This window comes from Sylvia atricapilla, chromosome 12 (genome assembly GCF_009819655.1).
Source record: "Sylvia atricapilla isolate bSylAtr1 chromosome 12, bSylAtr1.pri, whole genome shotgun sequence".
Classification (NCBI taxonomy): Eukaryota; Metazoa; Chordata; class Aves; order Passeriformes; family Sylviidae; genus Sylvia; species Sylvia atricapilla.
In genome coordinates this window covers 19,356,574-19,600,366 of record NC_089151.1, presented here as the reverse complement: position 1 = coordinate 19,600,366, position 243,793 = coordinate 19,356,574, and the positions used below count along the sequence as shown (strand labels likewise).

At 43.6% G+C, this 243,793-nt stretch overlaps 3 protein-coding genes across 4 annotated transcripts; 2 read left to right on the top strand and 1 right to left on the bottom strand.

Moving 5' to 3' along the window:
• The first annotated feature begins 2,894 nt into the window (after window positions 1–2,894).
• On the top strand, window positions 2,895–143,070 carry PEPD (peptidase D). The gene is made up of 15 exons (XM_066327988.1): window positions 2,895–2,936; window positions 8,528–8,711; window positions 9,924–10,051; window positions 24,716–24,779; window positions 26,815–26,862; window positions 28,486–28,547; window positions 38,772–38,816; window positions 45,008–45,083; window positions 46,481–46,527; window positions 82,471–82,539; window positions 89,402–89,479; window positions 106,087–106,235; window positions 123,233–123,417; window positions 134,264–134,455; window positions 142,412–143,070. Exons 1-15 carry the CDS (start codon window positions 2,920–2,922, stop codon window positions 142,559–142,561), a joined length of 1,494 nt encoding a protein of 497 aa, XP_066184085.1. The 5' UTR covers window positions 2,895–2,919; the 3' UTR covers window positions 142,562–143,070.
• Window positions 143,071–149,595: 6,525 nt separating this feature from the next.
• CEBPG (CCAAT enhancer binding protein gamma) lies at window positions 149,596–156,440 on the bottom strand. 2 transcript variants are annotated; one of them, XM_066327997.1, is made up of 2 exons: window positions 156,356–156,440; window positions 149,596–151,664 (listed from the first exon to the last, which is right to left on the bottom strand). In XM_066327997.1, the coding sequence occupies exon 2, from the start codon at window positions 151,552–151,554 to the stop codon at window positions 151,102–151,104; it is 453 nt and encodes a 150-aa protein (XP_066184094.1). In that variant the 5' UTR covers window positions 151,555–151,664; window positions 156,356–156,440; the 3' UTR covers window positions 149,596–151,101. The 2 variants fall into 2 exon arrangements, with proteins under 2 accessions (XP_066184094.1, XP_066184096.1); XM_066327999.1 differs by lacking the exon at window positions 156,356–156,440 and adding an exon at window positions 152,548–152,880.
• A 19,066-nt stretch (window positions 156,441–175,506) lies between these two features.
• Window positions 175,507–178,299, top strand: CEBPA (CCAAT enhancer binding protein alpha). The gene has a single exon (XM_066327968.1). The coding sequence runs from the start codon at window positions 175,672–175,674 to the stop codon at window positions 176,647–176,649; it is 978 nt and encodes a 325-aa protein (XP_066184065.1). The 5' UTR covers window positions 175,507–175,671; the 3' UTR covers window positions 176,650–178,299.
• The last annotated feature ends 65,494 nt before the right edge of the window (window positions 178,300–243,793 follow it).

Here is a 243,793-nt window from a genome sequence, read left to right as displayed (position 1 = left end):
GAGTTGAAACTTGTACTGAAATCATATATCAAGTAAGGATTTACTAGGGAGGGTGCCCTTAGTCACTGACCATTAGACCCTGTTCCCCACTTCATGTCATGGTATTGGCAGCTTGGGAGTGCTCACTGTGGCACCACATTCTCAGGATGTCTCTGTGATCCTTCACAGCAGTCCCAGATGATTTGGCCTCTCAACAGCTGCATTTTCCCAAAGCAGGAGAGAAGTTCAGACACTGCAGCAGTCAGTGTTTAGCTCCTGTATTTGACACCACTCTAGGCTGGAGGGCAGAAGGAGAAGTGATGTTCCCCAAGCACATGCTGTGACTGCAGCATCCTTCCTTTTCCACTACCTCATATTTGGGCTGCATCTGCCCTTGTCAGCTTTGGATTTTCATTCATTGTATTCTAAAACCAGGAGCGAATGCCTTGACCTGTATTCACAACAGTTGTGTAATTTTCATGTAATAAAAGGAAGTTTTTAACCTAACATTATTTCTTTTCAGCTGAGATAATAGAAGCAATCAGCTCTGATGGTGCTGAACTCTCAGATCCTGCCTGGACAGCAGTATGAACAGTTGAAATACTGAGGGCTGGTGCAGAATCCCATCACATGTTGCAGTCTGGCATCTCTTGTACATCCAAACTGCTACAGTGGGAATTTTTAAAGCTGCCTAAATTGCAAAATCAGGCCTTCAGCATGAGCGAGGATGTTCCTGCTCATGGAGAGAGTCCTGCTGGGAGACCAGTGACAGTTATGGTCAGTCAGACTGGGGTGGAGAGGGAAGTGTTCTGAACTCAGCCTCTCAGATATTAAGGGTTACTCCTCTCAGTTGCAGAGTTCAATTGCAGCATGGAGAGAATCAGAATTGTCTGTGTGCTCAATAAAGCTGGATTTGCTCCTAGTCTGGCAGCCAGTGTCATTCCTGTGGTGGCATTTCATGTATAGCCACCTCATAAACGAGTTTAAGTTGTGCACAGTGCAGGAGTTTCATTCTTTCAAATCCTGAGACAGAAGAACAGGATATTTCTTTCTCCCTCTAATGAATGTAGTTTTATTTCCTGCTGAGATTTAATACACTGCAAGTAACTTCTAAATGTGATGATTGTTTTTGGAAGGCAGGAAAAATGACTAAGAAGGAAATTAAAATAGACAGGACAGAGACCCAGAAAATCCATTTTAGGGAGCAGATACTACAGTTCAGGAGACTTTTAGGGCAAGTGTAGAAGTAGGCAAAAGGGAGCAGGGAAGTACAAATGCCCAAAGCCACTAAGGACAGTATTTGGAAGAGTACCTTGAAGGCTTTAGTCTTTTCTCTCTAGTCCTGAGAGAAGGAAAAGCCAAGTGAGCTTCCCAGCCTCCTCCCAGTGGTTCTGATGCGACCTAAGCAGAAGGAAGCCCCTCTTGGAGACTGAAAGCAGTAAAATATTTCACTGCAGTTCACTTTTTTTTTCCCCAATCTGCAAAAACTGAGAGAAGTTTCTTGAAATTTAACAACTTATCAATTATTTCTAAAATGAGGCTTTATCCATGAATCTGGACCCCAAAATAAGTATTGTTACTTGTCAAATGTGCAGTTCATGAAAGAAACTTTTCAAGGTCTCTGACTCTTGGACATAAAAACATAAAGAGCTAGAGAATGACTGCTTGACTTTTCTAGTTTTATCAGTTTACATGCACCTATCCAGACTTCCAGAAATCAATGTTTGCCTGTGACTGCCCTGCAGCTCTCACACACCACAAGAGCCAGCTCTGCATGAGTAGCTGTGCTTTTTTCACAACTTCTAAAGACCAATATGACCAGATGAGAAAAAGGGGCTTAATTGTGCATGTGTCTTAGTAACAGTGCACTGATTTTTCATAACATACACCAACTTAAAGCTCCATGTATTTTATGATCATACTCTGCCCTTCATTCCTCTCTTTCCTGAGTGTTTATTGTGGAAGCAGACCTTTCATGTGCAGCAGCCAAATATTTCAGGTCTCACAGTATGTTCTTTTGAGGTTCCAGACCAACAGAGCGGTGGCATTCCTGGAGCAAGGACTCACACTGCCCTTCCCGGGGTGGAGGGTCACCTGCCCACCCTGAGCTGAGTTTATCACTGGTTTATTGCTGCACACAGAGAGCTCCAGTCTCTCATTCTTGTCTGGTGTTCCGTGCTCCCCCGTATCTGCTTTCGCAACTGCATTGAGTTACTTGATGTGTGAACACTGTACTGTGATAGTTTCTTCAGGTATCTTGTAATCTTGAAGCATGAACAAGTAATTTTGAGGCAAGAACGAGTAATTTCACATTGTGATGAAATCCATGTGAATAGAAGAAAACCCAGCAGAGTGGGGCGAGCCCAAGGGCTGGCGATGGCTCCAGCCCCAAGGCTACTGCTAAACACCCTCACTTCAAAATGCAGCTGGAAAACATCTCTTCCAGGGATTACAGTAGAACTGCACATAAAGTGGATTGTTTGAGCAACCATTAACTGAGGAGAGGTCAGTGGTAGAGCAGCAATCTCTGTAAAAGGTTGTATTTACATGTTATCCTGGCTTCGAGGCCTGGAATTGTTTCTTAGAAGGCAGCAGGCGCGGAGAGGGCCGGAGCAGCCGCACACGGCCGCTCAGGACGATACCCGGGGCCGGGGAGCGCCGGTGCCCCGCCAGGCCGGCCTGAACCGGGGCGGCCCGGGCGTGAGGGGAGCGGGCGTGAGGGGAGCGGGCCGTGAGGGGAGAGGGGCGGGACGTGAGGGGAGAGGGGCGGGGCCGTGAGGGGAGAGGGGCGGGGCCGTGAGGGACAGGGGCGGGGCCGTGAGGGGAAGGGGCGGGGGTCATGAGGGGATGGGCGGGGCCACGAGGGGAGGGGCGGGGCCACTCCGCCCGCCCCGCGCTGAGGCGCCGCTGCCACGTGACCGCGCAGGGCCGGGAGTGAACATGGCTGCGGCGGCGGGGTGAGTGCGCGCCGGACCGGCCCCGGGAACCCCGGCACCGGGAACCCCGGCCCCGGGAACCCCGGCCCCGGGAACTCCGGACCGCCGGCACCTCGCTCCCTGCGAGGGGCACGGCGCGGCCGGCGGGGACTCGTGGGTCCCGGTGGGTCGGCGGTGTCCGGGCAGGCAGGGCATAGGATGGGGCCGGGCTGCGTGCGCTGGACCCGCGGTTCCCCGGAGGGTTTCGGGTTTTGCGCGGGGCGCTGAGGGCACTGTGAAGGGTCCCACGGGCGGGTTGGCTCGCACTGCCTCGCCCCCAGCCTGCCTTATCCTTTAAGTTGTCTTAGGTTTGGAAGTGATGCTCAAAGGCGGCTTGGGTTACACAGCTCAAGGGGTTTCGCATATTTAAAAGCAAATTTCAGCCATTTCTTACCATGCTGTAAGAAGGTGCCGTTATCACTGTACCAAAACGAAGGGGGAAGTTTCCAAAGTTGCCGGACGCGGGTCAGGCTGGGGCTCGGCTGTGAGCCGGGGCTTTGCCCGGAGCGTGTCCCCGGCCCTGGTGTCCCCAGCCCGGGTGTCCCTGTCCCGGGTGTCCCCAGCCCGGGTGTCCCCGTCCCTGCTGTCCCTGTCCCTGGTGTCCCCGGGGCTGTCCCGGGAGCTCCGGCCGGCGCTGCCCTGGAGCCGGGACATGGAGCGGCGCCGGGACTTCAGCTTCTGGTTTACAAGAAACGCCGAGCTGGCCGTGAAGAAAATACCCATTTATACCTTGAACAGCCGTAGTTGCTTTTGCTGTTTGGTTCTATCGCCTGTTTCCTTGTGCTGCTGTTAGCACGGGCCCCTTGCGCTTCACACGTGGGATGTGGAAAATTGTTTAGGCTCCAGGCTGGGGTTGATGAGTCTGTTGCTCAAAACAAACAAATAAATAAGGTCCAGTTAACGAACAAGTGATAATTTACTGAAAGTGGTTTTTGTGGTTTCTCATCTTCATTGAAATCTGGATCCTCTCTGTGGGATCTCAGCAGATCAGAAATGGCAGTCCATGAATTTTCTGCTCAAAAAAACTGAAAGTACAGAAGATTAACTGAAAAATGGTAGGAAAACCAGAAATAAAATAGGAATTTTGGTTACTAGTGTGTTCTGGTGGTTGCTTTACAACAAATTCAAAATGTTAGATGAATCATATAGTGCCAGAATGTCCGCTCTCTAAAATATAAAACTCCTGAAATAAGCATTGAAAATCAGGAGCTCCAGGCAAAAGAAAAATATCCTTTAAAGAAACAGATGTAGTTTAATGTTCCTAGCTATATTTCACTTGCAGTACAATAAAAGAGCTTGTCTGTGAGCTTGGGCCTAAGTGATCATAAAAATTGTATGTGACAGCCAGCAGGAAAGTGTCAGCTGCTGCGGGAGGCCTTTACCAGACTGAGCACTGGCTGAATGCTGGGACCAGCCTGGAGAAGACAAGGGAGCTGAGATTGTCTTGCCCTGCTTTGTTCTTGCGAGTATCCACTTGTGGCACTGGCTAAGGTTTATTTGCAGAAGCTAGCATAGCTTCAAAGAGGTGTGCACCACAAAGCAGTGCTTGTATCAAATGCCCTTCTTTATCAAGTGTATAACTTCACATCAGAGTTTTGGGTTGAGTTTGTGGCTGGAGATGCCAGAGTCCTTGTGCTGACAGAAGAAACTGGCCTTGAAGGATCAGCTGCTGTGTTGTATTAATTCAGTTCTGATAACTCTGCTGAAGCAAGTCCAGAGGAGGCCACGAGGTTGATCAGAGGACTGAAGTGCCTCTGCTAAGAAGACAAGCTGAGAAAACTGGGGCTGTTCAGCCTGGAAAGGAGAAGGCTGTGTGGACACTCACAGCACCTTCCTATCTGAAGAGGCTGCAGGGAGACTGGCTGTTCATCAGGAGCTGCAGGGTTAGGGAGTAATGGGTAGAAACTGGAAGAGTGGCAATTTAGGCTGGATATTAGAAAGAAATTGTTAATTGTAAGAAGAGTGGTAAGCTAGTGGAACAGGTTGCCCAGGGAGGTTGTGGATGCTCAGCACTGGCAGTGTTCAGGCCAGGCTGAGCTAAGCCTTGAGCTCTAGTGGGAGGTGTCCTTGCCCATGACAGGGACGTGGGGCAAGATGATCTTTAAGGTGTGTTCCAACACAACCCATTCTATGATTCTGTGATTTGTGTGTCTTGTGGGATATAGCTGAGTGATTAGAGATCATGGACCAGAATGAAAAGCTTGTACTTTCTTCCCTGGAGATAATTTATGGCAGTTTTTTCCAAGGCAAATGCCATAGTTTTATGCTGCTTTTGTATTTGCATTTGTATTTGTAGGGTTGATACACGTGTGAAGCAGTTACATATGCATACCCACTCAATTTACTACAAGTCACTGAACAGCCAGCCCTATGTGTGACATTTTTGCTTGTGATCTTGAGTATTATGAGAGTCCTGTTTCCCGATTTTTGTTTGCCACGGGAATCTGGGTGTACAGCCACCCACCCTTTTGTAAGACTTAAATGCCCCTGTCAGTGTTGGCTCTGCAAAGAACTCTGTGTTAGCTGTGGAAAGCTGGTGCTTGGCTCTGGTGTGCCAAGACCTCTGCAGGCAAAGCAGCACCTGTGGGTGTTCTGCCGGGTTGTCAGTCCATCCATGGGGCTGCCATCCGTCTGGTGTCTGGGTGCTTGCAGGAGAAAAAGGAGAACAAGAGCTGTGGAAGAAGTAAACTCCTCTGAGTCGAATATTCTCTCTGAAACCTAGCTGGCTTTTAGTAGAGAATTGCAGTTGTGGAAGTAGGTGTATCTCCTGGCAAGCTCACTGTGTCTGAGGTGTGAATTCACATGAGTGCTCATTGGCAGCAACACTCAGCCATTGCTGCAGGGTCCAGCTCAGGGTCCTGCTGTGTTTTCTACAGGAGCCTTAACACAGACACCAAGGCCATGGCCCTGAAGAAACTGTGCCACTGAAACAGCTGCAGAGGCCATGCTCTGCTGTGGCATCATATTCAGACAGGGAAGGTGGGATCTGTTATGTCCAAGGAAGAACACACTTTCACTTAGAGAAAATGTGCGCAAGAACTGTCATTTTGCACTAGGGTGCATTTTAGCTTTAGCATTAAGGTCCCAGTAAAAGGCACACTTATGTGGCTTAGTAAAACTGCTGGTATGAATTGCTGCCTAATGTAATTATTTCTCCTTGAGTCTCATTTGGATTGTCAAAGGTTTTAAGTATAATAAAAGCATTAATATTAGGCTTGAGGGAGAGGAAAATGTGCCTTTGTAGCAGCTTTCGATGAACTCCAGAGTGCAGGAATAGGCGTGGAGGAGAAAGGTCAGAGTTCTCTTTTTTTTTCCTTTTTTTTTTTTTTTTTTTTTTTTTTTAATCACAGAAAAAGATTCCCAAACTTGTGAAGTGAGTAAAATAGCAATGAAGGTGACTTTTTTCCTTCCTTTGAAGCAAAACATGAGACAGGCTGTGCTACCACCTCTGCCTGGGTTTTGTTTGGTTTTGTTTTGGTTTTTTTTTTTTTTTTCTTTTTGTTTTTGTTTTTTTTATCAGCAGATACAAAGATCTGAGAGCAACATATGATATAAGGGTATCCAATGATGTTCTTTCCTCCCTTATATAAATGTCCCATAAGGTGAGCATATGATTTCCAGGCCGTTGCAGGTACTTACTCCAAGGGATAATCATGTTGGAAAACAGCCTTTTCAGCCTCTTGTGCCTTGCTGAGTTACTGAGCCACAGCTATGCACCTGGAAAGCCTTGCCTCTTTTTAGTTTAAAGTTCACTGTCTGACCTAAAACTTCCAGTAGCTTTTGCTGGGATTTTATGAACCTGTTTCCTTTTTCCTGCAGGCACAGGCAGCCAAAAGAAAAGCTTGTGCTGTGCTTCCAGGCTGTGCTGATGTGCTGCAATAGGTAGTCTGCAGCCCCTGGGATGATTACCTGCCTTGGTGCTGGGCTGTCAGGTGTGTGTCAGAAGGAATAAAAATAAACACATTTGGGTTTTGTGCGCCATCAGCTGAACTTGTAAGCAGATAATTTGAAAAGTGGATTAGCAAGAACAATTTGCCTTCTAAAATGACTTACACTGTTACATCAAGTGGTTTTAAGCAAGTAAAATAAAGTATTTTATTAGCTCTTTTATGCTGTGGCTGCAGTAGGAAATTATAGGGTTTACATTTCTGAGGTTGATAAGTCTTTTAGGAGGTTATGCAGCTATAAATCAAAGGTTACCTTTCAGATTGCCTATGAAAGCTATATAGTAATTAAGATGTGGAGCTTTGCTCCTCTAAGGTTAAGTCCTCTGGTTCATTTCTTGTCATCTTAACATGGTAACAAGTTAACTGCACCTTTCTGGCATCTCCTGTAAATCAGAGCTGGTAGAAAGTGACCATCCAGACAGTCTTGGAGAAGCTGAGGTAGAGGAACAAATTGGACTTAAATAATAGGATTTTATGGATAAATTTTTTGATCATCTCTAATACTAAAGCTCCAAAGCACAGCTTTGCTATATTAAGCATAAAAAACTACCCCCAAAACAAACTGCTTTTAGATTCTTCTCATATCATTAGGTTAAACTCCTCCCTCTGCTCCATATCCTAGAAAAGCTATAGTGTTTCTGCTGGTAAAGCTCCAAAAAATTATGGACCTGAAATGGGAATGAATCAGCCACATATTCTTGAGGTACTTTCAACTGTTGGATTATACTCTTTTTTTGACTCAGAGAGGGGGCAACTGAGAGGCGTTTTAAATACTTTGGGTTTATTTTTAATCTTATGTGAAGGGTGAGACAATATAGATATTAACAAAATTGGAATGGAACATAAAATGGCTTGAAAGTGAAGAAGACTTAAATATGGCTTTTGAAATTTGAATTCTCAAAAGGTTTTGAGCGTTCTCTAGAAATCCATTTCCCACATTCAACATCTAAAATTGCTTAATAGCAGCAAGCCTTCTGCTTTTAAACTGTGTTGAGTGCCATCTTTCAGGGTCTTTCTGGGCTGTCCCAGCACATTTGTGTTGCCCTAGGGTCCAGCAGGGGTACCCAGTCCATGCTCCTGTGGCCAGATGTTTGAGTTCAGTCACTGGCTGAAGCTGCTTGTTGCATGCAAGACAAAACATACTTACACAGAAAAGAGATTTGCAGGTCCTGTCTATAGGAAATGCTGTTGTCCTTTTTCTGTTATCCATCATAATTTCTTTCCATTCCCGGTTTCCCAGAAAGACTTGCTGAAATTTGCTAGACTTAATGTAAACTTCCACTTCTGTTTTCAGCAACTCAGAACGGATTTCTCCTGCTTTGGCTGTCCTCAGCTGACACGGGCTGTAGTCACTCTGTGTTGTGTTACCCAAAGGGGTGTAGTGAGGGTCGTGCTCTGGGCTGTAGCTGCAGCCAGCCTTGTCTGTGTTTGCCCCTTTTTCCTTTGGGACTCGTGTGAGCAATGCTTGGTGGTTGCTTGAGAGTGATGCCTGTGTACAGCATCTCTGCCCCATGAGTGATGAGCCTCTTGTTAGTAGAGTTGAACTAGACTGATGAACACTGTGCATCTAAATTGTGCTAACCACTGTCTTTGCCATTAATTGTCGATTGAAAACATCTCTTCTAGACCCTCCTTTTGGCTGGGGAATGAGACTTTGAAAGTGCCTGTAGCACTCTTTGCCTTGAACAGAAGACGACTGTGTGAGCGCCTGAGGCAGAATAAGGATGTCCAGAAGAATTCAATTGTTCTGCTGCAGGGTGGAGAAGAAACCCAGAGATATTGTACTGATACTGGGATTGTGTTTCGCCAGGTAAGAGCTGAATCAAAACTTCAAATTAAGAAACTAACTTTGTGTGAATTTTTAAATTATTTTAAATTATGTTCTCTTTATCTCTCAGACGTGCATTGTCGTGCTTTGCTTAAATAAATTGGCTTCTTTATAACATTGCTTCTTCACTTTGAGTTGCTCTCACTTTCAGTACTTTAGTGCAGGCTCATTATCTGGTTTAAAGGGCTTAAACCTGTTCAAGGTCTTACTGCTCATCAGTGTTTGACTCTAATCTTGAAGACATCAGTGGAATATTTCTTAATTTTTTCAGTCTTGTCTGTGACCCAAAAAACAAGCTTTTTTGTGTTATAAAACATGTTACAGTAGACTTAAGGTGAATTAATTAATAGAAAAGTATATTTCATGGTTTTATAGAACAGCAGCTTATATCTGGGAATTTTCATGTGTCTTAACTTAGACTCTTCCTTATGTACCCATGTGTTCTGTCACAAATAGGACTTAACACATTCTGGGGATGTTGGTTTAAAACAACTCAAATTGTCCATATCCCATACCCTGCGTGGTTTCTGCAGCACTTTGTTTTGTGAATTTAATTGAGCTATTGTATGTAATGAAGAAACAAACCCAGTAAATTCTAATTTCGATAGCACATATCTCAATGAAGTCACTAGTCTGGTTTTAGAAGAGATGCACCTTTCAGGCTACAGAACCTATGTCCGTTCTTACCAAAATTAAATCCTGTATTGTTGGGTGTTTTCTTGTTTGCTTGCTTGTTCTTAAAATAACTCTTGGCTAAGGGCTGTTCCTAGTGCAGCTTCCTCTTCTCTGGGGAAGGTTGGGGTTTCACTTCAGCACCTTGCCTTCACAACCCAATGAAGCAGCACTCTGCTTTTGCCTTGTCTCTTGTGACATCATTGTTCCTTTCTCATGATGCATTCCCTAATTCTAGATTGGAGAAATGTATTTTAATGTTTGGTGTATGTTTATTGTGCTGAGTTAACCTCTCCATGGTAGTTTATAAATCTCTGATCATTTCCACTTACCAGCAAAGGGATCTGTATTATTCTAACCTAAAACTAACCAGTCTGGAAAGGTTTAGACCTAAACCACTCCTCCCCCTCCGAAAGCAAGAGACCTCTTCCAGATATGTGGAAATAGGAATTAGCATGTACTGTAGTGTATTTTTAAAGCTGGTAGAAGTGAGGTCTAAGAATATATTTTGTTTTAACCTAGGAATCTTACTTTCACTGGACTTTTGGAGTAACTGAAGCAGGCTGCTTTGGAGCAGTAGATGTTGATACTGGAAGATCTATGCTTTTTGTTCCACAACTCCCTGAAAGCTATGCTGTTTGGATGGGAAAGTAAGACCTATCTTTTAACTGCATTCTGGTGTATCCAAGTACTTTATATAACATAACTGCCTGTAGAGCTCAAGTGTAGTGTCATTTAATCAGATTCCACCAAATCATGCCATGGGAATGATATATACAGAGTGATATACACAGAGATGCCAAACACAATCAGTTGATATTGATCATGTGATATGAAATGATCCACCACCATTTAGAGTGCAATACCTTTAGAATTGGAACCCACCAATTAGCTCTGAGAGGAAGGTGGACCATTGTGTTAAGCCCAAGCAAAAACAGATAATAAAGCAGGCTTTTTCAAGCTGCTTTGCCAGTTTGCAGCAGCCTGAGTTAATGAAGCTTTCTGAATGGCATAAGGTAGTTTAGCCTCTGACAGGCTTTTTTAACATGAACTCATGGACAGGAAAATGTGATTTAAATGCTATTCTATGAGTATGCCATAAACATCTCTCCATCCACCTTTGTAGTAAATACTGCACAGTGCCATAGTAGTGGAGGAATTGATTTATTTATGTGTTTGTTTATTTTCTCAGTCTTAGTTGTATTTATACCCTCTACCAAACTGTAATTTTTTGTATCATCTACATTGTCTCAGTACATTGGATTGCTTCTAGTTTAATTTTCTTTCAAGCTGCTTCACTTCTAATTGAAGCTATCACTTTTAATGCTAATTTTGGGAAAAGGAAAACAGTTGTAACTGATCCCAGGTGCTGAACTGTGCCAGACCATATGGCAGGGCACGGCTGCTGTCTTCTCATAGAGTTTATATGAATTTCACTGTCTTAGACCTGTCTGGGGACTGAAATTGTGATGGCATAAAAATCTTCATGCTGCTGTCTGAAATATTTTAGCTGTGAGCCACACCTGTCTGAGAGGGCAGATTCTGTAAGCCCCCCGTGTGTACTCTCCGAAATCTGTTCCCACTTGGTGCTTATTCCCACTTATAGGCAAAGTTTTTTTCCTATTCTTAAATTCTCCTCTGCTAGTTCAAAACAGCTATTTCATACTCACACTGATTGTGCCTAATCTAAAAAAGCTTAAAAATATTATTGAAATTCCAGCATCTCATTTTGGATTCTCAGACAAAATATTTTGGTGCTCGTAACTAGTGACCTTTTTGATTTGTTTGTGCAGCACTTGCCTGTCTATTTACAGAATTAATTAAGTCTAGTTGAAAGTAGTTTATTGTCATTGTGTCTTCTTGCAGAGTATAACAAATGATCTTCGTTGTTTTCTAAATTCTTCTCCTTACCCTTCCCAAATCCTTCTGTTTGAATCTTGTTTTCTCTTCTGTCAGCTGTGGTCATGTACTTTTTCTGCTTGTCAGAAGGAGGCTGGGTGAATAACTCATTTGTGAGGCAGTAGCAGTTCTGCTTCATAAGCTGGATGACAGTGGGTACTGCACACAGCTAGGGATGGTGTTCCTTCCCAGAGGATTCAATTTTAGCTCAAAATTAGCACTGAAAGAAAAACACAATTAAGTGTGCTTTCCATCCACTGCGGTTTATGACTATAGTTTGCCTTGGCAGTGCTTATTTCTGGGCCCGTGGAAGGCTCTTTCTACCCACTGGAGAAACAGCCATTTAACATCAGTGAGGCACAAATCAGTGTAATGCTTTCTGTGAAATTTAGGAGGTTGGTATCTTACAGAGGTCTGCAGCTGCTCTGCTAGTTCATAGCACAGGGTGGAGTTGCTTTGCCTGGTGTTTATTCTGTTTTCTATTTAAGACAAGTGTGAGAATCTGTGAATTTGGGCAGAAACACACAGATTCTCTTAAAATTAATGCAAAATGCTCTTTACTATGGTTTTACCACTGCTGCATTACTAAATTTATCATTTGATGTAGTGTTGTGCCTTCACTGCTGAAGAACACATATTTGAGTTGCTTTTGAATCATAGAGTGGATAATGTGTCATTCAGAAGGGTTAATCTTTTTGCCTTGAATACAAAATGGGTCTTCTTGAGTCCATTCAAATTGCAGTCTTAGTTTGGCCAAAGCAGTGCAGTATCTGATGGTGTTTGCTTGGAGATTGGCAGACCATGAGTCTACAGATGAGACCATGGACACTGCATCTTTTCCAGCCTCAGCACTGCTCTTGTTTTGCTGAGGTGGTGCCTGGGGACTGTGCAGACTGTGCCCATGAGGAATGCACCACTCTGGGCTCAGCCCACAGCCCAGCACTCAGCAGTGCTGGTGTTGGGGATGACTGACACTTTACAGATCTGGTAGGACTTCATGCTGAATGTGTGTGCTCTGAAGATTTGTAAAAATAGTTGTAAGGCTACCTTTCAGAAATCCTTCAAGCCAAAATAACCTCTGAAATTTTAAAAGCAAGGAGAGATTTAGTTTAACATGCAGACTATGGACCTTCTCCAAAACAATCCAAAGCCCCTTAGGGTGGCAGTTGCAGAATTGTTCTGAGGGTGGCTGTAGGACTGGTGGTCCTACATTCATGGGAGGGATCACAACAACATTGCTGTTTTTAAATTATGGCTGTGGGCATTTCTCCAGATGTTGGGCCAGCCAGTTTCTTAGTTTTCCACTGGAAAAACCTTTTCTAGTAAGAGAACCACTTTGTCTGTCTCTTGACTTGTGCCTCTGCCCCTGTCCCTCTGTCATTTGTAAGGCAGAAACACAGACTTTGAGAATGACTCTGAGCTTAGCGGGTGGCTTTTCTGCTCCTGAATATTTTTCTGTTTTTAACTTTAGAGGGAAGAGTTTAAGAAATGAATCTGGTAATATAGGATTTAGTAAAGGTTTCAGAAGTGTAAATGTTTTGTAAATGTCCCTCTTTCTTGGCACAGTCTTACCTAATCAAGCTTTTGGTGCAACAAAGCTGTTAGCCATCATTTCTATTCCTAGAAAGCAGTGAGTTGGCATGACTGCATGTCTTCACAAAGACTTCAGTTTTGCTAATTAATGCTGCACCTGCCATTTACCTCCTTAATTATAAATGACAGAACTAGTCAGTGTGCTGATTAAAGATATTTTATAAAGTAAAACATACTGTACAGCAGCTGCTTTATGTGGAGAGCGTGCCAGAATAACTTAATAGCCGTGCCACATAGAGTGTTTTTAATGGAAGTCAAAAAGTATTTAACCCCTTCATGCTCTAACTCTAGAAACACATATTAAATGTATAAATGGTTCAGAAAAATGAAATGGTGCTGTGGTGCCCAATTAATGGTGCAATTTTCTGTGTTTTCCCTGAAGCTCTGCTGGGTGACTGGTAAATATTGCAGCTTTAATCTGACATTGCACCCTCTATAAGTAATGTTTTCCCATGAATTTGATTGAAAACTACCTGTGTGTTCGAAGTTGAACCTTGGATTAGCACTTGGAGCTGTAATAAAGCACAGTGAAAGGCTTTGCAAATGTTAGCTATTTCTCAGTGACCTAACGAGGAAGCTGTTTAAAACATTGTCATAAATTTCAAGTAGGTTACAAGCAAAATCAACCTTTGGTTTTGGTGATTACACTTGACTGACATCAGCAAAACTGAACAGTTTTACTGCCTTTTGAAAAAACTGCAGAAGTACCTGGTTGGGAGTTTTTTGTTTGTTTGCTTTTTTCCCTTTAACACTTTTGTGAAAGAAGGTAGCCTCCCAGTCACTGTGGACTTTTACCCTTTTTTTCCTAATGGACTCTTTGTGACCATGAAAATTAGAAGCTAAGAAATTGATTTCTTGATCTCTTATTCTTAAAGGAGATCGGTGAGATTTTGTGGCATTTGTATTTTGAATTATTGTAAGTATTAAATCGTGCACAGCATGGTATGTTTATGTGGCTACATCATGGTGATGGAGACGGTGCATTAATTACCCTTGTTCTGGCAACAAGAGGACAAGGTCTGTGGAAGGGAAGGTGACAGTGGGGACAGCTCTTTGGAAAGGGAATGGAGTGTGTGGGGTGTTATAGGGAGCAAACTCCAGATTACCTTAATTGCTCTTCTTAATGTACATTTTGCAGGAATGAAGGACATCTTCTACAGGAGTTTTATTAATGTGGAACATACAGGTCCTCTTCTTCATGGCCTGCTCCAGAGCTGTGTGTGTTTTGGTTTTACCTTCAGAACTGATCTGCCATCTCTTGATGCTTTTTATTGTAATTTTTTCTCTAAAATGAAATAGACTTTTCTTTTTCCATGTCTCTGTTTGGTCTTTTACTGCAGTTTGTCACTTCCCAGTACCCACTGAATCTTTATTTTGCTGTTTCAAAAGACCCCACATTTTAATAACTTCAGGTCATCTTATTATTCTTTTGTGCCAATTGGCATTGAAATTTATCTGCAAAGTTTGTTACCACCTGGAAATCTTCTCTGTGGATCTCATACTCAGTTATGCTTCTATTTCTGAGTAGTGTGAGAACTAATTTCAGTCTTTGCAGTGGCTCACTAATCAAGACTTGCAGTCCATTTCTGTTTATTGCTTTAACTTCTGGGAACATCAGTCTAAGTTGGCACAGCAGTTTTCAGGTTGGCAGTTGGAGGGTTTCCCAGCCCAGGGAATGCTCATCTTTTTATACAATTATTTATTTATTTTATTTTCTGCTTTAGTCTTTTCTGTTTTTGTGTCATGACTAGTCATTGGGTTTCAGGTTACATTATAGTGTTTCTGTCTAAGCCAGTTTGAGTTGATTTTGGAGAGTAGCAGTCTTGAGAAAGTTTTTTGTCAAATATTTTACTGTGATTCAGGTGGTACATCTGTTGCTTTACCCTTCATCTGATCCTTTCAAAACTCTACAATAAAGCTGGTTGCTTTTGATTGACAAGACTTGTGCAGGGGTGCTTATTTTCCAGGATTCCAGTTCTCTTCCTGGTAAGGTGATTTCCATTTCTTGTCCCCCATTCATTTATTATTGTATTTCATAGAATCATAGAATGGCCTGAGTTGGAAGGGATTTTAAAGACCATCAAGTTGCATCCTCCCACCATGGGCAGGGAGCACATCCAGAGGTGGGGCAGCCACAGCTTCTCTGGACAACCTGTGCCAAGGATTAAGCACCCTCACAGGGAAAAATGTCTTTCTAATATATTACCTAATATATTTTAGTTTGAAAGAATCCCCCCTTGTCTTGTCTCTCCAGGCTCTTGAAAATTGACTTTCTCCATCTTTCCTTTTTGTCTCCTTCAAGCACTGGAAGGCTGCAGTTAGGTCACCCTGAGACTTCTCTTTTCCTGGCTGAACAATCCCAGTTCTCCCATCCCTCTGCTCCTGCTGGAGCCTCCTCTGGGCTCTCTCCAGCAGCTCCAGGCCCTTGCTGTGCTCAGGGCTGGGGCAGCTCTGCAGGTGGGCTCTCACCTGAGGGACAGAATCCCAAATTCTCAAATGCTCGGTTAAGTCATTGTCCCAGTATTCTCATTATCCACAAGCCTTACTTGGTCTGGGATGAATGTGTGTTGTTTTCATGACTTTTACTTCTGTAATTATTTGTATAAATCTTTGCTTTCTTACGGCTTTTTTGAACAGCTCAGGTTTCTTGTTGAGAAGGCTTGTAGCCATAATAGCAATTTGTTTCAGTCCATTGACTGTCTGTCTCTACCAGCATACACCTTGAAGTGAATGCTCCAGTTGGTGGTTTTGTAAGTGTTAAAGTGCTTCTTTTTCCTCTCCCCTTTTTGATTCAGGCATTTTGAGAAAAGAACCAGCACTAAGCAAATGTGTTTGATCATGCTGCACCAGAGTTTTTTAATATCCGGATGTGGCTTCAAACCACAGATTGAGATAGCACATCTCATTTTGGTGGTGTGGCAGGGAATGTTGATAACCCCCGCCAGACATTTCTTATTTCATACTCTGTGTAATGTGCTACCAAGAGTGCTGAGTTCAGTGATATGAACTCCCGATAACATTTTGAAATATCCGAGAATCCAAGTTGGTTTTTTTAATCAGGCATGCCGAGTGTTTTTTCACAAGGACTTGGCTGCTGCTGGTAGGAAGGTGAGCTGCAGCAAAAGAAGTGTCTGTGGGGTTTGCCAGCAGAGCTCCAGCAAGGCTCTGCACCTCCACACTGCCTTCTGCTGTGCCCCTGCCTGGCCTGGGGGCAGAGCTTTCCTTCTTGTTGCCAAGATGCTTCAGTGAAAAAAACCTCAAGCGAAATACCTACAGTGGTTCCTCTGTTCTTGCACTTCTGAAATTCCACATTCATTGCTCTTGATGTTAACTGTTTTCCTTAGGGTTTTTTATTCCCTGTGACCTGTCTGTATCTCAGGAAGGACTCTCTGAAAGAGTGTGGACTCTGCTGAGAAACAAGCAAGCAAAAAAAAAAAACCAACCAAACCCAACTGGTCTGTTAAAATATGTTAGGGAAATATATCATTAATAGTAATGCTTCTTAAAAGTGAAATGGGAGCATAAAGCAGGCAGGTTGTGTTTTAGTGCAGTGTACCCCTTGCTGGAGCCCTGGCAGTCAGAGCAGGTGGCCTAACCCTAACCTCCCCCAAGAGGTGTTTTGCCAGAAAGCAGACCATCTACTGTTGGCAGATTTGGTATATAACTTCCTTTGTTAAAAAGCAAGATTTGAGACCAGTGTTTAAGTAAAACACTGTATATACTGACCTAGAAATTACACTTCATACCTTAACCACTATAATTCTTACGTTCTTTTTTGTAAAGAAGAGAGTTTTCTAATGAGTATATGTCATCAGTTTAATGCTGCAAGAAATCTTCCAGGGATTTCAGTGTGTAAACATTTCCTTAGTCACAGTTCTTTCTGTATAGAGCCGTTGACTCCAAGGAAGAATTTTATTTGCAGAGAGGAATAAAGCAAAGGTTACCAATTTCAAGTTTTCTGTGGTTTTTTTGGGTAGCTCCTGATAGTATCTCTAAAATATCTAATTGAGACACTGCTGCTTGAGGTAGAATTTATAGAAAGTCTCAAGAACTTTTCATCTTTTGGAAAGGTCTGTGGTGGGAATAGCTAAGCAGGAGCAGTGAGGCTGTATACTTGAAGTAGATCAAATGGGAGGTCAGTGTTTGGCTTTTAGTAGGACCTACTGTGACATTCTCCTCAGTACTTTATTTCTGATTTCCTGAGTCCAATGGCCTGTACTGCTGCTCCTGGTTGTTCTGATTCTGCTTGATCTGTATAGCCCTGGGCAGTGCAGTGTCACATACCCAGCCCCTTGTGTGCAGCTTCAAGCTTGTGGACTCTGCTGTTCTGCCCCTCACACCGATGGGGCTTCACTGACAGTCCTGCTTGTTTTCCAGTCAGATCAGCTTGACTTCCCACCTTCATCCAGGTTCCTTTTAAAGTCCATTATTTTGTCAGAATCCATCTTGGAAATCCGTATTTTTGTGGAATCCATCTTGCTGGAGACTGTATCAAAAGTAGCAGGCAAGGAGTCTGAGTTTACATGTGCACAGGTCGTTTTGTCTTTCAAAGAGTGTAGCAGTAATCTAGAGAAATGTGGAAAGGGAATACAATTAAGGTAGTAAAAACTTTGCTGTCTATGATACCAGCAAGCCCATTAGTACTGTTTTATTTTAAATCTAGCTTGATGCCTTTTAATCTTCTTGTTTGAGATAGTGGAATTCCTTTTGGAATATAAAGGTGATGGCACTTTTTTGGACAAAATCAGGAACATCTGCTGGTGTCTTTTAAAGTGTGCTGTGTGGTTCTTCCTAGCAGTTCTTGACACCCTCTTGTTTGGTTAATGCTTTACCATCTGTTAACTTGATGATATTGTAATGAGAAGGGAGTTTATTGGTGAATCTCTGACAACATTAAAACATTGCTTTTGCATCCATTTTCCTCTTTCAGCTCCACATATGCTAATGTATTTCAATTCTTCTGCCTTGAATTTTGCCAAGGTTGTTACTCTGTGTTTGCAGTCTCTCTGAAATTTGTACTCTGCTTTAAGCTCATTCTAGCAAGGGCTGAGAAATAAGTTGTTGACTGTGTAGAACTTAAGTGCTGAAGATTATGCTTGTCCAGTTTTCTCCTTGTGCATGTGCTTTCCCTCATTTATGTGAGGAAAAATGTAACAAAATTCATGCTCTGTGTGTGCTGCAGTGCCAGGTACAGGTGCTACCTGCAGGATAATGTAGGCAGTTAATTTGCACAAGGCAAAGTGATTTTGCCATAAAGTGGTGTTTTATATCTGTTACTCTGAATCTGAAAGTCGGTTGAATGGAAGAAGCAGAAAGCTTTAGTGTGAAGTTCACTAGTTTTAGCCTTCTATCTCACTACATCAAGAATCATCCTCTCCTGATTTTGTGAGACAAGCTTGGACAATTTTTTGTGTATTTTAAGCAATAAAACTTACAGAACCTATTAGGATAGTGTTGTACCCTGAACATTGTTGTGTAGAAGTCTTGGTTATTGCTCTATTCTGTTATTGTTCCAACAGTGTTAATCCTTACTTTTAATTACTGCTTATGAAAGCGTCACTTTATGAAAGCGTCTACAAGGAGCTGTGGATCCTAAAGAGACTAAGACTTGTGGATCTGTATTTTAATTGTAGGAGAGAGTCTTTAGCATGGCATGTTGCTTTCTGTCAGTACTTGCTGTCATCTTCTCTGACATAGTAGGAGTTCCTCAAAATGGTTGTTGACTGGTTATTTTGAGATCGCTACAGCTCATTTTTAAAAACCCCATAAATTATTGCTTTTGAGTTTTGCTGTTTGGTTGGTTTTGGGTTTTGTATGTTTGGTTTTGGTTTTGGTTTTTCTTGCTACAACCAGATACAGTGATTAGAAATTGTAGGTAATTCCCATTATTTGCCCTAATACACATTCAGTGAGAGCATATGTGGTTAGCCATCCAGAATACTGCTTTGTTGTCTGTGCCATTTGATACTAAATGAATATTTCATTTGGTAGAAAAGCAGTTACATCACATTGGTGCTTATGGTAGGCTACACCTATTGCATTCTTTTATATGCAGCAGTGGAGAAAGACTTCCAATTCCATTTGGAATATTTTTTTCCTACATGACTATTCTACATTCTAGGCTATGCAGTAAGATAAATAATCTTGAACTAGGAACCCCAATTGAAATGCCGAGGAAAAGCTAAACCAGACTGCTTCAGGAAAAGCTGAATTTCATTTTAGAGCTGATTCCCTGTAAAAACTAAAGCCTGAAAATCTGTCCTAGAAGCATTGAAACATGGAAGTACAAAGGGAATATGTGTTAAATATATTGAAGTTTGGACAAATGTTTAGGTGCAAATGAAAGCATATACATAAAAATGTGTATCAGCAATTAGGCTTCAAATATATTAGCAGGTGGCTTAGATGTGTTTTATTCAGGAATAGCTATCAGCTATTAGAAATTCTGTTCACAGTTTTTCTTTGGCATTTGTGATTTAGATCCATCTCATTTTACCTCTCTTCTGAATACTGTTATGAAAACTAGAACATTTTTTGTCATGTTGGTATTACAAGGCTATTGCTCCAGAGTCCTTTAGCATACAAAGAAATGTTGCTTAATGGAATTCTTACAGTGATGTCAAATTTGTACAGATCTCTGAAGATTTGTGTTATGAATTTTTGCACAATGTAATGAACAGCAGGTTTAAAATGTTTTTAGACAATGAGACCAAGTTTTATTTGGTTTAAAGTGGAAACACAGCATGGTTGATAAACTGCTGCAAAGAAATTGCGATTTGAATTTTGTCCAAATATGTGAAAGCTTTAAAATACATTTTTTGTGTATTTATAGATATCCAGAACTGTTATAGCTGTTCATCTTACTGATAAATAAACACAGGAGCCAGTGTTTATTCCAATCTGAGGATCACATCAAAGTGGAGCCAGTCCTAATAATGTGGTCTGGTAAAATCTGAACTGGTGTGATTTGGTTGTGATTTGATGAAGCATCTTGGCTTTTAAACCTGCCATCTCATGTACTATGTGAATTTAGTTAAACCAAATGGAAAAGTTTATTCTAAACTTGGATTTTTTCACTAAGATGAATAACTGACTGGGATCTGTGACTAGTTTTTAGTACTATGCTCCCTTACGTTTTTGCTCGGGGGTTTTGTGTTTGATAAATGTGTGTAAAAGAAATGAAGTACAGTCATTATTGTAAGGTATTAATTTACTCTCTGACTTAATGTTTCAGACTGTATTTTTACAGTGAAAGTTTTGCTGCAGCTCCCCCACCTCTTTTTTCCCATTGCTACCTGAGTAGAATTTTGTTTAAAATAAATTTGTCGCTGAAATGATCATTGAAGGATGAATCTTCAATGTTTGGTGCTTAAATAAAATCATAGCTGTTAAAATAAAGCAGTGTATAACAAAAATCTTCTTAAATTATAGTTTCACATCTTTAGCCCATCTTCAGCATTTCCTAATCACTGAGAAAGTCTTGAAAGTAAGAAACCAGGTAGGTGATCTAGATGGGGCAGAAAAACGTGGATGACAGAGGAGTTTCATGGGAAGCATCAGCAGAAAGTAAACAGCTTAATGTTTAATTCAAAATAACTTCAGCTTTTCCCCCAGAAATTGGGATGAATTGTAAGGGATGAACTAGAGACAGTAAATTAATATCAATGTAGGACTCTTAGGTTATCTTTCTAGTGGCCATGAACTCGGAGATGTCACATTTTTGCCTGGATGCTTGGCCGTGCATTTGTGGGCATGTTCCAGGAGTTTGGAACATGCTTGTTCCCACTGTAAGAGAAAATGATGACTCCTGTTATTCTGGAAGTTAACTATTGACAATTCTGATTAACACTGGTATTTGTTTGGCTGGAGTTATAAAACTATAGGGAAAGGATATTGAGCCTTTTTAGGGCTGATATGCATTATTCTTTGTGGGTTTTTGCCAAGCTGTGTTGTCAGGGAATCTAAACAATTTTGCACACCCTGTAAAAATTAGGTCATTGCTCCTGTTCACATCTGTTTACAAAAGGGTTGGGGTTTATATTTTTATAGGTAAATAAGCATGATTCACTAATATCTGGGATCATGTCTCCCACTTGGGTAATCCTTCTAATTAATTTATGGCTTGCTGTGGGGTTTTTTGCATATAGTCTCTGCAGTGATTAATCAGAATTCTAAAACTGGCAGCCCATAGCAGCGTTACAAATGACAAAGCCAAACCTAAAAGTTGTAACCAGTTAACTTACTCCTAGCTTCTTTAGAGTCATTTGGAAAGAGAAGTACTCCTCATCCCTGGGAAGTATCAGATGTACTTGAAATTATGATAACTGAACGTAAGTTCTGATTTCCTCCATGCCAATGAGCATTTAATGGGAGATACCCTGTGACAATGCTGATTAGTGCTAGCTTTAGCCTGTTTTGCATTCAATTTGGGTACAAATGGGTCCTGAGCCCTGTATCTGCTCAGAACTCTGCAATGGTACTTTTTACAGTAACTACCATGTTGTGCATCATTATCTTTCATTGAGCCCCATTAAACTGGGGAAAAAATGGAAGAGAGTAAAGAGAATATGGAAAGATACGACTGAGGATCACAGAATGATAGAATGGCCTGGGTTGGAAAGGACCTTAATGATCGTCAAGTTCCAACCTCCCACCGTGGGCAGAGACACCTTCCACTGTCCCAGGTTGCTCAGAGCTCCATCCAAGGATGGGACAGCCACAGCTTCTCTGGGAAACCTGTGCCAGGGCCTCACCACCCTCACAGGGAGGAATTTCTTTCCATTATCCCATCTAACCTTGCCATCTTTCAGTTTGAAGCCGTTCTTCCTTGTCCTGTCAATCCAGGCCCTTGTAAAAAGTCTCTCTTCATCTTTCCTGTTGCTGCTTCAGGTACTGGAAGATCACAAATAGGTCACCCCGAAGCTTCTCCTGTGCAGGTGAACACTCCCAGCTGTGGCAGCCTTTCCTCCCAGCAGAGCTGCTCCATCCCTCTGCTCCTGCTGGAGCCTCCTCTGGGCTCTCTGCAGCAGCTCCAGCTCTATCTCCTGGGTCTGTGCTGGCCCAGGGCTGGGGCAGCTCTGTAGTTGGGGTCTCACCTGAGGGCAGAGTGGCAGAATTGCCTCCCTTGGCCTGCTTTTCTTCTTCTGCTTCTCCTTCTCCCTTACCTTTGGTTGCTTTCCATACTACTTTTCTATGTGACAGCGTAGAATTTTTTGGCTCTGATATAGACTTCATGTACACTTTTTCCTTGCACCTCTATGGTTCTGCAATAGAGTTGGACTTGGAGATCTTCCCACAGTGGGAGAGGCAGCTTCATCACTGGAGCATCATGGATCCCATAGGATGGTAGTTTGTGGGAAGTGTATTTGAATTTATTTTTCCATCTCTTTGGAGGTGCTAGATGCTTGTATAAAAAATGTGAGGCAGAGCTGTGAGTGCTTCAGAGAGGAGCTGAGAAGTCTGGCTCTCAACTTTGTGCTAAAAGTCTTGCTGACTTTTGAATGAGTCAGAAGAAGATGAGCAGGGAGGTACACATCTGGGAATCGTGGCAGCTTGTCATTAGATGTGATGAAGTCCAAAGGATCTCAAAGATGACCTCGTTTAACAACTGAGAAAGAGGATGGAGGATTGTGGGGAGCTGCTGTTCTCTTTCTCTTGGAGTAGAGAAAAATTCTTCAGCCATGAAAGAACAATGAGCCACTTTTGTTCCTCAAAAGAGTCATAGTGTACATAAAAGGATGTTGGAGGGATTAAAGCTGGAACAGATTAATATTAACTATAACCAAAGAATTAAATTAGTAGCCATGTGCTGTAGGCTACACAATTGTATGAGGTAACTAGCAACAAAAAGAATGAAAAAGAAGTTAAGAAAGAGCTTGTGGAAAGAAATTTTCTTATTGGAGTGATGGAAAATAAGACCTATTCTTACTTTAACTGCATTAAATGAAGTCAATAAAATCCAGCACACTTGTGGTTGTACTTTTATGAAATATTTACTTTACATGAAACAGTTCTTTGATTTAAACAATGCAGCTGATTATAAAAGGATGCTTTGGATATATTTCTCTAAAGAGCATTCGTTACCATAAATTACCACTGGCTGTACAGTAGCTGGTTTTACAGTTGGGATTCTTCTGATACCAGATGAATTGGTGAAAACTGTAATAAAAGAGAATAAAACCAGAAGGTGCTAAATCTGTTCATCATGTTTCTGGATTGTTAAAATACTTCAGTGTGTGAGGAATGAAGGAAAAATAAGGAGATGCCTGTAGGAGAAATAGAGTATGCAAAAATTGGAGGTAAGGGGGCTATAATATAGAGGGTATATAAAGATAAGAGGATACAGTGGGGGGATTTTTTTATTATATGTGAAATAAGCCAGGGAGAAAAGATTTAAGATAAATCTTTTTATTTATTTATTTATTTATTTCAAAGCAAAGATAATTGCTTTGAAATCTTTGTCACTGATAGGAAGAGTCTACACAAGGAGTATTGCAAAAGGGAACATACGAGATAATTTTGTGTTACTTTTGAGTAGTACTTTCACAGATAATAAATCTTTTAAAGTCTGTGATTTTTTTCTTGAGAACAGCATAAATGGTTTCACACTGTTGATGCCACAGCCCAGTACTGTTTGGAGCATGAAGAAATGTAAATGATAAAGGAGCACACAAGACTTAAAAAATGGACATGAGGCAGTGCTCCAGCAGCTCTGGCACAGGCCTTTGGTGTGGAGCAGCTCCTCAAGGTGCTGAGCTGCCCCACCACTTCTGATGGTCCTCACTGCAAGGGTTAGAAATGCTCTTTGCCCTCCAGCCTCCTTCATTCTTTCCCAGATGGAAAAGAATGTTGTGTAATGTTTACATCGCTGAAGCTTTGGTCCTGCGCCTCTTTCTCTCCTGCTGTTGTTCAGGAAGCAAAATGCATGGGATGGTCCAAGCTCCAGCACTTCCAGTCATGGGGTTTTCCTCCTGTTTTCTTTACTCTGGAAGTAAAGAAATGGTTTTTTGGTGGAAGAATGAAAAGTGGGTGATTTTATTACTTTGAGATCACATTTTCAGGATTACAGAGGTTGTATTTATTTCAGTGTTGGGGACATGCAGGTTGTAATCAGAGACTGAAGTCTCCTGAATGGCTGCTGCCCTACAGTGAAGGAATGAGCAGCAGTGCAGCCACTGGTACAGAAAACAGCAGGAGAGCCCTGGAGGGACTGGCTGCAAGCAGATCCTTCATGTTCTTCTGGCCTTTAGAACAATGTCTGTGGCTGGATATCAGGAGAAAAGAGCAGAAAAGATTTGGTTTTGGACACTGTAAGTTGCCCACTGTGGTGGGTTAGAGGAGTGCATCTCTGGTGTCCTGAGGAACAGAGGCAGCAGAGCCCACATCTCAATAGCCCTCAGTCTGCTAGGGTGGTTAGCAGGGTAAAAAAAGAATGTTTTTTTTGCTCTTTTGAATATAACACTGGTCAGGCTGATCTTTTGTTATTTTCACATCCTTCCAAAGTTTGGTGAGTTGGAAAGTTGTGTATAAATGGCGTGGCAAAGTCCCTAACAAAACTGTCTTGCATAGGATGGGAAGAAACCAGTTTGGTTCTGAGGAGACTGTGCTGTCTAAACATGGATTGGATTAAAGCACCCTGATTTTTGCAGCCATGGCAACTTTCTATGTAATGCCCTATTTTGAGAAATAGAGTTAAAGATAAGATTAGTAAAACATTTCTCGTATCTGATTCTATTGTTGCGATAATAGAGAATTTGTCTGTGGCCGTATTAAATATAAGAGCAAAGCTAAACCCAGGTATTTCTTTTTGTTGTTTTCCAAAGGATTCATCCCCCTGAATTCTTCAAGAACAAATATGCTGTGGATGAAGCCCACTATGTGACCGAGGTGAGTTGTCCGTGTCTCTGAATATTTTTTCCTGTGAATACAAAATCAAAGAATGGTATTAATTTTGTTTAATTTTAGTCCCCTTCTTACTGGATGTCTCCTGACTTGGTGGGATCTTCTCTCCCTTCCCTGTTACTGGAAAATATCCTTTTATCTTACAGAGCACATGTACATTTTTTTTAAGGCTGCTCTTTTGATATGGACACAGTTCTTAATCCAAAGGCAGTCTCATAAACATGTTCTGTGCATGATGAGACCTGTCAGTGTGTAGCTTTATCCAACTGATAAATATGTCACTAAATAAATTTTTTGGCATACCTTGGAGATTTGAGGAGATTGGTGTCAAGGAGGTTGCATGTCTTAGCTTGGACTTGGGAGCCTACATTCATTTTATGCCTCCAAAAATCTGTTGGGAAAGGCTGCCTGCCTCACTCTTCTTTTCTACAGAATCATCCTATTACCTGAATAAGCAGATATATTCACATTTCTCAGTGCAAGAAATGTGCCTTGCTTAGTTAGGTTTCTGATTTAATTTCTGAGCAGATGTTTGTACACTTGTGCACCTGGCCAGAGATTGTTTTGGTAGGAAGGCTCAGCAGGTGAGGACAGTATTCCTGCCAAGCTCCGTGTGTGACTTTCATGGAGAGCTGCTTGAAGAAGACTCCTCTGATTTTTCTCTTCCCATAGAGCACTAACACTGGCTCTCTAGACCAAAAGTTTTGTTCTCATCAGCTGTGAGGAGGTTTCATTTAATTTTCATAATGAGTCCAGCAACAAAGTAATGTTTGATCTGTATGTCAGAAGCTGGGAGTGGAGGGAGCTGTGGAGAGGCTGATTTTTGCCATGTGTGAGTTGGAGTCCTGTAGTGTTCAGGTGCTCTAGTGCTCATCTGTCAGATGGTGAAAATTGCAAGTGAAAAATACATGTTTTATTTTTAAAAATCGCATTCACCTTAGTCATTTTGGGTCACTTTCTGTCAACAGATATCCTTATTGCAATTCTATTCTCTGCTTTTTTACTGCCTAAAATCCTCATTGGTGGGAAAAAGAGCTCTTTATGTGGACCAGTAAATAAATTAAAAATGAAGGCTGCTTTCGACCTGGACTGCATGTATTGAAGTGGGAAGCTTGCAACGTAACTGTTCAGATCTCAACAGTTCCTTCTATAACTTTTGCCTTGTTTGCCCAGGAATTCATTTTCCACCATCAGGACACCAGAGGCTTTTTTTTAATAGAATGGCTTTATGTCAATGAATGACCAGCGTGTGTTAGTGTGTTATCCTGATATTTAGTGACATAAGGAAACAAAACAAACAAACAAAAAGGTGGAATTGATATTTTTTAACTTCACTTCCATATACTTTCTTTTCTTAAAATTAATACTGTGCTATTAAGGTGGTTTAAAGTGGATAGAATATTGCTCCATGAAGCTGTCATGGGTTCATTGCCTCAAGATATGTGTAATTCAGCACCCACCCTTCTGCAGCTGCTCTGAAAGCCTAGCACTCTACAAGCCCAGTGTAGGCAAAATCTCTGGGATTTTCTTCCCAGTTTGTGAATGTTTGAAGGAGACTAAAGGAGCCTATAAAAGGATCAGTCAGTGGAAGTGACCCAGTGAGAATAGCACTAAATATTCTTTGCTAAGCATTTAGCACATTGTAATATAATAATACTAATGCAAATGTTATATGTGCAGGATAGAGTACCCTGGTGTTCTTTATTTCTGTGTGACATTGCAGCTTTTTGGCTTCTGTGTTGTGTCTTCCTAATGATGACTGTAGACATGACTTATAATTGGTATTTATGTCTTTAAAGAACACAATGAACTTGATCACTGTTTTTCTGTCGATATTTTGTATTCTCCTGTCTCTTGTTGCATGTCTCAGGTAAAACTACAATATCTGAAAGGGATCAGAGGAACATTTTTGTGTTGCAGCTCATTTACTTTTTATACAGTGAATATTGATGAAATTGGTATCAATGTGGTTATGTGGAAGAAAAAAGACAAATAACAGTGATCTAAAACCTCTTTCTAGATATCCAATGTATTGGCTTTGAAGAAACCTGCTGTACTTCTCACTCTGGTAAGTCATATTCTGAAAGTACTAAATTTCTTCAATAAGGACACACGTTCATGTAGCATTTCTTTGCACTGCCATTCTCTATTTTTTCCTCCCATCTTACACCAACTTTGAGGTCACCTGTGTATAACAATCTAGTCTTCTGGGCCCTCCATGATTTCAGGATTTGTAGCCTCTGGCCTTATCTGGTCTGCATTCTGTTTGCCAAAAGCTGTATTGTTTTTCTGGTAAAACATCACAAGCCTGTCAACCATGAAGACCTCCAGCCTATCTACACTGACTCCAAACTCCTTTTTCCTTTCCTGCTGTTCTGGTCATGCCATGAGCATGTTTGGGCCTTTCTGTGGGAATCCCACAAAGATTCAGGGAATACTTTTTCTCATAGAGTGGTTTAGTAAGACCAGCTTCCAGGAGGAGTGAGGCAATATCAAATGCTTGCTAAGTATTTTGGTTGGTGCTTGCTTATTTCTTGGGAAGAAGCATGAATGACTGGAGGTGAAGACTGCAAGTTTGTCCTTCCCCATCACCTCTCTGCCAGGTGCTCTCTGCTTTACAGGTGTTTTGTAAACTCTTACTATCTGTTTTATTGTCTTCAGTCTTTATAAAAATTGTTTGCTGACTCTGAGCTTTCCCTTACAGCAAATGCAGTGGCACCTCTTAGATTTCTTGGTTTGCCACGATAGAGACCAGGCAGAAACCTTGACAAAAAATCCCTTAGGAAGTTACATGGCCTCAGATTTGAATTCTTTATCCATTAGGAACAGAGGCCCTAGTTTTCAGTCTTTCTTTTGTTTATATTTGTATGCACATGTACACACTTAAAAGATGCCCCTATGGCTAAATTTCATGTTCTTTAAGAGAAATGAGAGAAATGGAATGTTTGACTATCTTATGTTCTTACTGTGCATTTTTACATGGAGTTGTTGAGTAGTTATCACTCTGGGAGCATCCTGTTGTAACCAGGAATTTTCTCATAATTTTTGGCTGAGAGGAGGGTGCTGTGGTGCTTTCACATTCCTCCCACTGCTGTGAAGAAGTGTTCAGGGAAGGGAAGAGCACTTCTCTGTCTGCTGCTGAATGGAAACCTGGTCCTCTCCTCCCGTGGTCTCGTTCCAGAGCTGCTGCTCTGCAGGATTCCCTGGGCACATGTCAGAAATGTTCATCTGCTGTGCAGCAGCCAAAATACTCCTGCTTATGCTGCCTGCTTGAATGGAAAGCTGTAGGGGAGCAAATTTAAAAGTAACATTGCCAAGGCAGGGCATAAGCATTTATTTTAATACTAAATTACTTTAGAAGAAACCTTGCCTATTTTTCATTTTATTGCCTTGTATAATTATATTACAAGTCTCACACCCCCCTCTCAGGACATAAGAAATTAAAACTTGTCATTTTCCTAAGCAACACATCCTGACCTGAGTTCTGTGTTGCTCTCCTGTGGAACTGATTATTTCTCATATTAGACTGTGTTTGAACAAACAGTTGGGTTTTTTTATTTATAGTGATTCAGGTAAACTTATGTGTTAAGTTTTCCCAAATACTTACTGCAATCAAGTTCTCCCCATGATTTAAATTTTAAATGTATGTGTTTGGCACAGAATTATAGTCCTTTTAATCTTTTTCTCCCAGCGTGGTGTTAATACTGATAGTGGAAATGTCTCCAAAGAAGCTTCGTTTGAGGGGATCAGCCAGTAAGTGACACAACTTTTCTGTACATTAATTGTTACATAGTTATGTTGAATTCATTTTATATTTCAAATTAAATTATGTTTTTTCTTGATGAAAGGCTGTTTAGTGGCAGATCAGATGCCAAACATTTTATTTCCAAAGAAATTTTGATACATGTTTCTAATGACTTGAAATACAGTTGGGTTTGTTTTTTGGTTTTTTTTTTTTAAATCTCTCTTGCATCTAAGTTAATCCAAATTTCCTATGTTTATACTGTAGCTATTTAAAACCAAATAAACCCATCATATACATCCATTTCCACTTTCGGGATTGGAATATTTGATTTTCAGATTGAAGAAAAATAAATCTTTAAGAGCAGCCTCTTTCTCTTACTCAGTTCCTTGTACGTTATTGATCTAGATATTAGAGATTCTGGTAATGCATAGTCTTGTGAAAAAATGTTATATTACAGGTGTAAAATAAAATCACAAATCACAAAAAAAAAAGGAATAATCATTTCTTTGTCTAGATGTGAGCTTTTAGTGTCCCTTTCTGCTGTCTTTTTATGGAGTTTGCCTACTAGTGAGGTGAAAATGTCTTCCTGCATGCAGTATTTTGAAGGGGCAGTAGAAATACATCACAGCTTGCTCTGGGATGTGAGGATGATGGCTCCAATTTTTAATGAAATACAACTATCCTGTTACGCTATCTTTTAAAGAAGATAATTTTTTGGTTTTAGCTCAAGTGTATGGCAAAGAAGAAAAAAGACCTCTGTCATTAAAAAGCCTGTTAAAATAAACAGTTGTGCTGAGATGTTTTTTATGGTAGTTGACTCCCAGTCACCCCGCTCTATGTATTTTCCATTCTTCTCTGTCAACAGCATGTTAATTCTACAGTGAAGATGGTAAGGCACAGAATTTGCTGCAAGTCTGGACACTCATTTGTGTGGTCTGAGCATGCATTCTGCTGGGATCCTTTCCTTGTGCCAAGGGATCTGAACTCTGGAACCTGATTTCATAGTTACTTGGTTCTCCCCTTTATATCCTAAATGGGAATTTAATGGTTTTGTCAGGGATATTGGGAACAAGGTGCCAGGCATTTAGACATCTTTTTCTGCCCACTGAGTTAAATATGAAGTACACAATACATGCAGATCGCCTCTAATGGGTGTTTGGTGTCGTTTCTGCTGTTACAACCAGTGTGAGTTCTGTTGCTTTGTCCAAGTAAATAGTTATCTCACACTCTCCTCATACAGGTGGACTCCAAAATCTGTGTGGAGCAGTATCTCCAGTTTTGTCTGATACACCTCCACATGAAATATAACCAGTCGTTAACTTCACTGGCAACTCTTTACTGGAATGATGTACATTTTCTTCATTGGAATGATGTTTGAACTACCAACCCCCTCTTTTTTACCCTGAATTTCACTGAACTCCATTTAAAGAGTTTAGTTAGTAGCCCATTCACTAGTCAACATTAAGCTAGGAAGCCACTCCCTTTAGCACTTCATGTGAGATTTTAATGGAGCCTCTCCTACAACACTTAATGACATTAAAGCGTTGGTTTCTTAGTGCTAAACATGCTGCCCATGTGCTTCAGAAGTGCTTCTCCATTCCTAGCAGGGTTTTGCAGCTGTTAGCAGATATTTCTCATTTGAGACTTGGCACATGTTCATCCCTCTGCACCCCTAGGCACTAGGACATTGATTTTGCTGCCTTTGACAGGTCTGGTTGGGACCTTCCCCTCCCAAGCAGTATGGAAGACCATGCACTGATTTTGTTGTTGGATCCACTCCCATCTTGTGACAGAGACCATGCCTTCAAACCACTTGTCACTGCAGCCTTTCTTTGCTCTCCCTGATTCTGTTTGTGTCTTCTCCCAGGCTGTGGTGGCCCTGATGAGCTCGTGCTTGGTCCATGTGCAGGGGGTAAGGGGTGGTCTGGAGAAGGGGGTGAGCTTGCTTTTAAACCCTGCTTGCCTCAGAATATTGCAGCTGTCTATATAAACCAGTCCATTTGATATTTGTTTTCAATACAGACCGAAACCAATTTCAACATTCCTGCTTTCCTGCTTCTCCACTGCTCCTGTAGCAAATGTTTCCTTTAGAGAAAGATTATTTCAGGTGTACTGATTGTTTCCAAGAGGATTACACGCACAGCAGTGTGCTCCCTCCTGCCTGTGCCTTGCTGGCTGTCTCAGTCCTTAGCTCAGCCAGGCTCTGCCCTGGCCATGATGCTCTATTTTGTGCCTGATCTTCTGTTTGTTTTGTTTCCTGGCCAAGATCTGTTTTCCTGCTAGGACCATTTTGTGTTTCTCTTGCTCCCATATGGTTTTTTTTTCCTCCTAGGCTGACCTGGCCCGGTGGGGGTGGGTGTCCTGGGGTGGTTTTAATGATGGATAATAATGAAAATAATGTCTAATTTCCTGAAAAAGGGGAATCTTGCTCTCTTTGCAGACTGTTCATCTGCTTCAGTCAGAAACTGTCTTTTTCTTGCCCTAGCGATGCTGCTTCTCTGTCTCACTTTTGAACCTTTTGAACTTCTTCTGGAAGATTATTACCTAAGCTATTTGGTTAATTTTTTTACTCTCATAAATAGTTGTTTGAGACAAAATGACTGCTATGGTTGTGGGTTATTTCTGTGCCCAGAAGATCACCCTGAAGTTATTTTTGTCATGATAGTGATAACTAAGCTTGATTCTGTCCTGTTTATGGAGTTTGTGGTGGTGCATTATTTCATGGTTTCCATTAGTTTATATATAGCTCTCTCATATAGCAAGGGATGTTGTCCTGCAGAAAAGCTGGTCTGTTGCTGCAGGCTGTGGGAACAGAGGCCAGTGGTACATGGAAAATTCCCTGCTCAGCAGAGGGTGGCACTGAGGGTCAGTGAGGGACCAGCCTGGGACAGGGCTCCAGACAAGAGACCTGAACTGTTTCCTGGTGCTGCTCCTGGTAACTCCCCTCAGGTCAGCTCTGTTTGTGCCTCTTCACAGTCCTGTAGAGGTGGATTGCTCATTTGTCCCAGAAGCCTTAACCACAGAAGGCAGATTTCTGAAGTAGTTCTAGTGCTTTCTTTTCTAGAAACTAATTTTGCTAATAGAGGCCTGTTCTGTGTTAGTGGTTCTGTGGTTTTTTTCCTGATTCATGGATCTATTCTTCAGACTGGAAGATGTGCAGGATTTTCTTTAATTTAATCATGTCAGTTATGTAGCCATTGTAAAAATGCTTTGAGAGGATGTGATTCACCATACCGAAAAGTGGATTTTGAACCTGTAGGGTTGAACAGTAATATGCCACATACTTTAAAACACTGTTGAATAAATCTTTGCTCACTGTGTTAGCAAAATTTTTTTCATCCTCAGAGTCAACTGAAATAAATGATGGACAGTTTAAGCACTGTACCTAATGTTTAAAGTTTTGCAGTGAAATCCTCTTTTCATATTGTGTAGCCAAATCAGTTCATTAGGACCAAACACTCTCCTTGTTGAAGAAGAGGAGAAATTCTAATGTTGTGTATGAATATGTTTTAGATTTTTATCACTGTAGACACACACAGTATATTCATTAAACTGACAAAAAGAGGTCTCATTATACAGTGCTTTTATATGAGAGGTGTAGATTTCTAGAATTATTTTGACTAATGAATTTGTCTTGCATGTGAAAGGACAACTGAGTGTGAAATCAATTTGGACGTGCCTTAAAGTGTAGTATTTCTTAGTTCTGCATTGATTAAATGGGAGCAGTAATATGTTACAGATTGCAACTGTAGCAAATGCCAATTTGTTTTCTTCCTCAAAACCACATATCTCATCATCTAAGTATTGTCAATTTGCAAATTGCAGAAAAATGTAGAATTAGATTGCACTGCCTAATCCTTCTAACATTAGGGTAGTACATGTTTTGTTACAGGTAAGTTGTTTGCTGTCTAGTGAAATCAAAACTTTGCTGGGAGGCCATGGGCAGGGGATTTCATGTAGGGGTTTGTGCACTAATTATGTGAGTTAAACACCTTTTGTATACTCATACTATTGGTGGTGAAAAGCTCTTCCTGTTGAGTTTAACCAGTAATTTTCAGGATGTGGTTTGTTTAGCTGTGCTGTTGGTAGATGTCCTGGTTCTGGCCAGCACAGGGTTAGTTCTCTGCAGTGTTGGGGAGGGGGCATGGCCAGGACCCAGGTGTTGTTCTGTACCAGCTCATGTCAGGGCTGGCGAAGGGACTCTCTCTTGCTTTGGAGAAGAAGGGTGTTCCTTGCTGCATTGAGATGTGGTGGGTGGAATTGTCCCATTTCATGGTCTTTTCCATATAAATATTTTCTTTGACTTATACCTTTTGTTCTTAATTTTGTTGCTGTTACTCTTCATATTCTTCTCTCATTGCTGTTTCCAGAAAATTATTCTTGTCTCAACCCATGATCTTTGCCTTTTGTACCTCCACTTGGGGAAGCAAGTGGCACTGTTGTTCTAGTGGGAGCACTAAAGAAGGAAAGTGGGACAACTTCTGAAGGACTGTTCTGCTCCAAAGGTTTGAAAGTTCACCCCTGAGCAGCTACAGGACCCTGTTAAAGTGAAAAAATAGATGACAGCAAAAAAGCTGTGGCAGTTCCAGAGAGGCATGAAGTTATGCAACATACTGGCCTCTGGCTGTGATTTATCAGACACTGCTCATCACTAGACAGCGTCCTCAGGAGGAGGAGGAGGAGGAAGGAAGAGCAACAGGCACTGAGGGCACTCCTAACTGAGGCTGAGCCAGAGGAAGAACCTGTGCTGGGAGCAGTTGCACCTTTACAGAAAAAGAAATCCAAGACAATCCATTTGCTTAGTGAGGGGTGAAGAGGAAGCAGGGCTCTCGTAACAGGAGGAAGAGGCAGAGCTGGAATAATCACCTGATCCCTTTCCAAGGTGAGCTGGGAGATGTGCAGAAAGATTACAGCTGCCAGTCTGGAGAGCCTGTGGTGACCGAGGTGTTCCAGTGCTGGAATATCATGGCCCAGGATATGAAAATAAGGAATCAAGAAAAGCAGCTGGGATCCCTGTCCCAGGATGTGGAATTGGCCAGGGGATTAGAAAATGAACTCAGCCTCTGGAGTCAATAGCATGAGGGAAAGGTATTCTCTCAAGAATGGTCTAATAGTGCAGAGAGACAAGTGGAACACCATGGAGCAAGGTACCCAGAACCTGAGAGAGTTAGCTGTGCTGGAGGTACTCCGTAAGTATTCAAATAACAAGGCCCCTATAAATCCAGATGACATCCAGTGTACACAACCATGTGGCAGAAGTGCCACTGGAGCATGCCATGGCTGTGTGCCAACTCACTGGCAGTGAGGTCATGAAATAAGGACAGTCAGTGGATAATTTGGTTATCAAATGCAAGCTGTATGAAGAAAGTATTTCTTACTAGAGATCCGTATCACATCTGTGGAAAGGTTGTCCAAGGATGTCCAGCAATTTAAAGAGAACCACCAACAGTTTAAAGAAGTGTCCCATGACCTGGCAGTACAGAGCAGTCCTGGTGTTGGGAGCAGTGCTCCCCTGCTTGAGAGAGAGAGGACACACCGTGAGGTAACCTGTGGGTTTACCTGCATGATCACGGAGAGGAAATGAAGAAGTGGGATGGAAACCCCACCTCTGTCAGGGAGCACAGGAATGTGAGCTGAGAAGAGGAGGAACCATCACGGGCAGTTCTTCAAGGGTAAAAGCAGCTCCAGTTTCCAATGGGCAGGTCCTCAGACAGAAGGGCTTATGCTACTTTTGATCAATGGGCACTGAAGCACAGCTCCTCCTGGCACCCTGACTGCCAGTGCTGGGCTGGATGTTCAGAGAATCCCTTCCACACATCCTGGCCCTGATGCCATGTGGAGTAAGTGGATCACTCTGGTCACACAGCAACATTGAACAGGAAACCCCAATTGCCCAGAGATCTTGAAAGTTACCACAAACTGGCCTGAAGGTGAAAACTTCAGATCACCATCATAAGAAGAGGAGAAGGTGACATGCTGAGGAGGCCCCACCATATAATCAGCTACCAGAAAAGGAAAAGCAATGCTCTCTTCTCTGCTGTATCACAGAGACACTGAAAATGGAAAGCTGCTGCATGGAGTCCTGCATGATGAGTCACAACAGCTCTTGAGGGACAAGGTGGATCAGGTCAGGTTGCAGAGCTGAAAGGCTCCAGATGGCCTCAGAGATGGCTGGAAGAGAGAAATGGCCAACACTAGTGTTCGAGTTTTGTGGTGGTGGCCATTTCCTCTACAGTGACCCGTGGATGGTGGCAAATGCCCTGTGGGGGTGGCTGGACTGCTGGGCAAAGAGCAGTTGGCAGCACAGAGGGGGAACCCATGGGGGCTGCTGAACTGTGGCAAACATCACTGCCTGGGTGGAGAACACGGCTCTCAAAGTCCTTCACGTGGGGCTGCCGAAGGACACCACAACAGACTGGTGGGTTGGGCTGCCAGACTAAAGTGTCTCAGGTGGGTCTGGACTGGCAACACAAGGCTGAGTTACTTCTGGCTTGACGGGCCCATGACACCTCAGGTGATCAGGGAAAAGATGGAACATCCAGATGGATTTTTGATGGAGGGGTGGCTTTAACCCCAGACACCATCTCCCAGGTAATGCATGACTGAAACATGCTCTGCACTCAAGCAGGGCCAAATGGGTAAACCCTCTGTGCTGTGAGGGACAGTGGTGGAAATATAAATAAGGGGAGACCTGGCATATGGATGACCTCATGCTCCTGCCAGACCCACCAAGGCAAGCACTGTGTGCCAGCAGTGATGGAAACGACCACTGGATGCCTGGAGATTAATCCTTGGCCTCACACTACTGCCTGAGGCACAGCCTTGAAAAACAAGTCCTGTAGTGACATGGCACCCCAGAAAGAGTTGAGTCAGACAGTAAGACTCATTTCTGGAATAGACTCATGGACACCTTGGCCAGAGAGCACAGGACTGAGTGGGTGTTTCATATTCCCTGTGACAGACCAGCCTCTGGGAAAGACAAACTCTGCAATGGACCTTTCAAAGCACAGTGAAAGGCACGGGTGGTGAGACCTTTGGACATTGGGGTCTGCATTTAGCAAAGGCTGGCTGGTTAGTTTTCACTAGAGGCTTGAGGGAATTTGATTCTTGGGTGAGAAGAGTTTGTAATGTTGAATTGTATAATACTCATTGCTGAATGACACTGTCTCTGTGTGCCATTTCTACCATGGACAGTGGATATGGATTGCTGAATGACACTGTCACTGTGTGCCATTACTACCATGGACAGTGGATATGGATTGCTGAATGACACTGTCACTGTGTGCCATTACTACCATGGACAGTGGATATGGATTGCTCAGATACCAGTTGTGAGCTCCTGGTGCAGCAGCCAGCAGACAGCACACCTGTGTGACATCCTGGGTGACATCCAGGATAGATAGAACACACAGCCATGGACCCAGATGCTGTTTACACTCCTTCATGTCATTACTGGGGCCAGGAGGAAGGGACCTTGGGAGGAAAGGAGCGTTCCTTCCTTTTTAGAAACATTTTGGGCAGAACAGTCTGGTGGTTTTTTTGTTGTTGGGATTTTTCCCATATAAGTTGTTTCTTTGTCTTACACCTTTTGTAATTAATAATTGTTGCTGGCACTGTATGTTTTCTTATCTCATTGCTGTTTCCAGTAAATTTGTCTTTCTTCAGCCCATGGTTTTTGCATTTTGTGCTTCCAGTTGGAGGGGGAGGGGGCAAGTGAGTGGCAGTGATGCCGTGGTTTTAGTGAGAGCACTAAATTGTTATCCCTAAACCACAACAGTAATCAAAGCGAAGTGTAATTTGAGTCATCAGCCCTGGAAGTCTCACAGTTCTGAACAGGTGGCCTTGTGGCTGCTCACACAGGACCCACAACTTCCATGAGATGAGTGGGGCTGAGACAGTTCTGTCCTTGGTCTTTGACCTCCTTGAGAAAGTGACCTACAATATATTGTCTCACACACACGGATTGATGCTGTGTCTCAGAGGTCTAACATCTTGTTTTCTAGTTGGCATTACATCAGAGAGCTGTCTTTCAGGTGAGAGAGAGGACTGTTCTCTCAGAACAGAATTCCTGTGGCTCTTCTCCACCCACCAGCACCCTCCTGATTCAATCCTGCTGCATCTCTGGGTGTTTAATGAGCTTCCCCAACTGACAGCAAATCAGAATTTCAAGGAACTTCACACAGTAGGTGATCCCAGTCAGTAAGATTTGGATTTCTGACAGCACAAAGACAGTTCAAGAAGAGCCTTTAGGGTCAGGAAAGAGAAAATCCAGGGACTGTATCTGAAATGGCTTTTCCAAAAAAGTGAGCTGCTGTAAGTCTACACCACTGTACAATTTCCTCTCTTGAATGCTTGGGTGGCACAGTCTTCTTCTATGAGGTTCATGTCTGGCTCATTTGATTTGCTTTTGATTTCATCCATTCGTGCTTGTGGTAAAAGGGATCAATTCAGTTTTTTGAGATGTGGATTTTCAGAGTCAAAGTCAGTTGCCTTCTGTAACTGCCCTTCCCTGTGCTTTATTTTCTTTTGTTACTTCACAATAACCTTGGTTTATTCCTATTTGCACTGAGCTGGTTTTGGACACTCCAGTGCTGCACTGTCTCCTTACATTTCCCTTCATTGATCAGTTTTCTGTCTGACACACTAATGACATTGAAAGGTTTTGTGTCTGTTGTTACAGCTGCAGCATAATTCTGTCTTGGCTTTCTGTGGTGGTGTCAGTTGGTGTGTCCTCCAGCCACAAACCAGCTCAGGCTTTTTGGTTTTTAGAATATTCATAGGTCGATTCTACTATGTCATTCATATATTTCCCTTCTATACAAATTAGTATTTTGCTGTTTCTTCCATTGTGGATTTCTTTCTGCATTGGTGTACATAAGTGATAATTTTTGAGATGGTGATGATTAAATTGAAAAGACCCCCTTTTGATACCTTCTTGCTTCCGAGTGACCAATTTTATTATATAATGGTGCATTGTTTTGTGACTGGTGGGTGGCTTTTTGTCTTGAGTTGTTTTTACAGTGATTTCTCGTTAATACCCTAACACTGAGTACCATACAGCTTGTCCTTGTTGAATGTTGTAATAAATTTTTGGCTTGTGCCTTGGCTAGTAGCTCTGTATTCCTACACCTTCTCTTTATTAGGGTTTTATAAGTTTATGAGTATCTGTTTCTGAAAAATAGAAACGGGGTTTTTTTTTCTGCTTTCTCAGGACACAGGAAGACCCTTACACAATTAAAAGTGACTTCTAAGTAAATTTTTTAAATTGGATTTGTGCTTTCATTGATCCCTTCTGAGGAATAAAGAATGGTTAATAACCTGGAATAGATTTAATTTTTTCCTTCAAAAATGGGAAAATGAACTGTTGCCTCATAACATTCTTTTGAAGAACTGTTGGGAGCTTGTAGCATTTTAATTCTCTTAAATACCCTAACTGGAGAGCAAACAGTCCTGAGCAGACAAAAATATCTTTGATGCAAAACACCCCTTAGGCATTCAAATTGTAAGCAAAAAAACCCCCTTTAACAATGCTTGAAAATTCATTTGTGTTCCACCTAATTACTCAGCTCCTTACTCTATTGGCCACTGTAGTGTTATTGTTTAGAGAACCTCAAAATCATTCCAAGAATACATTAGTTGCTCATGTAGAAAATAAACAGAGAAATGGTGAAGTGTCAGAGGCCAAGGCGAGTTCGAAGCTTCTGCTTTGCCTCTGTAGGTTGGAAAAGACACAGAGAGGTCATTTTCCTTTTCGCTGTCCTCTAAGCAAGCTTGTTTATCACACAGCCACCTTCTGTGCACACAAACGTGGGAAGGCATGAAACAGAGGATGAAATCCACAATTCACTGGGTTTCATTGCATTGAAGAGCGTTTGAGGAATAAAGGAAAATCACAGAATAATTTGGAAGGAATGTCTGGAGGTCAATCTGGTCCACCCCACCCTCACAGCAGTGAACTGACAACCTGACGTTTTATCTTTGTCAAAAGAATTGTAATATGTGTGTCTCAAGCATTCTGTTACACTGGCTTCTGCACATTCTGAAAATAAGGTATCTGGTTTAGTCCCATGTATTTCAAAATTAAATGCATTCTTCACACTGGGTTCTCTATTGAATTTCCAAACAGTACTTGTTTTCACTTCTTCAGAGAAGGCATGGTTTAAAAAGAGTATGAAGTCTCTGCTGTTGTGTCTGGCTGCATTTTAATATTAGTGTCTTTGGGTTTTTTTTAGATTTAATGTGAACAACAAAATTCTTCATCCTGAAATTGCAGAATGGTGAGTAACATAAAATCTTTCTCTTTAGTAGTATTGAACATGCTTATACTGTCCCGTTGCTTCAGAGAGATTCCCTCAGCAGAAGCCTCCTACTTTATCACAGGAGTTTTAATTTTAAGTTGATTTCATGTTATGGACTGGAAATAATGTACATACGTAGTAATAGAGCTATGTAACAGCACTGAGAACCAAAGAATTTATGTAACATTTTTTAAGCATTGTATCTGGATACACATTTCTCTAGGATGTGTTAGGGTTTAAGTCACATTCATGTAAATAAAAATTTGTATGAGTGGGAAAAGAACTGAGGATAATTTATGTTCTAGCAGCAGTAATCAAACACAGATCAAAACTCTGTCTAAACAGGTAGTATTTAATTAAGTATTGTTTCTTCTCCAGGATTTATTTTAGCAGCCTTAATTTTGTTGAATTATTATTCATATAATTGCACTTTGTAGTTCTTGGGGAATTCTGCTGTAGCCTATCTGAAACAAAAAACCTGGATGTGTGACCAAGTGCAAAGCTGCTCCATTTTACTGGTTTTCCTCTTTTGGTCAACACTGCTGACTTAGTCCACGGGATTGCTCCATAACTAAGGCTCCCTAGTTTTCCATTTAGGAAATTACTGAAGAAAGAACATTCTGGATTTTTGTTAATGAATTAGGTTTTATCTAAGCTTTTTTCTGTGTATTAATCTAGAAATGAAGAAGCAAATCCTTAGTTTAGACAGATGAGCTTAAAATACAAACCACCCTCTGACTGCTACTATTGTAGGGTACTGTATTGCATGCTACTACATATTATGCTTTTTAATATTTATTTTCAGCACATATGCTGAGAACCATCTTCTGCTGTCTCCATTTACAGTTAACTGCCAGCTTGAAAACTGTGGAGATGTTTTTTGAACATCAGTGATTTCAGAACATTTAGAACTATTAAAAGGTCACGTATCTGTTGTGGCAGATATTTTTCATTGCTTGGCAGGACATAAAGCTGCAAAAGGGAAGTGGAGAGGCTTAGTGTGGAACATTGTTCCATCCCTGAGTCGTGGATGGGCCTGGAGCTGTGGTGGTGGGCTGCTTGCTCCTGCCAATGGGTGTGAGGGGGACTGATTTTTACACCTTGCCTATTCTGTCCTTCTAGAATTTGTGCTGTTCCTTTCCCTAAACAAAAGTGATGTTATAGACTTGATTTCTGAATCTGAGAGGGGTGAGGAGAAGGACCTGGAGAGGGCCCTGTCTGACTTCAAGCTTTGCTCTGAAGACACAGCAGGACAACAGGGACAGAGATGGCAATTTTAGCTGCAGAAAGCTTTGCTGCAGGGCTACAGGCTTTTTCTCAAGGGCGCTTTCAGGTTGTTTCCATCCACCTTACCAAGGTGTCCTAAGCTTTTCTCCTCTGTGGTTTCAGTTAAAGGATGATTAAATCTTCTTTAGGAAGCTCAGATATGGACAAACACTGAGAGAGGTGGAGCATTGAGGCAGTGGAAAGGCAGCACTTGGAGCTGGGGTGGAAAGAATCATCTCTTCAGTGAATTGTGATTTAATTCTTCCTGCAGCCTCACAGAAGAGGAGTGCTTGGTGGTATGCACCTTCCCCACACCTGGCTTTCAAGGAAAGGGAATTCTAAGTAAAGAAAAAGTTCAGATTTGTATTCAGAAATGTCTTAAAAGGTTTTACTGAGTTTGGTGGCTTTTCATTTTAAGTCAAAAGTATGTTAAAGATGGTTGTTGGGATTTAATATCTGGTGAAATTAACATGTGAATGACAGGTCATGTATATTAAAGCTTACTAAACTAGAAATCTCCTTGGAATGTCAAGTTACCAGCCAAGAAAGTTTGTTTGGAAAGCACTTATTTCTAGAGTTAAGAAAATTTTTCTGTTAGGAAGATGAATTCTTTTGGGTTATATTCTGGGGTAGGAAATTGCATCCTTTGACTCATCGCCTTGCAGGGATGCATTTCATTTCAGATTTGGCAAGCTCTGAACTGCTGTGTTTTACATGGTACTTGTCAGAAAAACTTTGCTCTGTGCTATGCTGTCAAACTGCCAGCTATAGATGAAATGGCTGAGCTTTCTGAACCAGCCAGGGAGAACTGGGAGCTACAAAAGGCAGCTCTAGTATTATACAGTCTTCTAATAAAATGCAGAAAAAATGGTTCAATGCTGACAAGAGGCAAAGTGTTTGTGGTTAAGGATCTGTTGCCTCTCTTGCTTATTTTTTCAAGACCTCATCATTTTCTGACTTGATATGGAACTTAAAACAGAAGAATTCAACCTTACACTGGATTTCAGCAGTTTGCAGATGGTGTTTTAACTTTTTTTTTCATTTTATTGAGTGAGTGTATTTCCAAACAAATTTTAAACCTTTCATTTTAAATTTAAAGGCTTCAACTTCAAATTTCATAGTGAATGGATATGCTAAGTATTGATTGCAGTGTTTTGAAAGAAAATGTTGTCTAACAGAAGAGAGAATTCAGATTTGTCCAAATTATCTCCTTGGTAATTAGAAGGAGTTTTTTTGACACCAACACTTAGCCAAATGGCCTTTTGTTCCTGGAATTTGCCAGTGTCTATCATAATCGTGTTGTTGCTATAAGTAAACATTTAGTGATGTGCAGCTCTCTTTGTGCCTGTATATACTGTATTTTCCTGTAATCTCAGTGAAAATAGGGTTTGATTGTTTTATGTGGAAGATGTCATATGTTCTGTATTTTGCATTATTTTGATGGAAAGCTATAATTGTTTCTCTGTGAAAACTGATCTGTATATTAATGTCTTAAAACTCTGCATTTGCTTTTTGTGTTTTCAGGGGTTTTTCTACTTATGCTGTAAACCTCTTAAAAATTTTTTTTTTTTTGAGCTCATGTGTTCATGCTTTGGTGTTCATGCACTTGTCTTTCAGAACTGCACTGTGATGCTTCTCCTTTGCATATGTGCATTGCTGAGTTTGCTGGCTTTGATGCTAATTCAGTTAGCCATTTTTTATGCATTGCAGAAGAGCATAAATGTATAAACAGTGGTAGAGAAATTTCTATAAATGAAATGTGGAAAGGTAACAGCAGAGGTGAGAAAGAGTAAAAGTAAGGCAGGCCTGTGAAGTCTGCCCACATGGGCATCATCCTTACATATTAGGTGGTCTGTAAATCTCATAATCCCAGAGGGAAAGGAGGAATGGAAATTCCCAGGTGTTTTCCAAGTATGCCACAGAAAGGAGACGTTCAGGTTGCACACATGTGCTGAAAAACAGCAAAACAAGCCAGCTGATAAAACTCTGATCTGATAACTGGAAACAAATACTTCTGGCAGCATTATCAGAGCTGCAGAATGCACATAGAGGACCAATTTATGTATCTTTGAGGAGAGCACTGGTTTAGGAAAATACAATTGAGTTATGTGAGTTTCAGCCTCATAATTGCCTCAAATTCTATATGCTCTTGACCACTTGAGTGGGTCATGCATGTAATTTGGTATCCAGACATTTCAAATGCCCAAATGCACTTTCAGGATTGAAATTATACTTATTTATCTTAAAGTTGCTCTGTCCTATTGGATGACTGACATGTGTAAAAAGACCAGCTGCTAGTCTGGCTAACTGAAAATTAAAGCAGAAAATGCGTGTAAAAGGAGAATGAGGAAGAAGAAATGTTTTTACACTGGTACAATGGTGGGGGGGGAAGGTGAAAGTTTTAGGTCAGTTCTGACAGTCAGAGACTTGTACTTCTATTTCAATTAAATTGCACTGAGTGCTCCCCCTGCTAATTTGAGGAGTGCCTTATGTGTGGAATTTGTACATTGTGGCAATTGCATTAGCCAGAGCTTGTAAATTATTTGTTCCCATTAAAATATTAATGCCTTTATGCAGAGGCTGTAACTGGTCCAAGAGCTGTTTTTTAATAGAATGCTGAAGTTCACATAAATGAAAAAAGGTAGGATTTTCTTCCTATCCTTATTTTGGAAGTGGAAGAAGACATCATGAGAACTGTGACACACATCATGTGCAAGGTTGCCCTGAAGTGCCAACCTCTGCTATAGACCTGGCCTGGGAGGGTGCTGCTTTTTGCACCATCAAAACAGTGAGAAGATGGTGAAATACAGGCTTTTTTACGCCCCAGGCATGATGTGGGACCTCCATCAGCAGTAATATCCACCACTGTAACACAGAAGCCCAGTGTCTGGTGTAGGGTGAAGTTGATCCTGTTCCCTGCACAAATCTACATTCACTCCTCTCCCTCCTTCTGGTGGTTGGGTAGTGGTTTTTGTTGGCCTCAGAATGACTAAATGTTCTCTGGAAAGTTTCAGTGCCTGACCTTGTGTAAATGAAGGGGTTGCACTGCATAAATAGTCAGTGTGAGGCTGAGCATGAATTTCTATATTCAGAGAGCTGAGAAGATGTGGTCTAATACAAATACCTTGATCCTTATGCCCTAGTCAAGGGAAATGGTTTCTAACACTGCACTTGCTGTGGAGCAGTTACTAACTTTTATTGCCAGCAGATTGCAACAAAGAGATTAGACAACTCAATTATGAAACAACCTATTTTTTGGGCAATTGCAGATCATGGATATGTACTGTATACTGAAAGTAATGTAAAGGCACATCAAACAGCTATTAAATTACCCTACTAGCACATGCAGTCTTCCAAGGAACAGGATTTTAAAAAATAATTAAAAATCTATAAGCCTTTGCTACCTCAATCTAAGTGGAATATATTTGAGCCACTCTTTTTTATGTCTTGGCTGAAAGACAGGAGTGTTTCTTCACTCATGGTCAGCAGATTTTACCATCCTAGTGTAATTTTTTCACTCGGGTGTGCATTTTAAAACCTTGTACTTCTCATTTTCAATTGCATAGTGATTATTTTGTGTCATATACCATTTGACTAAGAAAGTCAATCCACTCCCCTCTACAGTGAAAGCATTTTGATCAATATCAGGATTTTACAAAGGTACCTTTCCTCTGGCCACAAGAGTTGTGTTTGAAGGGGAGTGGCTGTAGTAATGCACTGTCTATGGGAAATGCTGTAATCTCACATCAGAGGCACTGATGGCTGAGAAACCTATTTCTGGACTCATCAAAACAAGCTACAGAGCAGAAATACAGTAAATAGCTTCTACAGCAGTGTGAGGAGGAGCATTTTATGATAAAAAGAGGGGTCTTGGTGGCAGTTTCAAAGTATAACAATTAAGGTTCTTTGTAACTGCTGCAAACCCTGGAGTGCAGCTTGAAAATATGATTGAAATATTTTCAGGCAATTCAATAGATGTAGTTCTGTACTTTGTAAGCAGTAAGTATGTACTTCACAGCTGCCTTTGAGATGGGCATGAAAAATACCAGGAATTCAGTTTTTGTAATAGTAGAAGGAGTATGTGGTGTTTAACAGAGGTTATGGAACTGCATCTGCTTTACTGTGCATGTCACACTCAATAGCTGCTTTTATTTGAAATACATGATAGAAGTACATGTAGAGAGGAGTTAAATGGTGCTTTTTTGACATGAGGTCAGAAGAGAGTATCAAGGCTCATAAACATACATGAATTCAGTATCTCATAAGGCACAAAGAGTAGGATGGGGTTTTAGGGCAGTGGATTGTTTGGGATTTTATGGGTTTTATCTTTCTTCAGAAGCATTTCTGAATTTCATGGTTTGGGGTTTTTAATACCAAACAAAAATAGGATTTTTTTCACACCACCCCCTGCCTGCCTTTTGAGGTATTGCAAGTAGGTGAGAGTTGGGATTGTGCTGAACAGAAATTCTGGAGCTCTGGGAATTTAGGTATGAAAAATAGTTTGAAATTGTGTTTAAAAGGAAATCAAGCATGCTTGTAGAAACGTTCCATTTGAAGTAGTGCTGAAGTTATGACAAATGCAGAATTGCATTGATTTTGTTCCTAATGTATTGTAGAATGAGTTGAAAAAATGTTGATCGAACCACTTGTTTGTAAGTATTAAATAGGGCAGGCTGATGTTTGAAATTCTTGTGACTTCCCTTTGTAAGATTGTTCTGCTAACACTGAATCAATGCCAACAATACTTTGCTGTCATGAATACTATAATAGCTGTTTGCTCTTGAGGTGTACTTGATCTAATCTTATTATAGGTGATGCATATTATTTTCAGGGTTTTTTTCATTTTACATTCTTAAGCTGTGAAGTTGCAGTCTAACATGGTGTCTGTTCTTCTTCTCTTTAAGTCGTGTCATTAAGACAGACATGGAGTTGGAAGTTCTGCGCTACACCAATAAAATCTCCAGTGAAGCTCATAAAGAGGTAATGGATCCTTTACTGTTAATAATTTTTGCTCTTAGTGTAGCAGTGGTACTCAGAAAATGTCCCCAGCAACCCAGAATTGCTTAGTAATAAAATAATGGAAAGGCTGGATAGAAATAGGAGGATAATATCCCTCCTATTACAGCCCAGTAATATACCTTGCATTGTCCTTGAACTCACTGGTGCGTTTGTGATGTGTGAGAAATGAAGTGTGGGTTTGGCTGAGAGCTCACCTCAGCAGAAGGTGACCTGCTTGCAATCTATCTGTTCTGTGTGCACAAATACCTGTATAATGATGGAGAAAGAAAAGATCAAAATTATTCAGGCCTGTGTGCAGCTCTGAAAAGTTTAACTAGCAGGTAACTGTCCCCAGATCCTGATGGACTGGGGCAGTCTCTCCATGCACGGTGTAGGACAGGGAAAGGATCCCTCAGGGTGCTCCTCAGAGCTGGGTATGTGTCTGGGGCAGTGCTGACCCTGCTCTCCTGTTGCCACACCAGTGTGGCATTGACAAGTGCAGGCTCTTAGCAAGGCACTACCCCAGGGAAGCTGCACTCCTCTCCTGGTGCTGATGACAAAATCCACTTGGGTGTCAGTCCTGTACTCCATTTAGCGATGCAGATCTGCCCGTGAGTTCTGAGTGGTGACAACCAGAGGCAGCTTAGGTAAAAGTAGCTGATGAAGTGACTGACTCAGCTGTTTTGTTGACTCCTGTTCCTCAAATGTCCAAACTGTGAAGGGTAAGAATGTTTTAAAATGAATACTGTAAAGTCAAAAACTCAAAGGATTGTAATTTTGCATTCCTACTCCTTGGTTTTTCATCATCCTTGAATAATCCTATCACATTTTAGAGTATTTTTTTCTGTAGAGCTGCATAGAACTACTATAATCTGTACAGAAACAGACAAAGGAATAAAACTTTCTTAGCAAATCTGAGAACAAGGATCATATTTATGATTTGTAAACCAGTGTTTCACTGCTAGATGAAACCTAGTAGTTTTCTGTTGATTCAGATTTCAAAGTATAAAAGAGACTCTCCCATTGTAGGATAATTCAGTTCATAGCTTTGTTTTGCCTAAGTGGAACAAAAGGGCTTGCTGCCGTGTTAGCCACAGCTTTCACAATTGAACATGGATATTTTGATGAGCTGCACTTCATTAGGATATAGTAGTTTGGCAGTTAAACTTGCTTGATTGCTGGAGACTGCAGGCATTTTTCAAGATTAAAGTGTTTAAAACTAGTGTAGTTAAAAAACGCATCTACTGATGTAAATTTAAATGAAGTACAGATGATATTTTTGTAATACATGTTTCTCTGGAGATAGTCATAAGTCATAAATTCATAAATACGAGATTCCCTCCCACTGTGATGGTCCCATGCTAATATGTATCTTACAGGTAATGAAGGCCGTAAAAGTGGGAATGAAAGAATACGAGATGGAGAGGTAAGAGCTCTTACACTAATTATAATAAAAAAGATAATATCTCTCTAGTAGGGGGAAAAGACAATAGCTGAGACAATGCAGTAGCATGGATTCAGTTGAGACTGGGAGTTCATTGGTGTTTGAAGGCCATGGTAAGCATTATTTTGTTATTTTGAGGTGGTACTTCATCTGTTTCAAACATGGATTTGATGAGGGGCCATTATTTTTTGGTTAAGTGTAACATATCTCTATTCATGGAGTTACAGTAATTTGCAGAAGCTTGATGAAATAGCTGCTTGCATTGTTTGAAGCCATCCAATAAAATGGTGTTTATGGTTAAACATTGCCTTTAGTCTGGTTATGGTTGGAAGACTGCATGAGTGGGTGTTTAAGAGTCTTAGGAAAGGCTGTGTTCAATTACATTTTGTCTGCAATTACAAGGCAGCAGTACCTGTGCTTAGCCTGCACAAGGAGCTCAGCTCACACATGTGCTGGGTGTTCTGCAGCTGAGAAATCAATAAGCAAGCAGCAGATATCTCTTATGTTGAAAAGAATGTGCTGTACAGGCACCCATGAGGGGTTTGGCTCGTCCTAACTGATACACTAATGATGTGTCTAGATCTAAGGAAAACATTGCCTCCTCTCTTGAATCAATATTTACATTAGATCATCAGCATTTATCATATAAAGCATGGTTTTGATCATCAAGTCCATTTATTTTTAGCTTGTACATGGTACTTTCAATTTTCAAAGTATTTGCATAATGAAGAAATAGAGAATAGCAGTCATATGTCACTTACTGTTAGTTCTTGGCAGTAATTTTTCAAATGCTTGTAAGCAGGCTAGAGCAGCACCCAGGGAAGAGAATATAAAGAGACCACAATATTTGTCATCAGGATTTCAAGGTAGCTCAAAATACAAATAAAGCCTTTAGAATATATGCAATATGGAGCGACTAATGTTACATTTAAGTTTAAATTTCTGCAAATACTGTAGGCTCATGTCTATCATTTGTCAGTGCCTCAAATTGCATTTACATATAACACCAGGTAACAGGAAAAAAATATATATATTGTTTACATTCTGTCTTTAACTTTTTTTTAATGAAATTCGTGCTGATTTTGTTCACTGGCCATGCCATACATGCTGACAGTGAAATTTTGGCTCTGGAAGTCATTAGCAATCAAAAATTTCCCTAGAGCAGAAGTTATTCTCAGGTGCTCTTAAATGTCATGATCCTGGCAGTTTGATTTAAATGTCATACAACAACCAGGTATATAAACACTCTTCTGTAAGTCTTCAAGGTGTATTACCTTTTTTCTCAAGAACTTTCATTCCCTGGCTGGCTCCTTCCATACACATCAGTCTTTTGAAAAGATTATTTGTGTCTTTCAATTGAAAAAAATAAATTAATTAAATGGCCACCACACCTATTTAAAATTGCCTACTGTTCTTCCATACATCTTGATGGATTACACTTCTTGAAAGAGTATGAAGTTATTTAGCTAATAAAAGAGGTCTTGGCAGACTGCTCTACTGTGTCTGCCTTGGAGACTATAATTAGAATTTCAGTTTCTTTTACTGGTGGAATTCATCCCTGCACCCGTTCCTTTAGGGAAAAAGGGCCCTAAAAATTTAAATGCTGTCTGCTATTATTCTGTCTGCTGGGAAGAATAATGGCAGAGATCCCAAAAGCAATTAAAATTTTCTCTTACTGGATGTAGGACCTCAGTGTTGCCTTTTCTTTGTACATTTGCTTAAACACTGGTAAATGATTTTGAGCAGTAATGTGTTAATGCTGAGATATATATATATATATATAAATAAATGCATTTAGCTGCAGCTCCAGTCAGCCCTGACTTCTTTTCAGGTTTGATATTATTTAACTTTAATGTGTGGTTGGTTGACTTTAAGGAGACAGCCAAGGCAATTATCTGCAAGCAGTAATTCACAGCATGTGCAATTGCATATGCAGTCATTTTGGTAGGTCAGATTCTGGGTTTTCTCTGAAGCAATTTGTTTAGTATTTGTGCTTATCTCATGTTTAATTAATCTTTAATTAAAGGCTTTTAATTATGAAACTGCTCAGTAGTGAATATATTGTTAAAATACAGCAAAATGCTAAAACCTCTTCAGCTGGAGAAGTATATGAATAAATTCTGTGTTTTCAGCAGAGTAGTTTAAGTGTGGATATATAGACAAAGATGTTTTATATGCATATATATATAAACACACTGAAAGTACTAATTGGGACCTACAGTTACCTGTTTCAAAGGGCTCTGAAGGCCTGGAGATGACATCTCTAGATCAGTGTTAATCACTTTCTAGATTTCATCTGTGTACCCTTCACCAGATGAAGTGTGGAATCTTCCATGCATTTCCTCACATGTTCCCTTTCTATTGAAAAGAACATTTTTAAGATTGGGGTGGCTATTTAGAATGTCAGTTTGATGGGGGAGTGATACAGAAGTGTTTGTTGTAGCCACAGGTGGGTGACTTCCTGCATCACATGTTCTGGGCACAGCTGTTTGTATGCACTGCCCATTTTTGTGGGGGTTTATCCTCTGCTTAATAGCACTGAAGGTGCTGTTGTTACCAAATGTCCAAAAGATCAGAATAAGGTCTCCAGCACTAAAGTTGTGTTGAAGAGGGTATAATTTATTCAGGCCTGAGGTTCATGCTGGAGATCCTAAGGTGGACACAAGAGTGTTACTTACATACAGTTGCTACATGCATATTAAAATTTAACCCTTACCATAAATCCCACCCCATGTTCCCAGAGATTCAGATTAACACAAAACTTAAACTCCACTCTGCTGTAACAGCAATAATTTGAAGAATAAAATGGCAAGAAAGCGGCTACAGAGTTTTTTCTTGTTGGTTTACAATGCTTACAGACTATTTTTACACCTTGCCTCTCTTACCAGCTGAGGCTGATAAAAGTTCTTCATCCCTCTTCTTTTCTGTGTTGTCCCTGATTCCAGAGCAGAGCTTGGGCTCTGAGATGAGTTGCTGTTGTATCTGTCAGTGTTAAATTTCACTGTCTGGGGAAGTCTGAGAGTGCTCTCACAGATCATGGCTCTCACCTTGCATTTTTCTCTCTCTCCTCTGGTCCAGTGGAACAAACTGAAAATAAAACACACATGTTATTTCACTGAAAGAGAGAAAATAGCCAGAATAATTTTATTTTCCTTTGGGCATTTCCTTTTAGTGAAATGCAGATGATTTTAGCTAATCAGTATTTGCCACTTCCATTTCCTGGTGATTTTTCTCTCTGAATGTTTTCGAAAAAGTCCCTGACTTCTGCAACAAATGACCTTCAAAAATACTTGGATTTTTTCATGAGGCTGGATAGAATTTCAGCTCAATTATAACCTATAAGTCATTCACATAAGTGTGCATAGGTGGTAACCAATAATGCCCACTGCAGCTGACAAAATTACACTGGTGAATCTTTCAGTGTTGCTTTTTGGCGTGGGAATGGTGTTGAATTGTGTCATGGCCTTCACTGGTATTTGTGCATTTTTATTAAACAAGAGACCAGCACTCTGTTATTCTCCAACAGCATGTCAGTCTGCTCAGTTACTTGTAGGTCTTTTATGTTGTTTGTTTTTTTTTTCCCCCTCCTTTTTTTTTAAGTTAGTGTTGTGTAGCCTGGGAATGGGTTGACTGCCTTTGTTTCCCAAACTGCTCTGCAATTAGAGGTGATGTGTTTTTAAATGTAAGGTGCTGCTATCAAAAGGTTAGTGTAAAATTCTACGATACATGAGAAATGGAAAGAGAGATGGAAGGTGATCTTTTCCTGCATTTTAAAAGCTCCAATGCAATCCACTAATTTTTCCTTTATCTCTGGAGGCCTGTGTAGTAGGATGGGAGTGTGCCTGCTGTCTGAATGGTGGTTTGGTGTAAGATGATCCTGCACCTGATATTATTTATTTATCTGTGTATCTAGTTCTAGCACAAGGGTTGAAGGAGGAAGTGGATCAGCCACAGTCTTTTTTTAACAAGAAATCCTCACTACACAACAGCCCACAGCTTCTGTTCAATGTGGATGCGGTGGGGCTGGCAGGGAAGGAGTTGCTGGGTGGTTTTGTGCCTGTGCCCATGTTAGGGGCAGCAGGGGTCATCCAGGACTTCCTAAAAACGGTGGTATGAAATGACCTTTGGTGTCCAGGGCCAGGCAGGCAGCTTAGTGCTGACAGCTCTGACAGCAAGCGCTGGGTACCTGCTAATTGCTTCCTTTGAGTGAGCTGCTGAATCTCATGTGTTCACTGCCCAGAGGGAAGTCAGATAGAATGTGTTTGGCTGGAAGAGCAACTGGATTCAGAGACAATTCCTGCAGCCTTCCCCTGCTGCCCACTTCCCCTACACACAGCTGGTCCTTTGATGTTTTAAATGAGGCTGTCACCACTCATTTCCTAATCCAGCTGAAGTAAGGTTGTAAATAGTCTTTAAATAAATCTAAGTTTAAAAATTGCTTTAGAAACCCCCTGAGCATTGTTTCTGTTCTGTGACATACAGGGACACAATTGCAAATATGTGCACACTCAACTCAGCAGAACTGGGGGAGAGGATTACCTGTGAGCATGGAGACCTCCTGTCTCAGCTCCTCATCTGCTTTAGGAGATATAGATCCACTGCAGAAAGTCCAGCTGCCCCAGCCCTGGCAAACATATGCCCACTTCCAGTTGCCCTGCTCTCCCCCTTCTGCCCAGCTGAGAGAAGTGTGGGAGTTAGACACTTCTTGGGGCACTGCAACCTCAGAGACCCATTTAACCTGAACTGCTGCTCAGAATGTTCATGATGATTGGGGATGGACTCCATTAGCTGCTGGGAAGGAGCAGAGCAGTTTCAGTATATTCCCAGTAACCTCTCAGCATTTCCCGTTGCAGGAGGTCCTGGGGGATGCTCAGATGTTTTGTCTTTCAGTCATCTCCTGGTGTAAGAGTACTGTTTAATTGCACAGACCACTCCTGTGACTTGTGGTTGAAATTCCACATAATTGGGTTTTACCTTCTACAAAGAACTTGGACCGTGTGAGAGATTTAAAATAAGCCCCTCTATCATGACAGAGATAACAAAGAACAATTACCATGCTCCTATTGGAAAATGGTTGCCTTCAGAAAGAGCTGTGGCAAGATGTACACTATAGAGAACCTGGCTCATGGCATAGCCAGAGATAACCCAGCTTTGAATGCTGTGTCACTGTATGTCCTCACAGGGTTAGTAATATAGTAAATGTGGTAATTCATAATTATCCTTTCATTATCTTTTTGGAAATTAAAAAGTAGTGGCATTTTTTGTTTTAATTTTGTAACTGATTGAAAACTGCAAGCATTATTAATTCCTGTTAATGTTTTCTACAGTGACTTACTATTAGTCACTGCAGTGACTATTACTATATTAAAGGAAGAACAAACTTTCTTCTCAAATTAGCAGTGATCTCAGTTTTTACTGAATCTAGTGTGGTATTGAGATAGTGAACTAATTAACATTGCTAATGACAAGCTAAGATTGGAGATACATGAAATGAAACTCATTGTAAAAGACAGCAGGCTGAAATTATTATTTGATGTGGATTTTGTTCATGCTTGTTCAGACAAGTCAAAAGTAAAGATTCTACCGTGTGTGAGGTTTTATCTGCATTGTAAGCTTTGCCTCAATAATTTTGGCTAATTACTGATAAAGTATAGAGATGAGAGCTTTGTATTTGTTGGCCATCTTTTGATGGCCAAACAGAATTGCTCGTGATCATAATCAGAGATCAGAAGCTCAACTTGAAGAAAATGGATGGAATACCAAGACTGTCCATTAATGTAATGATATCACACACTGACCTGAAAATGAAACCCATTTTACACACGTGAAAAGAGCAGATTTTGTTCCTTGCTGCATAAATTCTTTTCCAGGTTTATTTTTAGAGCATCGTCATCATCATAGTGTGCAGAATTGCTTATTAAGCTGCATTTCTAAAGTTTGTTGTGATGGCTCTTTTGTTTGATTTTTGTTTGGGTTTCTGTTATTGCATCATCTGTCTAGGGGGTGAACTATGCAGAATTGTGTACTATTTTGGCTTGTGGTAGTTTTTTGAATGCGTGCATTATCAGCAGTATTGAAAAATGCAAGATCGGGCTTGTTGTTCCAGGATGATGTATAATCATAGAATCAAGGTTGGAAGAGGCCTCAAAGATCCAGCCCAGCCATCAACCCACCACCACCATAAACCTTACACCACTAAACCATGTCCCAGTGCCAAATCCAGATTCCTCCTAATCACCTTCAGGGGTGGTGACTCCACCTTCTTCCTGAGCAAACTATTCCACCACCCAAACAGTGAAATATAAATATTTATAAATCCTTGTTGGCTGGGCTTGTTCCCCTGGTTGTCCTGCACATGCTGTGTGATGGCACTCAGGATGATATGCTCCATAACTTTGCCCAGAACTGAGGTCAGGCTGACAGGCCTGCAGTTCCCCACCTCAGCCTTCCAACCCTTCTAGATAGTGATACATTTGCTAATTTCTAGTCTGGAACTTCTCCAGTTAACCAAGACTGCTGGTAGAGGATGAAGAGTGGTTTGGGAAGTTCTTTTGCCACTCTGGGGTGGATCCCATCAGGGCCCATAGATTGTGAGTGTCTAAGTGGCAGGGCAGGTCACTAACCATCTCATTCTGGATTATGGGGGCTTCATTTTTCTCCCCATCACCAACTTTCTGCTCTAGGAGCTGGGTGTCCTGATGACAACTCGTCCTGATATTGAGGACTGAGGCAAAGAAGGCATTAAGTACCTCTGCCATTTCCTCACCCCCTGTCTCTGCACTACTCTCTTGCATTCAAGAAATGATGGAGACTCTCTTGACTCTCCTTTTGCTGCCAAGGTTTTTATAGAAGTTTTTTTGTTGTCTTTAACTGCAGTGGTGAAATCAAATTCTGATTGGGTTTTTACTCTTCTGATCCTTCCCTACATGACCTCGTGTCATCCTTGTGGTCCTCCCAAGTTACCTGACACCTCTTCCAGAGATGACAGATTCTCTTTTTTTTCCCTAATCTCCAGCCTGAGTTCTCTGTTTGACTCGGCTGGTCTTTCTGCCCAGCAACTTGTGTTCATACACATGGAGACAGCCTGCTCCTGAATACGTAACAGTTCCTTTTTAAAGCATGTCCAGCCTTCTGGACTTCTTTGTCCTTCAGGACTGACTCCCAAGGGACTCTTGTCAATCAGTGTCCTAAGCAGGGCAAAGTCTGCCTGCTCTAAGTCCAAGGTGGAAATTCTGCTGGTGTCCCTCCCACTGCAGAAAATGCTAACATTTCATGGTCACTCTGCCTGAGATGGTCACTGACCACTCACTCACCACTCGTCCTTTGTTCACAGACAGGTCTGGCAGGACACCTCCTGTGGTAGGCAGGGAAAAGGGAGGGAAAATGCTGGGACTGGAGAGGAACCTGAATGACATTAGACAGGAGAGGTGATGTTTCTGCTGAAATCAATTTGAACCTTAAGGCAGTCTTGGCAAGTGAGAGCTACAAAGAGCTTTGCTGACAACTGATTCTAGGTCTCCCAATTCATCTATTGAAATCTGTATATTTAAAAGAACTAATGAGATATGTGAAATGTCCTCTCATTAATCTGTTGGTGTAAGGTACAGTTGCTATCACTTCTCAGTTGGTACAAACCTCTTGTAAAGTGCCGTATCCTTCAGGAGTATTCGACTGGATTTCTGCTCTTTCTTATTTCAGAATGAACCCACTATGTACTCCTGATCAGTACTGAGTGGCAGAGGTGGACAAGGCATTCTTCTGTCTCTGGTTAGCAGATGATTTGCAAAAATTGTGTAAATAAGTTTGAGCATTAGGACTGTGAAGTTTTGGATGTCACATGTGGTTTATTAATAGTCTTTTGCATGTGTAACCTCTAGATTTGCTCTAGATGGGAGGTTTGATGCGGATGTAATACATTACATTGAGTGAACTCTCCAGTTTTTGGGGTTTTTTCTCTTTATTGTGTGTTTGAAGTAGGAGAAGAACATGTCTATTACTAATATATTGTTTGGGTTGGAAATTGCAGTAGCATTCAGGAATTAGTTTCCCAATCCTGCAAGATTTGGGGAGATTCCTGGGATGTTTATATTGAGGGAGGAGTCATCTGCTTTTCATCAGTAATTCTGTCTTTGTGAGAAGGAAGTGCATATCATATCACAAGAACCCACTAAACTGAGGAAGGTCCTTCCCAGTGCTGTTTCTGTTGCTGCTGCAGATCAGAGACTAATGTCTATGAGACCTCTGAGGGGTCTAGAATTTGTTTGGATGGGGTGAACTTGTTGGTTATTTGGGGCTGGTGGGGCAAGGAGGCCTCTGTTACTCGAAGGAGTTCTTGGGTAGATGATATAACTTCTTTTTGGCAGTTTTCTTTTTTACTTTGTGCTTCATTTCTATGTTGGCTCTAATACTTAGGATCAATGATGTGATTTTATCACCTATGATGGGCCCTTGGAGCTTGATTTGGGTCCCTTGTGCAGTTTAGAATAACAATTAAAAATTAATCCTGTTTCAGTCCCTCAGTCTGCATTAACCTCTGATTTCCACTGTTGGTGACTGGTCTTTCTGCCCTGTCCTTCAGCCAGCTCTGGTGCTGGAAAGCAGCCTGAGCTCCAGGCAAAAGGAGCAGCGTTTCTTCGGAGGGATGTGGCTTAATGCCAGTGGATGGGACAGGGGGACCCTGTGAACAGGGTGCAAAGTGTTTACCAGTGAGGAGGTGTGCAGACTTTTTGACCTGCCTACAGAGCACCTGTGTGGTCATTTGTTTGGCCCCTGAATAGAGAAAGGAATGTTGAAATGTTCCCAGGAACTGGAGAAGGTGTCATGGTAGATGTAGCTGCAAACTGTGTCTGGGTCTTTCTGAGCCTGCTTCCTCAGCTTCCCTTCCCTTAAACATTCTGACTTCTGCACCTGACTAAATTGGGTCCAGACATTGTCATCATAAATTGAGTGCTATAATCTTTTATTATCCTTAAAGTGGTAGGTTTGCCTATCCCAAATGACAAATTACTGCCTTTTCCTCTCAGAATAGTTGAAGTATTCAAAAATCTGTTGAAGGCAAATTAAGCTCCTGTGCTGGGACACCAACGCCCTTTTAACCTAAGCCCTTACTGCATTTCTGCTTGCTCTGGGTTGTTGAACACAAGTTCAAACTTCAAATATTCAATTTGAAACTGGAAGGAAGATTATGAGGCATTAGTGATTATGTTGGCACTCTGTCACTGAACAGCACTTATGTGTTGTGTGCTATGTGGGTGGCTGTGTATTTGCTAAGAAGCATAACTGAAGATGAAAGTTTAATTATTTCTTCAAGGCAAATCCTTTCTCCCATGGACTTAAACTTGCATAAGAAAAATGAAAATTCATAAGGAGTTTAAAAATTGGCTAAAATTAAAAACCATTTATTTTTACCCTATTTATTCTTCTGAATAATAAAATTTCCCCATGGGTTTTTGGAACATATGTAGAATAATTACACTGTAGAAGTGGTACTTTAGCTCAGCTTCTGGAGCTAGGGCAAACATTGTGATTATGCTGCAAGCTTAAATCTGGGTCTTACAGAAAATCTCAGTCAAGGCTCTGTTGCCATCAAGTGCAAAAAACTGTGACCCATGGATTGGTCCCTGTGGGAGCAATTACTCTTTGCTGAGATTTTTTTCTAGGACTGAATATTATAAATGTAAAAAAAAAAAAAAAGTTTAACCCTCAGTACCTCTAACAGAATGTTCTCATTCCTGCTAGCAAGAATAAAAAAAAAAATTAGCTTATATTTGCATTATTTTATGTTTGAGCCAGGATTTTTTAAAAAGAGCTTTTCTTTATAAACAACTGAAAGGTAAAAGTGCTGTCTTTTAAGTTGCAGTCTGCACATCTTGGTGAAGACAAAATCAGGGCTGGAGCCGCCTGACGCTGCTTAATGCAAGTGCTGTGCCCAAGCCTCTCCTCATGGGGCTCATGCACGTTGGATGCAGAGTGAATTGATGATTAAAACCTCTTGTCTGGCCGTGGCAGCAGGGGGAGAGTGCGGAGGGATGTGGGGTTGCTTAGGAACAGGGCTGGATGTGGCTCTCAGCCGCAGCCCAGGGACACGTTGGGTGCCCAGGAGCAGCGTGTCCATCCTCAGCTGCAGCTCTGCGGGGCCGTGGGGACTGAGCTCATCCTGCCTTCAGGAAACCCACTCCTCTGGAGGAGGGGCAACATGGGTCTGCATTTCTGCTGCCTGAATGCTGGTGTTTGTTCAAGACTTACCAAACCAAAGCATGTCCGTTGTTCATAGCGGAAATTAAAACAATAATTTTCTATCACCTGAGTAACAGATCCAAACCCAGCAGATTTCCTTCCCTGTTTTCTCATGTCTTGTTTTTTGGTGCTGGATACAGTCTGGTCGTTAACTGTGACAAAACTTTGATAAAGTGGATAGAACTTGCATCATGTGTTCAAGGACTTTTGCAAAGTGACACTTGTTGTGAGATGCGAAGAGGAATGTTGTGCAGCCTTGTGGCTGAAGTTCTAGTCAGGAGCACCATTCACTCACTGTAATACTGCAGTGAGACATGAAGACAAATGGTTCCCAAATATACCAACCTGGGACAGGATGAGTCACCTTTACTTGTACTTTTATTTTTTCTCAGTTAGTGATTGGTATTTATCACATTGTTTGGTACTTTTCCAAATATAAAATATTGATGATACTCAAAATAGTCTCAGACAGCATTTAGTGAAGGACTTCTGGTTTTGAGACATGAAGAGAGGACCTTGCAAGTAAAAATCCGAAAGTTTTTTGCCTTCTAGAGGCTGCAGATCTCATTTACGTGGGTAGACACAAGTGATATCTTTTAGTTATTATGTAGAACTTCCAGTGAAATTTAACAAGTTGTTTTTTTCCCTAGAAATTACGTTAGGTGTTGGTTCAGTTTTTTTTAGCATGCATAAGTAGTTTTAAAAGTTTCTGTGAGGCCTTTCAGCAGTTCAGAATGTTATTTCAGATTATTGTGACAAGCACTGAAAAATTTCTTCTAGAATATGGGGAAATGCACTGCTCTCCTTTTATGAATCCTATTCTGTAGCCCAGGTGACATTGGCAGGTCTCAGGTGGAGCTCTGTGACCTCCTGCATGTTCCCCCACTTGACCTACACAGAATGTACTGCTGCTCTGCAGGCTGTACCTGCATCTGTGGGCACGATCCCTGTGGGTTATTTTTAGCTAAATTGCTTTGTTGTTTGCCAGGTGTATTCATTCCTTCAGGGCTCAGTCTATACATTTAACCTTGCTCCACTTTCCCCTCCTGCTCGGTGGCAGAGGAGGGGCAGGGTTATGCCCTTTGCCAGTGCTTTGATGCTCTGAAGGCAGCTTGGAAAAATCAAGTGTGTCTAGGAAGAGACTGCTCAAGGATTTCACTTGTGACTGCACGAGACAGAGGCTGTGTTCCAGCTTTGTGCAGGGCTGTGGTCAGGGGGGCTGAGTGGGGACTGTGGGGGCTCAGTGAGACCAGCTCTAGCATGGGGATCCCCCTGCCAGCTAGCACTTGGCACCACGTTCATCTTTGTCTGCTGGTGGCTTTGCTTTAATCCTCAACTCCTGAATGGGGTGCAGGGCTCCTGGCTTCCAGCTACAAATCATGGCAGATCACAGATGTCACTGTTGTCACTCCAGATAAATGCCAGATCCTTACCAGGTGCCATTCATCTTCCTGCACTGCTTCCACCCAGCTCACTGGCCCTCTGCTGGCATCCAACATCGCTCTCAGCACAGATCCCAGGTCCCAAAATTCACCCATACCCCTTCAGGTGGCTCCCGTAGTTGGTAGGGCTTGGGCAGTCAAGGCTGGGTTGCTGCCAGAGTCCTGCCCTTTGGAGCTGTGTTCACTGTACTAAAACAAGAGGCACAGGGCTTCTCAAGGCTGGCAGTGATGAAAACATGGCTTAAAGTATTCACTTTTATCTAGAAAGAACATGGGTGAAGGGCTGAATGCACTCTTGCATGCTGAAGGACTGCAAAATGAAAGTGCTTTGTTTAAGTAGTGTCCTCCAGCAGTAGTAGAAAGAAGATACTTGGTCTGTTTCAGAGATTAAAAAAAAACCCAGAAAATAAAGCTTTCTCTGCATTTCTTCATATATCAGGAAGAAAGTTAGAAGCTGATAGGAGTGAGCAGGGTGCTTGTGTCCTTCAGTGTGTTTTTTTTCTTGCTGAGGGATAACTTTTAGAGTGGTAACTGTACTTGTAAATTTTCTTTTTCTTGAAGAAGGAGAAAAAGGCATTACTTCCTTTATTTTTCAGGTGGAGTGTAGGTAATCACAGCTGGGCATGTTGGTCTACACTGGTAGACCATGCATCTTCTTTTACTGTGACTCACTCTTAGACTACATTTTTTTTCCTTTTTTGTTCAGTCTGAACAAGTATTTTGAATCCATGAAGCATATGCCTTGGTGGTTCTCTTTAGAGCTGGAAGCAAGTGGAAATTCATCAAGTTGTTGAAAATGGATCTGGGAAAAAATAAGTCTCAGCTGCCAATGGCAGGTAGTGCACTCACAGACATTGCCAGTGGCCTTTGGATCAAACAGCAGAGAAATAGTTTCACAGTAAAGAGCTCAGAAAATTCTAACTAGGTAATGAGTAGTGGCTTCCTTTTGATTTACAGCATAGCTTTGCAGTCAATCTATAAAGCTTTGAAGAGAAAAAATAAATCTCTAAGGAAAAGGAAAGGGCCATACAATTAGTTGCTACTGTCTGCTTACTTGTCTTCCTTAATTCCGAGAGTGTGTGCTGAAAATGGATTATAGTGTGCAAAAATCTCAACTACTGGCCAATTCCTTTGTAGTTTCAAGCTGAGATACAGTTCACATCATGCTGGTTCTTGGAGAATATTCAGTTTCATCTTAGCTGTAGATTATGTGTAGATGGGTGTAGTTGGAGGAATTTGACAAGGGTTGCATGTGTGCTGTAACTTCCAGCTCTTGTATATCAAATTCCTGCTCTGATCTCTTCTTCTTTCATCTCCAGTATGTCTTCCTTTACAGAATGGGATGGTGAAGTGGATGTGATAACTTGCAGAACCACATTCAGCAGTATTTTTTTTTTTTTTTAACTCAAGCAAATTACTACAGTTGAGAGAACTTACTCAGTAATCTTGCACTGGAATTTGGATTTAGAATTGCAGTTTGTAATTGTCAAGACGCCATTTGGCTGAGATTGCTCAGCCATTAATTTGTTTGAAGTTGACACTTGAGTTGAAAGACTAATAGCTGCCTTGGTGCATTGCTCAATTTTAAATCTAATCTGTTAGGGAGTTTGGGTGTACTGCAGCTGGGGATGTAGTTTGTCATTTTAATGGTGGGGGGCAGAGCTATTGTTTGGGGACCTGGGGGTTTGCTGTTTGCATGCACAGGAGGGTTTTTGTGGTACAGTAGTAAAACTTCATCATATACAACAAAGCTGATCTTAAAGTTTTAATATGTGTGTTGGAGCAATTGTTTCCACTACTCAGAACAATTTATCTAGGACTAAAAAAAACCCACAAGAAAACTCGTGTTTTCATCATCTGAAAAATTGAAAGATTGTTCAAATGTACAGGTGTGACTGTTGTTGTGTGCAGATTGCTGTCAATGTTCCTGTGTTGACATGCAGATAGTATTAGGGGTTTAATGCGTGTGACAGACTTCTAGAGGGACTTAATACAAGGATTCCTGTGAGACTTTTTAAAAAAATGGCTACTAACTTGCAGAAACAATCTTCATTTCCAAAATGGGTAACTTGTGAACTGAGGTAGGGTTTTATTCATAGCAGCAATTTATCTAGCTTTATTTCCTCTTCATATTTCGAATTAATTGCTTAGATTTTTATTCATAATAAAATAGTCATTCTTAGTTCACATAGGAATACTAATTTTAATGTTAATGATGGTGTAGGCATGAATTAAAATGTTTCTCCACCCCAGTATTAGAAAGCTACTATTGCTTTATGTAGCTAAATCTTTTCTTGGTCTCTTAGTTCTTAATGTTTCCCCAGTCTGGCTCCTGCCTTGCTCTGGAATGATTTAGTCAGCAGACAATTCTTTTTTATTCACAGAACAGGCTGAGCTGGAAGGGACACACAAGGACCATCCAGCCCAGCCCCTGTCCCTGCCCAGACCCCCAACAATCCCCCTGTGCCCCCTGGCAGTGCTGCCCAAAGGCTCCTGCAGCTCTGCAGCCTCAGGGCTGTGTCCATTCCCTGGGCACTGCCCCACCATGCTCTGGGTAGTGTTGGTGGTTGGGTCAGTTTGTTTGGGGTTTAGTTTTTTGTTCCCCCCATCAAGTACTTTCTTGCCTGCACCAGTGCATTATTTCAGTGTCAGGAATAATTGAAACTCAGAGCATAAGCTGTGAAATATTTGGTGTGCTGTCTTTTACATAGCTAATAGATGTACTGGATCCCCCAAATATAAATCAAATCATGCAGCCTATTACACTTTACATAGTAGAAACAAAATATGAAATACTTTACAATGCAGAAAGTGCTTTGTTGCTCCCAAGTGATACAATTTTGACAATTTTATGAGGTTGCAATTTATTTGTGCAGTGAGTTGGCACATGGTTTTGATAAAAGTAATGTTCACAGAGCATTTTGCTAACAAGAATACATTTTTAAAGCCACTAGTCTTGCTGATTTGTATTGTACCAGCAAAGCATCTGTTAAACTCCCTGCAAGTGTGCATGTCTGAGATATCCTTACAAACCCTTCGTGGTAATACTGCTGTGAGTGTGAACAACTGAATAAGCTTTCAGTCGGTGCTGAGGAACATCTTTAAGGAATAATAGAAAAGAAGAAACCTGTTAAGAATTCAGGGAAGCTGTGTTACTTTTTTTCTGATACAGGCTTGATTTTACACAAAAGACCCAAAAAACCACATTGGCCTTGAGACTTCCATGCTGCCCCTTGCTGTGAGAAAATGGTCTGATGTGGCTGTTTGGCGAATGGTGCAGTTGACAGGATTGACATTTCACTGAACAAATGCTTCAAACTGTTGTCTTGCAAGATATTCTTCTATAAATGTGTGTGAAATTATACTGCACACTATACTGAATGTACATTGCTCAAAATTCAAAGTATGCCTTTTTCTACCTGCATACTGCATGCTGGGTTTTTCTGAATGGGATGTATAGAAAAGGTGACATGGGAATTCTGTGCCAGCTGTGATTGAGTTTCCAGCAGCTGACAGGGACTGTGAGGCAGAGAGCAGAGCTCTGGTGAGGCTCCATACACATGTAGCAATGAAGAATCAAGGCTGAAAATACGGTTTCTCTACTTTTCAGACTTCACGTGGGGTTAGGCATCAATTTAAACTTCCAACTTCATTTTGAGCATATCTGTTTTCATATCTTGTTTCTTTGAAATTGCTTGAAATCTCAAAACAATTTTTGCTGTTTAAAACACATTTTAAATGCTGTTAAATGGCATTTTTGCTGTTTAAGTTACACCAGACAACAATTCAGCAAACTCCTTCCTTCCTTCCTTCTCCCCTGTTGTACCTTTTAAATTCTTTTCAGCATCTCTTCAGCCACATTCAGTATAATAAACCAAGGAAAAGTGTCTTACAGTATCTATCCCACTACTTGAGATATATGAGAACATATGTTTTATAAAAATGTCATGGACAGATTACAACAGGCAGTAATGAACCTGGGAGAGGAGATAGTTAGGAAAATAATGGTCAAAGGAGTGTGTTAAAAATATAATTTGTGAAGTAGAGAAATGTTAAAAAATTGAGATTGGAGTAGAAATTAAAAATACCAAATATCAGAATTTTGCTTGTTGTCAGCCTGATCTTTTGCTTGTTCCCATATTTTGTCTTTCTAAAGCCATCAATAAAGGACAATATCTTATTGCAGGGAGAACTTAAAGCCTTGTAAGAGCTGAAAACCTGTGGGTTTTGAATGGTTAAATTCTGAAAGAAATGATGTTGTTGGAAGTGTTTTTAAGATCTGTGTACTTGGCGTGGAGCTCTGTTCAATATTGCAGTGTGCTGAGAGATTCAGGAGGGCTTTCTGCAGATACAGGAGCTTGTCAAAGCCTTTGTTAATGAGGATTTATACCAGTTAGGTGGAAGGACAGCAAAAGGAATACTGTTACTTTTAAAAAAGCACTAGTTAGCTTCCACAATGCAGTTTCTTAGTAGGCAAAGTTAGATTATGGTATGTCTGAGAGGTGTGATATCATGAAACCAGCTGCATGGGTGAAAGAATGAAATTCAGTGCTCTAGTTAAATATTGTGTACATTTAAAATGTTATTTGTATGTATTTCAGATTTTAGAGGATTTAAGTGTGCACACCCACATAAATATATCTCTCCCTACAATATTTAAAATTGTTTTAAACAGGCCCTGATGAAACACAGCATCCTATATGTTTTAGCAGCTTCAGGAGTTGTTGCAGCTGTAAAACACATCTCTCTCAAAAGACTCTTTGAGTAGCAGTGCTCTGTGGGGTTATGAGCAGCTTCTGAAGAGTCTTGCATTCTTCATCCTACAGTCACAGTTTTGGAAAGAGAAGATACATGAACTTGTCCAAATTTTTCCTGGTAAGACCCATTATTCCCCTTTTATTCCCCCTGATCTGCATGCAGAGCTGGCAGAGGACTGTGAAACTCTTGAGCATCCGTAGCTGCGGGGGTGAGGAGGAGAACACTCGTGACTGTGGCCGTTCCTCAGAGCTTCACTCCCACCCAGGGCTGGTCTCCCAGTCCACAGCAGGAGGTGTCTGTGTGCCATGGACAGCCTGGGAACACTGGGTGGTTCCCTGAGCACAGTGCTGAGGACCACTGAAATGTGAAATACCCAGCAGCACATCCCAGAGTTCAGGATCAGTAAATCCAGGTGGGCATTGCGTATTGCAGGGTGTTTGTTTGCCTCAGCAGCACACAAAGATTTAGTGTGTATTTGGTGTGTGGTTCTGACCTTTTGTCACAGGAGTCTAGGCAATATCAAAATCAGTATTTATTACCCCATTCCAAGGTTTTGATTGTCAGAGATTAGAGAAAGCTGAGTCAGAGTGCAGGATTGTGAGGAGACTTGGTTGAAAGGTGTAGAAGTCCAAGGGGATTAGGGGAGATGAATGCTTAAAAGGCTACTAAACGTAAAGGCAAGTAGAAGTAAATACAGATACAATCTTTACGCAACAAAAAGTTCACAAAATATTTTACATACACTTGCTGTTACTGCAAAAATCCAACATAGAGTAAATCAGAAAGTTGTAAAAATGCAAACAGATTCCTCATGCTATCAGAGTTTTTAGGAAATAGGAAGCAAATGGATCAGATTTTAGTTATGAAAGCTTGAGAAGCCACTAGGATTTCACCAGGGTGGTATTTTGTTATCTGTTGTCTTTCTTGTTGATTTATTCCTCCTTTTTATTCAAAGAAGATTCTCAGTGAGGTAGTAGTTTGAGAGTTGTAGATAGCAAATTCAGAAGCCATAAAATGGTTTATACAATTATCTATATTCTGAATAAAACCAGATAGTTCTTAGAATATTATATACTTTGTTTTTGTCAGCTAGGAGACTGTATCAGATTAATTTTCTGTGAAGACTAGTGATATGCCCTTTTCAAGGAACACATTTGTTGCATAGGTGTTTACTAAGTGTCCTTTGTAAGTTAATTATGAATTGGCCTGAATGTACAATTTTGTCCAAGGCTAAAGAATCCTGTTGTGTGGGTATGGAGGCATTAAAGCACAGGGCAGACAGAACAAGAAGAAATGGCCTCAAGCTGCACATGGGGAGGTACAGGTTGGACATCAGGAGGAATTTCTTCTTGGAAAGGGTGATTAAACATTGGCAGGGGCTGCCCAGGGAGGTTTGGTGTCCCCATCTCTGGAGGTGGATGTGGCAGGCAGTGCTCTGGGCTGGGGACAAGGTAGGAATTAATTAGAGGTTGGACTTGGTGGTCTTGGAGGGCTTTTCCTACCTTAGTGATGCTATGAATTGTAAAAAAATATCACTAAGTGCCAGTGTGCCAATGCACTGCCTATACATCCTGGGGTATGAAAAATACTTGGGTTTTAATCCTGTTAATACACATAATTCATTAATGGGGCTAGATGAACTTGCTTTGCACTGAAGTTCTCATATGAGAACGGAACTGAAAACTAAAATTATAATAAATGCTCATCTAATAGATGAAGTCAAGAAAGCTGCCAGCTGAGACACTGCCAAGTCAGCCAGCTGGGATGAGGATCAGTGTATCCAGGGGCTAAGGCTTGGACCAGAACTTAATGTGTTTCCATGCTGAGCTCTGCTGGGAGATGCCAAACAAGTCTGGTTGACCATCTTATGTTTTTCCTTTAATTATTTCTTGTCTCTGTAGAGACAGAGAAACTCCAGTTCTCCCTACTGTACCTGTAACAGCAAATGACCATCCTCAGCTGGATCTCCTGTTCCTCTGTGCAGCGTTCAAGTGTGCCCCCAAAACCATCCCTTCTGTATGAGGTGGGGTTTGGTTATTGTTAGTCATTAAGAGGTGAAATAAAGGCAGAATATAACTCAGGAATTCACTAATTACAGGAGCGGTACACTTGCTTTTAAAGACTCTCAACACGGATTAGTGAATAAAAGAAGAACAAAATTAAACTGCTGGAAAATGATGGGAATAGGAACGTGAGCCTGGGTAGTCTTTGAACTGCAGTTCACCCAGAGTGGTGATAGCTGCAGGTACTGGAAGCAGCTGGAGTTAATAGGTGAAACTTTTTCATTATCTCCCAAAAGCTGAGAGTATTTGTAAATGAGTTTGGCAAGGTTCTGTAGAAAACTCACTCAAGAGAAACATGATAAAATGTATTATAAAATTAGTAGCACAAAGAAATGGTTTTTTTCCTGTGTGTGAGCTTTGTACATCATGGTCTTGTTCTGGCTAGCTGTGATCAAAAAGGTGCTTATCTGAACTTGGTAAAGATGACTTGTAGCAGTTTGAAGAGCTTTTTTTACACTGATTTTTTTGGTGGGAAAATAAACAAAATCATTTAGGGAACTTCAGTTTATTTCCCTATTGTGTACAGGATAATAATGGCATCCCTTTGCACTTGCAATTACTGAACATTCAAATAGAGAAATTAAATATCTGCATTCTTCCCTGAGAGTGACCACAATTGTTAAATGTTATCCCTGAGCCACTCCTCTCCCATTTTTCCTAATGGAGAGCAATAGAAGTCATTCCATGCACTGACCTGGAAAAGCCTGGAGCAGCCGTGTTTCCCCAAGGCAGGCTTGGGCTGTGCTGAGGGCTGCTGAGCTCACCTGCTGCACCACTGAAATGGATTCATCTATTTTCCTTATCCAAGCTAACAGGGTATTAAAAGTAAGACTAGAGAGCAGAAAATATATTGGATTCCTTTCAGTTTAGATTATCAAAGGAGCTGCTGTTAATGTAAGGAAAGACTTTGGTTTCAATTTGGAAAAGTGCTCTCGTTCCTCTTCCATATCACGTATTCAGTAGAATTTAAAGTTTTAAAGGCTAGATTTTGAAGGCCAACTGGATCTTTTTGGATAGAGTAGGAATCAGTCTATAATATTTTGGGGATATGGGCCTAAATTTCCAAGATACTTAAGTGCTTTCTGAAAGGACCCTCTTACCTTCTTGGCTATTCTTGATTTAAAAGCCTTATGAATAATGCAAGATGGGCGTGAAGAGAAGCTCCTGTTGAAAAGGAGCAGCAGAAGTTTGTGCAATCTGTGTGCCATCTTCCTCCCTAGAAACCAGTAAAGAAACTGGTGAGCAGCACTGTTGGTTTGGCACACAGGGCACCAGTTTGGTGCAGTGAGTGTGGCGTGGCTCAGAGGCAAGGGCAGGAAGAAGCTCCAAAAGGCAGGACCTCAGGCCGTGCCCCTGCTCCTGGGCAGGGCTGTGGGACGAGCAGAATGCTGCATGAAGTGGTCACTCTTGAAGTTGGTGGAGGTGATCAGCATAAGAAAGCAAAATATTTCAAGAAAAGTTATTTTGTCGTTGTTTGTTCTATTCCAAAGCTGCAGTGCTATGGATACAAACCTGGAACTTCAGCGATCAGTAAGGGGGAACCTGAAAATATTATTGGTAAAGAAGAAATGACAACATTTCTGTGATCATTTGAGCTCTTCACCAGTAGCTCTTTTGAGTTATTTGGGTTGGGAGTCTTTTTCTGTTCTGTATTTTATGGGATTTTGGTTTAATTTTTGAGATGGATATTAGCAAACACATTAGAAATGAAAGGAAATAGAAAGTTAAATGCTAGAATGATCTCTGTGCTTTTGTTGAACAGGATCAGGAACTGCTGTAAAATTTTTGCTTCGATTCCTTCCTTAACATGAATAATACTGATGTTCTGTCTTTGACTCATGAAAACTGGGTATTTATCCCCAACAATCATGGAACTTGGGTATCTGCCCAGTTAAAAGTTATTTCCATTTGGCTAGTCTATTTTAAATACAGGTGGCATGAAACCAAAAGTACTAGTCTGAAAACAAACCAGTGAGAGATTCTGAGTCAGAACTAAAATTTAATGGGAAAATTAAAATAAAGGGAGAAAACACTGGCCTAAACTGACAGAGTCAGGATACTACCTGTTGGTCAGGGTGGTGGCAGCAGTCTGATTGAATGGTGGCCCCAGTCCTGTTGAAGGGATAGATGTGGCTCTGTTGAAGTGGTCATCCTGTAGAAGGGTTTGATGTTCCTCTGAAGGTCCAGTGGTGGTTATGTAGCTCTTGTCCTTTGGGAATCCACCACACTAAGGCTGCTTGTGGTGTTCCAAACCTCAGATTATATCCAGATAGGACCACTCAGTTCCTCCCCCTGGGCAGAGCAGCTCACAGTGGGATGATGGAGTTTATGACTCATGCAGTGAGACCTGATGGCCATTAGCAGAGATAGCCCCTGGAGTTACCAGGGATGAGTCATGGAAGAAAGAAAGAACACTGCCCCACCTGCTTTTGACAGCTTATAAAGATGCTGATAGAATACATACTTTTGGTTACATCTTACACTGTAACCTAAGACACCAAAGAATGATTTCATAGCATGGGGAGAAGCAGAAAATGTTGTTTAAAAGCTAGTGAACTTTCTAGCAAAGCTGCTGTGTTTTCTCCTGTTCTATAGTGATTTTTCTGATTAGTTCTGTGCCAATCTTCTTTGCCTTACTTATTCTTGTAGACCTTTGCTCCAGTACCTGTATTAAGTAATTTTAATTTATTATGATGAGCCATATACAGTTTGCAATTCAGCAAAGTCCTTGTCACTTCGCTGTAAACCATCTCATGATGTGACCTAACCAATTCTGACAGCAGAGAGAGTACAGCCACAATGCAGAGTTTTAAAGTTATTTACAGTGGTTGAAGGCCTGTCTGAGTACAGTATCCACTTAATCCAGCCTAAATCTAGGGAGCTGTCTTCTGGTGCTGCCACTCTGTCTAAGGGCTGTTAATAATAGCTGTTCTACTCACCCTGTCTGCTGACTGAAAATCCATCTAGAGCTCTTGCATCTTATGAGGCAGATCAAAATTGACATGTTTTTATTGATGTTACTGGTTTCTGCTGAATAGATGAGGACCAAAAAAAGTAACCAAACTCAAAAATGAAGCGAAAAAGGAATTTGTTTGGTAGAATTACCAGAGTCAACTGACATCTGTAGTTAAATAAGTAGTCTTTCTAAAAATGTAGATTTTATACATACCTACATATATATAATATATGCATGTATGTATATATGTGTATATGCATAAACATAACTTTATTAAATGAAACCCTGATGCAGACAGAGCTCCTTTAGCAGTTCCATTTCTTCTTCAGTGAGTATTAAAAGTGAAAAACTGCACATTTGTTCCATGAGGAAATGAATGAATATTGTTGGCTGTTACTGTGTCCTAAATATTTTACTATCCGTATGTGTATTCAATATAGGAATTCTAAAACATGGTTTAAATTTTAGCAGATCATCTGGTTCTGATTTGCAGTGAGGCAGGAGGAGAGGGAGCAACCAGTAGGTGCAGACTGAGGTTGTGGTTGATTTCAGGCTGGATTCATGATGAAAAGCTTATTTGGCAACTACAACAGTGCTGATATGAAGTTCCAGTAGTGGAGAACAAGTATTTAATTAATTTGAATTAATGTGGTGTTATGAAGGACATCTTATTAAAGAAACCAGGATTTAATTTTTTATTTAGTTTACATTTGGTTGATAAAGTTAATTCCATGGCTTATATTTAATATATTTAGCTTTCAGCAGTGCATTTGACTTATTATCACACAACATGAGGATTAGCTGTATAACCATATTAATAAGGTACACATTCAGTGGATTTAAGCCTGGCTAACTGACAGAAGTGGTTGTCAGGAGCGAGTCATCTTCTAACACTTTTCTTTTTTCACAAGTGGAGTTGCAAAGGAGATGATGTTAAATCTGGCAGTATTGACATCTCAGAAGAAATTTCCAGTTTTCAATAACTCATGTAGGTGTAGACCTTTGAAAGTCAGTAGATTATCAAAGTGATGGGAATTGAGCAGTAAGATCTGGATCATTTGATCAGTTGAGCCTATCAGTATAACATTTTTTAAATATAAACAAGAAAGAGGTTGTAAGTTTAAGCAAAAAGAATTTGGATGAAAGCTAGAGAATACTGCACTTGTGATCTGGAAATAATTTAGATGTGAGAGTTTGCAAACAACTGAACATGTCTTCTGTGTAGTAAGCTCTCAGAAACAGCTAATGAGACATTTGTATATACATCAGAGCAAAGGCTTAATTACCTCTAGTCCAAGGTAATGTTTTTTAGATGTCTCACTGGATTACTTCTGTGCCTGATGTCTCTGTGGAAAGTCACAGCTAATGTCTTCTAATGTCAGCTCCATTTTGAGAGTGATGGGAAGGAGCACTTCTTTCTTGAGAAATATGAGGGCCTACTCAGCATTATCCAAGAGTAGCCATTTGGGTAAATACAGACAATTCTTTAAGGAACATTCAGGTTGGTTGGGGGCTACTTGGGTGCTTAAACAAAAGGCCCCACATTTTTAGAAGCTGTATGGTGAAGCCAGATGACATTAAATAGAATCTGAAGGGCACAGGTAAGATATAAATGATAAAAAAAGGAAGGGGTGGATTGTGTTTACAGAATCAGCACTTCTTAAATGGAAAACCAGCTTGTTTTGGCAAAGACTTTTTAAAGAAAGAACTTAGAAAGCAGTGTAAAAATGCACACGTCTGAGCATACCAATGAGCTGTTCCTGACCACCCTGAGGTCAGAGAATTCAGCAACCCTCACTGCTTCCTGACCTTCCTTGAAGACCTTCCATGAAGACCTTCCATGGTCTTCAAGAATCCTGGTCTTTTAACCATCTCTCCTGCTCTTGGTCCTCTGCCTGGTGCTCAGGGCATGAGCCAGGTCTTTTTGTCTCGTGTTTGTGGACACTGTCCAACATGATGGTAAGAGTGACTGTGTCCATTTAGTCCTGTTAGTGGGGTTTCAGGACTGATCTCATCTGCTCTCACTTTGAGAGGAATGGCAAATAAAGCTCATATTTCTGTTTATATCTGCTTAGTTTACTGAATACTGTGCAAGATGTTTGCCTCTTCTGCATATAGTGAAAAGGTAATTGCCAGCTGAATAAAGAGGTGTTTCAGACTTTATATTCCTGGCACAATTAGTGGGTTGTAGGCATACTGTGTGACCTGTTGGAGCACATTCTTGTTGCAGAGATTTACATGGCACGAAATAAGAGTAGAGAGTTTCTGTAGATGAACCCACTGCTGCCTGGGTGTGGCATTAGACTCTGGGACATGCTTTAAGGCAGTGTGTCTGTGTATCTTTGGGGATGTGATTTCCTCTCCAGCAGCGTCAGCAGGAGGCACAGAACAGTTTGTGGGGTTAAGTCTGGGGAATGTGGTCCTGTGAGTGCTGCCTCTGCGTGTTGCCCTGTTCTCCTTTGTGCCTTCATCCTCCTGTTGGGAGAAGGAACTGGGGTTGGTGGGTGACAAATCTGTGTAGAGAGAACAGATTTTGTCATTTGGTGCAAGAGGTGGACTGTGCCTCCCCACAGACAGGCTCTTCTGTGCAGTTTCACATCTTGACACAAACAATTTCAATCTTTAGGTAGACATGAGACATCAGGACAAAAGTTCTTTCATTCTTTTGACAGTTCAGGACATCCTGCTGTTAGCTAAGGACTGAAATTCTTGTTTTGTTTGCTGCACATTTATCTGTGAAGGCTCTGCCATGAATGGAGTAACTGAAACACCCTCAGAGTTTAACCATGCAGTGAAATGTTAGGCTCATTTACAGTTGGTTAATACTGTCTTTCCAATCCTTACAGCTTTAATTGTTTCTGATAAGATCAGTAGATCCGCAGAAACTGATGAACTCAGTCTGCCAATTTTCTGTGTGCCACTTCAAAGCAGGCAAATGGATTTGTCAAGCCTTGCATGACAGCTTGAATTGTTGAAAGTTCTGTTGAGGGTGTTCTTCCCCTTCACTTTCACCCAGATGATGATTTGTACTCTGCAGCTAGACTAAGGGAATCACGATCAGCACTATGGATTTCTTCTTGAGACTGCAAGAGCTTAAGAGCTGTTGGAATCATCTCTCCTGAATGCATTTCATTTTATTCCCCAGGTCTTGCAGTGGTATTTGTTTTCCTAGTTTCATATTGTCTCCTTAGGAGGTGAAATCAGTTAATGTGTCTTTAAAGCTTTAATCTCATGAGTTCAGCTTTGCAAAACTCTCCCTGCATGAGCAGAAAAGCAGGCACCTGGGAGTTTCCAGGACAGCATGGAGGAGCTGTCTCTTATAACACTTTCTAGTTCTGTTGGATTGGATTGACTTGAATTTAGCTTCCTGGTGTGTTAGGACAGAAGATTGTTTGGGACTCAACAGATTAGTCTGGACACTTCTCACCATATAATGTTCAAGTGTTGATACATGTTTTCTTTACTCAGAGTCTTTTGCAAAGACTTATAAGTCCTCTCTAGATTTTTACAACAGATATTTCATAGCCCCAAGAGTAGATCCTTGGAGTCATCTATCTCAGGCTTGGCTCTCAAAAGAGTGATTCCACTGGATTGAAGAGGCAAGTGTTTGAAATTCAGGAGACTATAAAATTGATTCTTCCATAAAGAAGTAATTTGTGGTAAATGGTGTAGTCCTCTGGACAGCCATTCACTCATTTTATGTGACTGGGACCCTTGAAACATGGTCAGAAAGATTAGAGAAGGACATCTCTGATCTGTTATTTATCAAGCCAAGAAAACTTTCTTTTTTGACGATACAGCATCTGGAAGCAGACCCAGCCAAACACACCATCTTACTCAAAGCTTCTGGGACCAGAGTAAAAGCAATTTTAAGAAAAGTTTGGATAGTGTTGTGGAGTTTGCTAGAAGGTTCTGAAATACTTAACCAGCTTTTCTGTATTTAGTTGCACATTCTCTGCTGGGGAAGAATGCACTGTGTTACTCCAGAAAGCCTGTGGGAGATCCAGGCAGGGTTGCAGGCATCTGAATTTTGGCAAGTAAAATTGTCTGGCATGAACCTCCTCCAAGAAACTCTTCCCAAGAAGTTGTTAGTCACCTCTGAGGTGAGAGCTGGCGTTTACATGCCGTGTCCTTGCTCTGGCAGTCTCTGTAGACTGAGGAGGAAATCAGAACACTTACTGGCCAAAGTGCCAGTGTCTTCAGACAGGAGCAGTTACTACAGTCAGCATTTGAATGAAGCAGTGCATTAAATTGAAAGTAAGACAAGCTGTCAATATATATCTGATTAGCTTCTATCATAATGCTGTTTCTGGTATTGGCCTTATTACTGTCCTTTCCCAGTGCTTCCAACAGCTAAAAGATTTCTTCTTGAATATTTCATCTTGTATAATATTACTGTGTGTGCAGTCCTTAAACATACTTGTCCTTGGTCTCATACTGCCAAGGCATCCTGAGAGACAGGAAAAGCAGTGGTGTGGTTGAGAGAACAGTGGTGTGAGGTGATGCAGTCTTGGTTGTCTGCTTGTCACTTCTGTTCGCAGCACAGGGCTCCTGGGGGAGCAGCAGTCAGGGACCATTCCTAAGTTTGGAGGTGTGTTTTCCAGGTAGATTTACTGCAATCTTTTAAAAAGTAATGAGTGTTCTCAATAAACCTTGATAAAGCTCGTTGCTACATCAGCATTTGTTCTTGTTAGGAATGAGTGCTTAGATACTCCAAATGACCTTTCCAGACTTGTTCTTTCAAGGAGATACAGCTCATATCCTCTTCATAATAACCTGTTGTTCTCATTATTTCATCAGAATATAAATGGACAATGCACTTGTGAGGTAGTAAAATATATTCTCTGCCCCCAAGAGATCGCTTATAAGCAGAAATAGTCAAAAATGGAAATGAAAGGGTAGGATTTATGTAAATCAAACTAGGCAGCAGCTCAGGTTTTGTTTTGTGGTTATTTCACTACGTGTAAGTTCAGTGGCTTCATGATAGGTGACTGTGGTGAAAACATCTTAACTATCACAGTGTTTAAAATGTTAAATATTTTTAGAGAAAACTTGAAATAAACTGAAATGCCATTAGCATATCCAAACAGTAGAAATCAACAGGAAAATTCAATTTTAACGTATCTGAGTCAGAAGCAATAATATAATATAGTACACCCTTTTTAATATTTGTAGAGTACAATATAGTGGATAACCAGGATTCTCCTCCAGAGTAACTGGTTTCCTCATGTCACATTCAGATCACTGCAAGCAGGAAAGCTGTAAAACAGTTTACAGTGATGTACAACAACTTGGAATATAGAGTGCTTAGAAACATGTTTAAAAACTGTAATTTATCACATTTTAGTTCATCTTAGCTAAACAAAATCTATTGCAATAACATGCAGTTTTAAAGGTTGAATTGCTAGGGGATATTGAGTATTCCTGACCAGCTTTATAAAGAGATTTGCACTGAAAACTGGCTTAGCCATAGTAAAGAATAGTTAAACTTTTATCACTGTCACATTTCTAAGTCTCAGCCTTAATGCAGGTGATGGGGAGCTGGCTGCAGCCATGACATAATGTGCACTTACCATGCTCCCCTCCCAGATGGAGGCAATGGGACACCCTAAAGAAATGAAGATTGATGGCTCCTCCAGTAACTAAAGCCTCTTTTGGCTCTTGTTGTTTCCTAAAATTAGCAAGGAATTTAATAGGAAAATGGGTTAATTATCACCTTCTATTTTTTCCTAATGAGCAGGCTTTTAGTAGCCTTGTGCTTTGAGTTGAGGAAACTTGAAGACATGCTGGTGCATAATAAGGATAAAGCATTTCTCTTTATTATGGTCAGTTACTGCTAATCTCCTTTTAGAGTTTTAACAGGGATTTATAGGGATTCATTTGTGATTTAGATTTGGAGATAATTAAGTACCTTTCTGCTGCAAAGAAGAAATGGAGAGAGAATTGGTTCAAAGCTAGAAAAAGATTCCTGTACCATCGCATGTATTAAACTTCCTTTTATTTGGTTGTCACCCCAATAAGAATGATTAGTGGGTTGTAAAGAAAGAAAATGTATTGCATTACATCTATTAAAGCATGTTTTATATGTAACAGTAATTAAAATATAATTGAAATTATGAGTTCTTCTAATTATTGGCTTTACATAATGCATAGTTAAAGAGTGAGCATCTATAAATGTGTCTTTTTTTACACATCCAGAAATGGTTTGCTGGCAGCATTTTAATTAAAGATAGATTAGCTAAAATGCAGTTTAATCATTCTGTCATCAAAGGATTTAGACCTCGTTAATTAGCTGTTGATAAATAGATTTAAACTACAAAAAATTTAATTTAAAATATGCCAGTTGTGATCTAGAATTATTAGAGCTGGAAATGGAGCAATGAGTCTCAGAAAAATCTGTGCCATATTATTAAATTAAATATGTAATGTAGGCCAATGCAGAACTTTGTTCTGCCTTGTTAGTAGTGGATGTGATTCCAAGTGGTCTTTTGGATTGGTGAAGAATGAAAACAGAGACACTTGAATGATCATTGTGTCGTAGCGCAGCAGTGGGATCCATTTTCCATTTATGTATTTAGTAAAGATTGAAAGCTATTTGAAAAGCATTCTTCTCTGTAAAAAGGATGAAAACCAACCCCGTTGCAGGGTTTATAGCCCCTGCTCAGTGTAGAGGAGCAGAGCAGGAGGAGCCCTGTGTGTCAGTGCAGCCAGCTGGGCAGAGGCAGGAGCAGGAAGGAGCATGTGGAATGTGGGCTTAGCACAGCCCAGGACAATTCCCACCTTCCAGCCCTGTGCTGAGCATGGGGCCAGTGCTCACCCTCCCAGCTGGGAGCTCTGAGCTTTCCCCCTTTTCCCTGCTGTGGCTCTGTGGGGAGAGATTCCATGGCCATCCCATCAGCTCGGTTTCCTTACCTGTGCTGGTGTAATCACAGCTGGAATTCCAGCCATGCTGTCTCTGGTTCCAGGCAGGCTTTGTCTGTCCATCACCTCCCGGGGCTCTTGGCCAGGCTGGAGGCTGCTGCAGGGATCTGGGTGATCCTGGTTTGTGTTCTCTGCCAGCCCAGCACACACCTCCTGCCTCTGAGCTGCTGCCTACCCAAAACCAGAAGGTGAGGTAGACCTTCACTTACAAGTCTGTCAGAGTTGACATTTAACTTTTTTATTATGAATATCTTAATCAGCTCAATTATTATGAGACACTAACTGTATTTCAACAGGATTGATAGTTAAAGATTTCAGTAGTGCAACAGTCATAATATTTTTATCCACAATCAGCTGGGTTTTATGCAGATGAATCACTTCTGACAAATGATAGCTGAATTTTCTGAGTAGAGTTAGAAGAGTTTCAGGAAAACAGTAATTTGACAACCATACTTGAAGGCATTTTTAAAGGCTTCTTAAGTGTTAATTTAAAGATTGATTTATTGAAAAGTGGTATTTACAGAGCATTCTTGGTAACTGTCCTATCTCTAGGGCACCCATCCCGTTGTCTTGCCAATCTTCTGGAAAAGCAGCAGCTGAGTAGGAGGTTATAGGCTTACATAATCATTGTTTGCATTTAAACATTGGTAGTGAAATGGCTTAGCTGAACTTCTGTGAAAAAGCATAACTCGATGAATTTTTAGAGTCAAAGAGATGTGGCCCCAGTGTAGAATCAGCTGAAAGACAAATCAAGGGAGAGTGTCCATATGCACTTCTTTATAATCACGTCTTTGAAAGCTCTTGCCCTTTCCTCATACTGGAAAAAGAAAAAAAATTGGACTAAATTCCAACAATCCTGTTAGGAAAAACTTATATCAGTCTGGAAGGGAGAAGGGAGAATGGGAGATCATTCTACAGAAAATCTTAAACTACTGCAGTGTCAGAGTCATGTTCTCTGACTCAAGCCATTCAAAAATTCTAGATTTGCAGTGATGGTGGAAAATTTTCTTTAGTGGAATAAATAAAAGGAAGAGCTATGAAATTAAAAAACAAAAAGAAAATGTCTCTGTGTGTGAGGAAAATGCAGTTCCTGATTCTCTAAATTCACCAACCTGTGTAGCTTAGACAAAAAGATGAATTATCAGCTCATGTCATATAAGCTCTTCAGTTATTCTTTACATAAGACAGGTAATTTATAATTCCCAATTATGCAATTAAAATGCTAATTACCCCTCACCTAAACTCTCTGTTCTTGAACTGATATTATCAATTACCTTCAATCATTGCAAATCATATATGACATATGTGACAGTGCCAAGTTTTCTATTATTTATGGACTTTCTGTTTCTGTGTCTCTGGTTTCCAGGCAGTATTAATGGCTTTACCTTGATGGGCTTTGCTTCCTGAAGGAATGGCATTGCTTCTGATCTGTGTTGTTTTGTATCTTAAAATATATATCTGCATTTTAGGGTCATACCCTCTGTTCCTGCCCTGAGCTCTGGCTTGTGATCCATTTCAGTGCAGAGAAATAACACACTTAAGAAATCCCAGTATGAATTATTTATTACAGAGATGTGCCTGCTTACTTCTGTGCTGCTTCTACACAGCTCTTCTTAGTTCATAAATGTTCTGCTGTATTTACATTAGTATACTGCCAGTTTCCTGTGTCATACCTGCTTGCCAAAGTTACACTTCTTCTGTCCCTGCTGAACTCAAATAACATTTTAAGGTGCTATTATTACGTAGTGTTTGCTGCACATAAAGAAAAATAACTTATTTAAAGAAAACAGAAAAAATGAGAACAGAATCTAGATGCTAGAATTCAGAAGGATCAACATTTTTTTAAAAATCTCATATTATTTCTGCTTGTGCGTGATACAAATTAAGAGAATTGTAAATAGAGATGCTTCAAAGTGTAGCTCCTTTCAGTATCTCTGGCTGATACTAAGCTTCAGCAGCTGTCCTCTGTGAGCATGCAAAATAACCCAGCCAGGGATTTTAATCTAGAAATTTCATTAGGAGTAGTGTAACCAGTTAGTTTAAGAAGTCAATGCATAGAAGTGGTTTTGTTTCCTGTTGTTCATGGGTTTGCAAATTCTGTTCTAAACAATTTCCAGACATAAATCATGAAATATGTTGTCTCCAAGGTGTTGAATAACTTTGCTCATCTGCTCATTGTGCTATTTTTCTTGTTGACTGCAAGTTAGTAGCCCATTGTTTGTCCATTAACAGTAAGTTGGATTATTCCTCCTACACTTCTCCACTCTGTTTTACCCTTTTGCAATGAAGGACTGCCTTTTTGTTGTTGTTGTTTCTGTTTAACAAAACAACCTCAGAGATGTTTTGCAGTGCTGCAGTGTGCTGTTGTGAACTAAATGAAAATGAGATTAGATAGGCTAAGCCTTTAAGCATCTAGTTGCCCATGGAAAATAAATTACATTAGCGGAGTAAGTAGGTTAACAAAGAGAAATGATCTGTTTTTAAGAACCTCACTATGTCTAGTGTGAGATTAAAGGAAGCACTGCTCACCTTGCTCCTGTATTCACTGATGGACTGTTCCTGACACCTTGTCTTCTTTCCTCTGAGCATGTTTCTTTCAGCCTGGTTTGATGTTAAGTATAAATGCTTTAGTAATTGTGGGCAAATCATATTTACTGTGGCTCAATAATTTTGTGGGGTATGGGCTTTACAGCTTTCTTATGTGGAGATCTTTATGGGTCTAAATGATCAAAATAATGGCTTTCAGTCCTGGTATTTCCAGAAAGATCCGCTTTGGAGTATTTAGCCTTCTGTGAATGCTGTAGAAAGGCTTTGGATTTTAGCCTGTATCATGGCTGTGCTTCATATTTACACCATACAAAAGCATAAGGGCACAATCTAGTTGTAATTCAAAAGTAATTCAGTGCACAGATAACTGACAGATATTCACCTACATCTTCCGATTGTAGTCATAAAAATAAAAGAAGGAACTACGGAAAATCCTTCAAGTTCTGTCCAGAACTCTCTTAAGTTACTGTGGTTTCCTATTTAAAGTTTAAACCCACCTGCTTGCATTTCAAGGCAACTCTCAGGGGCTGTGTTCAAAGAATGCTATTTTTGAAGTATACAAAGGTTTCTTTTCATTAGGAGGCGACTTTCTCAAATCCATGTTTTCGGTGTAAACACCATCATGAGATAATGACCTACAAGTGTCCTTGACTCTTCTGTACCTGTATGCTTCACAGGACAAATTGACAGCAGAGCTCTCTGATCCCAACCTAAAAATCGAGTTCTTGAGCCAGCAGTACCCACAGGTGTTCTAGATGCAGTATCTGGGAACAGTGAACAGGATTATTTAGTGGTGCTCTCTCTCTCTCATCAGAAACCTTGGGATGAGGAATTGTCCCTGCAGCCTAAGGTGATGTGCATGTCTCATTCTGCAGCACTTTGCTGAGGGGGTGAGACCTTCAGAAGATGTCACTGAGGAATGTCTTGGGCAGTGTTATAGAAACTTGCCCATATAGGTTTAAATATTTTTTTTGTCAGATACTCTTGCTGCTTTTAGTTCCTTCTGTATCTCTTTTCTCCATGTTTATTATGCTTTCTGTAATTGCATTTCTTTCTAGTTTTTTAGAATACAGGTCAAAATGCTCAATTGGATCTTTATTTAAAATTTGAACCTTTTTGATGTCTTGGTTTCAGGAATGAATAGCTAAGAAATGCAAATTTTGCTTTCTTTTAAATATTTCTTGTAACTCAAGAAGAGCTAATGATAGCAATTAAAATTAGAGATTATTTATGTACTTATTTTGGGAAATAAAAATAATGTTGTTGATTGTGTTTGGATATGTTGTATACTAGTAATGAGGAAGACCTGAAAATGTGAGCAAAGTGTGAGAGCAATCAATACAGATAATTCTATTCCTCCTGCTTTATGTGTCTTTATTCTGTAAATTCACTTAAATTAGGAAAACTGTTGACATTAAACTACCTTATTTAATGCTTTTCCATTCATAGCACACATGTGATTATAATTGTCAACGTGCATTAGATAGCAGTAGAGACTGGACCAAAGATGGTCATGAGACACAAACATCATTATCAGAGTGGTTTTGATAGTTTGTCAGAAAGACTGTTGGTAGAAGATTTTACTTTAATGCCTTTTTAGGCTGTTTTGAAGTTGCATTCTGGAGATTTGTTTGGATATATGCAGTACTCCATACAATCTGAAACATTGCAAGTAAATACTTGTTCTGTTATTTCCACTGGTGAATAACCCATTATTTCTGAAAGGGGAATTTTCCTCTCTCAAGCAGTCAGTGAGGCAGTTGAGAGTCAGCAGAGCAGTGGGGTTAACATCATCTTGTGCCTCAGAAAATGTGCAAGGAGGGTAAGTGCACTGATGTTAGATTTACTTGAGCTGATAGTGACTAATACCTGGGGTTTTTTTAAACTGATGCAAAAACCAGTGAGTTTTTTAAAACTGCCTCAACTCTTTGCATGTTGTCAGTCAAAAGAAGTGATGGTTTTGGGGGAAACAAAAGAGCACCAAACCCAGGATGTTCCTCTACACAGCAACAGCAACTGGCCATGCTGGCTCTGGCAAAGTTGTCTGCATTTGGCAGGTGACAAGCCAATGCCCCAGTGTGGATCTGTGTACACCACTGAGGCCATACTTGCATGGTCATACACTTGCCCTCTGGAGGAATACTGCCCAAAACATGGCAGGAAGCTTTGAAAACCCTGCAAGGAGAAGAGAGAGAGCTGCTTCATTTCTGTACCTGTGTTGGTTGCATTAGAAGCTCAGGGCAAAGCATCCAGCACCACCATAAAACTGGCTGAAGACACCCTCCAATCAAAAAGACCAGGAGAAGTTCAGGATGCAAGATTTGCAATGTATGCAGAGTGTCAGATTAAATTATATTCCATCCAACTATTTCATACTTTATACTTTCATGTTGCTCTTACGGATAAAGATTCTTACAGAGTGTAGACTGTGAAATCTTGGTGTGGTAAAGTCTTGTCGGCAGAATCTGCATTAACGTCAGTGGAGCTGGGACTTTACCTACAAAGTCTTGGCACCTTCTCTAATTCTACATATACACTTTGTGGCTTTGAAAAGCCAGCCTTTGTCATCGGGGCCTATCCAGTCCTTCATTTATCTCTGCCATATTATACAAGGATGTTGGCTGTCTTTGAGGGAAATTTTGAAATTTTTTTTCTAATTGCTTGAAGTTATACCCTGAAAAGGTAAATTCAAAAAAGTGATGTGAGTAGTTTTACTAGCAGGAAACTCAGCAACTGGCAAAGTTGTGCCATCAGCAGCTCAATCACATAGATAGCCTCTTCTTTCTTAGTCATAAAAGGAAGTCCATGACTTTTGATGAAAACAGAAACAAAGTTCAGGCAACAGCTGGATTACACAAACATGTCTTAATTTATCAATTGATTTTTACTGTTAATTGGGGAGTAGTGCAGGAAGTGACTACTATTACTGGCTGCATAGTTTCATATAGACTTGGAACTATGAATATGTGATCAGTTGTCATGTGGAAAAATAAGCCTTGCTATCCTGCATCACTGATGATGGAGGGATGTTTAGAGCCTTCATTATTTCATTTTTATGTTTAATTTTTAAGCTCTTTGTAAGATTACTGGAAGTTGCTGTCTAGAGGACATAAGTTACTCAAACATTTAAGGTGAAGGGTCTGTAAAATACACTAAAAGTTGCTTCCTAAAGTGTAACTATACATATCTAAAAGTATAATTATTGTGCAAAATGTTTGTGTATAGTGTCATGTCTTACAGAGTAAACCTTGCCTGCAAGCAAATGTTTCCATGTGAAATGTCCATGTCCATGAAAGAATGTCTTTGTCAGAAAAATGACAGTGTGGGTGATAAATTTTATTAGCTCAATTTAGTGATATCTGTGCTGGGTTCTCACCATGTCAGAGTTTCTCCTTACCTTCTCTGGCATTTGACCTACTCATTGCCAATTTATGGGCCAAAACAAACTTAGTGTTTTCTGCCTTGTAAACCACCACAGTATTTTGAACAGAGAAGAGATCTTATAAACAGGGTGTCTCTCTTCTGAGTCTCTAAATGGGAGCTTTTCTTTTCTCAGATGTGATTAATTTGTATGCTTGCTTTTGTTTCTCTTTAAACACTGTCATTTTGTGTAATTTTAAAATCCAGTTTAAATTTACAAGCATGTAATGCCTTTAGTATCTTTTGAATTTGCATTGTGTTCTGTGGCTTGATGCTGAAGAAGGACAAAATCACAACATCTCTATTCTTTGAATAGCACCATTATCACTCTGTGTTAATGAAATTATTTCAGTATTACAAGAAATGAAGTTTTGGAATTCGTTCAGTATTACAGGGAATTGGAATGTAACTAGAGCATATTTCAAAAGGAATAAAAGGATCCATGATATGTGCTTAGCTCATAAAGCACCTAATCCTATATTAATTGTGCTTTGGGCACATCTGCCCTCATGTGAAGCGGACTTTGACAGTGAAGATGAAAATATTGTAATGCTTTTTAAGGCCAAACAGCTCCTCCAGCAGGAAGGCAGTGAAAGAGGAGTTCCACAGGCTGTTCTCCCTCCCCTGGCCCGAGCACACCCCAAAGTAAACAGTGCTGCATTGTACTGTCCCTTAGAGGCTGCTGGAGACTTGGTCTCGTGGTACCACATGATCCTTTTGCTCTTGGGATTGAGTTTGTGTTAATTTTTTTTTCCCCATGTTTGGACAGGAAAAGATCATGGAGGTATTTAGGTACCACAATCTGAAATTGAGTCTGATGTTTTCTCTGTGTCTGTTGTACTGCAGACAGGAAAACCTGAGGCTGTCCATTCCAGCCCAGACTGTGATGCAGAAAGTTCTCTGTGAAGGGAGAGCTCTGCTGGCTTGTCTGGTGAGCAGCACAGTCAGATGCAAATCTGGCTCAGGGTCTTTAGTTCAGCTTCCAGCAGAAGGTGTCTGTGAGGTGGTAAAAATGAGAGAACTTCTGCTGAAATTGTTTTGAAGAGCTTTGACAAGTCTGGCAAGCTCCTTCTTTCATGAAGGCCTGGTTGGACTTCACTTGTCCTGAATGTCCATGACATAGATTGAGAGCAGTAGGGTTGAAAAGAAAGATCATGGATGAGACTGTGTACCTGAAATCCAGCAATGCAGTGGTTTTCTCAATTCCACTTTGGAGACTTTGGCCAGCTTTACCAGCATTTTCACTGTTACCATCCTGTTCGTTCTGTGGTCAGATGAACTCTCTTGCCAGCAGCACTTTCCCTCTCGGCGTTGAGCTGTGAGGAAGGCAATTGCCATCGAGGTCACTGAGCTGCACTGGAGCCTCTCTTCTCTGCAGAGTTGTTTAATGGCTCTGTGGAGATGAGCTGCTGAGCCTGCACGGGGGCAATTGGAGTGCTCAGCTGAGCAGAAACGGGCTGAGAGCCTTGTTGGGCAGCTGGGGAGTTACACCAACACAGCTGTACTCAAGCAGAACTTGTTTCTGTTCTGTCTTGATGTGATTTTGCATAAATCATTCATTACCCCCTTTGTTTCTTTGCAGCCTGTTCCAGCACTACTGCTACACTCGAGGTGGCATGCGCCACACCTCCTACACTTGCATCTGTGGCAGGTAAGAGGATGATTTACACTGAACTGTGTGATCTTTATAATCAGTTTCCCCCTGGATATTTGTAAAATTGATCCTTTTAGGCATGGCATGTGTTTGCAAATGCCACCAGAGTGAGTTCTGACCTGTTTTCACTGGAAAAGACAAAGACAGGTAGGTGGCTACCTCTATCTCCTGAAGACATAACTTGGTAATAGATTCTGCTGCACTCCAGAGGTTCCCCAAAGGCTGCTGCTGCTGCCAAGATCATGTTTATGCTCACCCCTGTGCTGCACTTGGCTTTTTTTATTAAATGGCATCATGAAGAAGGGCTTTAGAGCTATTCTTGGTTGCTCAAAAATACTTCCTTTGAAATACACTTCAGGTATTTCTTATCATCCTCAAAATTCTTTGTCTCAGAGATTAGGATGCAATTAAACTAATCTCGTTGGAATTTGGAATTTTTGACTCTCTCTGCTTTTTGCTGAACAGCTAGTGTTGAAGGTCACTGTAGCTGGGAAAGTAGTATAAAAGTTCTCCTGCAGTTGTAGAAATGCACAAGAGAGCAGTGTGGGATACACACTGAAGAACAGCTGTGTGTTTCATGCAGAGATTAATCTTACTTAGTAGAATTAATCTAATCAGAGATGTATGACAGTTAGATGAGCCATATATGTTGGTATATATGTTCCACTTCTGCTGCTGCTGCTTAGAAACATCTGCCCTACACTGAGGTCACATACACTCACAAAAGATGTTTTTTATGTTAATGACAATAATGCTATATTGCTTTGAAGGTAATAAGAACAATTAGCACCTTCACTTCTTTCTGCACTTTACTCAATTGCTTATTTGTAAATTCAATTTTCCAATTTATATGCCAAATTGCAGCAGGAGCATGAGCAGTTTTATGGAAAATTGTATATCTAAATTGTCTGAAAAGTTTCCTGGTTTAAGTACTGTTGTATAACTTGAGAATTAACATCCTGGTGAAATGAGACTCCATCTCTAAGCTTTTGTCACAGACAGTGATGGTATGATTTTCCACAGCCTTGCAGACTTCACATTCGCTTACAGTGGATCAGAACCTGTGCTGCAGGATCTGGTTTGGGTGCTGATGGTGGAATCACTTTGCTAAACCTCTAGAAATGTCCAGTCAGTGTTTGTGTAGTGGGTCCTTGTGACCTGTGGGAGCAGGACTGAAGAACCCAGCACCTGCATTGCACATCTTGGGGAGCCCTGGAGGAGGAAAACTCGAAGAGTAGCTGAGAACTGGGTGCTGGCAGGAGCTCCCTGGGCATCCTGTCCTGCTCTGCAGGGCATGGGGGTGGTGTTAGAGCTGCCTCTGAAATATTGGGGGGTTTAAAACACAGAGAAGGGATGTCCTTGGAATACAAGGTCCAAACAACATTGCGACTCACTGTTGTTGTTAGGAGCTGGCATTGTATCCTTCCACTAGAATTAAAAGTGCAGACAAACTTGATTAAAAAAAAAAAAAAAAAAACTACTACATGAGATGGCAATTTACAAAGGTCTTTGTATTCTATGTTCTGACTATGAGTGATGAAGTGAGAATTAATAATATTAATGGTTTTAAGCCAGCTCCTAATAAATGAATGAATTCAATTAACATAATAATGGCAAAAATAATAGACATTTTTAATACTGTGAAAATGTCATGCATTGTAAATATTTCACTTAACTACATTTACAGCTAAAAATAGCTTTTGCAATTAGGATTTTTGAATGTTTTATTCTATTCATGCTGAATTTTGTATTTGCCTGAACACTTAAAATGGGCATATTTTGACAGGATCTTTCCTTTTTAGATTACAGGCCTGATAGTAGTTTCCATGGAAAAGAATAATCCTTTTAAATAAAAAACCAAGTTTGTTATTCAAATTTTTACAAAAATATGCTGATTAAACTGGAAATCAGAAGTAATCAATATGGTATTTCAGTACAGAAATAAATCACTTGTCACGTGATGGATACATTTATTTATTGCTGTCCCTGTGCAGTGTTATATTCTTGAAGAGATGCTAAATGAATATTTGATGGGACCAAAACTGCTTAATGTGTTCACTGTTCTTATGAGAATAATAACACACGTTGATGAGTGTGACCTTTCAAGATTAGTCCTGCAGTTAGGGACACTTTCAAATGCTGTCAGCTGGGAGTGGTTTGAAGCACAGACATCATTAAGTGTCATGAAAGGAGGATGGGAGCATTTGTTAACCGTGCTTGGATTTATTTAGCACTCATCTCCAAAGTGCTACTTCCAAGTAGTGTCCAAATGCTCAAGAATTATTCACTGCTGTGCCTTAGGGTACCAAGGAACCATTTTTGGAAAGGGGAGGACAAAGGTGATCCATTCCCAGTGTCCTGGTGATGCTGGGGTGGATGGCATCCCCTGGAGCAGGTGTGGAGGTTCCAGCTGGAGATGGGTGGTGGTGGAGCATTGGTGTCTGTAAACACACAGAAACCACCATCAGCTGCTGCTTGTTACTCTCTGGTCTTAGACACTGGTTCAGATCTTCTTCACGGATGTCTCTGGGCAGATGACAGCTCTCATCAGGTGCTAGCAGTCATTTGGAATAACACTGTGCAGTGAAATGTCTTCTTCTATCTGAGGGTCGCCATAAATGAAGCTTTTTGGACCAGATTAGGATACTAATTGAATCTGCTTTTCTTTCTTCCACTTCAGTACAACTTGTTAAGATTTCATGCCTTAGAGACAAAAGTGGCAAGAAGGGTTAATGCTTTCTTCTGGGTTGATTCTATGGTGATATAAGTCATGATGGAAATAGATTCCAGTTTCAGTCAATGGTCTTTTGTTTTTTCTTTTGTAGTGCTTGATGCTCAGCATAGTCCTATTCTTAAAATACTGCTGACATTTCTCCTCTTTCTTCTAATAATTTGTTTTTAGGGTGTTTTCTGATCTAAAATGCATCTGGAGGGATTGTTTTCCTTTGCTAGTAATCCAACTCTCTTCCTGCAGTTTGCATTCTCTGTGGTGTTAATTTACAGCTCTTCTGCTGCTTCGTCCGATTCTTTCTATAACCAACATGTCTTCCACACCAGTTTGAAACAAGTTATTAAAGGAATAAAAATGGATACACAGAGCTTGGAGGGGTTTTTCAGCTTGGCAGCCTGAAGGTGAGCGTTGGCATCTTCACATACAGTGATTTTCAGAGGTGCTGTGGAAAAGAGCAGCGACACCAGTGATCCTCCCCTCCCCACAGCACTTTGTCTTATCTGCAACTTGGGACCCTAATGCTAGACCTTGCAACTGTTGCCTCTTGGAAAAGAAAGAAGTAGCTTCTACATGGAGGCTCATTTGCTTTGCCAGTGGCTGGGAGTTTTGTTTAAATTGTTTTCAAGCCACCGTGAAAGGCTTACTGAATCAGTGTGAATGATTTCTGGCTAAACTGTAGCATTTGCCATGTGGGTATGCATCATTTCTGTAGCATTGCTCCAGAAGCATCCTCCTGCCTTCATCTCAGGACAGTGGTAGCAGTGCACCCAGCAGGAGAGATTGGACATGCACCTCTTAGCAGGAACCTGCTGGAGGTTTCCACAGTGCTGTCTTAATTTGGGTCAGTAGTGCATTTCTGAGTCAAGCTCTCCCACACGTCCTCAGCTGCAGGGCCTGCTCAGAGCCAGGGGTCAGTCCTGCAGTGCACGTGCTGGATTTGTTCTGGGGGAAAAGCAGCTGGGAGAGCTTTCAGGAGCAGGTGGGCTCTGGTGTGGTTGCTAGTGGGTGTGGAGCCCAGGGTACCTGCCCAGAGCCACTCCCATGGGAGCAGACCCTCTCATGCCAAGAAATCCCAGCAGCCAGAGCCCTGAAATGCATATGACGTGCAGGTCTGGTCTTCAGCACCAACTGTGCTGTGTGTGCTGTGTGAGTGACAGAGCCAAGCTGTGCCTGACAGATCAGGAGGCTGCAGTGCCAACAGAGATGGTGCCTGCTGAACGCTTCCCCAACGGCGCTGGGAGACATCCTTCGTGCTCCCAGCACAGCTGCTGCTGAGCCTCACAGAAAGATTCTGTAAACCAAAACCTTTTCATTCAAATGTGCAAAAGAAACCCCTCATCTTTGTATTTGCAGTGAGTTTTGTTGAAAGCATTTGCGCAGTTGTCAAATTTGAGTATATGACTTATTGATGCCCTGGTGAGGTGTATGTCGCTGAGGGTGCCAGCAGATCTGGATAAGTAAACGAGCTGTCTGCAAATACATAAGCATGGAGTCATGCCCTTAAGGTTCCTTTGATAATTTTTCAAAAGTTGATCATAAATATATGCATGTGTTGTTTGCTTCTCCTATTTTGTCCCCAGTTTTGGAGGGAGATAAGGAATAGTATCTGCAGCTAAAATCCTGACAAGCTGCTGTGGAGTATGTATGTGCATGCCAGCTGCTGGTGGTTTTTTATTATTTCTTGTGGTTTTCCTTAAATGCCAAACAATGTCGTGCAAGGTCATTCCAGTTGCTTCCACATCCCATCCTCCTAAAAATTTAACTCTCCACCTGGGAAGCAGTTCTGGAGGCAGGAAGTGGTGCTGCACTGCAGGGCTGGGAGCAGTGTGCACCCCTGTCACCTGATGGGAGAGCTCAGGCTGGGAGCACAGCTCCCGCTGGACACAGTGCCTGCCACAGAAGACCTTTTCTTTTGATTGCACTCCCTTGCCCTATTACAGATTTTTTCTTCAGATAGAGCAAACTAATTTTGAAAGTGTCCTGGTGTGGAAAATACTCCAGCAGTGCCCAGGAGACAGAACATCTCAGAAAGAAGCTGATGTCTGTCTTCGTCTTGTATACAGGTCCATTTTTAGCTGTCTGCACAGCAGCAGAGGTTCTCAAGTCCAGAATCCAGCAAGGAAAAATCATCCAGCCAGTTGTGAAACTGTGCTTAAGCCATTGGACCAACATCACGAAATGAATGTGTTGCAGCCTTAGTTCTGTGGGGCTTTTTAACTCTTGATTTAACAACTTTTAACTTTCCTAATTTTTTCTGTTTGGAGTGTATATAATTTTATGAAGTACACTTGTATCAGAAAATCATCCCCAGGATTCTGAAATATCACCTTTCACTGTCTTATTACATAGTGATTCTTATGTGCTAAAATACAGTTAACAACAAATACTTACTGTTTACAAAATATCAGTGTAGAATTGCTCAGGTTGTAAAAGCCCTCTGAGATCATGCAGTCCATCCATGAACCCTGCACTGCCAGGTTCACTGCTCAGCTGTGTCCCCAAGTGCCACAGCTACATGTGTTAGCTACATTTTTAAATCCTTCCAGGGACACAGTCCAGCCGTTCAGATTGAAAGCCTGCAGAAACTTACTACTTTCTACTCCATCATCATTGCTTATGAAATTATCTGAATGACTGATGATCTGTTAAATATCTAATATCACAACTTCATGTGTCTTGGAGGTAATCTCCTTTTGGATACAGTGCATGCTCAGTGTTTTTGTAATTGCACACATCAGAAGTCTAATATGAGAAGTATGTCAGATGTCACATTTACTCCAGATACAACAAAAGATTGATTGAAATTGAGCCTCAGATTCCTGTCATCCGAGATCCAAAGCTGTTCCAGCATCACAACTTGAAAGAACTGAGTTTGAGCAGGGTGACCAATGAAAGGTTTTGATGAAAGCTGAGGTACAGGCTGGCAAGTGAGCTGGAGGGGTTGGAGAGAAGCTGCAGTAACCCTGTCCCAACATGTGTATTTTTGGATGTGATATAATTCTTCCAGCCTTTTGAAGAGAAAAAAGCGAGAACATCTATCTGAAGAGAACAGTAAAAGAAAAATAGGTAGGGCTTGAGATCTTTATCAGCCTTTTAACTGACATTTTATAGACCCAGAGGAATATCAGTAGGCAAGAGAGGATGCCAAGGCCAAATGTAGGTCACTTAGTGGATCATGGAACTTTAGAACCACTGAACAAGTGTCCATCCTTCTCTGGAGCCGTTTTATTCTTGTGAATCAGCAGTTTGGTTTGAAAGGTTTCCCGGAATAAAAATCTTTTCTTTGCAGTGTGATTTTTTTCAGCAGCAGGTAAGAAGAGGGTGACAGTGTTCATACCTTCTGCTGCTGCTGGCATTGGAAGCTGTGGATGTTCCCCAAGAAGTGCATCCTCTCCAGCAGAGACCCCCTGTAGCCATGCCAGAGGGGAACTGGAGCTGTTCCCTCAGACAGTTCCATTTCTCCAGCCCCAGAGATTCCTAGAGTGTTTCAAATGTCAGATTTTACTCCAGTGGAAGTTAGTTTGTTTTATGCCTCAAACTACTTAACCTTGAATAGGGAAAAATAGCACTAAGTAATAAAAAAACAAACAAACAAACAAAAAAAAACCCCACAACCAAACAAAAAACCCCCCCAACCTCCCCCACCCACCCAAAAAACCAAACCAAATACAAAAACCAAACCAAAACACCAAAAACCCAACAACAACAACCCCACAAACAAACAAACAACAACAAAAAAGCCACACAAAAACCCAAACCAAAACAAAAAACCCTCGAATCCCACCAGAAAATAATAAATGGGTATAAATTAAAAAATTACTTGAACGTAATTTCTTCCCTTACACTGTCACAGACACAGGAAATATTCACATGTCCTGTGCCCTGTTCCTCCTGCAGCAAGGTCCTGTCTTACAGCCAGAGTCCAGAATTCCTGTGCCATGCCCATCTCTGCTGCACAGGTGGTGGGGTGGCTCCTGCAGCCCACACCAGGGCAGGGATTGACAGCTCTGCCAGGCTGCTTTTTATGTGAAAACACTGATGCTTACAGTGGTCCTTCTTGTCGTGTGAATGTGTGTGTTAATGTTTCTTCTTCTACTAATTGTGCTAATTTTCTTTTTTGCCCATCAGTGGGGAGAACTCCTCTGTTTTGCACTATGGCCATGCTGGAGCCCCCAATGACAGGACTATTGAAGATGGAGACTTGTGGTAAGTCAAGGGGTAGAGTTTGTGTGATGTTTTTGGTTTTCACTACTACTGTTTCCATACAGGAATTGTATGTACTCTTAGCAAAAGGATGACTGCATACTGATAAAAAGTCTAAATCCTTAAAATAGAAGGTACCATTGCATGCCAGATTGTTCTGGTTTCTTCCAAAGGTCCTGTACACCTGCATCTGCAGTTGAAAGGGAGAAGGAGATATTGTTTCAAACACTTCTGCACCCAGAAGCACTTAGAATTTAGTTTGCGAAATTGCTGTGTTCTAAGTACAAGGGCACTTGCAAAATTCATCATTTGAGTTTGCTCTTGGGCCTCAGATCCAAACCTCAGCTCTGGTGGTGGGGTGGAGGATAACGAGAGTGTTGGCTGCTTTTAGAGGATTACATGAAATTGCAGAATGGATTAGATCTTAGAAATGCCTGTGTGCACACAGACACCCTGACAAGAAAGTAGAGATAAGAATGTGAGAAGAGATCAGACTCGGTTCAGGTCAGTGAAGGGTGTTTCTAGTTCTGTGCTGTGCCAAAATCTTCCCATGAGGATTTACTTAGAGTTTAGTGATGTGTAATACAGCTGCAGATACCATAAAGTTTTCTCTGTGTGTACTACATGTCCACATGCTTTGCAGTACCACTGCAGGTAAAAGCAGAGCCAATGGAAGCACCAAATACATTCCCATAAATTGAAAGACAGACCTATTTGTCTGATGTTTAATATATCAGATCAGAACTTTCATACTTCACCTCCAAAGACAAGGGCCAAAAAGCTTTTGTTTATAAAAATAAAAAACTAGTTTTGGAGAAGTTAATCACTGACATTCAGTGGAGGAATTGTAGTGGATTACCTTTGTAGCTTCTGCAGGAAGAGTGTACTTAGGTATTTTCACAGTGGAATATAAATGTATGAAGAAAAGCAAATTAGTGTTATCACCGATAAGCTCAAAACCTATTATGGAAAACAAATTGAAACTCAGAAGTTTAAAAATATGCCTTGTTGGCTGGAGTTCCAGGCACATCTTCAGGTGCTGCACAGTGAACTTACGGAATTACAGATAGATAATTTCTTTATAATACTCTAAAAGCTTTTTAAAAACTTCTTGTACAATAGTTTATGTCTTATCTTCATCTGTGGTTAATAGCTTACTAAACCTATCAAATACTAAAGTTAATTTATTGCGGGGCAATAGTTTGGTGTATGATTATGTTGTGTTTGGGTAGATGATATGCTGTGAGCATGTTTTGATCAGGAAGGATGTACCAACATAAAAGTGTATCAGCTGTGTCATTCAGTTAAATTTACAAAAGAAGGTGTGTGGCATACAGGAAATCTCAGCATATGTAACTGAGAGAAGAGATGCCACAGTGCATGATGGTATCCCATATTTAAAACTAAGGTCTTTAAGTGGTGAAGGAGACCTCAGGGTGAAGGGTATGTGTAGGAATCTTTCACTTACAGTCTCCAAGGACAGTTTAGTGGGTGGCTGCAGTCCTTCTTAAACCACAAGAGCTCATACAAGACTCTTTGCAAACCCTTATTTTCTGCAGTGCTGGAGAAGTCTTTAAAATACGTTTGGGTTTTATCGGCCTCAGGTATCTCAGTGTCAGGAAACCATAACCCACCAAATACACCAATCATTTCAGCATTTCCAAACTGCTGAGCAGCACCCCTGCCTCACCAGAGAGAGCCAGGTTTACCAGAGCCTGCAATAACCTCCTGCTGAAATGGTGTGGTGGCACTTTGCTCCTGCTGAGGAGATGTTTTCAGGTGCAGGGGGTCTCAGCAAAGGGTGCCCCAGATGCACAAACACCTGCCAGAGTCCAGCCACTGCCCTGCCTTTCCCACTGCCTGATACTCACAGAGCAGACTCTGCTCCACACTGGCTTCTTAGTATTTATTTTATTCTCAAGGAAGAATAAAAAAAATAATAAGAAAAAGTGATTTAATTTCTGTAAAGACAATTTAGAACCACACTCATTTTCCACAGTTAAAAATAGTGGCTCAGAAAAAGTCTTGAGGTGTAGCATACATGAGCAGCATACAAATTCTGCCAAGGCACTACCTGAGTGGTTTCACTGTGTGACTTTACAAATGTCTGATTTGGGTGTAGAAGGGTGTGTGTGTGCATACAGAGGAGGCATTAAAATGACAGCGTGCTGATTTGTCTGTGTATATTAGCATTTGTATATTGGCTTTCAATTAAGCTTTTTAATAGCTCTGGGGAGCCCTCTGTTGGATAGTCTTAGGAAGCCCTGAGCATGGGGAAAAAATAGACTTTGTTTTTGGTGGAAAAGAGGTAAGAGTAGTTTCAGGGTTATTTCTGTTTCTGCCAGCTTTTTGGCATAACATTAATTTAACTGTTCATACGGTTGTGTGTAATAGAATTGGAAGATTGGGTGTTTGGTATGATTTTTAATAAATTATTCAGTAGAGCTTCATGTCTTTTTCTCAACATTACTTAGTGGATATGAATAACATTCATGGGTTTTGCAGAAATGTGCTGCCCAGTTTTTTATGTACAAAGCAGTGCGGTGCAGTAGGTGTGATAAATAAGTCAACTAAGCACCTGAATATTAGAAAAAATACATGTGGAAGACTGTGGCTTTGCTTCTGTGAAATGCTTGAATGCATGCATGTTTGCTCTTTTAAAGGTATGAGTAACAAGGATTTAGTTGTATCAAAAGAAGATCATAGGCCAACAGATTTGTGCAATTTCATTTTTGTATATTTAAGGCTGTTATTCTGACTTCTTTGTCAAAAGCTATGGCAGGTTTAGAAAAGCCTGGCTTTATGCTGTTCTTTTTTTAAAAATTAACCTATATCAAGTGGGTTTATTCCTTCTGTGAGAAACTGGTATGGATTTGTATCCCTGATACTGCATCATAATCCACACTTTTTATAGGTACAGCTTCTGCACTAAAAGATCCCAGTGCAAAACAAAGGACTATCAAGGGAAGTTCTGACACTTCTTGTTAATACTCACTGTCTTGCTAAGCAGAGCTATCCTTTTCAATCTGTTAAATATTGAAATAGCTATCTAACACAAAGCACTGTGATTGACAGAGAAAGAAATCACTATTTTTAGGGAAGTTGAGATGTCCAGGTTACAGATATTTAACTGGTGTGGATATTAAAAGCAAGTATTGCAATAGCAGCAAGTCAGTGTTTTGTATAAATGATTCATGTGCTATAGCATTCTGTGGTGAACGTTGAAATTATCCATTTGCTCTAAACGAAACACTTTCCCTAAGCAGGTGTCTGTTGTCTCTGTGGTCAGAAAGGTCATCCAGATAAAGGCTGAGTCACCATTGTAGGCACTTGGCCCTTTTACTCACTATGAACTTGAAATAACATCTTCTACTTGGGATGCTGCAAATCACAGCCTGCAGTGATGATGTATGCCCAGGCTGTTCACAAATACGGATTTTCTTCTGTCATCTGACAGCTTGGATTGGAGCTGAGCCCTGGACTGACACTCACTGCATCCTCTCCATGTATCACAGTATTAACTGGATGCCAAGACCCCTCTGTTCCTGTGCTGGGGCTGTAACTGCATTTGGGAGTAGGGAAAGCGGAGTCATGAGCTAAAATGCTTGTTGCAGTTTGCAATCACCTGCTTTGCACACATGAGGCTTCCAGCAGTTTGGAAAACCAAAGGTCTTTCAAAGTTTGGTGAGGACTAGAATGAAATTAAAAGCTGCTACTCAAGAAGACAGTAGCCCAAATAAATTGAAGGAGTAGAGATCTGAGTCCTTTAGGTACAAATCAAGAGCAAATGTGTACCTGGAACTCCTGCTCATCAAATGACAGCCCCCACATGGTTCATTCTTCTGGGGAAGTGTCTCAGGAGCAGTTTTGCTTTTGTTCACACTGCAGAAAAATATTGGTTCAACTGTTAAAGGGCCTTTGTGAGAGGTGGAAACTCGAGTTTCAGCTCTCCTAAACTGATCTTTGGCTGGAAGTTATGACTTGACCCTGGGAACCAGCGTCCAGAACAAGTTCAGTAAGAGCCAGTGTGCTTCCATGGAAAGTGTTGTCTCAACAAATCAACATCTGCCATCTGGAAAATGAAAGCTTCCTTAAAATTATGGCAGCAAATTGCTTTGGCTCCTCCTTTCTGCCTGCTGCCCTTGCCAGTGCTGCAGTGTGGAGTCACAGCATGGCTGGGGAGAGAGGGGAGAGCACTGAACAGCAAAGCCACGTGCAGCAGAGCAAGCCTGGGGCAAGGCAAATATCTCTGCTCACCTTTGTGGTCTGCTGGTTTATTCTAGAAACCATGAGAGATGTGAACGTGAAGTGTACATGTTATGTTTTGATTTGAGAAGTTTTTTGAGTACAATTGTAGTTTATTGCATTTGATTTGCAGCCTGGTGGCTCCTGCAGCCTGACTTTGTGGGTTCCTGGCATTGGCACGTGCCAAACACATGGCAGGAGTTGATTGTTCTGTTGCAGTTGATCAGCAGGGCTCCTGCAATGTTTGGTAAATAGAAAATGCTCCTGTGATGTTAAAATAAAGGTTGATTCTTCATGATGAGGCTTACACTTAAATGATAGAAATGTAAGAAGATCAGGCTGAGCCCAAATGTAACTGGAATGGATACAGCTATTACCTGAGGTGCTTTTCTGCAGGTGACATGAGCTGCAGGTCTTGGTTTTTTTATGGCATCTGACAAATGTGAAAATTCAGCACTTTGTAAACGACTCTCGTTGGCAGGTTCACTGACCTTCAAGCACTTAATGACGTTTTTGGGGGTTGGTAGGTCCGTTTTGGCTTTGCAAAATAAAGAAAATAATTGTCTATTCTGCGGCAAAAAGAAAGCATTTTTAACATTTTGAAATATCCTAAGTTACAACGTTATTGAGCAGCAGACCCCGAGGCTGCACAGGGTCTGCTCCACACCCAAGGAGCACAGGCACTCCCCTGGGCCAGGGCTGCTGCAGCACTGGCAGCTGGAGGAGACACTGGAGGGGACACTGGAGGGGACACTGGAGGGGACACTGCTCCTCGCTGGAGCCAGGGCCAGAGTGACATTTATTGAGAGGACCTGGGTGAAAGCATAAATAAGGGGAGCACAACCAGCATCAACTGCTTGGGAAGTGCAGCAAACCTAAGAGAGAATCCATTAACCTTGTATTCACAGTGGGACTATTTGTATTCACAGTGGGACTATCTATTATTTATAATATAAAAGTAGCTTTTAGAGGTTTAAATAGAAGTGGGTTGGATCATCGGATGATGTATTTCATTTTATTTGGCTGGTTCTTTTAACACTCCCATAATTGATTATTGATTACTTATTTCATTGAAGTAAATTATTGATTTCAATGACAGTATTGGGCAGAGTACAGTGTCCTTGGTGAAACAGAATGTCTCTGCTGTTCCTGTAATGTGTCATCACTGCTGTGGATGCAGTAAAAGAAGTTTTACCTGGAAATAGTTTTATTGCATTCAGGTACCAGAAAGCATTGTTAGTGTCACAAAGCCAAACACATCTGTCCTAAAAGTACAACCTGAGCATAATGTTAAATGATTTTAATGTGTCTTGGCTATATCAACAGTTATTGCTGAGTGAATTCATAAAGCTGGGGATATGGAAAACTGTCCAGTATTGCAAAAGGCAATATCTGAATAGTTTAACTGGGGCATATTTTTGTTTCTCCTTCTTCCCTTAATATCCCAGTGCAAATTTAAGTCATCAGAATAATAGTGACAGCAGGGGGCACTAAAGTAAGAGCTGTGGAAAGAAGTGAGCTTTGCCCAAGTTTTCATATTGGTAACATCCTGTACTTGCCAGAGCAAACACTCAGCAGCCTTTTGGGAGCACTGCCTTTACATGTATGTGCTACTCAAGTTGTCAAACTTGGGTTTCCTTCCTTCCCTTTGGCACCTGTATGTAGCCTTTGGTGTTTTCTTTTTATTATTACCTGTGGTGCTCTCAAAAGATCCTTCTAGCTCCTCTCCTATTGTCATTTCAGGAGCTTTGTTCATCACAGGGAGTTTTTCCTGGCTGCAAGTACAGGTAGTTGTAAAAGGTTGTTCTGGATGAAGCAGAGGGAAAATGTTGAATGTTTGAGAGTTTTTATTTTTAACGACTGAAAAGGGAGAAAGGGCAGTTTTCAGGCTCTCTGGAGTGGCTGGTCACTCCAAGGTGTGTGAAGGGGAGGGTTGGGCTGGAGATCAGGGAGAGGTTTTTCCCCCAGAGGGTTCAGGCAGTGCCCAGGGTCCCCAGGGAATGGGCACAGCCCCGAGGCTGCCAGAGCTCCAGGAGGGTTTGGACACCAGGGATGCCCAGGGGAGTTGTTGAGGGGTCTGGGCAGGGACAGGAGCTGGGCTGGGTGATCCTTTTGAGTCCCTTCCAACTCAGCCTATTCTGTGATTCTGTGAAGAATATCACAAAAGAAAGTTACTCCTTGCAAGAGTTGAACAACAGATTCAGTTGTTCATGGCTAAGCCTTCTATTAGCTATAATAAAAGTTACTTTGCTGATTTTAATTCTTTGACCTCAAAGCATAATATTCAGTTTTCTATAATCAAAAATTTGTCAATTAATGTATAATCCATGTGTATTTATCTTTTATATATGCAGACACTCTGCTTCTGCTGCATACATATTGCACTGAAACCATATCCACATATTTATTGTAATATTATGCAGTTTTATTTGTAGGAAATGCACTATTCTATTCTTTGGAGAAATGAGTAAGTGTAAGACTTTCTGTGAGTACTCAGGGGCTGTCATTTATTTCAGGAAAGTATTGGAAACATTTCAATAAATCAAGAAAAGATTTCGGTGAGCTTGAAAAAGGTATACCAGAAAAGATGATCAAAGTTTGCTGTGTCTGTTTTACTAAGTGTTTTTTGGAATTCTCAGTATTTTATTGAGTTTTACAATACTGGTATCAACCTAGAACCAAAACTCATTTGTCCAGGTGGGGGCAATGTTGCCTTTAAAAAGCAGGACCTGACCTTCTTTTTTCATCAGATAACAGAAGTCTTTCCTTTTCCAAGCCAAGTCCTTCAGTGTCTGCTATTAAAACCATCTATCTTACGGTACAAAATATTGTATTTATTACTTCTTGAAAGCACTGCTTGTAAGATCTCAGGATGTTAATGTGTCAGATGTAAATGCTCAACTATTTTATGTGGGTGAGACTAGTGTTTTCATTTGGCCTCGTGCACTTTTATGCATTTGAAGTTCAGTGCTGTAATATGCAAAAATTATGGTTAGCTTTAACTTTTCAGCCTGCAATTTTGAAACAGCTTGTTGGTAGTAATGGTTTTGTTTCTAATAATAATACAAAGTACATTGCTACTACTTACTGGTTGATTGCAAAATTAACTGGCTATCCATTTCTGAAATAATTCCTTTGGCTTGATTCCTCTTGTTGGATTAATATTTACTGTTTTCATCAAGTGTAGGTATTTTTCATTTTGTTGTACCTATGGACTATATTAGTTTTATGCTAATTCAGAAAAATTGAATTTGATTAAAAATAGAGAAATGTATTTGCTAGAATTAACAATAATTTTGCTGTAATTGAATGTGTTCTGTTAGTACTGGTTAATTCAGGCTGTGAGGTTTCTTGCTGTCAGAAATGTTTAAGCCTCTTCACCAAAGTCCTGATCACTAAGTATTAGTAGTGTGTTTGCTGTAACAAATTTTAGCTTTCCTTAAAGCGCTATATTATGGTCTGCCTTGTAATTTTTGCTGTCTGTAATGTGTGTGAAGTGTCCTTTTAATTGTCAACTGTGAGTTTTATCTGTCGCAGTTTTAGTGTAGCATTCTCAGCATAGTCTGAAAAAAAAAGTCTGCTGTTGGACTTGTAACCTACTCTTTGTGGTGGTCTTTACCACAAATACACATAAAGTATGATAGAAGTACTCTTGGTGGATGTTTCTTGTGTCGGATAGAATTCAGTAACTAATTCTTTCTCATTGGTGTGGGGAACTCAATTGGGTACGTCAAAGTACAATTTCAGTGGGAGTCTGCCTGGCTTTTACACCACTATATGGCTCAGAGGGAAGGTACAGTTGGTCCCCAGCTCAACTTCTGTGTGCTCCCCCTGAACCAGATGTAATCCCAGTCCTTGTATTGAGGTTGGTGTTAGGTCTTCTCTTGTGTCTGTCCAGAGGATCTGTGTCACCCCATGGCAGAGGCAGAGCCTCAGGAGGAGCCCTGCTGCTGCTGAGCCCACTGATGTGTTCAGGGCAGGAGGATTTCTGGTTGCACTTGCACAGTGCAGTGCTGTACTTCCACTCCAGGTGCTGCCATCAAGAGTGGGTGTTTCTATCAAATAGCAGAGAAATGTCCTTACAGGTGAAATAACGTGTGTGGCTGGGGAATAGGCAGCCTCCTGTTTGGAAATCCTAGTTGCTGCCTTCACTACTGGGCACTTGGCTTAAACTTTGGACATGTCCATGGAAGGGCTAACAACTGTCTTCTCAGGGGGTTTTCATTCAATTGTCAGCTTCTGTGGAGTATTCTAAAACTCCTGTCTGTTGTGTTCCATTTGAGAACTGATTATTTGGAAGTTGCTGGAACAATCAACAAAAAAACCATAGGCTGTCAAAAAACCTAAGTGAGCCTGTGCCATGGGACACTGGCCCCGTTCTCATCATGGAAAGACATTGGAAATGTTAGCCTTTTACTGTCATGGGCACGTGTGTGAGCATGCACATACACATGGAAGAAAACGTGACAATATTTACAGTAAAATCATTAAGTAAGGTCTGACCCTTCTTCAGTTGATCTCCAGTGGTTGTTTGTCAAGGCTGGGCAACACAGGTCAGAGTGTCCAGAAACAGCTGCTGAAAGGCCAAGAAGGCTTGTAGCTCTGAATGTCAGCACCCAAGAATCGTGGCCTGTATTGGAAGTATCAAACTTTTGCAGTTCACCAGTTCACTTTCAGTACCTTCCTCTTCTCAGGAGACATCTAGAAATGGACTGGTTCAGTCAAGTGCAGTTTGGTCACTAGCAAAGGTGGCTGTGTTGTTCTTACCCTGTGTGGATGAGACACATTCTGGTGAGGAGCCAGTGAGGTTTGCTGGTGTTGATTGGGAAGTACTCAGCTGCCAGTACAGGTTTCTCCCTGAATGCACCCCTCTCTTCCCTGCAGCTCCTTGTTGGAGCAAGTCAGCTGCAGCCATGGATGCCCCAGATACTGCCTTTCCAATGGAGACACTCCTGATGGATGGAAACCAGCCAGAACTTGGGGTTTGCTGCCATCTCTGCTGACTTTTCAGCAAACTGTCTGTGCTGAAGAGAATACTCTGCTAAAGAGAATAAACTGAGAGACATACTAAATTTGTCTGTTAAAAATGAATAAAAATTAGGGTAGTAAAGACAGAAAAAATAAATCATCTAGTCAGCAAAAAGACAAGTCAGATAGGTAACCCTTTGGCCAGAACTTTCCCTGAGCCTGCTCCTGGTCTCTGGCACACTGTCAGCATGGGTCTGGCTGAGGTTTTCAGCTGCCTTCTGCACCCTGTGGGACCCTCATGCTGCTGCCTCCTTCCCCCAGCCCAGCAGTACTGGCATTGTGTTCCCAGTACTTGTTATTTGTGTGCAGCCCCTCTGTATCAGAAACATCCCCCTACTTCAGCTGAAACACTGAGAAGGGCACCTGGGGGCAAGTTTATCTGTGAACAAGCCAACCAGAAGATTTTTTGACTCTTTGCTCTGGGCAAACTTAACATTTTTAAGAAGGCATTAATGTAAACTGCATGGGGGTAGAAGAGGCCTTATATTTGATCATGGAAATTGGTTGTTTTAGCACAGAAGCTTAATTATCTCGTCATAGATTTCTTCAAGAGATGAATGCTGTAAGCAAGGGACTCCTTAGCCTGTGTATGAAAATAGCAATCTTACTGGTATACGGGGGTGTTTGCTGAGCCAGCTCTTATGTGCAGCTTGTTTGGTAAATTCAGTGAGATTTAGATTTCATATCCTATGGGAGGAATGGATCTGAAGGTCTGCTTGGCACGAATCATTATAGGAGAGGACACTCCCACACACTGTTGTTGGTTTTTTGTCAGCATCAGGGCTGAAGCAGCAGAGCAGAGACACAGCTCCCTGCCAGGGGTACAGCAGCCACCTCCACACTGCTGCACTGATTCTGTGAGCCAGTGTCCTGTGTCTGTGACAGTGAGGGGAAACCCTGAGTAGTGCAGGCACCAACACCTGGTGAAGCTTTTGTGTGTGGTTGCTTTATTTTATTTTATTTTATTTTATTTTATTTTATTTTATTTTATTTTTTCTGTTTCAATCCAGCCACCTCAAATTTTGTGTATTCTTGCTGCAGCCACTGAAGTCTCTGTAGTTGGAATTGTAGAGGCAGGGGATCCTCTCTCCTTCAAAATTCAGTGTAGACAGAGATATTTATTTTTATCACACTCTTTCTCTCCGAGCAAAGCTTAGTTAGTGGCAGATCTTGTCATCCTCTGTGAGAAAAGTTTGAGACAACCTCCCATTATCTTTGAGATATTTTGGGAAAGCCTGTGAAGTGAGACAGTGGTACAAGATGAAGGATGATAAAAAAGTTGTGGAGAAGAAAGACACAGTTGAGGAGACACAAGAGGTGTGGGACCACATGGTTACCTAAACCTGCACCTGCCTGGAGAGTAGTCATGCAGCTGTAACTGCATTTACCTGTGTGGCTACAGCCTCTTCTTTGGAACAGGAGGCTTAAACAGAAACTTGATTTCTTGAAAATACCCAGAATCAAATTTCCTGCAGAAGAAGTATTCTCCAACACTTTTCTAAGGGTATTCTCAACTCCACGGGTGCTGATGAGAAAAAGCTGGCTTTAAATCAGTGAGCCAAGCCTGGCTTCAACAGAGTCAGTACAAGTTCCTTGTCTGCCATGTCAGGTGGAAGCTAGTAACAGCAAGGCTTCTCTTAAAAAACCCCTTCCTGAGCATGGTAGGACTATACACTGTACTGTCCCAATTCCCTCTTGGGGTTTGTGATGTTATCTTACCCAGTGTTGCTTTTTTTGTTGATAACTCTTGGCTAGTCAAGTGTATGAAAAAGTACGTGTCACTTATCTCTCTGTTTTCTTCCTCGTGATATCATTTACAATAATTCATTCTTGTGGTCTCCTATTAAACCACCCTATTTCCAAACCACTTGGCCTGTTTCCAAAACGTATCTCATAGAAATGCTGATACCTAGCTCCCTTAAGCTTGAAATGGCCTTAGAAGTGTTTAACCAAACAAGTGGTTGGATTTTGTTAGTGTGTGAATACTTAAGGGTTTAATTGCTGCATGAGGTGTAAAGCACAGAGTGCACTCTCTGAACTCAGAGCAAGGTATGCTGAGATCACATAGCATAAATCTCCAGCTGGGGATAACTTGCTTTTATGGCAGTAAGAGGAGGACAAGACTGTATGTACCTTCATTCCTGCTGTCCTAAGACTGGCTGGCACCAGTTCAACTGTGTGGCTGCTCCTAGCTGTGTTGGTTAATAATGCCTCAAACCCCTAAAACCTCAGGAAATGTTGCTGAGTAAAGTGCTTCAGTGTTCACACCTGCTTAACCTGAGGTGTGAGGAGGGCACAGTGAGATAGGGCAGTATCAGTTTTCAAATTGCTGTTTTGCAAGACTAGCAGGGAAAGGGAAGATTTTGTCCTGAGAATAGGCTCTGGGGAGGAGTGGGTTGCAGTGGGTGATGCTCAGTGGACACCTTGTCAGGGTGTGTTGCACAAGGACATCCACCTGCCTTTCACCCCAGTCATCGCTCTGCCACATTAACAACTGCACAAGAGTGATTATTTTATAACTACCATGAGGAGAGCTAGCTCTGAGTGTACACATCAAGCAGGTCTGGAGAGCAGGAAGGTGACAGCTTTATGTGTTAGCTCATGGGAGTAGATGTGGGCTTCCCAAAAAATGCCTGCAAGAGCTTGTCTTTGGGTTGGGTTGGTGGTTGGATCATAACAATTCATACACATGGCTCAGATATCCCAAATAAAGTATTGCTTCCCATTGTGATATTGGCCATAATTTGCTTCATTGCCTGGCAGTTTCAAATTATTTGACAATAAAAGTGTCAGCAGGCCTATAAAAGTAAAACACATGCTTAAAGGAAGATGATACTTTATTTTTAAAAAATGGCATGCAGTGACTTTATGGAGAACTATGACTCTTTATAGTCCACAGTGTTCAAATTTAAAGTGTTACGCAAAGCATTTCATGGTGTTTCACAGTCAAAGGTTAAGAAAGCTAAAATCAATATCAAAATGCATATTATTTTTCTTGGCTTGAAAGCAAAAAATGTAACTATAAATCTGCATTTTGTGGTGCCAATATTCTGTGAAAGTAACACAGCCATGTCTTACTCATCCGTTTTGTTTCAGAGGGACAGGAGGGGAAAGGAGTTTTGTGCATCACGTTGCGTTTCAGTTCCAGCATTGACTTACAAACCTGTATTCACTTTAAAATTGACAGGACTTGAAATATTTCCTCCAAATTTCCCTGCTGGGTTCCTGCAGGGGGAGCAGAGCCCCAGTTGGGTTGTACATGGAAGGGCTGGTGCTGGGAGGAGGGACATGTCCAGGTGAGCCCTTCTGCAAGGCTGTGCCATGGCACACACGGTCCTCCTTCTTTTTGACTGTGGTTCTGGTTTATGTGCAAAAGGATTGAAACTTGTGGGTTTCTGTTTTTCCCTGTGAAAGGAATTAAATGGTCTTGGTTATTTTTGAATGTGGCTTATAAAGCAGGTATTCCCACACTGTTGGCTAATGTTGGGTTACTGGTACATAAGCAAGGCATTCTGTCAGTAGAGCAATGGTGAGTTATCATCTGGTTCTTCTTATATTTTGCATTTTCCAGTTTTAGTTAGTAATGTTTTTAAAAATACAGTATTTTGTAATGTGTTTTGTAGGAAAGATTATGCATACACACATATGCATGAATGAAGCCTCCATTGGGAGAGCTGTGCCCATACTTCCAAGAAGTTTGGACTATTTTTGCTCTGCGTCTTTTACTTATGGTAGAGCTTCCTAGTCGTTCTAGAAAATAAATTGAAACAGTAGCAGGGAATTTTCATGGGGTGCTCAGGTATTCTGACTGTTAAATCTGCTTTATACATCATGCACTTTTCACCCTGAAATGAAGGTGTTTGTCGCTTTTGCTCACCAAAAAAATGATGCAAAGCAAGATTAGCTTCTCTCTCAGAAGGTTTTGAAAGAGATTGAGCTGACCTCCTCAGCTTCAAGCTAAATCAATGAACAGTTTGACAGAAAACCTAATGTCTCTCTTTGGTCAGCAGCACTCCTCTATTCACCATCCTTTTGAAACGCCTCAGAAACCTGACAGCCTCAGACATACCATCTCGTTGAAATCAGCAATTCATAACTGTGTTTTTGCTGAAAAAGGAGTAGTGAAAAGGGAATTTTTAGAATGAAGTTTTTCATCATTCAGCAGAAAACTGAAATCACAGTCAAGTTTTGTTATATAAAATGTAATGTACATGTAATGATGACATACACAGTCTGCTAGATGTGTAGCACTTAATTTATCTAAAAGGGAAATACGGAGGAGTTTGGTGAATGCTTATGATATTGTTGCCTATGTCAATCTGTTTTAAACAGCTCTTAAGAGGTAAGCTGCAGATCAAGATGCCTGCGAGGCCTATTTTCATTTCTGCATTTGATTTGTTGCTATTGCTGCTACATTTGATAAGTCCAAATAACATCAAGCAGTTGTTTCTGTATGTGACCCTTTTAAGACTACACTTTCAGATGGGTAATTTTGTACCTGCAGCTGAGAACAAACTAGAATGCACTAATAGTATCTTTTTCACTAGCAATTTACCGTCTAATTTCAGGGGAAAATAAATGTATTTTTTCTAAGGAACCTTCTTTTAGAATTTTTTTTCTGGTTAGTCAACAGGAAAAGATAGTAGCTGTCATACATTTTATTTGATTTAAATGTGCTTCACCATTTATTTTGCCTGGCAAGCAAATATACAAAACTGGGATCTTAGGCTCCCATTATTTTCTCAGTATAACTACAATATTTGGGCTATTTCCATGTCTTGGGCAACATTTTAGCTAATGGATATGTTCCCAACTGAAGTTAAATGGAAGAGAATTCCCGATAAAAGCCAAAATATCTCCCAGATGTCCCATTTGGTTTGGATGCTTTCTCACTGAAGCATACAGGCTGGATGGTGTGCTGTGATCTGTGGTGGAATTTGAAAGATCATCTTCCCTCATGTCTCCTCTTGTCTGGAAGCCAGGAGACCTGAACAAATGGTGCTTCCTAGCTTGTGAGCCTTGTTTTGGTGTACCATCAGCTTTGTGATCATTTTTTTCCATTGCTCAGTTTTCCAGTAATTCAAAAACTATTTAACGGCCACTGAGTGATGAATGGGTTTGAGAAAATGAAAATTAATTGTAAGGTTAAAGACATAGGTAGAATTCTGCCTCTGGTAAGTTCAGAATAAGTAATTTGCAGGTAAAATGTACAATAAAATACACAAAACAAAGCAACTTCCAGTAGACATGTACAGGGAGTTCTCGAGCTGTTAGTCACAGCTTTACTGTCACCATGCTGAATGGGCATTGACACTTGTGAATGCCACAGAGTTAGGCCACAGAACTACTGCAGAACCCACAAAGCATCTTGAAGCTTGATTTGTGACTTTGGAAGGGTCAGTCTGGGATGTGTTCAAAGATTTAGAACTAATCTATTATTGCATCATGTTAGCAGCTTATTCCATCATTCTCAGTTGCTGCAACTACTTTTCTGTATCTATGGATTTTTTATGTGTATCTTTAGTTATTTTTAGAAGCAAGTCTAACCCTAAAATCAAAACCTAGGCAGTGTGGATGGGGTTTCTGATGTTGAGGTTTGGCCAGGCTGGTTTGCAGTTTCTATGTTGGTGTCCAGTTGTGTTTTTTTCACTCTGTGGATCTGACATTTGCTGCCTGTTCTGTATCTTTTTTTTCAGCTAGCAACTTTTTTAACATTCTGTATGAAATGAATGAGTGTGGTGTTGTATCAGTTGTGCTGTGCACACAGGGAGCTCTGCAGCTCTCTCTGTAGCACTCCCACAAGGGTTTGCTGCTGTAGCTTTAAGCCTCGTGCAGCTCTGCAGCTGCAGCCACTGGCGCAGTTCCTGATGTTCCGGTCCTGCAAGTCTCTGCAGCTGAACCTTGCCCAGTCTGGGGAGGCTGGCAGAGGCTTCAGGCAGGGCACAGATTCACTCAGTGCACACATTTGTTCATGGAGGAAACTGTAGAGTGGCTTCTTGGAGGAAATCTTCAGGAGTGTGTGTCTATGTGTGCAGTGTAGCAAGAAGAGTCCTATCCCAGCTGAAATATTCTTTAGTTCTGTTGTGATTGCCTTTGTTAACTCACTGTCCATTGCTCTCAGTAGCAGTTGTGTTGGAAATGGTGATCAGCTACAGCCCAGTGTGTAGCTTATATTTATCCTTCCCCAGTCACGTTTGCTGCTTGGGGACAGAGCTACACTGCACAGTTTTCCTGGTTACTGCTGCAGTGAGGACTCAGTGGCAGAGAGGGTGCCCCAGTGGAGTGCCCTGCCTTCTGCTTGTGCTGTCTGACTGACCCTGCTGTGAAATAGCAGCCAGGGGAGGAAGACTCCAAGGTTTTCAAACACAGTGAAGGAAAATTGTAGTTCTTATGATGATTAGCCACTCATAGTTGTTTGGGGTTGTTGGAAGAAGACTTCAATTCACAGATTTCAACTCTGACTCATTACCGTAGAAATCAGAGTATTTTGATACAAATACTGTATCAAAATCCAAGTCTTGTATGTAAAATGTGCCTTTCTGTAATCAATATATGATGAACCAAGGGGGTTATTTGCTCAAGTGTTGTCTGGTCCAAATGATTATTTGGTTATTTACTGATTTCTGAGCCTGCTGAAGGCAATGCAATGCCTTATCAAGCAGGCTTGAGAAGCATAGCACTGCAAATGTCTAACATGGTCCTCACAAGGGTATAGAGTCCCACTTGCTGTTCTTGTAGATTGATTTCTGGCACCTGAGCAATCAGTGGTGAGTCATTTATTCATATATAGAATAAATATACTTCTCAAGGGGTGCCCAGGTTTTTTGTCCCCATAAAAGAAAGCACTTGATAATTTCTTTCTTCTGTCTCTGATGCAGAAAGCTGCACTGTGTGTATTTTTATGGTTGGATTTTTCCATAATCCTTATTCCACTAACTTTTCTTTGCTAAGTGGGATTCTGTTTTGGGTGCTGTATGTGGTGCTAACATTTTTCAGAAAGAAAAAAACAGGACACGTTTTTTCTTCTGAGAAGAATTCCTAAAAACTGGAACTGAGGAGCTTCAAGCGGATTCTCCATGTACTTTTTGTCCTTTCTGTGTTCTCTGAGCATTCCCATCCTGGACCAGCACAGCCCATAAGGGTGTCCATGCAGATACCCTTCTGCCAGGAGATTCCAAGGGACTGTCATCCTGTTTTACTTAGAACAGTGCTCAAGCAGTGATTACATTGGCCATCTACCAAAATGATTTTAAATGCCGAGCAAGAGAAAGGTCCACTATGTTCTACTGCTTCTTTGGAACTAAATTTTCATTTCTTTCCCTGTGTTCCCTTTCCAGCCTGTTTGATATGGGAGGAGAATACTACTGCTATGGCTCTGACATCACCTGCACCTTCCCTGCCAATGGCAAGTTCACTGCTGACCAGAGGGCTGTCTATGAGGCTGTGCTGAAGGCATCACGGGCCGTGATGAAGGCAATCAAGCCAGGTAAAAGATCAGAGCCTGTCAGCAGGAATTGAGAACTTTGCTAGCAGCACTCAGGCTGCCAAATCAATTTGGTTTGCGTTTTAAAAAGTGTTGGAAGGGAACAAGGTAATAAAATTAATTTCCATGGTTAAGCAGCTCCTAATTTATAGAGGTCGGATGCACAACATTTTCCATACACTTTTAAAGGCACAACATAGAAACAATTGCTAACATAATTAATAAGATCTTTTAATTTGTTTTTTAAATTCCCTTCATCTGAGAGTGACATTGTTACTCAGATGTGTCTTTGCACAGACAGCCATCTTTTCAGGAAGGTTATGCCAAGTGCTGAAGTCTGAGTTCAAGTGAACTGAGTTCAAGCACATGTTGTGCTTCAGTTTGTTTTAAGCATTTTCTGTATTTTGTGTGTAGGCACAATAGAAATCTTCTGTGGAAAAAGGGGATGGAGTGTGCATCTTTGAGAAGGATAATTAGCCCCCAAAAGCTTTCAAAAGCACTGGCTATTGGGTGTTTCACTGTATGCCTTTAAATTGCAGGCAACTTGATTCAACAAATACACATTTTTATTTGAAACAACTGTCTGACTTAATGAAAGCTTTGTTTTTCTCCCATTTTGCTTTCAAGCCAGCAAATAAATGTTTTAGAGCTAGCTGCTGCTGTGATTTTGTCACTGGTGAAGGTACTTGAGCATTTCTCAGTATTACTAATGGAACATCTTTGAGAGGAATGTACTCCATGCAGAAAGCACACTTATCCTTTAAATGTGCCATGTTAGTCTTCAGTCATCAGGCCTTGAGTGCATGTGCTTTCTGGATTGCCAGTTAGAAGAGAAGCAATTTTCCTGTTATACAGACTGCCTGCAGCACTGTTTATTTCAGCAGCTTGGAAGGGAGTGATGCCTTAAGTTTTAGCTTTCATATTTTCCAGATTCTGTACTGTGTTGGTATATAACTCTGAACTTCATCTATAGTGTTAGCAAGTTCTCCTCACAGCTCAGTAAGACAAAACAATCCTTCTCCAGCCCCAGAACCAGGGACACCACTGCAGCTTCAGACCCAAAGAGTGCAGACAAAAGTGAATTGAGGAGAGCAATTTGGGAGGATGGGACTTCATAACCTGAAGCTGTAATTGGACAATTAACCCCAATATGTAAATGCACCAGACTTATAAAAGTGTGAAAATTCGTGAGCCACTGTCCATCTTGGGTAGAGCCATGGCCAGGCTCTTGTACTGTCCAAGGTGCATCCTTTGAAGGCCTTTTTAATAAATCCCTACTTTATTCCTTTAAGTCTGTCCAGCCTCTGTTCTAGGCAGCCTCTCAAGCCATCAGGAGAAATAAGACTTGGCACTTGTCTGCAAAATGAGACTAGATATTTTGCTATTTTAATAATAATATACTTGGTTCATCATCTGCTGTTCCTCTCCTGAAGACTCATCCCTATTCCTCTTCACAGTTTGTTTTGCATTTCAGTGTCACCTTAATTTCATGTAACATTTTTAGCAGTATTTTATGCTAATAAGTTGCAGACTGTCTTCAGAATTTGAGAGATGATATGATGTTGTGCTCAGGATGGTGTAGAGAATTTTTCAGTTTGCTGAACACTTTATTTGCAGTGTCAGAAAATAAGGACATATTAAATGGAGTATTTCTGAGAAAGTAGTTGCAAAGGTCTTTTGCCAGCTTTGGGAGCTTGAGATCCACAGACGGACAAATAATTTTTAGTCTCTGGCAGAAAAAGGGACTGAACTTTCTGTTCTTATTGTTGTCTTGCCTGTTTGGAAGAACAGTGCAAATGCATTTACTCTTTTCATGGGACTAGTAATTGTGAATTCTGAATCTACAGAAAAAGGTTTGTGGAGTGGTTCATTGGTTTCATTCCTTTTGTACTTCAGACTGCAATGAAATGCAGCCTGGGCTCTTGAATTACAGATCCAGTTAACAATATGGTAACATGCAAAATTTTTCACCATCTGAAAGTCTGCATTTTAGGTCCTTTTTAAGATCTCCTGGAAGACCAGCATTCTGAACAAGAAGAGATGGGAACACTGACCTTACAGCATGGTTAGTGTCACCTGCTTGTCAGGCTGCTGAGAAACCCCAGAGCCCCTCAAGGGGCTGATGCCAACTGATGCATTGTCACTGCTGTCCAGAGGGAGAGGGGCTGCAGCCTCCCTAAACACACCTCATTTGTGAACCTCTTGACTAAAGCACTGGGAACTGCTCCTGGGGGAGCCAGAGGAGAGCAGGAAATGATGATGTCAATTCACAAGTGTCTCTTCTCCCTGGAATACTTGTCCTTGGGCCTCCAAAGGAAGAGGCAGAGGAGCTTGAAGGATTAATGGCACTAAATTTAAAATCCAGAGCCGTCATATTTTAGTGAGATTTTCTGAATTGTGGAGCCCGTGTTAATTATGCTGTAATTTTTGCTAGTCTTCATTTCACAGAGTTCCTAAGATCAAAGGCAGCCAAGTGAGTGGTCAGGGGCAGGAGCCTTTCCTGGGGCAGGCAGAGGGAGTGTGGGCACAGTCAGCAGGGGCAGGACATGGTGTTTTCTGCAGCTGCAGGATTGGGCCTTCATTGTGCCTTGGGGCAGAGGGTCACAGGGCACATCAGGGTGTGAATGAATGACTCCTGGGGTCTTCCTGACTGCAGGGTGGGCAGTGAGCACCTCAGGGACAGTCACTGACCAAATACTGGGTTACATAACTGTGCATGGAAGGACACAGCTTGCTAACAACCTCAAACATTCTGTATAGGTGTGTTTAATGCAGAGATTTGCCTTTTTTTTTCAGCTTGGCTGTCATATGAATCTAATTAACTTTGGGTGCAGGTACTTTCTGAGATAATAGACCTCCTAATACATTCTGTTTGTATTTCTGTATACAAACAGTTGTTACAATTTTAAAAATACTCCAAAACATTGTATTTCTTTATAGAGAAGCATTCATCTGGCTATAGTCCATGCATGGTCTGAATGTACAAAAAGCTCTAATCATATATATGGGTCTCCTTACCTTACAATTCCAAGAACAGAATTCCTTCTGCAAGGCAAATTAAGAAACACTGTCTGTGGGATTATAGCCCAAGGTCAGTGCAATTGTCACAACTTCTGCTACAAACAAAATCTGTTTAAAATAAAAGGGGAGGAAGACTTACTCAGTCTTGCATAAGCAGCAGTTTTGAAGCCACTGAACATGGATCCCTGATGAAGACAGTGCTGCTTGTCACTGAAGGCAAAGTCAAAAAAGTGTACTTGTGTGGCAGTGGGCTAATTGTCTTTCCTACCAAGTCAGGCCTATGATCCAAGCTGTCAGAGAGGAATGTTGCATTTCTGCTTAGGGGATATTCTTAATTGTGTCAAGTCCATCTGCATTAAATTTCCTCTTCCACAGAACTGAAATACAGGGGCAGATGTGCAGAATATTGACACTTTCATTTCCTTCAGTGGCTGAGGCATTATCTGTTTCTTTCTCAGAACAGTGATTTGAGACACAATTTGCTTTACAGAGATATGCTACATAGAAAGAATAGTTTAAAAGGTGTGAAATTGTAAAGCCACATGTCTCAGAGTATTCCAGAAGTTTGTGTCCTAATTAGTCTTAATTCTGCATTCTTTTTTAATCTCACTGGATTTGCCAGAGGTTGAGGAACATTAAATACAGTCCTGAGCACATCTCCCAGTTTACTGTCATCTGAAATGAATTCTATTCATGCACTTCAAAATTCCACTGTGTAAACAAAAACACAGGAAGTGTGGACAACTAAGAGATTTCACCTCCCAGGATGATTTGAATTAAATGTTCCTGTAGATAAATTCATTGTTTCTCACTCTGCTGTCTTCACACAATGCATATAACAGTAAGAGCTAAACTAATGAGCAGCCATTCAGTGATTTCGTTTAACCTTTTGTTCTGTGCATGGCCTGGAGCTGTTTATTGCCTACTGTTCAAAACCTTCTCTGAATCCCAAATTATCAACGTCCTCACCAGTTTTTTCTCAGAGTGCTCATCATAACAGTGCTGGGCAGGCAGGTAAGTTTGCTTGCAGTGCATCTTAATGATGTGCAAGTGTGCAGCAGTCCCCCTTCTGCAGGCAGGAGCCAGCAGGCTAGAGAAATTAATGTAAAATCTATTGACTCATTTGGGATTCCAAGACAGAAATTCATCAGACTTTTTTAGGAGAGTTGCTCTTGCTCAAACCCCGGCTGTTTTGACCTCTGTTACAGCTGTTGAGTGCCCAACCTTTCTGCAAATTACACTCCTGATTGTCAAGCCAAACTCTGGCAAAATGAAAGAAAATGATTAATGAAAAAAATGTCAAATAAATTTTTAAAAACTCCTGTGTTTCAAACAAGTTGCTTAGCATCCTGCTGGGAACCTGAGTCTGGTGCAAGAAAGGTTGCTGATTACCAGAGGCAACTTTTAGGTGCATTTGCCATGCTTGCCTGCTTGTGAAAGCCTCTTGGGTTTTTTCTTGCTTGTTTTCAGCTTTTGTAACAGATGGATGAGGAGTTATATAATGAACAGAAACCTTCAGTGGTTTATCAGGAGCTGTGCTTGCCTTGGAGGTTGGCGTCTTCTGGAAACTGGGTAGCCCTAGAAGGAAATTAACTTGGAGCTTCCTGTGGATTTGCATCTTGTGGTTGGTGGGAAGCTTTGCTTGCTCTGGTGGAAGCCTTTCCACTGGTTTTCTGAGGCTCTCCTCCGTGTCTGTAGTAACACATGAATGGATGTTGCAGTTTTGCTTCCATGAGTCTTCTGTCCTCAAGCCAGCTGCCTTCATTGCAAAACATAACCCTGGGTCTGCTCCTCTGGCAAGTGTCATTGAAATTTTTTTACATTTTTTGAGTTTTTACTGCAGGACTGGAATAGGCAGCATCATCCAAAAGGCCTAGGTACTATTGAAATCCTGTGTAAAGGAGTAGATGGTCATGGAACCGAAGGACTGAACTGTAACACGTCAGCACCGAGGGTCCAAGCAAAGCTCACCCAGACAGTGTCAGTTGATATTGCTCAACTCTGGAGTCCTTGATGCTATAACCATAAAACTACTGCTTTTAGTGGAGCTCTCCCCTGACCCCATAATTGCCCAGGCTTAAAAAAGCAAACTGTGGTGGAAAAAAAAATTGTGTAGCACACCCTCAGTAGGCATGAGGCTGCGGAGTGCCGTGGTGAGGGGCAGGGTGCAGGTCTCAGCTCTGATGTCTGCAGCATCTCCAGTGGACACCTCTCGTGGCAGCAGTTGAAAGCCTGAACTGCAGGAGCAGATTAGACCCTTTTGTGAGCAATTTGGGCATGTCTGTTGATAGTGGAGAGATCTGAAGGATTAGAAAGGGCACGTGTGCACGGCTCCAAAATCTGTCTCACTCCATTCTTAATCTTAGTTGCATAAGTTAGATCCAATATCAGTGTGTTAGCTTTGTTATCCATTTGTCACTGGTTACACCTGGGAGACCACTATTGTTTGCTCTTTGGAATTTATATCAATCTATTTGCAAAAAGCGTGAAATAATTTGTTTTGCTGTGAGTCCATCTCTCAAACCTCAAGAAAACAATTTGTTGGAGAAACATGATCTTACTTTCAAGTTAGCCCTTGGAGGGCTTTGTACCCTCCTGGTATCCCTGCTAACCTGAACCACTCCATGCTGTGTTGTGAGCACATGGAGATGCCAGAGGCCAAGGAGATGCTGCTGAGGGTCAGTGCCCATGTGCTGAGCTGTGGCTGCCCAGGGCAGGGGTGGTGCCAGGCACAGGCAGTGCTGTGCTGGAGTCTGTGTGCAGTGAATCCCTCCTAGCCCAGCCCTGGGCACTGCCCACTGTGTCACTGTCAGTGGCAGCTATGAGTCCAGTAGTGTTAGGGAGGTCTCTGTGGGGTGGCTTCTCTTTTATTCTTCAGCAAATGACTATTTATACCATATATATATATATAGTGTATAAATACACAATACATGTGTATTTATACCAATTTATACCGTTTATACCAGCCCCTCAGGTGAATTTCTGCTATTTATTATTTGGGTTATTATCTTAAGCGTTTAGAGAATATTAATAATTTCAGTTCTATAAATTTAATTCCTAGTTGATGAAGGCAGTATGGTTGCTACATATAGAAAGTTTCTGTGTACAGTTTCTGTTTATAGAAACATTGAAGTTTCTGAAATATGTGAAGTTGCTACTGTTTTGAGAAGAACTAAAAAGGATGTATGCCTATCTCTCAGCTTTGCAATTAGAGCTATTTTGCATTAATGCACTAGAGCATAAGCAGAGTCTTTAAGATTAATGAGCTAAATATTGGAGCAATCACATACTTTCCATCTTCATCCTTTTGCAATTGCATCCTGGGACCTCCAAGCACTACTCTCTGTCTTGTCTGTAGACTAGTGGAAAATCACAGGAGAAGGGGAAGGAAGGGAGCTGGCTGTGCTTAGAATGCCTGGGACTACTGCAAAATCTATGTTTAAAAAATATTTTTTCAATCTTTTAAGTTACATACATTAATATTTGGAGTGCAAGGAAGAAGGAATTAAAACACCTCACTCTGTAAGGTCTATTGTCCTAAATTCCAGTTTCAAAAAAGATCCCCTTGTCTAGCAAACTGCTCCCAAGGAACAGTTGAGTAAGGCTAGGTTGGCAGCCACTCAAGTCCCTATCTCTACATTTTTATGATTTGAAAAGCTTGTGTATACAGAGTCCCCATTGAATCAAAATTGCATTCAGACATTAGCTATGCAGCTGGGAATATTTGCTGATTGATGTTTGTTTGTTTCAATAAAATGAAAAATAAAAACTAGTTCCAAATATGCACAGAAGTTGTTGTTCATCACATCAGTTTATGTGCAGTGTGAACTCCTCCTTGGGATACTGACATTACCACAGGGTTTCCCTATAGAATTTGTGTCTCTGCATTTTTCAAGTTGGAGCTCATCTTGTATGCATCTCCCCAATATCCATCTCCTTGGATATTAAAATGCAAGTTCTGCATTTTAATATCCAAGACAGTGAATATTGCCTTGTCTCTGCCTTTAAGGCTTTGCTTTTCCAATAAATGCTTTTGAGGAAGGTCTTGAAGAAAATCTCTGTCCCAGGGCTAACATCTCTGATAACATAAGATGGAGGTTTCTCCATGTTAGGGCTGGAAGGTTCCTTGTGTATGGTTTACCCAGAAATGCAGTTTCACTTAAAGGCATGAGTTCTTTAAGCTCTTAAATCCTGTCTTTCAGGAGCAAAGATCAGACTTTGCAGATTTCATTGATGCCAGGATTGCCATGTAATCTTTGACCAAGAAAGTGCAGCGAAGTACATTTCAAGTACAGTCAAAAGCATTTCAGGCAAAGAAGTAGATCTACATGCCAAGCAAATAAAAGATCCTTTTATTAATCATGTAGATGCCAGCTGATCCTCAGAGCCTACAAGAAATGGGTACTCTTTTGCTGTAGGTGCTAAATAAGCACAAAGGAGTAAGTAGTTCCCAAAAGACTGAGGTGTTTTGAGGTTGAGAGGCCAAGGGGAGCAGGCTGGAGCAGCCAGTGAGCACAGGCCAGCACTGTCTGCCTTGGAGCTCACAAAGCTCTCTGTAGCTGATGCTCCCTCCTCTGTGTTTGCTCCAGGTGCCTCATGGAGTCAAGTCTTGCATTCTGCAGTTGAGAATAGGTGTTTGAAGGTGTTTCTCTAATGTGAGGAGCAATCCTTCCGCTCTGACATTTCTTTGTCATGCTCAGACAATTTCGAAATGAACAATTTGAGGTACAGAATGATTCAGGAGGGACCGTTCTGTAGGTCTGACTCTGAGGACTTCCTTTGAAGAGGAGAAAGAGTCCTTGAGATGTTCCAAGGATGGAACATCACAGGTCTACCATGAGCCCATGTGTCACAGGCAGCCTGGAGAGCAGCCCCAGCATGTTCCTGTGGGTGGCTGCTGCATCCTGCCTGGAGTTTATGTCACCCACTCCTGGTTTCCCCTTGCTGCAAGGGTATTTTTAGGTGCAGGATGCAGAACAAAGTTAATGCCATGTGGTCTTTGTCCTGTGGGCAGCTGTAACTGCACAAGAATTGAGCTGTTCTGTGAAACTCTGACCACTTCTTGTGCATTTCTCCTGATTCCTTCAGGTTTTCTTTATTGGGATAACTTCCTAACTGCTTTGCAATGGAGGGGTTGTCTTAGCTAGTTTTTCCATGTACAGTCTTCCAAGAATGTTGTGAATTAGAAGGAAAGAACGAAGAAGCCACTTTATTTTCTAGTGCTTTGCCTCCTCCCTGTTTGCCTGATGCTAAAGGATTGAAGTAGTAAAGCTGATGAGGGCAGAGGGCCAAGCCCATGGACTTTACAGAGTGAATGATCCGTGTTTTAGTACAGCAGGATGTAGATTTTGGATGATGTGTCCTCCTTTGGTACCTACATACTGAGGCACAGTCCTTTCAGCAAGACTGTCAAGAGGAGGTAGGTTTAGTGAACCACCACCAGTTTCATAAATAACCTATTTAGACAACAGAAAATGCTGTGATTTGAATTCAAAGCAGCACTATGATTCCCTGTTCTATTTTCTAGTAAACTGCCTCTAACAAAGAAAGAATAGTGGAGAATCCAGCTCAGGTAGAATAGTACTAAGACCAGAGATTAAAATAACTCAATTAAAGAACTGTGTAATAAAACCAATTTAATAAAAACTAATAGCTAGGGCATATATTTGGCATAGCAGATCATACTATACCAGCAGGTGTTTCTGTTATTAAGTTGAGCAGAGTTGTACTTGGCAACATATGCAAATTCAAAATATGCAGCCTCATGGATTACTGCTTCTTTTTGTCCACAACAGTTCTATGTCTTCTTTACAATTCAGATTTATTTTTGGTTTCTAATACTGCTTTAGAGTAATTGTCACTGTGTCCAACTAGGATTGAAATCTATTAAACCTAAAAAAAATAACTGTTACTAATATTTATCCTCTCAGGTCGAAGGTTCTTATTCACATGCAGTTGGTGGTTTTTGCGTAGAATTAATTTTGAGTTTTATTTTGTGTAGTCCAGAGTTGTGCTTAGTGGAACACCATGTGGTCATGGTGCTGTATAAAAACAGTGGCTGATTTTGGTGAATTTTTAAAAAGAAACTGGACTGTAAACTGGAATTTTTGACAGTAGCACAACAGGGAAGGGTATGAGAGCACAATCTGTTTTATAGTTTGTAAAATTTCAAGATGCCCATATGAATTATTCCCATTCAGATTGTCATATTTTAGTCAAAGCACTGCTGATCATTATTAATCTGCTGCAATATCTGCAGAAAAACAAGTCTTCTTAGGAATAAAATATTAATGACAGAAGTTGAAGATTTTATTCCAGTTCCCCTGAAGAACTTTTAGGGCACGTTGTAACCAATATTTGATACTCACAGATCTTGCTGAATGGGACTGCAGAATTATTTTTCCCTCCTTGCAGTTCAGAGTGTGTTACTGTGTTGAAAGTCAGATTGGAAAGTCTTGTCAATGTGTATTTTTAAAAGCTATTTGTAATCTCTCTCTATTGAATGGAGTTGGCTGTACTTTTTGTTGGCATTAATGTTCATCACTTAATGAACAAACAAAATTCAACAGAAGTTGAATCCTGACTCTCTGAGATGGACCCAGCAAAAGCAGTACAGCTTTCTGGGGTGCATTCATTCTGGTTTTGTCAGTGTAAATGGTTAAGACATTGCTGCTGCTTAGGAAATAAAAGCAGAAGGCACTAAAGAATGCATAGACAATACTGTCAATCAAATTGAAATGCTTTATTCTTTCAAGATATTAAATAAAAATGGTATGATTGATTACTGGAGCTCTCATTGTTGGTCACATCACCTGACCTTGTCCAGCACAGCAGTAACCTGTGGCAAGAGGTGAAAGAAAAGGGAGTATTTTCTGCCAGCTTCAGTAGATCCTGCAGAGCCTCTGTGAAAGCAGCAATATGATGAAATGAGAGGTCTCAGACTGCAGACTTGGGATTTGGGATGAACAAACCTTCTCCTCCTGCTGTGATGGACAGGAGCTGCCCCACAGAGAGTGACCACTGCAGCATTCAAGGCCTAAAATGATGCTGAGATCCTCCCAAGGGTGTAAAAACAGGCACCATCAACTGCTGGGCCTTTGTGCCCTGAAGTCCCTCTCGTCTCAAGAGACCTCAGCAGCATCTGCAGGAGCTGCCATGGTTCAGGGGCAAACCTGCAGCTTTCCAGCTGGGCTTAACATGTGGATTTCTTCACTGCTTTCAGGGATTCTTCAAAGGTGTGGCTTGCACAAGCAAATACATTTCAATATCTTTACACAGTCAGCCTAAACTGGCTGCAGGATTTTTTAGCCTTTCTATACTGAGTGAGTTTTGGTTGAAGGCTTTTTTAAAAACTTTTTTTTGTTGTAACACACTATATATTGTAGCATTGTACAATTCTGGTTTTTATAGTGACTTTTGGGGAAGAAGCTGCCTGTACCTTGTCTGATTTTTAGCACCTGCACTGATTTTCTTGCAGCTCAGTGTTCAGGAATTGTGCTTGTTAGATGTTGTAATTTCAGTTGAAGTGCAAAGTTCACAAGTCCTACAATCTTGACACTGCATCAGCTGTAGCTGTCAGAGTGCAAACCTGCTAGACATAAATTGTACTGTTTGCCCTGAATCTTATCTAAACAGAGTCTTTTCTGAGCTTCAAAGATTGATAAGTTTCCACACTGCCATCACTCCCTGCAAGCACTTCCTTCATTCTGTCAATCTTTTTCCTTTTTCCCTCTTCAACATACACATGTTTTGGAAGGAGCATGGTGTAAAATCCATAGTGTCTGCCAGCACTGCTCAATCCCAGTGCTGCATCCAGACATGGAAAAAATCCCTCCTCTTGCTCCACATCTGCATCTATTGCTTTTCTTAATGTTTCTGCATGGCAGAATGTTATCCTCATGTTGCTTCTGATGAGTGACAGCTCATCTTGTGCAGGGTTTATGACTGGGAGGATGGACTTCCATCACACCGATGCAAAAGGAATGTCACAGCACAGCTGAATAGCACAATGTTGTTCAGCCTTTTGAAGAAGTCCAAATTTCAGAGATGATGAGGATCAATCTCTGTCTCCCTCCAGTAACTCCCATCCCTGTAAGGGAGGTGCATCTTTCTGGTGACTAAAGGGATGTCTGCTGAAGGAGTCCATCCTGGTTTGGAGCTGTGGCACTGAGGCTGCAGGCACAGGGCAGGGTCAGGTCCAGTAATCCCTGCAGTCAGAACTGTGAGTTTTTGCAGGTGTGACACAGCAGCAAAGTCTGTCTGGTTCCTTTTGGGGCTGGGAGAGTTAACAGGCTCTTCTCATCGTGTGGCAGCCAGTTTGAGCCATGGCACAGCTGAGAAGTGCAGTCAGAAGTTGGATCCCTGAATCAGGCATGATGGCATCCAGTGCTCACCCCAGGAGCCATCTGCACAGTGTGTGAGGCTTTGAGCAGCTCCACTGCTGCCCTGACATTGAGAGTACAGCATTTGGGGGGTTGCCCCATGGCAGAGTTGCCTTACCTGCTGCTGCAAGACACCAAGTTAAAAACCAGAGCAACTACTGAATATTTCATGTAGTGGGCCAAAAAGAAAGCATAAAAATCACAAATACGCCAACTGTTTTCTCTAGCACCCAAGTGAAGAGGGAAAAGATAATTTGTTTTAGTATTTAAATTATGTTTTGGTTTGTTTTTTAAACTGGGTCTGATTGGAATTTCCAAAGACCTATTGTTTTATGTCTGATATGGTCTGTGCCAGTTGGCAGATTTTAGTCTGTTCCAATGGGTTGCTGGCTGGGCTGGGATTGTGTGTTCTTTCTGCATTTCAGTGGCACTGCCAGGGGACATTGGGCCTTTTGCCCTTGTCTGTGGACACTTGGAAATTAAATGTAACTTAACCTTAGCACAATTTGGGGAGAAGTTACTCCAACCTTGCCATACTCGTTTTTTTTACTAAGATTGTGACATCTGTGTTGGCAAAAAAAACCCCACCCAATAACAAAAAAAACCCTGTTAAATCATTTGTGGTTTAATCATTGTCACATTACAACCACAAAGTACCCTAAATAGTGGCCAAAAAAATCCTGTTAGGCCTTTTCAGAGTGCTTTCTGACCAAAGTGGCTAAATACCACGCAGTAATTCTAAATTATTTTTGTATGCTGTTTCTACTTTATGTTCTCAAATGACTTCTAATAAAACTTCAGATAATAATCACTGGGATGAAAATACCAATGAGTTAACAGCAACTGAGGAACAGTTTATGGTGTGATGTGTTATAGCAACTCATCTTTTTAATTCTACTGTTTAAAAATTTATGGTATATTCATCAAAAGATAAGAATGCTTTTGATTTCTGGTTTCACTAGAAGCATTTCTTTCTTTTTGGGAGGGGCAAAGAGGGCACAAAAATCTCCTCAAAGAGGTCGCACATTATTGCAGAGATCCTTATTTGATGTTCCAGAGTCCTTGAGCCTGGTGTTTTATCTGAAATTTAATAATATTAATTTTATCTATTTCCTTTCTTTCACAGTAATATCTAAGAGTATCAGATAACATTTAGCTTTATGGGGATACCTTTTAAAAAGAAACTTTTGGCAAGGTTAATGCACTAAGTTTGCCATTTTTAAGTGATACCTCACACATCTGCAAACCTGCACTGTACCGTTTACTTGGTGTCTGAAAACTAATAATCTCCCTAGTTTTTAATTGTTTAATTAAGCCGTGGTCTGTTTTATTTCATTATTGGACATCTCCAGTTTCTGGTTGCTGTGTGGTTCGTTCGCTCGGTATCTCGAGGAATCCCAAGTGCTTTGGCTGCTGTAAGAGGTGGGGTTTGACCTGACCTGAGCACGTGCTGGATGGCAGGTAACAAATCCCAGCCTAATGAGCCCTGGGAGCTGAGCTTTCCTGGGAGCCAGGCACTGGTTCAGTGACCTGTATTACCCAGTATCTCATTTGGCAGAGAATTAAGAAGGGAGCAGACACCTCATCAGCAGATTTTCCTGAGTACAGACTCATTTTGGTCCAAGCTGTCAAAGTCCAAGGACCCTCCAATCTGACTTTTTAAACCTCATCTGTCAGTGGACTATAATTGGTTTATAAATTGGCTTAAAGATAATAACAGACCTAACCTTTCTGCACAAAAAGCACGTCTGCAACTGTCATAAAAGCTCTTACACAAAAAGCATGTCTGCAACTATGATAAACCTCACCAAAGCTTAAAAATAATAGTCCTGAATAATACATGAGTCAAACACCCCAGTGAGTGTCTGGTGGTGGGAGGTCAGTGCTGGCCCCTGCTGCAGAACAGGCACCCACTGGAGTAACTCACACACCCCATGGCAGAGGCACTGCTGTGGGAGTTGTTCTTGTGTGGTTTGGTTGGTTTTTAGCTGCTTTTTCTGCCTGCAAGAATGCTGATATGGTGTTTGACTTCTGTCAGCCTGCAGCAGGGCACAGAGGTCTCTGCTGGACCCCCAGGAATCCAAAAGCTGCAGTGCCTGACATTAAGGAGCCTGCATGAATTAGGGATTCTCTGTACAAAATGTTGGTCATTCGGCACAGTTTAGCCAGTGTTCTTTTCCTTCACATCTGCAAATCTGCAATCTGGGCAGATTGTTCCCTGGCTGCCAGCAGACTCTTTGTTATTGTTTCCTTTGACATGCTAAAGCCATCCACACACAGATGTGTGCACAGACATCTGAGCAGAGCACAGACACCTCTGGGCTTTAACAGAGGGACTCACATATTCTCCCTTGTGGCATTTCCAGTTGTGGAGTTGCACATCATGTGAGAATACCAAAAATTCTGTTCATGCATCCAGTTGTCAGCTTGATGAAGCTATCAACTCTAATAGTTAATTTTTCCTCTTTTCTCTGCTCTTCACAGTTATTGGAAATTCAGTATCTACAAAGGAAAAATAGATTAGCAGAATTTAAGGACTTCTACTCTTTAGGTGTTCTTTCTAGTTATCTAAATGAACTTGAGTGCAGACATCCCAGTCAGTCCCAGAGACAGCTGGGCCTGAACAGGCCATTGTATTATAAAGATTTCAATTGCCAGATAAAACTAATACAATTTTAGTTTTAAAATAACTTTAAAGCATCATATATTTCTATTTACACTATAATAAATGTATATAACTTATGAGTATACTTTTGTATAAAATGGACAAAGACATCTTCCTTCAATTACGGTTGTTCCTTTTTTCAATGGATTTTTTCTATACTTTTCAGTAGCTGCCTTAGTACTGTAAAAACAGTTTTTTCTCTTCACAAAATTGATGTTTGTAATATTATAAGGGTAGTAGGAAATGTTTGAAGATTTGCATTTCGATCCTCTTTCTGTGTCAAATTACCTGTTTAAGAAATGGGTAGAAATCTGTTTGAACCTTATTATTAAAGTTTATTCCTGGCATGATGAGATTCCTCTCATATCAAACAAGACAAGGATATCACCGTTTTTTAAGGTGAAGACCAGAAAAATCACTCCACTTTATTCACTGTCTCTAGTCAGCTCAGAATATCTTCCTATTTTGTCTTAGCACTCAAGTAATAGTCTGTATATGAGTGTTTTATGCAGGGCTTGTAGGTTAAGTGTCTTGGAGGGGGGTGGCCACCACCCCATAGTCATAGCAGAATAAAGCATGAAGCCAGACAATAGACTAGACAAGTGCAATCTATCTATAAACCCTTTGCTTTTTAATTAAAACTATTTGAATACCTATTTATTTGGAAACCAAGATTTGTATTATTTAGCAGGGTGCCTCCAGCAGAAGCTTAATTTCCCTGTGCCCAGTGCAGTCTGGCAGCGTGTGGGAGAGAACTGGAGCTGACACATTTCATATCTCTAGCAAAGCTCATGGCACTGGCTGGATGATAAAGGAGTGGTCCAGAGTCATTTTGCTGGGCTCTGTCTGAAGCACCACCCAAGCTCAAAGAGAGAGCCCAAAGCTGCAGATTTTCCATCCAGCCTCATTATTTATTTCACAGTAGAGCTTTTTGTTGTCCTCAGTTTCTAATGAAACAGATAAGATGAATAAAACCCAAAACAGATGGGGAATTAAGAGTACTGGGCAGAAGGAGAAGTAGTTGCACTTTAGGCCAGTGAGAGAAAATGGAAAAGGTAGGGATGAGAGAAGAAGGAGTGCTAATGGATTCCCCCAGTGCCTAGAAATACTCAGGATTTACAACCACGGCAGTTAGGGCATTAGTGTCATTAATAGGTGACATGGAGTAATACTCAGCTAAGAAATCGTGAGAGAGATCTTGAAAGAACACCTAGTGTCCTCAGAAACAAGACTGAAGACTTTTAGAGCAGTTAGAGTTAGCTGCAAACTGCAAAAGCTGAACCTCCACTTAGAGAAATTCTGTATTCCCACAACTGTAAAATAAACAGGAAAGCAATTGTGATTCAGTAATACTTTTAGTGTGATATCTGTAATATTGGTGTGATGGATTGCAGTGATTTCAGTTTATCATTCAATAGAGTGGAGCCTCGTGTGAGAGCTGTGAAATACAGGTGAATCTAGAGAAGTGAAGATTGCAATGCAATCAGTATTCAGAAAGAGAAATAATTACAGAATATGTTGAACAGTTGTCAAAGAACAACTGGTTATAGTTGTATTGATTTGTATTGAATGAAAAATTGAAATCCCTTTTTGGAGTAGAGAAACCATTAAAAATAGCACATTTTGAGCAGGAGGACTGCACCCATTTTGTGGGTGAGCATCACTCACTTGGGCACTGTTGGCTTTTGTGAGGAAGCAGCACCCAGGGGTTTGTCCTCTGCCTTGTGGCCTTGCTTGGCAGGCCAAGGCTGCTGAGTGATGTGGTGGGGAGGGACTGTTCCCTGGGGCTGCCTGCTCACTGATGGCACACTGAGCTGCTTCCCAGCCAGTGCTCATGGCACTGTAAAGGTGCATCAGGTTGTGAGAGGAGGCACAGACCAGAGCCACCGCTGGCTGCTCAGTTTGATTCTCATCTTTATGTCAGAGCCATAACAGACCCAAGTACTCCCATAGGATGATGTTATTTTGGTCTTTGAAGCCTCCATACTTTCAGCAAAAAGTGATAATATAATTAAGATATGACATTTATGTTCACAAGACCCTAGAGCTGCATATTTAACTGGATTAAAGCAAATGGAACTTGGTGGGAGTTGAGCCTTAAAAATTGCTCATTTCTTATTTGTTTAATCATGCCAAAATTGAACAAGGAAAATATTCTTCAACTGTACCTTAGCCCTAGTTGTCTTGACTCTGCAACTGCTGCTCTGTTGATGATGACTCAATGCCATGGTGAACTAATTAGGACAGTACTTTGTTACTAACAAAAGAGCTGCTTTCTTCCTCCCTCCTCTCCCCAGCAGTTTGTCAAACAAAATTGTATCCTATACCAAAATAATAGCAACCTAATGTATCCTGGCACTCTGTCTCTAGTCAAACAACAGTATTTTGTAATGCTGTTTCAGTACATGTATTAGAGGAGTTGTGTTTTACACAGCCCATTAACACAAGGGAATCATTAATTTCTGGAGAGTGTCTTTGCCAGAAAGATGTGGGCTTTAAATCTTCAATGTACGTAGAAAAGTAGTGTCCGTGTCAGATGTTCTAAAGGGGTATGATCATTCTTGAAAAGAATAGGACAACAATATTCTATGCTCTGCATTTCAAATAACTGCAATCTACAGCTGACATTCTTACAGGAGACTCACCTGAGCATTCACATCCATGTGGACATACTCAGATATATTGTATTCACATCTTTTCCTGTGGGTCTGGATTAGAGGTGCTGCTGTTTCTCTGGTTTGTAGTCTTCTGTACTTCACAGACGTGTTAAAATAGTTTCATCTTGTTTAAAGTGTTTTTGTTAAAATGTGGTTGCTCTTTCCACCTTTGTTTTTTATATAAACAAAGGGCACATGTGTTACGTCTGTTTTTGGAAAATTGTTGTTAAAATCTTGTAGCAATAGTTAACTCAGCTGCCTGTTCTGCTCTCCAAGGGGTGGCCTGGCCTGATATGCACCGTCTGGCTGACAGAGTCCATCTGGAGGAGCTGACCAGAATTGGCATTCTGAAAGGCAATGTGGATGACATGGTGAAGGTTCATCTGGGTGCAATATTTATGCCACACGGACTTGGACATCTCCTTGGAATCGATGTGCACGATGTTGGAGGCTACCCAGAGGTTAGTGTTTGTCCATTCTCAGCTCCCCTGCAGATTAACCCCCTCGTTTCAATCAGCAGTGCTCATGCTTTATGTGTGGTTACCCAACTGCATCCTCTCAGAGGTACAGCAGATCTACATTTAATTGTCCCTTATTTTTTAGATGGGGTATCTTATGCAGCTTACTTTAAGGAAATCTATTAGTTCATGAAACATAAATTATTTTTGGGAAGAGGTCAACTGATGGTGCTCTTTGGGCATTCCTTATCTGTTCAGTTTCTACATACACTGTGCTGTTCCTTCGTGAGTCACTGCTCTGACAGGTACCACCCAGCACCCTGTGCTGTGGCAGAGCATCCCAGTCTACCTGAGTCCTGTATTGGCAGGAGTCACCTGCTCCATTCCAGCTGTGAGGCAGCTGCAGGAGCCTTCTGCTGCACCTGGGCAGTAAATCCCAGTGCTATGTCAGGTGGAAACAATGGCTCAGAGCCCTGTCTTGAGCTTTGATGTCCAGTGTCAGCATGGGCACTGGTGTAGATGTGCTGTCCTGGAGTGAGAGCAGAAAGAAAAAGTCCATCAAGTCTTCCAGGCTTTGCAAATGTGAAAGCATAACCTCTTGTGTTCTGAGTTTCTGCAGAACACGCAGAATTACTGTCTTTTTCCTTGAAATGATTTGGTGATTCATGACTGTGATCTGAAACAGAATAGGTAAAATTCTGTAACCAGTTAACTGCAATTAATTAACCAAATAATTGCATTATCTGCCATGATAACGAAAAGAATAAAATCTCTATGGCCAGTTGTACTTAAGGTTTGAATAAAGAAAGTTTATAGCAGCTTCAGAAAGATTTCAGAAGGATTGTGTTTGTGTTAGGTTGTGGTTATTTGAGGCTAACCATTTAAGGATTTTCAGTAATACAATACAAAAATGGATCATTTGTCTCCTCTCATATGTAAGCTGTTCTTCTGCAAGAATCTGCAAAACAAACTAGGAACTTTATAAGGTAAGGTTTAAGCATATTTTGGTGTTTTTTCTTGTTGGGTGACCAGGCTGTGTAACAGCTGCTATGGCTGGTTCGGTTTTGCAGGCAGGAGAGAAGCAGTATACTACAGTGTAATTTGAGGGTATTTATTATATTCACAATATAATTACAGTTGAGATACAATATTGTGTTAATGATGTATTAGCATCAGCTCATAAACTTACACGTAATAAAAATGAAACAAAAATCAAAAGCAGTCCTATTCTGATATTAAGGTTTCTTTTCTACACTAGCTGATAAATAAGGGGTGGATGCTTGTCCCTTTGTTCCTCTGAAGTGCATTCTCCCTGGGCACAAATAGAGACATTCAGTAAAGCACAAGGACTGTGGTTACTTGGAGAGTTCATAAACCTTAAAATCCAGGACCCTGCTGCCGCATGCCATTGCTTAGATTGTTTTCACTTGTGTTGTGAATAATCTCTCGGAATTTGGTGGACTTAAAAAACAGGAGCATGTGGTCAAGGCTTGGTAGAGTAAAAAGAAAACTAAATTTTAGGACCAAGTGAGAAGAATTCCGAGTGTCAAATACCCTTTTTTGTTTTGCCTAAAAACTGTATTCTTTGAGGTCGGAGCAAGTACCTTACTATCAAAGGAGAATTCTAGAACTGATTTTGTGTGAGTGTGGAGCAATGGACCCTGTGCACCTTCCATCTCTCAGATTTCAGTAGTGTGGCATTCAAGCTACAGAATTTTATTTTTTTTTTCTTACAATAGTTTTTGTTTTAATATGACTGAGTTCATAATTGTCATTATATGGTATGTTACATAATTTAAGGGTCATTTTTTGAAAGGAAACTGATCTATCCACAGTTATGAAAGAGCAGCCTGTAACAGGTAAAAATGGATATAGGGACTATATGGTCAAATGAGTTAGGCTCTCCAGTTTTGGACTTACTGTGTGTAAAAATGCCAGAGCTCTACAAAGAATTTTATACCTGCAAATACTAAAACTATTTGTGTTGGCATGCAACTGCATTCTTACATGAAGAATGTTTGCATGGCTAATTTACTTTCAAAATCTCATCCTAAACAGCAAATTCCTTCAATATGGAGCATGTATGAAAACTCAAAAACAAATAGCTAATGTTCTGTATTGGCATATGAAAGTGCACATAGATGGGTGTATGGCATCACCTTAGTTTGGAAAGTTATGAATTCTGGATTCTGCAAAAGAGCAACCCCTTTAAACTCTGTGCAGCATTAATTTCACCTCTGGTAGACCCTACCCTTCTCCCTGACCAGAGCAGGAGGCTCTTTGGCTGAGATATGAGGTACCTGGGTGTGGGAAGGAGCTGTCAGGGAGCTGGAGCCCTCCTGGTCCCTGCCCAGGGCAGGGGAGCTGTGGGAGGATGCAGGGATGTGCTGCTGCCCAAGGAAATCTGAACACGAGCAACTGAGCACCTTTCCTGCAAGTGTGGGACGTGTCTGTATTAAATGAGAGAAGGCTTATTATCCATGCCTCATTGTTTCATGAAAAAACACATTTTGAAGACATCTAATACACTCTGGAGTGATTTGTGGTGCATTTTAAATGTTTACCAGCTAGCAAGATCTTCACAAAGATTTTTATAAAGCCATTTTGGTGTTTATTGTCCACTGAGCCCATGCCCATAGTATCATGTTCTTTTTTCTAGCTGGTTAAAAAGCAACTTCTTTGCTTTTGGCCAAGGGAATTTCTGGGAGTATTACAAACGATTTTTTAAAAATAAAAACTTTCCAAGTGGATATTATTCCATTATTTTCCTCAAGTGTAAACAGTTACATTTGAAATAATACAATAAACGTTAATTTCCTAATTTTTATCCGTCAGAAAGTTTTGTGTGTTCCAAAAAAACTATTTCCAGACATTGTTAGCTTAGATTAGTTATTCATTGGTAGCCAAAGATTTCTTTTTTCAAAATTGGCAATAATAAGTTTTCATCTTTTCCAGTAAGCTGCTTTCACATGCGGCCTTGAACAAGCACTTTCTTCTTCTTTGACAAATGCTGTGAATGCTTGCAGATTTTCTGCACAGTATACTCTGGGCTATTAGAAAATATAACATTTCCCTTCCTATTTTTTGCTGCGATAAAGAAGAATCGGTTTTGGCCAGTAATGAATGTGTCTTGGCAAACCTTATTTCGGGACAAACATGTTGACAGTGGTGTGAGCAGCAGTGAAGCACACAAGTGGAGGTGCTGGTTTCCAGGAGTGCTGAGCAGCCAGGAGCTCCCTGGGGACCACAGCTTTGAACACCCTCTTCCGAGGGTCTGACTGCAGCTCTTCTGAAAACTCAGCCCCAGTGGTACTAATCACTTCAGAAAATCTGGCCCTCAGTCACACAGAGCTTGCTTCAAAGGGTGAAAACCCCACTGGGCTTAGCTTCTGCTGGAAAATTTAATCAGGGGGATGGTTTTCTCACATTCCTTCAGTTGTTTCTGGGTAAATCCGATATGGGATATAAATGAGGGGTTGTGCCTGTTGCAGTGAAGAAAATGTGGTAGGTGGCCCCAAATTTTCAGACCCTGAGGTAGATGAGGCTGAAGTTTTCATTTAAATCTAGGTTCTGTGTCTCTAGATGCCTGAGTTGATTCAATTTCATGCTATATTAATTGACTATAAGGCTCTAAAGAACGCTAAGTACATTTGATGACTTTCTGTAATAATAAGCCAGTTAATTTAAGTTAGGTTAATAACTACTGTGATTTTTGCATCTTATGAATTAAGGGTTTAATTTCGTTTTGTTTTTTAAAATTATAAGATCTACCTTAGTTTAAATTTTTAATTCCATTCTCATGAAAAGCTGATCCTTTTGTTGCTATTCTGCATCACAAATTAAGTTTGGAGATCTGTTTTGGCACTACCCAGATCCTCCCATCACTGTGCATGCTTGGGGAACATCTCTGCTGTGCACAAGCTGTGTCTGGCTTTAACAGAAAGCTTGCTCCCAGATCCCAGATGGCTGACTGGGAACTCACTGGGGATTTAAGTCACCAAATGTACTGGAGAATACAGGAATAATCTTGTTCTGGCAAAAACTTTTTTCCTTATGTATCTGACTTCATGCTGAAGCAGAAGATTTTTTTTTTAATGTTTGGTTAGGGGTTTTTTGGGTTTGTTTTGTGTTTTTGTTTTGTTTTGTTTTGTTTTTTTGTGGTTAGCATTGCAAATGATGCATTAATGTTTTTTTCCTTTAAGAATTAGAGGATGAAGTGAATTTACCAAGAAGCCTAAAGCTGTTACGTAGGGCCCTGGTGGTGCAAATTGCTTCACTTGCCATAACCTTGCAAAGCCTTGCTCCAGCCCTACAAACATGAAACAACCTGTGTGGAAGGCACTTAGAGTGCCTTTACTTCACCAAGAGTTAGAGGGCTTTTCACTAGTTTTAACTTTTGGTTTTGTTCTTGCAAGTGATTGTACACCTTGAGAAAAGATTAGGAGAAAAAACTTGCTGCTTCTGCTTCATGGGACTCCCTTGAGTCTGGGGTTTTTTTTTTTGGTTTTGTTTTGGGTGGTTGGTTGGTTGGTTTTGGTTTGGGTTTTGGGTTTTTGGGGCTTTTTGTGTGGTTTTGGGTTTGTTGTTTTGGTTTTTTAATTCCTGGATAGGAAAAACATACATACAGCCACTGAGCTGGCAGCACGCAGAAAAAACAGATGAGTGAAAACTGCCTTTCCATGCAGAGTAGCACTGAAACCCACGGTGGGTCAAACACCAACCAAGAGAGTTTTCTGCAGCCTAGAGTTCTTCTATGGGGTTTAAACCCCTCCCAGAGTTAGGCTAATAGATCTCACCCTGCTGTCACCTCGTGTTCAGAAAAGTTGTGATCAGCTCCCAGCACCTTTCCTGCGAGGACAGATGCTGGAGTCTGGGTGTTTATGGAACTTAGGAGTTGAGCAGAGGCAGAAGAGGAGGGAAGGCTCAGGTGTGGGTCAGTGCAGTGCCATGAGGCAGACATGCCCTGTCATACTCCAGAGTTCCCCTCTGCTGAGAAAAATGATGTTAAGGACTTGAGGTTTTGAGTTGCTTGGTTTGGGTTTCATTAGTTCTGTTTAATTTTTTTTTTAATGGAGATACATGCTTATATTTCTTTGACTTACTGAAGTTAGTTGCAAAAGAATTCATGTGCTAACACAATTTTTATCTGAATATTTATTGTCCAAATATTTCTGAAATTTTAGCAGCAACTAGTGGAACTTTTGTTGTTGAACAATTCATTCTAGGTGCAATAGGAGAGAAAAAACAAAACAGTCGAGTTCTGCTTTCAATTACATGGAAAAAAGTAAATCATTGATATCATTAATACACTTTGGGGATTTTGCTATACAATTTTCACTAATGGTATCTAAAGATCACAAAAGAAAAAGCCTTTTCATTTAAAACTTTAAATGAAGACTTTAAGGTCTGCTTTCTGTGTGTCACAAGAAACTTGTTCATTAGATTTTAAATGGTGCTTGTCATTGGTTTCATTTTAAAACAGTGATGTTGGTAGCTTTTGCAATTCTTCTCTCATTTCTCATAAAATTCTTATAAATTTCTTCTAGATATTCTCCTCATCTTCCAGGTTAATGCTGTAGTCGTCAACTTGGTGATTTTTACTATTTGCCATCTCTTTCTCAAATTTAGGTTCTAAGAAAAGAGAAAAAATACAGTCCATATGTTTTGTTATTCCATTATGATAGCACTGGAGCTTGGTAACATCAGAGGATCAAAAAGCAAAAATTATATGGAGAGTTCTGCTCAGAACCATGCTGTAATGATGGATTGAAATTCAGCTCCAGCTCAATCATGTGGCAGCAGTGCTTCAGATAAGTGGCAGATGATTTTTCTTCATTCCCTGCAATAACAGGAAAGTTATTAGATAACTTAAACCTGATGCCACAGTTAATACTTAGAAAAAGAAGAAAACACTTCAAGTAAAACAGCCATTTAAATATCATGGGTTCTCTATTCCCCCAATATTAACTTTGAGCTGTGTCCCAAAAGCTCCACCTAGTAATTAGATTCTCCTGCAGAAGTGGAAGCTTTGATTTGCAAATGCCACGAGTGATATGTGGTGCTTGGAGCATTTTCTCCTGTAACCTGCTGCTGATTTCAAAGGCAGGACTGACAGCAGTTCCTTCAGGTGACTACAGGCAGCTCAGGCTGCTGGGGAAAAGCAGGATAGATTGAATAAACTAGTCTTCATTAGTAGCACTCAGCAAGTGAAACAAGGGCTTAGAGAGAAGGGACCAGGAGACACGTGAAATGGAATTTGAGACTTTTATTTTCCTAGCTGCACAGAGCTCTGTTCTTTTTATATTAAATGAGCTAATTAGAAGTTAGGTATATGCAGTAGGAGAATAGGGAAGAGTAGAAGAGTTGAGATTTCACTTTGGTGCTCATTTCATATTATCTAAATGTAATGTTAGTAATCTGATTAATTTAAATACTTGATTGCACTTAGCTTGGTAAAGTGGTTAGGACTTCACTGTACTGGATGTGTTCCAACTGGGACAGTCTGGCCGGCTCCAAAAAGTTCTGTGGTGATTGAGCTGGAAAAGAGAACTGTGAAAGTAGATTGTGTCACTGCTGAGTGTTTTGCTGTGGTTCAGTGTGTGCGGTCGTGGCACCTCAGGTGTCCTCTGCTGGGGTTTGCTGCCATCGCTGGCTTGGGGAAGCTTTGGGGTGATGCCCTGGGTTCCCCCTGCACTTGTGCCCCTCTGGCTACTGCCAGGGCCCTGTGGGTGAGCCCCAGCAGCACAGGGACATCACCTGTGGTCAATCACCAGAGATTTCTTCTGTTCTGGTCCAAAAACAAACCCTGGGTCAGGCCCGAGTACACCTGGAGCTGTCTCTGCTTCTGATGGTATTGCCTGGTAGACAGTGCCTGTGGGACAACATCCAGCATGATTCACAGTGGAGTTCTTCCCCGGGAAAAGCAACGTATTAACCACTGAGCTGCTTAGGAGCAAGCAGTGGTTCATCTTTATACTGAGATATTCTGGGGATATTGCAACTTCTAGTCTTCCACAGCCCCTTTTCTGGGAAATAGGCAGATTCGCATACTTCCTAATTCCCTGCTTATTCCAAAAATAGTACTATTTTGTATTACTGTACACTTAATTTGAACTTTTATTTTGCTTACATAGTAATAAAATCAGTTTACAAAATAATTCGCTTGTTCCCTTGACAGTCCTTATTGCCTGGCCATGCTGGGTTTTGTTACCTTAGATGAACCATTAATTGGAATCCAATGTTCTTGGCAGGAGTACAGTCACAAATGACAGTGTCATACATCTGTGCTTACTGGAGGAGGAGTGTCTCAATCTTAAACTGTGAGCAGAACCTCCAAATAAAGTCAGTCTTAGAAAACAATTTCAGATATTGTCTGTTGTTGCAATATACAGGAGAACAAACAGTTATTCAAAATTTAGTTTTAACAGAATATAACTGCAAATCTCTTTTTAGATGCCTAGGCACTCATGTTTTCTAGACTATTCTGTGTATTTTTGGGGGGCAAGTTATCAGCTTGTACTTTCTCTCTGTGCAGCACTGTGAGAAAGGTGTTGCTCAGTGACCAGGCCTCCAGGGTATAATGATAATAGAAACAGGTACCCACACAGCTGCTGTACCTGCACTCACATTTTCACTCCTCATTTCATCTGACTGCAAAACAACATCATGGGCATTGTTGAAAACAAAGCTTGAGTTGTTTAGCTGCAAGATGCAGGGAAGGTTCCTCCTCACAAAGAAGGAAATCCATTGATGGCAGAAGATTCCTACTGATGGATGACAGCGCAAGGTTGCCCTGTGGGGCTTTGCTCCCGAGAGAGTTTGACTTGATGAAAAATGGCAAGTCTTGTTTCAGACCTGTCATCTTCTGTTTGGGGATTGTGGTGTTTCAGTCATTAAAAAAAGTCCTCAGTTTGTCCTACTTTTCATAAACAACCACAGCAGACTGAGAGCTGCCAGCCCCTCGACCTGGTGGGTGTGTTGGCTGCCGAGGTGGTCATGAGTGCCCAGAGATGAGATGTCACTTGGGATGCTGAAGCCGTGGTCTGATGTGTGTTTTAATCCAGCACTATTCACAAAAGAAGGGATTTTGTCATCCACCCAGCTTGGTCGCTGGTCCCTCTGCTTATTTCCTGTGCCAGCTCATTTTGTCCTTCAGCCTTGCAGCAAAGTGGATTGGGGCTGTCCTCTGCTCAGGGTGTGAGTGGCCACATACAGGCCATAGCCAGAACCTGTCTCTCTGTAGCCATTTCACATCTATCTCTTGGTGAACAGCCTCTGTTAAGGCTAGTCTCTGTTAAAAGGGACAAGCCCACCCACTGCTGTCCAGCTTTGAAAAGCTGAGCAGTGTCACCCTTTCTTTGGCACCCACTGGAGATGCTTCTTGGTAGGGATATAACTGCATCAGTAGCTGCACAATCCAAAGACCTGGAGGTGAAGCCTAGAGCCAGCACAACCCAGGACAAATAGGATGGGGAGAACAGCAAAAAGACTTTGCAAATTCCTTCCAGAGAAGTTAAAAGTTTATTTTTGGGTGAGCAGCAATATTCAGGTGCCTTGAGGAGTGTCCCTGCAATGCTGAGAGTCATATCCAAATGTGTTTCTTGGGTCTTATTCCTGAGTTGCAGTTAGCTTCTCGAAGGAAGAACTAAAAGCAGGATCAGACTGCAAGCAGTCTAGACAAAATGCCTACCACTGCTTTAGCAGCTGTACAGAGGTAAATAAAGGGGGCTACTGAGGCTTTATGGTCACACCTGATGTTAAACACCATTTATTTTAAGTAAAGGCAAAATTGGATGCTCTTGCCAGGGCTGCCTTCAGAGGATGTTTGCAATTGTTTTCCTCGCTCTGCATTTGTCTTTCTAGCATCTGTCTTGGATTGACTGCCTTGGAAAAGGCATTTACAAGTAGAATTGAGAAGTGTACTTAAAAGCCAAATATGGGTTGTTTGTTGTGAAGTAGCCGATAGATACTTGGCGAGGCACCAAAAGGTCCAGACACTAATCTAATTGTTTACAGCTCATGGAGAGATTAATCCACAAGATTGGATGCCCTCATTTCCTTTACACATTACAATGAATGTGTGAAATGCCAAACCCCAAGGGGCACTATGAGAGAAAAAATGGCCCCATTTCAGTGCAGTTATTGTTTCAAGTTTAGAAATATATTGATTTTCTTTGAGTTTTGATAAGAATACAAATTCAAAATGCCTTGCTTAATATCACAGTATTCTTGTTTCCTAGGCTCAGTAAAACAAAAACATGTTTTCTTACTTTAGTGTAATATATAGTGCTCTGCAAAGTCCAAATCAAACATACAACATAAAACATATTGAACACGCAGTCAAAATGGGCAAACCTGTGTCCAAATGTCCAGGCTTAGCTCTAGAAATCTTGGCTACTGTAAGGTGCTGTACATTGGAACAGAATAAGCTCTGCAAAGGGACCAAAAGCAGCCCCAGCATTGCTTGGGTGACCAGTGAGAATAAAGCAAACACTGTGGAGGGGCTGCTGCAAAGCAATATTTCTGTGAAATGAGCTTTTCCTGAACTGAAAGTGGAGCTCAAGAGCAAACAATACTGCAGGGCTGTGTCCACTCCGTAGAGGGAATGATTCAGTAAGATAAAAAACACGGGACATGTGCAGGGTGTGCTCCATCCTCCCTCCAGCCCCCTGCCCTGGCCTGGCAGAAGCACGGGCGCTTGGCTGTGCCTGGGTGTGGTGCCCAGCACTGAGGTGGTGCTGGGCAGGGTTGGTCTGGGAGAAAGGGGAACTTCCATCCTTGTGAGGCCACTCATGCTGATAGTCATGCCAGTCATGCCCCTTCTGCTGGCAAGGGAAAGTCGCATGCCTTTGGCCAGAAGCAGGATTCAGGAAAGCCAAGTGGACACCAGATAAATAATGCCATGATCTTGCAGACATGTTAACCTCAGACTCGCTGGCTGAAGCAGAAGGGGGTTCATGAGCAGAGTGTGTGTGCATGACTGCAAGCTGGTGGACCTCTGAGCTATTCATGGGTTCTTATGATAATTTGTTGGGGAAATTTTGCTACAGTGGCAATGAATGTTCAGAAAGCTAATGAGATCGAGATATATATTTATTCTGATATTGCGATACCTGGCACATTTGGGGGGAAGCAAGTTAATATCTGAAACTAGTCTTTGCAGTGTTTCTAATTCCTTGGCTAAGCACGTCCTCATATATCATTTTATTTTACCAGCTTTTGAGAAGAAGAGAATGTTTTGCTAGTTCGGACTTGTTTTGACTTAACTTTTAATAATACCCATCAGCACCATGTTGCCTGAAAGTCTGAATCTGACAAAAGTTAGTTTAAATGGGCTGCCTTTATGAGGTCATGTGTAGACTCATTGCTCCCGAATCAAGGTCGTAAATGTGTAATTTTAATAACATTTGATGAGAAGAAGTATTTGCATATCCTTGGAGAAGTTGTTCTCTGCTGCGTAGTTCAGCTGTCTCAGCCATGACGTGGCGGGGCCATTTCAAGATTTGCATGTCACTTACAATGCCATCCTTTGCGAGGGAGGGTAGGGTAAGGAATAGTGCAAGTAATTCTTTCTGCTTGTAGCGCAGTATTTCTCCCAAGGCAGAGTGTAACAGTACCAAGCATATCCAAAGCCATGATTTCTGTGGTGCAGAAAACACTCGGGGTGTTGATTGAAAACCGCTCGCCACTTTATGGGAGAGCTAAGTGAGGACTGATGGGCGCGAGGTAAGTGCATAGCTCAGTGTCAGTCCTTTATGGTTATTTGCACTGTTTAGTGTGTGTAACGGAGCGGTGACACAGCGGGTCTGCCCGTTCTGCCCGCTGAGCAGGTGTGTGTGTGTGTGTGCAGGGCGTGGAGCGGGTGCCGGAGCCGGGGCTGCGCAGCCTGCGCACGGCGCGCCGCCTGCAGCCGGGCATGGTGCTCACCGTGGAGCCGGGCATCTACTTCATCGAGCCGCTGCTGCAGCAGGCCCTGCGGGACCCTGCCCAGGCCGCCTTCATCGACACCCGCGTCCTGCAGCGCTTCAGGGGCTTCGGCGGGGTGAGTCCTCCTCGGCCGGTGTTCCTGTTCATTGCCCTTACTGTGCATCTCAGGGGAGGCCTTCTGGGAGTCGGGATGTATTGCACAGGGCTGTTCCTGGAGCAGCACCTTGAGTCGTTTGGACTGTTTGACTCCGCAGACAAACTGGGGGTGGGGGGCTATTCTAATTTTTTTAATGTGGTTTTGTGCTAGTGATTTTCCCATTGACTGAAATGGCCTCTCCCAGCACCATACAATGGCTTGCCAGGTAGGTGTTCTGTCTAATGTGTGAAACATGTATGTTATGAAATGTGAGACTCTGTTCTGTAGTCCAGAGTTGGCTTCCTTGACAGCAGCACAGTCCAGTGCTTCCTGCCAGGGCAGAAGAAACTGATGCTGTTTAAGTTGGGGAGGCAGTGGATGAAAACAGCAATAATTGTTCTTACAGGATTATTGACAGAATGGCATGAAACTTGTGCCTTGGGGGAGCCTTCCCTGTTTAGCAGAAGAAGGGCTGATGGGGCTCCAGAGCAGCCGTGCTCAGTGGGGCAGGCTCAGGCAGCAGTGTGCACAGGAGGATTGGCCAGGGGAGGCAGAGGTGATCTGGGCAGTCTTTGCCATTCAGCAGCCTCGGGACAAGCAGAGGGGCCTTGTTTGTACTTACAGTCCAGAGCACATTTCCCAGTCAGAGCCACCGCCCTCACAGAGCATTCAGCAGTGGCTGTGCTTCCAGTGGGTTTTTATTTCAGCAGGGCAAGCGTTTGAAGGGTGCCTCATTGTTCTGCGAGTCTCTGTATTCCTGCACAGAGGAGATAGAGCAGGCAGCTGCCATGCCCCATCCTGCCCTGCCTCTGCTGCTGAGTCTCAATGCAGGCAGTCACTGGCAGTGGCGGTGATTTTCTGGTATGAAAAGTCACTCATTAGGAATTGTCTGCTGCTGCCATTGACTGATTTATCACTGTACCCCAGCCTTGAGAGGGTGATTACTGTAGCACTTTGGTCTGAACTGCCTTGGAACCACCAGCCCTGACAGAAAAGTTGTGTGTGTTATCCCCAGTCATGTGAGCCAACCAGGCTCAAGGGCAGCCACCCATGATGTGGGTGCAGCCTTATTAAGAGACACAGGACTTTACCCTAGCTGGTATTTAATTCACTGCTGAGATCTGGGGCATTATCTGTCTCTGTGTTGTTTCCTTATCAAGATCTGCCAGCCAGACAAACTGAGGTACTGGTGAACAAAGGCAGCTAATTCTGCATTTCCTAACTGTGAGCACATTCTGTATGACACCACACACTGAAAGGTATATTAGAAGAACATTGTGCTGTGCTTGTGCAGCTTGACACTGCAGTGGAAACAGGTTTAACTGTCTTTGTTTTCCTTGTAAACCCTCTGTGGGAGTTTTTCAGCAATTGCCTGGTGAGCTGTCCCTGAACTTGCTCAGCAAAGCCCGCATTTTTCCCAAATGGCTCTGAATGCCCACTCCATTTCTGCAGCCTGAGGTGTGCCTGTGGCTCACCTGCTGCCTGTGAGTGCACAGAACAGGAGTGACAGCAGGAGATCTCCAGCTTGGTAATAAGTTGCTGGATCAGGCACTTTTGTTCCAGAGATTTCAACCAAACTTTGTTCCCTCATTTTACTCAGCTTCCTGTAATGATGACTTGTAAGTAGAGTTAGCCAACAAACTTTGCTAAAAGAAGGGGCAGCCCAAAAGGGATTGAGCAAAAATCTAATCTCTGATCCCCCTGTGAACAATACATTTTACTTAGAGAGAAAAAATAATAATACACACATACCCTGAGCCAGATGTTGTCGCTTGATTTTGTCCAGGAGAAGAATGAAAATAAAATCTGAGACTGGAATACATCTGAATATTTCTGAATTCTTCACAAAAGCTGAATTATAGTGCAATCAAAATAAGTTTTTCCATCTTTACCATTCTGATTTGATTCTGCATAAATAGAAGATGCAATTTGTGCTGTGTAGAGTGCTTAGTTATGAACAAGGTGTTTCATTCTAGTTTATCCAGTGACTGAGTATTTCTCACAAAAGCATGCCGGAGAGCTTCCTTTCTATGGGATTAAAAAAGATCCTGTAAAGCCCAGTGTTTTTTACTGACAAATATTAATAGTACAGGGGCTAGTGTTGGTGTCAGTTCTAGCTGAAGAGTTCACTACAGCCAGTCCAATCTTCCTTTAAGTGTAGAAGTAAAATACATTCTGCAAAAGGAAATAAGTTGTCCATTTCCCTCTGCAGAGCTCAGCACTAATTAGAGTGTTCTTAATTTGGTTTAGTGTAATTCACTTCAAAATGAACATTCACTGAAGTAACAGCACTGTAATTCTAAGTGTGTCCACACAGGGAATTTGTGGATTTTTAATAAATTCACCTTGAATTCATGTCTTTTGGGGGCTTTGGATAATTTTCTTGACTATGACAAGTCTCTGCAGTGAGAAGCAAAGCACTTATAGTGTTCCAGAAAGGGCAAGACTGTAGTCATTTATTGTAATTTGTGCTGCCTGGAGTTAGGCATGGAGAGATTGCAGAGCTGCAGGAGCAGGGAGGAGGAGTTGGTGTGAGGTTTCTGTGGCTGCACTGCTGGGGCAGGTCCATGGGCAGCCCAGCTCCCTGCACACCTCAGGCACAGGCACAGCCTTTGTGTCTGCTCAGGGACCTCCTCACCAGGGCTTTTTACCCCTGCTGGGTCAAGTGCAGGTCCCTGTGGAGGGAAGCAAGCAGTGCTCCGGGGATGGTGCCCTGTCTGAAGCCCTGCACTCTTTACTGGTCAGCTGTTGAGTCCTTCACAGACTTCCTGAGCCAGTTCTGGGACGCTGCAGTCACATGTACTTCAGTCCTCCCTCTGCAAAGCCAAGGTCCAGTTTGCTGAGGCCATAAACCCTGTGGGACAAGGGCTGCTGCTGCTGGACGCTGGCACCGTGCCTGGCCCGGGGCACCTTTGCTCTGCCTGGACTCTGCCCCACAAGCTCCTGAATAAACACAGATGTGCAAATAGAGGGATCTGCATGCAGTTGTATGGATTGCTCAGGAAAAGCAGCTGAATCCTCGGGGAAGGGGAAATGCTGACTCCAAATGCTGCCCTTTAGGGTTTGACATTTCCATTCTTCATAAGCCGATTACTGATTCATGCAGTTCATATGATGTTTTCTCAAAGACACAGTAAAGCCATTCAGGTTTTGGTGGGTTTTTTTTGGCCTTAAACATTCAGTTTCTGTTCAGGCTCTATTTTTCCCTAGGATTTGTAGAACTAGCACTAGACTTAATATCTGTAAACTATGCAACTTAGAGAAAATGCTGAAAGACAGATGGGTGTTAAATGCATTACTTTCTTTTGTTTACAGATTTTTCTCATTTAAAAATTTAACAGATTTACAAAGCCCAGGAACTTGAAGATCCACTAATATTACAGTATTTTTCAAAACAATAGTACTTCCCTTGCTCGGAATAAATACTAAACCAAATAAAGAGCAAGATATTTAACTGCTTCTGCCTTTGGTTCAGGGAGCCATATAGTTGTCTCTGTCTTGATTTTTATTTTACAGAAGATTAGGCTGTTTCTGAGTTTATGGTGAATTTGTATTGTGAAATGAAATTGTTTGCTAGGCAATAAACATTATGCTCATATACTTTTTATCATTGCTTATTGTATCACAGTAACAGTGTTACACAGCACTTCTTCAAAAGTTTTCATAGGAAAGCAGTTGTCACAATGTATGTAGTTAACTTCCTTTAAAAGTTCTTCTAGGGGAAGTGATAGGTGAAGGCAACCCAAAACCTAATGCTAGTTGCTTATAAACCTTCTTTAACCCTTGTCTAATTAACATAATTAGGTTAAAGTAAGCCCAGTTGTTTCTAACCTGTATTTAGCTTGTAGTTTAATGCTTCTGTTTGAGCCTGGATGAAGAGACTGGGCACCTGAGGCTTTTTTTTTCCATCTCTATCAGTTAATCTAATAAGGTACATGGCCTTCCCCTACTAATATTGATCCTCTTCTATAAAAATGTGAAGATTTAAATGTGGACATTTAAAATAAAGGTTCTCTTGACATGAGGACTTGGTTGTGAATGAAACGTGCTTGTGCCAGGAAGGCCACAGCAGGGGATGGGCTTCACTGAGCACAGAGGCTGCAGAAAACACCTTGGCATAGCCACTGTAACAACAGCAAAGTGCCTTCCCCAGCCCTGCAGCCCGGCTTTGATGTAGCAGCTCTGCTTCCCAACCAGTCCCTCTGAGATAGAGAAGTCAAACTCTGCTTGTGGTAAGTTTGCTCTGTTAAAAATTCCTGCTAAGTCGATGGCTGAGTTGAAATAAGTTCCCTTGGCTGCACACAGCTGCCTCTGTAGGACACAGCTGTAGGATCAGACCCAGGGTCCTCCACCCCACGTGTGCTCCTCTGCTTTGGATGGTGCCACGTGTGGCCATGTCCTGTCATCATTGCCAGGCGAGTGTCCCACTCTGAGGTCTTGCAGAGATAGTGTTGCTGCTTTCCACAGCCATAATCAAATAAATGATCGATAGATTTTTTTTTAAAAAAAGGAGGACATTTCACCAGTTGCCTTTTTTGACATCTGGGATCTGTCATCATGCAAATCTGGATTATTTAATTGGCCAAAATAGTTTGTTGATTGTCAAAGGCCTTGTATATATATTATCTTCCAAAAGAAATCAGTAAATGCTTCAAGCTCGTTTCCCTTGGAAGGTAGCACAGGAGGCTCTGGGGAGCATGACTGTATTAGTAAGTGAGGACAAAGTGCGAGGCTGCACAGAGCTGACAGCAGCCCTGGTGTTTAACCCCTGTGCTGCCCTTGGCTGTGCCCCCACAGCCCTGCTTTGGGGCAGGGTTGGGACCATTGAGTCAAGCCACATGATGGCCTGGTGCTGCTGTTGTGCAGTTGTGCAATCAGGTCTATCTGGACGGATCATGCCACTACCCTTGATAAGGAAAAGGCATTTTTGGAGCAGTCCTGGCATTCCTGGCCACTGCATCTTGACAGGGGTTGTTTTCTGAAGTCTGCCATTTCACACCAAAAAGTAAAGCTGCCCCTAGGTTTTTGCATTGCACCCTGGAAGCTGGGGGTGCAGTGAGCCTCACACTTCAGTGCTCAACTCCAAACCACTCTGTAGCCATGAAACAAGCAGTACTAATTAACAAAAAGCCTGCAGACAGGGACAGCTCTGAGAGGAGTTTCATAACCACTGTCCCCCTCTGGGAAAGGCAGGCCCAAGCCAGTGAGCCTTGCCAGGCAGATCCAGCATCTTTTGTCCATTTGGATAGAAGACAAGACCAAATGACAGGATCTCCTGTGGGGAAGGTTTTGCAGGTCCTCCGAAGTTGCTTCTTGCTGCTGCTGACTTTACAGTCAGGGTGAAGCTTGGAAGGTGTGAAGAAAAATAGCAAATGAAACCATTTCCTTCCCCTTGAAAGCCTGTTCCTCTGCACTCGTGTTGCTTTTAGGCAAAGGAAAAATTATGCACTGAAAATGGGAAATTCTCTCTTGCGGCAAGCATCCAGTTCAGGTGAGAATTATCCATTAGAGGAAGGGTTAGGTTCTGTGGAAAGAAGTGGCATGTTCCTAGGGAGTGGTGGATGGTTCCAGGGGACCAGTAGTTGTGTGTGCCCCCTCCACATCCATCCACATCCCAAAGACCATTTGGAGATGCTGATGCTGAGCAGGCTGATGTGACAGCACTGGCTCTCCCACTTTTCACAGCAGATCACAGCTGTGTGATCTCCTAACAACACTCCTGTACAAGGAGCCTCTGGGCATGGCACTCATCCTCTCCCACTTGGTAACTCTCAGTTCACTGCCTTTGGCAGCTCCATCCCCTGTGTGCTCTCCTCATTCAGGATGTCTCACTTCTCACCTCCACCAGGGTCTCCCTGCCTGGACTCCTTAGCCAGTCCCAGCTTTCTTTGTCCATTATTTGCAATCCTGTCTCACCTCACTACACCTTCCTTTCCCTGGTCCTTTCATCACTCTTAACTATTTCCCAGCTCCTTCCCCACCCTGATTTTCTCTTATGGCCTGGATAGAGAACAGCATGGACAGACACCTTGCTCCACTTGTTCTTCCCCACTATAGTCTAGCTTTCATCTGCTCTGCTTTTAAGTCAGTCCATCCTCCCAAAGAGTGCAGAGGTATTGGTGAAGGCATGAAACACTGAACTAGAAAACACAAACCATTTTTCTTGCTTTTTTTGCTAATGTTACTGGTTAAGCAGATCAGTTGTGGCTGATATGTCTCTGTAACTGGGGAGTTCAGCTCAAGCAGGGGGAGGTTTGTGAAGCTGGCAGTGCTGGGGAAAGGCTCTCTCTGTAGGCAGAGTTAGTTCTAGATTTGACTGGCCTTCCCTCTGCTCTCAGACTTACTTTTGCAGTGACATTTTCACTTTCCACATCATCGCTGGGTCCAGCTCCATTTACACTGGCTGGGCTTGCCAATGTGGTGCTTTGTCTTTAACCACCTTACCAGGTCTGTCCCTGGATTCTGGCACTCCTGCAGGGTTGGCCTGGTACCATCAGGGTTTTGGCAAGGACTGGTCCACGCAGGCAGGCTGTGCCCAGGCCCAAGACCCAGCAGGACAGACACACAGCAGAATTTGCCTTTGGGTGCAGTGGGACCCTCCTGCTGAATCCTTGGGTTATGTTTTGCCCAGCAGTCAAATTTGAAGCAGAGAATCCAAAAGCCCATCTTGGTAAAATCTGTTCAAGTGCAGAGTCATTGCATGTATGGCTGATCTCTTGTGCAGCAAGGCACCAGCCTTTCAGGCACACTGAGCATACAGAACCTCACAGCTTTCAAATTTACAGCTGTCCAAAACAAATGTGTTAACTCAATGGAGTTTGTTTATTTAATTCTGCTTTATAATACACTTAACTTGGTACCAAGTAAAAGAAATAATCTGGCAAAGACATCATTAAACAGTTTAATAAGAACTGGATGACTCATTTTGTTTGAACAAATGGATTATTTTGCAATCAGAAGTACAAATGTTAACCAGCTTTATTTTTAGTTGAAAATGTCAAGAGGTCAGAAACAATTAAAGCAATTGTAAGGTGGGAGTACCCAGGGTTTGTGTTCTTTTGGATTTGCACCTTACTAAAATTGCTTTTATTGCAGCTTAGCAATTTAGCAACATTTTTCTGATAAGATAACGGGAATGACTGTGTAGGCACATTAACTGGTAAGAAGAGATTAGAGACAAACAGAAATGGAGCACACTTTTCATTTTAACAGCAACAGCTGAAAAACTGAGAGGATCTGCTTTTTCCTTCCATGATTTGAAATTTAGTGGTTGTATTTTAAAAGAAACGTGTGACCTGCTTAGGACTTTCTCATCAGCTCAAAATTCAATGTTTGGCGTATCAGCTACAAGCTATTTCATGTTCAAAGTTTCACTTTGAAAGTTTATTGTGTTTAGAGAAAAGTTTTGGGTGCAAAGAGAAGCTACCTGAGTTGCAGCTCAGCAGGAGGACAGCTTTGAGAACAGACACTGTGGGCATCAGGAGGCACTGTCCCCCTAGCAAGCCATGTGCTGGGAAGGCTGGAGGCAAATCCAGGGAAGAATGTTCTTTTTACTGCTCCTGCTCTCGGGGGTTGGGATTCATTGGCCCCATGGAATGATGTAGCATGAATTCACTGTTGCAGCACCTTGTTCAGACTGTCCTTGATGTACCCAGTGCAGCAGAGGCTCCTGAGGGGCCACCACACACCAGGGGTCACCACCAAGCTTGTGTGAGCCCAGGAGGGTGGCAGTGCCAGGGGCCCAAGGGGAACTGGAGCCTACAGAGCCTCGTGCCAAGGTGCTGACAGCAATTCTGTGCTCACAGTGTGGTCTCTGCCTGGGCTGCACCAGCACCTTGTGCCCTGGCTGCTGTTGCTGCCTGAGGTGCTCCTCAGGAAGCTTCTGCTTCTCCTGCCCACCTGGAATGCCCTGGTAACCGTGTGCTCCCTGTGCAGGTGCGGATCGAGGACGACATCGTGGTGACAGCCACGGGGATGGAGCTGCTCACCTGTGTCCCACGGACTGTGGAGGAAATTGAGGCTTTCATGGCAGAAGGCCAGAGCAGTGCCAAATCATTTGACAGCTTCTCCAGGCAAAAGCAGTAAACTTCAGGATCATACCTATGGCCTCAACTAATCAGTCAGCATTCTGATTTAATGCTGCGGCATAGAAAATAAAATGCATCCAATTCTTAATAGCAAGAGAGGCAGGCAGGCTGTTAGCTGGGAAAATTCCTGTGTTAAAAACAGAGGCAGAAGGCCCAGGTAACTCAACTGCTGCTTGCAATCGGCAGTTTATGTGACCAAGTGGCAGCTGAATAGCCCTGCTGCCTTATCAGTGGGGCTTATACTTCTATCACATCTCAGCTCAGATGTACCTTGCAATTAAATCTGAAGTTTGATGATTTAACTCTAAAATACCAAATGGATTATCTGAAAGCTATGAGCAAGTGTAACTTTCTTAAGTCCTTTTTTAAACTTCATCACAAGTGCTGCGAAAAACAGAAATAAAAATCAGTTGTTCTCAGTGGACATGACGACACACATTTTTCTTATGGATCTGTATCCATGCAGTAAGCAGAATCAAATTTTTATTAAAATTCACCTTGGCATCATTTGTGTTCACAACTTCGTGGTCATTATGCTTTTCTGCTGTAGTTCCTGCTGCTTTATCTGACCCTACTACCAATCTGTGCTCTGTAAATGTTGACCCTTCACTAGCCAGAGTTTTCTGCTCTGGATAGTGGCTGTACTGATCCTTCACACACAGCTCCATGCTCATTAGATTTGTTCATCTATTTGTTCCTTAAAAACATAAATTGCTATGGTGTTCATGATCCTTAAAAGTTGAAAGAAGGGAATATCTTGGCTGCAGGGCTTGTGGTCATTCAGCAGCATATGCTGTGCAGCATGATAGAGTTATTTTTAACTGTTCAGTGTTAGTTCAGAATGTAATAATGTAAATTTTATTTGGATACCTTACAAAATGACCATTCTTTCCACTCATGCAAGATTTAAATTACTAAGAGAAGATTTTTATTTTTTTTAACTGTAGGTATTCATCAGCTTGCAGGATAATAAATAAATTTCTTCTAGGTGCTGGTAACTACATGAAATAATCTTTCTCACTCTACATACACATCAAAACTCCTGTTCAGTATTCAGATTCTGTTGCAGTTTGACTGCAAAGCCATTTCAGAACATCGCTATGCTGTGCTGGGGGCAGCTGAAGCCACAGCAGAGCATCAGGGCCCTGCTGGGTCTCACTGCCTGCCAGCTGAGGCTTCTCCCACTGAAGAAGGCATCAGCTGATGGTATCTCAGCACCTTGGTGTGGGCAGCTCACTTCTGCTGCTGACACCAGTGAGCTCCTGCAAGTGCCCTGTCTCAGGGGGGCTTGGATGGTGTCAGAAACCACTGCTGCTGCCTTTGTGCCCCCAGGACTGGGCTTAGGCCTGAAATAATTGCCTTAAAATCATCAGATATGTTGCCCTAGGCGAGCTGTTGGTTTGTGTGACAAGGATCTGCTCTTTGCTCCCAACAGCTTGGTGATCCATTGCTGTGTAGGAAACTTCATGTGGTAGACCAAAGAAACATCGTGAAACAATCCAGAGGACTTCATTAATGTCACTCAATTAATAAATAAGTCTGTTTACATTTTTTAGAGGTTTCTTGACATTGATTTGTAAGAGGCAAGTGCAGGAATTCTTGACTTTCAAGGGAAACAATTTTTGCAGGAAGGGAGGTGTGAGATCAGCTTGTTTGTGCTGCTGCATTGAAGTTCCTGCGGTGGTGGTGACTGAGATCTTCTGAAACGTAGCCCCTGCCCAAGGACATCAGGTTTTCTTTGATAGCCTTGCAGGTATGAGAGTACAGACACTACACTGGCATTGCTCTGAACCCATCTAACCCAAAACTCAGGTTGTTTCAGTGCAGAACAGTGCTCGTGGCCTCAGCCCCATTCCCTCCCCAGCCGAGTGTTTTCCTGTGCGGGCTCTGAACACACCCAGGGGATGGCTCAGTGCTTTGGGCACTCCGAAACCTGCTGCCGCTTGGCTTCGGCAGCAGTTCCTGTTTTATAATAACACTTGGCAGATTTGGAAAGGAGACTTTGGGAGCGTTTCAAGCAATCTGTCAGCCCGGTGTAGCTCCTGCGCTGATCCACCGGGGCCGGGCTGGGCTGTGGGGCGGGCAGGAGCAGGGCTGGCTCCGGCCTGGCTCATCCCGGCTCTGCTCCGGCTCATCCCGGCTCTGCTCCTGGCTCCTCCTGGCTCTGGCCTGGCCCATCCCGGCTCTGCTCCTGGCCCATCCCGGCTCTGCTCCTGGCCCATCCCGGCTCTGCTCCTGGCCCATCCCGGCTCTGTTCCTGGCCCATCCCGGCTCTGCTCCTGGCCCATCCCGGCTCTGGCCTGGCCCATCCCGGCTCTGCTCCTGGCCCATCCCGGCTCTGCTCCTGGCCCATCCCGGCTCTGCTCCGGCTCATCCCGGCTCTGCTCCTGGCTCATCCCGGCTCTGCTCCTGGCCCATCCCGGCTCTGCTCCTGGCTCATCCCGGCTCTGTTCCTGGCCCATCCCGGCTCTGCTCCTGGCCCATCCCGGCTCTGGCCTGGCCCATCCCGGCTCTGCTCCTGGCCCATCCCGGCTCTGCTCCTGGCCCATCCCGGCTCTGCTCCGGCTCATCCCGGCTCTGCTCCTGGCTCATCCCGGCTCTGCTCCTGGCCCATCCCGGCTCTGCTCCTGGCTCATCCCGGCTCTGCTCCTGGCCCATCCCGGCTCTGCTCCTGGCCCATCCCGGCTCTGCTCCTGGCCCATCCCAGCTCTGCTCCTGGCCCATCCCGGCTCTGGCCTGGCCCATCCCGGCTCTGCTCCTGGCCCATCCCAGCTCTGCTCCTGGCCCATCCCGGCTCTGGCCTGGCCCATCCCGGCTCTGCTCCTGGCCCATCCTGGCTCTGGCCTGGCCCATCCCGGCTCTGGCCGGGCTCATCCCGGCTCTGCTCCTGGCTCATCCCGGCTCTGCTCCTGGCCCATCCCGGCTCTGCTCCTGGCTCATCCCGGCTCTGCTCCTGGCCCATCCCGGCTCTGGCCTGGCCCATCCCGGCTCTGCTCCTGGCCCATCCCGGCTCTGCTCCTGGCCCATCCCGGCTCTGCTCCGGCTCATCCCGGCTCTGCTCCTGGCTCATCCCGGCTCTGCTCCTGGCCCATCCCGGCTCTGCTCCTGGCTCATCCCGGCTCTGCTCCTGGCCCATCCCGGCTCTGCTCCTGGCCCATCCCGGCTCTGCTCCTGGCCCATCCCAGCTCTGCTCCTGGCCCATCCCAGCTCTGCTCCTGGCCCATCCCGGCTCTGCTCCTGGCCCATCCCGGCTCTGGCCTGGCCCATCCCGGCTCTGCTCCTGGCCCATCCCAGCTCTGCTCCTGGCTCATCCCGGCTCTGCTCCTGGCCCATCCCGGCTCTGCTCCTGGCCCATCCCAGCTCTGCTCCTGGCTCATCCCGGCTCTGCTCCTGGCCCATCCCGGCTCTGCTCCTGGCCCATCCCGGCTCTGGCCTGGCCCATCCCGGCTCTGCTCCTGGCCCATCCCGGCTCTGGCCTGGCCCATCCCGGCTCTGGCCTGGCCCATCCCGGCTCTGCTCCTGGCCCATCCCGGCTCTGGCCTGGCCCATCCCGGCTCTGCTCCTGGCCCATCCCGGCTCTGGCCTGGCCCATCCCGGCTCTGCTCCTGGCCCATCCCAGCTCTGCTCCTGGCCCATCCCGGCTCTGGCCTGGCCCATCCCGGCTCTGCTCCTGGCCCATCCTGGCTCTGGCCTGGCCCATCCCGGCTCTGGCCGGGCTCATCCCGGCTCTGCTCCTGGCCCATCCCGGCTCTGCTCCTGGCTCATCCCGGCTCTGCTCCTGGCCCATCCCGGCTCTGCTCCTGGCTCATCCCGGCTCTGCTCCTGGCCCATCCCGGCTCTGCTCCTGGCCCATCCCGGCTCTGGCCTGGCCCATCCCGGCTCTGCTCCTGGCCCATCCTGGCTCTGGCCTGGCCCATCCCGGCTCTGCTCCTGGCCCATCCCGGCTCTGCTCCTGGCCCATCCCGGCTCTGCTCCGGCTCATCCCGGCTCTGCTCCTGGCTCATCCCGGCTCTGCTCCTGGCCCATCCCGGCTCTGCTCCTGGCCCATCCTGGCTCTGGCCTGGCCCATCCCGGCTCTGGCCGGGCTCATCCCGGCTCTGCTCCTGGCTCATCCCGGCTCTGGCCTGGCCCATCCCGGCTCTGCTCCTGGCCCATCCCGGCTCTGGCCTGGCCCATCCCGGCTCTGCTCCGGCCCATCCCGGCTCTGGCCTGGCCCATCCCGGCTCTGGCCTGGCCCATCCCGGCTCTGCTCCGGCCCATCCCGGCTCTGTTCCTGGCCCATCCCGGCTCTGCTCCTGGCCCATCCCGGCTCTGCTCCGGCCCATCCCGGCTCTGGCCTGGCCCATCCCGGCTCTGTTCCTGGCCCATCCCGGCTCTGCTCCTGGCCCATCCCGGCTCTGCTCCTGGCCCATCCCGGCTCTGCTCCTGGCCCATCCCGGCTCTGGCCTGGCCCATCCCGGCTCTGCTCCTGGCCCATCCCAGCTCTGCTCCTGGCCCATCCCGGCTCCGCCTGCCCGGCCCGGGGATGGGGCATCCTCTGCCATCTTCCTTCATCAGCAGGCCCACCAACTTGGTGAATATAAACTTCATCCTTCATTCCAGAAGTCTGGTCTGTAATTATGATAATTTTTATCCACTTGAGCAAAAAGCAAATTAGACCATTTTTTCCTGACTTGGGGAGGGAGAATAAACCTTTTTAAAGAAGGCAAAGTGGTGGTTAATAATTTAAAGTGTATTAATGGGGTGAAAGTACAGGTAATGACAATTTTCTGTTTTATTACATCAAGATATTTTATACTCCTACTGTCATATTTTCCCAAATGCTTCTTTCCCTTGGCACAAACAGACTTGAACAGAGTTGGCCCCGAAGTACCAGAATGTGTCTTATGCTGTGTCTTTAGAAACGTCTGAGCGCTTCTGAAATGATACATGTCAATTGCTCAGCAAATCGCTTCGGCTCCCCGGGGCTGGGCACAGTCTGAATTTCCCTGCAGGAGCATCACAGGCTGCGGCTTCCCGGTGTGTGGGGCTGGACAGACCCTTCCCTTCGCCAAGGGAAATGGCAGCGGGCTTCCTGCGGGAATGTGCGGTGCTGGAACCTCGCGTGTGCTGCCAGGCACCGGGTCCTGCCACAGGCCCGATTGTGTCTGAGAATGATGTGTCAAAGGAAAATCTTAACTTTTATCGGTCGACACTGAAATTTTCTGTGCCTTGCAGCGGAGGGGTGAGATGGAGGTACCCTGTCAGTGCCCGGGCCGCTTCAGCTGGAGGAGGCGACCTTTGCTCCCGGGAGCTGCTCCGGCACCGGGGGCTGAGGATGCGCCTGAGCCCCTCCTGCGGCCGCACTGCGGTGCCTTTAGAGCATCCGTGCTCCTCCCGGCCTTGTCCTGTGTCCCCAAGGCCAGGGATCGCTGTCCCCAAGGCCGGGCTCACTGTCCCCAAGGCTCGCTGTCCCGCTGTCCCCAAGGCCGGGCTCGCTGTCCCCAAGGCCAGGCTCGCTGTCCCCAAGGCTCGCTGTCCCGCTGTCCCCAGGAGCTCGCTGTCCCGCTGTCCCCAAGGCCAGGCTCGCTGTCCCCAAGGCTCGCTGTCCCGCTGTCCCCAGGAGCTCGCTGTCCCGCTGTCCCCAAGGTCAGGCTCGCTGTCCCCAAGGCTTGCTGTCCCCAAGGCTCGCTGTCCCGCTGTCCCCAAGGCCAGGCTGGCTGTCCCGCTGTCCCCAAGGCCGGGGCTCGCTGTCCCCAAGGTCAGGCTCGCTGTCCCCCTGTCCCCAAGGCTCGCTGTCCCGCTGTCCCCAGGGACTCGCTGTCCCCAAGGCTCACTGTCCCCAAGGCCAGGCTCGCTGTCCCGCTGTCCCCAAGGCCGGGCTCGCTGTCCCCCTGTCCCCAAGGCCAGGATGGCTGTCCCGCTGTCCCCAAGGCTCACTGTCCCGCTGTCCCCAAGGCCAGGCTCGCTGTCCCCAAGGCTCGCTGTCCCGCTGTCCCCAAGGCCAGGCTCGCTGTCCCCAAGGCTGGCTGTCCCGCTGTCCCCAAGGCCGGGGCTCGCTGTCCCCAAGGCTCACTGTCCCCAAGGCCGGGGCTCGCTGTCCCCAAGGCTGGCTGTCCCCCTGTCCCCGAGGCCGGGCCCGGAGCCCTGTGCTGGCGGCGGTGGGGACAAGCCCGCGCTGCGCTGCCGGGTGTGTGTCACTTGTCCCCTGTCCCGGGACAGCAGCGGCCATCGGAGCGGGGCCGTGCTGGGCTCCGAGCGCTCCCATCGCCCTCGGCTACACGCTGCTGCCATCGGTGTCCTGCTGTCACTGCTCCTTCTCTTATCTGGTGGTGGTTAAATTGTAAATTGTTACAGTAACGGGGAATTGTTATCTCAGCCCTAATCTGCCTTTTGTCTCTCTCACCTCCAGTCAGCTTAAACCACATTAGTAAAGAAAACCTGTGCAATGTTTCTGATAAACCAAAAATTCCATTTTCCAAACGACTTTTCATAACTCAGTGGTTTTCAAGATGAAGAAAATGGGATCAGAGCTGTCAGGAGCAACAGGTGGAAAAGTCACCCTTCGGAGCTGCAGAAAGGGGACCACCCGCACTCACAAGAGATCTAAGACACCATTTTCACCCCAGTCACCAACAGCCAAGATGTGCAGTGTGCTCACACTGGCAGAGGAGGGCTGGGCCTGGCAAACACCCTCATTCAGACACGAGGGTCACACTGCCCCGGCCCACAGGGCAGACTGGGGAAGAGATCAGCGCTGCCCTGGGACCAGAGGAGGTGCAGTTAACAAAGGAGATGTCTTCAGGTCATCTTTTTCCTTGTCATTCTTGGTGTTCTGCTCCTCTCCCCTCTAACTGCAGTAGATTTTCAGTCTTAATTTTTTTTTTCCTTTTTTGTTAAATCAGACATTTAGACAAAACTGTAATGAGTTTCTGATTCCTTTCATGGAGCAGAAACCCGAGTGAAAGAGGGGAACAGAGACTATTGCAGAGATTTCTCCAAGACAACTGTGTGAGTTGGGAAACAGAAAAGGAACAGGAAAAACGAGACCACTACAAGCAAAACATTTTTATTAGCTTCTGGTATTTCAACCCTACCAACTTAAGATGCAGTTAGAATGAAAAAACATATCTGTAAAAAGTCTACCATAATGCAAAACAATCCATTAAAGGTTTCCACGTGTATTAGAAGTTTAAATTCAAAAAAGAACTTCTCAAGGTTTCATTCTCTAACAGTATCTTCATAGAGATAACATCCAAGTTTTTTCCTAAATACAGGTACAAAGCAAACAAGCATCTTCCAAAATAATCTATGGACAAAGGTAGTGTAAGAGGGAAATTAAGACAGTGTAGTAATCTACAAGACAGACACACAGGTTAAATGTAAAATAACCATACCATCAATGAAATATTTAAAAATTAAAATAAATTAAAGTTACATCAAAGTTCCTGCTTTACTTTGTTTAAATCCTCAATATAGCACATAGCACTGCATTATGGATCATGGCAAAGACTAAGCAGTAGCAATAAAAAAGTTGCTACAGAAAATCTTCTATGGAAATAGACTAAAGATACTCCTTCACACAGCTGTATGATGGCTGTAGAAACTTTACCAAATCAGTTATTCATACTAGGGCCATTTACTTTTAAAATCACCGTAACTTTCTCTAAGATTAATCTCAGCCAGCAGTGATCCATACACCTCAGCTGAAGACCTGCTGTCCTGCCCCTTTCACTGCTAAGCCAAGCTGCCCTTTCTGTTCTCCCCAGTATCTCCTTCTTGGCAAGAATGCAATTTTGCAGGGCACAGTTGTTTTGGTAGCATTTTGAAATTTTCTGAAAACAAACTTGTTCTCACAAGGCCCCAGTCACTACGTGAGCAATATGAATGCAAGCTTAAATAAAAGGCTTTGTCAGTGTGCTGCTTTGCCTCTTGCACATGAAGCTTCATGTGCCTTTTGGAGGCCAACTGCCTGTATATATCATCAGAGCATATTGTTGTTTTTCTGGTGAGCATTGGTAAGCATCCCAGCCATTACTGCAACCTCCCCATTAACTACAGCTGGGCAGGAGGGACCCACGTGGTGCTTCATAGGACTTGTCCTACAGGTTTAAAGTAAAAAGCAAAAATTCTCCACAGCCTTTGCCGTTTGTAATATGTAATGGAAAAAACAAAGGGCTAAAATATGCTAACGGGTATTTAAAGGACGTTCTATCCAATTACAAGTTTCTGATACTTTAGTGAGCCATCCTGCTGGATTCCTCCCATTATGTGAAGTCAAAAACGGTAACTGAATATTCCTGTGAAAAAGTTATTTCCTAAATGTTACATTCCTTGTTGGCTAGGAGTTCAGATCTACATAAATCTTTGAGAAGAAAAATATTTAAAACAAATACGCTAAGCAGTTTCTGGTTTAATTGTTACAAATCTTCAGTGTTAAATCTAAAAGAAGAAAATCTCCACCAAACAATGGCTAAAGGTTCAGTTTTTGCTTGGTTACTGCACGGGCACTGCAGACAGGCTGCACCTCAAGAGTTTGTTTCATAAGGTCGCAGGTGTCTACTGTCCACTGTTTTCTGGATTTGTTGTGGTGGTCTCAGTGCTAACAGGTTGCACATTATCTGCAAAATTGTGGGCATGCTCAAGGAACAAGTCTTTCAGTACGCTCAGCTCCTTGGTCAGGAGTTTAATTTTTGCCTCTAAACGTTCATTTTCTTCTTTGAGCTGGTTGACCCTCTGCAGTGTGTCTTGTGCTTTCTGTTTGCTTTTTAACCGGCTCTTCTTCACTGCCATGTTGTTGCGCTCTCTGCGCTGACGATACTCATCACTGTTTCTATCCACAAAGGAATTCTTCTTTCCCTGTTTGCTGGGAGGCACAGCTTTGCCTCCACCACCAGGACTAACGGGCACCAGCTGGGGAACCTGCTGCAAACCACTGGAGTGTGCCTGGGTGTGAATCACACTTGCCCCGCTCGCATCTGTGCCGGTGTTCTGTTGGGATGTCTTGCTCATTTGGACGGGCTGTTCTTGGACACAACAGAACTTATCAGGAGACTGGAAACTCTGGGGTTTCTAGAAGGTGTTTCCAACGGATCTTCACATGGATGAAGAGCAAGGTGAACCTAGGAGGGGAAAAAAAAGCTATTAAAGATGCTGGCTTCTGCTACAATCTTACACATCACCGGCTTTAGCATAAAGTACTGATGGTACATGTGGCAGTAAGACATTGTAACTGTGCTGGAAGGGGACAAGCTGCCAACTACATTTCTGAAGCCTCAAACATATTTGGATTGGATGGGACTATTACTGGGTCAAGCTGTTTGAATTGTTCACTGGCTTCACTCAGTTATTCCAAAGCCATCCCTGATGGATGGGTGTCTAGCCTAGCCTCAAATATCTCCAGTTTCACAACCTCTGTCTTGGCAACATGTTCCACTGTCTAACTTTTCCTCCAGTTATACAATTTTCTTAGTTTTCAGACTGGAGTTTTCCTTCTGTGGCTTAAACCTATTAACAGCCTGACTCTTGACCAACCAGGGGTATTTGATCCTTGTCCTCTTCGGACCACATCTCTGGGTGTATCCGCAGACAAATTCCTCCCTGATCTCTTTTCTCTGGAGCAAGGGTGCTCAGCCTGTCCACCTTTTCTCAATCATCTTACAGCACTTGTTGCAAAGATGATGGTCAAACTGATGGCTGTCCTAAGGTCTGCTATTACTGAAAAATCAATCTGTGGCTTTATTTACTGCAAGGTAGTGCATTGCAAAGGCTGTGTCTGGGTGACTTTCTACCACAACCAGGGTGCTGGGCCTGCAGCAGTATGAACCGAGCAGGTGGGACAGCAGCACGAGGTGAAGGCAGTGTAGGTCACTACACAAAGACTGTCACCCATCAAAAGACAGCAACCACAGCTGACTCACTGACAAATAAGGTCGCCTGCCATAGCTGGTGCACTGGTCACTGTCCAGCAGACAAACCATCCTGATGAGCAAGACATCCTCTCACCTGACTCACGTCCTCCCGCTGCTGAGGTCAGCCTGCTCCTGGCCCTACTGGTGGCACAAGGAGGATTCCACCACAGCTGCGGGGCCATGGCCCTGGCAAGGCTAACAGCTGGTCCCCTTCTCATCTCACAGGATGACTTCCTAAATGGCTGGGAGAGAAGAGGGGAAGTGCAACAGGATGGTGCTAAGCTCCTGAAACACCTACCTATGGCTCCAGTGAAAAATAATCAGTCAAATCAGTGCGGATTTGTCATGTTGAAGAAAAGCATTTAACTGGCACTAAACAATCCTTCTCCAAGGTCAGCCTGTGTGTCACACACAGACATGCAGTTTCACACACCAGTGTGATACACCCTCCCTGCCCATCCTGCAGAGGACTGGAGAAGAACAAGCAGCTGCAGCAGCACTGGGCAGTGCTGACTGCCCAGGGTGGGCAGTGTCCAGCCCAGGAACATCACAGCACGTGGATGGTTCCACTGGCTGATGAATGGAGGGATGTGTGAGAGGTTTGTAAGCCAGCTCCTGCATGTCACTGGGTCTAAACTCACACTTTGTACTGTTCCTGTTTGTTTTTCTCAGCAGTCTGAGCTGCTGTTTTACTTTTGGATGGGCTATCACTAAAGTGTTAAAATTCAACTGTGTAGATCAACTGCATCTTTTGTTCCATGCTGAAGGAGCTGGAATGAGATGCAGCTGCAGTGTGGTTCAATAACATTCATGGAAAAGCCCACTAAATTTGGCTTGAATGTCACTCAAAATTAACCTTCTCTGTCACCAAGAGGTCTTCTGACCTGTGAAGAGGTATGAGTATACACACACCCTTCCTAGCAAGAAATCTTTTCATTTTCCTATTTTAGAGCAGAATGAGACCATCAACATTTTTTTGACATCTGTGGAGCTGGATTTAGATGTTAGATAGTGCCTAACACATTTGTGCTAGTATTTTCCCAATTTCAAATCCTAAAGCAACTTTTGCAAACTGTGTCTCAGTCTGGGACTCTGACCTAATAAGCAGTTTGGTTGAGCAGCTGAACTGAACACCCAGCTAACAAGGTGTTCTGTGCACCAACACCAGACAGGCAGGGCCAGTTGTAGTAGCTGTGCATGTGTAATTGCACAGACATTTTTAGTCAAGCTGTAAGTGTATGCTCGTCTCAGACCATACACTGGCCTTGTCTGTACTTTATTTCAAAATACAGGATTTCTGCAGCCCTCAAAGCATATACAATACTCTTAGGCTGTCTCAGACAAGTAAGTTTTTGACCCCTTTTCCAAATCAGACAGAATGCTCTACTGTCCCTTCTGCTACAACACATTTCAGTGCTTGCAAAGTTCACCTGGACAGGCCACTTACGTAACCCACACCATTTCCACCATCAGATTTTTATGCTCCATGAGCTACTACAGAGGAAGGGGTGGTTCCTGCCCCCAAAGGAACCTCAATCCACATGCAACAAGTTTCTTCACAGCACCAGGTTCCATGTGCTACTTCTCTTTATGCTATCAAAACTATTTAATACTGCTTTCACACTTCTTTCCTATCTCTATCAGATTTCCCCATGATTCAAGAAAAAATTTATGTGTTCCATTAAGCCTAATATTAATGGAGTGTTTTAGTTGGGCAGTACATGGATTTAAGCAGAGAAGATAACCAGTGTCACACCTCTCAAGCAAGAATTCTACCCCTGCCTGCTGGAAGAGACCTCCCTCAGTTCCTTCCCACTGGAACTGATTTGTTTTTTATTAAGTCACTATTTCTTGAGTGAGACGTGCTCTTATCTGGGTCAGGTGACACCTGGATTCCCATCCTGCACCACAGAATATGCTGAGCAAGTAGCACTAACTAGCACTGACTGTACTGCATCACAGTTACACCAGTGCCAACAACTGAGGCTTCAAACTCATTTTTCCACCTGGTGATGTGGAGCTGGATGCCTGTGACCAGTTGTCAGCTATCCCACATAGCAACAGGTGCTCTGAGCATCCTTGAGCAGTTACTGCAGGAAGACCTAAAGGCAGCAGGATGAGAAATACACAGGGGACTCTCAAGAAGGGTGAGGTAAAGGACACGGGAACTGGGAGAGGCCATGAAGGTGGGCAGGCAGATAGGACTCAGGTTTCTCAGAGCCCCTGAAACACAAAGCTGCTCCACACAGGTTGCTCCCTGTGACTGGGTGACAGCCCCAGCACAGCAGGAGATAACTCCTCAGAGAGCCAGCCCAGTTTCCCAGCATCTTGTTCCCATAAAGCTGCTCATGAGCTTCAGCTCAGCAACAGCCCTAGGCTGGTTCCACCCAACACATGGTACTGTTTCCAGTGGCCAGTCAGAACTGCCTGGTTCTCTCCTTGGGCCACCCAGGAAACCAACTGGCCACCCACTACAGCATAATAGCTGGTAACTCAAGAGGTGTCTTCTCAGGCAGAAAGATGTTTCTTACTGTCTCACACTACTCCTCAGGGACCAATGAAGCAATGAAGGCCTTCATTTGCTTTCACACATACAAAAAATAAAAATAAAGACATTAAACTTCCAAATGTTTGCTTTGGAGAAAAAAAAAAAAAAGTATTTTGTCAATTAAATCAGTAATTTTTTTAACTTGGTAGCAAAAAACACAAAGTGCTTCTCTGCTCCTTTCTTGAGATGTGAGTGACTGATTCTGATCATTAGTCGGAATGACTTTATTGCACAAACTCACAAAGCTGTCTTGTCAAATGCAAAATCGGCCCCAATCTGAACAGCAATAGGTGGCCTCTCTTCTCTTAGCCTTCACTGGGAATACCCGCCTAGGATCTGATTCCAGCTTCCAATGACCCAGTGCTGAGGACAGTGGCACAGAGCTCCAGGCACACATTTGCTGAACAGCGGAGGCTGGCTCCTGCACGGGGCACACTCACGGGTCTGCAGGAGCTGAGGCCAGCTCTCACCTACTGACGGCTGGGCAACAACACTTCTGAGACCGAGCACCTCAATGCCATCGTTCCTTGCCATAGCTGACAACATCACTTTTACACATTTATTTCAGAATCTCCATTTTTAATACGCATCTTCCAGAAAAGTGCACTCTGGCATCCTCAGCAGACTGTATCACAACACATAAAGCATATACTTTTAACATGACACAATCCCAAACACTGGGAGGCAGGGAGGAATCAAAACACTCTTGTCTTCCGAATTAGAAGGACAGCTGTGTTTTTTACCGACAGCCCCGTCCCTTAAATCCGAAAGCTGCCCGTTACAGAGGCTGACCCTTTCCGAGGAGGCTCCCGTACACTGTTACGGAGCTGTGCCTGCTCTTCCGGCCGGATGTCAGCGCTAGGGCCAGCGCGGAGCTCCCTGCCCGCCCGGCTCCGCTCCGAAACCTGCGCTGGAGCCAGGGCAGGGGGTGAGGAACCCGAGCCATCTGTGGGGCCGCGGCCCGGGGCGGCTCCGGGCGGTCCCGCGGGCGCTCCCCGCCGCCCCTCGGGCCCGGCCGCCGCCGAACGGCCCCGGAGCCGCCCCGGCGCGGCCTCGCTCCCCTTCACCCCGGGCCGGCACCGACCGCGGGGCCCGGGACCGGCCCGGCCCTCCCCGGCGGGCCCACGGCGCCGCCGCCGCCCTCCCCGGGCCGCCCGCCCGCCGAGGCCGCGCTGCTCCTCCCCCGTCCGAGCGGGGCGCGGGGGTGCCCGGCGCTGCCAAGCCGTGACTTCACCGGGGGAGGGGAGGGGAGGGAGCCGGGGCCGCCCGCCGATTGCATCAGGCGCTCGGTGCGGGGCCCGGCGGGCGGGGGCGGACACGGCCCCCGGCCCCGGCGCGCGCCCCCCGCGCTTACCTGAGCGGCGCGAGCGGCGGGAGGGGCCGGGCGGGCCGCGCTCGGTACCGTGCGCCTGCGGCCGGCGCCGATTGCGACACCGCGCCGCCCCGCCCCCGGGTGATGCAACCGCCGCGCGATTGGCAGCGCCCGCGCCCAATCAGCGCCCGCGCGGGGCGGGGCCGCGGCCGGGGGGGTCCCTGCGGGTCGGCCGCGCGCGTCCGCGGGCTCCGCTCCACTCCCGACACGGCCGCGGCCGGAGTGAGGGCAGGGAGTGTGTGAGGGCACGGCCGGAGTGAGGGCAGCGAGTGTGTGAGGGCACAGCCGGAGTGAGGGCAGGGAACAGTGCGGGCACGGCCGGAGTGAGGGCACGGCCGGAGTGAGGGCAGGGAACAGTGCGGGCACGGCCGGAGTGAGGGCAGGGAGTGTGTGAGCGCACGGCCGGAGTGAGGGCACGGCCGGAGTGAGGGCAGGGAACAGTGCGGGCACGGCCGGAGTGAGGGCACGGAGCAGTGCGGGCAGGGAGCAGTGCGGGCACGGAGCAGTGCGGGCAGGGAGCAGTGCGGGCACGGAGCAGTGCGGGCAGGGAGCAGTGCGGGCACGGAGCAGTGCGGGCACGGCCGGAGCGAGGGCAGGGAGCAGTGCGGGCACGGAGCAGTGAGGGCACGGAGCAGTGCGGGCACGGAGCAGTGCGGGCAGGCGGGAGTGAGGGCACGGCCGGAGTGAGGGCAGGGAGCAGTGAGGGCACGGAGCAGTGAGGGCACGGAGCAGTGCGGGCACGGAGCAGTGCGGGCAGTGAGGGCACGGAGCAGTGAGGGCACGGAGCAGTGCGGGCACGGAGCAGTGCGGGCACGGAGCAGTGCGGGCACGGCCGGGGCCTTGTCGCGGCCGCTCGCAGTGTCTGTCCCTGCGCTGCTGCCGCCGCGCTGAAGGGAATGGCCCTCGCGGTCGCACATGTCGCCGGGCCGGCCGTGCCCCGGCAGCCGCCTTCCCCTCTCCGGCGGGGCACCGGGCCGAGAGGCCGGGCCGGGGCCGGGGGGAGCGAGGAGGGAACCGGGAGCAGGGCCGCACGCCCAGGAGGGTCCGGCCCCTCCCGCAGCCCGAGGGGAGAAGGCGAAGGCGCCTTTCCCGCGGAGTCCCCGCACGGGCAGAGCACGGAGCTCGTTCCGGGCCCGGCGGTGCGGACAGCGCGGCCCCGCTGTGCCCGGCTTCCTGGGGCGGACCTGGCACGGGTCGTGGGGTCGATCCTGGCATGGGCTGGACTCTGGGCTGGACTCCATGAGCCCTGCGGGTCTCTTCCAACTCAGAACGTTCTGTGAGTCTGGTGAAGTTGGCCGGTGCCTCGCGGGCATCGGAGTTGATGGTGGTGTGTTTCTGTACTGATTGGCATCTCCTAATTGTTCCCAGGCTGCTAATTAACACCTAGCAGTGTATTCCCATCTCGATCCTGGCTGCCGTGTGGTTTGCCTCCCTAGAATGTTGTGAGATCAAGGGGAAGGAATGCCAAAGACATCCCAAAAAAGTACCAACAGTTCTCTTGACAACAGAAATCACGGCAAGTTTTTAAATTTCATAGATTTCTCATTAATTTTTCTTTTCTAACTTACTGTTAGAAAAGAAATCCTAAATGCTGGCAGACTAGGAAACATCTGGATCATAGAGTTAAATGTCACAGGAAGATTATGCACCATTTCACTGGTATGTTTGTTGTTATAAAATACATCACTTTTTGTGGAGAAAAGTTCTTTTTGCCCTTAATAGTTTCCAGACACTTTGGTTTATATCACTTTAGGTTTCCCCAAACAAGCATATACTTACTGTATATATACACACATATGCTCCTGTCTCAAGCTGTGCGTGAGCAAGGTGTGTTTGCAGCTGAGTGGGAAACACACACTTCAATACACAGGTGTGTGTGTGTTTGCAGTGGGCAGGTCTGAAAATCATCTGTTTCTAAGGTAGGCAAGTTTGGAACAAGTTCAAGTGTGCAGGCAGTGAAAACAATACTGTTGGAAAAATGGGATTTTTTTTTTTTTTTATGCAGAGAAAAAAAAGTTAAGGATCTAGGCTATTCTGCTTTAGCACATAGATCTGCTTGAAAATGTTTTATGTCTGCAAAAGGCCTGTGAAGGATTAGATTTGTAAATAGAGTTGCAGAGCTCAATTATTTAGTTACAAATATTAATATTTACCATTTTTATGGCTGTCTGATGTTGTGGAAGGGTTTTGTTTTTGTAAAGCTCTGTGGAAAATAAACCATATTTGCAGAAAAATTCTGAGGGTTAGTCTGGGCAAACAGTTTTACTCAGCTCATTTACCACAAAGATACTTTTCCTTGTCAGTCATCAAGCGTTTGCTTTAACTTCTCTAATGTTTTTCTGATTCTTAATTAAAACTGTTACATTTTCTGTGACAATGACTCATCCATCTATAGCTAAAGTGAAATTCCAGGTAAGCTTTAAGCATTATCCTTTGCTCACAATAGTTAAGTAAATGTGTGCTCTTAATATGCTTTTGTAGGATTTTAGAGCACTTTATGACCATTTATTCATTAATCCTCATCAAAGATAGCTGAAGAAAATAAAATGTAGACAGACTTATTCTCACAGTGTGACTATTTTAAAAGTTAAAGCTCACACATAATTCCCTGCATTTAAGACACTCCAGTGCTGGGTTAGCATTATATCCTTTTAAAGGAAACCATCACACAGTGTATTTCAGTTTGTGCAGGGTTTTTTTTCCCCCTGCAAGGTTACAGTAAAAATAGGATATCATGGATGCAATCTGAAAAGTAAGCACAGAAATACACGGACAAGTGGGATGTGGTACTGAAATACACATTTTACCTGCTGGTGTACAAGTTGTGCCCAGTGAGCAGTGGCTCTGGAGCGGGCTGTCACAAGCAGCCTGCTCCCTGCTGGGACAGAGCCCTTCTGGCTCAGATTCTGGGTGTGTTTCTCTAGCAGCCAGTTACCCATAGGAATATAGGTAATGCTGTAACAGAATCCTCTTCACTTGCATTATCCAGTCTCATGATTGATTGAAGGCTTTAGTCCTGGAAAAAAATTACATGTGTGACATTCAGTGTCTTCAAGTAATCTACAGCAATTCACATTAGAGGCAGAAAGGCCATTGAGGAAATAGAAACTGGGAACTGGAGTCAGAAGGTGTAAAGGGGAGAAGAGCCTGTTGGGACAAATGTCCCTGTTTACTGCCCACGCGGTGTGTTCCCTTGACACAAAAACGTTAAGTTCCCTGGTGCCTTTCACTTAGAGCAAAAACTACTTTGTTGCCCTTGGAATAGTTTCTGTTGTGTCTGACTCCATTGTTCACGCATTTCGTCTGTCTTCATGGGCAATGATTTCTTTGTCTTAAAGTAAAAACCCTACACACTCCTGGACTACGACCTACACGTTCAAAAAACGCTTCTTTCTGTGAGTATTTGCCTCTGTTTCCCTCATGGGTAAGCCTTCACTCGAGTTTTTTTATTTTGTTTTTTGTTTTTGTTTTTTTTTTTTTACTTCAGACTTGCAGATTTCAGTTAAAAGTTTACTTTTCACACATGATGCTGCTGTGTACTTTTCACTCTGGTCTAACAGCCATGCCTTTGAATTCTGGAAAAGTCATCACTAATTTCTCTCCAGTGATTTAGAAGAGAGAAGAATAAATATATTTGTATATGTAGTGGAAATAAATAGGCCCCTTAGGTAAAAACACATAATTTCAGGCTGTGAGGAACACTCAGATGTATTTAAGGGCAAATACACTGAATTATACCAAGATATAACCTTTTCTTGGTAACTGCTACCCTTTTTCTTGGTAATCTCAACCTAGATTTACTCAAAACTGGAAAGATTCTCTCAATATGCTTACATTCCTTATGATCACCAAGCAGATGGCATTCATTCAGGAATATCCCAGAAATGCAAAGTCTGTAATAGAGGTTTTCCATAATCTTATTATTGCAAATCTCCCTTCTCTTAACAGCCCTGCATTTTGTTATTACAATAATTACTTTTTGTGTTCAGGACTGACCTGCACCAAGACCAAAATCCTATTGTTAGAAATCTGAATTTTGCAGAGTGAGGCTATTAAAGCTTCAGCAAGAAGAAGGATCGCTGAGTTTCTTTTCTCAGGACTCTGGCTATATTAAAAAAATTAAACACAGAGAGAAAAAGCAATATGAATGGTTCTGCCTATTTTTTTCAAAAGGCTTATGCTTCCTAAGCACAGAGTTCAATTTTTTCACTATGATTAAATCATTTAAATGACAGAAACTTATCTGTTAATAGCTGATTTGTCAGCGGTAGCCTCTTTGACTAGGTCAGGAGAACGACTGCGTAGTGGGGATTGCTATTTCAGTGTCATCCTGCTAATTCTAGCACTGACTCACTGCAGCCTTGGAAAATTACAGTGCTTTTGCTCTAGCAAATACTAAGTAAAGAAAGGAACCAGTCTGTTCTAATAGCAAACATCCATTTTATTGTCACATTGCCTGGAGTTCATTTGCAGGAAAAATCGAGTGCCTTTGTTCTTTCTCTCTATGCAGCTAATAAGTCTAATAAGTCTTGTAACTAGCTTCTAGTTCTGCATCTTCCAGAACTACTCCCCTTCATTTGCAGTTATCAAAATATCCAGGTTCTCTAGCTATCTGGAGTTACTTATACTGGTTTCTCAATTAACTCAATTACATGTGCAAACTAAATGCAACGGTTCTCAAATGGAGGACAAAAAGGGTATTTTTTTGTAATAGACTGCTGTTGCCCACAACTTCAGCAGGCTTGTGGGTGATAGCAAAAGAATCAGGCTAACACAGAAGTCTTATAGTGTCTGAAAAAAACTAACAGATCAATAAGATGTATACATGATCTAGTAGAAAAGTAATGCAGTGATTATATTTATACCTTTACAACAAACCCAAGCTGACACCTCTGTAGGCGTTATATGCCATGCTTCTCCAGCTATTGCTGTTCACGTTTCCATTACAGCTCTGAGGGGAATGAGAGCTTTGGTACTTCAAGCTTGATGAACTGGTTTAATCGAGGTAGAGTCTGCAACAGTGGTGCCCTGAGATTTGATTTCCCAATTGCCATAGTTTTGTTTCATGCTGTTATCAGGAAGATAATTTTTTAAATCAGAAACTGTTAGCAAGCACCTTCAGAATCAGCCAATTGCACAGATAAAGGTGTGCCCATTTTTGCAAGTTTCACTTTTTTGTGTCATATTCTGGCTAGTAGGTTTGGTTCTTCAGCAGTCACATATCAGAGTCTTCTCTTTCATAGCCACAAAATACTGTTGATTGTAAATTTATATTTTAATGGAACCCTTACGCAGGCTGTGTTGCCCTGCTGTCAGGAACTTGTTCTTCAATCCAAGCCAGCTCAGGCTCTCCAATATCAGTGTTCCATTTCACCAGATGGTACTTTGACCTGGGAAGTGTGCCATTACAGCCATGGCTTCTTGAGGGATTTGAAGGTCGAGGGACGTCTTGTTACCTTTGTGACAATTCTTTGCACATAAAAATACTGTCACAAAAATGTGGGCTATTTCAAAATGTAGCATATATCATCCCATCTCTTCACTGTACTCCAGAGGACTGCTTAGGACATGACCAACTTATTTTAGATATATAAAGATGACCAGATATACATTAATGTTCACAGGCCACAAGTCCCTTTGAAGTGAATGAAACTCCTGAGATTACTATCTGTGACCTTCTATGGAAGTATCAGAATATGGAATTAGAAGCTTTCATGTAGGTATTTGAGTTTTAAAATATCAAATATATCCCTGAAGAATTCCTGGTCTGTGAGGAGGCTTCTAGGTATGTCAACCCAAAGTGTTCAGATTTCTGGAAGATCATCTAATAAAAAGAATGAGCACTATACTCCTTTACAGTTTTTTTTTAAAGGATTTTACAAACGTGTTTGTGTTTGAGTGTTCTCTGGCTTTGCTCTGGTGTCTAGTGATCCCATAAAAACTAGTATAGCGTTTGTTGTGAATTTCACTGGGGCTTGGCTTGAGTTTTACCCGAGTTTCTTTAGTAGTTGTACTAAACAATGCAAACTGCAAGTGTTCTGGTATCAACAGAACATGACAGGGATCTGTAGCCCACCACTGATCGTTTTGGGGGTTTGCTGCCCTGTGAATGTAAAATGTTAGGTAAGATGGGGGCTGCATAGTTAAAGGTGAGTGAAAACTAAATAGATAAATGGACTGAAAGGAAAATGCTATTTATTGTGTGAGTATATATGCACATATAAAATGTGGTTCAAAAGAGACTTGTTAGAACTGAACAAGTCTGAGCGAGAATTAATGGCCCACACCTGGGAATAAGAGGTGAATTCTCAAGTATCCAGGTTTAGTAATTGCCACACCTGTCCTATATTCCCAAAAGCATAAATGAGGCCTGCAAGGATTTAGATAGCTTAGCTTCTGAATGCACAGTGCCATGGCTCTTTTCCAAGGCATCATCAGTCACCGCGTGAAAATCCCCACCCATAATTACCAGGGCATTATTTATCACAGGGTATGCTCTAGTGAAGAACTTTACCTTGCTCCTATGATACCAAGAAGAGTGAATAGTTTTAGTCGTTAATTTTTATCCAGACTTCAAAATGGTTCAGAACAGAAGCCTAAAATAAATACCCTTCCAGAAAAGCAATGAAATTGGAGAGGCATAGCTTTGTTTATGTCTCATGGTTTTGGAAAGATGAGGACACAAACTGCATTCTTATCAATGGCTTTATTATTCCCTGCAACCAATAAGACCTTCAAAATACCACAAAAAGCTCAAGGAACAGCCATTTGAAACACAAAACTGAGAGTCTGGCACCTGGCAGAGGACAGTCCACCTGATTGTTAACTCCACCTCAGTTCTGTTCATGAACATGAATAGAAAATGAATTATTTATCATTGTACAAAATATGTGGGAGGACAGTTGGAGAAAATATATTGGCAATTGCAACATGTCTGTCATTGACCTCCTGCTGCTAACCTTGAGGAGAATTTTGGATGAGCTAATTAGTGACTGATACTTTGGTCAGGCAAGCAGACTCCATCTTTTGTCCCCAACAGGAAAGAAGGTAAGTACTTACCTCAGCAGGGCCATCTCCCTTCCAGAATGTCAGTTCTTTGCATTTGGTGAGTCAACTGTTTCTAGTTTTGATGCTTTAGGATTTAGCTTTTATATTTTTCAGATCCTGCACTGCTTTAGTGTATAACTCTAAAATTCCATAGCCTGTCAGCTACTGTTCTCTCTTTTTATTTGGACAAAACAATTCCTCTCTAGGCCTGAAACTCAAGGACTCCTTATTGTCTCAGGCCCCAAGAGATGTAAACAACAGTGAATAGGGGGGGGCAAACGTGGAGTAAATTACTTCATTACCTGAAACTGTAATTGGAGGGTTAACCCCTGATGTGTAAATGGACTGAACTTAAACTGTCGGAAGAACTCGTGGCCATTGTCCATCTTGGGTGCAGCCCCTCTCGGAGGCTTTTAACTGCCCAAGGTGCACCTATTGAAGACCTTCAATAAATACCCACTTTTATTCTCTGAACTTTGTCTAGCCTCTGTTTTAGGTAGCCACTCCAAGGCATCAGTTTGCTTGCCTCCTGAAACAGAAGTCGTTTTCAAAGAAACAGTGGGGCACAGCTTTCTGCTTTGGCTCTGCCAACCTTCAAATGTAATACAGGCTCCCAGGAGAACAAAGAAATTGCACTTAACAGGCATCTGATTATCTGTGTCATTGTTAACTTAAAAGACACAGTGTGGGTTTGTATTGAATGTAAACATTACAGACAAATTTGTAGAAAAAAACACTTTGTAGCATGTTCCAGGAACAACAATGTCTGGTTTTCTCTCCTCTCAGCCATAACTAGATCAGACTTCCCTCTCACAGGAGAAGCTTTGTGCTCCCTCCATCACTACATGTCTTTGCATTATGTTTGTGCACCTCAATGGCTGTAAAATTCAACTTGGCAAATCTCCATACAGAGGAGTCTCCTTGTTCTGAGTTGTTTTGCCATCATGTGGGGGTTTCATGCATCAGGCATGATTTATGTGATCAGAAGTTCTCCCACAATTAAGACACCAATTGAAGTTACCAGGAATCCTTCCCAAGAAGAGAAATCAGGTTCAGCAATATTACAACAGAGTTGATGTCACTGACGTACAGTGGAACAACCTGTTTGCAAAAATAAGGGGCAAAAGAGAGTAACATGCAAAGGAAGAGTTGATGACAGCACAGAACACTACAAAACACTGAAGCTGCTCTCACAGACTCCCAGTGCTGCATGTGTACTGGTAACCAACCACCTGCAGCCAGCTGACAGAGACTGAGACCCTACAAAAGCACTGCTGTCCCTGAAGCCTTTTGCTGCAGACTCAATATTTGCTGAGCATACACATTCTAAAGAGGATTTCACCAAGGTGCACAGAACTGTGGAAAGTGCATAATGAATATGTTAGAAGTCACAATCATTTGTGCAGCTTTTTAAGGCTCTTCTCTAAGGAGTACAGGCTTTGCTTTCAAGTCACCTGCAGTCCTATTGTAAATGTGATTTGGCAGTTGGAGAAAAGGACTTTGCTTACCAGGAAAAGAGATTCTTCAAGGTATGTTTGTTTATGTGTGCTTTCATATCATGTTCTCTTTTTCTTCTTGTGTAAAGCCCTTTGACATTAAGGGGCTCAGCAAGTGGGACAAAGGCTGTAATGCACATGGTGGCCTTTTTCCTTCCTGTGAACAAAATGAAGACAGAATGGGTGGACACGGGTGTATGTGCACTCCTAGCAGGAATATGCACAGCCACTTCCAGAGAACACCAGCTTTGAGACATTTTAAACTATGAGTCGAGTGTATTCCCAAAACTCTCTGCACTGCAAATTTTCTGCGCTGCTAGCAAGATAACATGAGATGTTGTGCTTTAGTGGTGTCATAGACAACCAAAAAACCTCAGTTTTTCAAAACAAATGCCAGTGCCTTAAACCCAAAAAGTTTATAACAAAATATTTCACTTGTGTGAACATGGATTTAATGTAGGGGCATTTTTTCAACACCAGTGTTATGGCATCAGTAGAGAGTACTGCAGCAGTCTGAAACAGCCCATGTATCTTTGGCTTCCCTCACATAAAGGCTGTAGTTCTTGTGCCAGTTCACAGTCAGCGCTCAGACACCTGATGCTATAGCAGCACCAGTAGCTGAGCTATGGAAACTGAAGAGCTGCATGCTTTGATTTTCTTTCTGAGTGTTGTGTTGTTTTTTTTTTTTTTTTAAGAGATTTCTGGAAAGGTTTTCAGTCCACCTAAAATTTGGTAAGTCACACATTCAGATATTCCCCCACCAGATGGATGTGATCAGAATACGTAGATCCAAGGACTCAAAGGTATTTCAGTGCTGCAAGGAAGATTTGACTGTAGCTCTGAGCCAAGTGAAACAAATAGGCAAGGGGCATTGGGGCAAAGCACCTTCCTTAGGACTGAGTTTGCAGTTGACACATCACGAGAGCTGAGCTCTTCCTGCAGCATTTCCTCTTAATAGGGACGCATACATTTATATGGATTGTCTTCCATTAAACACTGGCACCACTTTTTGCATACCCAGTGGAAGCAGCATCTGAACTTGCACAGCTATGTACAAGCGACAGCTGTAGTCAGGGGACTCACAGTCTTCAACTTCCATAAAAGAGAAGGAAATGGGAGCCTCAGACTTTATCAGTGACATCCTGAGATGGGTAAGTGATGTTTATTTCAGTTTATTAATAAAGGAGAAAGGTAACTCCCATGTGGTTTAGACCCTACCAGAGGTGCAAATGATCTCTGGATGACTTGAATTACATGTAAATGGTCCATAAGCCCTGCACTTATTCACAGAAATACTTCCAGCTACTAAGCCTTCCTAAAGGTTCCAGAACATTCATGCTGATGGGGAATAGCCCCTTCCTAAATGGAAAATCCTGACCCACTATCAGCTGCACTGTCTCACCCAACATAAATGCCAGCTGTGTTGGCTGTGGTAACTGTCAGCAGCTGCTTCTCTGAATGGGAGCAACAGGGTCCTGGGCCAAGTTACACTTTCCTGTCCTTGTCTTTTGCAGACAACCAGCATGGATTCAGCCTTCCCATGCTATGGCTTCTGTGCCACACAGGTCTTTGAATCATCATATGCCTTTTAAAGTCATATATTTTAGTAAAATAAAAGCAAGAAATGTAGCACTCAACACTTAAACATGTTGCATGAATTCTTTTTAGAATCATGCAACTCCTGTAATTAAAAATCTGGAATTTTTGCCTCCTTTGAAGAGGACAGGAGTTATTTTTCTGAAATTAAATTTTACTTTGCCAAGTTGAATTTCACTTTATATTTACCACATTCATGTGATAAATGTGAGCAGCTTGTACTGCTCATATTCCCCATTAATATAATTATGTAATGTTAATATAATCTTGGTGTTTGTCAAGGAATGTAGGATTTATACTCATATTAGCATATTACATGTAATTTGATTAAAATTAGCATCTAGCATAATTGTTTAGGCTTGAAAGAATTATCAAAGTGAATAATTTAGAGTCCAAAACCTTCTTTCCATTTCCTTTCTTTAATTACAACAGAAGAAAAAAATACAGACACTTTTGCTATATGAGAGCTCATTTCATAGTTTGTTCATTTTTTACTTGGAAACACAAGTATTTTGCAAGGATTTTTTGTTTGGAATTAGAAACCTCTCGGCCCTGAGTTTATGCTGAATGATTAGCCTTGATTACCCTTAGCTGCACTATTAATTATGGCCAGGTAAGTCACATGACATTGATGCTCCCTCCTATGTGAAGAGAAGTGTTTTTTCAGCATTGTTTATGAGCATTTAGATACCCAAGCCTTACAAAAAATCTAGCACTGTCACTGGCTTTTTACTTTCTGAAATATTATTACAAACTAAATGCTTTTAGGATTCCATAAAATGAGTAAAAAATATAATGGCTTCCATCAAAAGAAATCTTCTGATTGTATTCATATGAATTCTATTAATATTTATTTGAAGTATTCTGTAGCTCAGATGTCAGCTGCCTTTAAACACTAAGCAGAAGGAATGGTTTATTCCATCATCATTTGAAGTTGTTTTACTCCAAAATTTTGAAACTTTGGATTCTAGATTTTTATCTGTCTGTGATCCTTTCAGGAAAACCTATTGATCATTAGATTCTCTTGCTTTATGATTAACTCTTATTTCAATAAAATTTAAGACTTGTTTTACCTAAAGCATAAGATTCCAGTTTGAACAAAAACATGTAAATATGACAGTCTAGAGGAACTTGTGCAGTGGGGAGTAAAGACTCCTTATTTCTAACAGGAGTGGCATGCTGAATGTTACTGCAGGCAACTTCTCTTCCTGTGAAGGCTGAGAAGTCAGGATAGGTGTTCTCCCAGCAGGCAGGAGGGCCAGGTTCTTTCTCTGCACGTCTTCAAGTGGCCTTGGAAATGCCTGCAGGAAAGGAAGGGCCCCATCTCATGCCACCACCTGCCAGTGGCTACAGGAGAGGCTGCTGCAGGTCAGTGACCCTGGCAGGGTCAGTGTGGCACAGATGGAACTTCAGCTCTGTGTGCCAGCCCCAAAGGATGAGCTGCCTCCTGGGTCTCATCTCTGTGCACTGGTTACCCCTAGGAGAGTCAAGGAAATGCTGGTGCCAGAAGTGCCACTATGATTAGCTTGAAACTGATAACAAAACTGTGATCCTTTTCAGGGTAAGATTGCCTCTGACTTGATTCCTTCCTCTGTGCACCTGTTGTTCAGCCATGCTCGTGGTTGGTTTGATCACAGCTTGGATTCACTGGTGATGTCATCGAGTGACTCCAAGAACTTTGCTGAGCTCCCTTTCCTCTTGCTGCCATTGACATTTTTTATTTAGTAGGCAAGCTCTTGCTTGGATTACTCATGCCAATAATCCCTGGGCTAACAGTGGGATAATTAAAGAAAACCGAATTTGTCTCAACAAGGGGGTTAGATTTTAAGATACAAGATGGCATGTGCTCTGTGCAGTAAAATTGCTTCCTCTAAGTTTAGAGTCAATTCTTACAGAGCCTGACATTTTAAAATATGAGTTGAGTGTCTTCCCAAAACTTTCTGCTGCTGAAGTTGAATGCTGTATGGCATTAATAAAAGAAGCTTTGCACCAAAACTGTATTATCTTCATATTTTAAAATCTTAGTCCTTAATTCGATAGGTACTTTGAGCATCCAATATTTGCAGGCTGGCAATCAAAAATGGTGAGGTCATGGGTTATCCCAGTGTCTGACCAGTGAATCACACAATAGCTTCACTCTAGGAGTGCTGGAAAAAGCCCACCAGATCCTTGAGTTCTCTGAGGGCTGAAGTCTGACATGGATTTAGCAATGTCTTTATCTGTGAGACAACAGCATGAGGCTTTCAGATCCATTTTGTACTAAAGAATGTAAACTTTTATCACATTTTCATGCTTTAGCCTAATCTTGATCCTTGCAATGATCTCCCCTAAAGGGAAGTAAGTTGGATGAGAACATAGAATTCAGTCCATGTCAAGGACTAAGTTGTATGACAGGATGTGTCATGTACCAAAATACATAATTTAAGAAATGCCATGACTGTTTTTATAAGTTGATCTTTCTCATCATTTCCAGTCCCATTGCTCTCACTTTTCATATCTTCTTTTGACTGCACATTCTTTGTGTAGCAAAACATCTCTTCCTATACTTCTGGAAAATGATTTTTGGTATTTTTGCTACATGCTTCTGGAACATTTTTTGGTATTTTTGTCTTTTTGTGAAAAACAAAACTTCAAAAAATGACATCTACACTGCAACCCTCTTATAAAGAGTGATGAAGCCTGAGACATGCTCTCATCTTCTTTTTGAAAGTCTTTTGAACTGACTTAGATGTTGCATTTTGAAAGCAAAATGTAACAGCTTAGTCAGTGGTAAGCTTCCTCATTACTTAAGCAGTCTTCTCAAGTACTAGCTCACCTTTTCAAAACCAGATGATTTTGGATTGACTATGGACTGCCAAAGTTATGCTTAAAAATGACCTTTTACATTAAAAGGACAGGTATGAATAATGTTGCAGGATGACTACATGAATATTTTCAAAGGCTTAATGCACAGTCATATACAAGAGACACACGTATAAGTGACAAACAAGGGTATTTTCTTCTTTGTGATTCAGTGCTACCTCCCAGTGTGTGCTTTGAAACCAGTGTAGCTGTTTGGCCTTAGATGCCACTTTAGGTTGTATTGCAAATTGCTGTTTTAAGGAGAAGCTCATAATCATCATGTACTTTGGGTATCAGAGTGAATTACTCATACAAGTGAGGAGATGCTACTGCTCTAACTAGCAGGATTTTGGTAAATACTGATGCTAACCCAGCTGTGCAGTCCTGCTGACAAGACTATTTCAGCATCTAGTTTTAGGTGCAGTTCAGGACACTAAGATTTGTAAATTGAAGTTCCCTGCACAGCTTGGGTAGGCACTTTGAGAGCATCTTAATTAAATGCCAGAAGTTGGTGTCACCTGAGTGGGAAAAGAAAAAAAAAAAGGGTACTTTTTCTGGATTTACAAGGATTTAAAATCTCTGGATTTGGACTACCTCTTGTATAATGAAAAGCAGCTAGCCAAAGTCTAACAGCCATAATGTTCAGAGAATATTTTGAGAACACATCCCTAAAAATACACTTGGGAATTGAGTTTGGGGTAGGATGCCCTTTTACTGTTCTGCTGTATAATTTGTATGCCAGGTAAGGGTCTGCACTGGTTGCTACTGAGATCAATGAGAGTCTTCAATCCAGTAGGCTAGGGTCTAGAAGAAAATAAGCTGTATTTTCTATACGTTTCTTTAGGCATACAATGGCAAAAATCAAAAATAATTACATTTTCTTGGCAGTTTGTAGCCCTGGTTTGTGCCTGAGATGTTTTGGAATTCTGAAATTCTGAAATTTCTTAATTTTCTGAAATTCCCTTTCCCAGGGAATTTTCTGTAAACAAGAGACATGCTTTTGTAACTGCAACTTTGTTTACGTTCTTTCCCTAGGAGGGACTTCTTGATATCCCTCTGGTCTGACCAATGTGAACGAAGAGGTTTGTCTTCTTGTCAGCAATCAAATTAATCTATATAAAAAAGTATATAAGGGAAACACATCCCAAAAATAAAGAAGTAATTTTCAGCCTTCTGAAATCAAAGTCTTGTATCCTTGTAGTGTACAACAGCATCAGCAATTCACCTCAGAGATAAATTTATTTCAGATAAAAAATTGATCTATTTCCATTTAAAAAACCAACAAACAAGAAGGCATTGTATGAAAGGATTTCTCTTGTAGGAATGCAGTAGTCAAACTTTTGCATGCTCATTGGTGGTGATATTAGCAGGCTAATATTAGGGCATAGGAGAGATTAAATGCTCAGATTTTTTATGTATTTCTTGTATGGCCTTGACAAGTCATTCCATCTCACAGCTCTATAGCTATGACATAGAGATAATAAACTGCTCCATCATCCAGGGAGATGTAGCACGAACAAATTAAAGATGATGAGCCATTCATGATGAAAGAAACCATTGCAGGTTGCAAGGTAAAGACAAAAGATTGGAAATTCAGGTGTGAAATAAAGGAGGTTATCAATTAATCAGAAGTGAAAGACTAAAAAGAGAGAGAATAGGTGATTGGGGATAGGCCAAATACTGAACAAAGGGATAACTGATGCATACCATTAGCAGAACTACTGTTAAACATCATAACATCATTTGTGGAAGTCTTGAAGCAAAGGTGATGGCCTAGTACTGCAGAAGAAACAGTACACTGAGAGGTGAGGAGCAACAGTGTCACTTATTTGGGGTTTTTTTGGTGGTATTTCAACTGTATGTTCTTTGGAACAGGACTTAATCTTGTATCTGAAAAACATCTGCATGTTTTGGGCACCGTGGATGTGGTCAGTGAAATATGGTCCTAATTATATGACAGGAACTGTGTATGCAATGGCTCATTAAGCATGCAAAGATTGCCAATGGATAAGAAACAACTTCATAGACTGATTGGTGCAAGATTACAGGTGACAAGCTAGAAACAGATTGGGCCGTGAGGGTCATTTGAGTGGAAGTGAGCAGTTACCAGGTAAATGGAAGTGAAAAGATGCCCTTGGTCACCTGGCTTGGAAATTGCAAAGGACTGAGGTCTCAGTACAAGATCCAGAAGTCAGTAGAGCACAATGATAGCAGGAATTGAGGACATGGTCATAGACACCCTGAAAACAAGGGGAATGGTACAAAAAAGGAAGAGGAAGACAGCATGGATTTGAGTTGGTTCACCTTGGAGTTGTGTTTTTCCAAAGGAGAAAAGCTGTAATGATAAGTCATTGAATTATCTGTTGTTGGACCAAAATGCACACTGAAAAATGATAAGCAGTCCCCAGCTGCCTTTCCCAGCTGAAGGGAAGGTTCTGGTTGACCTGACACACGCTGCTGCATACTAAGCCTCCAAGGCTTTGGCATATAAAGTATCTTCCTTTGAAAACTGTCATGTGTGGTAGCTTTTATGTGCAGTATCATGTGTCTCCTCCCTGGGGCAGAAAACACAACAGGAGGGGAGAAGTTTGTGTTTCAGTGTACCACAACAAGTAAGATGGTAGATTGCCAGCTCTTTCTTTGTGTAGGAAACCACGGCTGCTCCATCCCTGCCTCCCCAGGTGCACTCAGGACACAGCTGAGGAAAGTATCCTCTTGTCACTGCCAGGGCAGCTGTCCCACTGTGCCCACCCCGGTCTTCTTTGCCTCCACCAGTTCTGCAGGTGGGACAGAGGAGAGGCTGGGCTGTTGTTTCCACTCACACGAAAAGTTTTGCGTGCAGACTCCTGCCTGGAGCTTTGTCAGTAGCAATGAAATATTCTGGTTTAACAAGGTAGTAAAATAAATGTGCAGTTGCGCTCTGGTTCCTAACAGGGCTGCCACATGCTGTGCTGTGCACAAACTGCCAGGCTGTTGGATCAGCAAGCAGAGCACCATCCTGCCCACAGCCTGCAGAGCCAGCCTACATCCTGCAGCCAGGAACCCATTCTGGCAGGCCTGAGAAGAGCACAGGAGCAGAGCTCAGGTGAAATAAAGAGACTTCAGTGATCCAGTGAAATTACAAAATCTTAACAGTCACAGATGCACTTAGTCACATTGTTCACAGTTACGTTTTTCTGTTCAGCTTCCTTCCCTAAGCAGAAGGGAGTGCAGCTGACTCAGTAGAGATGACCCTTTGCTGCTGTTCTGAATTGTGGAGCACTTTACTGGCCCTCCCTGAGCTTCTGGACAGCAAGATCTGCTTTGGGATGGAAGAATAGCACCCTCAAGAGTTGACAGTGCTGCTTCAGGGAGCCATAGTGCAACATGCATCCTTCCTCTCTTAGTTAAATCAGCTCCCTGGTTCATGTAACTTAAGCAGCAAGTTTTCTCTTTAATATTTGAAATATTTGGTATCAATCACTGTTGATATGAATGTGGAAATAAGCATTTGTGCTTTTTTAGGGATGATCTGGTTCTAAACATTTTATTTGTCTTCAAACAGGGAGAGAAAAAGACAAAGTTATGTCTTTTTGATAAGGCTGGGAACTTCATTTTATACCATATTAAAATCATTTGAACAGGAATTTAGGTTTCTGTGTAAAAATAGAAGACTTAAAAGTTCTTAACTTAGATAAAAGGGGTCTGTGTAAGAAAAAAAAAAAAAACCAAAACTGAGCAAACCAGTCCTTAAATTGTGGGGACTTGTTCGTTAATTACAGTAATTAGGAATGGAATCTGATCCTAAACGTTCTGATTTACTTTATTTTTTTAATATGTAGTTAGGCCTTAATTTCAGAATGATTATAAAATATGAGAGTGTTTTAAAGACTAGAGAGGCGTAGGTATTATTAAATCACAAAGTTTGTGATACACTTTTGCTTACACTTTCTTAGTTATCCTTCTGCTGTTTCATGCAGCACTGACTTTTTATTTTATATGCTCATGGCCTATTCCTGTTTCTGTTGACTTCAGAGTCAGACAAGGCCTCTTGAAAACTCCGAGCATAAACTGCTTACCAGCTTTTATTCCAGATCATATTTCTCCCAGCAGGCAAAAAAGTCCAGCTCTGTGTTTGTCCCATTTCTGGAAATTAGTTCACCTGAGTAGAACAAGCTGAATTTGGACAGTTGGGTGCAGTCAGGGACATTTTACTCTCTACTCTGAAACACCTGAAACTGACTCCTGTCACACACCTGAGGCTTTTCCTCTGTAGCAGGACTTTGTTCAGAGTTCTTATGAGTGTTTTCATTGCTCAGACAATGCTGCAGCTCCCTGTGGAAGCAGCCCTGTGGGGCACTGCTACTGCATTGAAACCAAGGTATATCATTTTAGAAAACACTGATTACGTGTAAAAACAATATAGGATTAATCTTTTTCAATTGATAGTGAAAAGTATACTCTGTAATCTGTAAATTAATGTTTCCCTGCTGTAATTACAGAATCTATTCTCCTCAGAGGACACTGGGTCTGACGGCCTTGCATTTGCTCATGAAACAGAAGTTCACACCTGCATTGTGTGAAACAAAAACATGGGGTTTTGGTACACTGTCATTTTTGTTTCCTGTTGAATCCTTTGTCAATTATTAATTAATTGCAAGAAATCTGTCAAACCCTTTCTAAGGAATTTACTGCCACAATTTCCTGTTTTACTAAAACACTCAGAACTAAAAATTGCATTTTTTTTCTTCCAGCCATCACTGTGTTTGATTACTTTTCCCTGCAGATCTTTCTGTAGCAATTTTAAGCCTGCACCTAATCCAGTGGGCTTGGCTTGTCCTTTCAAAGGGACCTTCAGGACCAGGAGAGCTAAATGCCCGTGGGACTGCACCTGAGTACTGTGCAGGTAGGGACAGAGACGTCTGTTCTGCGTACTGCGAGTGATGGAATTCTGTGCATCCTCACCCCTCCCGAACTGAAGCGAGAGACGGAGGCTGCTGGGGGCCAGTGGCCCGTACACAGCAGGCACATGTAGGTGCATTCCCCGGCGGCGGGGAGCGGTGCCCGGGACACGCGGGGTCCTCTCCAGTCCCGCACATTGATCGCTTTCAGAGCCCGCAGAAAGCGGAGGCTGGGAAGGCTGCTGCGGCGGGGCCGGGCACACGGGATGGATACGGGGATGGATACCCGGCCACTGCGGAGGGTCCGGGCCCGGCTGCGCCCGCGGTTATCCCGGGTCAAGTCAGGGAGGCGGCCCGCGCCCGGCACTGATCGAGATCGCTGAGTGTGCATTTGGGGAAATCCATCATTAAACTGGCCTGCTCGGTTCGTGCGGGGAATGAGGCGGCCCGCAGGTGACCCGACCCGGGCTGTTCCGTGCAGGCGGGGCAGCTGCTCCGCGCTCGGCACCGGCGGTAAGCGCCGGAGACGGCAGCGCGGCCCGGCCGATCGCCGCCGAGCAGCGGAGCCGGCACCCTCCGCTCTCCGCCCCGGTCCGCCGGGCGCCATCCCGGCCAGGCTCTGGCGGCGCCCGGGGCCGGACTCGGCGGGTCCCGCTGTGACCGGGCGAGCCCCGCGGGTCCCGCGGTGGAACGCGGCTGCTGGCAGCCCGCCGGCCACAGGGCTCTGCCGGCAGGTAACCCCCGCCGGTGAGGCAGCGCCTCGGGTCCCAAGCCCGACGGGGAGAATATTCCCGACTGGGCAAATATGTGCAAATACGCCGGATGGTGAACTTTGAGACCGTGTGCGAAGCGCGGCCGGGGAGCGCCGGGCCGAAGCTCGGCGCAGAGCGGGCGCTGGAACCCTTCCGGCCGCGTTTGGCCGCTCTGCCCCGCCGAGCGGCCCCGGCAGCGCGGGCGCCGAGTCCCCGCGCCGTTCCCCCGGGCCTCTTTCCGCGGACTTTCCTTGGCGGAGTCCCCCCGCGCCCGCTGAGCCCGGGGCGGCGGCGGGAGGAGGCGAGGGGGGGCCGAGGAGCGCGGGGCGCTCTGCCCGCGGCGCGGCGCTCCCGGGGGCGGGCGGGAGGTCGGCTGTGCCCGGCCGCGGCGCTGGGAGCCGGCTGCGCGGCGGTCAAAGGTTCCCAGCAGGAGGCCGGACACTAGAGGGCGATCCCCGGCCCTGCCGCCCGCTGTATATATACGGCACGCAGGACCGCGGCAGCCCATTAGCAACAGGGCAGGCAGCGAGCGGAGCGGGGCTGGGCCGGGGGACGGGCTCCGGGCGCACCGAGCCGTGCCGTGCAGCACCGCGCCGCGACATTGCTACAGCCGCTGCCGCCGCCGTCCCGTTCGAAACCTGGATTGCAGGAGCCCTTCACCATGCCCGGCAGACTGTAGTTGCTTCATGGAGCAAGCCAATTTCTACGAGGTCGATTCCCGGCCCCCGATGAGCAGCGGCCAGCACCACCAGCTCCAGACACCCCTGCCCGGCAGCACCTACAGCTACAGAGAGGCTTCCTCGGCGGCGGCACCTGCTGCGGGCGGCGCGGAGCTCGGCGACATCTGCGAGAACGAAAACTCCATCGACATCAGCGCCTACATCGACCCCGCCGCCTTCAACGACGAGTTCCTGGCCGACCTCTTCCAGCACAACAAGCAGCAGGAGAAAGCCAAGGCCATCCTGGCCGGGGATTTCGACTTCCACACCATGCATGGGGCCGGCGCTGCCGCCTCGGCGCCGGGGCACCAGCCGCAGCACCACCAGCAGCCGCTCTTCGGCTGCGTGGCCGGCTACATGGACGGCAAGCTCGACCCCCTGTACGAGCGCATCGCCGCGCCGGGCTTGCGGCCGCTGGTGATCAAGCAGGAGCCCCGCGAGGAGGAGGAGGTGAAGTCGGCGGCCCTGTCGGCCCTCTATCCCCATCACGCCCCGCAGCAGCACCCGTCCCACCTCCAGTACCAGATCGCCCACTGCGCCCAGACCACCATGCACCTCCAGCCCGGGCAGCCTACGCCGCCCCCCACGCCCGTGCCCAGCCCGCACCATCCGCACCACCCACACCCTCCCGGCGGCCTGCCCGCCGCGGGCACCCTCAAGATGATGCCCTCGGACCACCGGAGCAAATCGAAAAAGACAGTGGACAAGAACAGCAACGAGTACCGGGTGCGCCGGGAGCGCAACAACATCGCGGTGCGCAAGAGCCGGGACAAGGCCAAGCAGCGCAACGTGGAGACGCAGCAGAAGGTGCTGGAGCTCACCACCGACAACGAGCGGCTGCGCAAGCGGGTGGAGCAGCTCACCCGGGAGCTGGAGACTCTGCGGGGCATCTTCAGGCAGCTGCCCGAGAGCTCGCTGGTGAAGGCCATGGGCAGCTGCGCCTAGCGCCGCGCCGGGGCCGGCCGGGCTGCGCTGCCCGCACAGACACTCTATGTACCGGCGCGGCCAGCGCCGCGGGGAGGGGAGTGGGGGCTTGTTTTGGTTTTGTTTTGTTTCGTATGTTTTTTATCAATTCATGACCTATACAAGAAGCCAGGCAGCTCTAGTATTAAAAGGTTTGTGCCTTAGAGATGACACACGAGTAAGCTGAAAACACGGTGGGTTTTCTAAGGAGAAAGGCAAGGGGAAGAAAGAATTAAAAGACCACGTGTCTACACAGGGTAAATAACAGTAATAATAATAATAATAATAATTGTATTACAATAACAACAATAACAGTAATAAAGCACATATAGCAACCCAGATGTGCCTTAAAAGCTGGCTGTAAGCTCTAGGGCTTACTATGCCCTCCAGCCTTGCAGGGTGCGAGGAGAAGGAATGAGGGACGTAGAGGCTTGAGGGTTGGAGTGGCTGGGGTGCCCTGCTAGACTCCTTCAAGCTGGCCTGCAGTGCAGCAGGCAGGAGCAGCTTCGGGGAAGTCAGCGACGAGAAGAGGACTTGAGGCTGAGAGATGTGCAGCACTGGACGCCGTTAGCACTGAGGTGTGGGGCAGCCACCAGACTGCTGCCAGGACTGTCGCCGCCTGGCTGGGCTGCCCCTGCCGAGCCCTGTCCCCTGCCTTGGCTGGGATGGGGGCCAAGGGGCCAGAACCGCTGCAGGACTGATGGACAGCCTGGGACTGATGGAGCAGCAGCTTGCAAGAGGATGGTGAGCTCTCTCCATCGAAAGAAAGAGCAGCAGTGTCTTGTACTGTATGTCACGACGTGGCGAAGCACAAATGAATAAATACCTATTGATGCGGGTATTTACTATGAACTTTCAGTGTATTTTGCTTTATTCCAGGACATTTAGCTCTTCTCCAAGTCTCTGTCCGACCAAAATGTGCCTCATGTAATGTGAAAGCCGTTCCGTGTACACTAGCTATACTTTATTGCCTTACTTAGATCTTTGCCATCACACGAGTTTCTTATCTGGTGACAGAGACTATGCCCTTGTGCTGCAACGTTATTTTATTATTTGTATGGCTGGGTGAGTATGAGTGTGTGTTGCCTTCTTCTCACTGTCGTGTACTGGCTGCTGCCTCCCGACCCCAAGGCAGGAGTACGTGGAACGGGGCATGGCTTGTGGGGCTGCAGGATGCCTGTGGTGGGGCAAGGAGGCTTGCCCCTGGTGCTGCTGCACCTTTGGACTCTGGAGCTTCTCCCAGAGTGAGAGAAAAAGAAACAAACAAACAGCCCCCCTGGGCATTCTGGTAGCCATGCAGAACATTTCCTCCTTGTGCCATAACTGCGTAACAATTTGTCCAACTGAAGTATGTCTTGAGAGGAGAGAACAAGGTGGATGGAGCTGTTTGAAAGCATGACAGTGGGAGCACAATGCTGGCAGCGTGTGTATGTGTGTGCCGTGTGTGTGTATGGTATGTATCCGTGTATGTATATGCACACACATTGTTTGTTGTTTGGGTTGTTGTTGGGTTTTTTTTGTTGTTGTTGTTTTGTTGTTTTTTTTTTTTTTTAATTTGGGGGGGAACTGCATATAAAATTTATCAGAAGTCCTGGTTACCTTCATAAATAAACAGCATATATTCTACCATAACTATCCGCCTCTCTGCTTGTTTCCAGTTCTTCTCCTTGCAGGAGCTCAAAAGCTCTCCTCTTCCTCCAGACCAGCATCCAGCTCTCCACCGACTTCTGCATCCCCTGCCAGGGCTGGTGACTGAAACGCGTTAATGGAGTGCAACTCCCCGGTTTTCGCCCCAGAGAAATAAATACACGGCTGCCTTTAAGAGAACGGCAATTTCCTAAACGCTTGCGGTGGCAGATGTGTGCCCGTGAGTCACGCCTCGCTTCACCCTTCACCCGGCCGCGGCCGGGCTGCGGGGACGGGCGGCCCGGAGCGACGAGGACACGCAGCCGCCCGCTGCCCCGGGCCCGGCCGGGACACGGCGGGCTGAGCGGGGCGCGGGGGCCGAGCCCGGGGCACGGCAGCGCCCGGCCCCGCTGGCCCCGCCGCTGCCCGGCCAGACGCGGCCCTGCCCTCCCCGGGGGGTTTGCGGGCCGAGGGGCAGGGCCCGGGGCAGGCGGGGTCTGGCCGCGGGCCGTGGCGAGAGGCCGGAGGTGGTGATGGGGGCGGGAAGGGACAGCCGCCAGGGAGAAGGCGGCTCCGCCCGGCCCGGAGCTGCCCCGCGGGGCGGTCGGCCCTGAGGGGAAATGGCCCCGAGGTGAAATAGCCCCGGCGTGTGGCGCAGTGCCCGGGCGCCCTGCGAGGGTCAGCGGGGGCTCGGGGCACCGCCCGCCCTTCTCTCCGGCGGGACTGGCTGGGACTTCGCTGGGACTGCGCCTCAGCCTGTGGGGGAAAGCTGCGCCGGGCCCTGGCCCCTCAGCACCTCAGCCTGTGGGGGAAAGCTGCGCCGGGCCCTGGCCCCTCAGCACCTCAGCCTATGGGGGAAAGCTGCGCCGGGCCCTGGCCCCTCAGCACCTCAGCCTATGGGGGAAAGCTGTGCCGGGCCCTGGCCCCTCAGCACCTCAGCCTATGGGGGAAAGCTGTGCCGGGCTCTGGCCCCTCAGCACCTCAGCCTGTGGGGGAAAGCTGTGCCGGGCCCTGGCCCCTCAGCGCCTCAGCCTATGGGGGAAAGCTGTGCCAGGCCTTGGCCCCTCAGCACCTCAGCCTGTGGGGGAAAGCTGCGCCGGGCCCTGGCCCCTCAGCACCTCAGCCTATGGGGGAAAGCTGTGCCGGGCCCTGGCCCCTCAGCACCTCAGCCTATGGGGGAAAGCTGTGCCAGGCCTTGGCCCCTCAGCACCTCAGCCTGTGGGGGAAAGCTGCGCCGGGCCCTGGCCCCTCAGCACCTCAGCCTATGGGGGAAAGCTGCGCCGGGCCCTGGCCCCTCAGCACCTCAGCCTATGGGGGAAAGCTGTGCCGGGCCCTGGCCCCTCAGCACCTCAGCCTATGGGGGAAAGCTGTGCCAGGCCTTGGCCCCTCAGCGCCTCAGCCTGTGGGGGAAAGCTGCGCCGGGCCCTGGCCCCTCAGCACCTCAGCCTGTGGGGGAAAGCTGCGCCGGGCCCTGGCCCCTCAGCACCTCAGCCTATGGGGGAAAGCTGCGCCGGGCCCTGGCCCCTCAGCACCTCAGCCTATGGGGGAAAGCTGTGCCGGGCCCTGGCCCCTCAGCACCTCAGCCTATGGGGGAAAGCTGTGCCAGGCCTTGGCCCCTCAGCACCTCAGCCTGTGGGGGAAAGCTGCGCCGGGCCCTGGCCCCTCAGCACCTCAGCCTATGGGGGAAAGCTGCGCCGGGCCCTGGCCCCTCAGCACCTCAGCCTATGGGGGAAAGCTGTGCCGGGCCCTGGCCCCTCAGCACCTCAGCCTATGGGGGAAAGCTGTGCCAGGCCTTGGCCCCTCAGCACCTCAGCCTGTGGGGGAAAGCTGCGCCGGGCCCTGGCCCCTCAGCACCTCAGCCTATGGGGGAAAGCTGCGCCGGGCCCTGGCCCCTCAGCACCTCAGGAGTGTGGGGGAAAGCTGCGCCGGGCCCTGGCCCCTCAGCACCTCAGCCTATGGGGGAAAGCTGTGCCAGGCCTTGGCCCCTCAGCACCTCAGCCTGTGGGGGAAAGCTGTGCCGGGCCCTGGCCCCTCAGCACCTCAGCCTGTGGGGGAAAGCTGCGCCGGGCCCTGGCCCCTCAGCACCTCAGGAGTGTGGGGGGAAGCTGTGCCGGGCCCTGGCCCCTCAGCACCTCAGGAGTGTGGGGGAAAAGCTGTGCCGGGCCCTGGCCCCTCAGCACCTCAGCCTGTGGGGGAAAGCTGTGCCGGGCCCTGGCCCCTCAGCACCTCAGGAGTGTGGGGGAAAAGCTGTGCCGGGCCCTGGCCCCTCAGCGGTGCCTGTGTCCACCTTTCGTGGAGGGGCATCCACCCGGCAGAGCCGCGCTGCCCACAGCTCACCGCTCCGTGGCGTGCCCGCTGCCCTCGTGTTGTGTGTGTCCAGCGCGGCACATCACAGCAGACATTAAACACTCAGAGAACTGGATGCACACGTGTGTGAGCCGTGGGCGAGGCCGGGCTCCCGAGGCGCCTCGGCGGGAGGCCGCAGCCCTGCCGGCCCGGGCTGGCCCGGGTCGCTCCGAGGGGCTTTTCCTCCCGGCGGGTTCGTGCTGGGCCGGGAGGGGAGGGAAAGCCACGCTGCTCTGCCCAAAGACACTGTGATGGTGAGTCTGCGAGCACTCGCTGCTTGGGGTGCTGAAAGATGAGTGCAAACCGGGATCAAGGATTTCACTTTTCACTTAAATGTAAGTTGTGGGGTTCGGAGCTAGTAGTTTTCCAAGGAGAGAGTTAAGTTCTAGTGGTGTTGGGCAAAAATAATGACTTTTACTCGTGCTTCCTTCCTTCCCCAGCCCTGCAGAGCTATACACCCGTCGGGTAGGATGTGCCTTTCTGAGTAATGCTGTCCAACGTGTAAAGTGGGGAAATGCTGTTATCATTTGAGCAAAGATTATTGCAGGGTATATGTGGGAGGGACTGTAATCTAGTGGTTAGAGCATGGGAATACAGTCCTGGTTGTTTGAGTTATGTTCTGAACTGTGACTCACCGTGTGTGTGTGTGGTTTCAGCAAATCATTTATGGCCTCACAAAGCAGATTTTTCCATTAATTTAAATGAACTGTAGATTAAACTAGTCTTCAGTGGCAGAAGAACCAGCTATTCTGTGATTCAAAAGCAAGATCACCTGTCTACCACAAAGGTGTTTCAATAGTTATATAAACACAGAATGCCCTGGAATAGTACGAAGGGTAAATTATTGATAGCAGAAAAGTGTTTAGAGACACTTTCCTTAAACACAGTGCCAAAGTGAGCAGCGTTGTCTAATCCTAACCCTAACTGTAGGCTGAGCCCTCGACAAGCCCTCAGTCATGGCTTAGACAAATCAGTTCTCACAGCACACAGCTTTTTGCAGTCTCTGCGTGCTCTTTGTGGGCTGCCAAAGGCAGCCCCGTCCCAGCCCTTCCCAGCTGCAGATCTGCATTTTCTCTTCCTTTCAAACCAAACCCTTACCCCTGCACACAGCTGAGCCTTCAAAAAGTCCCTAAGTCATTGCCCAGACGAAAACAGTTCTGAGAGCAGCATGTCCAGGAACATGTGCCTTCGCACCAGGGTCAAAGCCTGCAGTCCTGCAGGGCTCAGTCCCACACGTGACCCCATGCATTGCCTGTTTCAGCAGTATTTAGGCATGTGCTGCGCTGGATGTTGGAAAGGATTTCATGCACTGTCCACTCCAAATATCACAGGACAGTTGAAGCTGGAGGGGACCTCTGGGGACTGTCTGGAGCAGCACACCCGTGTGAGCACAGCTGGCAGCCTGTGCTGCTGCAGGGGATGGCAGGCCGCAGCTGCACTGCTCTGCCGTGCTGTGGGCACACACGGGTTAGTGTGACACGACCTGGGCAGGCACTGTTCTCACATGGGGCACTTCACTCGTGCCCCTGCACACAGGCACCCTGCGCCCAGATTAGCCTGCCGTGGGCAAAGGCTTGATCAGCTCCAGCCCTGCGAGGGTGCTCTGGTGTATGTGCTCAGCGACATTTGTCCTCATGACTGCTGGGTGGTTTTTTGGTTTTCCCACTGAGCTTGTTCCTTTTATACACAGCACTGCTGCGATGCTGCCAAGCCTCTGCCTGTCCTGCTGCACTGGTGGGGCTGTGCAGTCCTTCCTTCTCCAGCCCTGCCCCTCACCAGTCTCAGACGTGGGGCTGGGGACACGGAGGGGGTGAGGCGGGGGTTGGGCACTGACTGAGAGGCTGAGCAAGTAATCACATGTTGAGGATGGAGGGAGTAGATGTCTGCCAGCACTGTGTACAGAGTTGAGAGATTGCTCATGACCATGGCAAAGTCCTGCAGCAGGCTGGGGGTGGTGGAGGAATGTCATGATTTCTCAGTCTTTTTTGTTGCTGTGACAAGAGAATTGCCCCTGAGGATCTTTCCTCACCTACCCGCTTCAGGAGATTGGGGGAAAGGAGCAAATTTCCACACTGAAGTGGGGCAGTAAGAGATGCTTTGCTGGTAGGTGAAAGCAGGAGTTTTGTGCCTACTGATTTGGATTTATTGGTTGAATTGGCTTTGATCCAGTTCAGTGGTGAAAAGAACAGCACATGTCTGAGTAAAGGGTGGAGAAACAGGCCCACTACCCTCTATTGGTATAATGAAGTAAAAAACTAAGTTTTATACATTGACACCTCTGGTTTTGAGTATATTTCTTCCCCTGTAATGAAATCCATGTTTTTACACATGAAATTGCATACAAACACCACACAAATGTCAGTGTTACAGTATGGTTTGCTGTATCATACATAAAGTGCATGCTGCATTTTAAAGCCAAGACTTAGTAATAATAAGCATATCACAAGAAACTTTGGAAGAACCAGAAAGCCTGTTCGGATGTTCCTTCCAGTCTGTATTGTATTATTATTTTATGGTACTGCTAATCAGACTTAGTCTATGGATCCGAAGAGAGAAAATCAGCCCATACCTCAACGAGTTTACACCTTTGGTGGAAAATCAGCATATGCCTAGCTGATTGAACACCTGTATATCCAGATTAATCCAGTCTGTGTATGTACCTGAAATAAAAACCATTTGTTTGGAATACAGGTTTTTTAATGTCCTTTCCTTTATTAGGTTGCTCCTCAGGTTACCTCTGGTGGGGCAAAGGCAGTGTGTTTACCTTTACTGCCAAGCACTTTGCTAGAGACTTCCACAAACTCCCTCCCTGTGCAGGAGGAATGGGCTGGTGCCTCCAGGACTATGTGGGTATACCTCTTTAATTGGAAGGGAATCCTCACAAAGGGAATCTGATTCATTTACTCAGTGAGTGCAATTTTCTTAGTTTAACACCATCCTATTTTACTGCAGTATTGCATCTTGCCTCTGAAATTAATAGTCAACCACAGAGAAAGACAGGTCTGGCAGAATGGAAGTTAGGCATTATATTATCCCATGAGTCACATACATGCAGAGAACCAAACAAGTGTCAGCCAATGGCTTTGAGCCCAAAATATGTCAAAGAGGAGATGAGTATCTTCATTTGTATTAAGTAGATAGAAGGCTTGTTGCCATTCCCATTAGACGGGTTGGAGTTCTGCCATTGACTTCAGTGGGAACAGGATTGGGCCCATGTGGTAGGAGCTGGCTCTGGTTACCTGCACTGACTGTATTTTCTCTGTGGCAGGGCAACTTATATTTTCACAACAGTTCTTAGTCAAGAGAGAGGTTCAAGACCTCCCCCAGTTTAAGGCATGACTCTTTATTAGTTTGATGATTTGACTTCTACGAAATGTGAGAATGCTCAGTAGAAAGCAGCAATGAATTCTTTTCAGTGAGTGCAGCTTCAGTGACAAGTAGAGAGGAATTAGCACAGAACCCTCTCTGAGAGGGGTTTTGTGATTTTCAGTTGCTTACATTTAAAATAACCTCATTTAGGAATTGACCCCACTTTAGACATTCAGATCGCTTTCTGTGGCAAAATCATTTTGAACTCAGGGGAAATTTTGGCTGAATAGATGCCTCAAAATGTTTCAAACTTTCTTGAATACTGTGGAAATGTTGTGTCACAGTTTTCTTGCTCTGGGTATTTGCTCTGCAGCTCCCTTATGCATCTGGCTGTAGACTTGCCTCAAGAACCAAATGAATCTTGAGCTGCTATTACATATTGGATCCACCATATGATTTGTATTCAAGTCCCTCAGGGAGGGGAGACTATGTGAATAACAGTAAGTGCACACAAACCAGCAGCTCTGAGATCAGGGCTGAAAGCCAGATCTGCTGTGGTCACTGAGTGTCACATATTCTAGCTCTTATATAAAAGCCTATAATCATTTCTGTCATATAAATTTTCCTTTCTTGTATTGTTGTTCATACATTAGGGTTTAATTTGCTGTGGTGGAACCAGGTTCAGTTTGGTGGACTGGGAATGTATCTTCCCTAACTTTTTAAAAGTTATGTTCCCATTTTTGTTGGTGTGTCAGTTCAGTTAAAATGCTGATGACAGAGTCAGGCTGAAATGAATGTTGTTGATTCATAATTGTACAAATTAGCATTTTGAGTTTTCATAATCTAATTTAAAATTTGAAAGGCTATGTGCCACTGATGTTTGCTTGATTCCAGTCAGCAACCCTCCTGTGTTTACTGGAACTCATGTTAAATATCAAAAGAATGGGATTGCCAGAGTTTTCATACCAAAAATTTCTTGACTTATCTTATTATTTGTTACAGAATTGGCTTATTCAAATTGTATCTGGAGGTGAGGGGAGTTCCTGTCGACTGGAATAAAACTGGGATTTGATTCCCTAGAGTGCAGTTTTAAGAGCAACACTCTATTTGGTTTGCTAGCTGAGGAATGTATATAACAACTCTATTGGCAACATTTATTTGAAAAAGTCAGTCTGTGATTTCCACAGGACAGCATCAAGTTCAGATTTAAATGAACATGTAGGCAATGTAAATAAATAGAGCTCTAAGTATACTGCTTTCTGTTTGCATTGTGAGTAATAACATTCACAGATATCACATCAAGAATTCTGAGTTGATGAAAACAGTCTAAAGGCAGCCTTTGCTAGGCAAATTCCAAGTGCCTATTTCATGAGACCCATAGAAATATATGGGCCATTATATAATATGTGAAGAATGTAATTCATGTTTTTACTCATGTAATATATTATGTAATGGAATTACCGAGTGCTTTAGGAAATCTGATTTTTTTAGCTATCAGTAATATAGGTAACTTTTATTAGCTAATTTGTATAGGGACAATTTGCTTAGAATTTTAAACAGTGGCAGATATTTCTTGACATGACTGATGTTCATCATGACTTTTGTTCAGTAGCTGGATGTATTCCTCAGTGTTACATCAGTGACCTGAATTATCCCTGCCAGAGCTCATGAGCAGCCAGCTGAGAGAGTTTTCATGTATTCATTTAGTAGAGTGAATTTTGCTCTTTGCCTTTCAGTACCTGATAGAAGAAGATTTTAAGTAATGAAAACATTTTGGGGCTCAGCTGCACAGTATCTATTTTAGTATTTGTATTTTGTGCCCATAACTGAGCAATGATTATTAGAGGCTTGCATGCTTATATGCAAGATGCCCATTATGGAATACAGGTGTCTTTGATTTTGCATGGTATTCCTGGTTGGCTTGGAGGAGCTTCCTGGAAGCACATGGAGTTGTGTCTGCCTTTTCTTTTGGGGTATAATGAAGTTTAATAGAGAGAAAGTTTACACACAATGTGATCCTGAGAGAAGGTTGGAGAAAAGAGGAGAAAAAAGGCTGCAGTTAGGATGTGAGGCTGTTTACAGTTTAATTCTGCCAGTGGCAAAATTAGCATTGAGTTTAACTGGACTGGGAGCAAATGCTCAAGGACAAAAATCCAGGAAGGCGAGAAAAAAAGTCAGAGAGAAAACTGACATCTTCTCTTGGAGGGCCTAGCACTTGAAATGTTATTCAGCCAAAGCCTGGGCATGTTTTTGTGCTGGGTGATGGCAGGCAGGGTGTAGACGTGCTGAGCCTACTTTATTTTTTAAATTTTCATGCTATATAACATAATCTGTTTATTTAGAAAAGCATATTTTTGCCCCAGACAGAGTCATTTCCCGTGAAAAGCCAAGTGCTCTTGCTGGAGGACTGCTGGGTGTTATGAAATGTGAGAACAACAAGAAAAGTTGCAGAAAATTTTTGAAAACATATGGGAATCCTTCCCTCCATTTCTTTCATCAACAAGAGTCCCACCCATAATTCCAATACGATGGTAGAGCAGAGTAATTAAAAGTAAGGTAATTCAAGTTTGGAGTGTGCTCACATCCTGAGCACTGCTTTAGGATGTGCAATATGGATTATACCCTTCTGGTAGAGGAGGAAGCACATGGGTGTTTTTTCCTCCACACGTTCAACACATCAAGACTGGCTAGAAGCTATCACATGAGCACATAACTCAGAACTGGGAAATCGGCTTTTATGGAAGATTTATCAGTAAAAGTGGGCTTGTTGCTGCAGGGCTTAAAATGCAAAAATTAGCTGTGATACTGCCATTTTGGCAAACGTGTCCCACAAGCCACTGTGAGGCCCAGTGATAACGTTTGCATGGCTGTGTGTTTATGGTGCAGCTAATTAGTATATATTGTTGTTGCAGTTCATATGAAAATTATTCTTACAGACTGAAAACCTGGCACATTGTTACACATACAAATGGAGCTGTTGTTTATATCTGTGTAAGCCCTTCTGATTTGTACACACAAAACCAAGTTTTCAGGAAAATCTTGCATTATGATTAAAATGCAGGTCAAAAGATCAAAATATTTTCAAACCAAGTTTTATTTTCTGGAGATCAAAATGTATAGACTGTACTAGAGTTCTTTCTAAAATAAGCCTTATATATTTCATGGGTGACTGCCTTAGTAGAGCCTATAATCTGTTGGCAGTTATTACTCATAGACCTTTGTAATTTCAGTAATTTTATGTAGTAATAAATGGCTCATAGGCAGCTCCCTCTTCTCTGCCAAAATAATAATGCTGACTGTAGAATCAGGAAGGCAGGAGAGAGGAGAGGAGAGGAGAGGAGAGGAGAGGAGAGGAGAGGAGAGGAGAGGAGAGGAGAGGAGAGGAGAGGAGAGGAGAGGAGAGGAGAGGAGAGGAGAGGAGAGGAGAGGAGAGGAGAGGAGAGGAGAGGAGAGGAGAGGAGAGGAGAGGAGAGGAGAGGAGAGGAGAGGAGAGGAGAGGAGAGGGAATGAAAAATGAGATTTTTTTTCAAAGTTTTTGTCTCATTCCTTTAAATTAGTGCACTTGAGTTAGGTTTTGAAATTTTGCCTATGTTTATGATTTTTAATAAAAGAGGAATTTTTTCTCAGGCTCGGAAAACATGTTTTGCCTTGAGAACTGATCCCATTGTAAGTTGGTGATGTTGCATAGCAAGGTAGAGCTGATGTCTGTGAGTCAGCCTGTGCAGATGTACCTGCATTGCTGCACGTGCCCGAGGAGTCCCCAGGAGAATCAGTGTTCCCTCAGTCTCTGTGCCAGGGTGGAAATACTCACCTGTGTGAGGAAAGACCAATATTTCCAAGGCAGTTGTTCTTAGCAGTGTGCAGGAGTCCCTGGGAGTCAGAGGGGGAGTGTGCCAGACACCAGCAGGGGCACAGGAGAGAGAAACCAGGCCAGACTACCTTAACTGTGAAAGAGTGACTCAGCTGTTTCTTCAAAGTTTTGAGTTTCAGCAGAATATTTTCCCACTATGCTAACAGCTTTTCCACCCACGTATTGTATATGTGGCTTTGTGCCACAGAGGTATTTTAAGATTATGAAGCCTAGTGTAAAATTATAAAGTTAGGTGTGAAAAAAAGCTGCCTTCTGGATCTTAAAATGTATAGATTTCATGTAGAGTGTAGGGAGTAGGAATGCCTTTGAAAAACCCAGGACGTGCAGAAGGTATATTCGTGTTTATCATTTATCTGGTTTTATTTATTCACCAGAACTAGTCAATTATGATCCCAGATAATCTGTATCAACAGAAATAGAATTACTGAAAAATCACCCCAAAGTTATGGCAGTTTTTTTTTTATCATGAGGCATAGTCATTCACATACTTGGTATATGCTAGTCTATTTTTGGTCATGCAACTGTATGGCATTCCCAAACAGTCCTGCAGGGAAAATAAGAGACATACAAAGGGAATTAAGCCTAATAAAATAAAAAAGGTTTCTTAATCTGTCAAGTGTATTGCAATATAGAATGAATTATTGTACTCAGCTGAAGATGAAATTAGATGGAGTGTGCTTGTAATATTATTCCAGCACATTGAACCATTACATGCAAATCCATCCAGTCTGCTTTGAGCAAGTCATTTGTCAGTTCTTTATGCAAGGCTGCAACCCTTGCTGTCACCCTGTGACTGCTGCATGAATCAGGCATGGGAGGACAGACTGAGGAGGAGGACACTGAGTTAGGCACTGGGGTTGTGCTTGGTCATTTAGGTCTTCAAGCAACATAGCTGTGGAATCCAAAGTTTTGCTCTATTGTAACAATTGCTTTTTTTGTGCCAGAAATGCTGATACAGCAGCAAAAGCCTCTATCAAGGGTCTTACCACATCATGGGACTGGAGAAGAAAAGGAGCAGAAATCCAGGGAAGTCATGCTAGTGACCAGTAACCACCAGTCAGTGGCAGATCCTGTTGTAAAGCAGGCAGGGCTATGGCTTCTTTTGGCTCTGTGTCAGTTGAAGGGGCAGTAATTCATGTGTAATGTCTGCAGAACTCCTCAGTTTTCTATGGTGTTTGGATTTTGGGGTTTGAGATTATGTTTTCTTTTGGTCCTTTATGAAGTTACTTCCAAAAAACCCATAATACAAAATGACAGCATATATTAAGCATAAAAGCATCACAGTCCTCTGGGAGTTGTCGGAAAAGAAAACGCAGAACCACTGGCACCCCATCCACTGTCAGAAGTGCCCACTGGCATGTCAACAAATCTCTGAGATCATTGCTGGACAGATCTAAGAGAACCAAAAGGACAAGTGACTTTGTCCCTGGCTAGCAGGGAAACACCAGCCAGGGAAAAAACTCACCCTTTCTTTCACACTCAGGTTGGAAACAGACAAGAAAATACATCCTCCCAATACCTTGCACTGGATGCTGATCATATTTTTCCTGTGTCACAGTAGGGCACCTTGGTTTCATACAATAGTGTTCAGAAGAAGAGGAACAGTCTTGCTCCAGAGCTGGAGCCTGGGCTTGGCATAGTTTATCTCTCAAGGCTGAGTTTGGAGATTTGTGAGGCTGAAATTCAAAGTGAAACTCGGTGGACGTGCCATGGGAACCAAAGCAAGCAGAAGGTTTGCAGGAGGTTTGCATGGATCGCCGTAGAGTTGGAGCTGCCAAGTTTCATATGGTACTAAAGAAAACCAAAAAAACCAGTGTCTCTGGAAAAAAAAATCTGTCTGTGTTTTGAGGCAACTGTAGGCACCTTAAGCCAGGACCTGATTCACTAGCAATAGCTACCTTCAAGGCATTTCAGCTGGCAGATACTTGTCCCAGGTGCTCTAGGCCATAAGGACTGTTTTCAGTTTAATCTACATTTAAAGTGGCACCTTATTGCAGACTGCTGAGTTCTGACATTCCTGAGCTGTCATGGTAATAGGATTGTGCAGTCTTACTGGCTAAAGTTTTCCACTCCAAGTGCCATAGGTTGGGTTCCTACATCCAGATTCATATTCCTTAATGTGACTGACAAATCCCACAGGAGACACTAGGAATTGGCCTTGGTCTTTGGACAACAAGCCAGGCCATTAGGTGCATCAACCAAGTCTGGCTGCAGGCACAGGTAGTCAGATGTGGGCCATCATAGGAATGGATTGAGCCCAGACTGCAAAGAGGCATCCCCAGAGGTCAGAGAGGTTCAAGTGCAGGGTTGTGCCCCAGTGTACCTGTTTGTGAGATGAAACTTCAAAGCACGGTGACTGTGTGAACTGTGATGCAATGCACCGGGTGGCTTTGAAAGGGCAGCTTTTAAAGCAAATGTTCCCCTCCTGTCATGGCTGCTTTTTTGTCCAAAATGGCTGCCAACGCTGATATGTAGGCAGGAGGCAAGGTTAATGCAAGTGGTAGTTTTATCAGAAATTTGGAAATAGAGTGCATTTAAAATCTAGTAAGTGGCAGAGAGCAGCAGCATGCCAGTTGCTTTCATTGACTTCCTGTCTGTGCTACTTCTCCACCCGTGATCTAACACTGCATATTTTTACTCTACTACCTTCTTCTGCTATTTCTATTTGTAGCACCCTGCTAGACTTGTATCCAAGCCAATCCAAAATTATTCTGAAACTCCCTGTGCTAGCAGCAACATGAAAGCAGAACTCTGCAGCGGCTTCAGCAGTTATAGCAGGGTTTAACTAAAGTTAAGAGTGGTGTCAGTCACTTCAGCCCTTACACTGGAAATGGAAATAACATCTGCCAAGAGAAACAGCTTGCAAAAATTGTGTCATATTGCCTTTTTTCATGGGATTACCAACCAGCATTGCAGCTGATGCACTTTTATTGCTTTGTTTTATATGGAAAAATTGTTTTCTTATTGTTGTTATTATTATTGCAAGGTAACAGATAAGGCCATGAAAGTACACTGTGCTTTCACACAGATGAGGCAGAGCTTAGTACAGTGTAAAGATTGTTCTGCTGCAGTATGAAAGTGTCAAGTAATTTTTCCTCCTATTTTCTATAAGGGGGAAGGAAAGAAATGTTCAAAGTGCACTGTCCCACCAAAAGACAAAAATACAGAAGAATCAAAACAAATCCCCATAGAACATGTCCATTCACTAGCCAAAAACCTATAAAGCTTCCTTTCACTCAAAGAGCACAGATGGAAGACAAGCCCCTGGTGGTATTAGTGCCACCCAGGCACCCCAGTCCCCTGGGCTGTGAGAGTGGTGCTGACTTACTGCAAGTCAGGGTGTGGAAGGCTCAGTGCCCAGAGAGGAGGTGCCCCTGTCTCTAGTCTCAAGAGCCAGACCCTGGTGCCAAAAGCAGCCCTGTTGTGCCAAGGCTTCCTAGCCCATGGACAGGGAGGGGACAGCAGGCCAGGCTGCTGGGATGGGCTGTAGGGATCATAGTCCAGATGAGTGTATGCTCCCCAGAAATGGAGCAGCAATGCTGTACAACGACATAGTGCTTTTTCCCTCTCCCTGTCCCTGTTGAAGTAAGGGCTACTTTCAGACCTAGCCTTGACCTTTGAAACATCTTGCTCCCAAAAAGAGATCATGTTTGGTGTCTGAGAGCAGACTGAAAGTACAGATGTTTCTGAAATCATCTACTCTCCCATCCCTGCTATGCCATCAGAGAACAGAAACCTCACTCAGGACTTAGGGCTTGAATCCTGTAAACACTCTGATGGCGTGCATCTCCACAGTGCTCTTGGAGATAAGAGAGTAGTGTTCCTTCCTTCTGGCTGATGTCTAAGTCACTGTCTTTTCACTGAGGAAGTGGGAGACCTGAGTTCAATGCCTTCCTCAATCTGAGAGTGTTTGTCTCTCACTTCCCATGAGACCATCTAACTGCAGCTGATCAGCTATTCTGAGTGAAGGTCTTCAGAGTGAAACCATGTCCTCCACTAATGGGATGGTTGCTCTCCCTGTCCCACAGTTGCTGGGCAGCTTCTGTTGGAGAGTGAAGCAGTTAGAGCTCCATGGTTTGAGGAGCCTCAGGCTGCGTTTGGTGTTCTCAGAGCTGGTTTACAAGACCCCATCCGTTAGGGCAATCAGAGAAGAGGGACCTCATCTCTGGGTGCCCACGGGGGATAGTGTAAAGTGCATCTTCTTGGAGATGCTGTTCTGGCCAGGTGTGGAAGCATAAAACTTGAATGTGAGCCAAGGAGAGACTACAAAGTACAGGCACATGAGAGTAGGACCTCTGTGACTCTGGACTTCAGTGCCTGAGTACTGTTAAAGTCTAGCTTTAGGCACTTGAGTCCTTTATTGGTGGTAGTTCCTTAGTCTACATTTGGCTGTTCCGTGTGGACAGATCCAGGTGGATCAGTCAGGATCTTTACTGCCACTTTGATAAGCATTTCCAAGGTTTATTAAATATATTCTGTGACGTTCTTTTGTGGAGATGCTAATTTGACAGCGATCATGTGAAGAAACCAAGAGTTTGCCATCTGGCCTGGCAAGACTTTTTTTCTCCTTACTATTAATTAAACTGAGCTTATTGCAAAATTTTATTATGATGGTTTTGATTTGTCCTGTGATAATGCTGGGGCAATACCGAGGCATAAAAACCACCTTCCATGCTGGTGATCTCCATGGGAGGTGCAGCTGAGCAGCACCTCTTTGGATTCTGGTGTCAGCTCTAATAACAAAGTTTCAGGGCCAAATCCTGCTAGCCCTATTCAGGCATCTTACCCTGGAGTGAGTTCTTCTGGTTCTGAGGGGATGGTTTCGTAAGTGGGAAGACGTAGCTAGGGGGGAGGAAGGGGGCAGTTTCTTGGCCACAGTAGTGTCATATAACATGCACTGGCAGGATATCTTACTGACCACAGCTTTGCCCTGCTTGGTGAGACTGAGATCATTCATGGGAAAGTAGATCGGCAGTAGCAGATTCTTAGAGCACAATGAGAAAAGAAAGGAGGCAAAGACAAAAGGACTAAAGCTGAAATCATCTGCAAAAACAGCTGCTGATGACAGCTGAGGTGAGAAAGAAGGAAATGAAGCTTTTCTGGTGATGTGACAGAAGGTGGCTGTAGCCTGTATGAGAAGGACAGGTGCAGTATTTGGCAGCTTGGAAACCTATTTCCAATCCAAGCACAGACCCAGTTTGGGGCCCTTGAGTGTCAGAAGTTCTCATCCATTCTTCCATGGTCCCCTAGCTGTGACTTGGCAAATATGCTGATACGGATAGGTTTCGGGAAGTTGGCTGATAGGAAGTTGGTGAGCAGTCTTCTCCCAACGCTAACTCTAGATATAATTCCTTTCTCTGTCAGAGACTTGAGTGTTTCACTGCTCAAAAGTAACAACTCCACAATAAGATTTTTTTTTTTACAAATCCCTCACAGTCTGAGGGACTGGAGACAGTATCAGTTTGTGAGGAGCAGCCAAGAGCAGTAAATCATTCTTGGGTCAGAGTGAACTCTCATTTGAAGCAGCCAAGATGGCAAAGGTGTTAATGAATCAGCGATTTCACACATCTCTGCCTATTCAGAGAGTGTGTAAAGAGATACGAAAACAGCACTGTGTCACAGAGCTTTCCAGATCCTTTCTGTTTCTTTTTTACTGCCGAGGGCCACCTCCCCAGAGAAGGAGAAGGCTAAGGTTCTTGCCACAGAGGTAGGCCTGGGGATGGTCATCCCACACCCTCTGCTGCTTATGTGAGAGCCAAGGAACGGGGTGATGGTGAGACGCTGTCCCCCTGACATCACACCCAGGTGTGCTCTTCAGTGAAGGAGACAGCTACCAACAAACCCAGGGTTTGAGGGGAGGGGAGGGGAGGGGAGGGGAGGGGAGGGGAGGGGAGGGGAGGGGAGGGGAGGGGAGGGGAGGGGAGGGGAGGGGAGGGGAGGGGAGGGGAGGGAAGGGGAGGGGAGGGGAGGGGAGGGAAGGGAAGGGAAGGGAAGGGAAGGGAAGGGAAGGGAAGGGAAGGGAAGGGAAGGGAAGGGAAGGGAAGGGAAGGGAAGGGAAGGGAAGGGAAGGGAAGGGAAGGGAAGGGAAGGGAAGGGAAGGGAAGGGAAGGGAAGGGAAGGGAAGGGAAGGGAAGGGAAGGGAAGGGAAGGGAAGGGAAGGGAAGGGAAGGGAAGGGAAGGGAAGGGAAGGGAAGGGAAGGGAAGGGAAGGGAAGGGTGATCTGTTGCACCATTTCCCTGGTGCAGGTGCAGAACAGCTCCTGGATATTTGGGTGGTGTGGAGCAGGCCTGCTCCACCAGGCAGCTGCTCTTGGCAGCTGATGTATTCATGGAAGTGAGGAAGAATGATGCAGAAAGCTGTGGCAACATGATCCTGCTCTTTGATGCCTGCATTGGACTCATGTGTCCGTGAGTCTGGGACCTCAGCAACCCATTTCCTTACTGTAGTCCCACATTATGGTCCTGTTGTCTGCTTGTAGGATTGTCTGTCTTTCCCTGCAGTGGGAGGGAAATAGGGCCACAGTGTCTGTAGAGCACAGAGCCCACAGGTGGGTGAGACAGAGCTGGGAGAAAGTGGGGTCTACACAAATCCAGAGAGCATCTGCCTTTCACAATTGGAGGTTGTACATAGCTGTCCCCAGACTGTGAACAGGAAATTCTCCCATGCAAAGGCATCCTCTCAGGCTGGCAGCAGACTCCAGCATCCTTCCCTTCATCCTGCCTTTGCTTATTTCATTTTTTTCTCTCACAGTCAAAAGAGCTCTTCAGAAAGCTCTTTGTAATTCCATGGTTCTGTGAATGGCTGCAGCCAAGGCATGTAACTGGACAGTGTGCCTTACCCTACAGAAACTCCCAAAACTTCTGCCAAGCTTGGGAGGAGGGGGTGGGGAGTGGGGGTGGGATTCTCCTTGCCCCTCTTTGATGTTTGCCAAATGTTATGCCTGGAGAGTGCAAGACCAGCAGGGTGTGCAGAGGACCTCCAGCTTGGCTTGGGTTGTGTTTTCTAGGAACTGCTGGCTAGCAGAGCTCCCAGAGAGATGCAGCATCACTTCCATTCCTGCCTGAGTGTAAGCCCAGAAGCCACTTCTGCTCTAGAATAACATGTAAGTGGAGAGAGCTGGCCAAGCCAGAGACTGTGCCTGAATTGTTTGCCATAGTTTTATGGACTGGGTATCTGGGATGAAGCACAGAGCCCAAATCTTCAAAGCACTGTGTGGGATGGCAGCTATGGAGTTCTTAATAAAGTTACTAGGCATCACATGGCAAAACTTCTGTGGCACCACTGTGTTTGTGCAGAAGAATTGCTGGGGATGGGGTAGCTGAAACACAGGGAAGTGGAGGAAAATGAGCTCTGCCAGGCCTGCCAAAGCAAGACTTCACAGAATTTCAGCCAGAGGACCAGGGTCTTTTCTGTAAGGAGCAATTGGAATAGGTATCACTGGAGATGTAAAGGAACATGTGAAACATAAGGGTTTATTCTCAACAAATGAGATGCTTCAAATGCTTTGCAAAGGTGGAGAGCTTCTTAAAGATGGGGGAGTTAAATGGAGTAATTGGATGAATATGGTGGTGAAGTCAGAGCATCACCTTTCCAGAGAAGAGAAGAGGTTCTCAGAGAATGTCTTCACAAGGCACGGAGCACAGGAGAGGGAGCACAGTCACGGAGTAAGAAATTACCCATGTGTCAAAGATGAGTGATTGTATCACAGAGAAGAAAATTGAATCAGTCTGGTCACAGTGCTTTTTGTCTTACAAGACACTGATGGGTTAAGACTCAGCGTAGACACTGAGTGTTCGTACTGTTTTGATGTGAACTACTATTACCCTGATTTTATGACTGGGGACAGACAGCTTATGTGACATGCTCAAGATCACATGAGCAGTTTGTGTCAGAGTGAGAAACTGCACCTCGATCTCTCACTTGTGAGGCTGTTGTTCTTGGGACTTTGTACTTCTGACTTCAAGCAAAGATTGACCTTGTCTGTGTCCAGATTGACTTTGTCTGTGTCCTTTCTCTGCCTACAAATGGTACGTTTTTTGAACAAATCAACAGAACAAAAAAGTCACTTCTCCAAATTGCACATCCAGTCATCCAAATGCTGTGGTATAATGTACCTTGGAGGGGTCTGCAATTAGTACAAGTAATTACCCCATGCTGCTAAATCTGTGAGACATCACTGGTTAAGAATCTAGATGAAACTTTCACCTTGTTTATCAAGTACCTGATGTTTTCCTTTACAAAATGGATTTGGGTGATACCTGCAGGATAAATTAGCTGAAAATAAAGAGGAATTCTACAAACTCCTTGGTGCTATTGTCACTTTTAGGTCACTGCTGGAGGTGTCATACCGCTGGAGACAAGTCAGGGAAATAATTAGGTAGGAAAAGTAGTCATCAGCTTTGCAGAGGAGTTCCTTGTGGTTGTCAGAGTTTGCCTCCTTCATTCAAAAAGGTTTAACATAAAACCTGACAAAGGAGTGGATAGCCATAGCTGGTTGGGACATTTGCAGATTTGTAGGTATGTTCTTGATCTTCAGCTTCACTGAAGATGTGCAGAAGTGGGATATTCCAAAGGAGCCGTTCACCATGGATCCTAAAGCACAAGATACCTGGGCCACATCCAACAGTCCCATTAACAGCATGGCAGCTACTGAAACCCCAGTGGTCTCAGTGGAAGAAGCTGTCCTTTTGATTCCAGTTCCCAAACCTACAATTGTCTTCTCCTGCTCCAGATTTGTGCTGTGGGCTGCTGCTTTTAACCTGGCAGTGTTGCCAGAGGCACTGTGCACCTGACATTTCATGACACCGAGGGAACAGCCATTAATTGAAATTCATCAAGCAAAGTGCCACTTCTGCTTGCTGTGGCTGTTTTCAGCTCTTCAGCTCTGAAGCAAAGCTGACAATTTCAGATCTCCTGTGGAGTTTTTTTAATTAATATTTGTGAGGTACTTAGATGTTTTCAGGTTTATGGTGATCCCAAGAAGTATTATTACTGTTGTATTATTAGGACTAATAATACTGCTAATAACCTTGGTGAGCCTGGCAAGATTCAATTTGACTAAAATCCTTGCCACAGATGAAAAAAACTAACTCCAGGGATGTGAGGGGGTACGTGACTCAGTTACCAGTAACTTCTGTTTACAAGGGGCAGGAAGAGTATATTTGCTCAAATGAAAAAGGTCAAGGCAGAGGCCCATTTGCTGTTTGTTAATAAGTAATCTAAAGTACAGCACAGCTTTACTGTAACAAATCAGCCTGGCTTAGCCTTTCTTCCATCACCATTATTTCCAGGTCTGGACTAAAATACCAGGTGAAAATAATCCACATTCACACACATTATTTTCAACATCTTCGAATCTATTGAGAGAGTTTTTACATGGGGACAACAGCAGCAACAACGACAACAAAATCTTTTTCGTGTATCTTCTGGTGTTTGTCTCAGGACACTGTAGGCAATCAAGGTTAAAATATCAGACAGGACATTATTTATCTCCTGGAAAATTCTCCTTTAGGCTCAGACCTGTGCATCTTGCTATGGAATTGCTCCAGTCAAGGGCTGTGGTGCAGCTGGCCTGCTTACAGACACCACACTAAGTTACTAATGTAATTTAAGAAAACACCTACGTCATCTCTGTAGCTGGCTCACAGTCAACAGTTAAAATTCAAACATGGGTGCTACAGCACATCCTTCTCCCAAGTGACTGAGCATAAGTGCACTTTATGCACTGTGGCCTGTGTTCTGTCATTGTCTTTTGCAAAAAAAACCCCAGACAGTAATTTTCTAAGAAATACTTGTCTTTAGATACCAAACAGTATTTTGGAAAAGAAATGGAGTCCTTTGTCATTCATCCACTGGCTGCAGGTAGGATTCCCTAAAAAATGTTTTGCCATTAGAGCCACTGATCATAAAAGTAACACTCCTGACACCTGCCAGCTAACCAGAGCTTCTCAGCTGTAATGCTTAGTGCTCCTGTCCTTCAGCTGGCCTGGCCTGAGGCACGTATCTCGTCCTCAAAATAGGGAATGTGATGGACACAGGACAGGAGCAGGCATGGCCAAAGCACAGCCAGCACAGCGTGGCCCCACAGTGCTGCTGCCTGAGGGTCTGGGGCTAGGCTGCCCCAGGCGTGGGTATTTCTCAAAGCAGGGGGCACACACACTCGCACATGAGATTGCCTTTGGAAGCAGAAATCATGCAAACTGCAGGTTACAATTCCTAACTTCCTGAAATGCAGTTTGGAAAGGTAATGATCCTTTAACAAATCAACAACCCCTGCTCCAGCAGTCCCAGCTGCCTGTTAACCCTGGGGGAGGGAGAGAGGTTGGTGAGGAAAGGTTGGCTCTGCAGAGCAGGTCATATTTAGCTATGAAGTCAGAGCATCTTTCAAGAGGCAGTCCTTTAACAGAATCTTCTTGAGCTCTGTAGTCCCAGAGGGAACAGGGCCTGCCTCCATCCAAGGCTTGGCCACACAAGCAGGAGAGGGAACGAATGGCTTTGTACCAAGCTGCCCCTCTGCACCAAGCAGAGGACAGTGAGGCTGAGCAGCAGATTCTGATGTGAAGGAACAGTAGAGTATACTGGGAAGAGCATATGTGGGATGTACTGTAGGGTCTTTGTAACATGAGGAAAAGAGGATTCGGGCAACTGAGTGCTCACACACATCAGGAGGCAGCACCACTGGCTCTTTGCTGCTGGGAAAGGGATATTTGGGGTGCCCCAGAGCCCTCCTGTTTGCCTTACTGTGTTCTGTGTTCTTGACACTAGGATGGGAAGGAGGGGAGTGGAGGACACACAGTGTCCTGGGGAAGCAGGCATCAGTGCTGCCCTTTGTGTCTGTGCCTGCGTGGTGGGTTTCAGGTGGGTGGCTGGCAGGCAGTACAGCTCACAGATCCTTGAGCTGACCTCTGAGCAGGATGCTCATCCCAGAAAACCTGGTGTCAGAAACAGGGAGTTAAGTGAAATCGATGCTCACTTTTATGAAATCTGGCTGAGCTGAGTATTTTGGCAAATGTGTTGTAGCTTAAGGCTAGAAGGATGGCAACAAAAAGTCCGGATCCTGTGCCTCCATGCTGCTCTGGAGGAGCACGTGGCCGTGCTGTCCATCACGTGTTGAGGTAGGGAGAGCAGTAAGTGTTACTAGATGGCAGACTGCAGAATTGGGATGGCACATGAAAATTCACCTTACCCATGAGATAGACATTTGCTGCAGCAGTGTACAGCCAGGGTGGTAGTGTTTTCTGCTCCTTTCCCTGGACTGTGTGCTATTTCCTCATGTTGTGCTTTGTTCTGGGTAACATCTGTTGTTTCTAAGTTGCCTAGCAAGTTACAGGAGTCTTTAATAACACTGATTCACTGCACTCTTTCTCTAAAAACCAGCTTCCCCTTACAGCTCTGGAAAAGCTGGGGTACCAGGATGTTCTCCCTGAAGCAGTGGGATTAGCTAGAAAATGTGAAGCATTCCCTGAACCTAAGCCTGAGTATTAGTCATCACTACCTTGTCACCCCTCAGGGGCACCATGGCAGTGAGCTTCTGGAGTATACAGTCTCTTGCACACAAATGTGAGGCTTTTAGTGAAAAGTGAACCCAGTTCTGCCAACAGCACTGTAGAGACATACACTTTGTTCTAACTGGTAGCCAGGATGCCTGGGAAGAAGTGCAGGTGGTTTCAGACAATCATAAGTAGCCCATTATCACAGAGGAGAGGAGGAAGAAACCCTGGGAGTTTTCCCCATGACCATCTGTTAATTTTCCCTGAAGCCGTTACTGGTTTGCACAGGGTGGCCCTGCAAACAGTGCTGTGAATCACAACTCTGCACTGCCAGTGCTGGACCAGGTGAGCTTCACTGCAGGGGAACAGCACAGTCACCTCCTTCCTGAGTCGTTATGTTGGAGCTTCATGCACCCTGGCACTCATCAGCCTCACAGAAAGTTCTTTTCCCTTTCCACCCCTGCAGTATCCGTGGCCCTTTGTAGCTAATGGTGGTCTTGGGGTTGGACTCATCAGTGACTGTGTCCTGCTTTTGCCTGTGCTGGTGGAGCCAAATTTCTTAAAGCAGCAGCTCTAAGTGCTGCTGGTGATGTAGAGCTCAGTCAGTAGCTACTCTACCTCTTAGCTGGGGAGTCACTAATATTGCCTGTGATGGCAAAGGCAGTGGAAGTCCAGAAAGGAGTTATGGCATTAGTCATAAAGTCATGGTGGAGCTTGCTTTGGCTGAAGTGCCAATTCAGAAGCATATTCCCAGCTTTCTCTTTCCTTTTTTCATTCTTCTGAGGTATCAGAAAGAGGTTTTGCCTCCAGATCATGGCATAAAAGCAATGTGAATAACTTTGCTCTTTATCATGTCATCTCAGCTGGAAGCCTGAGAGCATGTATGAGAAACAACTTGGCCTGTGGCTCTCTCCTGGTATTTTTGGTGTGTGTATGGGTGTGCTGAGTGGTTTCCAAAGGAACATCCTCAGCACTGCAGCAAATTTGGAAATTCACTCTGGAAGTGTTTTTGAATAAGTGAAATTTAGAAACAACCTCTGCTTTGCATTTATAAGCAAGATACAGCATTTTTCAAAGCATTTTTGTGTATTTGCCCAGGGCAGAATTATCAATTTCTACCATCACAAATACAATTTTTGTAGTAAAAATGGAAACCAACTGGACCAAACTGCACACTGTCATGAATTTGGTCCGGGTTCAGTTGGATGCTTCCTCAGAGAAATGGAAACCAACTGGACCAAACTGCACACTGTCATGAATTTGGTCCAGGTTCAATTGGATGCTTCCTCAGAGAAATGCAATAATTTGTGCATTTTTATGGTAAAATAATTCTATGAGCAATGCAAGCAGATGCAGAAATTATTTTGCTATTTAAAGATATAAATGCAATTTCCCCCCATTTCTAGAAGAAACAAAACTGTTTGCTCTCCCACCAAAATGGTCCTGGATGAGACAAATGCACCACTAGTTGCTAGGGACAGAGCATTATCAGGGAGGAAGCTGATGTACTATTTGGGTAGGGGAGGACTTTGTTTCCCTGTAGCAATAGCAGCAGTACAGATTATCCCAATGGCTTTCTCCCTTAGCACATGGTAATTCATGTCAAACACCAAGACCTGAGTGCCTAGGTTGAGGATGCGGAACATCCATTTGCAGATGCAATTGCAAGTTTTTTTAAGCTGCATCGTACTTTGATGTCTCAGTATTAAACTCTGTGTTTCTTATTTCTAGTGCCCAGCTCCTGATTTTAGAGACAGCAATCTCTGCAGCATGCCTGAGGCAAGCCTGGCACTTCCACACAAGGATCAAAACATTCAGGGTAGTGACCAGAGAGATTAATAGGGAAATTTGAAGACTTAAATGCTACTACTGCAGTGATCCAGACATCTGGAAGCAGCCTTCTGTCACAGAAGAAATACCTGATCTGAAATGTGGATTCCTAGGAGCCAGAAGTGACAAACAGGGTGTCTGTTCTCAGGGGGCTGTTTGTCCTCAGCTGCCACCTCTAGCAGAGCACCGAGGGCTGGGAGCTGAGCACAGCAGGCCAGGGCTATGCTGAGGAGCTGCTGCTCCACAGACACCTCAGTGCACAGGGGCTCAGGTGAGCACGGCTGTCCTACCTACTGCTTCCAGCACTTGTAAGGGAGTTTGAGATTCTGGACTCTGCTCACAGGACTGTTCATGCATTTTACATGAAACAGTCACCAGGTAACATTTAATCCCTGATCAGAGCCCTCAGGGGATTTAGGCAAAGCAACGCCTAGTTTCTTGATGCTGATCAGACATAGGTGTGAATTGGGCTGAGCTGCTTGGCCTTGTCAGGACTAGGGCAGTTCTGGGCATGCATGAAGGTGCAAATCTAGATCATCTGAACTTAAAAGTATTAAAATAAGTTAGAGAGAGAAAGGGCCAGATAGTGGGAAGGACCGAGGAGCTGCAGGGGGATGTATCTGACAGTGTTTCAATCCAAAGTGCAGATTTCAGGTAAAACATCAGGTGCTCCTGATGAGTAACAAATTCCTCTTACAGAGAAACGATTGTTCTCACAGGTTCCTGAAGTAGAAACTCATTTACATAACCATTGTATGTGCTATTAAAAAAAAGTCCCATCCTAGCCACTGCATTTACTCAGTTTTTTTACACTGGGCTGCATGTGCTGAGCTGCACAGTGATTGCTGCCATGTGAATAGCTCATTATTCTTACCAAGCATGACGACTGCTGTAGTGAAATAAAGAGCAACCTGCTCTAATGTAAACTGATTTCACATTGCTCCTGGCAGCCCCACCTAACTTTTTTTTTTTTTTTTTTTTTTTTTTTTTTTTTTTTTTTTTTTTTTTTTTTTTTTTTTTTTTTTCCCGTGGAAGACACACCCCATGTTTTCTTATAAGGGTGTTTTATCACATTGGCTGTTGCACTAGTGTCTGTGACCTGCAAATGTGCTTCTCTGGTATTACCCTTCATGCATTCCAAAGCCACTTGGGCCCTCCAGTAAATATAGATTCCAGCTGCCTGTCCACTGCAGGGGTCAGGTCTGTAGTGCCTCTGATGATTCCACCCAAGCATACTTACCTGCAGAGCACCACAGATGTGTGTCTGGCTCTTGATGTCACTTTTGCATCTCTGACACCCCACCTGCATGTTTGGAGTGCTGCAGGGCAGGATCAATGTGGACAGAGAGAAGCTTACTCAGAAGGACACTTCTGCCAGGCTGAACACTTAGAGATACCCAGTGGGAAGCAGTTGTGTTGGTAAGGGAGTGGGAGACACGGGGGAGTGGATTTGACCCAAAACTGCCATGGGAGAAGCAGTCCAGTTTGCTGATCGTAGTTGCCAGATCAGTGTGTATGATGGATGTGATATGAATTACTATCGATACATAAATACCACAACAGCATTTTAATGAGCTGATTTCTAGTAGCACTTGTCCAGGCTGGTAGTGTTATGTGAAGGCTGGAGAAGTATCTCTAAGCAATCTCCTTGGCTAAATTTGATAAGCATGGTGTCACCCAAGATCTAACTAGGATTTGTTTGGATAAGAGGTTTTGCTTGTTAGTTTCTGAACATACTTTCAAATAGGTTTGGGTTTTACTTCTGTTTATTTATTTTTTTCCTTTTTGGCCCAGGTTTTGCGTTGGTGTCACAAAGCCCAACTAATATAGAGATCTGCCTTTGTTATTTTTAATGCACAAATCTTCTATTCTGAGACTCATTGTTCTGAGAACAATAAGCTTACAGAAGGGCTGAAGGCTGGGCTTTTGGGGCTGGGGGGAATTTGGGTGACCTGTGTCTCTCCAGAGACCAGCAGGTCTATCTGTATATCCTATCTATCTCAATATCCTAGCCCACTTTTGGGTGTCACACCTGCCACTGCATTCAGTGCTGTTTGGAGGCATGGGCTCCCATGCCTCAATGTTTGCAGCATGGTCTGTTCAGACTCAGCAACCAGCTTTGGTTGTGGTTTTGTCATGGCAGCAGCTATTTTCCTGAACTTCTGGCAGCGTGGGCTGTTTGACAAATAAATACACAGCCCAGCGGGTTGGCTGGGATGCAGCTGAATGCAGGTACCAACCGAAGGGTGTGTGTGAGAGAGTGTGTGTACCTGTGAGTGTATGTGAGTGAATGTGTCTGTGTGTACCTGTGAGTGTGTGTGTCTGTGTCTCTGTGTGTGTGTGCAGAGTAGCTCAGTGCCACTGTGTGTCCTGCTGTGTCCTGCTGTGTGCAGTGTGTCAGCACTGGAAGGTTGTTCCCTCACACCTGGGGTCCCAGGCTGCTGCACACCCCTGTGCCAGGGGCAGTCTGGCAGTAGGGGTGGGCTGTGGTGTCTGTGCAAGCAAATCATGGTGTCAGGGAAATCCTGAAGCACACTCACTTTGGAGGTGAGATCTCAGGTGTTGCTTTCAGGGGAAAAGAATGTTTTCATTAGAACACCTCTCAGCATGTTGAGTTGCCACCACAAGAACATGTGAGAGCTGCATATATCCAAAGCAAAGCTGAGAAATAGTCTTTCTTCTGCTAGCTCTCAACTGAGAAGGTTTTTGCAAACTTGACCCCTATGTGGAAGCAGGACCTCTTTTCTGCTTAGTTTTAAGGTCTGAGAGAGAAAATTAGTATCTTTGATCCTTAAACACAAAATCTCTGAAGTGAAGTCCCTTGACTGTTTGAACTTGTGATGCATAGTCAGAATTCATTCATATTATAAATAAATAATTGGCAGGTAACCACAATAGTGGTAACAGCTTCCATTCTTTCTGGGGAATCATTAACTGCAGATGAATCTCCCTGGTTAACAGCTATAAAAACAAACAAAAAGACCCGCCAAAACAGACACAAAATAATATTGGTTGGGAGGGACATCTGGAGGCTGTACACCAACCTCCTCAAAGCAGGGCTAACCTTAACATTAGCTGAGGCTGCTTAGGGCTTTGTCCATTATCTTAGTGAAAACTCCAAGGATGGGGATTTCACAAACCTGTCTGGGTACCTGCTTGAGTTTAACTGCTCTTACTTTGAAAAATTTCTTCTATGAGGTCCATTGCAATTTCTTCTGTTCTTGTGCTGTTTACCTCTGCAGGGAGCCTGTCTCACACAAGCCAGGGTGCCACTGCCCATCAGCACTGCAAAGGCATGCTGCTGTCACACAGCTTTATTCTGTGTCAGGTGCAGACTTTACATTTGTCCTTGATGAATTTCAACAGAATTCTTTTAGGCTCGTCTTCCAGGTTGCTGAAAACCACCTGAATGTCTGCCTTGTCTTCCAGCATAATGACATAGAACCTGAATTCAGTCTCCTGCAGAGACTTGCTGAGGAACCATTATTTTCTGTCATTGATATTGCTGGTGAAGACTGGCCCTAGTGTTGTCACTTGAAGGATGCCATCTGTTAATACTAATTAAATGTCTCATTCTTGACCATTATTATCCTTCAAGCCTCACAGGATAGCTGTGGGCTTTTTTCAGCCAGGCTGTGGTGCATCCCTTCAGGCAATGCCATTCTAGATTGGCCCATATGGGAGACAATGCCAAAGACAATGGTAGAACCAAGTAAGAGACATCCTCTGCTTCCCCCACCTTGTCCATTGAGCACATCATTCCAGTACAAGGGACAACCACACTGGTCAGGTATAGTTTGTCTCTATTAGACACATACTGGCTGTTACTAGCTACCTTCTTGTATCTGGACGTGGCTCCTTTAGGGATTTGCTCCATAACTTTCCCAGGAAAAATGTATGGATATCAGATGTAAGACTTCATCTTTGCTTTGGCTAATCCCTTTCAGAACATGTGGGTTGATTACATGTGTTGCATTTGTGAGACTTTCAGCATGAGCCTGTGCTGTTGGTTGAGGAAATGTTTGTTAAGGAGTGGCTGAGCAAGCCAAACCCAGAAGTAACCTAACCAGGACATTCCTATTTCTCCTCCCCTGAGACTCCCTTTCTTCCCAGCCCTCTCCCCCACCAAAGGACAATCTTTCTGCCATTGTTGCTGTGGTCTTTGTGTCACTTTAGGGCAGGAGCCCTACAAGGATGAAATGGGAAGAGTAGGGGAATGAGGCTGCCAGGCCACTGGACAGTACAGTATGGTGGTGCCAGGTCCTGGCCCTGGCAAAGGTTCAAATAGTTGGAGTAAAAGGAAAAAATAAGCAGGAAGAAAGGGTATGGTCAGCTGCATAGAGTGTTAGGGATGAGCATGGTCCTTTCTAGAGAGCAGTAGTAGTTCAGTCAACAGGAAGGGCCAGGCATTTGCCAAAGCCCACATTTGCACAGTGGCCTATAGTGGTTTGACTTCAGAGACAACAGTTGAGTTTCACTAGTTATAACTTTGGTTCATGGTATGTGAATACAGGACTGAGGGCAGTGGCACTGCTATAGAAGGTAAGAAAGAGAAGGGTTGAAAAGCCACCAGGTCTGACTGTGGAGCCCAAGCAGGACAAATACTACTGTGCCAAGTTGGCTGGCATCTGGGTGGCTGGAGACTTACTCCTGCCACAGGCGCCCAGCTGCAGCCACAGCACCTGCTCCCAGCCAGGGCAGCATCTGTGACGTCCCCTGAATGTGGATGTTGTGATGAATGTTTTGCTGTGGAAAACAAAACTCCTGGAAACACTGCTCAGCACAGCAATGTGCTGGCCTCACAGGTAGTCCTGCGGGATTCATTGGGGCCTTCCAACCAGAAAGACTCAGCAGAGCAGACACATTCTTGGTGACTGAAGCTGGCCCATAGAATTGCACTCGAGGAAAGAGGCAGCACAGCAGTGACTCTTTGGGAACACTCAGGCAGGCCGTGTTGGGCATGTCTTGCTAACTGGGAGAAACACATGTAATTCTGTCATCATTTGTCACATCTGTGCTAATGTCATGGTGATTCTGTGATGGGCTTATACCATAGTATAAGTAACACACTATATTACTTATAGTTATCTCCTTACTAGCACATTAGAAGACTCTTAAGAGTGATGCACAGAAAAGCAAAAAGGATGTTAGTGTAGTGACAGTGCTGCTTAGAGCCATGTGCATTGATAATGAAGAGACACAGATTCCTCTGCATGGCAGGCTGAGGATTCCAGGGTCCCAAGGGAAGTGTGAGCACCTGCACACTGCAGTCCTGCATTAAGGAAACCTGATTTGCTGGGTCACCCTCGTGGAGTGACACAACATCATTTAAAGTTGTTTGCTTATTACAGAGATACTATCAAAAGGTGTGGTGCCCTGATTGGAGTCTAGCAAGAAGTAACACTCTTATTCACCCACCCACCTTTGGCAGATTGTCTGAGGGTCTCTCCTTTCTTTGTGACTGAAAGGGGTTGATTCAACCCCCACCCAGCAGTAATTATGTGTTGCTGCCTACTGGAAATTCCCATGTTGGCATCAGAGTGGTGAGCCTAGAATTCACTGCTAAGATTAATTGCAGTGTAAAAGTAGGATTTCTTGATGTCTGTTTTATATTCAGTTACTTAATACTTGGTACAATTTCCTTGTGCTTTTTTTAATGATCATTAAAATATTCCTAATTGCTGTTACCCTGTCATGGTCCTACTTCTCAGCAGCTGTTTGCATGCAGCCTTCCCATTAAGCTAGAAAGCAGCTCTGGTAGCAAAAAAATTATAGCATTTTTGGGTTTTACTTTCATTTTAAAAAGAGAAGAGTCTCCTTTTAAATTCTAGAGCCTCCTGTGTAAAACACAGCTCCTACTATAGGGGCTTTGCCATCCTGAAAGCTTACAATTTCATCCCCTTATCTTTGGGACAAAATTATTCCCTTGTCAGTGCAGTTCCTATTGAACCAGTCTGGCTTGGCAGGCCTCCACTCCTTCTTTATTTAACATTATTTATTTTTATAGCAAAAAGGTAATAAAATTGACAAAATATGTTTATTCAGATTCTAACAGTACAGTTTACACATAAGCAAAACAAAACATCCAACACACTTTATTTATAGCATCAGTGCTGAGCCATTCCAGTTACAGCAGCAGGCAGCTTTTGCTCCCTTTACCTTTGGAAACCTCTTTGGCACCAGTGTCCCACACCAAGCTCTGTGGTTGCTCAGCATCCTCCATCATCACAGGGGGTTGTTAGTACGAAGTGGAAAATGTTTACCAGAAGCAAGGCCAAGCACGCAGGGAGGGCCCAGCCCCAAAGTGCAGGGCTCTCCCTGGAAAGGGAGGGCAGGAGGAGCAAGGCAAGGGGCCGTGGTGCACCTTCAGACACTCACCTGGGGGCTCCACCAAAACACAGTCTGTGACACGGCTCGTGGGAGCCCTTCTGGGGGGGCTCAGGTTCTGTGGAGCCCCTCTCCACAGGGATGTTCCCAAACACTTCATCAGGACAGGGGTGGCCTCCCCTTGCCCTGGTTCTAAGGTTCAGGGCTTTGGGGCTGAGAGCTGTGATGAGTGACCTGTTCCACAGAGCGAACGCTAAACCGCAGAGCCCTTACCCAGGAAGTGGGCTCACGTTTAGGGGTCAGATATAGCATCCAAACACACTTATAAACACTATGGAACAGGAGCAGCCTGCTCTTTAGCACGGTCTGGTTTTATGTCTGCTCATCAGTGAGTCGGGATCAGAGTGAGTGTAGGTCCCAGGGGATGGCTGACTGTAGTTACCAAAGAAGAAAGATGTGTGGGAGGATGGAATAACACTTCAAAAAACAAGATGCATTAACATCTTCACTGTTCCTACCCAGTGAACAAGGATTCCCTTGATCCAAGGATACATGGGGCCGGGACAAGAGAATACATTGTCTTTTAATGAGCAGTTCGATGAAGGGAAAAGAGAAGAGACAGCAATGGAGGGTGCAATCAATTCCCTCAGTATATTAATATACAAGCTCCACAACTTCTGTAAGCACTGTAGTATGAGTGTCATCTGATACATGTCACATGTCACCTAACAGGGATGGCAACGAGGCAAGGATGAGGCCAGTGGATTAGGCCGTGCCATACACTGGGATGTTTGCTGCAGCAGCAGTTTTGTTTCTAGGACTGGGACTACCCAGCCTGCAAACCTGTGAGTGTTTTGGGGTGCCTTACTGTCCCAAGGCTGTGCTCTCCACTGAGACCAGATGTAGGCAGGTATGTGGGGCTGCAAAAGGGAGCTGGGGAGTTACTGTGCCTTCCTGGGCAGGGTCACTGCACACCAGCTGCCCTGAGAGCAGTGCGGGTTACAGGCAATGGCAGCCAGCATTTCAGCTTGGCAGGCTGTAACTGGCGTCAGATCATGGTCTGGGTTTCACAGGGCTCTCCAGGAGCTTGCTGTGGTAAGTGCTTCTGAAAGCCAGTGGGATGGGGTACCCAATCCCTTGGGTGCTGTCAGTGTCCCTGTCTTGCTTACTTCAGGCATGTCCAGGAGGTGTTGACCAGCAGGGTCGATGCCTGTGCGCAGTGAAGTGCCTGCCCTTGGGGAAAATATCAGGGCATTGGCTCTTGCCCCAGAAAGGATGCTCAGCTTGTGTGCTCAAACTCCCGGTGGGTGCAGCCAGCAGCGAGGCTTTGGGAGCTCTGGATCTGTTCGACACTGCCCGATCCTTGCCCTTGAGAGCTGCAGCCGAGGTGAGGTGACCCTGGGTTGATGAGGCACGCCCACGCTGTTGAGCTGTCCCAAACAGCAGCACTGTCACCTTTGTGCTACTTCCAGCTGAACAGAGAGAGAACTTTGCCTCCACGTATCAGGAAGGTCAATCTCTGTATGGACTGCCTTTTCTTTTAAATCTATACATTAAAAGGTGTCATAAAATGCTCTATTGAGGTGCAATTAACAACTCTTTAGAATCACTATGAGATTACAGGCTCTCAGTGCAGTAAATAGAAAGCAGGGAGATTCTGGAGTTCATTTCCAAACAGGTGAGTGGAAACTCTCAAACCAGGAGGCAATTAATCTGTTTGAAAGTCTGGTTTCTCCTTTCCCTGAAGTGAAGGTGGGCATTAGGCTGAGGTGTGCAACATTCACATCATGCCTCATCTAAAATTTGCCAGTATTAATCTGTTATTTTCTACTCTTTAGCAATCAAACAGAAACATTTCAGCTGGTACCTCCTGGGTGAAAAGGTTTGAGAAATAACTTTTGTCATTATTACAACTGAAGTGTAATAAATGAAAATGTTCTTAGGTGATACAACAGCTTCACCACATGAGCAAAGCACATTATTTCAGAGTTACCTGTACTCTCCAGTGTGATCCAGAGAGTTTATTAACAAGAATGTGTATTAATTCTCGGAGTGAGACTGTACACAGTCCAGGGGAAATGCTGCTCAGGTTTACACATACAAAAACCTTTAAACTTACTACTGCTTTAACACCACCAGTGGCAAAAGCTGCCCTGGCTGCCGTGGGAGCAGCCCTAGGCAGTCATGCCATGTTACAAGAGAAGGGCCAGGTTGTATCACCAGCGCTGTGGTTGCTCAGTAGGCTGTTGATCCTCTAGTTGGTTTTGAGAAATTAAACCTTGAAATTCCAAAATTTGCACTGTGATGTTTAACCAGTGTAAAAATGTAGGTAATGATATGTAGCAGACAAAGGTATGTTTTCCCAATGAAGCCACGTTGAGTCATTTTATATTAATACCAAAGGAACAAACCAAGTTTTACAACAATAGTTGGCAATATTTCTATTAAATAGCATTAGCCAATAATTTCTAAAACTGCCTGTTAATTACAGCATTCAAGCCTTGCAGGCAGCTCTATTTTACGTAAGTGCCATCAGTGGCAGACTACAGCCTTTTGTCGTAGGCAAACAAAACCATGCGTTACCAAATTACTTTCTGGGGTAAATCCATTGACACTGGAGGATTTTTTTTCTTTTATTTGGTTTGGGTTTGGTGGATTTCTTGGTTTTTCTTTTGGTTTAGATTTTGGGGCGATTTTGTGGATCTTTTGGGTGTTTGTTAGTTTGTTTGCTTTGTTAGGACTAGGGGATTTTTTTGTTGTTTCTTTGTTAGTTTTGTTTTTTCCTGACACTGACAGGTAACCTTCAAATGAGACAGCTTCTATGGCACAATGTGACATTTGTGCCACAGCTGCTGGCCCAGGCTGGGGGCCCATGGCAGGCAGGACGTGCTGGTCTGGCTTTGTGGGAGCTGGGGCAGCTGAGGAGCAGGAGGCTGCACTTTAGGATGCCCATCTCCATCAGCTGGAGCAGCTGAGCTGTGCTGTGCATCCCCTGATTACTGAAACGCTGCAGTATGGTTGGCAGGAGGGCTGGTGTGCTGCTGCTGGTCCCCGGCTGCTCTTGGGAGGTGTCACACCAGGAGGACAGAGCCACAGAGCTTCACACAGCTTCATCATCTGCCTGCTGAAGCACGTCCTGGAACACGCAGCACAGGAATAGATAAGGATAAACCTATTGCAGGTAACTGTAACAGTGACAGGAAAAAAAGTGACATTTATTGTGTACTTATCACTTGAACTAGCTGTGTTTATTATTGCTGTTGTTAGTGCTGCTATTGCAATGTTAGCTGCAGCTGCCCAGTCAGTGCCAAGATCCACTGTATTTAGCTCAAACCCTTCCAAAATCTTACAGCTCAGAATACAAGTGACTTACAATGGTGAAGAGGAGGGATAAAATCAAACAGATACAATTAGCTTGGGCACCATTTAGTCATTCTTTTCTTGGTATAATTATAAAATGGACATAGGTAGCACCAACTAACCTCAAATACCCTCCTAGCCATAATTAACAATATTGCATAATAATGGTGTCAGTTTAAACATCATTTAAACCTGATGCTTTGCTCAAAATTACTGTATAGCCACATATCTTGCACAACAGACTAACACACAGCAATGTCTTGACTTCCATTTTCTATTTCATTGTGTCATCTGTGCATAGGAAAAGCTCCTGGCCAAAGAGGAGTCAGTGGTATAGTGGTAAATAAAAGTGGGCAGATTCATCTGTCTGTGGTATATGAGGAGCAGGTAAATACTAGAAGTGCACAGAGCAAAAGTAGCTACAAAGGGAGTGCCCTTTGCCTGAATTTACCCTTGACTACACCACTTAGAAGAATTGCATAATTGATACAATTGAACCACATCAGTCCTTTATTTATAGAACATAATGAAATGGTTTTCAACATCCTGGATCATGCTGCATGGGTGATTGCCATATATGCACCCAAGGAGAATAAATAAAAACATTTCCCTAAGGTATTATGTCTCTTCACCTTCTCTAGTTGCATCCAGGGCTTCATTTGGAGAGCAGTTCTGTGAGGAGTGCAGCACGTAATCCTGCTGTGCCCTGGCACAGGTGTCAGAGGAGTGGGGCTGCTCCTGGAGCTCCCCATTTCCCAGGATCTCATAAAGCCCTTTGTAGGCTGGCAAAGGGTGAATCTGAACCTACCACAGGCTACTGAACACAGTCCCCTGGGTGGCACATCAGGTAGTCCCTGTTCAAGCTCCACAGCTTGAATTTGACACAAATTGCCTCCCCAAGCCCTGCAGGGCCAGGCTCAACAACTCCTGACATTGTGGCATTTGGAAGCTGTTTTCCATGATGTCCATGAGTCACTGATAAGGCAAAGGACAGAGCTACTCTGAGCTGCAGTGTGAGCCGTGGGCTCCCACACCGGCCACACCGTCAGCGTGTCTGAGCTCTGACACCCCACTGGGGATCACCCACGGCAGACTCTGGTCCCTAGCACAAGCAGGAGCATCAGGTGGCACCGAGACAGGGATGCTTTAAAAGTTGCATAAAATAAAACAAAGCACCACTATACTTTTATCTGTTGTTGTTGTTATTTTTGGAAAAATATAGATAATTTATAAGTATTTATCTTGCTGGCTTTTTTGTCCAACTTTATATGATGTTCTACTATTTCTATTGCATCATTTACATTTGGCCTTTATTTATGATGCTACATTGTTTTATGTATACACTTTATAATTAGAAATACTAATTGCAAGCTTGCCTACTACCTTCAGCTGGCTTTTCCAGAGCATTACTTGCAAAAACCTCACAATTACTCAGTTGTTTTCAACTGTTCAATGAGTGTTTTCATAAATCAAAAAAACCCAGGACTGTCTTTTAACTTGTCCTGTTTCTAAGTTTTACATGGTGCCCAGCTGGTGCATAGAAATTACCCACGTCTAAACTTGCATCTCCTTAGAAGCTGTTTAAGGACTCTTCTCAAAAATCCTTTTTCTGAATGAAAATAAAATATTACTTACCACATAGAGATACTAAGGGATTTTCACGCAAGCTGTTATATTAAATTTTAACTTCTTTTTGACATGTAAAACTTTAGCCTAGGCACATTGTCATATTTTTGATACATTTCAGACTGAAAAAAGTCTATATAAGTTAATGGCTCTGCAAGAGGGAGCTCATCATTTCCATGCACTCGCTGCAAACTTTGACACAATGCTCCCATTTTATCATTTGTTATTTCAGCTTTGCTGATGATTCAGTGGTGTTATTCCACTGAAAAACTGGAGTAACACAGCAGTGAATCAGGCTCATTGGCTCTGCATTTCAGTATCTAAAATGAAGATCCACCTACAGGTAAAATACTATCATACTGCAAGTATCTCACGGACTGAAATCTGTCCTGGCTTGCCAGATCTTCATCGATAAAGGATTGCACAGGCTTAAAATTAAAGTGCATGGTGACTGCATTTTAGTCAATGGGAATACTCATGTCAACGAGAGGAGCTGGTTTTGGCTTTTCTCATTACAAATTGCTCAAATCAAAAATAGCAGAACAGAGGGTTACTTTTTTTGTTGCTGCTGTTTTCATTATCTGTTTGCCATGGATGTAGAAAGCAGCACCTGTGTCACTTGCCCAGGAGGGCTGCAAGGCCAGGGCCAGCATCTGCAAGTGTGTGTTCCTGCAGCAATGGGACAGCAGACACTGCCGCTGCTTTACTGGCAGCCATGAGATTCACAGTGTGACACTTCAGCACACACGATGGCAAGTAATGGTAGAAAGTGTATGCAAATGTAATCACCTTATTGGGTTTTCCTCCTTCAGTGTGATCATGTCATGATTTATTGAATAGTCCCCATTCAAACTACCAACAAACTTCCCCTTTCCCTTATTATTCCTTTAAGGACATGTCATTCTTGTTTTCCTCCCTTCCCAAATTCAGTCCTTAAGTGCATCTCATAGAGAAGTACGTTCTTCCAGTGCCTGCAGATGTGGCCCTCTGCTTCATGCACAAATGCTGTGCATTTACCTCTCATGTACCCTGTGCTTAAACTGACTGATAAAATAGTGGTTCCCAGTTACATGATGGCCCAGTCAAATGTCTGTAGATTGACAAACCATCATCACAGATGTCCTGAGCAGTTAACTGAGTGTATACAAATTTTGCTTGCAGGGGAAGGGTGGGAGAGGGGCTCCACTTATGTCTGGCGATTGCATGGGGACCACAACTGCAAAAGCTCTTCTGTTTCTGCTCTGGGTACAAATGTCACCCTGGGTAGCACCTCTGCTGCTTGGCAGCACTGAGTGAGCCCTCAGGCGTGGGGCTTTGCCTGGCATGGTTCAGTCTCCACCCTGGAAGTGCAGATGCAGTGCCCCTGCTTGCCCAGGGCACTGGGGGCTGGGAGTGCCAGGCATGAGTGGCCTCACACAGGCCGTGGTCTGGAGAACGACATCAACACTGAGACACTGCTGCTGGGTTTCACTGGGGTAGCACAAGATTTTTTACTCCATCAAAGGCTTTGTGTCTTCAACCCCAAATCCACCCAGTGTTCATAGGTGGAGGTTGGTACTGCCTGCTGGTCTTCATCAGGAAGGTGCTGATGGCATCAGGCCATGGTGGCAACCAGGTGACACCATGAAGAGTGCCAGTTTGCTGGGGACCCCAGCAGTGGGGAAAAGGGGGCTGTGATCTGCTGCTTCCCTGCCAAAGTCACAGTCTCCATGGCAAGGTTTGGCTGCAGCAGATGGGGGAGAAGAACCACATGTGATCGCTTTCAGGAGCAGATGATGTCTTCAGTGACAGCCAGCCTTGACCAGCTCTGAGCAATTGAAACTGTCAGAGACACCAGATGAACCCAGGAAAAGTGAATGGCCATGAGATAAAATACAGAATGAGCCAAAAAGGCAGAATCTTGCAATAACACTAATGTAAACACTGGTCTGTTAACAAGTCAGCCAGCTCTTATCTTGTAGCAGGAAGATTGTTTTTGAGAACCTTACCGAGTCAAATGAATTCGTGAACCTCCATACCAAGGTGCAATCATTAGTCAGTAAATGAATTACACATAATTATCTGCTTTGTATTTAATTCACTTGGCTTCCAGTTTCTTACTCTTCACACAGTGAAACTCTTTTTCCCTCTCACACAAACACACTCCATGGGCAGGAGGTTTTGGAGGGCTGCCATCATCCTGACTCACAAATCAGACTCCATGATTTGAATGATATTTATCTAAGCCTGCAAACAAAGAAGATGGCTATGTGTCCAATGAGAGAATAATTATTGTTATTATGTTTATAGAGCAACAAAGTTGGGAGTTAGGACCCTGGGGGAAAGGCGGCAGGAAGGGTGAGCTGGGCAGAGGCAGGAGGCTGTAGGCAGTGGTTCAGGACAGGCTTGTGCCAGGGCCCTTGCAGGGTTCCCTGCCTGAGTCACCTCTGCCAGGAATGGCCCAGCAGCCAGGGGCAGTGGTGGCCCAGGTGATGCCTGGCCTGGCACAGACGCTTTGCTGGGAGCTGCAAGACCACCTCCCCAAGGCTTCTTGTTGTGATACCAGGAAAGCACTGGCCCTGCAAGGGATTTGGCAGTGGCTGAAGGGAGCTGGGGTTGGCACACAGCACCCAGACAGCTCCACCGCTGTGAGGCTGCAAGAGATCCAGCCCTGGCTGCCCGGGCTGGCAGCACTGACACAGCAGCCTCCTGCTGCAGCAGATCCAAGGTGTTCTTTTCTTAGGCAGGAGTCAGCTGTACACCTACATCCACAATTCCTTCTACACCCACAATAACTTTGGCTTGCCTGCCAAGGAAAAAATCCACGGCAGAAAAAGCTTGTTTTGTGAGTAACAGCCGCTGCCACAGAAGGTTGCTTAAAAATAAAAATGTCCTTTGAAATGACATGGAGGTTCTCCCTGCTCCACAGTGCAAGGTTGGGCAAGGGAGCCCTGCTCCACCCCTTGGGAGAGCTTTGGACACTGTGACAGTGGCAGTGTGGTGTGTGACCCAGGCTTGATCCTGCCATGTTGGTGTTCTGTGTACTCAGAGAGGGCAGTGACAGTGGGGGGTCTACGTGTCCTTTGGTAAAACGAACCATTTGAAACTCATATTTCTTAGCTGCATCTAACCACTCAAAAGCGTCATCTCGACTGGGACTTCAAATGTCCCATGGATTTAAAAGGCACCCCATGTCGTGCTAGAAAGGGGCCCCAGACCTCTGCTGTGCTGCCAAGCCATGCACCTGCACAAAACTCTCCATTTTTGTTGGGCCCATGGAGACACATCTGACTTCTGGTGAATCTGTACAGAGGAATACTGATTGGTAGCTTTTCATCAGCTTGGTACAGCTAACAGCCTCAGCCATCACAGCTGCGGCTCTGGAGACCTTGGAGGACATCAGACTAGAAATGCTTTGGTTTAAGGACACAGTCAGCTGCGGTAATGGCAAGCAGCACTTCTATCAAGAAAGCTGGAAAAAGTGTCATTTTTACTTCCATTAACTCAGCTTGAGGAGGGTAAAGTTTGAGTCACTTAGTAATTATATCAAATCATCTTTAGGTTAACAACATAGAGCCCGGCAGACAGCAGGGCAAGCAGCCAGATGAAGAAGTTGTCTGGAAATAGCAATGAATTTAGAATGAATTCTACACAGGGGACAAGACATCCCATTCTTGTTCTTCCAAGATCACTGTGAAGCAGTTCCAAATTTCATCCTTATTATTGGAAGGGAGGCAAAACCAATAATCTGGATAATTATTAATGCTTAAAAAAATACCACCAAAAATTCAAGATAAATAACTTGATGTCCCTTCCAGCCAACCCAGTTTTAGAAGCAAGTTTTATCTTGCTAGATGCTTTAACTGATGATTATGTCTGTGTTAATATACTAGGAAGAAAAATGGAAAGGCTTTTACAAAGGAACACTTGCCAATGCAATGACAGGCAACAATACTTTGGATCACGAAGCATTTCTTAGAGGATGGGTATTGAAGTGCTGGATTTTCAAAACTATAAAATCTTCCCTACTTAATTCCCTTTTCAGAGCAACTTAAATTTTCTGGAGAAGGTTGAAAACACCCATATGCCAACATTAACATCCCAAAAGCAGAGAAAGGCTTTATAGGAGAGCAATCAAAACTATTTCTGAGACAATACTGCCCATAAGAAAGAAAATGTGATTTTATGGCCTTAGTAAAAACTGGGAGCCTTGGATCAAGGTTTCCGTAGTTTCTCAAAACTGGAGCTAACTTTAGGAGCACCAAGCCATCTCTCAGGGCTTCAGCCTGCATTTCTGGAGCAGCAGTGGGACACTGTTTGTCTCCCTGGTATCCTTGGAGAGGCAAAGGACCCTGCAGCAGTTACCTGAACTCACAGTAGCACTTAGCCCACAGCTAACATTGAAAATTGCAGCTTCTGTTGCATGTTATATTAAAATGGAGACAGGTCTTCGTGGCCCCATCTATGTTTTTCTATTTATATATTAGTTTGTTTGCCTCTCAGTTGAACTAATAAAAGTATTACTGCTCTTCAATGAGTTAGTATGAGGCATTTTAAGACCCTTGAATGGAGGAAGCAAACAAAGCCATATTTCCTAGCAGGTAGTGAAATAACTAAGCACAAGATTTCATGAATATCATTGTGCATGTAGCAGTTTTCACATCTTCCTCTCTTCCTCCCTGGTACACAGAGAATTTATATTATTACTGCGGGTAGAAAATCTAGAAAGTAGCCCAACTCACCCTGTTTACAGTCCCTGAGCAATAATGCCATGAGCTAGGGGCTCAATATGGACACAAATTCTTCTCTCTGAGCTGACAGAAAACAGTCAAAAGAGCAGGGCTATAAATCACTGCTTCATTATAAATCACTGCATTTTTCACTTGGTCACACCCATTCCAGCACACCTCGGATTCGATGGGGCTTTCATTTTTAATTTTTTAATACGGCAACCCAGATGGCAGCTGACTTTGCACACCTGAGCGTGGCCGTGTGGCCACACGTGCCCCCAGAGCACAGAGCAGCTCTGCTCATCCCTGCCAGGCCCAGGGTGGTTGTGCTCAGTGTTGTTCTGCAGTTGCCTGGTGAGCCTGGTGTTCTCCAGCTGGGGCGCGGCGCTGCGAGCGCGGCTGTGGAGCACATCCAAACCCCACAGAGTGCCAGCAAAGCAAGTTCTGGGATGTCTGCTCCCATCTGGAGAGATGTATTTATTCAGCATAGCACAAGAATTTAGAATCAGGTCCATTTCCAGGGTGAACACTGTTTATTTTGGTGCAAGATCAGTATTGGAAAAAAACACATTCCCAATTTCAGGAGAGGAGTTTTCCTGGTTTACAAACTTTTCCATGTTTACAGAGTTTTAAATCATTGTCAGTAAAAAAAGAGCACAGGTTCAGTAGCAGAAATAAGAGTAAAACGTGCAGTTGCCGGACATCTTGAGTTCTACCAGTGAGGCCAACATAGCATTTTGCAGAAGGATTAATAAACTGTGCTTATGGAAGTTTTACTTATTTTTGCTGAAGGTATGTAAGTGACCTTGAGTGTCCCAGGTTACCAGACCTGGGACAATTACACTGCTGAGCCATGCTCATGTGTGCTTTGGAAGGCTTAGAAGGGGACAGGGAGAAGGAATGGAAAGAACCACATCCTCCTCCAGACCACAAATCATGCCTGTTTGTACCTGAATGACCATAAATTTCTCTGTTTGCAGAGCACTGGCAGGTTGCCTGGGAACTTCCATGAAATGATGTAGTTCTGCAATGCACCTTACAGTGTCAAAGGTGGTATCTTTAGCATGCAAAGGAAGGTCATGTCTGTGATAAAAAAAAGAAAAAGAAAATCTCTGGTTAATTTGACTGCATTAGTCTGTGTGTCATTTTCCTGTGAGGCTGTTGGTGCACTTCCTCCAATAATATTGCAGTCCATTCCAGTTCCCAGCTTTTATATTATTCCATTTAGTTTTGTTGCACAACCCATGCTCGAGGTTGAACCTATGAATTCATATTCTGGTGATGTGAGGCAATCTAGCCCTGACCTTGCCACGGATCCTTACACACACATAAAGTGTCCACTGAAGCCAGGGAGAGTTTGGCTCTAAAAGCTGATGGCAGGACAGGTCATGTCCTTTATATGCCAGGCAGGCAAGACCTGACTGTGTGCTCAAGACTCCCAGGCCTCTCCAACACCTTCTTGTCTGATAGGGAGGACATTCATACCCTGGCTCCAGTGTGCAGCTTTGTGCTGGATCACACTGTAAATTCATCAAAGTGAGTCCACCCAGCCCAAGAAATGGGCACAGCTGTGAAATACAACCTTTTCTGAGGAGCCCATTTCTGGCCCTGCCTCCTGCTGCCCCATGCCAAAGTTATGAACTAATCCCATTTACAATTGTTTTGCTCAACATATGGGTCCCAGATAGGGAGAAACAGCAAAAAAGAGGCAAATTTAACTCAGTATGGGCAAATCAGCACTGCACTGGGTGTGGGTACTGGTGAGCTTGGCTCTGAACAGAGAAAGGACAAAAAGCCAAAGAGAGGAGAAAAGCTGGGAGCGGCAGAGGAGGATTTTGTGTGTGCCTGGAAAGGAAACAATGGGACACGGGGAAGGAATGAAAAGAACCACATCCTCCTCTGCATCCCAGCCCTGCAGTTGAAGTTACTCCCTCGCACTGGACCAACCCCTAGTGCCCTACTTCTCATATTGCTCCCCTGTGGCTGCTGTGGTGAGGCTCCATCCCTTGAGATGTGTCTCACCCAGGGAGCGTGAGGGCAGCAGTGCTCTCAGCGTGTCACATCACATCTCCCTCCTTTGCAATGACATTTTGATGTGTTCCCCACCCATTTAGGCCCACCACAAGCCCTTAGAGTTCAGCTCCAGCCCCACAACCTCTGCTGAATGGAAGCCAAAAGTTGTTCCTCTTCTTCCCTCTGCTCCTGACCTCCCCGCCAGACTAACCCTGCTCCAGGCAGATAAGCTCTCTTTGGAGGAAGCCTTCCCACCCATTGCTTCCCTGCAATGCTTCCTGGGGAAGAGCTACCCAAGGGAAGGACAAAGGCAAGATGGAATTTCCTTGCACACTCTTGTACCTACGTCCTCTCATATCTGCTTCCACTGGGTTTCTCAAGCTCATTGACTTCTTTGTCAACTGCTGTGTGTCTTATTATTGGCAATATTGATTCTTTTCCATTATTGCTCTATTCCATACATATTATTAATATATTCACCCCTGTACACCATTTGTATGTTCAAAGAATTTGAACTTACTGCTTATTTGTCCTAAAAGCAGTGTGAGGGAAGTGGGGATGTCAGCACGAGAGCCTGCACTCAGCAAATGCCCCAGTCACTGCAGAGAGGGTAAGAGTTACCAGCAGCATCCTTGCCAGCTGAGTGTCTTTTGGTCTGAACAACTCAGGAATAGCTCTCCTCCATTTACAGTTCCCTGCAGACACAAAACTGCCCGTGCCCATTCTGTGGGTCACCTTAAGAACTCTCAGCCATATACAATGAACAGAAATGGTTTAAAAGAGGCGTGTTTATAAGCACACATATGTATGTGCATGTATGGATGGATAGATGGGTATACATGCATATATACCCACCTAATATAAAGTGCATAGATAAAGCAGAACTGCAAATGAACCATAACAAATTGTGTATTATGTTGTAGATATTAGATATGTCATATATGGTTTATATTATATATACACATCCCTATGAGATATAATCAGGTCTCATTTTGTTTCAGTAAGCCTTGGGCTATGGTCAGGGTTATCTATCTGAATATTTGGGGTTCCCTGTTTGGAGGGTGAACTATAAATGTGCAACTTCCCTGTCTCTGAAAGGCAGAGGAACTTCATCCCTTCCTCTCAGCACCTGTGAGAGTATCGGGTTGACATTCATCAAGAGAAGGCTAAAACAACCAGAACACCACCGTCCTCTCAGCTCTCTGAGTCCTGTTTCTCTGAGGTCACACCACAATAAATAGCACTGCTGCCTGGAGAGCCTCTGCTGCTGAGTGTGAGGGGACACGTTACACACTTGGAGGTGTACAAACATTTATTTGTTCACTGCAGAGAGAAAGTGAGTCATGAGAAACCTTAAGGTGGAGCACTGAAAACAAGGAGTGTATAAATGATTAGCTAGCAAGGGAAGGTCAGCACTAGTCCTTCAAGTCTGAGCATGTTCCAGTAATGATGGCACATAAATAATCCTACCTGAGTGCCTGTGGCTGCAGGAGAACAGCTATCACCCTTCTAGTCTGACATGTCTCTGACTCATGTAATATCATCAATGAGGCTGATCTCAGTTTTCTTTAATAAAAGGTAGCTAAGAAGTGGTAAAAAAATGGAATTTGATCAACAGATCCAGTTTCAGGACCTACACTTTAAAAAAAAAAAAAAGAAAAAAAAAAAACCAAAACCAAAAAAACTTCACTACATGGGGAGCCAAATGCAGGGATGGAAGATGGATCTGAATTCGATTTACACTCATGCAACAATGCAATTAATCATCTTGTCAGATAAGATCCAGTTGCAGAATCCTTATTAGCACACTGATGAAAATGAAAGAGCATACACTACCTGTTTTCCTCAGATCACAGGTTGAATTTAAAGCATATGGTGGTTGGGAAAAATCAGTTGACCTTGTCAGTGAGCAAGAATGACTAGTGATTCACTTGGAGGTATTTAAAAAGAACACTGAGAACTTTCTTCCTAGAATAAACTACTGATTTTATAGAAAATATTCTGTGGATAATACACCTGAGTACACTAAGAATGTTATCCTTAAATGCACTGAAACTTGTGGCATTGCATGATGAAGTATCTAACTACTGTCCAAAGGCTGGAGGTTCTGGTATTTTCAGTAATATCAACTGTATCAACTATCCAGGACATTGCTGTAGTTCATTATTCAGCTTATTGCAGTTTATTGTCTGTGGCTGCTCTTACACATCTCTGACACCACATCTCTTGTACAGATATCCAAGTAGCTGAGTACCTTTTTTATAGAACCTTTTAGTACTTAGCTTTTCTTCAGGTACTCTGCAGTAAGTTTTTATCATGAATTGAAGTGGGACAGGTGAGCTCTATGACAGAAGTGGGGCAAATCCTTAATGCTGCAGAGAAAAAGTAGCTTCTGTGCAGTGGGAAAATAAATATTCATATATGCTTAGTCTAAAGGTCTTACCCTAAAATGTACTTAATTTCACAGACATCTGCTTAAGAAAGGATAGACTGCACAGCGCTGGGTGAAATAGTAACTTTTTCAGCATATTTCTGTTTAGAAATTCAAGAACACAATCCTATCACAGCTCAGCAATTAGAAGGAATACCAGGAAAAGTGAAACATATAAATATAACAGACAACACCATCATCAGTTTGCCTGTTCTTGGTGAGATTCTTGCGTGCATTTTTCTTTCCCCTGCAGTCATTCTGGGGCACTTTGATCCCTACGTCCAAGCAGATATCTGGCTGAAAGAGAAGGAGCCAGGAGCCCACAGAGGTGCAAAGCCAAGGCCAAATGTTCTCAGTGAGCTGTGGGGGATGAGGATGGATGAGGGCTGCTGGATGCACCAGAGCAGCGAGAGCAGGGGCAGGCCGAGCAGGGAAGTGCTCGTGTCCCGGCTGGAACAGGGCAGGTGACGAGTGGATGATGCACTACAAAACCTGAATGTTGGCCCATCCCTGCCCCTCCTTGCTGTCAGGCAGTGGGTGGCAGGAATGGTGACACTCCTGCCCTCTGACTGCAGGGGAGGATGGCGTTTCCATCCCTTGGCCACACAGGCACAGGGTGTTCCAGCCTCAGAGCCCTCTGACTTGCCAGCACCTCCTCTGCAGCCACCACTTTCTGTCTGGGGGAGTTCTCAGCTCCTCAGGTGCTGGCAGCGTGTGCCTTGCTGGGGATTTACTGAACTGTAGAATTAAAAGGCAATCTTTCATTTTAATGAGGTTTCACTCTATGCAGAACTGTGCAAAATTCAATTAAACAATTTTGCATTGTTCCCTGTCTAAATACATCTGTAGCTATATGTCTTGCTTTCATGTAATATATTTGTGGATGTGGTCCATGCATCATTTTGATGTGAAAATCTTTAAATATTTTTAAACAAACATTGTCTAGGGAGTAGAAAATCCTTAATATGAACCATTCTTACACCTCAGCATAGCTGAGATACAGAGGAGACATATTCTCCTCTATAAAGCAATTGTCTTTTTCGGGATCCCCAAAATCTGATATTGAATAACTGGCCAAGAAAAGAGACAAGTCTCTTGCTTTGGTAACTGGATGCAAACTTCTCACCTGTCATACAACTTCAAATAACACTTGACCATGTCTGGTTTGCAGATTTATTTGTCCTCTTGCTTTCAAAATAAACTAAAATATCAGGAAAATCTTTGAAAAATAACAGAAAAGATGTCTGGAAAATGTCAGCCGTTGTCCAAATGAAAACAGGTGAAATTGGGAGATGGGATTTGCTTTGTTTACATGTGTGAGGAGTGGCAGAGGGAAGCAGGACCACTGAGGAGCCATGATACCATCTTCAAGTTATAAGATCCTCTTCTAAGCCATTTTGGCAAATGTTATATGCTGAGTTTGCATCATCCTTCTCTCTGTTCTGCAATCACATGGATACTCACTCATGCAACAAGAGCTGAGGCCAGGAGCCAAAACATAATGGCCTTGTTTAGGCAGCTGCGCTTCTGAAAAGGTTAGAAATCTAAATTGAATTGTAAAAAATTGTAAAATCTAAAATGAATTCTGCCTGTGGACTAGGCCCACATAGATACATTTTGCCTGGAACTGTGTTTTTCATGTGCATTTTTACAGGCAAAGTGACAGCTGAGATGCTGGGTGTGCAGTTTACTCATGCAGAAATCATGAAAAGCAGTCTCTTGCCTGCTTTCTTCTTCAGTAGGTACTACAGAGGGCTGTGTTTCCAAAGCCATTGTCAGTGAAATGGTGTCTGCACCCTTTTGGGCAAAACTAAAGAACAAGACAGAACAGAAGTTACAAATTAATCAGAGGGGTGGAAGCTGCTCCAGATCTGCATACATTTAAATGAATAAATAGCCAACTTAACTTAAGCAGTGCTATCATTCTTTGTTGATGTGACCCTCGTGCTTATGCCAAGCGTATGAATGCTTCTGTGTCAAGCAGACCAACATGACAGAGAGAAGACTGGTGACTCACAGTTCCCTGTAATGAACTACACTGAAAAAGAAATTTTAACTTGTAAACTCTGCCTTCGTCACACAGGCACATTGCTATGACACAGCTGGCTGGGAACACAAATTCCCAGATAAATTTGTAACGAAGGTCAGATGCTTCTTCCTTTTAAAAGACGTGAGGGATGGCCCCCCAAAGTTGACCAATCTATTTCTTTCTGCCCTCTGATATTTTCTTAGTACCTCTGGACCCGAGTCAAAATTACTTTTGTCCACCCAAGCTTTCCCACTGATTTCTCTGGAGCTTGGATGGGCTTTGCTGGTTATCAGGATTTGGTGCTGCCCTCAGTCTGCCATCCCACACCCAGGCTCCCAGGAACTGGAACAGAAGACCCCAAGCAACATGAGGAAAGAATTCAGACTGAAGTTGCCTGGGACAGGTCTCAATATGTGTTTTGAGATAACTGCTAGTTAAGACATGGCTTCAAAATCCAAACAAAGGGGAGATGTCTTGGCATAATATCCCAGTATATGTTTGAATAGCATCATACAGCATGAAACGGAAGACTTTGGGCAGTCCTGCTGATTTAATAATACTAAAATACAAAATGGAACTGTGATTGAATTTGAAAGTTGACTGTATTTCTTGTTCTCTCAACTTCACCAGTATACATTGCTGCTTCGTTTTTTCCTGGGAAAATGGGAAATAGAAATCTTGAAGGTGTAACTTTCTGCCTGGACCTGCACTGCTTCAGGCAGGTGTCTGCAAGTGGCCCAGGCATAAATCCTCTGTCATCCAGAATGGCACAGAGGGCATCCCAGTCATTCCCAGACTTGCTAGCAATGCCTTGTCAAATCTTGCCATGCATTTGGGTCCTGGCCCAGAGCACATCCTCTAAATATTACTCCTTTTAGACCAGCAGCTTTCTATTCTCCTATCACCTGTGTCTCCTCCTATGCTGTACAAAATCTGTAAGGCACAAGGAAAAAAAGTCAATGACTGCTCCAGTCATCTGGTAAGGCCTTGTGTGTGAGGTGGAACAGCTGTGGTACTCAGAACAGCAGAACACAGCTCTGTTTGAACCCAGTGTGTTTGACTAAAGAAGTAAAATCAGGAAAAAATTATAAAGGAATTAGGTTCTGTTTAATAACCACAATAAACAAGTACACACCATCTAGTAATCCAAAGGTTTCCATAAACCCATGAACTTTGCCAGGCCACTGGGGATATCCACTGCTGTCTTCTCAGGTGGGAGAGCTGGGAGACCAGAGCATTCCTAAATTCAGAGAATTCCTAAATTCATCCCTTTACTGACACTTAGGAAATGCCTCTTTTTGACAGCAAACACAAGGAGCTGCCCCTCTTTCACAATGTGCAAACCCACACTCAGGCAGGGAGGTGCACTCAGGTGCACCCCCAAACTTCTGGATTTTAGGAGGATCAACCACTTTCTTTATGGATATGCTCTGCCTTTGGGAGTTCACTGCTGTTCCTCAAGGGCTGTGACTGCTCCAGAGAAGGAGGATTTTTTTAAAAAAAACCCATGATTTTAGGCTTGTGCTTTATTATGGGTGGCAATTTTTATAATCTTTTTGAAAGGGAAGTTCAGTGGACCTTTAAGGATTTGAGTGTTTGCATTTTTGTTTTTTGGGGTTTTTTTTTTTTCTGTTTGGATGAGACAGACTACAACATGGATTTGAAAAATAAAGTTGTTAATACCCTGCCAGCTTTAAAAGAGAAGGTCTGGCTTACACATCTTCCCTTTAGGGTTGTGATTTTTCAGGTGTGAAGCCCATGCAGCAGAGGAGCCAGATCATTTGGCACTAATGTGAAGTGTGGCACGGTGACACTTCTGTTCAAACAAATCCTTGCACACGCAGAAGTTTGCTGAAGTGCAGCTAAATGTTTAATCAAACTACAGGTGGAGAAAGTAAGACTCCAGAGGTTTGAAAGGTGGCTCTGTGAGTGAAGAATTGGTATGGACATGCTGTTGCCACAGGCAGACCTGTATCACTGTGGGTCTGGAGAAGGAACCCTGAGGGCTCAGCTCCTTCTTACAGCACCGTGAGGTTCTTCAGCATCAATGAGCCTTGTGCCAATCAACCCCAAAATATCCCTAACCCCTGATTCCTCACCCCTGCATATTGATGACTTACCCACTGTGTTTCTTGCCCTCGTCAAATTCCTGTTTTGGCTGGTTTCTGTTTAGTTTAGAAACTCTGATGTGCTAAACAGTGCTGCAGGTTTTTTCCTCTCTACTCTCAGTGTCGTTCTGTACTACAAAGCTCCAGTGCCACTCAATACTGTGATGAGGAATAGTGCATTGACTGCAATGTATGTTGCTCGTGTTCTTCTTCACTGTTACAATGACTCATTATTCACAGTGTGTTTATGTAATATCATAAATACCAATCTCTGGTATTTATGCAGCATAGTATTTACTTGGGCAAGCTGCCACATGCACTAAAGAAGTAAACAAAGAGCCATTCTTCAGAGGGTTAAAAAAGTCTTAAAATTAATCCAATTTTCCTTCATAAGGCACTCCTTGTTATTTTACCTAAAGTGGCTCTTTAAGATATACAGTATGATAAAACACAATTCCTGGGAGACGTAATTATGGTTCCTAAGAGACTGGTGAATAAACAATCAGGAATAGAGTGTTTGTTTTCCCTAGGTTTTTCTTAACTATTAATGGAAGGCATAAAAAAAAAATGGGGAGGAATGTGTTGGGGTTGATAAATGGTAAAAAACCTGAGGAGCACACTTCACTGAACACCCAGGATTTCTGCCTAAAAGCAGGACTATTTTATTTGATTGCAAATAATCCTATTTTGCTAATGCATTTGCAGTGAGGGTAAATACCACAGTGGATTCTTTGTTTTTTATATTTACTGTACTGTGTACATCAATGGCACAGTGTGTGTTCCAAAGTAAAGAGCTTGCCTTGTCTCACATTACCTTTAGGCATTAACACCAACAGCTTCCTTTGACCGAAGGTGACAAAATCTTCTGCACTGTACAAAATGTTCTGTCTGACACAAATTCCTAAGGAATGGCAGAGGGCTCCCATCCAGCACTGTGCTGAGCCATTGCAAGAGCTTCCCTAGGAAATCAGGGTCACTGCAGTCAACCTTACATGTGTGACCACTGAAAACCTAGAAGGTGGCTAAAGCTACACTTGAATCAACAGCTGAGGAAAACCTAATTGCCACCTGAGTGTATCAGAATGCAATTGAATCAGATGCAGTGTCTAAAAATACTGGTCCCCACAGAGTTACTCAAGTGACTCATCACCCAAAACCAGAGGCCACTGATCACCTCTCTATATCAGAAAATCAGACTGATGAAACCAAGCTATTAATTCAAAATGATGGTGTGAATCTTCAGCTTGTCATCATCAGTAATATCTAAGTAAATGATGAACTTTGTAGGACCTTCACAGAGGCACAGCTTTACATCACAGATCCTGGGCCTGCACCAGCATCTGCCACTGCAGATTTTTCGTCTCATGAATATAATGGTCAGGTCTTATTAGTTTAGTAGAAACAGACATAGATTTTGCATTCCTCTTGTGGCAAGTGGATGTCAGAGTAATAGATCACACTGCTGTAGTTAATACTCATTTCTGATCTACTCATTTCCTTTTGTAAAAAAAAGGCAACAGAAGTATTGATCAAGTCAGTTTGTGCCAGATCTGAAGTCAATGCCATTTCAGGTAGAAAAGCACACAGCTCATGGGCATCCCTTGCCTCTTTCTATCTTGCACATAGAGATTTGCAAAAAATGGCTACAAGAAAAAGTATGCACAGATGAATCTGGTCAAGCTAGTGCATGTCCCTCTCTTAAGAATTTATTAAAGAAGTGAATAAACATGCTTGATGTGGTAATTAACCCCATGTAAATAACAAATCTTGCCTTTATAGGGTTTTGTTTGTGTTGCTGTCATTAAGGGCCATTCAGTATTTCCAAACTGGAAGCAGGCCTGAGGTTAAGCCTCAGTAAATGATGGGGGAAGATGCACAAAATGGGGATAAGGGGACCCTGGCAGGGGAACACAATCAGCAAGCCAGCCCACTGGTCACTGGTTGACTTCCTCGAGGGTCCAGAGAAAGGAAAGGGAGCAGCAATAAAACACATTGAATCCTACAATCTTTGGGCAGTCAGCTCGGTACCCACATTCCTGTAATCTAAAAAAAGAGATTTACTTGCAAGCTCCTCACTCTCAGGCCATTTCCCGTGCCCAGGCAAACAAGGGCAATGTTTGCCCAGCCCTCTGCTGTCCTGGCATGTGTGTGCAGGGCACAGGGCACGGCCATGCCCCGCCCTGGAGCTCCCAGAGCTGCCTGCCCTGCCAGCTCCTCACCTCTCTGTGCTCCCTGCCAGGTCCACTGAGTCTACAGCAATCACTTCATACATTCCAATGGGTCACGTTAATCTTTCCAAACCAGATGCTGCAATGGAGGCTGAACTTCTCCTTTGGCTTTAGGCTCCATCCTGCCCTGTTTTTTTCCAGCAGCTAACACCATTAGTAATGAAAGTCTATGTCTAAAAGGAAATGCCTTCTCTTCTGTCACAAAGCCCTCAGATCGATTACCAGCAGTGTGATGTCTTTGGAGAAAATCTGAATTACTGCTGTGACACTGATGGAGTGGATGCTTCAGTGACTTAGCAGACCTCTTGCTGTAGCATGCAAATGATAAACCATAGCAGTAATGAGTTTTTGTGTACACTCTTCTGATCACTCTGGTCAGGAGGTCCACCAGAGATGCCTTTCTGTTCAGGACACTTTGTCCTAGAGAAAGTTTAGTTAGTGAATATCCTGCAGCCACCCAGACAGGAGCATGCTGGAGAATCAGAGATGGGCTTTTCATAGGTCAGTACTGCTTGTGAGACAAATACACTTCTCCCTTTGTGCCACAAACCCATCTTGTCTTCGGGCTACACTGAAGAGAAAATGATCACCCAAGAAAGACAGCACAACACAGCAAAATTGAAAACACATTTAGCAATTTGCATACCTTGCATGCCATAGAACACCCCCAAATCCTGGTGGAAATGTGCATAATGTGCCAGACAACATGAACCCAGGAACTCCCCTCCCCATAATCCCTTGGGACCAAAAACTTTCTGATTGTTCTCCAGCTTCCCCATAAAAGCTTCATTGTTACTGCAGCCCAGCCTTTACCAGGAGTCATGGCATCGGGCCACAGCCTCCAGGGACACTCTCAAGCTGCACAAAACAAGTTTTTCCAAACAGTTTAAGTATTTCCCAGCCCAGACTCTCACATTCTAGTTGTTTGTGCAGGGACAGTAACCCACCAAGCCCTGCCTAAAATACTGGTTGTTTAAACTCCACAGAGACATTTTTGCTAACATTCTTTACTGCTGTAACCTCTTGACCATTTAAAACTACTATTAATGGGCAGATTCCATAGGCCTAATGTCAAGGAGCCATGCCTGCTGCAAAAAAAAGCAGCAATCAGATGATAGATACATAATTGCAGCTTCCTCTGGACCATTATTGAGCTCACAATTTCTTAATTTAACTGGACTTTGCAGCAGTCCATGAGATATGTGCAGCCTCAACTGAACAGCTCTTAGCTACAGTAATATTTTGTGATGAGAGCAGTAAGATTTGCTCAGTTGGAGTTGATTCAGTGGCACTGGAGAAGCCGTATCTCTGAGCCACCCCATGAGCAGCAGTACCAGGGTGCCACAGCACTGCCCAGCTCCCCATCTTGGTGCCCACAGCACCCCAGCACATGGCTGGGTTTCCATGGTCATACTCTGGACAGCATTTGTCCAAGTTCCTGTGTAGAGATTTTACCCTCTTTTCTAATTAGATAATGGGAAGAGGCCATTACAAAATTGCTTATTGCCCTTAAATTTCTCCCCAGGGAGTTGGGGAGGACTCTAGTGACTGTGTCAAGGACACAGACAGGCTGGGTGCGGGGATTTGAGGGCAGCAGGTAGATGTTGGGAAAGGTGAATGTCACTGGGACACTCTGCAGGTGCTGTGACAGTCTCTGAAGGTGCCTGTCTTGCAAACTGCTCATTTGCAAGGGGACACTACAGTCAAAAGCCTCATGATAATGGCTCAGGTTCCCCTATTCCCACCAGAGAGAGCAAAAGTCTCCTCCTCTCCAGTAGATTTCTGCCAGCCTCAATAGGCTCTACAGGAACATGAATCCATCATGCTGGCAGCAGAGGGCTGGCAGCCTGAGCACACACTGCCTTTGGGGATCTGGTCAGTGTCTGCACAGACAGCAGCAGCCTGCCCACTCATCCTGGCCAGCCCCAGCCAGCCCTGAGCTGCACCTTCCATCCCTGCAGGACAGCAGCTCCTCACCTAAGGCAGAGCAGGCTCCTCTGTATCCCACACCTTCCCTTAATGCAAGTCCTAATCAAGCTAATCATGGCCTTCATTTGTTAAATTAGCATGAATTAGTACGAATTAGTGAAATGCCCTTTTAAGAAAAAGGAATGACAAACCCATGGGTACTGTTCACAATGGACTTCTCTCTCAGCACTTTGGAGGCACTGCCATCTCTGCCCTGGGCTGAGAAAGTCAAAGCCATTGGAGGCCATTCAAAGTCACAAGCACTGGTCACAGGGACACTCCAGTCACACTGCCTTGGCTTCCCCACACATCCTGGTGAAAAATAACACCAGTTTGAGTTGCCACTTAGCATCATGGAGTGTTTGGTGTTTTTCAGAATGGGGCCCTTCAGAAAGTGACTTCTAGATGACTTGCTCTGCAAAGGTAATAAAACAAACAGAACTGAAGTTAGAGAGGAATTTCTGGAGTGCTCAACACCAGTCCTAGCTTCTGCCATGAGTCTGGGCAGGCCCTTAATGAGCCATGGCAGGCTGGTGAGTGCCAAGCAGGCATAGCCCTTTTAGAGTTGCCTAAATACACGTTGTTATTTAAGGAAATAAAAGGCTTTAAAATGTGCTCCTTATTTCAGTCAGGTGTGCTTGTGCTTAAATGACTCTATTCCATCTAACCTTTATCTCTCAGAACCTTGAGGGGCTTTGGGTAGGGACATAGAGACTGTACCAGCCAGATGCCCTTCTCACATGCTGCCAAGCTTTTCACTTGGTGTCAGTGCCCTCTCCAGCCAGGCAGCAGCAGAAAGCAAGCCTCATTTAATACCTTAACTCAGTTTGTTCTAATTTGCTAACACACATACTTGTGTGTTTGTGGGCTTGTGTTTAGGCATATCTCAAGAGCTCCTTGTACATGTAACAGAATAGGATAGTTCATCCAGATCCCATCAGAGAAGACCAATCCTAAAATGTCCAAGGCCAGACACAGAGCCCTGTGTAAAGATGGGAAGAGCCCCAAAGATATTTGGGAATCTGGTGGAGACCAAACCAGATGTCTGGCAAGATTCTGCTTTTGCATCTTGTCCTTGTGCCTTTGCAGCCTCACTGGGAACTGCTGTCAAGAAGCAGAGATGCAGGCAAATTCCCTCACACTCCAGTTTTCACTGTGGGCTGTCTTCCTTGCCTTGTCTTGGTTAGGGACACTCTGGAAGCCTGAAGATGTCAGGCTGGAAAGGAAATGTTCATGCTGGAGAAGGTTCCTGTGTGATCATCCTGTCTGCTAGAGGGGTGCACAACACAAAGGAGACCTGGCTGTTCACACCAGGCTTCTTGCCAGCATAGCTCTGTTGCTCAGAGGTGCACTACCTTTCTCTTCCTGACCACTGTAGCTATGGCAGCAAAAATTTAAATGAAGCTCAGGTGTTGGAGTTGATCCTTTTCCTTGTGTGCACCTAATGGGAACATACTTTGTTGTTCAATAAGCTCTGTCTTGCACCCCTCATCACACAGACTGAGCCTTGAAGAAGTGTTTTGGATCTTGTAAAGCCCTTGGCCAGGTAATGTGCAGCCCTGCAGGAGGGGCAGCCTCTCCTGGTTGTGTCCCCTGAGGTTTTGCTGTGCTTCAGAACATTGGCTGAAGTTCTGCACCAGAATGCCAAAATCATCCTTGTCCCAGACTCAGTGATGCTCACTGCGTCTGAAGACTAAGCAGGGCTGTTTACATGCTTTGAGATGGCATTAAACCATCTCAAAGAAACCAAGAAAGAACAGCTGATACAAATAGCTGCTGGGGAAATAAGTTCATGGTGTTTTTTCATGTAGAAACTTATCTGACCTTAATGCAAATATTGTGTCAATCCTCTGGTGAGCCTGTTCCCCAAATGGATCTGCGCCTGACAGAACAGGCGGGTGGAGCTGTGCCCTGCAGCTCTGTGCTAGTGGGCTCTGAAGGTAAGGGAGCTCCTGGGCAAGGCACTGAGGGCTCTGCACCCTGGGTGCTGGGTACTGAACTGCAGTGGTTCCTCATTTCAATGCAGGGAGTTGTTGGCCTTTGAGTGGGGCTGTTGTGTGTGGGCACAACGTGACGGTAACAGCTTTGCAGTGGTTCTGGTCTTCTGGGAGATGGCAGGGTGGCAGTGTTACCAGGAAGGTTGGTGCCTCTTTCCTGACGCTTTTATGGCGTTTCTGACAATAGTTTAAGACAGTTAATTTATAAATTTCTCAAGGGAGGTTTTTTACTTCCCAGAGGACTGAAGCGTTTTGAGCTCATCACACTGAATTATTGGCCCCAGATGAAGATGAAACCATGCAGCTGCCTGGACCATAATGCCTCCATGAGAGGATGGACATGGCTGTCAGGGCAGGCTCTGTCTAAGCCTATATCCGAAGGATCACAGCCCCAGCCTGCAGCTGGCAAGAGCTCTTCCACTGGAGGAATAACAATTTACAATTGCTCTTACTAAACTTACACATGGCCTTTTATCTGACCTTCTTTGATCTTCTCCACAACCTCTGGCAGGTCTTCAGTGCATTCAGTTCTCTATATTAAAGCAATTAATTCCACATGCAACCAATTAGGTTCAGACATAGTTTGATGGCCATAATATTGTACAGACGTTCTACCAAGTTTTCAACAAGTAAGGGTGACTCCTACATGACACTTTCTAGTGACTGCAGTTCAGAAATATCCTAAGGAGGAAAACATATTCCAGAATTACCCTCCAAGGCTGAATGTCCAATTGCAGACAACATGCTGGCTTTGTGTACATACAATAGAGACTCAAACACTACTCCTTGCTGGGCACAGCACGCAGGGCAAGAATCTCACTAGACCTGTGTGAACAGGTTTGTCATCCAATAACCTCTTCACCTGCCACTGTCATTACTGTGTGCAACCCACACCAAATGTTTTGCTTATCAGAAGCAAAGAGGCAGCAGTACATGTGAAATCTTTTAGCTTCATCCATTTTGCCCAGCTCCCCAAGGAGGGGTGAAAGGGCAGCTGGCACAGGGAGCATTTGCTCTTACTGCCTTTGCTCTGAGTGCAGTTCAACCCCCCCTGCTTCTCTCTCCTATGCAGTGCAGTGTGGCCAACACTCATGGTGTTACCTGGAGCTCCTCTTTGGGGAGTGTTCAGTTTGTGAGGCATCCTCCATCTGGTCCTGGTGTCAAATAGATCACAGTTTTATGTGGATAAAAAAATGAGACTCCCTTCTGCTTGGATAACCCTGGGACTGTTCAAATCTCCAAAAATTCAGCAGAGGCATTGAAAGCATGTCACCACTGTCTCTTCTGACCAGTGGGGTACAGACTGTTGACACTGGTATATGTTGAAGTGTCCTAGAGTCTGTTCACTTGGACTTTGCTCTGTTAGTGACAGAGAAGAAGCACATTTCCTTCTTTGGGTCTTTTCCTTTCAGAAAGGAGCCAGAACTAATGCCCAATGCTGGTCTGTTTGCTGGCTTTCCTGCCAGGGAGGGGATTTCTTGTGTTTGGGGGCCGGATAGCAGCAAAAGCAACTTCAAGCTCTCTGTTTCACACCTTGAGAGCTCTTTCAGAAACAGTGCTCACTCCTTCCTGCTCACACCTTGCCAAGGAAAGAGAGACACCCATGTGGCCCTTCTAGGTCTTGCCATAGCACAAAAGCACAACAAGCAGCAGCGTTACAGACCATGGCTCTGGCACTAGGCTATTTGTAGAGTTTTTGTATTACAATAAAAGCTCTGGACAATGTGGCAATAGGAACTCTAATGGACTTCAGATGGAGAATTATTTAATCGAGCAGCTTTCCTCCAAAAATGTCATTCTGTCACAATCAAAATGCTTGTGAAACTATCATTTTACCAACTATTTTTCTGAGGGGAAAAATAAAGCGCCAACATTTTTAAAAATAAAACATTTAGTTAGAGTTCTTTATTATATATAATATATGGATTTTTTTTTAAGTTATAATGATCTAAATAAGCCTAAACTATTTTTTTGGTGGAATTTTCCTTTGTGGAGAATTTCAACATTTTGAGGTTTTGTTTTGAATTGGAATGAAAACAAATTTCAAAATCTCAAAATTGTCTGTGAAACACAATTTCCACTCTCTGGCCAGCTCAAGTTTCAGGCTAGAACATGTATAATAGCTCCCCTGCAGAGAAGCTCTTTAGGAAAAATGACTCTGAATGAATTTATTGGTGCAAACATATAGTTTTAAAGATTTGTCAATTTGTCCAAGCCGATGTGTCTCTGCTGAAAGCTCTCCCAAGTCATAAGAAGCCTCCACGAGTTCCTGAAAGACTTATTTCTGAAAGGCATTGCTAACTTTGTAGAATTGATGGTGGTCATTTCCTGGCATGGAGATTAACCAGGCAGTTACAGTTGTCACTTGTTTGCAACAAACCTCAGAATTGATACCATAACTATTTTCTTAGTCAACTTTAGTTGGACTCCTTTTAATAGTTTAAACTAGAGATTAAGAGCTTTATATTACATTTTCAACGTAAGTCTTGTTTGTTCAGACCAAAATACTCAATAGAACAGAATTTATATACTACAATGTTTAGAAGAATTTAAATATTTACAGCCTTAGGAAATATTTTTGCCTCAAAAACCTCCAAACTACTCACATTTTCATGTGTAAGGAACAGAAACCTACCATAGGAAAAACTAATTATTATGAACATTAATGGAGACTTACTGTAAGTTTTGTTTTCAAGTGAGTCACTTTGGATTTTTGGTGACATAAATGAGATCACAGGCCAATCTGTTCACAGCAGCTTTATACACCATAGAGGTGTGGAGCAGCCTAATACTGAAGCACATTAACATAAACAACTTTTATGTTAATCATGCATGCTTTAAAATAAAAACAAACCAAAACCAAACAACAACAAACCACCCCTGCATGCCACAGGACTTTTCGCTGCCTTTTTCTGGTTGTGCTTCACTGACGAGAAGTTGGTGTGCACTGTGCTGAAGCACTCCAGAGAGTGTCTGCTCCTCCAGAAAGCAGAGGCTTTGTGTCAAGGTGAAAGCTGAACCAAACACACACTCTGCAGCCAAAGTTTGTTTATAACTCCTGACTCTGCTGGGTCAGTTATGTGGCAGTTTCACTAAACAAACAAGTAAAACACAGGTCAATGTCCAAATACTGGAGTGCAGCTTATTTAAGCAGCTTCAATAATTGGTAGAGGAGCAAAGCTGGAAGTGGAAAGAAACTGCCTCTGCAGTGAATAGCAGGGAATGAAAGACAAGAGATCAAATCAGGTATGACTGAGGGGCTTTTTTGAAGATGCCTTTGACCAACCAGCTCAGCTTGATGCAGGAAGTTACTGAAAGCACATTTGGCACTTGATGCGTTTGTTGCAGAATCAGCAACACAAATCTTTCAATCCACTATCTTGAGTTGCTATATTGTAAGGTGTGTGTTAAATCATCATGAAAGGAATCACTCTCTAAAGGACTGGAGAGGGGAAACCAAACCAAAACTACGTGGTAAATCTATCAAGGAATGACAGAGAGAACAGCCAGCTGAATCAGAACTGTATGTGTCTCTTTTCCATTCCTCAGTTCAGCAAGACATTTCCTATGATCCTACTGAGCCAGCTATAAACCATCTCCTTTGCCAGACTGCCCTTCCATCTTATACCCCTTAGCATGGTTATACCATCCCCAAATAAATCCCTTGCTCCTTGCCTTGTATTGTACAAGAAACATGTTGGCCTGCTTCCTACTTGGATGCTGATTTTGCAAAAGCATGGCCAAGGCACCTGGTCACAGCACCACCATGTGCAGCTCAGCAGCAGCTCTTTCCCTTTGGAAGGGGAGCTGGTACAGCTGGCAGTGAGAGGAAAGGGTCTAGCAGGGAGTTGGCTCCTTGCTGGGAAGGACCTGATTGTGGTTGTCTCGTGCTTGATAGTATTTCACTTGTTTGACATTAGCAAATTCATCAACTGGAGTCTCGGGCACTTTCCTCCGGGTAAAATTTCAATATAAGGAATATTCTGAGTTGGAAGAGGCCCACAAAAATCAGCAAGTCCAACTCTCAAGTGAAAGGCACTCTATCTTGGTTTGGTTCTGCTGTGTCTGTAGAATAGAACTGCCTTTAACAAGAGTGAACATAAACTAGGGTTGTCTGGCTTGGAACACTTCGAACTGGAACAAAAATAGAGGACATTTGCAAAATTAAAGCAGCCTTACTTATGCAGTTAAGTGTGGGAAGTGGGCAGAGAATTGGTCCTTGGAAGATTGCAATACAGGAATCCTTAGATTCCTAAACAAAACCTGCCTAAATAAATTTGTGGTCAATAATTGGAGCAGACAATTGACTCTCCCATCAGCTCTTTCAGTAGAGTGATGGTGGCAGAGCTCCATGTGGCTGGCACAGGGAGCTTCTTTGTGGCTCCTGCTGGCAGTGTGACATGTGAAGGTGTGCTCACATTCCCTGGGCACCACAGGATGGAAACCACAGCTCCTTGCTTCTTTTGATTCGACCTGAAAAATGCTTTTTCTACTCAGCGTGTAAACGTGGACAAACAGGGACAATGGCTTAAAAAGCAGCAAGCCTGATTAGAATGCTTAAAGGAGAAAAAAATATTGTTCAGCTGAGCAAAGATGAGAGGGAGGCAACTGTCCAACTTGGAGAAACAAGAGATTTGTTTGTGGAGTCACAGAAATATTTGTGTGGAAGCCCTGGGAGAAAATAAAGGAATGATGGTTTGTAACAAATATCAAGACAATCTCGTATCATTAAAATTACCAGGCTAGGAAATATTTTCTTTGGGACTCACCTCCAAGTCTATCAGAGATTTTCTAATAGCTGAAGAAGAAATACATGTGTGGAGTACTTAAAATAGCAGTAGATTCCCATGCAGAGCAGCAAGCATTACACAGGACTAAAAACCAGTGAGAGAAATCTAAATTGCTGCCATGAGGTCAGCTCAGCTACCTACAGTTTCCAATCTGCAACTGTGTCAGCAGGAAATAATGGGAAAAATCAGATGGTTCAGTATCAAACCAATAATGAAGTAAAAGAAACACAAAATCGATGATGTAAAATCCGTATGTCACTCTTTTTTGTTGTTGTTGTCCAGTTCCTTCTACAACATAGAAAAAGCTGGTTTGCAGTGCCATAGCACAAGAAAAGTTTACTGCAGGCTTTCTTGCCACTTTTTAAGCAGCTAAACACAATCACACAGCCTACTTAACAATTCTGTTTTATTGGTAGTAGACACATCGGTAGCAGTAAGGTGGTTGTGTTACAGTAGCCTTGAGAGCCATGAACTGTATCCCCCAGCCTGATGCAAAGTGCACTCTACAAGTATATAATAACAGATGGAAGAATTTAAAACCTTGACACCACTTGTATGTAAAATTTTGATTTAAAGTCTGCTCTGTTCCAGCAAAGATTTATTTGTGTGTTTTTCTTTACCACTGTGAGGAATGTGACTACTCACAATGTGAAAAGCAAAGCACATGCAGGATGAGAATCAGAAACAAGTAAGCAGGAGAGAGGAGATGGAGAATATTAGCACTCCTGAAGGCTTTATTTGCCTTTCTGTCCACAAAATGTGAAGATTTACTTTCTGCTGAGCCCTTCCACACTCAGAAAACATGGGTGAAGACCCAGAGCATACTTAGACTACCGTAAAGCTTTGGATATTTAAAGATGGCAACACGGTTTGCCTTCTCATTTGGCATCTAGTTTCTGAGCCTTGTAATGCATTAAGATCACATTTTCAGGCTTTCCCCTGCAGCTGGAGGAATTAGAAATTTATTGTTAAAAAAAAAAAAAAAAAAGAAAATTAGGAAAGTCATGTGATTTTGTGCTTCCAGAAGCTGAGACTTGAAGAAAAAGCCCACCCTAGACTCACAATAAAATCATGAGAATTGAAAACACCAGACTTAAGAATCTCATCCAAGCTTTCTGCTGTGCATATGTAAAACCAGGGTGTTGTCAGGACTAGTTAGCTAATGTCATAAAGCACTCATAAGAACAACGTTAGTTATTATTTAGGAGGAAACCAAAGTGTAAAGTGTTTTACATATAAATCTGCCCTTTAGAAGAGCAACATTAAAAACGCAAAATTGAGCTCTGGATTACTGAAGGGTAATAAAGAGGTTTTAAACACAGCCATAACTCATTCTGCATGAAAATGACTCAGCAGTGTCTTGACCAAGCTGGAAACAGGACCTCTGGAAGTGATTAGGAGTGGACTGTCTCCTAACATGCCTTCCTCCACTAATCTGCTTGGGATGGCAGATGTGCAGAGCAGGCCAGTGACAGGAGCAAACCCCGGGGCTGAGCAGGGAGACGATGGCTCTGCACCTCCCCAGCCTTTGTCTCAGGAGCTGAGTGAAGAATGGTGGCAGTGGCTCTTCTGGAATGACAGGTAATGTCTTGCAAAGAAGCAGATTGTGCTGTGAAATACATGGTGTGACCATCCTTGTGTCTCTGTTGCAGTGATTTTGGTGGTTCCGGACTATCTGCAGCTTGGCTATATGGACTGAACACCCCCACCAGCAGCCACAGCCCAGCTGGTGCACTCCTGGAGTGCTTTTGGGCAGAGCAATCCAGTTTGCACTGCTAAGACCATGCTGCCATGGAAGCAGATTTGGGTGAGTGGGGACAACAGCAAGATTTTGTGCAAAAGCTCCTTCTCAGCCGAACCAAGCCACCGCCACCCGCAGCTCAGCGTGGCTGGTATAAGGAACACAATCTCTGAGGGCAGAATTGAGCATTCTGCAAAAAACATCTTGTGCCAAGTGCTTTTCTTCTTTGTCCACTTGTGGGTTCATAAAAATGTTGCTAACCCCACTGTTGGGGGTGAGGACTTGGTGACAGCAAATGCAAGCCTGCTGACAAAAGGCTTGCTTTTCCTTGCACCTTTTGCAGACTCTTCAGAAGACCTTCCTAGCCCAGACACCCCCAGCTAGAGAATTGCTAGTTTCTTTTGGACCAGATCTGTGAGCAGCAGAGCTCTGTTCAGTTTGATGGCAGTAAAATAATTTACACATGTTGAAACACTTATTTCCTGGCATTAGCTGCCTTAGAGCTGGACCTGTCTTAAATGCAACACAACTGCCCAGAACCCACTGGTCTGCTCCCCTTTCAGATGCAAGGGAGTTACTTTGTTAGGAGAGAGTTTAAAACAAACAAGCCACCATCAACTGCAGCTCATGTATATGGGTATGATTTTAAATTGCAAACAGGAGGCTACTTGGCTTTGCATAGTAAGCATTGTCTGGCAGTAAATTGTCTCCTCTGATCTCCCTGAGCCTTGGATTACTGCTGTGAGATTGTGTCACAACTAGTCATTAATTATTTCATCAAAAGCTTATTTTTCTCATTTCCTCATCATTATTTCCACCTAGTTTCTTTTAAATTGAATCCATTTATTGGCAAGGCTTGTTTCTCCCCTAAGTGGGGTCTGGGCTTTGCAGAGAACAACACTGACCTCAGAAAAAATGTATTGTTAACATATGTAGTTCATGTGCATACATATGCATACACTGAGCAAAAAATTACTGTATGTGTGTATAAACATTGCTCTGGAACTCTGATCCTCCTCTCATTCACTCCATAAGCAAATTCCCCTTCTCACTACCAACAAATTCCTCCCCTCTTTCTACCTGATAAATATGATAAATGATAAAATATTGGGGGGAAAAAACCACTGTGCAAAAAAAAAAAAAAAAATCCATTCTCACCATGGGAATGAATAGATGAAGAAAAGCAAAAAGGAAAAAGGTAAGTGCAGTTCTCAGGAGATTCGTGTCCTTGGGAGATACTTATTTTTTTTAAGTGCCACAGTGTTCTTGGAAAAATGGAGACCCCTCCTGGTAATGCCAGCCCTGATAGGCAAGACGGGATAGCACTACTCATGGACATAATTACAACCACAAGAAAGTTGGGACTACTGAGCCAAAGAAGTGGGGGAGGAACAAGGCAGCCAAAACATCCAGTAGAGAGGCTCAGAAAGTTCCCCTGCCACTAGCTGCTGAGATGCAAGCAAAGGGAGAAATGGGGAGAACTTCCAACACCTTCATTCCCTCAGAGAACAAAAAAGCAGCCTCACAAGCACACTGTAAGGAACAGCCTGAAGAACAGAGGCTGCTGGGCTGCAGTGGGACAGAGGGGAATGCCCCAGAGTGGCTCTCCAGGCAGAGCCAGCAGTACAACACCCTGGATGCTAAACCAAAACACATTAGACAGAAAGCTGCTGCTGCCACCCTTCCATAGCCTGCAGCTGGAGCAGCCTGGCTGCAGGAGACAGCAGTTTGCTGTACCTACATAATGGTCATCTTGGTGAAGAGGCCGGTTGTTTTTGGGAAATACAGAGTCTTTCCTTCACAATCTGTTCAGCATGCTGTGTGCAAAGCAATGCTGAATGTCAGCAAGATCCCTTTGTGTCTGACTCAGCAATGGCACCATGATAAGCCTGGTTTGTCCTGCAGCTTGTGCTAAAGAACGCGAGGCCTTACCACAAGGACTCCAACTCTTTCACAATATCAGGACACAAGAACAGAAGAGCAGCCACACTGGGCCAGGCCAAAGGTCCATCTAGCTCCTGTCTCCAACAGTGGGCAAAAGCAAAATGCCTGGGGAAAAGTATGAACACAGGGTAAGCACATACAATATTTCCCCTGAGTGTTCTCCCAGCCACCATCTCCAGAATAGAAAATTTTGGAGCCAAGGATGTTTTGATGTACTTAGAGCCCTGGGTCACATCCTTCAACAGTCCTTGTGCCTTCTCTAACGCTTATGCTTTCTCAAGACTTACTCTTTCTGGTTTCTTATTTATCTGCCCTTCAGATGCTCTTCATTGTCTTCATGCTGGATATATGCCCCTCTATATAATTCATCTGTGTTTTCATAGAGTTTTAGTCATACATCCTCCTCCTTTCTTTTCCATCCTTCAAACTTCACCACAACTCATGAAGAAGATGCCTAAAGCTCAAAGTCACCCACTGGGACTGTCCATCACTTGAAAGTCACTATAAACCCTCAAAACTTTTTGGTTCCATGGAACACATATTGTCCCATATTTCCTCACCCACACAGTTTCTTTCTGACCCTTCACTTTTGCAGTTCTTTGTCTAGGGCTGGTGCCCCCCAAATCTCAGTGGATTATCAGAATCTCCCCTGAAACACTGGGCTTATTTGTATCATAACTGTTGATTAGAAGTGGACCAATGTTTTGGTGCTGTCACTTTGTGTAGTCAGGGTTGGACCACAGAGTGTGTGACACTCCTGGACTAGGTGGATGAAACGTACATCAGATTTCTGCAGTGTGAAAAAGACAAAAAGCCGTAGGTCTTTCCAGAAATCCCCATGGGGATTCAGCTAAAATCTTTATGGCTCCTGAGAAAGACCCCTAGAACTGTCTGCAAGCCCTTTTTGACCAAGACCCCATTATGAGGGGACATTACATGTAGTGGCTCAGCTTCAGTAATTCAGAAGTGACGGTGAGGAGACAAGACCCTGACATCTGCACTGTGAGGCTCATTCCCAGAAGCAGCAAGTCATTTTCAGTGGTTCTACAGTCAGGGGAGGAGTTTGTGTCAGAGATCACAGCTGTCCCTTTTGGGAAGGTGGTGTCCATACTTCATCCTGGACTTCCTCACTGATGAATCATCTCTCCAAGAAAGATGCTCCCATGAGTGCAGTTCAAAGAACTGCTCTTGCATCCATGGTGATGAGTCAAGCCTCTGCTCTCTGTGCTTCCTGTCAGATTGTCATCAATGTTGACATGCAGAGTCCACAGTTCCTCTGTGTGGGGTAAAAAATGCCAGGGGCTTCCTCAGTAGGGCTACAAGGTTTCTTTCTTTCTTTCTTTCTTTCTTTCTTTCTTTCTTTCTTTCTTTCTTTCTTTCTTCCTTTCTTTCTTTCTTCTTTCTTTCTTTCTTTCTTCCTTTCTTCCTTTCTTTCTTTCTTCCTTTCTTTCTTCCTTTCTTCTTTCCTTTCTTTCTTTCTTTCTTTCTTTCTTTCTTTCTTTCTTTCTTTCTTTCTTTCTTTCTTTCTTTCTTTCTTTCTTTCTTTCTTTCTTTCTTTCTTTCTTTCTTTCTTTCTTTCTTTCTTTCTTTCTTTCTTTCTTTCTTTCTTTCTTTCTTTCTTTCTTTCTTTCTTTCTTTCTTTTTCTCTTTCTCTCTCTCTTTTTTTCTTTCTTTCTTTCTTGATGAACTAATCTGGTGAATCAAAGCAAGGCTTTCTTCCCTCCCACCACTCCTTTCTTGTGGAAGGAAGTAGGTCTTATTGTTTTTCTTACTCTTTCCTCACCAGTAACCAGAGTGAAGAATTGAGGATCATGGGCCCTGGGCAATTTTTTCCCCATCCACATGCTTCACAGATATTCATTATATAGAGTTAATTTCTTGTCTGGCTTCTAATTTTGTAGGTCAAATTCCACTGCTTATAGAAATGGTACACTCTGGGCAGAGTTCTCCACATTTCCCTGTGCTGGCATCAAGGTGCAGAGCCCATGTGTACATATCTGCAGGGAGTGTGTTTGAATGCCCAACAGCCTCAGGCTTTTCCCAGCCAGCAAGTGTGCATCATTCCAAGCAGAGTTCTTGTGAGCTCCCAAGAGGTGCCCTGCCAGGAGATATCTTCATTTAGAAAAGCAAATAGTCAGGGCAAGCTTCATCTTGCTGCACACACAAAGAACAGAGAGGATGTACAAAAATGTGTAGCTTAACTCTTGGGTGCTCATTGCCAAGACACGGCACAGGAGCCCCTGCAGGACTTCTGGAGTGTCAAACCTCTGCCAAGTCAGCTGTTGTTTACCTCTGCAAATGGCATTGGGAGAATCTGTACACATTTTAACCCTGCAGCACACCATGACATCTCAAGCCATCCAAGCGGGTGACCAGCTGAAAACTGGTCCAAAACTGAAATTAGCTTCTGCTCTAGAAGAAGCACACAAAGCACAGAGGAAAGCGATTATCAACATAAATAGAGTCTAATTTTAGCTTTGCCTTTTGTTGCCCATTTAGGTCTGGTGTGAACTCGCTGTCCTGTAACTAATAGCAGGCACATGCATGCATGACACTAACAAAGCAGAAGGAGATGTTGTCATTCTCCACTGGACTTAAAAATCCTGCCAGGAAGAGAAAAGAAGATTTTTAAATATTGTGCTGGTACATTCCCATGACTCTAGAGAGCAAGAAAATAGTTTAAGAATTCTTACTTAACATCTTTATCAGTGTATAAGCAAAATAAGATTCTTTTATAGCTAAGGTTTTCAGTATAAAAATACTGGGATAGGAAAGGATACTTAAACCCCATTTAAAGTAAATATATAAATTAGCCTTTGTTTGGAAATGTTTTCTTCAGTTCAAGGAAAAGAAGTTATTACAGCATTGTATCCACCTGCACTTTTATTCTACCTATTTTTTTAACTGTGTTTAAAATACTGAACATTTTTAATACTTTCTATATAGGGACTGAGTTCTTAGGGATAGGATGTTTTTTCCCCAACATCTAACACAACAAGGTTATGCTCTGGCTAACAGCCAGGACATCTGTTCCCAAATAATTATTAATGCTACACCTCAGCATGCACCCTCTGATAGTTGTCAGGACTGTAATTCACTTCACACATCTCACCGAGACATTTTTCCTTTTCTGCACAGCACTCCAAAGCCCTAACAAGCTTTGAGCAGATGACAAAACAGCCTGGAAAGCTGGCAGTGATAGCAAAGATGGACATTTTTGCAGGAAAGCCAGAGATTTATACAATTTGTTCTAAACCAGAAATACATTATGGAAACACTGCACATCTGCATAATTGCACGGTACATAATGCTGTCTGATTCGTAGAGCCCACTGTGCTGGAATATGTGCACTGATCCCCTAAGGTCCACTGGGCTCCATTTAAA

Coding starts and splice junctions, on each gene's coding strand:
- PEPD (XM_066327988.1), top strand. Junction 46,528..82,470: donor AAAGAATACGAGATGGAGAG/GTAAGAGCTCTT, acceptor GTTTCTTTGCAG/CCTGTTCCAGCACTACTGCT. Junction 134,456..142,411: donor GCTTCAGGGGCTTCGGCGGG/GTGAGTCCTCCT, acceptor CTCCCTGTGCAG/GTGCGGATCGAGGACGACAT.
- CEBPG (XM_066327997.1), bottom strand. CDS start 151,554: ATGAGCAAGACATCCCAACAGAACACCGGCACAGATGCGAGCGGGGCA.
- CEBPA (XM_066327968.1), top strand. CDS start 175,672: ATGGAGCAAGCCAATTTCTACGAGGTCGATTCCCGGCCCCCGATGAGC.